This window comes from Poeciliopsis prolifica, unplaced genomic scaffold (genome assembly GCF_027474105.1).
Source record: "Poeciliopsis prolifica strain line A6 unplaced genomic scaffold, Auburn_PproV2 SCAFFOLD011, whole genome shotgun sequence".
NCBI classification, from domain to species: Eukaryota; Metazoa; Chordata; class Actinopteri; order Cyprinodontiformes; family Poeciliidae; genus Poeciliopsis; species Poeciliopsis prolifica.
Genome location: NW_026562386.1, coordinates 7562853 through 7814426, shown reverse-complemented (window position 1 = coordinate 7814426; position 251574 = coordinate 7562853). Strand labels below are relative to the sequence as shown.

The following is a 251574-nucleotide window of genomic DNA, read 5'->3' as shown; positions in this document are numbered from 1 at the left end:
ATGGTATTAAAAATTAAATAAAAAATGCAATAGAACTAAAAATTGGCAAACATATAAAGAAATATGTAAAATTAAATTAAGTACAAGTCAAGCTAGAAATATTTTAAATTCATTTTTAAAAATATCAAGACTCACATAAATACTATGTACAGAACATTTCATTGTGTATCTGATGCACATCTGAATTAGATTGTGTATCAATGAATTGTGAACAAATATGTCAGATTTGCATTGTGCCTTTGATGTTCTTTGACAGTGTCTTTATTTAAGTACAAGCTGCAGGCTCCATCTGGCAGAGGGCCTAACTGTGGAATCCTGCCCAAGATTGAATATTTCATATCACAAAGAAAATGAATGAAATATAAAAATAGAAGAACTTAAGATATTTTTTAATAAATATCAACACTAGCAAGTTCTTTTCATGTTTGAAATCTGTTCTTCAAACCACCATATAACTTTCCTCCTGCATTCAAAAACGCAGATTTTGTTTTGGTTTCACCGCTTGGTCAAAAGTCTCGGCTTGAAGTTTTTCTATTATTCTAGAGCAACGATATTTGGGTTCAGAAAGAGAGTAACTATTCCCTCTTGGAGAACCAAACATCTACCACTTAGAAAGGGGGAAAAAAAATTCCTTCCAGGTCAAGGCTTACACGTTTTCACTTCGCAGTGTCTGAGTCTGTGGTGCTTGGCTTTCGCCTTGACCCTGTTTGAGGCCTCAAATGGAAGGACAAGCCCTGGGAATCAGCTGTGCTTCCAGGGGTTGAGCACACTCTCACTCATCAGGGTTGCAGTTCACATTCAAACACACACAAATACACGCGCACAGTTCCCCGCCTTCTCTCGCTCATTTTTTTTGTCTCTCCCTCACTCTCCCTGGAGTGGCAGTTATTGAACTGTGACAAACGAGCCGTGTCAGACCAGCCCCCCCCGTACCTGGGGGATTGGGTAAATGACCTTTCCATTACCCAACCGCTGCTGTATTCCCCCTCCACAGATAGAGTTACCCACACAGCCATTTGCTGAGACCAGTGTCACTGTTGCTACTATTTGTGGCTACGTCTTATCCTCCATGCATCAAGATGCAAACATGTATGAACTACACATTTATTTCATGTTTCCTTAACTCATTTTAATCTTCAAGTTCACATAAACCAAAATAAGGACAAAAAGTTTTATAAAATGTGAGAGTTGAATATGTGATGCAAGAAACCGGTTGTGGTTAGCTTCTTTTCTTTCTGCAAAATGTGTGAATTATCTGTACTTCTAGGTGAATGCAAACTGGTTCTCACACACTTCCCATCCTCTGTGCTTGCTAATCTCCTGCTGACCAGCAGCACAAGACATAAGTCTACTTTGGGGAGAATGTTTGAGGAGACAGGCTGGAGGGACTGAGAGGAGTGCAGAGAAAATCCCCAGCTGGACGAGAACTGGAAAGAAAAAGATGGGTTGCTGTGGATAAAGATGATGTAAGTGAAAAGGGATGAGGTAAAGATGAATATAAAAATGGCAGTACCAGGATTTCAACTGAAGATTTCAAAGTTTAGTTTCTGGTGGGTGCTGGCTAAGAATGTAACAAACAGAGTCCTTGGCCACTACAGTGGGAACCTGTTGGGGAGCTGACAGATGGAGAGCTAATGATGTTGAGGCACTGAGGCTGGGTCTGTAATTGTGAACGAGACAATCTGTAGTTCTTGTCATAATACAGCTGAAAGCCAGCAGTGGAATGAGAAAGAAATGAGGCAGAAGGAGGAGCAGGTGAGGAAAAAAGAACAGAATCCTCTCTTTTGATCTCCACGTGGCTTTAAATGAAACATTCAGCTGCTTTAATCCTCAGTAGGATGGCTAAGAACTTCAGCCCTAATCAATCTGATCCTCAGGGTTTCGCTACTCCCTAATGGGTTTCTCTGAACACTGGGATGAAAGTGCATACAAATAGTCAGAATCCATGTCTGTATGGATTTTTTTTTTAAATAAATATTTAATTAGCTCTGATGCCATTTTTTCCCTTCAATTCACTGTTTATCTTTAATCCATGGGTTAAAGGTTCAGTCATATAAAGCATGTTTTCTTTGGTAAACAGAAAAAAAAAACTGTGAATGATGACATGTAAGTGTTTAAGCATTTTAAAGTGCCAAGTGCAGGTCCTGACTCTGATAAAATGAATAGTATTACACTAATACACCCCATAGCCAGAGGATGCTTTAATATTGCTCCAATCCAAATTGCATGGCCATCTTCCTTTTCTTCACACCTCAGTTTCACAGTGTGATCATTTTCCTTTTCTTCTCTCACTTCTCTATGTCTCACCCCCCTTTTTCTTCACAGATGGGTTTCTCAGGTCCAGACCTTTAGCACCCTGTTCTGCTTGTTTGAGGTTGGCCATGTCTGTACCTTTGCATACCTGTCAGTGCACATGCATGGTAAGCTCTCTGCACTGTGCTTATGTGCATTTGAGATTTAATATTTCTTCAATTCACCCAAAAGGACACCAGGACAATGCAGTCCAGCCTCCAATTTTGGTCTGATTTTCTATGACTTTAAAGCGTGCAAATAGATTTTATCACTGTGTGTATGTGTGTGTGTGTGTGTGTGTGTGTGTGTGTATGTCTGTGTGTGTTTGAGTGTGCATCTAGGATAGTGTCCGGTTGGCTGCAGATAATGGATTGCATGTGCATCCATCTGCTTGTACACTCTCTTTTGTGTTTGTAATGTTTAAGGAGCTATAAAGAGAAGAGCAGTCCATCTTTGACGAAGTGTTAAAAGGTATCAGGTTTGTTGTTTTTAGCTCTGAGTGCAGACGCACCATCTTATGGTGTTGACTACTGTCTCACTTGGTTAACTTGTCTCTCAAACTAATCTAATCTGAGTTTTAGCAGGATTGCTGATACCATTTTCTGAAAATAAACAAAACCAAACAAAAAAAGGCACAAGAATGTGTCGAAAATGCACACTTTAACTTTGTACATTGTCTGAAAAGTTTTTAATCTATCATTTTAAATATAGATTTTGCTGTCATAAAATGAGCAAAAAGATAAAAAAGTTGTAAATAAGTTGTGTATACATACATATTACATTTCTCATAACTAGTGGTCCCACTACAAATTGCCCAATATAATCATAAGCTAAATGATAAAAATAGCAAAGTATTTTTGTATTGTTTAGAAACTGCAATATATAACTTTTATGAATATATCTTTACATATTTTTAACGCTGCCACTCTGTCGTGATGTAAAATAAAGATAATCTGTTAAAACTGAACTCCTCTGCCTTATCAGAGTGCTACTTGCCCAGAAACAACCAATCAGAACCAAGAAAAGAGTCATACTGTCAATCTACATATGTGCTGCTCACATGTTTCTTGTTCTTCTGTGCTACACTACAGCTTCTTCGTGATAGCAGAGTCTGTCATGAATGCTCAAGCTGTCTCAATGACAGAGAATGAGAGTTGTCCTAGGGTATGTTGTTTCTGCACCATTAGCACATTGGGCAGCAGATACATGGGCGTGATTGTCAGTAGTAATATCATCTTCCTAGCTCTGATTGCTTGTTTGTGTTTGCTTTGTTTTTACGAGGAGAAATGCATTTCTGCAGATGGGAATAGATCAGTCGTATATGACAAACATATCCCTCCAAAGATTTTTTGTGTCAGGTTTTTAGATTTGTAACCAACTGTTCTTTCTGCAACAATGTTATTGATATACTATGGACCATTTATTATTTAATTGTAAATCCTCCAAACCTTTTTGGCAAGATGTGTTTAAATGGTTAAACACATCAAATATTTCTCAGCTCAGAAAATTCTGCCAAAAAGACAATTTTTTGTCTTATCCTGGACTGTGAAAAAACATTCTTTTGGTGCACACTGTTCTAATTCTTTTAAAATTATACAAGTATGCAAGTTTCTTTGTAAAAGCGCTTAAAGAAATAGTGAATCGTAATGCTAAGACACTTCTCAGCATTATTGTAGATTATTGAGCAGCTTTGTAACCCAAAACATCCTTTGTTTTTCTAAAAAAAAAAAAAAAAATCTCACAATGTCGCACTTCCGACATCCGGGTATTGTGTCGCCATATTGCCTGTACGGTAGCCGCTTACCTTTTTCACGCTTCCGGGTTTGAAAGCGGATGTGGGGTTGGACAACTTCCGGTGGCTATAGCGTTAGCATTAAAAGGCTAGGAAAATGGCTCAATCACGGCGCAGTTGTTTTTGTTCAGTCCCTGGTTGTTCATGTGGGGCAAGAAAACAGCCTTGTCTGTCATATCATGCGTTCCCGACGGACCCGGACCAACGGAGGCAGTGGATCCAGGCGATCCGAAGAGATGAAGGTCTGGACTTTTGCATGAAGACGGGGAGCACTTTCGTATATAGCCGCCACTTCACACCGGAAGATTTTGTTAGCGGATCCACCACCAGCCGCCTTAAAAGTGGAGCTGTTCCTTCCCTGTTTGCCTGGAGTAACTTCACTGAACCGGCAATGAGAGAGTCTGCTTTCGAGAGGGCTAAGAAACGGCAGTTTGTCCTCTCTCAGGAGGAGGCAACATGGCAACTTCTGTTTGGTAACCACATTTCAATCTTGTTTATTATTTTTTTTTTTCTGTTTCTGGTACTAACACTTACAATATGCTCGAGTCCTAAAGTGTGCATCAAGCTAATCACATTATCATCTCTCAGCAAACATAAATGCTTTGGTTGCTATTTTTATAAGATGTGATATTAGTAGACACTGAACTAAAAAAACCTAAATCGGTAATGTTGCGTTGCTCATGTTTAGCAATTGCTTACCAATTGCTAAAGTACACTTTAAGACATGAATATGAGTACACCTCCAAGTAGTCTTTCTCTACCAAGATGGCGCGTTGCTGGGATAACTTACTTCCGGTCCGGTCTTGTGAAAAGCTGTCCATAGTAGCACTAGGAGAAGGTGGAGGAACTTTTCCACATGTGATCTGTCTCATACTATGCAGACATGACACTGTGACAGTTTTAACAAATATATATTTTTTAAAAATTAATGTTTTATAAGTTACATTCTGTTGACTTTTGTGATTTATTAACACATTTATTTATTTTTTTATTTTCTGTCTTCCGTTATAAAGATTGATGAAACAATATATACCATACAAAAGGGCTTTCAAATCAATTAAAAATTCAGATTTGGACTGTTTTCAGTTTCAGGTTTCAGAAAGGGCTGCGTTGTGTAAATCACAAATGTCAACAAGTTCACACAGTGACATGCTCAGAGCAAGGTCACAAATGACAATGGCAGAGAAAATGTTCTCTCCCATTCCTGTGGCTACAGCAGGAAACTCTACTATACCCACTATGGTATTTAAAGCCATCTTTTAGTCATCTTGTTTTAGTTTTCTTTATTTTTATGTTCAGTTTTATGTTAAATATAGGTGATCTTTTCTAGCACTTCACTGGACATAATTAGTCTATGAAACAGCAGGTGGTGCTGTTGTTTTCCAAATTCCCAGATTGAGTTTGGTGCCTCTCATGTCTTCATCTATTCGTTTTTGTTGTTTTATCAAACCAGATGCTGAGCCCTTCTCTACTTCTGCTGCAGCAGATGGAGGAAAAACTATCAATCTAAATAGAGTATGTAATTCTACTACTTACAGAAAATACTTAATAAGCAGATAAGATAAATAATAAAGAATAGCTAAAGGTTTCACTGTGACATTTCTTTGAAATAATACATTTCTCTCCACTGTTATTTTATATTAGACATGAATTATCACAAAAATCTAAATTATTGTGCATGTCATACATGATTTGCATTAGTTTTTTCAAAATGTCAAGGATCACATTTAAGAAGTAGAAACACATGTACAATCCTAAATGAGAAATAGATGTCCCTGACTGTCTCATCCTGTAAAAGCCTTCTTTTAATGTACCGGTAATCATATTTTGGTCACGTTAGGGAAAAAAATGCATAATACTTGTGTTCGTAGATGAAGGACTTCTCTGTCAGCAGGTTTGTGTGACAGTTTGTCTTTGATGCTGTGCTGCAGTGCAAGGTTTGTAGGTGGTGATCCATCAGACATTTTATTACAGTGGTAAAACAAAAGGACGACACAGGTTGCATTTTAAAGTATGTCAGCGAGGTGAGAGATGAAGGCAGGTTCTGATTAGCAACAATTCAGAGATGTTTGGCAGGTGTCTGCCGACTTCGGTTTGTTGTCATCCTTCGTCAAGTTTGTTAGGAGAGACGCATCTGAAAATAAAAGTACATTGTCAGTATTTTTCCAAGTATGTAGTGCGTTTAACAGATAAGTGGACACTCAAGCAAAGAAAGAGCACTTGTTATGATTGTTGTTGTAATTTTATGTTCTTTAATGCATATTTCACTGACAGTAAAACTGAAAGAGGAAAAAAATGTATGTGTGCGCACCGGTCTCCCTTTAGTGGTCTCTGTGTTGTAGATCAGTTTAAAAAAAAAAAAAAGACATTTTGCCAAATATTAGTGTGTGCAGACCTATATTAGCTTCAAATATATTGATAATTTATGTTTAGAAGCTTTATATGAAATAATATTAGGTTTTTAATGGCAATGTCATAATTTTTTGTGGGGGCATCAAACAAATTATAGTCATTTAAAAATTATTCAGCAATCATCATTTTAAAAGTAAATTTGATTGCATTTTAAGTCTAAGTGCGCAGCGTAAAAGCATTCTAATTGAAATGAATTTTTTAGTGCTGTGTATAATCTTATGGCTTTAAATAGATAAATAAATACTATTAAATAAACATAATGCATTGAGAAAATTCTGCTTTCTGTCTTACTTTTAGGTTTCTAACAGGGTAAACTTCAAAGGCAAAGTATAATATTTCATGTACAGCTCATACTCATTCAAATGACAAATCAAAGGTTTTACAAATGTGTTCTTATTTCCAGGTTATAAATTACTCTTAGGGTAAGCTTGGCTCCGTCCAGGCCTGTTTGTTTATGCAGGCAGGCAGGCAGGCCCAGGTATCGTAGTTACAGTGGTGTTGTGCTATGCGGTGGTGTGCATGATTATCGACCAGCGTGTCATGCAGGATAAAGCCCAGTGTGCCTCTGTTGACTGCTTTGCGGTCAGAATTGCAGGGAGGAGGATTGTGGTTAGCCTACAGACAGCCAAGGCCGTGTAAGAAGATCGGCTTGGCCTGTGTGTGTGTGTGTGTGTGTGTGCGTTTGAGTGCTTTAAATGTTGTCTTCTAGTTTTTCCTCTAACTTAGCTTTATTTGTTTTTAATATGAGACTTTACCTTTTCATCTTTTTTCCAGTTTTGTGAGCGAGACATGTTTTGCTATTACATATTTCAAACTTGTCTCATGCTTTGAACAAGCCACCGGCAGTGTTGCACTGTTTGAGTATAACATTATTGTGACCAAGCACTATGCTGCTTGGGTACATTCACACACAAAATATAATAAACATTTGTAATCTTGATTATTATCTTTCCTTGTTTCGAATCCGCCTTCTTCTTATTGAAGCGACTGCAGATGCATGCAGAAGTCGGGTCTCTGAGGCTAATGGATGTCTCTCATAAATGGTCGGAGCTGTGCTCAGTGAGGGCAGAGATGTGGTCTTTGCCATGCTCTGATTCTTTCCTACCCTGATGATAGCACCATTCCAAAGAGCTTCATCAATTCTTCATAGATCTGAGCGCTAAACACAAACAATATTTGATGGAGGTTTGCCAGAGGCATGCTCAGAGCAAGCACAACCTCCCCTTTCCTTGTTCCCTCTCAATGCGTTTTGCAAGCTTGAGCGGTTTCAGTACACTTGTGGTGGAATGGGGACATCTTATTTAACATCAAGTCAATTGTTGGATGTGATGTATTTAAGCTAGGTTTTCCCCAACTCTTGTCATGACAGTCTGGACTATTCATTGTGGTTTTGTTGCTACTGTGACATTTTTACAAGGAGTCCTGAGGTTCCCCTGAATAGAACTGAATAGATCTACCAAAAAGCATCCTCTTCCTTAAAGACCTTAGAATAAATGAATATACATTAACAAAACCTAGTTTGAAACAACATTATGCCATATTTTCTTCTTTAATTGACAGTTTCTTACAAAAGTGTCCCTGCCTCTTGAATTTTGTCACATTGCAAAAACAAACTTGAATGTTTTTTTAATGGGATTACACATTATAGCCACCTTTCACTGCAATTGCACAAGCTTAGTCAGTCTGATTGGATGGAGAGTGTTGGTGTTTCTAGTCTTGCCACAGCCTCTCGTTTGGACTTACAATGAATGACTGGACCATTGAAATCCTATCAAAGTGTGTAGTCATAGCTAAACTTTAATTGTAGCTCTGACTGTATGTTTAGGTTAATCGCCTTACTGGAAGTTGAATAGACAAAAACAGAGTAGTATTGAATAACTCAGATCATTCAATACACTTTTATGATGACTTAACAGGGATAAAACTAAGATGTCATTGACTGAAATTTTAAATATTCCTCAAGACATAAAATATATCTGTTGTCTGTCCTAAAGAGTGTTGTTGAATGTCAGAATAAGCTGGGATTAATTGCTTAAAACCCACTATAAATATGATCTACCAAATGGTCAATAAAAATGAGTTTTTGGGTTTTAAAATGACAAACAGTAAAAATGGTTGTTTTAGAAAACACTTTGTGATGAGACCCCAGTTTGAGGTTATTCTCTTCTGTGCTTGAGCAACATCTGCAAAAAAATTCAGAACTAGAGCAGTTACGCTTTTGTCTGCATATTTTCTCTGCTGACAAGCACATAATGATTAATGCAAATGTTTGAATAACACAACGACCACTTTGACCCAAAGCATGAATGGCTAATTTGTTTTTTATCAAATCCATCTCTTACATGGCTATGATTTATGCCACCTCGTGCATTAACGGACACAAGCCACCTCTCGCTGTCTTGTCAGGCGATGCTATTCACTTAATTTGTAGCAAAACACATCAGCACTGCATTGGCCATTAAACTCATCTTCATTCCCTCCCAGTTAGCAGGACCTTATAAACCTGCTCAGATACTTTGATTGAGTATGCTCACTGATAAGCAGCACAACTTTGTCTTATGTTAATAATAAGAAGCCTCATTCCAACAGCTGTCTCATGGTGAAAAATAGTAACAGTATTGATTGCGGGTCCCCTGTAGTGAGTCCGTTCATTTATTTCTGCTGGTGATGGCTGGTGATGAGGAGTGCGGTGAGATCAGATGTTTTCCTCATACATTTTCGTAGTTTCTTTGCGTGGATGCCTGGAAGGCTCTTAATCACTCAGAAAGCAATCTGTAGAGCGAGAGAGCTACATGTGATTGTCTTACAAGCTGTACTTTGATTTCAGGCCTTTCATTAACTGTTTTAAAGTGATGTTCCTAAGACTGTTTCTTCCTCACGACTTCTCACTTTTTCCGCAGACATGTTTTAAAATACCAGATTTTTCCTGATCATTGTTACAGCCTTCAAACATCAGTCTTCAGCACACCTGGCTCCAATACTAGCTCTGTAGAGATTCACTGCATAGTAAGTGAAGCAGTTTCACCATTTAATTCAAGTGTATCGGACAAGGCACACAGCTAAAAGCTGAAGGACTCTGGCCCTCGAGGAATGAAGTTTGAGACCACTGATGTAAAAGGTTTCATTTTTACAACTTTTTCATTTTACTAGACAAAGAAGTGATAGCAAAGTCTCTTGCTCAAATTAGAGTTCATAAAGTGAAGATTTATTTGAGGAGAGCGAACACCAGAGAAAAGGTCAGGAGAGGAATTGACTGAGTGGCGGATATAGGGAACCTAATAAACCTGCACCCTTTGGAACTATTTAAACACGATTACTCAAGAACTTATCCCAGAATTTACTCAAGAGTAAAAAGGCTTCTCAAGTACTAGGTAAGTGATCAGAACATCTAATTTAATATTTGATGTCATCCTATAGACAAAAAGTATAACGTACATGAGTACAAAATAACAAATTAAGGCAAAAAAAACTTTTTTTTTTCCAATATAAAACTTAAGTTATTATAGGATCCTATGTATATTAGCAGGGCAAAGTATTTCCAATTCCAGTTTTTTTTTCTATTTTAAATTTAGCATTGTTTGCTCACATAATTCGGTTCGACCATTTGACACTTTATGATGTTTCTTTGTTCTGAAACAAAGCTTGTCTGAAAATATGTAACATTGCAATTTGCTGCCAGGCCACCAATTGTTTCCCAGTATCAGTCCTCCTTTATTACCCGATGAGTCTCCTTCGGGCATGACCCTCTTCCCACTGTTAACCAGCATCCATAATAAGGAGGGTGGCAGGGCAAACATTTCTCAGCAGTCGACTTGTCATTAACTAAAAGCATCGTGGAGCTTTACTCCCAATTACCACTCCCCTCACAGCTCACATAAATCACACATTGTCGACTTTCATGAGCTGTGGTCTTGTCTGATTCTCTCTGCCTCTCACAATCCCATTTTGCATCGTCTGTGTTCCATAGAAAACTTTTGGCGCTGTAAATGTTGATGCAGCATCATCTTGAGGAGTAACTTTATCTCCCAACTTGTCCTTTTTTAGATTTTGTGCAAACAAAGCTTTGATTGCAGAGGGTTTAGGATAGAGCAACAACAGAGACCTCATCATTTAAGCTGTTATGATCTTTTAATGGTCTTCTATTACTGTATCGTTATCCTAAAAGCCAGCAGTCACTGCCCTGGGCTCTCACTTTGATATCGCTTTCATTAAGAGGAGGCCAGGATCATTTGTAGTGGCACTTAAGTCATTTGTTGAAAGTGTGTGAATGTGTTTATGAATCAGTGTGTGTGTGTATAAAGCAGATGAGCTGAGGTGCAGTGTATTTTTATCTGGATCATCGATCTGTTTCAACCTCTGCTTCTCTACTCCTGGGTGTAGAAGTCTTGACCTTCACTGTGGGAGGTATCAGTGAACCATGTGACCTCTGCTGATGCACAGTTTTCAAATGCGCACACAATCACACTGCCCTGCATTTGCATGAAAAATTGTTCTAACATTAAAGTAGAAAAGATATATATTGTAAAGGTTTCCACTTCAACCTGCACTCCAACTCTATCAGTCCAGTTGTTGCTTGTGAAGAAGAAGTTGCATTTTGGTTGTTATACATTTCTTTTAAACTCACACACACAGATGCACTCATGCAAATACACACATCGATGGGGTCGGGGTCTCGAAACACAAGATTTCAGTTGTCTTTGTTTGTCGTCAGCACCTTCTCAGGCGGTTGGGGTTTCGCTCTCTCCGGAATCAGCCGGGCGATGCGAGGGGGTCCGTCTGTGTGTGTTTGCTTTGGAGAGTGTGAGTGTGTGTGAGGGATTGTGTGTCTAAGTGTGTGTGTTGAGGAGGTGAGGAGCTCAGTAGCTGCAGGGCCCTGTATTGATGTCCGCTGCCTCCCCCCAGGGCCCGGCTGTGTGGGATAGTGTGTCAGTAGGACAAAGGCATGGCGCCATCCGTCCTGCTCTACGGGCCAGTAACTAGAATTAATTACAAACCAATCGAATCCGCTGCAGCCAATTGGTAAACTAATTGGTAATTCCAGCTGCCCATCTAGTCACGGATGGGCATCAGGCTGTGTTAGCTGGTGCTGCCGTTCTAGCTGGAAGCCCCTCAGATGGAATTTTGTTGTCTGTAGTTGTGCCCAGATCAAGTTGACCTTTGAGGTTCAGGTTGGCCAAACCAGGAGCTTTGTTGTTACAGAATAACTGAAATCACTGAGGACCACAATGCTTTCCAGCAATTCAGAGTTTGGTTATCTTATACTGCTGAAAATAAATCTTTCCTTGTTATATTCAGATTTGAAGCAGCTGATTATTTAACAGTTTGATTTTACATGAACTCGTAGACGATAAAAACAGTTAAGATCACATGTACACAGACATCCTTTCCAGAGGTACTACAGGTCGAGTAATGTTTAACATATTAGAACACTAATACACCATCCTATTACTAGATATTCAAAACCTTGCCAAGCACTGTTTGGCAGTGCAAGCTCACTCTCAACAATATTAGTTTGAAGTTGACCTCACAGAGGTTAAAACTTAATTCATATTCATGCCTCACCTGCTCACGTCCCAGGCCCAACATGAACTAGTTCTTGTACATTCATAGTTTTCATAAAATGTTCACATTTTTTTTAGGTCTTTTAATTTCTTTTCCATTTTCTGAAAACAGAAAACTCTTTGCTCTTTACTCACAAAGTCAATAAAACTGTAATTTACAATACTATTCTAAAATTTTGATAGAAATGTGGTCCTTTGAAGTCAAATTTTTAATTTCTATGTAAAGATAACACCTGTGTTTTTACTTTGGCTACACCCTTCAGTATGATTCTCAGAGAGAGGTGCTGGAAACGGCACAGTGCATAAAGTCTTCCTTTTTACAAATATATAAATAGTATATTTAAGTAGGATATATATCTTTGGTTAGCGGGCATTAGTAAAGTACTTAATAGTGATAAAAAAGATTTAGAACTTTAGTTCTCTTATTCCCTTTGGAGTGATGCGCATTTACATGTCCCTTAGCAATATATAGTCATTTGTGTGATTTGACATTATGAGTTGGCACCAATGAAACCGTCCCATTGGGACCTCCAAAAAAAGCTTACCCCACCACTGAACATAGTGAGTTACAGGGAGTTTCCAGATCCCTCTTGGTCACATCTTCAGCAAAGAGTACCGGTCTAGACATGCGTTAGTGGAACTTTGTCTGCCTGAGCTTCTTGTTGGCCGTGTTGTAGAAGTGATAGACGTAAGGTTCAGGTTACAGCCCGTTCTGACACGGTGTAGTGATAGGGAACGTAATAAAGCTACTGGCCCTACTAAACCCCTCCAGACATTCCCCACAAATTGCCCTATTAGCTGAGACTGATGCTCTATTCTTTAAACCCATTCAAGGATGCTTTTTCCTCTTCCGCATTTTCATGGTAGGGAAGGTACGTCCCGCAATGACTCACTTTCATTAAACTCTGTTCATTTAAACACTAGTGCCAACCCTGCGTGTGATATGACTGACAAATAAATGTCATCAAAAAGGACATTTGTGTACGTTTCAGTAAGCCGTCAATGTGTCTGGCTCTTGCTCTGTGGGAGGATGTGCACAAGGAAGGATGAAAGGCATGTCAAGGTGCCAGGTTCCTGAATGAACATCAATCTCCCAATTAGGCCTAAAATAACCTGGCCTACACTGATGCTTCCTGTCTGCCGGAGCATGAGTGGGGGAGAAAAATAAGAAGATGTGGGCAGAGAAGGAGGAAAAGGGAAAGTGTGGCAGATGAAAAATGAACCTAAAAAGAAGGAAAACTTGGCATTAATCCTCGTAGAACTCTTTAGGAACTAGTGTAGTTTTACTGACCTTTCCCAATTAGCATTTTTTTTGATGAAAATACAAGACAAAAATCCTCCAGGCTAAAATCAGCATATATTTATTGTAAAAGTGAACTTTTTTATGAATTTTTTTTTTAAATGTCGGAAGTTTCTTAAGTGAAATCGTGGTACACTTGAGATTAAGATGGACAAAAGACTGTGGCAGTGTTTGCTGGTGTGCAATTTAAATTTGTTTTCTATTTTTGCCTCTTTTCAACTTGTTTTTCTTAACACAAGCTAAAATCTTCACTTTGGTTTGTCCCCCAGTGTTCAATCAGGTTGAGGAATTGGCAAGAAGTCACAAGACTTTTGTGGTTGTATTCTGACTTTAAACATGTAGGGACAGTGGAGTTTTACAACTCTAAAAACTTGAATTACAAAAAAAAAGAAAACATTTTAACATGTTATCACAGTTAAAACGTTTGACTGTAATCTGTAGTCATGTAAAGCTGTGGGTATTTTCCTTTGTCAGAAAGTATGAAGAAAAACAGAAATTTTAATTTTTTAAACTTTAGCCTAAAATACACAAATGCTGTGATTTTTATGCCAAATGCAACAAGAGAGGCAAAATTATTCACATCACTCCTAAAACATTAAATAATCCACTAGAAACTATGTGAGGCTTATACCAGGAGGTGGTTTCTCTGCATAATTCTGAACAAACCGTGAAAGTCTAAAACCACGGCCAGTTGTCTGGTTGTAGCTACACCATTAATACAGTTGCTTAGTTGATTTTTACGTCAATTGTAATTTTCTTGCTTGTTGTTTTCTTCTTTTATTACTGATTTATAACATCACCTTGAATGTATAAGGTCATCTTTGCTCAAAGGATATGAGAAGTCATGTGAAAGTATGTACCCGTCATCATGTCAGGACTCTAGTGTAAATAGAATAAACACGCTCCCATACACACATGACCGCTACAACGTCCATCATAAACACAGGTGGTCAATAGGCAAAGCAGTATTTCAAGGTAATCCACCAGTTTATTGGCTTAAACAGAATGACCGGTACACCCATAAATTGATTAAAGCATAAAAGTGAAGGCTTTTAAGTAGGTATCCCCTCCCCGAACTTTTGCTTTTAGCACAGACTGTACATTGATTGCCCTACTAGTACTTTGCATGGGTTCTGACCTTTTTGTTTCCCATAAGGGAAATAACTTAGTTTACTGATGTAGAAATGTATTTTACATGAGCTGGTTGGCAGTATTACAAAGATCCCCAATGGGCAGAGGTGGTAATGGGGTGCTCCACTCACCATCATCATTACCTCTCTTGTGTTTCAGCAAAAGCTTCCTCTCCACAAAATCTAATTTTCTGTCGTCCTTTAAAGTGGAAACTTACTTGAACAAAATATATGGCACTTCTTGGGTTTGTTCTTTGACTCATCCACACAGGTAGAATCAAGATGACATAATGTGGGTGTTCATAATCATCCAGATTTACAGTATTTACTGGTGAAAGAAAATGAGAGTTGATTGACAATAAATTTCACATAATTAGCAGCAACAGAAAAGGTTCAAAAAGTTAAGTAGCTATTATTCAAATCCCAGGTGAGAGTTTCCAGTTTCAGGTAAATTACTGTCTCAAATCAAAAGCCTATATCATGAGCAAAATACGGAAATTCAGTTTCAGGGTGGGACTTCTCACAGTAGCAGCTAGACCAAGACTTTCCAACAATTAAGTTAACTCTGCTGATCTGTGCAGGATAAACAGGAATCACAAACCACATTAGAGGCACATTCCCTTCTCAGATGCACAGTCTGCACTGTTAGGATCTCCCAGTTAGGCCAGTTGAGCAAGATGGATGATCAATGACTTTCCTGAACATCATTTGTTTAATTCGATTTGTAGGGATTTTCTCTCCTTCAGCAACGGAAACGGTGGACGTTTGGGAGAGGAGAAACTGTGGTGGAAGTCTGCTGGAACATCGGTTCAATATGGACATTTTTCTGAAACCTGACACTACAGGAAATAGATATTGATCAAGATGACCATTTACTCACTCTGTGGCTACATGGGGGGCAAAGTAAGACTTGTGTAGAGAGGGAACCATTGAAAATACAGTTGTGTAACACTACAATAAAGCAAAGATACCTTCATTAAGCATATGGCTCACACTTGCTTGTTTGTCACCTATGTGGAGCTATAACAATCAGAAGGCAGACAGCACAGTGGTAACATGCGGTGTAGATACTCTCTCTTTTACACACCTTTCAGTCCAGGAATGTAATAGCTACCAGAACTGATACAATGATGGATCAGTTTTAAACCCCCATTATGGAATCATATGGCACAGAGGTGCCAACGCACGTCTGAATTCACCTATTATGGCCTTGTAATTTATGCCACACACACTCTTAATTTATATAGGTGAACAATTGCAATTTTGATCTTGCTAACAAGAGTGTCATTCCATCAAGGGGTTTCCACCATACTAAAACACTCAAATAGGTTAGCCTTGAATGTGTTTTTATCATATTCAGCTTGAGAATTAGTGCTCTCTTGTGCTGTAGATGCTTGTTCATGTCTGCAGGATGCTAATAACACTGAACTTGGTATCTAAATAATCTATATTAGATACCATAGTTGGTATCTGTGCATACAATATTTTGGCACGTCAGTTTGAAAACAGAAAATACGGGGTATTGTATACACAAATAATTACTTAGCCAGGCTACCACTCATACTACAAAAACAGTCACTGATGGACCAGAAATAGCTCAAAGTACTGAGCAAAGTGGACATCTCAGTTGACACATAATGAACTGTATGGGTCCTACAACCACTAATGAAGTGGATTGATTTCCCTTTGGTACTAAATTTTATTGACGTAACATACTTTTACATAATCCTGCACCTTTATGACATTGATCCCAATAATGACCAATTATGACATACAATGACTATAAAGAGAAAGTTTGAGATTTTCTCACATATTTTTCTTAAGCTTGTTGAAATCAATTTTACAAATTAAACTGTTTGTTCTGTTATTGTGTTATTCAAATGAGATGGCAGATGTTTTATCAGACACTAAAAACGTGCTCATATTGGCTTTGGTAATATTTACGGTTTTCTATTTGAGGGATTTGTATGTCTGTGATCTTAAAGCATTCTTTGGAGGATCCAAATATTCAAACCAGTCAGGCATATCAAAAAGAAAAGAAAAAAACTAGGTGAGTTCCCCTTTACACGGTCTGGCAAGCCTTTTTTTTTAAAGCAGACTAATCATTTATTTATTTATTCATTCATTTATTTAAGGTATTTAATTCTCACCTGGGCTCATAGCTTTTGTGTTGTATTTTGTATCTGTCTTATCCCAAGGTTTTGCAGTCATTATTTCGAAATCCAATCAACAAGCAGTACTGAGAGCACATTCATTTAGACCACGAGGCTGGAAAGATTCACGGCTAAGTGAGGAAATGTTTCCTCCGGTCTCATCCTGGGAATTCCATCAGCATTGATCTGGTTAGCAAATGAACAGCATAAGTGCACAAAAAGGCAAAGTATTCAAGAGCGTTAATCTCAGTTAATTTTCTGTTCGTAATGTTGACTAAAGGGGGGGTCATTTGTAATAAATGACAAAATATGAGGTCATAAATGTGTGTGAAAAATCAATACAGGAAGAAAAGAGGTGTCTTTTTCCTGTTTGGGTTGATCCTTGGAAACATGGCTCCTTGTGAAAGCTGAGAATTTCACACACTGTTCATGGGGCAGAAAGTGTGGTCTGAAACATTGTATTGGGTTCAAGAACAAATCTGGATCAAGGTTTCCTATGACATTTAAGTGCAGAGAGCTTGTCTTTACCCTCTTTATTGACTAATTGGCAACATATATATCTGTTGCTATACAATCATGCATTTTATAATATATGATTCTTTGGAGGATTCTTTGGAGGATCCAAAACCTGCCTGCTCTCTATATGTGTCTGTTCTTGCTCCTTTTTAAGTTTGCCCAGTTGAAGAATTCAGTTTCTCTGCTTTCAGCAACCTATCATTTTTACATATATGGCGATGACGATATAAGATTATTCGGCCAATGCTGGCATGTGTCCTATAGAGCTATCCTACCTACTTCCCTGCATGATCCTATGACTTTGCTTCTATATTGTGAAGAATGGAGATTGTTGTTAGTGAAAAGTCTATGAGACATGGGGTTGTGTACAAAGAGTACACCATATCACAGAGACCCTGGTTCACAGTAAAATTTGCATGATGTTTTTAATTTGTCATTGTCAGCTTTAGAGAGAGCTCTGACATTTCTTTCTCCATGGTTCTCAAGTTGATGGTGGTACGTATATGATACATTCATGTTTTTATATCACCTTCAAGTGAAATAAAAATATGTCATTCTTTTTTACAGAGCCAGTGTACAGTGTGACCTTTATACACATCATTTTCACCAGGTGCTTTTTGAATGCCCTGCTCTCTGAGAACATTAGATTTTTTTAAAAACAACTTTTTTACAACTGGAATGTGGCAATTTTTTTCTTTTTAAATCAACATGACAATAATCCAGTTTTGATATTTGTAAGGTGGTTCCGAATCAACCATCATGTAAAGAAGACTTCATACCCTATGATTATATGCATGACATGTCATTATATAGGTAGGAATATTTCTACATATTTATATTTATATTTTTTGTCCACATTGTTAGATGAGCTAAATTAGGGTATTATTTCTTTTAAGCTTTTATATCTTATTGCTATTCAAACAAATAATAGTCTGTTTACTCTTATTTTTTCTACATCATGAAATTTCAGTTTTGTAGATTGACCGAAAGTGTTTCTTTTTTTATTATATTGTTTGGATGGGTTCATCCCCCCAAAAAGGGAAGAACCTTAACTTTTTATTCCCAGTATTATTATATGTCACACCTGGTTCCACATGACACTTTAGAGTTAAATTCACTTACATCTTTCAGAGGTCCAAACTGTCATTAAAGTGTAGCTTTTTTTCTAAAACAGTTTAAAAAAATCATGGTATTTCGAAAGTGCCTTGTACAACTGATGTTGAAGGTTGTTTATATATATATATATCTTGGATGTTTTTTAAAACTGATGTTAAAATGATTTTCAAAACACTTACTAATGGCAGACTCACAGGTGAAACTTAAGACACTGTAAAGGCACTGCTTGAGTCTTCAGTTGCTGCTGGGTCTAATTACAGAGTGTAAATGATAACATCTCTTAAACTGTAAAGTAAATGGAGTCTTACAGTGTCATGAAACATATATAAGCAAACACCCAAGCTGCTACACAATAGACCCCTTACCACTGGGCTGCTGAGATATTTCTGTCGAAGTGCGTAAAGAGATGAGGACTGAGGCTGTGTGGGGGTTGAGTTCACTCCCACAGGAGACTGTGACGCCTAAACAAATTCGATAACCTACCCTTGTTACCCCAAGTCGCATGGCAGTGGCCCCCTTAATACCCCTTCCCTTTTCAAAACAATAGCTTAGGTAGACAGGCAAGACAAGTTGTGCATAATTTACACAGTGATGTGCACGCCAGCTCACGCACTGAAAGCCACAAGGGCAAATACACACATGCACGTTGGGGATAATGAATGAGTGGTTGTGAATGGATGGCAATGTGCACTTAGTGCTGGGAGCAGCTAAATTCAGCCATAGATGATGAATTGGCAGTAGCTTGTTGTAGAGGCAGACAGGCCCTGGATCACAGGAAAGAAGAGAGGAGAGGAAGGAAAAAATTGGAGAGGAGAGTACTCACTACTGTCCAGGGCAGGATAGCTAAGGAGAGAAGATGGTCGAGGGGAGAAATTCAGTCGAGAAGAGTGAGGGAGGACTCCGCGGGGAAGGTGATGAAGCATGCAGCTCAGGTTTCCTGTCTCTGATGTAAGGCCAGTCTGGATCGATGGCTCCGCTGGGGCCCGGCCAGCACACTCCAACCTGCCTGCTCTCTACAACTCTCGCTCTCACCCTCCTTTGTCTCATTCCTTATCTCTTTTTCTTTTTCCCTCACTGTTGTCATCTGTCTTTAGCTCCTCTCTCTCCTGTCTTTCCATCTTCGTGAACTCAGTCAAAGCGCACGCTCTGAAGCCCACTGGTTACTGGATCATCAGAAACACACAAAAATCACTTTTACATTGAATGTGACTGGATTTTCTGCACAATACTAACTTTAATGTAGCTCCTAAAGGAAGGGCAGAATTAATGCTTATAAATAAGACTGTCGTGTTTGCAGGGATTTGACTTTTAATTCTGCTTGAGCAATCAAGCAGAATTGAGCAATCATTTGGAGCAGCCGCATAAACTTTGTTGTGTTCTCTTCCTAAATAAGTTTTAGTTGTCCCTTGGCTTACGTAAGTAAAGTCTTTATTGGCATTGTACATTTTCGATCAGTGTACGCAAGCACAAAAAAATCGGAGCACGGTTCTCTCCTTGGACTAGTTATATTAAATAATTAAAACAGAAGCAAAAATAGCAATAAACACACTATAGACAAAATAACATTACACTTAATAGTGTCAAATATGATAAAAAGATTCCACCTTTTTATAATGCTGGGGGGGGAAAGTGTTTTTATTTCAAATGCTATTTTGTTCAGTCTCCACAATCTGATTTTCAAATTTATATTCAGTCTGTCTACCAACATCTCGAATGAAGATGATCAATTACATCATCTAATTGACTGATCGATCAATCAGTCAATCAATCAATCAATCAAAAAAAAAGATCTTTAAAATAAATGTATCTGTTGTTTTGTATACTTTTTAGAACATGGATCTTTTGTAAAACATAAATAAAAGGGCAGGAAATAATGACTGATGCTTTTCACTGTTAAAACATTAAAGTATTAAAGCTGACATACTCTAAAAGGCTAAAATAAAACAAGTAAGTCTTGATGCGCATATCACTGACTGCCATTTGTATTGAGATAAATGGCTTTTTAATGGCCTTCAGGGATTGATGCTAATCTAAGGAGGCTGGTCTGGCTCTGGTCTGGGATAAGGCTTCTGATTAGGTGGCAACAAGGAACAACAGCCTATCACTGTTTTAAGTCGCTGTTGAGACCACACTTTTGTTGTATTACCCCGACAAAAGTTATTCATGCCAAAAAGTAAGCATTGCAAAACTTTATACCAAAGGTTTCAATAGATGGAATGGGACTCATACTGCTAAAAATGTGTAATTATAATTCGACTGGATTCAGAAAATCATGCAGAAGTACAGTATCTTTTCCTCCAGATTTAGCTTTTGAAAGTCTAGATTAACTTCTACCTTATTTCTTGTGATTTTATAGACATTACTATTAATTAATTTCTGTAACACTGATGAATGCAGTCAACATTAACCTGTACCCCGTTAGACTGAAAAGCTGATTGGGTTTGGCAAACCTTCACGTGTAGATTTAAATAGTAAAACATTTTCAACTCTGATGACGGTCAAGGTACTGAATGAATCCCATCTATGCTTTTCCCTACAGCTAATCAACAACAATAAGACTGGCTGAGTTGTTGTCTTGCAATAACCCTGGTTCAGTCTGTCAACTGGGGTTTAAAAGATTCAAAACGAAGCACAAGTGGTTCAGACAGCCAGCGTTCTTTATTTTGTGAATTATTTCTTAAAGCTTTGATGGCTAGAATGGGGTTACTTCAGTTATAGTAACTGGAAATGATTCTGGACAACAATTATGGAATGTTGTGCATAATCAACATTCTGCACAACATTCTGCTACTTAGATGTGTTTTCTTTTTCAATTTTTGGTTAATACTTTGATTCATTGAAAAATCACAGATAATTTCCCCTAACTGACCTCTCCAGTCTTATATGAGTATAAAATTTTTATATTTTGTACATCTGTCAATGATAGTTAATAGCAATGACCTTTATATGTCTTCATTTTCTGTTATTTTGTTATACAGTATGACTCCCTTCTTTTCTCTATGAATAAAATGTAAGAAAATTCTTGAATATAGCAGAACATATGGTCAAATCTGGTGAAAAAAAAAATTACATTTCAATGATTCGCTCAGTAATTACCAATGAATTTCTGTCCTCATATTGGAACCTTATTTTATTTATTTAATTTTGAAGATATGAGCTTTCACCCGGGACAGAGATGATATTAGCCTTGGCAGACTGCAGCAGCGTGAGAGGGCCTATCCGTTACAGTTTGTGTCTGAGAAGGGCTTCTCGTCAGAGCCTAATCTAAACCTATCTGACATCCAACATAACCATAGCTGACACATCAGAGCTGATAACGCATGGGATGCCAGTCAGAACTCATCTGTGTTTTTGGTTTGCCCTCATTCATTCACACACAACAGAAAAGCCAGGCTGCCATCTGCACTGGCTAATGCTGGCTTTATAAATATTTTACCTGTAGGATAAATTCAAAAACTTAGAAGTGTAGGAAGAGACCCCAGCAAATAATTCATGCCATCTGATGTCAACCACTTTCTCCATCCACATGGTTCCACAGCGTGGTTCTTAGAAGCAACAAGGACAGAACGACAGTGATATTTACTGTTTGCTTTGAGCTGGATGGTTTTACATGCGTTTGTGCCTCAGGTTCAGTCCTAAAAGCTGAATGCAGGCAATTAAGTAAGGTGCACAATGTGTGAACATCAACCCACAAAAAGAGTGTGTTGACTTCTCACCTCAGGCTCGTGGTTTCTTGGCCACACGTTGGCAGGGCTATGGGTGTCCTGTCTGTTACCAAAAGTCTAAAGGTGTAAAAGCCTATAGAGAGAAAGCAACTGACCGTACCCTACCCTAAAGTTGGTGAGTGCATTACCATCATCAGCAGAGAAGCAAATGCCTCTCTGACAAGTTTTAAAAAGAAGTTAAGCTAAAACCAACTAAAGAGGCAACAGAAAACATATTCACTACAAATTTGCTAGGAAAAGCAATTTATTAAAACATCTAACTGTCTTTCCTGTTACTGCCCTAATGACACAGCACTTCAATACAACAGTATTTTACAGGATTAGGTGAGATTTCTAGATCTGATCTTTGTACTGGTAATGTTTTTTTAAATTTTTTTATATACATATATAAAAAAATATTAAAACGTAATATAAGGCTGGAACTTCAGTTCCATTGCAGCCATAATGAAGGCCATATAAATATATATATGAAGATTTCCATTCCAAATACAATGAATATATATGTTATGATTTTAATGCTCAGAAACTTCTTGAAACTTCAGTTTTGAGCTTTAAATGATCTTATACAAGTCTTGTTTTAGAGCAGTGCCTGCACCCCTTCCTCTTGGACTATTCAGGCTTCAAACATCCACTGGGATATTTAAGTTTATCGAGCTCTGGCTGAGATATTCACACTTCTGGTGGCTTCAGTGAGGCATGCAGGTGTGCTAAGGGCCTTTGCACAGTGCTGATGTATTTCTGAGCAAACCTCTTCTGGACGCAGCGGAGAGCACAGACAGTTCTCAGTAACTGAGGTCTGACAGATATCTGTCCTATCTGATTGGCTCACTGGCTGATGGGAAATTAGAGATGTCGTTTTACCCATAGAGTCATCTCTTATGCAATTCCTGATATGGTAGACACATTTCTCTGTGTGGTAGTAATCTGTCAAGACCTAATTTTGAATTGTCTTTCTCATTGTTATATCATAACCCACCAATATCTAAACACATACAAGATAGAAAATACTTGAATTGAATCTATCTGTGGTATTTTGCAACATATTTCCTTTTCATTAGAATCATGGAGTGGTAACCTTTGAGAGCAGAAATATTTAAGCTACCAATATTTACCAAGCCATCTATAAATGAAGACACACATAGTTATACATTGCATTGACTCCCATTCATCTTTCATTCACTTTTGTGGCCTAATCCCATACGAACCCTACAACTAAGCCTAACATAAACACATCTTATACCTTCATCCTAAACTTAACACAGTCTGTCCCCACAACCCAATATATATGAGGAATTGTCTTTACAATGTATCGAATACAAAGCGACACACACACACAGGGTGGTGGGTCTGCCAGGCAGAAGCATCCCAGTCACTAATGTGTTTCAGCCAGCCAACCGGCCAGGAGACAGTGACCAGTGGAGCAGATAATCACATCAACTGAGTGAGACCTGCACTGCCTGGCGATGCCTCTGATGCTGCTGCTGCAGATCATGTAGAGGATAAAATGACTTCTGAACTGTGTGCATGTCTGCAAGATGTAAATTTTGATACCTGTATTTTTATTTGTCTGAGTATGACATCATCCTGTACATCTTTACTTCTGATCTCTAAATTTCAATCAATAGATTTAAGAAGATTGTGCAGTTCAACACAATCAGTCAATGATTTTCTTTCGTTGACTTGATTTTGTGACACGGTTAGACTCAAAATTATTCATACCCTTAGGAGACTTAGATTTGACATTATGTTTTTTCAACTAAGATGCTTTATTTTTGACAGGAAACGTAACAGGCATCTCTAAAAATATAACAAAGCAACATGAATGGAGTAAATCATTTCTTTGTTTTTATTTAAATCAAATGTCTTTTCTAGAGTATAACAAAAGTAATTTTGTTCTCACTGAGAGAATATTAATTATGCATACTTGGCCATTCAAAAATTCTATTTTACAAAAAATTATATTTTCTGGATGAGAAAGATGAGGACATTTGTTGCTTGTAATCTAAAACTTTGCCAGTATGCAGTATTCCACTTCATCCCATTTGTCTCACAATTATCAGCAATGTTTGTACAACAACAGTTTTTTGTTTTTTTGTAATTTGAATACTTGATCTGACCTGTAGGATGGTCCCTGTACCCTTGTTATTGTAGAGAACATATTTAAATGAGTATTTAACTACATTCAAGCGGTCAGGGTGACAAACAACCTTTAACATTTATGTGCATAAAAAGGAGACAGCTAACCACAAATCAAAGCAGGCTGAACATTTATCTTCAATAGAACTAAATGGAATGGGCGAGACAATGAATGTCACCCACCATCTTGCTGATTAAAATGATCCTGTAGACACCGGAGTAAGAGGCAAGACAAAGAGAGACATAAACAGGACAGAGGAGAGCGGATGTATAGTAAAAAACCAAGAGCACCAAACGCCTGACAGTGAAATATTGTTCCAAGAGACGGGATGGATAGAGAGGATAAAATGAGAGAAGCGGGGAAAGTGCAACAGAAAGCTTGGAGGATCAAATCTTGTTAACACTGTGGCATGACCTTGGCCAGCAGCTGAGTCCAGAGATCATCTTTAGGTCACAGTCACTGAGCCACTCTGTTTAATTGACATTAGACACAGCTGCATAGTCAGGGCCAGGCGAGAACTTACACCCACAACGCTCCTCCTGTGACCACGCAAGGCCAAGTTTTCACCATTTTATTTCTAGAAACGCTCCAAAAGATAATGAGCAATTACAACACAATGAATGTTACTGATGTTCTTTAATGTACAGTTTTCTGCAAGCAAACATTTAGCATGGGTTTTCCCTGGCTTGGATTGGTTTTCTTAGACTGAGGTTGAAAAACTTCTAGTAATTTGTTGTGGATGTTTTTGGAAAAGAAAATACGTTTTCATTTTTGTTGTGCTAAATCCATTCCAGATGGCATAACAATGCAGCAAAACTCTTACCGTAAAGAGTATTGATGTAGGGTGAAGCTTTTCTGGTTCATGTTGAAATCATGCATCATGCTTAAGGAAAGCTCAAATCAATTTTAAAACCTGCTCATCTGTTTTTGACAACAATAGAGAAACTGTCTTTCTCTTATGTATGTATAAATATTAAATTAACTGCCACTGAACTTATAGAATCAAATGAGCAGTGGAGGTCCTGGCACTAAATGACACGCTAGGCTAGCCATTTGAGATACAGATGCATTTGAACAAATGCATCAGAATCCTATGAGAAATTGAAATAGCTCTTTAATGTAATCAAATCAGAAACAGTTACTGGACTCCAAGGTAATTTGTAGAATAAAAAGAGCAAAAGTTTCCCATATTCAAATAAAAAATTTAACTAACACTGGAATCATCTCTTTATATTCAACAAGCTGCTTTGATACTTTGTATTCAACAGTATCAACAGTAAACATATGGCATCACAAACCGTCCCTGCAGCAGGAAATTGCATCAGAACGGCCCCTGACGTCCGAAGGTTCCTCAGGTTTAGTCATCATTTGTGACTTTGTAAGTCCATCTGTACTCTGTGTAATGTTTCTGTGTAAGAATAACAACACGATGTGTCAGAAGAACACGGAGCCAAAGCTTGATAGTTCAGGAAGGAGTTTGTTATTGACGGCCTCTGTGTGAGTCAGGCTCCATGACTGACCCCAGTGTCTCTGTGCAGTTTGCATGTCTGGAAGCAGAACTTTCTTTGATCACCACCAGATTTATAGGGACGCTTTTCTTATCGCACCTATGAGGGCAGCCAAACAGGGTGGGAGAACAAGGTCTTCTAGAATTTATACCTTGTCAGGGTGTTGGGAAAGCTTTACATTCAAAAGGGGAAGGATCAGATGAACAAAGTGATTAATCTTGCATTTATTCTACTTGGAAGAAGAAAAAAAAATCTGTCACTGCTGTTTTTGGTTTAAAGATGAAGCATGAAGTCTAGTACAACATGACATTGAAGGGAAATGTAATTTGCACACATTTACATAATTATGATGAAACATCTTGAGCTCTAAAACAAATATGTTTTAAAGTCATAGAAACTACAAACATTGAAAGCATTAAACTTACATAAATTATGATTGGTCTTCAGATGGCTTTTCAAAGCAGTAATTTTTTAAAGTTTCCCCAAGAAAGACGAAAAAAAGAAAAATGTAACTGAATTATGCTGAATGGATCTGTGGCTAGTAATAGACAACAAAGAAAAATAATAGAGTGAGTATTTTTGCAACCTAGATGCATAAAGTTATGAGGTGAGATTTCTCCTCCAGCACATTTTTTTTCAATTAGAAATATATTTTGCTCCTTACTTAGAAATCATGAAACATCTTGAATTTAAGGGAAGGAACCACCCAAAGCTAAAAGAAAATAATCACAAACAATTCATGCCAAAGCTACTTAAGGAACATTTTGAACACAATGACAAATATCCACAATCCCAAGGTGACTGAAGCTGTTGTGAGCCTCAGGTTATAAAAATGCTTATCTTTGTGTCCTCTGTTAAAACAATATATGCTGTTATGTTGGGATTGTGCTATTTCAAAAAATACATTTAGCTTTAAATGTGGTTCATATTTTTCCTCTCCAGACCACGTGAAGAAGAGAATTGCACATTCTAATAGTATAACAGCATTTTAGCTAATTTCCAACGTTAGCCAAAAACATGTGGTGGCAAACTGACATGTTAAATGGTCTACATAGAAAAACTATTATACTTAGATTACTGTAGTGCAGTTAAATGCTTGTAAGACAACCATGGACTGATTATGTGGAGAAAAGAGAGACTTGCACAATCAAAAACATGGCTTGTAAAGCACGGTGTTCTGGTCGCACAGTAACTGCCAGGATCAATTCTGACCGATGGCCGTCTTTGTGCAACTCCAACTATCAGTACTCCTCTGAACCAAAGGAGAAATGTCAACTTCTATGTTAGTGGAGCCAGAGTTTAACTGTGTAAAATACAGTTTTTTAGTAAATATTTATTTGCATTAATGTGTATTGCTTGATGCATTAGAATCAAAGCATATGGTGCTAAATTATCAGGACTCCCAAGATTCAGCTCGTATAGGTAACATTTTCTCCTGGGCACCTCTCTGGATATATCAGCATTCTTCACTTTGTGAGCTCATGTAAAATTTATACGCACACACACAGGCAAAAGTGCATGTTCCATCTTGCTCAAAATAGATTTTTTGCAATAAACCGAAGTCTCTTCACTTTGTTTTATACTAGAATAAGCAGCTCTTCTTAATCAATGTGCAAAGGTTGTCTGACAAGTGTTGGTTGTATATGCCTCACCTTTGACCCTGCAGTTGCTCCTCAGTGAAGCCCTCTCTGCTACCTAATCTCAAATGCCTTCCCAGCCCCACTCAAATTCATTACTTCCCCTTCCACTGCCCTGTCAGGGTCACGGTAATGACATGCAACGCGCCGGACCCAGTTATGACCAAGGCCTGCGTTTGATCTTCCGTGCATCCCTGTGATATATAAATATTTTTGTGAAGGCACCGCTATGTGTTGTGCGTTCACTATGTCTGTCCTTCGGTTGTAAACTTGCACTGTATTTATGCTACTTAGCACAAAAAACAGCCATTCCGGGCAGATGTTTTACTTCTCCTTTCTACTGAAAACAGTGGGTAGTATTACTGCTGTGATTGAGGCAGGAGAACAATAGCTTCAGCAGAGATGAGTGTGTGAGTTATGGTGTCACTGGGAGGACCTTAGTCTATTAAGGAGTAGTGGGGAGTTTGATGAAGGTCTTAGGAGAATGAACTGGAATAAAGATGACAGACTGCAACAATTCAGTTTCAGAAGATAAAAATAATTTTGAATGAAAAAAAAAAAAAAAACAGGAGTACCAAACTATAAAAACTGACTTCGATTCCCAGGCAGAATAGACACCTTGAAAAATATATGCATCTCTGTTTGTTCCACAAGGTGATGTTATCTGAGCTAAATGTTCGCAGGCTCACAGCAAGGTCAGTTAGTTACGTCTCATTTATTGGTATTTAAAATGATTTGCAAATGTGGCCCCCCCCATACATAGTCATTAAACACAGGTGTCTCGGATTACTGCCATGGTTCACATATTGCAGATGAAGAATAGCGCTGGTTTTATATTCACTCGTTTGCACGGGCATGACATAATAAGCAATGAGATCACGACTAATTTGACAGTTAATATCCTAATGAATAATCTCATGTGTCCAGTGTCTGCTGAGGAAATTTTTACTCCTGTGCTGCCATTAGTTTTTTCTTACTTTCTTTGGTTTGCTCTACACATCAGGGTGATGTCATAGTTTTAGCCTCAGTTCTCATCTGTGCAGACCAGATTATAAACTCACCGTGTGACCTGATCAGTTTTCTCTTTTGGCTTATATTCACTCTAAATTTAGTTTGTCTGAATTTGGAAAATTATTACAGCCTGTTTGAAATTGAGAAATCACACAGAGGAAGCATTTAAACCCATCTATAGCAGAATCCCTTATTTCCATTTTAAGTTTTAGTGTGAACCTAAAATCTGCTGTTGCTCTTGCACCTGAATTTCTCCTTTGCGGGACAAGAAAGGCTGTTTCTGCTTCTATCCCTTTAACTTATTCTTTTGTCATGCTACAGCCAGAAACTTAAAAATATTGTATTTTGATCAACATACTGTTGCACTTCTATGTGAAGTCTTCTGGGGAACGTCTCTGCCCTTCAGCTGTATATTTACAGACTAAAATTGTTTCACATTCTTTCTTACATAAATGTGTCAGAATGGAGAATAGAGAGCATCAAAGTCATACATATGCTTTTATCTAAGACGTTTCGTTGAAGTTTTGACCCTATCTTTTAGGCTAGCAGTATCAGTGCTACAAACCTATAAAGAATAAACACCCTGATAAAGAAAGTTGGTTCTGTTCTGGGGACTACTGTGGAATATTTGGAGATTATTTAGCAAAAAAGGATTCTTCATAAAATCAGGAAAATTGCAGATAACCTTGAACATCCTCTTCACAAGACAGTTCCACAACAACACTCTTCAGTCAGACGTTTCTCCAGATTTGCGATAACTCAGACTGCTACAGGAGAGCCTTCTTCTCCACAGCCATCGGTGTCTACTACAATTCATGGTATGAGTTACAGCAACATTAAATTGAGATTAACAAAGTATTTTTTAATTGAATTTGATTTGAATGTTTAGGGTACTTTCCTGCTAAAAGGAAGACTTACTCTCCAATCTAATTGTCTTTTCAGTCTCTTGCAGCGATTTTACGTGATTTCTTTATAATGAACTCAGCCGATCTTCCCATCAACTTACAATCAGCTTTACTGCTTAAAAGACAAATTCCTACAATATGACGCTATAACCGTCTTGTTTCATTGTGGAGATGGTGTGTTCAGGGTGATGTGCAGAAATACCTTTCTGCATGTACGTTGCATAGCTCTGTTTTAGTCTCACCTTACCAGAAAACTTATTCTACATCTCTGGTGTGTTCCCTGCATGGTTGGGACAAACTATAACCAGGCATTTTTGTGGCTCACTTATTCCCAGAGTTACATGAGGGTTGTGCTTATGTTTGTCTAATTATTGTACTTTTAGATTTTTTTTGACATAGCTTTGGATCTTTGCTCCAGATCTTTGAGTGCTGATCTCCATGCTTGGTTTGCCAGCTCAGGTGGATGGGCATGCGTTTGAATTTACTTTGTTTGAAGGAAGATGTATTATTGGATAGTCTTGTGCTTTGCAAGCCTCCTGCATTAAGTTAAATTTTTATAGCTTTTGATATTGTGTAAGAACCTAAAACACACAGAACAGCTGTGTTTGCTAATTTGGTAACTTCTGAATGGAAATGACTGCACTGTAAGCACGATTTGCTTTTGAACATGACCCAAATGCAGACAAGAGAAAGGGAGGTAATTGATGACTTATTCAAAACTAAGAAACTTAGCAACAAAATGAGGACACATCTGAATACTTTCTGGTGTGTGTTGTTCAACATACCTGAATGAAATAATTAGATAATTAAGACTCTATAGAAGTTGGCTGCTGGCAGACAAGGTTATCTGTTTATTTTATTTAGGTGTATTGGAACGGCGTCAAATCTAAAAATCTGAACTGATGTCTGGCACCCACATCACAAATGGTCAAACCTAAGAAGAAAGTAAAACACATCAAACCTTCAGTGGATTTACAGGTAAATGTAACTCTCAAAGAAATAAAACTCATAAAATTAATGAATTCAATAAAATTTCAGGCTAAACAGTGACTCAGTGATTTGTCTTCAATAAAACGTGTCTTATATAGGAAGAAGGAATTCCTGCTGATAAAAAGTCCAAAGACTTTAGGAACATATGTTTCATAAAGTATAATAAAAATTCACAACCTTTTACCGGTGCTGCCAAACTTCAGTTTGTGTTTGCAGTAATACGTCTAATTGATGCTTGACATCATGTTTCAGGTTGAATAAAAGGCAATATATGAAACACATATCTATAATAGTCCCTCCAAAGTCAAAGATCTCTGCAGTGAAAATTATTGGCATAATGCAAAGAGCTCAGGTTAATGACAGCTGCTCCCATTATGTCACATAAAGTTTCATAGTTTCAATAAAGTCGACCACCATTACTGTGCATTGGCTGCCCCCTTTTTGGGAAATCTAATCCTCGTCATCCTCGTCACATCCGTTTGATGTAGCAGTTGCCTACTCCATCCTCACGCGCAATTCCTCATGTGGTTTTTTCATTCAGGCGGCTGCCAGAAGCCCTCGCTGTGCCTTCCATAACTCTTACGTCCGTGAAAGATTTTTAATTAAAATGAAGACAGCTGGCTGAACTGTGGAGATGTCACAAATAGTTTTTGCCTCCAAAGAAGCCTATCATGTGCTCCAGACATCAGATTGCAGGCAATTCCAGCTTTTTTGAAGAACTTGTTAATCACGTCTTCTGCTTAATTCAATTATCAACAGCTGCAGATTGATGCATCCAAAGACAGCGAGATAGGGAGAAACGGAGAATTCAATTGCTTTCTCTCAACTTATGGGTTGTCATATGTCCCCTTTCTTTATTATATATTGGTATGATGGTGACCCCATGCATTTACTGTATTGGATTTTTTTATTACTCACCTTTGAGCTTGTTCTAAAGAATAGGCAGTGACCCGTCAGAGTGAGCATAAGTGACCTGTTCTTGTGAGTATGAGTGTGTGTGCATTTATACCTTTTATAAATACATGTTACACAACTATGTTTTTGGAAGAGTGACAGTCGGTCTGTCTTGTCAAGACGGTGTGTTTGCCAGGGGTCAGATGGCCAAAGGGGATCTGAGAGTTGATTTGATGTAGCTAAGACATGGGAGAGGTTGACTACCAGGGTTGAGTGTGGGAGCTGGAGAGTTGGAAGGTCATGTTCATAAATTGTTACCAGTGAGCTGCGGCTTAATTGAAAAAGCTGGAGACGGAAGAGACCCTTGATCTGTGGCCCAAGACCCTTCCTTTGTGACCTCTATGTCTTCAGTCATTCAAGTGTTCTTGGTTAGTCTTTGACAAATATAATGACATTTTTCAATGGTTTCACATGTTTAAATAATTTGGCGTCTGCCGTTTATCTTTCAGTTTTGAATGCATTGTTGCTTACAGTTTTTCAAGTGAATTTCTCAAATCGTTTCCAACATTTGAGTAACAGTAAGTCCAATTCTCAAAACAATATGTACAAAAACGAAAACACGATGCATTACCTGCAAAAGGCATCTCTTTCTTAAAACCATTATTTCAACTCTCAAAAGGAAATATTTGTGTCGATGAACATACAGTGCCTCAGAATGACAAGTCCTTGTTGTATTGTGTACAGATAAGAAAGTCAATCTTGTTAGTTCTGTTGTCAATATAATTGTGTAATATTGATGGATAGTCCTCCATTTGTTAAGCAAGTGACATGTTGAATGTAATAACTAACACATGGAAGTGGAAACATGTTTTAGGTTGTACTTCGGAGGAGGGCACAAGAACACTTTACTACATTAAAAGAGTCATGAACAAGGTCACTTGCAATAAATGATCCTTCTCCTCTGAGCCAGGAATATAAACATTGGTAGAGAACGGGTCTCCCAGAATATCAATCTCAAAATGCACAACGATTGCATTCAGATCTTTGAGAGGTTAAGCTAGTCTCTGGACTTCAGCTCTACAGAAAATCTCGAGTATCCAATCAACACTCAAGAATACTCAAACATTTAGAGAGTTTCTTTAAAAGGGGAAACTAAGTTAGTCATCACTATATGTTCACCCAAATCCACTCAAGTTTTCTGTTTTTGTCCCTCCATTGACATTAAACTCCTATAATATTTTAAAGCAGAAGGAAATTAAGTTCCCTTACTTCTCACTGAAGAATTTATTCTAATGCAAAGTGTTAACAACTCCAGTTTGTTGTAACATTTTATTCCTTTTATGCCTTCAAACCTGCAAGATCTCTGACCAAATACGTTGGCCTTACTGATAATCATCTGACTCTGTCCGTCTTTCAGCTGCTGTTTGAGATAACCCCACTCCTGTGTTGACAAAGCAACGGCTCATTTATAAAGCAGAGCTTCCAGCTTCCCATCCCCTATGGACACTGAAATCTCTCCACCAAACAAAGCAATCATAAGCATGAATAGGAGTCTGCTGTGAAACTCGATCCAACGTGTCTGTACATTCTACACAGGTGATACATAGTCGCTGTCTTTTGAAGAGGACCTGTTAGCCGACTGAGCATTTTGGCAAGGAAGAAGGGAAATCTGTCATTTCACACAGGGAGTAAATGTATCCCTGGCATTCGTTGTTCTGAATGATAGGCAGGAGATGCTTTACCTTATCACTTTGACACGCCGGGCGTTATGACACAAACAGTTTTACTCCTGTATTCATTGAAGGAAGGAAAGTTCTTCTCATGTTACAAACAGGGATAAAAATGTGGTTGTTCTTCTAAATCACATATTTTAAAATGTTGCTTTTGTTAGAAACGGAACAAAAATATTTTTGCAAAAAACAAGGAAGGTTTTGAGCAAGATTAATTGCAAAAGAGCTCAAGTTCAAACAATCCCAACATGTGAATATGTATTGATCTAAACATTGATTGATTGGCTGTATTTTTAGAATCCTTGTTCTTTCCACTGTTGCCATGCAGCAAAAAAGGTCCTGGGTTTGAATCCCGGAATGTTAGTTCAATTGAATACTTTAAAATTCCTTTTAGGTGTGAGTGAGCATGTTGCTCATCGATGCACAACACAAATTATTGCAGGGACGTCAGTGAACAAGTCTGTATGCTGGAAAAAATAATTTTTTTTCTCATGCCTTTTAAACCCAGCCTAAGTGCACCTGCCTGGTAAAGGCTGATTTGAGGTCTGAGCATGAACCAATGGAAAAGATAGCGATCTTTGTTTTTTTCTTCTTCTTCAAAGGCAAGTGCAACAGACCGATAATGTAGCACAGCAGCCCATATCCTCCAAACATAAGCAAACCGCAACCGATGAGTCAATGATTTAATGATAAAATCAAATCTTAAACAGAGACATGCCCCTATTTGAATTGCCTGCAACCAAAAATTGATAATACTGGGAACAGTAATCTTTCTGTATCATATACACTATTTCTCTTCAGACAACTGACAACATCCTAAACTCTTGTAGATACAGAGAACCATCTTAACAATACTTTTGTACAGAAGCAGAGTAAATGATCCTACTTTTCAACATTAGATTGCTCAATTTTCTTTTGCTCGTACAATTCACCAAACAGTGTTTCATGAAATCAGACAGAAATATCCCTGTTGATAATACCTGTTGGAATATTATGCGCTGCATGATATTCCAGGGCATTGTCCCTGCATTGTTTGCTAAGGCTTTATTTTAAAGTAGCCTGAAAACACCTGTTTCAATTTCCATCAAGCATGTCTATTATAAGAGAGATGCCCATGCCTCCATATGTCAGAGGAGTTTTACACTTTTCCACCATGTTGTTGCTCTTCCTTGTCAGTATGTCAGCCATCTGCTTGAGAACAGTTTTAAGCGCATTGGGGGTGGGACTGGGGACTTTTTATGACTCAGAGGTGTGAAACTCACCCCCTCTTTTACCCCAGATGCTTGTGTGCCATCTCCTTCACTGTGTCCACCTGAGGTCCCAGGACAGCAGTTACGGAGGGTGATTGCTCAGCTCTGGTCTGCTGGCTGCCTCTTCGTTAGGGTGCAACAGAAACAATCCCATTAAGTGGTGGATCGCCTTTCACACAGATTACTGAGCATCTGGCAGTCCTGCTGGAGAGGGGGACAGAACCAGATTTTAGATCATGAGGTCACAATGTTGGGGGGAAAAAGATGCAGATTAAAAACCTGAATCAGATTCACCTTTTATAAACAGAAAAACAATAGATTTAAACAAATTTAAATTACTCAAGATGATTTAAATTACTTTATTAGATTCCTATATTTAGAAATAAGGGAAGTGGATTTTCCTACATTTCCCAGCTTTAATAATACATTTATAATGTAAAAACAAATCTAAATAAAGTCAAACTGATAGAAAATAACTAATTTTCTAAAAAATACTTTATTTTAAAATAAAATTATTACTATTTAACAAGAAATGGTCCAGAAAGGTTTTAGATGAAAACATAACCTTTTATAATTTAAAATCTTAATTATTTAAATTGTCCAAAAAGAAATAAAAAATCCCTCGAAAGTCTGCCAATATTATGCTGGTCTTTTTCTTTTTGTTGTCTCACATCTTTCAATGCACTGTCGATGCTTCATACTGTCCAGTTCTTCAGATTGGTGTTGTGTTCTGGTCTCCGTGGGGCTTTGGGCCAAAGCGATGCTGACTCACTTTAACCCCGGGTGAAAGGTGAGAACTCTGAGAACAGAGCGTTCTGGTCTGCTAGAGAAGACCTGCGTGCTCTGTTCTGCATGCTTGAGTTTGGGAAAAGGGGGTGACACAATGATGAAGAGCGAAGAATAGGTGACTAAAACAGAGTAATGAGAGAAAAGGATTAGTGAGTGAAGACAAATGAGGGAGATTTAATGGTATATTCAGAGAGAGTTAAAAAAAAAACTTATTGCTTATTGGTTCTAAACTTTGTATCAACCTCATAACAAATTTGTTACTGAAGTATAAAAAAAACCTCTCCGACTGGACATGCCCTTTCCGTTTTAATTGTTGTAGTTTTTGTTAATTTTGTTGTGGTTTTGAATTTGTTGAAGTGGTTTGCACCTCAGGGCCACAGTATGTACCTCTACAGGCACCAAGACTTGGATGTAATTCAGAAATTATTGATAAACCGATCATGGAAGGACATCACTTATTTTTGTTAAAAAAAAAAAATAAAAAAAAAACCTCCAACACAATCTGCTGTGTTGGAGGTTTTTTTTGAAACTTCTTTTCTGCTGGTCAATCATAGCCCAAACATTAGAATGAAGATTTTCATCACCTCTGACCGTCAGTGCTCAGGTGGAAAGAGCACACCTTGGGGGCTTCTGGTTGTTGCTTTAAAATTAGAATTGCAATCACATTCATATTACTCTTTTCCATTGTTAACATAAAAAAAAAATAATACAATTTTTGACATGAATAATTTACCTCTGATGCACCTTGCAACCATAAGCACAGGTTAAGATTTGTCTAAATAAAGGTGCATCTACAGACAGCAGGTCATGGTCAGACATCTTGACAAGTTTGTGGTTATTGCAACAGATTGAAGTGTGTATGGTCTTTTGTTGAGCCGTATTATTAAGTGTGTTGCCACGTATCTCGCCTTTTTTCAACGCTCGCTCACATTAATTAACATTTCCTTCCTTATAAACCACGACAAGGTCCCTGAGAGGGGTTCAAATATCTCTCTCTTCCAAAGATCCATTGTCCTCTGTACCACATGTATTGAAACACCAGTAGGTACAGATCACATGATCTTACATGTATCATGTGGTCCACCAAATCCAACATCTTGTTGTTCATTCTTTTGTTGCAGCCACAGATGACTACACTGACCACATGGCGATGAAGGCCAGTAGAAAGGCCTTCCCTTGCTTCTAGTAACCAGGAACTAATAACTAACAAGAAATGATTGGTTTTATTATTAATTGTATTACTATTGTACAGTTATCTTTGTCTTAGTTCTCTTTAAGCATGTATTTATATGTATTGACAATTATATCAATGACACAATTACATAATTCAAACAGTGAAAATTCAAAGATCCCTCTCCCCAGCAACACTCTTCTGCTCAACCTTGATCATTTCAAGCTGTTTTAAATAAGCCAGAAAACGTAGAGCATTTGCTGGGCCCAACCGGGAAACCTCAGGAAAACCTCATAAATGACTCTTCAGATATACATATGTTGAAATTATGTCAAGACCTCTTCAACCTATTTCTTTGGCTGAGTCCAGCCCCACACAGGAAGGTTATTTCAGCTGCTTGTATCCAGGATCTCATTCTTTCTTTTGTGATCCATATTTTATAATCATTTTGGATAAGTCCTATCTTTACCGTAACAAACCAAAGCAGTGTAGTAGCTATCAAAAATTAGAAGTTGTCTTTCTTTTCAAAAGCCCAGGTTAATATTTGTGCCTCTAAACCCGTTTTATGTAACTAGATTGAGGGCAAAAATTAAAACGTCTAAATGTTGCCACTAGAAAATTTTGAAGCATTTTTCATCTCATTTTATGAATAGATCTTTCAAAAATAACTTGAGTGTATGAGCTCCATAGCTGTCAACCACAGCTTACTGTAAATTACTTCTCACTCCCATTTCATATGGTGGTTAGACAGGTTAAATTATTTTATATATGTCACACTGTAACCACACTGTTATCTGACATTTGTCCTTTTTTCTGTTGAGAAATGATGAAGAATATGATGGCTATTGTAGGAGTAGAGTATACCTAAAAAATATGTATAGCAAAATAACAATATAAAGTTGCCAACATGCCTCATGGCTGTCTTCAGAACAAAACAGATGCGCTGTAATTTATGGCCACTTTCTGTGATTGGAGGAGAGAGCTTTGAATCGATCTGGGACCTCTCTCTTTCACCTGTTAAGAGCTTTCCTCGTAATTGGCCACCACCATCATGGCTACTGCCAAATCTGAGGCCTCCTCTGTTGCACAATAGTATGTTAGAGTATGTGTAAACTGTGCCTATTTTTCTTCTGCTCTGACCATTGATTTTTAAATGAAGTATCAAAGAAAATCAATAGTAATCAACAAATAGTAGGCAACACACAGTAGTGTCAGATCTCCGGGGCAAAGCTTAATCATTTTAGACGCCTGGCACAACACAGAGACAAAAGATGCACAGAAAAGTTGGGAACCCGGTAGAAGGTGAAGTTGGATGAGACATTTGTCATTAGAAAAGAAGTGAGATAAGGAGAAAGGATTGGCAGGCTCTGCCTCCACAAACCTGAACACTTCCTTTTCTTTCCTTTTCCTCACTGCTATTTCTACTTTTCTCTGGACTGTGACAGATCATTCACCCATAGTTTGGGGCGATTCGTGTAAGAACATTACAGTATCCCTCAGGCTGGAGATCTAGTTACACCAAAGCAAGGCTTTTCCAAAGGAATCTGTCAAAAATACTTAATCATTTTCTAAGCGAACTATGGAGCTAGTAGACTACCTGCCACTCACTGTCAACACTTAGTCATCTATCAAAGTCACATGTATCTGTACCTGAATGCTGAGTCGATGTTAAATCCAAACAAGTGACAAAGTGTGACCAAACCCTAAATGAATGACATATAAAATTTCTACCCACATGTTAAACGTCCTTAGTTTCCAATGTGGGTATAACAATGGAACCACTAATCTGTTCACACCGTTGTTTCAAAAAAGAAACGTATTTGCAGGTCTTTCTTCAGCCATAAACAGTTGTAAAATTTCTCAGAGACAAAGATGTTGTATTTTTTAATTAGTATTTAAGTCAATAAAGAATTTAAAGGCATTCCCCAAAACTTTTAAGAACATTTGAAAGGACAAAGTTCGTTCAAAGAATGATTCTAAGAGCTTTAGTTCATGTTAAGTGGGCCTGATCTGTCTCCAATAAAATAAAACAAAACATAAAGCATTTTTTTAATGAAAACCAATATAGCAGCAAATCGCTGTTTTCTCCATTTCAGTTTATCAGCGTGTTTCATTCAGAGGAGTTTATTCTTTAAAAACCACACCTGCGGTACCTGTATCTCAGCAGCTTTTGAGTCATAAGTAGAACAAGACTTTTAATTTAAGGATTGTGTAGCGATCAGATCAGTGCTGTGAACTGTAGGATTTCCTCATGAAACTGTGGGATATGGGCATGTAAACATTCAGAGGTGATAGGATAAAATTACACAACAACCCACAGCTGCTACTGTCAAAGTGCATGTCATTGCTGGAGTCATTTCCTGTATACTGATGGTTTGATAGTGAAGTTGACTCTTGTCCTGTTTTGAGGAAGAGAGAGAGAAATGTAGACAACACTAACAGAATTATATTTTCTCATAACATAAGATGCCATTTGTGCCAAGTTTCATGGTTCCAGCTTTGCTGTCTGACCCTCCAGCCTCCCCTCTCCTCCCTGTCTGTATCCACCACCGCCCACCTTACCACCAGAGCAGGCTGCAGTGCCAGGCCTCCCTCCAGGCTACAGTGCTGCAAAAGTGACAACATAAGGTCCATTCTGTTCCCTGTCACTCACAGCCTCAGGCCCACTGTTAAATGGAAAAGGCTTTTAGAGGCTGTAAATGGGGAATGGAGGGAGAGAGGTAGGTGGGTCACAGTGGACATGTCGGCCTTTGTGTGCCTATGTGTGTGTGTTTGTACATATGCTACGCACAGATGCATTATAGTATATGTGGACTTTTAGGTGTGTGTGTGTGAGCAGGCTCACACCAGGGAGTTGAAGAGATTTGTGCGTAAATGAGGCTGGATTAGCCTGTAAATTAGTCTTTCAGGGTGACCTGTGACTATCCAAAGACTTTCAGTGTTTTAGTATTACAGAGCTGTGTTTTCATCTCATTTTTGACAGGCTTTCTGTACAGCTTCTAAGAATCTCCATGCATCAGTCTTTTTGTTTCTACATTATAAAAAGCACCTGTTGGATTCTGTTAGCATTATCACCAACGTACTGAATTACTTCCACTAAAGGTAATACATTTGAAAGTGTTATTTATTTTCTCTAACATTAACATCTATAGTTTAGGGTATTATGTTTTCCTTTGGCCAGAACAGATAAAGAGAGAAAAGAATGGCACTGTTTGCATAATCTATGAGAAACAATTGACGTTGTCTTTTAACCAGCCTTAAAAACCCACTCAGTCAGTGATTTCTTTGTGACAGAGACATACCACACAAAGAGGTGAATGTGAGGACAGCTTTGATTAATTGATTATTGGTTGTAATATTTATAAGGCATGGTTGGTAAAGTCTACTAATAATGTATTACTTTGCATTTGGTGCTGACTTACTGAGCCTGGCAAAAGTATTCATACTATTTGCTATGTTTCACATTTTGCCCCATTAAAATCACCAAATAATGTACATTTGTATTTGAATTGTATGTGAAAGATGGAAAATAGTTCATAACTGTGAAGTGGAAGAGAGGATACATTATCTTCAAACTTTTACAGATAAGAATATGTGTGGTGTACATTTATGTTTAGACTGATATGCCCTATGAATTTCCTTTAGAGGTCATGGAGTCCACCTGTGTGTAATTTTATGTCAGAAGGCCTCCCTATTTATTCATCTCACTTGCAAAATAATCAATTGTGGTTCTTGTTTAACAATGATGTATTGTAAAATTGATACAAATCAGATGGTGATTATATTAGAGTCCATTCACTTGGCTGGTCTTAACTTTGTAATGCAGAGTTCTGCTTCTGCGTTCATTTATACACAAAAACATGCCTGTTCTCCAAAATTAAATACGTTTTGCTCCTGAATGTATGTGCTTTTTTCATAACACTTGCAGTAGTTACATTACACAGCCAAACCATCGTTACTACTAGATTGAAGAATGAAGAAACTCCCTTTTATTACCAGGATCTGGGAAAAGATTATCTGAGTTCAACCTGGGGAATCAGATGTTTGCAGCAAAACCTGCAGGTGAGGTGTATAAAGGATTTCAATCTTTTAATATCAGATGCAATCATGGGCCTGTTGGATGGTTGTTTGTATGTAGAGATAGTGCTAGAATGGTTTGAAACAATTATCTTCACATTTTTCCTACTGAACTTTGTGTTGTTGCAAATTAATCAATATGAGTAACGATGTTAATTGTAATCATCACCAGCTTTATTAAAGACACAAATAGGTCCATAGAAAAATACTAATGATTAAAAAATGCCAACAATCAGTCACATAAAAGGCTAATAATCACATGTACAAGTCACTGATTTACAGAAAGGTCAGACCGCCAGCGATTCCATATTCTGGACTTAGACCTGACTGAGTCACTTTATAATAAAAAAAGAGGATGAAAAGCTACTTTTAAAAACAATTTCTTGCTACTTCATCATAACCATGCTGGAGGTGAACGTATTTTTGCATGAGAGAATGAAGGATTAGCTGCAGCGTGTCACGCTGTTGTCAGCGGTAGGCGTGATGATCGTCAGCTGAAGGCTCTCACCTGTCACTGCCAAGGCAAAGTTTGGGGACTGCTGGCGCCGGCCCAGTCTAAACAGGAGTCAGCCCTCTCTGCCTCAACAGGTCTGCTTCAAAGAACGCTTTTCACAGGGAGGGTAAGAGAAACCAAAGTTCAGTTAGGATTTTCACAAGCACAGGGTCACCTTGATCTTTCACTTTCCCGCATCTTGTTCATGCATCCTGCTGCATGCGTGCTCACCCTGTTTGTTTGTGACTGATTTGAAACTCTTAACACCCTGTTTATCCTGTTTTTGGGCTTTGGGCTAAATTATAGCTACTTGCTGCACGCAAGTGCTAATATTTGTTGCATGATGTCTTAATATGATGGTAAACTAAACTGTTTTGTGCTATCAGGCACTAAGACAACCCCTCTTCTTTGGCTTTGTCTCCAGCGTGACCCTTCAAGACTCCGCTTCTGGCTCCTGCCCTGGTGTGTGTGCATGCGTCTGTGTGTATCTGAGCTAGATGTGATAGCAGAGACAAACCATCTGTTTGGCTGGAATCTGTGTGCTTGATATCCCCTCTCTCTCTCTGTGGCTGCCCTGCAGATGTTTTGGTTGTTTTTAAGCACCACTTTGTTTTTGATTCCTCGTCGTGTGTTTAGAAATGGAGGGATTATGTTCCATCCACTATTGGACATTTGAAGAAGTATAAGTTAAGCCCACGTGTTGCACCCATGCCATAAAACCGTCTAAACTTTCCACTCATTTTGTGGCACCATGCACAGATTCACAGTCATGTCTTTGGAATACAGGACAAAATTCAACCAAGTGCACAGTACTAAAAGGATTCCAAATGTGTGCAACAGAGATGCATATGATCTGCTTTTCATTGGCGGCGAATAAATTTTGTCTTTTGTAGTCACCAATAAATGCGTGGAGATGTCAACACAGACCATTGGCTTTTTTGATTGTCATTAAAATGTTCCCTCTCACTGATTAATGTAGCGACATGTCACATTTTTTTGTTGTTGTTGTCTTTTGTACTTTTAGCCTTGCACAGAAATTAACCAAATACGGTTTCAAGCCTTATCTTTCAGTTTCATAATACTTGGCGTGCGTGCATCCTGAAATATTTCACTACTGTTTTATACTTGTACAGATGTAGATGTGTATCTATGGAGCAGAAGTGAAGAACTCGTAATTCTGTCGCACAGCTCTTAAAAAGAAGACAAGTGAAGTGACACGATGATGGAAGAATGGGACAAAGAACAAAGTGAAGCTAAGGCTTGAAGAGTCTCCCCTATCATTAAAATGTGGTGTTCTGTATGGATGCAGTTTTTCAGTCAACTGCAGTGAGAATATAAAAAGAAAAGTGGATCAAGTAAAAGCTTTATAAAGTGAAATATCGATAAGGTATTATTTGAATCTTCGTAATATATCACTTGAAAGGACACTTGTAACAAAATCGGGACAAAATATAAACAAGCTGAAATCCAACTTGGCTGCTAAAAGCATTCAAACAGACATTCACTTTGAGTTCACATGAAACCAAACCCATAGCAGTCACCATAAAAGTCTCTGTAGTAACTGACGTTCAATTGCATTTTCAGAAAAAAAACTTTTAAAAGTAAAAATACTAGAGCTACATCACAAAGATTCCTCTCTTTGTATTTAAGTTCATCCAGCAACTTAAATACGTTTTATATTAGCTATAAGCTACAGTTAGTCAAAGCTTTTGGTTTGGCCCTACTGACTCATGCTAATGTTAATGTTAATATTAACAAATACATCAAAAGCTAGTTTTCTAAATATTTATCCAAGATTGTATATTTAATACATTTGCTTAGGGATTTTTTTTTTGTACAGATAGCCTATTGGTTTATTTTATATTCTTTTTGTTTAGCTTTGAATAAAGACAAAAATACAAATATTTATTACCTCAATACAACTGTTCTGGAAAAAATCTAAAGAAAAATAGTAAGAGACTTAAACAAATATTAACTACTAGCTCTACTAATATTCTAAAGACACCTGTCTTCTTTATGGAAAAGTAAACCTGTGTTTTTTCAAGTTTTACCACATACTCTTTGTTGGATTTATGTCCAGACTTTGACTGGGCCGTTCTATCACTTGAGTATGCTTTGAACTAAGTGACACAACTGCAGCTCTGGCTGCTCCAACCTAAAGTCCACTTAAGGTTTTCTTCCAGGACTCTATATTTAGCTCCATACAACTTAATTGAGCTTCCTCGTACCTCCTGAAATCCATGACCAGAGAATGATGCTGCCACCAGAGATTCTTACTGTGGGAGATAATATGTTCAAGTATTATATTTTGACCATACATATTTCTTTCACCAATAGCAGAAAACTGAGGTTTGCAAATCATCTGATCAGAACACCTTCCTCACAAGTTGCCACATGAAGAATGTGCCATCGTTTGCATCTTAGGCTTAGAAATCACTTAAAAATGTTCACACTTCTCTGCTCTTCAAGCATCTGCCTTTTGCAATCAGTCTTTGAAGGGAATAAGCAGACTGAGCAAATCCTCTGGCATCTGTTGGATCCAGTTTATCTTCCTTAGAGCCTCTTTACCTCAATATTAGTGGGATCTCACTGAAAAGTCTTATCTGTCAAAGTCCAGGCGAGGTTATCAATCCTGACCTGTCTCAGGCTCTGGGACCTCAGACCTCACACAGACCGCTGGAAAGAAGGGATGTTGCAGTCAGAGCTTGTTATTCCCCTGACGAGAAAGAATTTTACAACACAAGTATTCAGGCAACTAAGCTAAAAGAAACTCGATTAAAAGTAATTTTAAATCATCTGTATTTTTTTCAACCATCTCCTGTCATTTTCATTTCATCAGACAGGTTTGTTTTGATTGAAATTCCCCCTACAGTATCTGCGCTCAGCTCAACTATCGAGGTACAAATTAGCCAATTGTTATTCTTGTCAGAGAGAGGTCAGAAGCCTACACTTGCTCCATGTGTTTTGAGTTGGCCTGAGTGGCGAGCGGGGCGGTTAGTGTTGACTCTCCTGGTGAAAAGTGGCCTTGATCCATCTCAGCGTGGTCACTTCCAGGTCAGGCTGTAGGCAGAGTCGGTGCAGGGCGTGGAGGGGGGAAAGCAGGATATCAGAGACAGGCCAAATAAACAAACCCGTCAGCCGTAGCAGGGCCCTTTGACCTTTGCTGTCCCATCTGTTTTCTTATCTACACCGCTGCTAATACTGAGAACAAGTGACACCTCTCTCTGGCAAGCACCGACTGTTTTCTTTCCACTTAGCTTCAGCAGATCTGCACTTGGTGAGGAATACAATATCCTATAACATGTAGAGACAGAGTTATGTTGGCATAAGAAACCGTTCTTATCTAAAATGAGAAAAACATCATTAGGCTTTTCAGATTTTGTCATGCAAATACACTAAATGGCTGAAATGAATTTCCTTCTTTTTTTGAAGACTTAAAGTCAAAGACAAATAAATCCTGTTTGATTTCCTTTTGCAACACCGGGATCTTTCTTAACAGCTGCTGTGGCATTTCAATAAAATACAACAGCTTTGTGATGAATGGGAGATCTCAGACATTTTTGTGTAAAAGCAATAGATAAAATAATAGTAAAAAAAAACAACAAAAAAACTGGACAGTAACGTGATGTGTGGCTAGTGGCACCAAAACCTTGTTACTCCTGTTTCCACCCTTTGTACTTTGTCAGGAAGGTCAGGCAAGATAGATTACTATTGTGTTTATATCCAGACACTTTAACCTATCCTTTGTTCTCCACTCTCTCTCCAGCTGTTGCTTAGGATTTGCTATAAAAGCCGCTAAGAACATTCTGCATGTGGAGGGGTGGAGAGGATAGGTGGCTGATGGTGCCAGTCAAATTTCAGGGGAGGAGAAGGAATCTTTTAATGATTCTCCCAGGAGACCAGAAGGGACAGGCTGAAGACCCGGACCAGTGATGTGTATGAGATGCTGGAGGCAGAGGTTTGTGTAGTCGGCATGATGAAGAGCGGGAAGGGAGAATGGTGGAAGGGGGGTCTAAAGCAAGCTGTCACATGGCAGGAGAAATCTGCCCCAGTAGTCACATCTGCCGATGGGCACAAGGACGATGCCTGAGGGCTGCCAAGTCAAAGGTCAAAACATGGCCCTGCAGAGCATCATATATCAAACCCAGTCAATAAACTGGCTGCTGTCACTGTTACAGACACCAGTACTGGTGTCTTCTTTTCCACAGACTCCTTTCAAATAAAATTATTGCGATTTACAATTTATTTGCTACATTTTCAGGTTGCTTTTCTGGTTTATGATCTTTGTTTGATTATTTCATTTAATTAGACACTCTTTCCTTACAATAAAAAAAACAAAAAAAAAACCTGACATGATTAGAATTAATTTCGGAGTTATCTTACACTTCAGTTCATTGGATTCAGGTTTGCTTGGGTAGCTCAAAATGTGATTTGTTTTCTTTTGAACTTAAAATAGTTTGACTTTGTAAACTTCTGAACTCCATGGTCTCCAACACACCGTTTTTGCATTTTTCTTTTTAACACAGTGAGCTTATTGGGGAGATGACTCCTTGTTGTGCAGCCCCTTGTCATGTTAAGATAACTGACATATCACAAATAGTTATCCCATTTTTCTTTGGTCAAACGGCAATCTCTCATGTTCTGGAGCCACTTCACTGTGAAGTTTATTTTTTCTAGATTATCTGATCTTGTTCTCCATTTCTACTCAAAAGCAAAGAAAGTGAAGAATGCAGCCGATCCCACCGCCCCCACCGGCCCTCAACCCTCCGGTCTTTCTGACCCTGTTCTGCTCTACCCGTCTGCTAGTCGGGCAAAGCCCATGACCCCCTAGTGCAGCTCCCTTGGTGACTAGTAATGGTTTATTTTGTGTCAAAGTGCATTTTGGTGTTACTCTACTCAGACTTGCAGGACAAATTCAGCAGTTGTGCAACCTAAACCTGTCATGAGCTCACGTGTTTACAACGTTGGCATGCTATTGTTTGTGACACCTTTCAAATAAAAGGTAGCCAAGATGGACAGTGTTTACAGGATGCTGGGAGCTGCTAGAGGCTGTGGTTGGCAACTTTGTCTATTGGACTGGTGTTTGGAGGCAGATTTGACAGCCGCTGAGCCTATCCGTGCCTGCCCTGTGCAGCCCAAAGGTGCCTGGCATGACACTTCAGGGTCGCCATGTCTTCTACTTTATTATAATAAAAGGTATTGCTTTGAAGAATGTACAGTGTTTTGCACTTAGTGCCCTTTAACGTTTTGCACATTTTATCACATAACAGTCACACCTATATCTCTAATGAATCAAGATTGCTATTGGCCAGCTGAAAATACACACTATTTTCAGCTGAAAGGAAAATGTTTGGTTTGAGCTGAAAGTCTCTGCCGTTTTTTCAGAGTTGCCATTATTACTTCTCTCAATGATGACCTCACTGACCAACCTGTCAATTTCAGTGGATGGATGTGTTTTGGTGAGTCTGGAGTTTCTCCACGAATCTTTAATCTTCAGATGGTTAAATCGGTTAAAGACTTAACCCTGATTTAAAATTCTCCATATTTTATGGTTGTTCTATCCAGTGTCTGGTGGCCTTGATGACATCCACTAATGCTTACAAATGTTCTCTAACAAACTTTGTCCTATTAAGTGTGTGGTTGCAACAGTGCAAAAAACATAATAGTTAAGGAAATTTAAATACTTTAAATACAAACAGATCTGTTGTCTGAATTGCACATTACTTCAAGCACTGCAGCATTTGTTTGTGAACCTCATCCTTGAAACAAGGATTTAAAACAGAATACTCTTCTTGATATGTGTTGAGTGTGAGCAGCTCTCTAAGATGTTGTTTCTAGTCACACTTCCAGCACTTCCTTTCCAACTCAGCACCTCTATCAAAGCATAAAAACAATCCTACCTTGATAATAAAAAAAACTACAAGAGGCTCTCCAGAAGCAAAAAAACAAAACGACGGGTTTTTTTAAATTGATTTTATCATAGTTTTTTTTTGTGTGTGTGTGTGTGTTTGCATTGTTATCATTATTTTAGCTATGTTGAAATATAACTGACACTGAGTCAGTTTCCATCCTCCGGTGTGTCAAATGTGCTGTAACAGTAGCAGGTTTGCCCCCTTCTGCGACTCCCACTCCGTCTCTGTTTGGTGACCATCTGTTGCCTGAAATCTTACAGGATGATCATCCTTTTCTCCTCCTTCTCCTTCATCATCTGTCCTCTGCTCTCCCATTTGTCCTCCTCCCCTGTAGTTTTCTGTTCTGTATCTCGCTAGCCTTCCTCTACCTCCTCCTCCCACAGTGTCAGCTAATTAGTAAGGGGAGGTGGTGAAAAAAGGGCAGTACAAAAGCCTTGGCTGGCCCACCCACTGGCTTCTTTCCACCTTCTTCTTAGCCCTCATTTTTAACTTTGCCCTGTCTTAGTCATTTGATTACAGCCATGAACAACAGGGCACAAAGGGCTAATCACAGGATACAACGGACTGAGTTGTGTCGCTCACCTTTGGGACAGTCCCCTTCCCGTCCCACCTTGTCCACCTTTCCTATTATTCTCTCGTCTGTTGCTCAAGAACTCGGTCTTTAATCTAGATCAGTGGACTAAACAGTCTGTCTGTCTATTTCCTTTGCCTTTCATTAAAAGAGAGATTGATTTTCAAATTTGCCCTTCCATTATTTTTGATTATGTCAGTTATAAACTGCCAAGACATTCATTTTATGAAAACAAAGAAAAATTAATCGCGTGCAATTTATCAAGTAGGTAAAAGACGTTTACCTACGTATTTAACATCTTTATGAGGGAAGATGTTTGCCGCATCTTACGTTGCGGCAAACTAAAAATATTTAACGTTCAGTTTTGTAATTCTCTTCAGAAAATGGAATTTATAAATAGATTCACTGTTGACAGTATAGGACAGAATTTGTTTTAAAGATCGGTAATCTGTGACCAGAAACTGCAATCAGTGCACTCCTGCTAATCACTGGAGATTTATTTTGAACATTTGCTTCTTTAGTTATATGGCTTTTCTTTAGCTTTACAAAATGTTTAGCTGTTTTTTGTACTTTATTTACTTATTAACCAGAGTTTTTTTTTTTCTGTCTTGGATCAGTTGAGTTTACTGTTAATGAATCCCTAGTGTTGACATAAAAACCTACAAAAAATATGATTAAAATTACACAAAGGCATAAAACAATGAAATAATAATAATAATAATAATAATAATAATAATAATAATAATAATGAGCAGGTTTGAATTGGACAACAAAAATGCCTGCTGGAATTGGATGCAAAACAGAAGCTTCATTTTCACATTAGGACAGTTACATAAAGCAAATGGAGAAATAATATCAAGATTATACCTCACCACTGTACTCCTCCACCAATAACAGAAATACCAATCAGTTTTTAGAGAAACCTTCCTGTTACATCTAATCTGATCTGTTCTAGATAATAATTAATATATTAATCAGTCATTTGTAACGTTATTATAGTCTGAAATTAATCAGAAACACTCCAACTGTGAATGTGTTTAAAAAAATTAAAAAAAAAAACGGTTTCAAAGTTATTTTCGAGGTAAAAAAAAAAGTCAAAAAATCAAAACACATTGTCCAAATTAGAAGTTTGACATGTTTGTGAAATCAGGCCAATAGGCTTGTTTTTCACCCTGCCAACATGCCGTTCCTCCTGCAGCATGATTAATACGCTGGGCAATTGAAATGATGGCCAGCAAGCCAGTTGGATACAGCTGAAGGGAAAGTTTTGATCTAAAATATGTTGAGACTTGCATGATATTGGAACAAAGCACCCACACAGTGAGGATGTCATACCGTCTCATTGAAGTAGGCAGGCTAGAATTACAGCATACACCTTTGAAGCTTTGGAACCGTTCAACAGAAAACATCAGGAAATTTTCCATGACAAAAAAAAATAAAACTAAGTTGTCACAAAATGTACCACCTTAAGGGATCTAGAGTGAAAGAAAATCCTCTTTATGAACATGACAGCACATAATTTGTTGTCAGAACTAAGTGCCAGCAAAGAAAGTTAAAAAGAAATTATTCTAAACTATCAAATCCAAAATCAAAACAGAATTAATAAATCAATAAACTGTTTGAATCAGAGTTTATGAAACAGCTTACCGACACTTTAAGAAACTGTCGGAAGTTCATAAAATCATACTGGACTGATTCCATATAATTTGATGAAAATGACTCATTCAGATGTTGGGTTACTCATTGTATGAATCATTGATGCAGTGCTTTAATCACCTGGGTCAAACCTAAAGATAAATCATGACAGTAAATCATTGATAGTTAGTCGTGACTCATGCAGATCAAGAATATTAAGTTTCATTAAAACAAATGTAGCTAGATCCATGCTAAAGGTTGTGTTTAAGGGTTAGGGTGTGTGGTTAACCATCTCCATAAACATAATAAACTGTAGAAACAGAAGAGTCCTGCAATGGCCTTGAAATCAACCTTAGAGAACCTTTAAAACAGGTTGCGTGAGGAGGGTTTGGTAATCTATACCTGTTGTATTCTGACCAGTCACAGACCTTTAATAAAGACTTCAGTAAATCATGTCAGTTTGTGAAAAAGCATGTCTCCTTCAGGGAGAAAATGGGAAACGTGATATTTTAGGCTTTGATACAAAACTGACTGGAGACAAAGATCTTTGTGTGCTGTGTCATGCATACAATTTGTTGTCTTTCACTTTTGTCTGATCTTTTATTTGTCCTTATTAGCAGCACAACAAGGGTATAATTTGTATCATATAATTCAATACGCTATTTTAAAAGATATTATGTCCTGGACCTTACAGCATGTCAGTGCTATTGTCAGAGTGTTTTAGCTTATGTCTGTCATTGTCTCAGCATAGAGGTTCTGGTTGTCTTGTTGTGTCAGGCCAGATTTGCTTTGCCAATGGGGTAGAATTGAAATTTCCCAATGTTACACAATGGCTTAATGTCTTAAAGACAAGTGACAGACTGGAGCACAATACATAAAAGACAAATCTTACAAGGGAGAGAATAAGAAATATCGAAAATAGGAGGAGGAAATGGAATAAAAAGCGACAAAAGAAATCTATCAGCTTTTAGAAAGCAATCCGATCAATGCAAACTGACATCAGCTGTTAGTGCACAGTGTTTTCAATACTTATTCTCTGTCTTTGGCGGTGTTGATTTTTGTTGTGTGAGTGTCTGAGTTACTCAGACTGTACATCCTGGTAGTAACTTCCAATATCATGCAAGTCTCTACAAATTTATTTACTTAATCTATCACATGTTAAATGCAAATTTCTCCTCTGTGTGTATGCGTGTGTGTGTGTGTGCGTGCGTGCGTGTGCGTGTGTATGTATATAAATGGAAACACTCTTCGTTGTCCCAAATTTATATTTCCAATGACACTTTAAAGTTTTCTCAGACTGTAGCAACCACTTTCTATTCTCCAGTTTTTTTAATTATAAATGTTGCAATAATATATTTTTTATTTATTTATTTATCAGATTCTTTTTGATAACAAAGTGGGCTGATAAAAACTTGCTTCATATCTTTAGTCCAGCCCTCTGTTTTCCTCTGCAGGGTGAGACAGAATCAACATTTTGGCACAAATGACATAATATGCAGTTAAATTACATTTTCAGGACTTTTACTTGCAGAGCAATAAAAGGGTTTTACTTCAGTTTGATTAGATTCTGGATCTCTGAAAGGGAACAAACTGTGTTGAACCAGCATCACTATGTTGGACCATTCAATCACCTGCTGCAACTTGGAAACACACAAGTCGGAAGGATACATTTTTATTTGTAGTTTCATTTTTATATAGAAAATCTGACTCTTGCAATTGTCCTGGTGGTGTTCCATCAGAAAAATCTCCCTCCTTACGTGGAAGCTGGACTGAATTAAACTTCCATGTTGGTCAAACAGACCTGCTTCTTCTCAGTTTTTCTGTCTCTGTCCTACCTCTTATGTTCGCCCCGTATGTGCGTGCACTCAATTCGAGCAACGCATATGAGTGCGTTTCAGCTTGTACACAATGCTTCGCTGGTGTGTTTTGAGTCGAAGATGTGTGCATCTGTGTGTGTGCATCGGTGTGTGTGCGCGTGTGTGTCTGTGTGGGTGGGGTTGAAGCTGGCGAGTTGGATTGTGAGATTAAGCAGGAATGGCTTGGGGATCACACTGCTTCTCAGAGGAGGAAGGGTGGGAGTGGGAGGGGAAAGAAGGACTAGAAGGTGGGTAAATGAGGGTGGGCTGGGAGTGGGGGGTGGTGCTGTAAAAGGTAAATCTTTGCTCCCTCAGAATAATTTGATCCCTCGGCTTGGCTGGCTGTTCTTGACTGTGTCTTGTTCCGTCCGTCACTGAACAATGCAGCTGGAGTAACGTTACAGGTCGGAGGGGAACACTGATTCTCCAGATTGTTACTCACTACCCCCACCTCCTTCCTCCCCTTTCGCCACAAACACACAAGCTCCATCTCTTTCTCACATTGTAGCCTTAACTGGACGATCTTTCTCCCTCTTTTCTCCCCCCTGTACTCTCATTCCCCTTGTACTTCTCTGCCTTCCTCACCCCATCAGTTTAATGTTGATTCAGTAGAGAGGTAGTAACCCCAACTCCACCAACCACCCTCTTCTTTTTTTTTTTTTTTTTTTTACACAGCCCCATGCACATTCCTTTGTAAAGCTTCAGTATTAAGCACGAGAGTCCTGACCCCTCTAAACACACTATTCATAACACACTGTTCGCTCTGCTCCTTTGTTTAAAGTTTTGACCCTTGTCAGACCTTTTCACAAGAGGGCTCTTCGTTTCACAATGTATGTTTGTTTAAACTGATTCCTCCATAGCCGAGTGGCATTTTTCCCGTAATCTCCTCAGAATTGGTTTACTTCTTCTTTTTGTCATGTGCACGAATGAAACAACCAGTACCTCTCAGCTGATAAAATACGCTATGGTTGAGAGATTCGAATCAATTTTATGTTGCACATGACAGTTGCATGCAATAAATTGGCTTGTCATAAGTTATTCATAATGACTGGTGACAAAGCAATAATGTGCCAAAACAGCTAAATTTTATTGTTAGATTTGATTGCTGCTTGTTCAAGACACCCTCTGCCTTGTATGTGAGTATCTGGTTTGTCTCAGCCCTGATTATACTTGTCGGAAAAACTGAAGGATGCATGAACAGATGAATGCATGAATGGATGGCACCTTGCCCATTAAGTTTGGGAACTTTTCAAACTGTTTGTAACATCAGCAGTATAACTTTCCCTTCCCTCATAAAACCTTCTTCTCATGTCATGCATTGGAAATCAAATCAAATCCTCAAATGAATTGAGTCTTTTAAGTTTACAGCAACAAATACATTTTCCTATTTTGCAGCTTTTTTCCCCTCCTCCGCTCAAATGCGCCGATAGTCCATTAGTACCGTTCATCATTAACCTCTCTGTGTGTGAGCTGTGAGTCCGCTTGGCTGTGTTAGTTTTTCCTCCCTGCAAAAACACAATAATTTTCCAGCGCTAAGAGCCCTTAATGGACTGGAATGGCCACTCTGAGGCTCATTAGCATTAGCCAGCTTCCTACTCACCATTAATGGAGAAATGCTCTTTATATTTATAATGCTTTTACAGAGCAAGACGATCAATATCATAATCTACACAATTGTAGAATATGGAGCAAGCTTTTTTTTTTTCCTTCTTGCATTAGGGAAAAAGTATTGGTTTGAGCTGCAAAACAAAAAAAAAAACACTGGCGAGGGTGTGGCAGTTTTTAGATGGGAATGAATGAATCCAGGCATTATTGAATTTTAAAACTTTTGACGAGTTTTGCTTTTTTAAATCAGAAATTGAGTGGCACCCAAACTTACTTTCAAAAAAGTAAATTTTTGAAAAGAATGAATAAATAAATGGAAGAAGATTGACACATCATGTGAGTTTATTTATGCAAAAATAAGATCTGTACTGTGTCATGAAAGTTAGTTTTGGCTATGGGTTACATTCCTCTGAAATTCTCCTTAAGATCCCAGTGAAAAATGTCAAGAGTGTGTATAAGATAAGCAAGTGGGCTCTGTTTTCATCTAAAGGGGGTTCCCCAGCACCTCTGCTTCCCCAGTGTGTGAAAGTGTTTGTGCGTGCTCAGGAGGTGTGTGAGAGATTTTTCCTCTTGTGTTATCGCTGGTGTTGAGAAGTGGGAACCAGGAAGGGGGCTGCGAGGGCCCCGTGAAGGATCCCATCATTACTGCTTGCAGATCACTCATATGGACCTAATCTCGGAGCTTAGGCTACGAGAGTCCAACTGTGCACTCGGAAGACACACACACAAACGCACGCCACAAAACACAATTGGGACTGAAACATTAAATGCAGTCAATCGCAAAAGTATCCATAGCCCTTGAACTTTTACATGTCTTCCCCACCTTTAATTACCAAATCAACTTATTTTATTGGGATTTTATGACATACAAATATTAAGTAGTGCATAATGATAAAGTTGAAAGAAATGTACGTACTTTTTTTCTTGCAATCATAACCTAAACATATGCTCTTTATATCTCCCTCAAATACTTTAAGCATTAGTCAGAAAAGGAGTCACTGGGATCATGGTAAGTTTGGAGGAGCTTCAGGGTTCCAGGGCTCAGGTTGGAGAATTTGTTGATATTACAACTATTTGTTTTGTGTTTCACAAAATTGAAACTCACAAATAAAAACAGCAAGGAAAAGCTATTTATGAGACAGACATAATGTCCATATAACATGTAATGTAGAGGGAATATTAAAAAAAAAAAGGAAGACAAGAGGAAAATGTAACTTTCTGGCTTTTATGTGTCAAGGAAAGCCAACACGCCTCATCACCGTGATCACTCCATTCTACCTGTGAAACATAGTGGTGGCAGCACTATGCTGTGGTGATGTTTTTCTTCAGCAGGGACTGAGAAGCTGAAGAACTGATGAGACCTAAGCTGAGCTGAATTACAGAGTAGTCCTGGATAAAGTCTCTGCTATAGTCTGTAAGACACCTGAGACTGGTGGATGTTCACCATCCTGCAGAGTGGCAGACACCCTAAACACGCAGCCAGAACTTCAGTACAGTGGTTTTCAAGATCAGAGTATAGTCTTTTTTTTTAAATTGCCAAATATGTTCAGCCCTAAACTTTTAGTTTTAGACACTCTTCATCCAGTATGACTGAGCTTGAGCTGTTTGCAATGGACAACAATTCTCAACATTTGTAAATCAAGTGGAAACATACTACAACAGACTGACAGCTGTACTTTCAGCATAAGGCGGTTTTCCAAATTGCCTCAGTGGGGGTGAATACAAAGGAAACAGACTCTTCTCATATATATATATTTTGCAAAATTGTCTCATTACACCCACTTAACATTTTATACTAATTTGTGTTGGTCCATCACAGAAATTCCCCTAAATATCATAAAGATGAGTTGTGTCATAATCTGAAGGTTGGATATGCAATGCAGCTTCACAGAAACACAACTTTCATATGTTTCAGTACAGTTGCAGGAATATTTAAAAGCATGGTGACACAAACACACATGGCTCTGCTGAGACAAACCAGGAAGCTGTAAAAGCCCACAGCAACCACGGTGGTCCAGCAGGATCTGTCTTTCTCAGTATCTGGTTTTACTGTAATGGACCACAAAAACCACATCATTCACCACAACTCACACACGACATTTTTTAAAATTATGTTCAGTCAGTTTTTCCCTTTACATACAGGTCATTTGTTTTCCTCTCTCACCTTCCTGTCAGTCTCAAGCTGTTGTGTTTGTTTTGGTCTGCTACACTATTTTTCAGGGTCTCATCTCTCCATTTTACTTCCAGTTTGTGTTGACATCGTCACTTAACACTCATTACAATATTCTCATTTCCTCTTCATCACCAAGAAGATTCATGTTATGTATGGTATATTTGGACCAGCTTTGGAGGTTCCCCCTGTCTTCACTTCCTGTGCAGACAGTAACTTCTTCAGCAACTTTACCTTCGGAGCGTATTGATCAGTGCTGCTTTAATAAGTCAAGTCATTAACCTAAATGACTATGGAAGCAGAAAAGGATACCTGGAAAAGAGAGACTGGCCTTTCAATGAATCCCCAGAGCTTGTTAACATGTTTATTCCTCAAAGATTTTTTTTATTATGAAATTGTGGGTTGATAAGAAGAAAAATGACATCATTAAAAGTAAATTATGATTACTTTTGCCCCACTTGTCACTTTTTTCTGTTCTCTAATGGCTCATTAGTAGAAGGTAACATCATTCTTCTCATAAACATAATGCAGAGAGAGAACAGCTTTGTTCTTGTGCTATTTCCTTTAATATGTTTTTCTTCTTCAGCTAAGCTAAGTGATAACTACCCTCATCTAGCACAATGCAAACAAAAATTAAGTCAAATTAAAAGAATGAAAGCTTAGCCCTATGGTTTACTCCTAATGTTTTTTTTACAATATATTTATTTAGAATGTTTTGAGGGTGGGAGCTGATTCAAAATGATCAGAAATGATGGAATTATGCAATATTTTCTATGTATCAAAGTTCATCTCAATAAACTTATTTTTCTAAAATGTTGAAATTGCCTGAACACACAAGCTGTTTGTTGCTACATTTGTGGACCAGAAGCAGTGAAAGTTTTAGTTTTTAAGCATTTGATAAATAAGAAAAAAGTTGTGATCTTTTAGTGTTGGATGCATCAGTCATAGGAGGTGATCAAGAAAAAAAATGTCTCATTCTGTCACAAAACTGCATTGTGCCTGTAAGACTACGGGCAGAATGCCGGCACTTCAACTCCTCAATTTTGTGTGCAGGTCTGCAAGCAAAGCACATTTATCTTTTTCTGGATTAAGGAATGACTGTAGTGCTCAAAGCAAGAAGTCTATGCTTTTGTTCACGTCACATCAATAACCAGCTCCTCAACCTGCAGCAAAAATATGCATGTAATGTGCATGGACAGTCTCTAAGACGTTGACCGTTAAGGTCCCTAATAAATGAAGACAAGGTTACACATAAAATATTAGTAGTTTTTGCCATTTGTCTGCATGCTGTCATTCTTTCAACCTCCCTTGTTCCCTCCCTTATTTCCTAATTTTCCCCTTTCTCTTTCCTTTTTCTCCTCTCTGAATGCTGCTCTGTCCATGTGTAGTCTGGACTATTTCAATACATTATTTGTGTAAAATAAAAATAAAAAGCATACCCCCTTTAATTCTATGGTTTATCCCAAACTATAGAAAAATGGATTTGATTTGATACTTTCCATTTCAATGCTTCAAAATTGATCAAACTTTTTTTGTTTTGTTTTTGTTAAGCTTACAGTGGTTAAATCATAGCTGTGAACAATGTGTTATAGATGGTTATAACTCATTCTTTCAATAACTTAATTCAAACATATTCCAAGGCTTGGTTCTTGGTCCACTTATTTTTAGTTTGTGTGATATGCTTTTCTTCAAGTGGCCATTGATAATGTCTAAACCTGAAGCTTATGAGGTAAAATAAAAACTGTCTCAGAAGTAAAATATGTTGTCATAGTGGAAACCCATTTAGAATTTGACAAGCAAGTTAAGATCGTGACCAGTTGTAAGAAAATATTTTATACTTTGACTTTTACCATTTTACGTTGTGATAAAATGGTTTAAAAATACTTAAAACTGATCATGATTAATTAAAAGAAAAGTAAAGTTTTCAAACTTCAGCCTTATTTTTTTTAATGTCAGTAAGGCTCGTAATTTGCTCAGTGACCTTGAGTTTACTCTTAAAACTCCAGCTTCTGTAACTCCCTTACCATTCAGTGGGAGTTTTAAGAGCCATTATGTAAAACTTCTTTTGGATAAATTGCCTCATCTTTAAGAGAAGTTAACATATTCCTCTCTCTCTGCAAAACTAAGACTGAACTCTGACTGGGTCAAGTTTAGGTTAAAACTGCAGCATTTTCTTAAGAAGCACCAGCTGCGTAAGTATAAATGATTATCAAGTTTATTTTCTTGACAGTATTCTAAGTTATTGTTTTTGTGGGTTTCAATGAGCTGTGTGTTATTAATTTGGCTTTTATTCGCATTTCAAATCTTGTATCATGTTCTTATTGTTAGAAACAAATAATGAAAATCAATTAAATCAATTTAATATATGTTTTTTGCCGTTAAATGTTGAGAGAGATCTTAGTTTTTCTGTTGTTTGTAAGTTCATGCAGACACCAGTAGGTGCTGCTGAAGAGCAGCAGTGATGTCACTGGTGTGTGTCCCCACAATCTGGGCTGAACACCAGCCTCCTGTCAGCAAACCAGACCACAACTCACCAAGTGTGGAGGGAGACACTGACAGAAAAATACCCACAGTGAGCACTAAGTGCTGGTTCACACCTGAGGCGGTGCTTTCACAGTACAGATAAACCGCCTCATCTTTCTCCTTCTGTTTGTGCCTCCCTCTTGCACTTGAATAAAGATTAAAAAAAAAAAACATAGAGGGTGCAATAATATGTCTTTTCTTAACAAAAAAAAATGTAACTTTTAGGGATCCTTCCATCTAAAATTCTTGGCAACTTTTGTGATCTTAGTCAGGTGGAGAAACATTCAAGTCCCTATTAAATATTTGTAGACAGTCGTAAGTCTGTGGATACATTTTTGGGTCCCATTTTCAAAATAGCTTTTTATTTTAATTCTGTGAAACTTGAAAGATTAAAATGGTAATTTAAGGTGCCATCAAATTGTGCCTAATTTCTCCACTTACATCTGATTGGCATCGTTACTGATGCCATAAAGTGCCACTCTACCGTGCTTCGGGTCCTTTCTCAATATTAGATATCATTTCTAAAGTTATTTATTAGGCTGCCTCCTTGCAAAATCTGTAATATAATGTAAAACTGATGACATTATAAAGGACATTTCAGCTCTGGATGTTTTGTGTGTCTTAAAAAAGTACACCTCTTTAAAACCTTTTGATGTAACATGATATCTTTTTGCCAACGCAGATGCGACCTCAGCAGAAAGTTTCATTCTGCGTACAAATCAAAGGACGACACCATGTATATCATAAGTCTCCTGAGCGCTCTCCTGATCTTCCAATCCACCTTCTTATTTTCTGTATTCACAGGGGGGTCCACTTTGAACTCGGGGATCCGAAGGTTGGGTGCATGGCCCTGAGCAGGCTAATCCCCCATGATCCCTCACCACATGTGGGATCTTTTGTCTTTTTACTTGAACTCAAATTTTACTGCTTGAATATATTGTAAGTCTTTCAAGTGAGCTCAATATCAGTTTCCACATTAGCTCCGGACAGTTAGGATTGACTGCAGATGCACAAAGAAATTGTGAGATTAATGATAGGTTGAGCGAATGGCTCATAGGCAAGTAAGGGAATTGTCTAAACTAAAAAAAATGTCATTTGTAGCTTCACTAATCCTCTTTCACCTCACACAGATGAGCCATCTGTTGAAGAATTCAGATTGGACTTTAGGAAGATGTTAAATAAGACCGACTTCAGTGCCATGCAAAATTGTAAGCCTTAGACTTTTTCACATGTTGTCACATTACAATCATTTCAAAAGAAAGTTGAATTTTCTTTTTTATTTGGCTTGTGTAGGAATAATGAAAACTAAGTGGTACTCTTAAGAGGGAAAAAGTCATGATTTTACATGCATTTTTCAGAACTACTTACATCAAAAACACTTACATCTGCAAGTGTTTTTGGTGTATTTCTACCAGCTTTGCATATCTAAGAAAATTCAAATCTTTGCACATAATTTTTTTTTTTGTGCAAAGAGTTTTTGTGCTGGCTAAGGAGTCTCAGCCAGCTTTAATGGGGGATCATATGTGAACTGCATGTTTCAAGTTTGCTAATATTAAGTTAGATTATGATAGGCTGCATGTTTAAGATCATTATCTTGCAGGAAGGTGGACCACTGTCTCACTCAGAAGTCTCCTGCACAGATTGTCTGTCGGGATTTTCCTGTATCTCACTCCATACAGCTTCCTATCATCTCTGATCAGCTTTCTTGTTTCTGCTCAGGAAAGGATATCCACAGCATGACGCTGCCTCCCTTTTCCCCAATGGGAATGTGTGTTCATGATGATGTGTAGTCATGGTTTCCCGACATTTTGATTGTTTTGGAATTCAGTTTTGTTCATTGAAGAGCAGCTTCTTCAACTTGTTTCTCCTCTACATGCTTTGTGGCAAGCTTTGAACAGGATGTCTTGTTTTAGTGAAGCCAACTTTTTGACAGAGCATACTAGTTATTCTACCAACATGTCCTCATGCTTGCTGTGGATCTCTGCATCTCCTCCAGCATTAAAATAGATGCCTAATAATGTTTCTTCTTCTTCATGTTTAAGTGGATGACCATGTCTTAATAGTCTTGTAGTTTTACAATACTCTTTGAATTACAGAATATTTGAGCATCCTGCTCTATCATATCTGTGAAGTTTTTCAAATTTTTAAAACCTAATCCTGTTTTGAAGTTCTCCACAACTCTTTCCCAAACCTATTTGGTCTTCATAATACTGTTTTGGTAATGTTCTCTGACAAACCTCTGACGCCTTCGCTGATCAGATCAGATTGAAATTAAACTATTAGAGCCTATTTTCTCACTTCCACAAATGGTTGCTTGCACTGAACTTTATGTAATGGTGGTCCTAGATTATGGGTGCTAAATAGATGTTTCATTGTCATAAATAAATCCAAATTTCAAATACATGCACTGCATTAAATGTTTCCTAAAACTACACACTTAATACTTTTTTTTGTATTTCTGCAGCCTGGATTGCATCCAATAATTATTAGCCCCAAGTTATCCCCTACCAGGGTGCCAGTGGACCAGCAGCCACTGACAAGGTTAAGCTGTTTAGAGTAGGTGAAGAGATTACACAGCTTATTATCCACATCTCTCTCTTTTTCTCTCTCTCTCTATCTGAGTCTGTCTCTCTGCTCCCGCTGCCCCATGCTCCCCGCCCCCAGCATGGCTGCATGGGGCCACTTCGAAATTTAATACCATGTCTACAACCAGATAAGGCTTTCTTACGGACAGATTAACAATATGCCCATTGTTTGTTTCCCCTGTGCAGTCTTGCAAGCAGGCAAATACAGGCAGCTGAAGCTCGAAAGCTAAGGAGTCGGGTTGTCCGAAGTGAACTCTAGCAGAAAGAAAGACAAACGTTTGAGAAAAAGGGGCCAAGCAGAAGAAAAGAGGAGCAAAAAGATCGAAGGGAAGGCAATGACAGAAGAAAGACAGGCAAATAGTGGGGGAGAAAAGAGGAAGGGGAACAGGGAGAGGGAGGAATTCGGCAGATAGTCTGGAAGTACCGGGTCAAGCGCTGCATTTTTCCTCGGTAACAAGAGACTGGGGAAGGCATGTCAGCAGCCAAATTGCCCCTCAAGCCCACTGACAAGAACTGTCAGCAGAGAGAGAAGAGGGACTCTGTCTGGCCTGCTCTCATGCCAGGGTTAATCACTGGCAATTACAGAGAGGAGGACCAATCAAAAGGCCATGATGGTGCGGCGCCAAAGTGTGTGGCCAGCGGTGCTTAGGTGTCATAAACCACTGAGACGTTAACCAACTCTCCGTCCAACGCCTTAGAAAAAAAAAATCGCAGAGGATTTTACATGTGATTTAAAGTTCATTTGAATGTTTGAAGTGAACGCAGCAATGAACACGACCACCGCCTGTGTGTGTACAGAGGTAGTAGAATTACATGGGTGGGGATTCAGAGGTGATGAGGCTTTAAATCGGAGGGGTCCCCAAAGTACCCTGTGGTCCTGAGCACCTGGTGTCAGATCATGTCAGAGGGCACGGGGCCAAAAATTTTTAAGCTGAGCTGTGAATCTGAGCGAGTGATGAAAATGAAATAGTGCAGATGGATGCAAAAAAAAAAAAAACTGCACTCTTACTGGGTAGAGGACCTTGAACACTATTCAAGACCATCCACTTCACAAAATATGAAATATTGTGAAAAGGATAATAAATAGTGGGTGGTATATAAATAATAAATAATGGATGGTATATAAAAAATAAATGTGATTGTAGCATGTAAAAATGTGAAAATATTCAGGGATTGAGAATACTTTTGCGATACCACAAAATAAACATTCACTTCACACATAAAAAAAATCCTAATCAGCAAATCAACCACAACAGTGAAATTTGTTAAATTTGTTAGATGTGAAAATTTGGCAACACATTTTCTGTCAAGATTACTTTGCAAGGTGAAATGTAAAACTAAATAATTTTATTAAAATATTGACAATACTCCTTTGTTGATTCTTTCTGCTGCAGTCTTATAATATTTCAACCATTTGTTTCCATAGAACAGTTTTCTGCAAATAGAAAACTGCGATTTGTATATGAATTGATGACACTGGTTGGATTTCAGCTTTGCAGATGTTGAATATTCATAAGGTTTGTCTCTACATTGGTTTCGAGTTGCTGAGCAGCATAGACTTCTTTTTGTATTCACGCGGTGACAGTTGACAGCTGTTTTTCCCTTAATAAGATTAGGCTAAAGAAATTACTTGTGCACTCTTTAATCTGCTATTTAACGGAGGGAGCCACCTGGGGCCGGCCTTATCCCATCTACTCTGAATGGCTAATCAAAGAGGGCTTGATTCGCACAGGGACAGAGGCAGCACTTGAGAGCACATGAAATCTGTGCCCGTAAAAGGGTGATAAATGTATGATTCCCTAGTGTTTCATTTCTTGTGTTTTAGTTGACGTTTTTATTTTGTATTCAGTAGTAAAAGTGGGACATTTTTCTCCATTTATTCCTGTGCTCAAATAAAGCTTACACAGCATCTCCAAGTGAATCAATGAAATTGGAGATATATGTGTGTTGCAAGTAATGTTTTACACAGTAACGTTCCCTCATACAAGCTGTAATGAGAGTCAATACACAGTTCTGGCAAAAATATAAAAGGTGTCATACTTAACACATTTTCGCTTATTTGTGTGAAATAAAAAATAGAAACTTTTAAATCTTATGACATCGGTTTCCACGTAGCATACAGCAGGGAAAATAAGTATTAAACAGACCACAGTTCACATTAGTGCTCCATATTTTTCATTTTTGATAGTCTATTTTATTTTAGGTTCCATGAACTCAAGCAATATTTGACCAGTTGCATTTATCATCCGGCCCGAGATTCTCACACAGCCAGTTTATTAATAATGATGTAAAAGAAAGACAAGTGGAAAATGTGCGTTGATCCTGATGAACCAGATAACTTTCAAAACTGATATTTTCTTAAAATTGAACAGCCCTGATCAATATCACTCAAAGTAGCCTAAGTATTCTCAAATTTAACTGAGGAGATTCTTAATTTTTCTCATTTTTCGTTCAGTTAAATTAAGTCTGTGAGTAAATCTGGTAGTTTTTATGAAACCTTCAGAAAACTCAGTGTTCCTTATCTTAAAGTAAAATTTGTTTTGCCGTACTTTGAAGCAAGACACCTTTTGTAAAGCTATCAGGTAGGACTAAATAAATCAATAATTATTGGCCTCTGATAGGGACTTGAATGGCTTTCTAAATACTAACAGATTTCATTGATCTTCTTGGGTTTCTATATGCAGCTTCTTTCCTTCATGGAGGCAATATCTAATCCTTGTGCCATCCCTCTTTATCCACTTAATGTTTTTATTAATATGGATTTATTTCCTTATGTAAATACATTGAATGATTTTTATGTAAATAGACATGCATTAGAAATGCAACTTTGGAAAAAGTTTTCAGAACTTCTTTTAACTTTTTCTTAAAATCTGAACATCAGGATGTCTGTATGTACTTGATGTGAAACTGTCTGATTCCTAACACATGTTTTCCATCCACACATCCTTTGTTTGATCTCAGAATGGGGAGCACCATGTTGGTTTATGTGGTTTGTGGAGTTGTTTTGGGCTGGTTGGTTGGAATTAACACTGGCCCAGCTGCACAAGTGGCTTTTATACAGGCCAAATTCACAGACAACCCCAGGCTTGGGGCATTGCCCAGAAAGCACAGTTTGGTTTTAGAGAGGGAGTCTCACCTTACCCATGCATGCTAGCCAACAGGAACCAAAATTAACACTGTCCAGCGCTAACAGTCACTTCCTTCCTTCCTTTCATATTCTACCACCTCTTGCTCTTTCTCCTCCCATCATCCATGTCCTCTTTTCCTCTGATGCCATCCTTTTTCCTCTCTATTCTCCTCCGCACTTTTCCTTTTCCTCTCATGCTCTGCTGCCCCTTACTCACCCTCCAACGTAACAGATTCTTATCAGCCGGCTGCGATCTGAGCAGACATGTCACATCATCTCATGCTATTGGCTGTGTGCCTCTCAAATCAGTTGTGACAGTTTCCTATTACATTGTTTACCTGGCTGTAAGGGGAAGCAGCCTTAGTTAACCGATGTTCAAATCTGCTCAATCTGTGGCAACCGCAGCACCATGCAGCTTCTTTAAGCTCATGCATTTTGTGGTTTAGGATGTCTACTGTTATTCCAGAAAGGATTGCTTTGAGAATTAGTACCACATGAAGTAAGCTATCATGGATGTTGAAATGTTTATGACAAAGAATAGAGAAGCTCTTTGCTTTAAAATATCACAGACCTGAGCCTCTCTGGCAAAATTCAATTTCAGGTTGGAGCGTTGAACATTTCTTGTTTTGAGTGAAGGTTGGATGAGATTGGACCTTTAAGACAGAAACACAACAGATGAAAAGAATTACTGCTTCCCAGCTAATAGATTTGAAAACTGACGATCCTCAACAGGTTAAAATTTCGCATCTAATCCAGAACTTTGTCTTGACTTAATGTAGGACTTTTAGAGCAGTTTGAAGGGCATGTATCATCATTTTAGTTTTTACTCTTTGATTGAATTAAGTTTTGCAGCTCATAGTAGTGATATACATTTTTATGTTGGAAATGATTAAATAAATTAAAAAGTGTGAAAAAACAGAGGCAAGGAAATGATTTATCAAAATTTTTGCTTTTCCCCCCATAATGGAAATTACACTGGTGATAATAATGTTACAGGGAAAAAAATACTGAAAAGTTGGCTTTGCATAAAGAGATAAAGGTTTTATTAAACCTTACGAGAAAGTATAGAATGTATTAATTTGCATAATTTAACAATTCTCAGAGCAGTGGCTTGGTGTTCATGGGAACTCCCTTCATCCCTGCCTGTTATCTCTGCAGACAGGTCATCAGGTCAGAGAGATTAGATTGGGGACAACACGACAGAATTTGGAATGTGAGTGAAACGGTTTTTGTCTTCCCCTTCCTCACTCATCTCAACTTCTTCTGCTGCTGTCGCTTCGTTTCGATGTTCAGTGCTGCTTTGCGTGTCAATAAGCTCAAATCTTTACCAGTCTATGTTTTCACAAAGTTTTAGATGACAATGGACAAATTAAATGTCAACTGTTAATTTTAAACAGGTGACAAGAAACTGAAGCATGCGATCTTCTGGATTAGTGTGCCGCATCAGTGAATGGTGTTTATTGTTGTGTTGTATTGTAATGGTGCTGGTAATGCATCATACCTGCTTGTACTTCCTCCTGAAAGTCAGCCAGATTCACTCACTGCTGTGCTGAAAGCTCGGGCTTTTTACAGGCTTATACCCCTTAAAATATTTCACATTTTGTGAAATAACATCCACCAAACTCAATGTCGTTTATTGAGAATTTTCCTGATAGATTGATATGAAGTAGTGCAAAATTTTAAAGTAAATCTAAAATTCAATGGCTTCCCTTCCTTTCTCCTTTTTCCCCCCCAGATCAATTCCGTGGTGAAACAAAATGCGAAAAACCTACAAGTTTGAAATGTGTTCACAAGACACTGCATATCATCAGCAATACAAGTTTTCAACACCACCTCCTGTATTTTGCACAGATATACACAAGACAAACATGTATTGAAAGAGGTTTCACAATATTATTTGAGATTGTTTTCATCAGACAAACTCAGCAGGTGTTCTGCTGAGTTGTACAGTTTAAAACTACAGGAAGAAGAGTCCTCATTGATTTTCTTTTTCTTTTTTTTCAATGAGGGTAGTGCATGAATTTCCTTGATATACATCTATCTATCTTCTTGGAGTGGAAAAAAAATCACTCCAACTTTGAGGTTCATAAAAACCAAAGACAGACTATTTAATCTTCAGGAAGTGATCTGATCATTTTTGATTGATGTGGTGTTATTTCAAAAGAAGCCTCAGTACGCTTAATAATTATTGCAGAAACGGCAGACTTTTACTGAAAATGCATGGACTCGGAAATGAAAAGCAATCTTTTCGACATTAGTCTGGGATGAACACTTAAAAGTTCATTTTGCTCTCTTGGAATATTTATTCAAATATTTGCTCTTTTAAGTCTCTAGAGATTAACAATGCAAGGGAAGAGCGACTCTCAATAGCTGCTGGTGAGCTGTGCCAGGGGGAACCCATGTTTGCTGAAACCTCCAGAGTCAGACAATTAGTTAATTGAAAAGTTATGTACTTGGTATGAATAATTGAACACAGGCTCTGTGAAATTAGCACAGCATTTAAAGGCACAAATGAATTCTTCACAGATGTGTGAGTGTAAAGTGAGCGCAGCTTTGTTTGTCTACATAATCTCTTCCTTTTGTGAATTACTCCGCTAGGCTGTGGAGACATTCCAAGAATTTCCTTCCAAACTGGAAGGACAAAAGTTGTCAGAAAGAGACCACAAGTTTTAACTGCACCATTTTTGGTTAAATGTGGAACTGTACCTGCAAGAGGAGCAGTTTCACAGTACCTACCTCCAGATGTTAATGATAAGCCAATTTGTTGCACGTTGCGGTAATGTGTTTTTTTAAAGCCTATCACGAGATCGAAAGACAGCCATGATGTTGAATTTGTCACATTTTCATGTAAACGGAACCGTGCAGACTAAACAAGCTCAACTTGTCAGAAATATTCACAACATGCAACACACATGGTTCATATTAGGAAGAAGCTCAAATCAAATGGTTTCCCTGTTTCACTCCTGGACTCAAGTACCTTACTGTCACTTTATGGTAAAAACAAATCAAAATGCATGAAACTTAAAAAAAATAAAATAAATAATAACAATCTAACTTTTTGTCTTATAATAATGTTGATAAAGATATATATTTATAATTGATGTACATTCATTTTTGTAAATTACTCTAATTATTATTTTTTATTAATTGACATTTTTCTGTTAATAAACTTTCTAGATTCTTGAACAAACATGTTTTAATACCGTCAGCTGGCACTCACAGATCCTGCCCAAAACAATGACTGACATTCCTGTTTGGAGGAAATCCTCTTCTGGACTCAAAAAGCTCAAGAGGACCAAGATTTTTTGTTTGTTTTCTGGGCAACCTTTTGTGGTATTTTGTTTTGATTGATATGGCTCATTGTCCATTCCTTCAGGAGGCATAAAGAGAACTTTGCGGTGGAAAATGTTATATTTTCTAAAAATAAACATTTTTTTATCCCGATTCCCTCTTTTGATTACAAGAAATATGTAATAGTACATATTTGAACATAAACAAATGTTTAAAATGTAACAAAACAAATTTTATGTTTATTTGTAGATGCAGTCATTTGAAAGGGATGATATCTGATTTTAAGATTCAATTTAAGTCCAACATCTAAAATATGCTGGTCACATTCAGACTATTGTAATAGAGATACTTTAAAATGAGTGCAGATTTTTGCTGTTTTTGTAGATGCACAAAAGAGTATTTATAAAACCTGGATGTTTTTTATGTATACTTTGAAAAAAAGACCCAATCTTTTTTTTCTTGCCATTTGTCTTTAAATCGGACTTAAAATGTCCCTTCCAGCCATTGGGTTTTGCTAATAGCCAAAATTATATATGTATTTAAAATTTTTAAAAATTACATATGTTCTATAGTATTTATGTTTCATACTCTGTAAACATTTTGAATATTATCCTACAAGCTCAACTAAATGGTTTACTGGACCTTTGGCCAATTCCATCATGCTTCTCTCTGTACTAAAAACATTTGTTTTATTGCAACTCTCTGCAGAAGCTGAGATAAGCTACTCGCATTCCCTGACATTTTCACACTCCGTGACAAACTGTAAGCACAGACTGTACATGCTGATTGCGAATAGGACCGAACTCTGGATGTTTCTCGAAGCGAAGCCTCCCCCGTTTTGCCTCAGCCTTTAGCAGTGGTTATCTGAACACAGCTAACATGACCTGTGCGGCTCCTTTACACTCTGCTGCAAACACTTCCGAGACTTCTCACTTGCCTCCGCTTGGCACCGGACCAGAAAGTATCTGTCACTGTGTCTTTTCGTGTCCAATTTTATCCCCGAACTGATGAATAATAGAGAGGTGCTGTTATTCATGGAACAATGCTGAGAGAGTCTTTCTGAGACCATTCTTCTCTGTGAGGATAGACTATCAGGTCCAATTTAAGTTACAACTTTTGCTGTTTGTAAAAATGTTAAATGTCCTTTTGAAGACTGTGTTTGTAGATTCTAACTTCACAAACATTACTGGTATTTTGGAGATTTTTTTTTAATGCTTACTTACATCTCTGCACAATTGGTATCACTTCATCATCACAGAGCTGGGAATATGTTCTGGGATCCCTGTCACATTTATGATTTCACTAATTCTATATTTTCCTCATAATTCTGAGACTTTCAGCAAATCTCATTTTCACAGGGGTGACAGTTAAATCAGTGCTGTTCAGGTCTCGACCTGCTTCCACTAGCTGATCAGTTACCGTACGAGCATGTGGCCAAATTTTACTTCTACCATGTCTTTGTTTGCTGGCATGGTGAAGTGCTGCACTGGCACCATGCCAGTTTAAAACTGGCTGGATCTGGAATAAGAGCAGAGCATTAAGATCCCATGCCTGCACTGTATTTACAGGGAACATTTAGATTCTGATAGTGTGTGCTTGGAAGTGGCTGCATCATTTATATGGATAATTTGCTGATAGATAGTGTTTAATATTTATGAAGGACTTTTAATTGCTCCCACTTTTCACTGGCAGTTGGCAAGGACAGAGGCTTCTGTCAGTGCCCAGTGGTGTAAATGATCCTGCAGAGTCACACAATGTAGTGTCCCCAACTACTACCCCTCATCCCATGTCTTATAAGAAAGTACTGATGCGTGTTGTCATGGTACATGGTGCATCGCTGTATTTTATTGCACATCATGTGATAAATACAAAAGTGTAGGATTGTCAAATAGGCTTTTTTTAAATGTTTAAATTTGCATAAATACGTATTCAAGATCCACAGGCCAGATAAGACATCTTTCCTGTCTTCTACTAATTTAGTCACACTAGGAGTACCGCAGTTGAGATAAATCAATAAGAAATCCAATTTGAATTATTGTCATAAGACTAGTTTAAAACAGAACTTTTTGGTCTACCTGTAAAACACTAAAAACTAACATGGGATGTATATAATCCCATGTACTCTATCCCATGGTGATAAAACATGGTGGTGGCAGTATTGTAGAATGGAAAAGCTTTTCATCAGCACATAACAAGAAGATGCTGAGAGTTGAAAGGAAGCAAAATAGAAGGCAATCTTGAAAGAAAACCCCATGGAGGCTGCAAAAGACTTTAGACAGGTGTGGAAGCAGCTCAGATTAAGATGCATTCTGGCTAAATCATACAAATTCAGCTAATTAGATGAAGTGAACAACACATCAAAGAGTCTGTCGATGAAAGGTCAAAATCAGGTGGCGTTTGTAGCCACACTTTCTTTTAGAAGTTTTAAAAGGAACTTTTACATTAACTATTAATGTGTTTCAAACGTCTACTTTTATTATCACCAGGACTCGGACAGCAACATAGCAAGTCTTTTATATTTAATAAATACTAGCATTAATTGAGTTACTAACTAAATAAATACGAAATATACTTTATATTAACCTTTGCTACAACTAGAGTGACTCTGGGGTCTGCCTGACAAAGTTTAGTCTACTGTAAAACCACGTAAGTCCACACTGGTCTGTTAAGTGCAGACTGACAAACTGACAATAGATGCCTTAGTGAAGCCATTTAGAGGAAGAATGTCATAACAAAAAGCTTAGGTTTTTGTGACATGTGACACAGCAAGTGAGGAGGTTGTGAGTGGTTTGAAATTGCAATTACTGGTTTATGTTAGTCTACACTGACTGACAGCTTTAACAAAGACGAGACGGAGTGGGATTGTCCCAGAGAAGAGAGTTTAGCTCAAAAACCGCTGTTTTAAATGCTCTTAGTGGTGGTGATCGACTGCTACTCAGCCCCCAGAAGTGACTGGGAGAATTTTGCCTCACCGGGAGGTCTGGTGATGGACAGGTCTCTCTGCAAGGTAGCGCTTTAAAATGAGTGTACTGCAGTCCCTCAGGGGGAGACATACCTGAGCCACTCAGACAAGGTGAGACAGATCCCCTCCACTGGCTCCTCATCCGGGCAGCAGAGAGTGAGTACTGGGGCAGATATGGCGACAGAGTAATAGGCCAATTACCAGTGATTTGTACTGCAGTATGTAGAGGGGAAATGTTCTCTGGACTTGTCACTGAGGGACAAATTTGACATATCACATTAATGCACTGGTTTGGAGGCCTATTTTAAAGCTTAAAGGTTAGAATTTCAGCAGACTTCAGGTTTATTCATGGTCCAATGTTCCTTAGTTTCAGGTGCCAATATAATTACTCTGCATCAAATACAATGAAGTTACATATGTCAATGTCTGCTTCACTAAAATCTGGGATCATTTTTGTGATCTGAAGAAGCTAAACATGAACTTTTAGATGATTGTTTCCGAAGGTGATCTCCAAACATCACCACAACCATTAGCAAGCATGAGTTTGGCAGAACCATGTTATTTTCTGTGATGGAAATAAACCTTTTCTGATTAAGAATAACTTCCTTCATTTTTTTTTTTCCTTTCAGATGGACCATTAGTTCTGGTTCTGTCATCTTTTAGACCAAATTTAACAGACAAATAAAACAACTTTGTGAAAAATTCCTGTCTGGGTCACAGTCAGTACTGCTTGTCTGCTGCTGCCATCCTCCTCATCCGCCCCAGCTGCTGCGCCCTAATGACAGCCAGTCGTTTGATCGGTGGCTCGCCTGTCATTGAATATGTGTGAGAAACCTTCCGCTCATTTTCTTCATCGTTCTTCAGCCGTAGTTTCCACAGTGGTCAGTGAGTGGAAGCCGTGGTCGTGGTTAGAATGGGGGGAAAACGCAATATCAACAGATTCTTAATCTATTTTCAAAAGGAGGAGAGGTTTTGTTGTGCCTTCACTTTTCTTGTTATCTTTGTTCTTGTCAAAGGAACGCTTCACTTTTCTGTTGAGGAGTCCATCTAGATTATCCTCAGACACAGAGTGGTTTCTTTTCTAGAGCTTTCATAACTGTTTTCATGACCTTTTTTAGTAGTTTGTGATGGAAATAAACCTTTAAACTTGCCTCCACTTTTCAGTTTTTGAAGGAAATCAAAAATATTCATCCATTTAAAAATATTTACTTCACATTATGAAACTTTAAAGAGGAAACAGGTGGGACAAATAATAGTAAAGGAATTTGCTTTTAATTAATCGATTTCCCAGTGGTTCTATTTGCATGTTTAATGTTCTGATAGAAACTATACCATTTCCTCCATGTCATTTGTTGTTGATTCTTTTATCATTGTGTTTCTCCATAGGAATGTTGTGTTCAGGGTGATGTGTAGTGCTACTTTTTATCCGCAATGTGGTGAATGTAAAGCAAAAAGTTACATTTTGTGCTCATTTTACCAGACCATGTTCTACGTTCTCATATGTGCAGGCTCACATAAAGAACTTGTAGCAAATTTTAAACTAAACATGTCGCTTTCTTTTAACAAAGAGTTGCTTCATGCCACTCTTCTATAAGTACCATATTTACAGACTAAACATATAGTAGTTTTTTAGGCCTGCAAACCGATTGTCCCAGCTGATCTCGGCATTTCCTTCAGAGATACCATTAGCTCTGATTAATGCTCTCCTTTTCCAATCTGTTATCTTAGGTGGGTGGTTGTTTTGTTCTTGCCATACTCTTTTCATTGTCACATGATAGATTAATACTTTTTTCAAATCACTTGATTTTCAAGGCCTAAAATATGTGCAATTTGTTCACCAGTCTTCTCTAACAGACTTGTTATGTCTTCATTGACCAACTGTAGTTTCAAACAGATGGAAAAGCTTTTTTCACGTGTAGTAAAATGGAAAAACGTTAAACGGGTGTGAATACTGAGGAACTTTATGACTGACATGTTTCATACTCGGATCTCTAAGTGTGAAGAGGGGACCCACTCACAAGCAGGCCCTTACATTTGTGTAGGTACTAACATACATGACTCCAAACCGTGCAGAGCACACAGATGACTATGTGATACCTCCCTGCGGTGTTTATAGGGAGAAGATGGAAAGTGGGGCAAATTTGCAGTGAAAATGTTTGCTGAGTCATTATGAATCCTGCTCACCCCGCAGCTCTCTGAGAGATCACACAGATTTGTATTTGTCTGGTGTCCCTGCAATGAACATGGCTGGCATTTATTAGGTTGAATGTGGAAGCTAAATTACATAATCAGAGATAATTGGGTTCAATCAAATAATCATTTTTCCAACATGTTGCTCCCACTCCTTTCATCTCCACACAGGGATTTCTTTGTAAGATTCAAAATTTAGCAGCTAAACTTAATTTTCACTGCCTTCGTCTGATTTTGCACATCATTTGGGGGATTGTATGATTAAGAAACTTCATGTAATCGGTCTTTCATAACAAAATGCACTAAAATTTGTCTTTGCAATTTTACTTTTCATATAGATCGACATTTCAGACTAAGGTAAATAAACACAATTTTCATAAGAAAAATTCTGTTTTAAACTTCCCTTAAAAAAAAACTTTAAAAAATATGAGCATATCCAATGTTTAGTTGTAATTCAAATGTCAGTTCTGAAGCGCAGCGTTCTGTACACATATTTCTGTGCTCATACTACACATATTATTGAACATTCAGTTTATACCTATAAATTGTCAGGAGGAAAAGCTGTTTCCTCCACAAGAACGAACGAGTGTGACCTTTGTCCTTTGCTCATTCATCATGGAGTGAGATAAGACAAAGCCACGACATTGCATTGTTGCATCAACCAATCTCAGCAGACCTGTTGTTTTTCAAGCATGAACCCCTTGTAATTTGAGAAGTAAATGTGTCTTTGTTATTTGCTTTAGGTCTTCCAAGCAGAATTTACACACCGTTAAAATACACAAGGCAAAATGAAACAAATCATCAGTTTGAGAGGTAGTTCATGCCTGCTTTACTACTGTCTTCTTTTTTCTGTTATTTATCTCAAAAACAGCGACTCAGAGAACCTGAAAGATTATTATGTTAAATTAGAATGGTGGCTTGTGCATCAGTGTTTCCGATTTGATTCATCACATGAGTCTGATTACCATCATTTCCTGGAATGCCGACTACAAACGTCATCACATTAGCAAAAGTAAATACTCCTAGCTTTGGACAAGATGCTTGGCCATAACTCAGGCCAAGCATGTGCGTAAAAATGGAGTCTAAATCTTGTTGTTCCTGGATCTAAGCTTTTATGATGTGTTTGTGTTAAGCACATACAAGAGGACTCTGCTGTCATTTACCACAAGTATTAATCAGAGTGAGCAATATAAAACTGTGACAAGTGGTTTTGGTAGTCACTTAAGGTAAATGCACAAACTTTCTAAAAGGTTCATTGGTGAAGCGTAAAACTCTCTCATGTTTTCTTTAACTTGCCCATTGAAATGTTTTTTGTTCAAGTCTTAAAAGTGTGGTGTGTTCTTGTATTCATCCAAACTCAGTCACTACTGGATTTTCTTACTGCAAATGCAGCGCCCTGCCTTCATGTCTCAACTAGCTACAGCTTTCCACTCTAACTCTCGGCATGTTGAAGAACATTTTCTATCTGGAACAAGCTGGAAGAATGAAGCTTGATCAATCCTCACGTTAACTCTGATCAGCTTCTCTTTCACTACTGAAGAGAAGTATCCCCATAGCATGATTCCACCTCCACCATGAGTATTTTTCATGTGGGCTATATGTTCTAGTCTAACCAGAGGATCCTCCTCCACAAATCTGCTCTGTCTCCACATTTCAAACTTATTCTCGTATTCTTTAATAAAGAATACGAGACTATTGATTTGTGATCAATTATCCTATCAGGATAGTTTTTCCATTCCCCCCAAAGTTACCATGAACCTCTTAACTGCCTCTCTAATTGATCCTCCCTTTGCTTGACATGCTAGTAAAGGTGGACAGCCATGTCTCTGTTGTCATATTCTTCTTAGTTTTGACTGATAAATTAAACAGAGCTCTGTGAGATGTGCTGGATATTATTTCTCAACCTAACGATGACACTACTTTAAGCTTACCCGTATTTTATCCCTGATATCTCTGGTGTATTTATTGGTATGAATTATGCTTTTTTTTTCCTCTACTGTTGTTCTCAAACAAACCTCTAAAGCCTTCACAGAACAACTGCATGTGTGCTGGGATTAAATGATAACTACCAGGTAACTCCTGAAAGCAACACGTTGTACTGAATTTTGTTTATGGGTAATAGAGTAATGGGCGCTGAATACAAACACACACTTTACTTTTCATATTTGTTTGAATTGAATTCCTCTGCTTTGCAAATATGCAACAAATAAAATCAATACCCACGGCATAATGCTACCACCACCATGCTTATTGAACTGTTTTTTGTAAGACATTTGTTTTATTGTAGGATGGATATTGTATATTTAGGAAAAGAAATGCTGACGGAGAATGGAAGTGACATAGAGATGTTTCAGATGCAAACTGTCTAAGTCTAATGGGAATTACCTCATAAAGATTACAAAGTAATGGAAAAACTGTATTAAACTGACTGAACACAAGTATGTTTATGCTGTGTAAAAGTAAGGCTGCCATACATATAACATGCAGATAATGTAGTGCAAAGAAGATGTGCAGTGTAAACAGTTACCCCCCCTGTGTGCACATTTAGTGGGGATGTATTGGAAAAGGAAGAGATAGCAGACAGCCTATCGCTGCCGTGAATGTGTCAGTTTACATGTCTCGACATCCTCACTCCGACTCACTCCCACTTTAATCTACTGTGCTCCTGACCTACTGCTGTTCTGTCACCCTGACATGTTTAACAAATACTGTCTGGCCGGAGCAGGATACGCCGCGGCATTACGGAGGTGTTGTTGTCTGTCTGCACAGAGAGTGATGGATTATGTCGGATTCAGCCATCCTCAGACTCCTTCAAACTTCAAACACCCCCGTGCATTTCTTCCCTCTAAGTAAACTTCATTTGTACACTCACAGATCAGCTCGGGACAAACACTGTTATTTTTAAAGACAAGAAGTGATTTATTTGATTTATTTTTTATTTTTTTTTTTTATTTTTTGTCTTTACCTTTATTTTTTTCCCGCAGTGACTTCCTTCCCTCAGCAATAAACCCCTGAGAGACTGTCTACACAACACCCTTCAATCATTCAACACAAAAGCAACAAAACACGCCTCTGTAAATATTTCAGTGGCCTCAGCACCCCGTCCAGGGTCCTGCTGCTCGCTGTCTGCTGGTCCTTGGAGGGAGCCATTGTGCGCCCCGCTGCAGCCCGTTGTGTGCTGGGCTGCTGGACATTGCTGATCTGTTGTGGAGAGGCAGCAGTGCCTGCATGCATGCAGCAGCAGAGGACAGGATTAGGGCTGACATTTCTCTGTGTCTAACTGGCTGCCAGGCACGCTCTACTGCATTGGCACACCTCACACATTTTACATCATTTGATTGTGATTACAGCTGGCTGAAGAAAATATACTAAATATTGTACAATACAGCAGAGAATTACAAAAATATACACGTTTTGGTATTTATTCTGTCCTTTGTTATGAGCTGCAACATAAATCTTGCTGTAAAACACTGTAGTGTCTTATATTTCTTTACTGACTTTTTCCAAAAGTAATTTCTATTTACATGTTATGATCCTTGCTGCCATAAAGGAGAATCCTGTTTTGGAATGGTTTTGCCCTTGGTATGGACATTCCCTCTGCGCTTCACAGTGCAAGTCTTCAGGGAGCCCTTTTCAATAAGAGTAATGTCCCCCCTGTGTATGGCCACCGTTCAACAATTTATGGGCATATTACAGATTCTAATAAAATTTTTGCAACCTTAATTAAAGAGTCTCCCCCCTTCTTACTTTATGATAGTTAGGGTACCCCGTTTCCCTACCACCACCGCTGTCCAATCTAATTATTCTGATGTACATAATTAGCATGAGCTGGCCATTGTTCACCTCATTTGCATATTATATTGGATAATTGAATGAGAGTGGCCGATGATTAAATTAGGGTGAATGACAGATGATTCTGCTCGCAGTGTGGAAAAGTTAACAGAATGAGCAGACTGGGAATACGGCGTGTACCTCCTGAATATTTATACGTCCCTCAGAGCCTCTCCCTCCCCAACACTCTGCTAATTTAAAAAAATGTGCGGCAGCGAAATTCTGGTGAATCCCGGTCAGAAGATGTTGCTTCTTTGTCTTCAGCTGCATGCACCTGGTTACTGCACTTTAAAAGGAAATATTAAAGCCCATGAGAGACATTTTCTGTCAGATGTTTCCTCCATAAGCGAAGCAGCACATTTATATGCTGATAAGACAAATGAGACTAGTGTGGGGAAATTCATTTCCAGGCACTTCCAATGTAAACACAGACTCCTGGTGCCTGCCTGCTTGCCTGCCTGCCACGTTGGGGACAGGCAGGACTTTGCTGATGAACGAGTTCTCAAGTGAAATATGTTTCAAACCGATTTGGAAACGGAAGAAAAAACTCCAAAGTTTCAGATAATCGCTAATCATTGCTTCAGGTTCCCGGTGAGAACTCATTCATTCTTCTGTTATCTGGTTTGTTATGGCAAAAGACTTACTTGCATCCTGGATTTATGCCTTGATATTTACTTTTTTTTTTTTCATTCAGCGTTAAGGCAGAATAAATGTTTAGAGGGAATATTTGGAACAGCTTTAGCCTTTCACATGCTAATGTAAGCACTGGGCGGTACAAGAAAGCTGGCCTGACCCGGGAGGCCAAGCGGTGACAGTCTGCTGATTCAGTGCCGGCAGCCTTGGCTTTGTTTATGTGTGCACACGGGAAATAATGCACGTCATAAAAAGAGAAGTTTGAAAGGGAACCACTATCCACTGGATGATAAATGCCACCCCAGCTCCTCTGATGTAAAAAGCTTCAAAGCAGCAGCAAAAAAAAAAGTCACCTCAGAAGAGACTTATACACATTATTCTTACAATAACATTGAGCCGAGTTTTCACCCCTGGTGTTTCTCACATATTGACTCATCCGCTGTAAATTTGTCAGTACTTTAACACAACAGGATCAATATTTACCATAATTTTTTATTAAATTTATTTATTTTCTTACTAAATGTAACAGGTAGCCATTACCGTAAAGCTCCACGTGAATTGCATCATGTTGGAATTTTGCAATTTATAAAAAGAAAGGTGTGGAGCCCTCTTCACTGTCTGTGTCCAAGTACAATTTGAAGCACATGTGACCTGTATTTGTCTTTGTCTCCGTCAAGCCTTGTAAAATCTCCTCTGGTCTCTGTGCCGCAGTGCACATCAGTACACAGAGTGCCGTCTCATTGTCTGGTCGGAGTCATTTCAGAGGACAGAGGAATTTACACAGTCTCAGGCCCTGTCAGTAGGTGGTATAGGAAACTGTAAAGATAAGCCTCCGCTGCAGTCCTAAGTCAGCTTCCTTTTCACAAGAGCTGTCGGCATCTCTCAGATCTCACAGATAGAGCGGTGCCCTCCCTCTTATCAGCAACCTGACCATGCCCACTTCCAGCAGCTTGTAGGCCGATGCACATCTCCGATCTCAGCTGAGACGACGTGCAAATTTGGGTGTCGACGGACAAATTTTGAGTTATGTCGTTACATCATACAATATATTGCTTTATTATTATGCTTTAAAAACTCGGGTCAGTTATATCTTGACGGAAAAACATAGTTTGAGATTTACCTTTAGGAGGTACAACTATTAAATGTTTTTCAAAAAAAACATGAAGTAAAGCCTTGTGATCAACTAGAAAGTGTGTTTTTATACATTACTGTTGACACATTTACGTGTGCAGTTTTGTATTATTGTTTCGCAAAATATTTAGCACAGTTTCAGATGTACTTAAAACTGGACCCCCCACACTGTTTATTTTGAGGCAGTAGGACAAATTTTATGACAGCTTATCCAATGAAGGAAGTCCAACCTAATGCTGTCTTGGAGTAATTAGATTTTTGTACACCTACCTTGATGTAATCCTTGATAAAATGTCAAGGGGTCAGCTTTAATTTAATTTATCTGCAGGGGCCATGACGGTCTGTGGCAAATTTCATGGCAGTCTAGTTGACTATTTTGCAAAAGAAGTTGATTCCAGACATTTAGCAATAGACTGCAAATATATAAATCCACATAAAAGGAGCTTTACTTTATGCATGCCTCCATTCATATATAAATACATTAAAGAGTTTTTCTATTTATCTTTACTATTTTTTTTCTCCAATTAACAGTGTAAAATATATAAAAAGTTCCTATCCAATGATATAGTAAGCCTAAATAAGATGGCACATTCATTCAAATTTTTTCCCTTAGCATTGCCAAACCCTTTGATGCACAATGGATAATGAATGCATTGTTTGATCTCAAACACACTGATCAAGTTAGCCAAGAATGTCACTTACCGCTCCTTCACGTCCTCAGATAATAATAAATCCACAAACTGCTAGCCTTTCATTTGTTTTGGCAAAAAGGGAAAACACTCTACAAGAAGTGATTCATAGAAACTTGAAAAAGCATCTATAACCCTTGAACTTTTCCACAACATGACACAGTACAAGCACAAACTTAAATGTATTTTATTAAGATTTTAAGTAATAGCTTTTCAGTCCATGCGCTATCCCTGGAATCTCTTTAGCAGAAGGTTGTGGGGAGTGTGTTAATGCAGGCTTACAGCAGCGGGGTTTGCCACCTCTCCAGGTCCAACTCCTCAGCCCTCCCGTTATCTCCCTTTTGCTTTATGTCTTCTACTAAAGCAAGCACTCGGTGAAGGACAATTTGTTTGGATGCACTGGCTGGTGGAGGATTAGATGCTATGGCCTAGTGATTTGTGGCGGCTGGCAGTGACTCGGAGAGTGTGTGTGAGCGTAAAGGAGGGTGTGGATGTTACAGTGAACATGCAAGTGAGTGTGTGCGTGTGTGTTGTATTTGTTCCAGGTCCTCGCTCTAACACAGACGTCAGTTGTCTCCCAGCCTGCTCACTCTGAGCTCTTACATTTATGACAAAAGCACTTCAGTCACCAGAGGAAGATGTTTTCACACAATGAGATTCTTTTTCCTGATTAGAGATTACTATTATTTGAATTTGGTTGTTTCATGTTTTATGAAAGCCTTGCTGTGTCCTCTTTATGGGTCTTGGCAGCCAAGAGACTCATTGACTTATCCTGTGAAGCTTTGCAGACTTAAACTGCAGCCAAATGCTACTGTGAGCCTTCCCAGATCACACTCACTTTCTGAAACACACAAATTATTGTTCAAAGTAAAAGACGTGTTAATTTAAATAACCCAAGCCAAGAAAATGACTATTTCTTTTACCTTTTCAGTAAGTTGAAATGTCTTACTCAATCTTAAATCTACGCACATCCTGTTTACACTATCATTTTATTTTGAGACCTTCTCATGCTGGATGTTCTTTTATGCCTTGAAACGAGCCAACTCTTTCACCAAATCCGGTGTTTATTCATGTCGGTATCAGTCTCGCTTTTAAAAGATGTTCTAGAGAAGATGAACGCTGGTGCTCTTTAATCCCTAAGAAAGCACAAAGTTCAACAGTTACATCTCAGCTGTTGTCCAAAACATCTCACGACAGCCGTCCACGTCATCCGCCTGAGGCCTCTTTGAACGCTGCTGTAGAACCCAGTCCTGAAGGGCTTCACCCTCAGATGATAAAAAAGTGAATTATTGGTTTGTTTATCGTGCTCTTAAAACCCAAAGTGCATTATTAAACAGAGAGCACATTAAAGGGGAGTATTGTTAAAAGTGTTTTAAAAAACTTGTAAATCCCAGTAATTTATGCCGCTGTGGTCCTAGAGGCTTGGCCTGGCCTTCTGGCTTTAATTTGCTTCAGGCTCCAGGGTCTGTACCTGTGATGCCGCCTTGTTTCCCAGAGCCAATCTGTCTGATGCATCTCCCTCGGAGAGCACAGCAGTAGCCTGATGTTTAAACAAAAGACAGATTAGTTACTTGCTGGCTGGAAACCAATTTAGGTTTATTTGGATCAAAAAGGCTGATAATTTATAATAACCCACAGAGCAGCAAGCAATGAAAATGCAACTTTAAATTCTATGGTTATTAAAATCATTGTTATTGTTCTTGGTTTATTAGTTTATTATTATTCACCGATTTCAAAGTGGCAATCTGTCTCATGCCACATTTATCAGACTATACATGAAATCAAAAGCCCTTGGAAATATGTTAGCAAATTAAACTGTAAGAATTTCAATATTGAATGAAGAGGAAAAAATATTTGAAAAAATATGGCAAGTTAATTCCAAGAACCTCAACCTCCCAAATTATGAGCAAATAAAACATATTTTAAATTTGCTTCACATCTGCTAGGTAAACATTTATATGGTGCCATATTTACTGGGTGAGTTATAGCTGACAGCTTGGCTTGAGGGAAAATTTGATCTAAAAAGTTGCTCAATTGCATTCTGGGAATATGTCCTTCTACTTCCTCCCTGCTCAGAGATCAGTCAAAAGGAAGTTTTAAATAAAAGAGAGAAGTCATAGCATTGAGAATTTAGGAGTCGCCCCACTGTAGCTCGTGAGCAGACCCAGTCTGAGACAGGAACCCGGCTCCGGCCTCAGGGGACTCCCCGGCAGAGGCAACAATGGGTGGGAGTCCTTTCTTGCGCACTTGCCCTCCTTAATCAAACTAGCCAGAGGAGTGATTGGATTTTAATACGGCTGGGCCCACCGTAATGGTGTGATGGACGGGGGAACTGGTGAATTGGAGCAAGATGTCAGCCCTCCGAGGCCTCCATTAATGATATTGCTTCATTTCTTAAAGTGGCAGGATCGCCTTGGGACAGGGGGATCGCCACAGAGCCTTAACCAATGATTCTTTTTTTTGTTTGTTTTTAACTACAGTCCCCATCCTTTCTGTCTGACTTTCTGTTTCTCAGCATCACAAATGTTTGGGGTCATTACTTAAACTGATTCTAGCAGGTCAACTGCTTTCCAGCCCAAACACTAACTTGTTTGGTTATTTTTGGGTTATTTTTGGCGTATCAATCTCGGTATTATCTGTTTCTATTATTGACTCATCCAGGCTGAAACCATGTCAAGCTGAACTTCACTTTCCCCCACACCTTGTGAAAAGATACACTGTGTTTCCATCTGACAGGAGCAATATTTCATGACATTTACAGTTTCGTTTTGGCTCTGTTTGCTATAATTAGGGGCTTAGCTATGTTTCGTCCTTCCTCGTGAGTCAGAGGGTTAATTGAACTTCAGTACTAAATCTGAAATGTAAAGACTTCCTAAAAACATTCTTGAACTCCTGAACTGACACTGAAATGACCCTGGTAAACGCCAGAGAGTCTCCCTGAAACCTTTTGATGCCGCTCCTCATTTAGAGTGACTCATATTCACTATCTCGTTGTTTGCATCCGTTGACACGTGTTTGTCTTCCTTGTTGGGCTAATAACGGCACGGTGTACAGGTGAACTCTCGTTGTGTTTTATAGCGAGTAAAGTGTGTGTGCTGGGGGAATGGGGGCGGCTCTGACCCTCCCCTCTCCTCCTAATGGGCGTTGGTGGGTTGTTTTTGCAGCAGATTTATGTGTGGATGGGGCGCTGTGATTTATGCAGCTCTGACACTCTCTCAGCTGCGGGACCATGCAAGCAGATTGTTGCTCTCTGTGTGTTCCAGGTGAGCCTGAGGTCTGATCATCAAAGCCGCACATGCATGCACACGCAAACGCACAGAAGACAAGAAATTCAGTATATTTTCTGCAGCAGGCAAACTGCTGCATATGCAGATTATGCCCTAAAGGTTCAGCTAAGGATATGATTTGCCCTTTTGATCTCAGAAGCATTTAAACTCACGTTAAAAGCTAGTTTGTTTCTTTTACTTTTCAGTGTTTGATTTGACATTTATACTGTTTATTCTAACTCAAAAAACCAATAATCGCCTAGAGGAAAAATATAACTGAATAAGAAAAGGTACTGCAACTTTATTTTATCCATAAGCACACCCTATTATTTTAGTGAATTTGAATAACCAGATATAAAAGTTCTGCTATCTTACAAGGGCTTCCCTAACATTTGCTCATTTGTATCCTTCACTTCCAAGAGCTCCCAAAGCATCGAAATGGTCACATTAGTAAGGGGAAAAAGAAAGAAAAATTTTGAAAGCTTTATATTTTTCCTACAATAAATTAAAGACAACCATAAACAATTGGAGTTTGAGAGAGTACCAAAAGTAGATATTTTCCAACATGCTAAAAATAACAAACAGAAAGTGGAAACCCAAGGAGATTGACAGCAAGACCGAAGGAGTTGAAACAATTTCTGCCAAGTAGCTACTGATGACTTTAAACATATAAGGAGTAAAGCAGAAATGTACAAAGCATGTGCCTTTCCTTACAAAGAAAAATTCAGACACAGGAAGAAATCTTTAAGTGCCATTTGGAAGAGAGTACCTTATGGTCTGAAGGAACAAGAATTAACACTCAGCATCTCAGAGAGAACAACAGATCCACACGGTGATGGCAGGATCATGATGTGGAGTTACTTTTCTTCACAAAGATCTTGGAATTTTTTCCAGAGTAGAAGAAATTCTGAATTTATTTCAAATAGTAGCCAGTTTTGACTCTAACTCTTAGTGAGTCCATGAATGAAGATAATGAACCATGATTTAGTTTTTCAATGCTACATTGGATTAAAAAATATCAATAGACTAATGACTGTGCTTGAAGAGAAGCAAAGTTATTTGCAATATTTCTTTTGCAAATATTTCAAAGTAAATATATGGCATGCTAACAGATGCTGTCCTAAGGCCAAGGATTAATTTTTAATTTTTTTTCCCCACAAAGTAGCCATTTAAATGTGTGCACATTTTAACAACCGGGTTTGTACAAATGTCTTTCATTTTTCAAATCTTTCCTCTGAACAGATTTATTTGTACTCCTAAATTTGGGAAAACCTTAGAAGTTATTTGTACTGGTATACTTAAAAAACAACAATGTAGATATTTTGGCTCCATTGTATGATTATTTTGTTGTCAGCTTTTAAAAATTGCTATAATAATAATAAAACAAACCCATAATGGTCAAAATATGCCATCCCACATACACAAACACATAAAATGGATTTTATTTCACATTACACTTTCTAGGAAGCTTTTGCCCTGCTGGCTTTAGTGCTTTTAAAAGTTTAAAGGATAATATCTGGATATTTACTCATCATGTCAGCTTCCCATAAAAGCAGCTTTCATTTCTAAGGATCAATAGTGAACAAGTGGCAAGGTAGCACACACACACACACACACACAAATGTTGACTGTGCCGTTTTATTATCAGTGCAGCCTAAAGATGAGGAAATTCTCGTCACTTAGATGTTTAATCGACTGTTACTTGTCTGAGATAAATTGACCCCTAAATTTCCTACTTTAAACACCTGATAATGGCCAAAACCTTTAAGCACAATGAAAAAAACACTGGCGATGTAAAACAGGGAGACTATAGATCAGAGATAATAAATAGTGTCTCATTTCCCTGAGCCTTTCGCATGTGAAAGTATTTATTAAGAAATCAGCAAGCAGAAACATGAACAAAAATTCATACACAGCTCGCCTTTTCAGACCGACTTATTTATGCTTTGAGTTCAGCCAGGATTCTGGGGGTGTCAGTTCACTCACTGTTTTGTCACTTTCTCTTCACACAAGCTCATTTTGCTTGTTTCTCACCCACTATTCCAGAAAAGAAAAATCTCCCAACTCAGTTTCTGCATTAAATCAAGCTGTCAGAACTTTTCCCCTGAGAGGTTTGGACTGCAACTTTGTCCCAGTTGTTCCTCGGCCGGTGGCCCCCGATGTGGAGAGGCAAGGTCACGGCAGGATGTGGAGACAGTCACACAGTCCGGGGTTTTTTGGTTTGCTTTGTTCTTTTTTGAATGTAATATGACATATTATTATTATTATTGTTATTATTAGATTTTATTACTAAGTTTTAATTAGTACATAGCAGAACTGCATACTACAAAATGTATATTCATAAACTAAGTCTGATGCTTTCAGATATTTTCTTCAATTTTCCCATGAATCAAAAATTAATTCCTAAGTTTTTATTATTATTATTATTATTATTATTATTATTATTATTATTACTATTATTATTAATAATAATGTTACTATTACTTATTAATAATAATAATAATAATAATAATAATAATAATAATAATAATAATAATACAAAATACGAATTTGTGAATAATAAATTATGAATTGTTATTCATAAATAATATCATTATTATCATTAATAATAATAATAATAATAATAATAATAATAATAATAATAATAATAATAAAGAAGGAAATATCCTAATTTTGCGTTTTATCAACACCACCTCCACTAAATGTTATCAATAGATGTAACCAACGTGATCAGGACCTGTTTTCATAAGCATAAGAGACTGACGTGGCATTTTAAATCGGGTTTGGGGCCAAAAAACAATTCATTATTTAAACACATTAGCTTAATCTAAAACACACAAAAAAAAACGAGTTAAGAAAACGCACATGAAAGACTTGTGCGTTATTTTTGATTGCATCGATTTAAGCCGACCGACTGGCGACGTCTTAAAATATATTCGTTCATTATAATCTGCAAAAGAAAAAAAAATAATAATAAATTGTTTGCTGAAAGAAACAGATGTGGGAAAACAGTGAAACAATTTAACTAACATCAATATGTTGCTGGTAAGGTTGTGCGTCAGTGTGTGCCTGCAGTTTACGGTCGTTGATCTAATTACACCTTCTGCCAATTAGAATCAGAGAACTGCGTCACACCTCCAAATGTACCCGCGCTCTAAGACGTCGCCGGTCCTTCCGATGCCAACGTGACACCTGCACCGAGCACGGACACACCTCCAGACCCAACAGGGAGGCAATGGGGCACTTCTTTTGTTTCGGGTCAGATTCATTTAATATTCGCTCTTTCCATCTGTGCGGCGATGCCAAATACTTTCCCTTTAAGTGAAAGATCAGTGAAGGATTGTCAACCTGGAGGCGCGATCCCGTAGGAACGTCCAGGCGTGCACGCGCTTTGAGCTGTTTATTTTGAAGCTTATTTATCGCACTGAGGGGAACGCCCATTAAAAATGATCTGATCTGAGCGAAAGTGCGATTAAGAAAAAAGGCGCGTAACGTCAAATGCAAGAAAAAATATATATTTATTTTATTACGTACGGGTTTTGAAAATTATTCCACCATTCTTAAACAATAATCATTTTTTTATGCCTTTGTACAACCTAAATTAGTTATTATTGTGGTTTTCTCACTGTACTCGTTTTTCTTGGGGTTTTTTTTCACGTGGGAAAGTTTTGAAAATTCACGTTAAAAAATGAATTCAACACTAATGTTACAATTTTTAAAAAGATGAAATGCTCTTTTTAATAACCGGGCTCCGCACTCTGGAAAGGAATCATATTTGGCCTCCTGTAATGATTTTTCTGCAGAGAGTTGTTTCTATAGGCCTCGCATTCTTTTTCTCAGTCTATTGTTATTCCCCCGCTTATCTCCCTTATCTTAATCTGCACGCATTGTTTGCTTGTTGTATTTGAAATAGCTCAGTTACAAATCTATAATCTGCCTTTTGTCAGTCAAGCATGCAATTTAGACCCTGTAAACAACAACAGTATTGGGGGGGTTGGGCTTTTCTGAAATATTTGGTGCGTTAACTGAGCGGGTTTTTTTCTTTCTTCCTTCTTTGAGAGGAAGAAAGGAAAGTCGTGTAATGCAGCTGAATTTGTCGTCTTTGTATTATTCCTCTTTTTCTGCCCACAATTATAAATGCAGCCTGGCACTTTGGTCGTTTCAGAACAATAACAAACAAACGCTACGGTTTTGTGTTAGAAAGATTTAGTCCATAAATTGCGTTTAAATTCTTGGTGGCTTTCCGTCGAAGAAGGTCAGTCCGTTTAGCCAGCGATCTCACCCCGTCTGACCCGTGCGTAAAAACGCAGTTTCATGGAAGCAAAAATAAACGCAGAGGACAAGCGACGCTCTCTGCGCCCCACGTTTACGAGAGGCGGGTGGGGGGCTTCTCTGGTCGGGGGTCTGTGTGTTGAAGGTGGCGGTGAAATGGTGGGGGTGTTTGGTTTTGTTGTGGCTTTAGTCAGTGTATCGCTTGCAGGTGATGCCAGGACCAGATAAGAGGTCGCCGATCCCCTGCGCGCTGTCTAGACCGGCTTGTGACTCAACCAGAAGAACCAGACTGAGCAAAGCTGATTTACAGCAGACTTTTTTTTCTCCCCCTTTTCTTTTTTTCTTTTTGCTTTTCTTGCCCCCGAGATAGTAAATGACCACTGTCTAATTCCTGCCACACAACCTGAGAGATGGAGAGGGGAGATAAGAAGAAGGAGATCGCCTTCAGGCAGCGGCCCAGTTCATAAGGAGGAACGGGACAAACCACATGATTAGAGCGAAAGAAATTCCTCCTTCGGACTCTAGACGGATTACAGCTTCAGTTTTTGAAAGTTATGTAGTCTGATAAAGAAAAATAAATAAAATTTAAAAAAAAAAACCCCGGATATTTTATTCAATCACAGAAAAAGAAAAGATGAACGCTTGTTAGTAAGCGTTGCCTGCACAAAGATCATGAAGACATCTCTTGTATTCATCTTTTTTTATTCTTCTTATCAGTTAATACTCCCTTTAACGAATCGCTTTCCTAACAATAAATAATATAACAATAATTTACTTTTTTTTTTTTTTGTTCTTTGAGCTCAAACAACCGGCCCTTCAAGATGAAGTATTTTACACCACGAATACTTTTTTGCAGAATATCATGCTCTGACCTTAAGACAAAGAGTCAAGTGGACTCGACAAGTAAGGTATCAAAAAATTCTCATGTTGAAGAAACAAGACACAATATGATCACACTGAAAATGCAGAAAGTCTCTCTGCTGTAACATGGAAATGATCCAGTAGCTTGTGATTTTTTTTCTTTTTTCTGAGGGAAGATTTCTTGTATATATCCATTGGGAAGTCTTCTGTACATCTTTGTTCTCCATATGAAGAGTCATGCATCAACTGTTCTTAAGTTTTCTTTTTTTCTTTTGTCAACGAGGTCTCATAAAAACAAAATAAGTCAATCGGTGCTCTCTTTGTTCCACCTCCTCCACGGTATAGGAAAAAAAAAAAAAGAAATAAAAGGGTCTCCTCTCGACAGACGATGTGATGAGCTGGTCACATGCAGGGGTGGGTGTGGAGGTGGGGAGGCTGCAGGGGACGGAGGGGGGCAGGATCATGCTGCAAATTGTCCTTGCAGGAGGAGAAGGAGGTGGCAGCGGTAGTGATGGTCGCAGACCACCGTCGGGTCTCACGTCTCCACCGGGCTGGGTACCATACTGTTCGGGGTGTCCGGTAGCTGAGAGGACAACGACGTCACGTCGCTGCCCGAAGAGTTTCCAAGAGAGCCCGATTCAGAGAAAGACACCTGAAGAAGAGGAGGAAACGCAAAGTCAGATTTACGGGATTTTATATTGAAAACAGCATTATTATCATTATTATTGTTATTTACTATTAATTATTTCTGCATGTATAGACTCTTAGCTACAGAGCAGAATACATTCCCCACAGCATGACACTACCACCACCATGTTTCACCTTGTGGAAATACCTTCAGCTCTGTGCTTTTAAAGTGATAAACAGTAGACTGCTATGTCACGCACCAGTTGCTGAAAAGCTGGCTGGTCCAGGTCACTCTGCAGAGCGAATTCACTCAGCGCTTTCCACGGAGGCTGGTAGGTCTGAACCTCCACCGGGTTCCCTTGCACAGTGCTTTCATGCCGAATAGGACTTCCAGCAACAAGGGGCGTTCCTGTGAGGCCTTGCAAGTTCTGAGGGAAAATCTTGAATTAAATTTCATTGTTTTGTTTTTTGTTTTTCTTGATTCTCCCACAACAGCCATACTGATATGTAAGCATGTTCTGGAGGAACCAGCAAAGGGCTAAAAGAGTACAGACTGTGTCTGAGCTATAGAACACGGAGCTTGTGAATTTTGAATTAAACTTGGGCATGCACTAAAGCTTCTTCACTAAACAAATTTGCCAGACCAGAGAAACAAAACTGTGTTTATTCACAGGATCAATGAGCGGTCTGGGAGAAATAACAAAAGCAAAGTGCATTTGCTGTCTAGATCAGAAGGATTGAGAGGATAAATATTGTTCAATACATGATAAATCTAAAATATATATATTCACAAAGTATGTATATAAATTCAATGTTCAAAACTGAAATTGCATGTAGGATTTTTCAAGCAAAAAACATTTTGACATACAGTTGACGTAATAAACTTGCTACGGACTCAATAGTTAAATGTTTGAGTTGTATTTAGTTCAGCTGAGTAAAACAATCAAACATCAGCAATGCAGATAAGTTGTGCCACAATAACGTTAAGCGGGTTCCCTTGTTCTGCTAAGGGCCCTGCAAAAACCTGGGCCAGCCCTGTCTAAAAATAATAAATAAATACGCAGTAATGAGGAGAAAAGCAGATATGTTTTTAACTTCACATTTCTTTGGTGATCATTATTTTACAAAATGTTTGCCGTCCCAGCCAATATATGTGGCAAAAATAAATTGTTCAAAGTAAAGCAGCAGAGCTCTCTCTCTCTCTCTCTCTCTCTCTCTCTCTCTCTCTCTCTCTCTCTCTCTCTCTCTCTCTCTCTCTCTCTCTCTCTCTCTCTCTGTCTCTCTCTCTAGATAGATAGATAGATAGATAGATAGATAGATAGATAGATAGATAGATAGATAGATAGATAGATAGATAGATAGATAGATAGATAGATAGATAGATAAACAAAAACATAAAAAGTTCCACCAAATAGAGCCAAAAGCACAATAAGACACAAGTATTCACAAAACAAATAACTTAAGCGTGAGTTAAAAGCCAAAAATACAAAAATAATAAAGTGCTTTAAAGAGGAATCGAGCGGCCAAACTTACGAAGATGCTTACAGTCTTATCACTGTGTTGCTGCTGCTGGAGCTGCTTCATGAGGATCGACTTCTTCTTGTCCTTGCAGCGCTTGTTCTGGAACCAGACCCGGATCACTCTGGGGCTGAGGCCGGTCATCTCCACCAGCTGCTCCTTCATCAGCGCGTCCGGCCTCGGGTTGGCGTTGTAGCACGTCCTCAGCGTGTGCAGCTGCTTCTCATTCAGCACCGTCCGCACCCGCGTCGTCTTCTCCGACTGTTTGTGGACGTGGTTCCGATGTGGAGCCTGCCGAACCGCCACGGGATCTGCTGGGGACGAGAGGAGAGGGGAAGAGCTCACGTTAAACCCCGCAGTGTTTTTTTTTTTTTTTTTTTTGCCCTGAATCGGAAAGTCCCACTGAGGGACGTTTGTTTTTCGGGAAATATTGAAAATATAAATGTAGAGTTTCCCTGAATAGTGAGAAATTAAATGTCAATCAAGAGAGACAAATCTTTCCATATATGAAAAATAATAATATTAATCAAATAAATAATTTTAAAAAGCATTTGTAAATGCAAAGTTTGTACACGACTTCAAGCATAACTTGATTCGCTGAGTAAAAGGGATTTTTAAATTATTATTATTATTATTTTTATTTATTTTTTTTGTCACGAAAAACAGACGTTCCCCTTTAAAAATGGGGGATATACTCAATCTAGTTTAGATTCCCTCTCAGGCCTGTCTCTGAATACCCGCAGAAAGAATGTCATCTTTATTTACATATGTCTTTATTTTGCTGGAGTCATTTTTCTCTCACTCACACACACATACACACACACACACCTACACACACACACACACACACAGAAATGGCCGCGACTCAAGTCCCAGATTATTTAGATTCTGGCAACAGAGCAGGTTACTGCTAATGAGATCAATTATAAAGTTGGCCTACGGAAAGGTCACAGCACACCAATTTACTTACACATGCATAAACACACATTTTGATTGCTCGACCTGAACCAAATAATAATAATAAAAATAATCGGAGTTGAACCCTAGAAAAATGCGTACAAATTTTATTTTAACAGTTTTAAAATTTAAAGTCTGCAGAATATTTTTTTAAAAATCAGTTATTCTCTATATTAATAATAATAACAATAAATTCGCACCTGCCAGGTGCAGCGGTCTGTTGGAGTGGATGTGTCCGGGACTGATGGGGCTTCCCGCAGAACTCCTCTCCATCAGCAGGCTGTGGTCCGCCCGGCACAGCAGCTCCTCTTCCCGCAGGGAGAATTCGTCCCCCGGCAGCAGCTGCCTGCTGCACACCGAGCACCGGAAGCATTCGATGTGGTACACGTTATCCCGGGCTCTCATCACCAGGTCGCTGCTGCTGAACCCCAGGTTGCATTTGGCGCATTTTATCCCAAACAGCCTGCGAAATTTGCAGCTGTTTAGACAATTTTGTAAAGTGTTGGGGGAAATTAAAAGAAACATATATGTACGTATGATTTATTTGAAATGACAAAATGTTTGAAATCTTTTTATCTGAAACTAACTAGTTTTTCCCTCTATGTGTTTCTACTCTGATTAGTATTATTTTTTTCTTTTTTAGGAGATCCTTCCTATAATGATATTCAATTTAATCACCACATTTATGACAACCTGTGAGTAATCCTGAGGGGAGCTTTTCAATAATAAAAAAAAAACTCCTACCTTACATAATCTCTTTTGCAATAAGTTTTCCCGTCCCGGACGAAACAAGTGCAGGTCTCATCCAGGTACTGGCTGCACTCCGCGCACTTCAGGCAGGCAGCATGCCACTCCAGGTCGGGGGAAACTCTCAGTATGTACTGGTCATGGATCTGGCTTCCACATCCCACACACATCGCGAATCCTGACTTCTCTGCGAAGAGGCCACAGCTTTGTCACCGCAACGTTGAATGAACACCCAAAAAAAAAATCCTCTAGCGTTGTTTTATTTTTTTATTTATTTATTTATTTTTTGTTAGTTTCTTTTGGCAGATTTTTATTCATTTTTTTTCTAATGAAGATGAAACGCAATGTTATGTAACAACTGGAAGGTTTAGGCATTTTCCATGCAATAAAAAAACCCCCAAAACTGACGTGTTGCTTATTAAAATATCCACCGAAGCCATGTAATAGAAATAATCCTGTGCAGCAGAGCAACGTGGGGATAATTGCTCTCTTAATTGACTCGTCGCTGAATATTAGCTTTTCTAACCCGTTTGATCACGGATCTCACGCTGCATCGGGACTCGAAATCTTCCTGCGTGAAGAGCGCGCGGAGCGAATCGGCGTACTTACTTTTGGAATGATCCCCCATATCACCCAAGAAAGAAGAGCTGAAAATAATATCCACCATACAGGACGGAGGAAGGGGAGTGAGCTCGACGCAGAAAATATGGGGGAAAGATCGCCGGCCCTTCAGCAGCCTCCCGGATAACTTGTGTCTCTCCGGACTGGAGAGGGAGGCCGAAGAGGCGACAAGGTCCCCCACACGGTGCTCGTATGACGTCACCGCGTCGGCGCTGCGCTCTCCAATCGCTTTTTTGCACCTCTTCAGCAAGCAGGCGGCTTTGGAGAGATAATAATAATAATAATAATAATAATAATAATAATAATAATAATAATAAAATCGTGACATGAATGTAAGCCCAGGATTGCAGATGTTGGTATGTTATCTCTGTTGCAGATACAGTTCAGTGGTTTAATATCCAGCACTGATAATGATGTTTGTTTAGTGAAAATGATTGTGACATAAGATAAGTTGTTTTGAACAAAATAGTCAAATTATCTTATCGATATCAGTTTTCAAACTGTGGTATTTAAATATAAACATATATATATTTATTTGGATTAAGTTAGTCTATTTTATTTTTTATGGACTATCAAGAAATCAAAATTTTCCATGATTAGGATGTTCCCCAATTTGTCTTGTAAAATGCAAAGAACATTTCTAGTGGTATTTAAAAATAGACAATGTATAAAAAAACAAGTCATGTTTCAATTAGAGTTCCCGAAGCCTTGCATGACAGAAGACGAAGAGACACTTCAGCTTTGGTCTTCTCATTAAAATATCTACTTAAGCTACAGCAGGCCATACATTTGGTCTCTGTTTAGACACAAATCCTACAGATCAGCGGACATACATCAGTGATCCTCCTTTTAATCCCGAGTCGTCATCCATTCGAGAACGAGGCCATCTACTGGGGAGAAGTGGGAACTACAACCCGCAGACTGAAGGGTGGGCAGGCTGCTGAGTTTTGAGGAACACGAAGCGTGGAGTCACCAGCCAAACAGAAGAAAAACAGCGATATGTTATTTTATTTTTTTAAAAACGTTAACACTTTATTTCTACCCCATAGTCTAAAGTCGCTTGCAGCCTCTCTCAGGTAACATTTTCGAGATTGTGTTGCATTACTGTAGTTCTGTTGTTCTACAGTAAATGCTTAGTGACCTGCAGTGTTTATTCTCTGTTCCTGCTGAAAACAGGCATGGAGACACTCCCATATTTTACCATGAGGATGGTTGGTGTGCTCAATGACCTGCAGTGTTTATTTTCTGCCACTCATGGGATATGTCATATGACCTATGAAGTTCAATTTTGGTCTCATCTTTGGCTGTTGTCTTGTTTGCTTCTCAAGTGAAGGCTCTCCCTACCAAGTTTAGATCAGTGGCCATATCTTGGAACACGTATGTCCGCTGATCTGTAGGATTTGTGCACTTTTCACAGTTTCAGTTGAGGGATGAGTTAGATAGTATTCTGTGAGATGTTGATATCTTGTGGGGGTTTTCTATTACCTAACCCTGCTGTAAATCTCCACAATGTCTCTGATGTGTTTCTTGGCCTTTGTGATTATCATTAATTTTTTTGATCCTCTATATTCTTTAACAAACGTCTGAAGCCTTTACAGACTTACTGAGAATAAACAGCAATAATGTGACTTCTGAACTCTCAGGTTGCACCAAAGCAAATGCATGTGATCATTAAAAAAAAAGTTTTTCTTTCACTTCACAATTAGTTCCTGACCGTAAATTGGCCAAGTGTTAAAAATGAGTATACTTTTGCAATGTGCTTTGTAGCTTCAACAAAATCTGGAGATGATAATCAGATTTAGAAGTTATATTAATGCATTTTTTTTTGTTTAAGGATAAAATTTTGGTCTTTAATATTTTAGGATCTTTGAGTATATAGTATATGAGGTCCTATAATAATTAATGTTTTAAACACAGGTTCCAATTTAACAAAAAATTGCATATATTATATTTAAACTGAATATTGATATATTGCAGTAATTTTTTACATTCAGACCTTTTTCAAAACCTCGTGAGGAACTTTATCAAGAGCGATGCCCTCACCTCTGTTTTTCTCACTGGCAATGAAACTGAATTATATATGGGGCCAAATTCTGCCTGTACATGTGGCAGTGATCCTCTTGTGGGGATGAACACAGCAAGTAAAGTAAGCAGACAGAGATGCCTTGTACATCAATCATTCAATAAATTTCTGGGCCAAGCCATAATATTTCTGGTTATATATGCATGATGTATTATAAATTAATATTGCCATCAGTGTGTACCCAAAGGAAGAAAATAAAACATGATAAAGGCTGAATTGCTGCGTCAGTTCTGTGTTTCATTTCTTTTGCTGGTCAGTGGTTTATCTTTGAGGAATCTTGTCTACATTCTTCGACAGGACATTATTGGTTCTTGTTTGTGTTTATGGTGTTTAGATGTGACTCAGTGACTCCCGTATGCAGCCCTGGCATGAGAAGCTCCCAGAAGAATCTGTAATCAGTGTTTGATTGGGCCCATTAACCTCATGAAATATATATGTGTGACTGAAGTCATGCACTTAAACTTTGGCAGGAGCCAAATTCGCCTGTTTGGAATTCAACAGGGCATTCAAGGGCAAAATTCGTTTTCTCTGTGACTTGTTGTCTCACAATTGTTTCAGTTGTGCTTCCTGACTATTGTCAAAAATATTTCACTATGGTTGATTCAGTTGAAGTTGTGCCAGTGTGCGTGTGACTGGCATTAGGGTTTTTCCCACACTTATAAGGAAAAATTTCATATTGTCTATTTAAAGAACCTATACAGATTTTTTTATTCTGTCCTTTATTAAAAGATGCTAATGAAATATGAAAATCATCAAATTGTTGGGTTTGTTGCTTTCAGTTAAAATGATCATCAAATACTATTTTTAGGAAGCTCTTTTCTAAGCAGATATAATTCAGATATGATGTAGGACGAGAACACAAATGGAGATTTTGTTTAATTTATGGTGAACCAAAGGCTGCTTACCTTCAAGCTATGCTGCAGTGATTCATGTAAAATCAGATGTGAGCAAGTATTGGGTGATGTACTGTACAAAACATTTTTCAGTTTGTTTTTTTGTTTTGTTTTTTACATATTTTGGTGTTTGTAATTAGTATAATTAATTGATGCTCTTCAATATTTTTATTTTATATAAATTTCAATTTTGGACTTTCAGTCAGTAAATCATAATATTCTCAAATTAAATAAATACATATGAAAAATCTTACTATTTTTAAGGCTACAAACCCCAACAACTCGCAATATGAGATTAATGAAGAATACACAATCTTCACTATGTCAATTTTATTTAATAGGCCATCCTTACATTTTTTTATGCTTACATAAGTAATTTTTGGCTTTTCTGCTGACTTCAAGACATTTACCCTACATTCCTAAAAGGCAGTTAATGAGTTGTTTAAAGATGCTGAATAATTTACCAGAACCAACATTAACTTGTCTTTAAGTGCATTGCGTCCAATCTTGATGTCCAGACTCAGCAAAAACTGACAAAGATAAAAAAAAAAAAAGGTAGTCATTTTCTGAAATAATTTCTGCATTGAAAGACAAAATATTCCGTTTTTGACATAATTTTGATGCGTTTCACAAGTTGTTTTTAATGTCAAAGTTATGTCAGGTTTCCCCTCACACTTCTTTATTTTGTGACTAGTCTTCTGGAAACAAGAAATCACATCCACATGCGAGAAAGTCCGCACTGAGAGGGGAACCATGTTGCAAATTTATAATTCATAATTCTTCGGAGTTAATGCACTATTCACATGATAATTAGGATTAATTTTTGATTGGTGCCTCAGGGCGGCGTTGCATTGTTAGGCTGAATAATCTGCACCATTATTACCTTCTTAGTGTAACTGTCAGCTGCCTCTTTTACTTTACAAATATGCATCTTGTATTTTACTGTTAGATGCTCTCATCAACACCTTGTTGCTTTTCAGTACCATTAACGGACGGCAGTGTCACTTAAATGGTGGGAAAGCATCTCTGTTTAGATTAGTCGAAACAATTACCTTCATTATTTTTGACATCTCGACTCTGCTAAGCAACTTGCCGTTTGTAAAATAAATCTGAGATATTTCTCTAATAGCAGAAAGTTTGTTCAATTCTCTTTATATATATTTTAACATGCAGTTTCAGTTTGTTTCCAGGTAGGTGGAGTTGCAGGCAGGGTCAGTATTCCTCTTTCCCCTGGTAGATTAGATATAAGATTGTTTTCAGTCAGCCAAAAAGGATTTTTTTTTGTTTTTGTTTTTCTTATAGAAAATGAGACAGACATTGCTGCTAAGATAATAAAACAATGTAAATGTTTTAAGGCATGGTAAAATTAGTATGTTGCAAAAATTATTTATACCCTAAAAATGTTTAATTGCATTAGAACCATTAAATCCTTCTTATAATTTTGATTAACGTTTTGTATTTTTCCACTGGTATTTTGATGTTATACCAAATATATGAAGTTGAAAAAATTCCCTTACACGGACCATAGACCTTTGCTCAATTTGCAGCGTAAAATATCCAATTCAGAAATCTGGTTGGGTCTCTCCGATATGTTAATATTACTTCCAAGCAAAACATGCATTCACAAATTAAAAGATGAATTAGATTAAATATTTTCTGAACTGGATTGACACATGAAATGAGTATGTCCTGTAACATCTCTCTTATAAAACAAACACGGATTTCCAGAAATTGAGCATCACACTGAAAGGCTCCATGTTGGTGGTTGCCTGATGGTTTGACAGAATTTCTTCAGTCAGAGGCTTCTTCAGATTCTCTGTAATACAGACCGCTACAAGAGATCTTTCTTGTCAACAGTCATGGCCGTGTACGAAAAGACTTTGAATTAATGTGTTACAACAACATCTTATTTCCTTTTGGGATCAATAAAGTATTGATTTTGAACAAACATTTCTGATTTTGATCCTCTAAAATTTGCGCTCCATGTTTGACATGATTGTTTGGGATCTTACATAGGAGCAGTTTTAGGTAAATTATGTGGTTCATTTAACATTTTTGACAAAAAAAAAAAAAAAATGTTTAACTATTCTCAATAACCCGAGCGGTTTGTCCTAATGGCGGCCAATTATGGGGATTAATGTAGTATGCTCTCTGCTGTTTGCTGACCAGCTGATGAACCTGATTTGTCTCGTGACCTGCTTGTTTTGTGAGGCACTCATGTTCTCACACCTGGAAGAGGTTTCAGCATCACTTTGGGGCATTTCGTCAACAGGACAGCAGGTGCACAACTCCCTGACCTGCTCACCAGCTGCGTGCTGGTTGGTGCATGTTGAGACCAAATGGCTGTCAGCCAGAGCTGCAGCGAAACAGACCTGGTCTGAAAAGTCAACTGCAGACCGCGGTGAAGCAGCGTCTGCCTGCTGCTGCTTCAGTCAGCTTCGTCTTTCCTGAGGAAACGTTAAAAAGCTGTTTGTGAGCAGCCTGATGTTGAAGGTAAGAGGGCTTTCTTTTTTTTCCTCCCTTGAGTGATTTTTTTTTCACTCTAGATTGACAGCGCCTTTCATACTGTATTATTCGGCCTGGCTTTTAACTCCAGGAGAACTGTGTTCACAAATTGATGCTCTGCTCCTTTGGGGCTGTAGCTGAAACATTAAATTGTACTGAAATATTCATATGTGAGTGCATTTAGCTGAGAGCAATTGATGTGTGACTCCCCAGAGACCAGATGGAAATGTTTCAGGGCCCCAGCACGCGCCAGCAGACACCCTGAGCTCTGGCCAGGACAGTGATTGTGATTTAGCCGAGGCTAAGCTGAAGACTACAAGATCAAGAAGGCCACATCAACCCCCATGAAGCCAGCGACTCCTAAATAACTGAAAATCAGAAAATCGTTTGGCAAGTGAAAAACTACAACAGGACATCTAATACAGCATTTGCATATTCACATTTCCTTCTTCTTTGAATGAAATATTTTACATGTATTCTACTTTTGATTAGTTTTGTTTGTCCATTCAGGGTAGCCTGATAGCACTGCAGCACACTTAGCTGATGCAGGAAGTTAGAAAACCCATTCCTGGGGTTATTTACAGTCTTTCTCAGGTCTTTTATTATGGACAATGTGGGTTACTTCCCAGTCATGCCGTTCCCATTAGGAATGGCATGACTTTTATCTTGTTGGGAGAGCGTGACATGTAGTTTTGATCAGACAAATAATGTAAGCACTTTAAGAAGACTGAGGATAACAAAGTTGGTTTCTGCTATGACTAAAAAATGTCATTTTTTATTGAAATCTGGATGACCTTTAGTAATCTGTAGCTTAAAATATGAAACACATAGACTAGTCACAGCTGAATTAGACTATTCTGCACTAAAAAGAGCAAAACATGTTTTGACAACATGAAAAAAACAACCTTTTTTATACAGATCAAACCTTGACTGAATTATTCAGCAGTAATAACATCAGTTATCAGTCCTGAAAACCAGATTGAATCTTTTGTTTTCTGATAACCAAAGGTTTAATTTGGTTTTCTTGAGCATATCAGACAGAAAAAACCAGATGAATGCAAATCTCAAAATTAAAATCAAACCAAAACATGTTCATGTCGGCTTAAATACTGTCTGAACTCTGAAACCCAATTTCTGAAAAAGAAATGCTCCCAACACAGATTACTACTTTATTCTACTTATTTCTTCTCAGGTCAGTCACGAATTGCTACATTTTTTTAGATGACTGCTAAATTAATGTTGATTTTCACTGTGTTGTCTTAGTGGGGCACATAGTATTTCTTCACCTATGGGAATAAGTCAGTTGTGTTATCATGTTTGTCACCTGACTAATTAGCTTCGTCTACTTCTTGTCCGATTATGCAGAAGCCATTAAAGATGCAAATTAGTTGTTCTTTGCCTTTTATACCAGGAAAAAAATATGAGCAGTCAAATCAGATTCTTGCACTTGTTCCAAACCTTATTTTTCTGTGAAGTTTAGAGAACAAACTGACTAAATTAATAATGTCGTCCCAGAGGAGGGAAGTGATTTACTTTGGTCACTCTGTGTTTCTAGTTCTCTTTCATTTCATTTTTTTTTTAAGCTGACCCACTTCTACTCATGAAGAGAAGACAGGTCTGAGGGGACACAGATGAAAACTGTTTTAAAGAAATGCGATAAAAAAAAAAGTCCTCTGTAGCTATGACAACAGTCTCCAGAGCGACTTTTTTCCACTTAAGAAGAATGTTTCAAAAAGAGAACCTGAGAAGCTTTTTAAAAAGTCATGTATAATTAATCCGTATTTTTCTCCTGCGTTAGAGCCCGTTGGAGGAGTGTCTTGCGTGAGATGTGTTCTGAATCTGTCAGAATGAAGCAGAGATGCAGTCACATACCCCACATCTGTTTGTTCTCAATTAGACTCTCCTTATATACGGTACACCCTGCTGTTTGGTGCCAATATGCTCTGCTGAAAATCTCAGTACTACTGACATTTAAAATTACACATACGAACAAGACCAGTGGTGCTTCTGACATAAATCAGAAACTCTGTCGTCACTCTGCGAAAACATTTATTTTTAACAATTTTCTAACATCTATATTTGTAAAATTTAGAATAAAAACTGTTTATCTTTACATGTATAGATCTCATAAGCATCAAACAGTGCTCTGACCAGAAAACATCTTCTGTATTCTAAAATTATTAATAATTTTGTGATTTAAGACGATAACTCACCACTTAAGAGAAGAAGATAAGTTATTTTGATGTACTGATGTCTGTTTTCAGATGTTGGGAACTCATTTATCAAAACCCTGTAACAATGAGTTTTTACTTATTTGTACTTAGGCCTTATGCTCAAGTTAGTGAATAAAAATCTAATCTTGCAGGTCACTGGTGTCCCTCAACTAATCAAAATTAAAACAGTGATCATGTAATGTTAATGCCATCAAAGTGACTCCCTCTGAGCCATTATTAAAACATTTGAATTATTAAGAATCTAATGGTCAATCTTAATTCACTTTTTTCCAGTGAGAGTGACAGGGACTGCGCCTCTAATTTTACTAAAGCAATTTACTCCTTGGAGTTTCTCCGAAAGATTTTTGTGGGTGTCCTTTTCTGTCAAAACTGAACACTAGGATCCAACTGCCAGATAATCTACTGTCAATATAAATAAAATGGGTAAACTGGAAGTATGGACATACGCTAACTTTGGTTTTTTTTTGGTTTTTTACTGTGGAAGCAGTGCATCATTAGCATCCTTTGTGGCAAATAACATCCTGTTTGTGTGGCTCGGGTGAAACCATCAGATTCATCTCCTTTCTTACACGGCCGGATGATTTAGCTCAGAGACAGCCCACTTTCACTTCAGGCATTAATGCGATGGCAGCTGCGAGACACAGCGCGGACCAGTTTGGCACCCATGTTCAACAGGATTCCTTTGTGTGGATCAACAGCCAAGCAGATCATTATTTATTTACTGACACAATGGCAGCCGATGTGGCTTGTTGCCTTTGGAAGCCAAATTGATGCGCGATCTTATCAAATGTTGCACATACTCTGGACAAAGAAGAATAAAGGCGGGACTCATGCTTGATTGTCCAAAACCAAAGATAAAAGCAAATTGTAACAACCTGGGTTTCCTTAACACATGTAGGCTGACTGGCTCCATGCCTTCAGTGCATATTCTGTAAAGTACTTGTACAGATATTCCAGTGAGCTGACATGATTAAGGATTTTTGCTTGTGGATCCATGTTAGAGGTGAATGTATGAACTGTAAGTAAATTGTCCATTGGAATTAATGAAGCTTTCTGAATCTTCATTTCTGCATTTAAAATTATTTTTATAGGACCATTTTTATGAGAAATTGAATTTGGGGTTTTTATTAGCCGTAAGTCATAATCCTTGAAATTAACAGTAAAGAAATTTTGGAACGTTTATTACAACATACCTGTAGATATTAAGAATTAAAAAAAAAAAAAATCTCTGGATACTTGTAAACATGTGACAAGAAGCAAAATGGTACAGCAGTTTATCGTCTGAATTAATGATACGAGACAATAATTAAGGAGAAGATGATTCTTGTCACGGTTCTGTCCCATTGACTTCACCAATTAGGCGCTGTTGTGACAGGTCTAATGTTAATAACCTTAAATAATTTAGCAATTGGAGAACCGCATGCAATAAAGAAGATGATGCTGAGAGGCTGTGTGTGTGGTGCGGTGCAGTGTTGAGTGTTTGTGGATTTCCAGGAGTCAGACAGATCTAAGAGCAGATAAGGAAATAAGAACTTTTATTTTTGCTGCTGTTTTCCTTCAAAGAACAACATCTGCAATTGGCAACAACTTTGTTCGTATCAAGGTTACAAAAGTGTCAGTAAACGTTAAAGTGCAAAGAATTTGATCGCCATTTCTGGCACGTCTCGTTTAAAGGTTCATGCTACAAGCACTCTGGTCTAGTTTCGTGTGAAGAGACTATTCAGGTAACTTTTAGTTTTGTTCCCCTCGCTAAGGTTTCTGCAAAGACAAAAATGCCAATGAGACAGCTTTCATTCCTGGTCCATGGGTTCAAAAATCAAACAAATGGAAAGCAAAAAGTCAAAGGCAAAAACAATTGGCTGTTTGAAAAGTCCATCCTGTCTTGCATACCCTGTAACTGTTTGAACAGACAAAAGCTTGAGCAACATTTACAATTAATAGTACAAACAAAAGAAAAAAAAAAAAGAAAAGAAAATGCACTTGAAAACATTTGTTCAACTGCTTGAAATTTCTTCAGCATTTTTTTTTCTTTTTCGTTCAGTATAGGCTTGAGTGACCCTCTGCTGGTTTTAATTCTTGTGAAGTTCAGTGCATTTCTGACCTCTGCAAAGTGAGAATTCCTGATAATGAATGTGTCCGAGGACACATCAGACTCCCTGTGACCATGGTGTTTTAGGCTCTGTTGTGCTATACCTGGGTACTTTTTTTAAATTAAAAAAACCATTAAAAGGAAACTGATGAGACTTACAAAGGGCCTTGATGAAAAACTCTTTTTTTAAATTTATTTCGAAGGAACATCAGAGTTAGCTAGAAGCTGCAACTCAAGCTTAGTTTGAATAGGCTTGGCTTTAACGAGCAAAAAATAAAACCCATTTTTTGACTCTTATGTGGCTCCTCTCAAGAGGATCGACCTGTCAGAAAAGGTTAGACGTGTGCCAAACAGGATGGCAGTAAAAAGTAAATGAAAAGCTTCTGTTTTTGTGTAAATGTCGCTTAAGTGTCAGGCATGTGCCCCAGAGGTGAGTCGGCTGGGCCCAGAAGTCTGTACTTTTCCTCCAGGGATGGCTCAGTGGTGCTGCCCTGCAGGTGGATCAGCGGCTTGGTCTGCAGCAGGACACACCCTCTGCCCCGGCCTCGCCTCTCCTCCTGGTTCCTGCGATTGAACAGGTTTATTCTGTTGTCCAGCTCGGGGCTGCCGTTTTCCGAGCCGGTGGGGCTGGGAAGCTTAAGGTTGATGGGGTCCACCGCCAGGCCCTTCTGAGCAAGGCAGGAGTCTTCTGAGAGGGAGGAGAGCAGCTCCTGCACCACAGCACTGGGGTCCCTGCAGGGGTCCTGGCCGGAGAAGGAAGCGGGGCAGCATTGATGCGAGCTCAGGCTGGCGTCCTGTGCTGCGCTGCTGCTGCAGTCTGTCAGCGATGACCCCGGGGTGCGGCTGCTCAGGCTGGGAGGCCGGACCGTCAGGCTGCCGCTGGACTGTGATATGCTGGTGGAAGCGTCGCTCACAGCGCTGCTGACCCGCTGCATGGCAAGCTTTGGATTGGGCTGGATGGAGTTGGTGCTGTTAGGAAGGTGGACGTCAATGGCTGCCGTGGTGATGACCCGGGCCCCGATGCCAGATGCTCCAGCATCTTGATAAAGATTTGGAAAAAAATCAACATATAGATGAAGAAATTATCATATTTTAAAATAATTTTGCCAGTTCATTATAAAGCATTTTAAAGCACATCACAATCTGCTGGATTTCCTTAGACAGAAACTTTTTAACCTATTAGAGTAACTAATCGAGTGCCTGATAAATAGGACCATTGGAATGCATATGTGATTCAATTAGAAATATTTTTTTGTAAAGTGCATTGAAAACTTGCGTAGTTATGGTGTGCATGCCACACTTTTTACATTTTTATTTGTTAAACATTTTGAAAAGAAGACAGGGTGCTGGATGAGAACTAACATGTCTTCTGTAAAAGTCACTTACCGCTGCTGGCCTCACTGTAGTATTGGCTGATGTAGTTGTTCATGTCATCGCGCACCACTGCATCTGAGTTAAAGAAATGGACATTAAGAAACAAATGACTATTACGATCTTAAAGAGGCATTGATTCCTTCTTTCCTCCTTCACAACTTCCTACTGGACAAGAATAACACAACCACTCAATGGGAGTAAAATATGAATTAAAGATATTTCCACTCACACATTCGCAGCACTTACGGGATATAGTTTTAGCACAGTAGTTCTAAAAACCGCTAAAAGGTTAGTATCTCTGTGATATACGGTGAACTGTAAATTTGGTGGAACATTACAAACTTGTGCAAAGTTTTAAATATTTAGATTTGTAATCATTTTCATAACTTTCCGTCAACACGTTGGGTCTATTTCAGTAATCACAGCACAAACAAGTCCAATTGGCATTTATATCTTATGTTTACAACACAATATTGACAGGGAGGATTGTGCCCCAGGCCACAGATGCTTTATAGACAGGCAGTCAGGATCATGCACATCCTGCTGCTAGGTACATTAGCTGCACCTTAGTGCGCCATGAATGAACTGGGACACATCGGGGTGGGGTAGAGACTGGGAGACCAGAAGCTCTTTGTTCAAGCGGTGATCCCTCCAGCCTGGCTGGCCTCTGCATGCATGGCAACGGCTGCCATCCGCTGTGCTCTTCTACTCGCTTGATTGGTCTTGAGCTCACTGTCCGCTGGCTGAGTGCGAAGCCAGAGTACCCTGAGTGCTAGCCACTGTCCCCCGGGACATGCAGCAGACTCTGATGGATAGTTTCATTTATTTTTCTGTCTAAAATATTAATCCCTGAGCCACCCCTGGAGAGGAAGCATTGCAGTCACTAAAACAAGACTGAGACAATCATTCTACAATTAATAAAGCATGAGAGAGAGAGAAAAAAGAATGAGCGATCCGGATACATAAAAGGTTTTCCTCTTCTGTCTGTGACACTTAGCTTACCAGGCTGTCATACAATGGTGGCACCAGAGAACTGGCAGCGCCAGGTCTGCCGAGTTTAAGTCTAAACTGTGAATTTCATTGTTAAGGCAATTGTTCTCTAAAGGTAAAGAGAAGGGACAGATGCTGCAGCCAGAAAAAGGAAGCCTTTTATTAGTCCATAGAAGTTGATATGTAAGCTTGTTCAAAATATCAAAAGTTATACTAAAAAGTAATATTATTAAGAGGTCCATTTATTTCAGAAGTCAAATTCCAAATATGTTATTCATAACAATTAAGTGCGCACAGAGTGATTGTTTTCAGTTTTTTTTTCTCTGCAAACCCAAAGTAAATGCATTTTTAAGCACTTTTTTCTGTTCAATTTAATTTTTATCAATCGTCCGATGTTGTCCACACTTTGGAAATCTTCCTAAAACTCCTTTGGTGAGCTTATTTTCTGAGAAAATAATTGATTCAATTCAGCTTCTGTTTATTTAAACAGCTACAACTACTGAGCCAGAAATGACAACACGAACCAGGTCTTGTTGAAATACATAAACGCATAATAAATCCATTTGACAGATAGAGTCAAAGTTGTCAGAAATAAAGTCTTGAAATATGTGTGTGAAGTAGATTGTATTAGTTTAATTTTTGTAAATATCTCATTGATAATATTCTGATTCATTGAGGTGTTTTTGTGTGCAGTTCTCTCTGTTTGGTGAGGATTGCACCCGTGGGAAACTACAAACAAAATGTACTTAATTATTTCACATATCCTAATTTTACAAGCCACCGACCATTGTTAATTCATATCTCAAGGGCATTTCTTATTCCAGTGAGATGTTTAACAACGTGGTCATGATGTAACAATGACCATTACCACAAAAGAAAATTTGTTACCAAACTGTGTTTAAATCAACATGGTTTTGTACTTTCAGGCATTTAACAAAGAATCCCCAGTGAGATCTGCTGATTTCGTGAGATTCCCTGATAGTTTGGTGGCCCCCTGCAGGTCAAGCAGGCAGAGCTGTTGAGGAATACAAATAAATTTAACTGGATTTGAGTTCATCTGACTTGACTCTAGCCTCTGTGGCCTCAGTGCTTGTCCCAGTGACCATGTTTCTGCAAAAAGCCTCGCTTGTTTCTCTCAGCCAGATTTCCCACTATGCCCTCGGGGTAAAATTGTGGTCACTGTGGAGCCTCCTCAGCGCCTGTCGTGGTTTGCAGGTGGGGGGCTGCTGCTGACAGGAGCCCACTCGCTCCAAACAAGGCCCAATGCGCAGAGCACTCTGTACCTGAACTGGCCCAAGTGACGTGTCCTGGCTCAGCTCGGCTGGTCGTAATGGGTCAGTAAGACAGATGGTTAAGGCGTAATGAAGCCCCGGCAGTTTAACACAGTGTTGGAGAACATGCTTGTGTGTTCTCCAACGCAAGCATGTTGGATCCTAAAAGCTTTTTTGCCCTCACATTAATCCCAGAGTGCCTGCAGTCTGATGGCGGTTGTGTGTAAGCAAGAGTTTAGCCTCCAAGCTGCTTCAGGGCAACTGCTCCAGATTAACTGTACACAACTCCAGCACCCAGTTCACCTGATGTTACCTCATTACAGTCTTTTTGTTTCACATATTTATGTGCATACTTTATGCTACAGCTCTGTGATGGGTCTGTCTTTATTTTTCCATGAGCAAAAACTGTATGTGTTGAAATTAGCATTTTTGGAGTTTTGATTAATTTCAATTCACTTGGCGTAAGATCTTCCCAGTCTAGTTTCATTGATCCATAAAACTTTTATTTAAAAAAAATGTTGTTTTTCCATATTTGTTAAAACTGTCACCATATCACGACAATGTAAAATGAGACAAATAATCTGAAAAAGTTGCTGTGGCTCCCTGAAAACATGCACCACGTCTGGCCATAAACAACCAACCATAGTCAGGAGGAGGGTCTTAGTGCTGAGTTAAGCTTATCAACATGCTGCTAAATGTGCTAATGGCTGAGAAATAACTTTAAAATAAAGAAAACATTTTATCTGCTGTAATCAGTGACCATTCTAACTGGCTTTCATGGGGTTGTGAAGGAGATGGAGCCCAACAACGAGCAGCAGAGGCTGTGCGTATGAGAACAGCACTAAGAACCTCCTCCTCTCTCTGATTAGTTGTTTTTTAGTGGAACCTGTGCATTTTTGAAGACTGAAATAGCAGTCTACAAAATAGGAGGAAGAAGAGCTTGATTTTTTCACAGATTATCTGTTTCATACTATACTGTTACAACAAAGAGACAGTTTTAATAATTATGGGGAAATATGTACATATGAATGTACATATTTTTGTACATTCAGCTTTGACTCAGACCTTACATGCGTAGCTTAGTCCAACCTGTATTAGCATGTGGCTCCCTGGGGTTTCTCTGCCCGCTCTCATCATCGGACTCCCCAGGGGTCAAACCTTCCACGACCTGGAAGCTCCTGCCCTGTTTGCCCCACGCGTGGTGGATCTGCATAGCTGCTTCACGCTCTGCTGTGAGGTCCAGGTCCTGCTGAGCCAGATGTGCCCGCAGCTGTCTGATCTCAAACTGCAAATGATACAGATGTGCAAGGATGTGCATGTGAATGAATGTAAAGTTAGAAAAAGGAAGGTTTAGAATGAGATTCAGGGGATTTTTGAACAAATGTAGAATCATGAGGGAGATGACAGGAATAGAAAACATTAAGAAAAAGAAAAGAAAGAGATAAAAAGTAAGCGTAAAGGGAAGTAAATGAGGAAAGACCGAAAAAGTCTTCCTGAGAATGAAAAATATGCTTAATTGATTTAGAACGCTATGACATCAGTCTTATGTTAAAGTCCGATTAAAATGAAGTTGCTCTTTGGAATGCACACAAGATTTTAAATGACATTTGTGATTGTCTTAATTTTCCAGCACAGCTCATCTGTTTGGTTTCAGCTCTGATGATGAGACTGAGATGAAATCAACTTGTTTGTGAATTACTGCTGCCCTCTGGTGGTGGAAGCCCATGAAGCCCATAAAGATGAGTTGACTCATCTTTATGGGCTTCTAACTGGGGCAAGATAAGTGGCGCCACCAAGAGGTTTTATTGATTTGTTTGTTTGCTAATTCTTATGCAATTATTGCCATCTGTGTGCCACAAATGTGCGATCCTGCCTCACTAATCCCCCAAACGCTCCAAAACACTCCAAAAAGTGTAACAACGGCAAAACAAAACCGCTGAAACTCTCTTGTTTCATGTATACAAGACCAATTTACATAACCTCCTCCAACCACCTAACATTTTCCATGCAGAGAACAGAATTTAGAAACTTGTAGAAACGTTGAATTTTATATACAAATATTTTCAGAAGTTAACTTTTTTTTTTTTTATCTTGAACAACTTGAAATGATAGAAAATTAAACTAACAACTTAGGGTGAGAGCCAGACTCTTTAAGACTCTTTCATTTTTCTGATAATAATGCAAATATAATATAAAGACAACTTTATGTAGAGAAATACCTAATAACAAAAATAAATCATCCCAAAATTTTGGTCAGACTGAAGACAGAAAATATTTTATCAGTTGGAAAATGTAGCACAAAAATCTAAAATTATTGTGTTTGTATCTAAAACAAATATAATTCAGCATCTTTAATATTCTAGATTTAGGTACAATTGTTACTGATTTTTAGGATATACTTTGACACATGTGACATTATGTTGTGCTATATATGTTCAATATTTTCTTGGTCTGGTCTGGAAGTCGTCCTTCTCATTTTAACTGACTTTCAATCTTGAGTTAGTATTGTGGAGGTTTTTGATGATTTTTGTATCTCAGAACATTTCGTGAGCAGAAATTCTTTTAAAAGGTAACAGAATAACTTCTACAAAACCACTATTAACAGCATGACCCGTCTTCTTGTTTGACAAAACAACCTTTTTGTCAAAATATTGCAGAATGTAAAGCAGAATCAACCTCAAAAACAGTTTCTGAGATCATATGTAAATGCTGACCTCTACTTTAGTGCACAAGTGTAAAAAAAAAAAAAAATACTGGAGTTGGACTTACAGCCTGCTCCTGACAGATCTGAGTGAGACGCTCCAGCTGCTCTTCCCTCACAGCCTTCGTCTTCTCACACTGCTGGATCTCCAGTTCCATCTCAACTTTGACTTGCAGGACATACGCTAAAAATGAAGAAGGAGTACAGGGAAAAAATAAATATGAAAAGAATTTAAATAACCTAACATGTGGGGACTGTGGGGTTTTTGATGCATAGTATTTAGACACATCAGTTACTTTTCTATAAAAGTCCTGTGTCTTATCAGGAGTATTTAAAGGTCAGAGGTCAGTGTGGCTGGACAATTAGCCCTTCAGTCCCAAGATGTCCATCACCACATAGACTAACACCAGGGTTTAATAGTAACATTATAACCTCACTGAATGAATAAACCAAGGTGTTAAAAAAAGAAAAGACCTCCTCATTTGTCCTGACATAGAGTTTATTTAAAGCTTAAATACAGTTTAAGTACACTCTTATAAGACATAGTATTTTCTGACAAGAGTCACAAAAATCCATATGGACAGAAGTGTTACATGGTTTTGGAAACGTCACCAGTTTGCCAACAGTTTCATGTTTGATGCAACTAAATCAGGCTCCACTTTTTGTTTCAACTGATTTGCGTTTCTGGAATAGTTTGTTGTGCAAAAAGAAATCTGCAAAACAAAATAAAAGACATGGATTTTGTCATTCGAATGTGTGTGGGCTCATGTTAAGCCAGGTGCCTACAACACCTGGACAGAAGTTTTATGTTTGCGTCTGATTCTAGTCAGAATGTAATTATAACCACAAGTTTCAATTTATTTTATTGAGATTTTATTGAGATTTTAAAACAAAGTAGCAAAAACAATGTAAAAGGAAGAAAATAGACAATGGTTTTACTTATTTTCTTTTATTTTTTGTTTTTACAAATAAAATACTTTGAAGTGCAGCAGGCATATTTAAAAAGTTCTTTTTACTCTAACACCACTGAGGGAAATCAGATGTAACCAAATACCTTCTGAAATCATCCAGTTACTGAACAAAGTTCATCTGTGTGTGAAGTTGTTGACAAAATATGAAAAAGGTCAAGGAGTAGCAATAGCTATAGCATGCAAAAGTACTCATACCATATACCATATCTGTTTATTTATGAGGTGATTCTGAATGGTAATCTGTCAAAACAAACGTGATGAGAATAAATTTGGATACCTGTTGGCGTCCCAGTTGCCAGACAAGCTATTTCACACCTTCCTGTTTTCACAGTTGTAACTTAGCCGCATGACATCAGACCTGGTAACATTATCAATTCTGACTTGAAATGTTAAACCGAGCAACGTACAATTGAACTCAGGTCTTTTAATCTGTTGGTTCCTTCTTTTCAAGCAAAGCTCACAGCCAACACCACATGCTACTTCATGCCTATTTATAGTCATGTTGGCACGCTCACATAACAAAAGGAGGAGACGTCACCAGGGGTCAGTTCAGTCAGACTTCAAACAGGCACAGAATCTCAAGCAGAAGCCCGCTGTCTGGCCACAAAATGTGACACATATTTCTGTAGATGCATGCGTCAGAGTCATCCGCGTGTTTTTCTGCTCGTGTGAGCGTCTGCATGTGTGCAAATCTCAGCAGTGTGGCAGCTTTGTGCAGCAGACACTTGCAAGTGTAATTTACACTGCAAAGGATTCTCGTGAAAGTCAAGGAGGCCAACACATTGTCCTGCTCCGCTCTGTTAACTCGCCTCATTGGATGTTCGACTGGCTGTACAATCCACTGAAAAATATCAAAATCACAGACTCCCTTCTGAAAACGTAAAACAAGACTAATTCACATTTGGTAACTAGCATAGCGAGAGTCTGGATACAAGCAGCTGAATTGAGATGCTAGAAATGCCCTAGAGACAGGATGAGGAACTCATCCAAAGGAGTCATTTGGATGAGCTGAAAGTTTAGCTGCAAAGTTTTTCACTTTTCAGTAAAAACACTACTTTGTTCTGGGTGTTTTTAGACACGCATCCTCTTCTATTTTAAGCGGGTGATATTTCCCATCTGACACAGCTGATAAATCCCAGTTTTTCAGCTGCGTAGTAACAGCTCGTTCCTCTGCATTTCCATTATCATCAGGCTGCTGCCGCCTAATATGTCAAGTTACTCAGACAGACCACCTGCTGTAGCTTGAGTGTTTTTGTGGATTACTGATGTGTTTTACCACTGAATAAACAAAAAAAAATCACTCAGCTTGAAGTGAGCAGCAGAGAAACAGGTTTATTCCAGTTGCAGATGTATGTTAAAACATAGAATATGCTGCTGGCTCTGTTTCCCATTCGTAAATCTGCTTAAATTATGCATTCAAATAGTGACACCGAGATAAGGACTTGATCTTCATTAAAACTTTAATACCTGGATTAAAGTCATTCAAATATTGACAGGCAGGTTATTTACTTTATAGATATTAGAGAAACACTCAAAGAATGACAAAAAAGAGATTAAATAAGAACTACAAATGTGACATGGCTGTGTTACCTGTTAGCCATGCTTGATAAACATGAACATGAACAAGCTGCAGTCAGCTGTGTTTTGTATGCAGCTGTTCCTGTATGCAGTCAGAGACCTGCTTTAAGGGTGACCTCTGAACATGGATCGAACCGAGGTGCATTAGCATAGCTGGGACAACAATTACATTCAATACACTTTCTTTGAATCTACTTAACCATACCCTTCAAATCAATGTGAATCAGAGCAGAGAGGCAGCAATTTACTCTGAATGATGATAGATGGTTGTACGGCCCTGAACTGCAAATAATTTGTATGTTGATGGGAAAAACGGGGTTATTAGAAAAACCAGCTAATTTTCTGTTGTGATCACTGTGATTTCAGAAATCATTTAGTTTCTTTACAAGACAAATCGTTATTAGATACGGTTTTATTTCTCTCTCACCGTCGATGATCCTCTTGACCCTCCAAATGCGCAGGGTGATGATGAGGCTGATGGCGTCCCAGGGGCTGCTGGGCCCATTGGCCACTGTGGAGGCCACCATTGGGGCCAGAGAAAGCACAATGACGGCACCATCAAACACCTGGGGATGTAAACACAGACACATTTACAATTATGAAAAAAATAGAACAAAAGTTATTTTGGCGTCAAGCTGTATGAATAATTAAAAGTCCAATGGTATGCCAATATATGGTGTGTGTTTGTGTAAGGTAGCAGAGAATTTACAGAGAACTGGAAACCTCTGGTAAACTCTATCCAACATAAAGAAGCACAGACCTTGTTTGTGTTTGTGTAGCTTTTGGGAGGTTTTATTAGTTTTATTAGTTAGTTTTTGATGAAATTTTTTTTAAAAATAAAAACTGGGTTGGTAAAATAAAAGAAGGATGCTTTGTAAAAAGGAAACACCATTGCAATCTGGTTCACCAGCAAAGCTTTTGCTGGTGAACCAGTACTGACCTCCACTTTGTTTTCGATGTAATCCCAGATCCCAAGCACTACAATTCTGAAGACAGTCTGATGAAGACAAAACGACAAAGAGAAGAGACAGCTGTTTCCATGAACAAATAAAAACGAGACAAAAATATTGAAATTAAATCAGATTTAGTTTCATTAATCTAAAAGGTCTGTCGGACAAAATAGACAATAATAAAATTCTGCCAGTGGAGAACATTCAGCATCAGGATATGTGCAGAGAAAAACACAATCTGGAAATTACAAAATATTATAACTTGATACTTTTTGTATTTTGTACACAATAAACATCCTGTTCAGAAATTTTGTTTTAGGTTCCACTGGGTTAAATTTCAGTATGCTGAGCCTCTTTTTTCTTCAGATAATAACTTGCTTGCATTGTTGATGACAGGCCCTTAAGCACGCTTAATGTTCAGCAAGTTTAACTATTTGAACACACAGATTACTGCATAAGGACAGTTTCTGCTGCAATCAAATGACACATAAGGTGTTATTGTGATTAAAATGTGTCTTACCTCTGAAAAGAAAAGCGACAGGATGATAAGGCTGATCCAGTGGATAATGGTGGCGAATTGAAACGCATTGGAAACTGAAGGATGAGGAATCAGGAGAAAATAATTTAGCTGTAAAGAAGTCATGACATTGCAATCAATTTTGAAACACAACTCATGCATCCCTGAATTAAAATAAACAGAAAATGCCTATTTATTAGCTATGAACTCATCTACTAACTTGCAGGACTGATCACACCTCACAGCCCACTACATGCTTCTCTTTGTCTTGCTGGAGTGGCAGCGGACTTAGATGAAATTACAATAGATGTAGAGAAGCTGAAATCCAACAGTCTGTGCTTTAAGTCTCTGGTCAGGCCTGAATGCTGGCCAGTAATCAATAGAGATATGCTGGCAGCCACTGACAAGAGACTTTGTTCATTATCACCTCTCTGCATGAGTCTACATTACAATAATTCACCATCCAGCTCTGCTGTGACAGACAGACAGACCACAAACTCATCACTGAAACCAGTTACTTAAACTAAGATGTATAACGTTGTATATTCACTGTTTGACATTGAATCAGACAAAACATTTTGTGCTTTATGTAATTTATAATTACCATTTTTTTATTTACTTATTTACTTATTTATTTTATTTCTGTCTTTAAAGTTAGAAGTTTACACACAACACAACTCCTTCAAAGAGTTCAGAAAAGCCCAGATTATGATGGTTCCAAGGTTTAATAAATTAATCTCCTCCAATGAGAATATGCCAGTATGAACTCCCAGGAAGTTAGTGTCCCATAGATGAGTCTATTTGGTGCCAAATGTGTGATCAATCCCAAAACCAAAACAAAATACAAAATAAAAGGCTGGCTTGAGATAGTAAGGCAGAGATAAGCAGTAAAGACTGTAGATGAATGAAAAATAAAATTAAATTAAAATGAAACTAAATCAAATTAAAAGTGCCAAGAGAAAAGACATAAACCACATTTAGTTTTACTTTGAGGGTTCGGATCTCTTTTCCTTTAGTTGTGTATGCTCTTGTAATTGTGTGGACATTCATTTTCCATCATCACTTTTAGGTATTTTTGCAATTGTTTTCTGTTCAAAAGAGCAAGGTACAAATGCAGCAGAATATTAACGATGAAAATCATCTGTTTTCTCTTTGTTTTAAGTAGATGGGTGTGCAGGAAACCAGAGGTTGAGTTAATAATGACAAATCATGATTAAAGTAGCAAATCTTCCCACAGCAAGACAGAAATTCATAGAGCAAAATGGGACAAATCAAATTCTTACATTGTAAGAGTTTGGTGTCTATGAGCAACTCCAACGACAGAAAAAGCACCACCAGAATAACACAGGCCACCAGCACACAGTTGAAGCCAGCGCTGAACAGGCAGACCTGCCACAGAGCCACTCGACGCCCACAGCAAGGCTTCAGCCAGTTGGACCTACGAGAAATGGAAAGATGGGTGATGGGCAAGTTAAAACTTTAAAAAAAAATCACCAGCATTTTACCAATTGATCAATTGGAATACAAAACAGAGATTGTAAATCAGTCAGACCCAGATTAAGCGTAAAATATTACACATTCTCTTAAAAAAAAGCAAGAATTACATATTTGCTCTTATAAGCATAATCATATTTCTGTTTGTTCTCAGCCATCCAAGATATGACAAAACTAAAAAAGGCTTAAAAATAAAGCAACTGAACAAGTTAGAATTTAAATAGCCCATAACTTGTATGGGGAACCATTTCAATAAATCAATGTTTATGAGGAATTTTATTAAAGCTTTTGTATTTAGAATTTTAAATTTTTGTAAAGATGAAGCAGAGATTAGATCAGTCAGACTGAACAAAACTTGAATTTTAAACATTTGAATTTTGGTTTTATTTCTCAATAGTTTGTTGATATGCATTCCTAGTCATTTTTGATCCTGCAGCCTGAATGTTTATGTTTATGGTCCCCCCCCAATACTGACATGGAATTTACTCCTTTGCTTATAAGCATCCACCCACACCGCCAACTTGATGATTTAGATGCTTTGCTTGGAGTTCCAAACATGACCAATAGAGGGCGCCAGTTTCCAGTCATGAAAGGTGATGTTTGTTCAAATTCAGGAGAGGTTTGGGGTCGACAGTGAGAGCGAACGGTGGTCAGAGACACCATTGACAGAGAGAGGGACAGTGAGGCTCTGTGAACCACTATTTTCACTATCAGCGCTGTGACCAGAATACTGATGGGCTTCTTTATACGTGGCAATGAAGGAAGTCCCTGTAAGGGATAACGCTGAGAAGGAAGAGTTTTCTGCTTCATACAAATAGTGCTTCAAAACAGAAGACTGACTGTATTATATAGAAGGAGGAGAAACCGATGTGTGAATTGTTTTTCAAAAGGGAGCTTGCTTTCCGATTATTATTAGACACATCTTAAAATCTGAAAACAGACAAAGTTATTTTGTGATCACTGGGTGCTGATAGATATGGTAATTATGCAGACATTAAATTATTAAAGTGTCTGAATCCTGTTTTGAAATAGTAAATTGTTTCCACTGACTCGTACATATCAGCTACAAGGGCCGACAGCCGGAGCTGAGAAAAACAATGCCCCTTTTCCAGTTTTCCAGCTGGAATGGAAAGTTGGCTCTTCCCACTACCTTTCCCATCTCCCCATGGTCTGGCATGGATGAGGCAGACTTTGGCAGAGCGTTTCCCTCCTCTGATCATGTCTTCATTCCTTGGCATGGTGCTAATATGAGCTGCAATGGTGGCAAAATGGCTGCAGCCTCAGAAATGATTTCACACCACACATCATGGAGGAATGTGAACATTTCATTCAGTGTAACAGTATAACTATTAAAGCTCTTTGTTTAATCTGGAAAGCAATGTTTAAAAACGTCTCGGATCCTTCGAGGAATGATTTAAGTTCCAACTCTTAAGTTTTGCTGCAGGGTTTAAAATAACTGTAATTAAATAAATTAACCCATTTAAAAAAAAATTTTTTCCAATAAAATATAAAGTAATAATCAAAAGCAAGAGATAGTTGAAGACTGTGTATTTTAACTAAAGTGGCATAAAGACAATGTTTGGTTTGCAACCACTTAACACAATTGTTAAGTGGTGCCATTGTAAAGTGCTCAAACTTGACTTTAAAATAGCTACATCTATTGTAGCTATTTTGTAAAATCTCTCTTCATTTTATAATAAAGAAACTATTAAAAATACAAGAAAAAGAAGGCATTTCCATAAGTTATGGTTCAGTCAAATTTTACTGTCTGATTGAAAGCCCATCATTGTCTTTGCCTTTTAATGCTTCACACCACCGCTGGAAGGCAGAAAAAAGGCTGCAACTATAAAACTCTGGCGGAAAAGCAAGTGATAAAAATGAAATATGGTCCTCACAGAACTTTATAAAGGTTAGAGTCTCCTCCAGCTTTGATAGATCCATTGATCACTTTGAAATACAGCAAGTAACAACAAACAACCTAAAGCAGGGCTGTGGTCTAGATCTATTTTCTGGGTTATTTTACAGAGCCTGTTTATAAATCAAGAACAGAACCATCAACACTGTGCACAGAGTCCATAGGCGACAGATTTTTATTTCTATATTTTACTATCCTTGATTTAATCATGAGGTTTTTTGCTTTTATTTATGGGATAGACTTTAAATTATTATTATTATTATTATTTGAAGATCTTTAACTAAAGTCACTCCTGCCTGGGCTGCTATTTATGATTTTGATCGTAAAAAATGCTTAGATTCAAATAAATGTTAATACTACCACGGCTTTACCAGCATTTAATAGGGCTGTCAGGCCAGTTTTTCACCACAGAGCCAAATTAGTTTTTTCGTGCGACAGACTGGCGACCTGTCCAGGGTTTACTCTGCCTCTCGCCCGAAACGTTCGCTGGAGACCAGCACCCCTTCCGACCCCGCGAGGGACAAGGGTGTACAGAAAATGGATGGATGAAATTTGTTTTTGTTTTTCTGGCTTTTCTGAGTATCTCTTTATACAGAATTGTTTTGGCAGAATTTGCATAAAACAAAACAAAAACTCATTTTCAAGAATGAGGAGCCATTTGTTATGACTGTAGGTACATTATATATACCTATATATATATATATATATATATATATATATATATATATATATATATATATATATATATATATATATATATATATATATATATATATATATATATATATATATATGAATGATAGATTTACACAAAACATATGTATATATATGTTTTGTGTAAATTTGGACAAACTGCATTCACTGTTAAAATTCTCCATGGTACATGGTCACCTGATGACACAATGCATTTCAACACTACACAAAACTGACCACTGGAAAACACTTTTTCTAAACTGATATTGATGTAATATATTAGTGCAAACGTTTCCATTATCTTGTACTCAGAGGTTTTTTTGTTTTATCTTCAATGATCACCTGAGGAGTTTTAAATAATTGGTGACAACAACTGTCAGAAGAGGTAAAAGAAATGAACAAAACATTGTTTTTGCAATAAACGATTAAGAAATTTAACACCGGCGAAGTAGACAAATTTATACTCCAACATGCAGTCAATTAAAATGATGTAAATTTGGGTTTTTGTTGATTAGTTTGGAGTAACATGTAGGCTTAGTTCTGCACTAGTTAAGTTAGTCTGGCTGGTTCTGTGTTTTGTGTTTATCATCCTCTCTGGTCCTTCTGTAGCTTGTGAAATGTCATCATCAGTTAACACTTACGACAGCAGCATGACTTTGGTGTTGCACAGCTTAAGCTATCAGCTGTTTTCATCATCTGACAACCTTTAAATAGAAAAATATCCATTTGGCTGTTGTATGCTTTTTTCTCAAAACGTAATATATGCTGTGATGTATAGCTTATTCAGATAATAAGCTGTACAAGAACAACTATTTCTTTGATTTTGATCTAAATTTTAAAAAGACAGCAACACATTCCACCATTTTACCTTTACACTTTTTTCTATACCATATTACAAAACTATTTGCTTGACGTAGAAAACTTTAGGAGTGTGTTCCTCAGAATATTTGAAGTATCCAGAAGTGTATGTGTAAGGTCAGACACTGATGCTCAAATTAAAGCCTAAATCCTAGTCTCCGTTCCATTTAATCGTGAATCTAATCTTGGGTTGAAGGCAGGTCAATCAAGTTCTTCCACAGCTTCACTTGTTCACCCATGACTTTATAGACCTTCACTTTCTGCACTGGAACTGATACATTGCGTTGGTTTCCAGTAATGGAGTGCTTTACATCACTGTATTTGATGCTATCTATTACCCTTGGTGATGTCAGCCTTGGATTGCACATAAAAGACCATTCCACAAAGATGTCTACAAGCTGTTACTAAGCTAACTCGAAGGCATTGTGAAATCTGTAGCTATCAATTTTGCAAAAAGTTGGCAACCTGCATACATTGCACTTTAAAATTCACTAACCATGCTATGGGATTTATGTGATTTACCACTTTCTGGTTGAATTGCAGTTGTCACTAATCACTTCCACTTCCCTAAAACTCCAATAACAGTTCACTGTGGAACATTGGGTAGCAAAGAAATTATGACTGGACTCACTGCACAGTTGGCATCCTATCATTTTACCTTGCTGGGATTCATTTAGCAGTTCTGAAAGCAACCTATTTTTTAACAAATGTTTGTAGAATCAGTCTGAACGAAGAGCTGCTGAATTTCATATGTATGTGGCTAAGAAACTGACTGGAGCACATCAATCCAAATCATTTGGACTGATGAGCAAAAATTATTACCAATTTTCTGTATAAAAACGAATAAAACACTGACATGATTTCTATCCTCATTTTCAGAACATCTCGCTGTTTTGAAAATTTGTAATGTACGAATCTTACCAGGTACAGAAAAAAAAACCAAAAAACAAACTGATGTGTGACTGACTAAAACCAAATTAGGTGACTTAAAATTGACCTTGACTGAATACAGGACAAATGTTCCGTCAGATCACATTGCTTCAGATTAAACTAATCTAAAGTTCACTGTAAGATGTTCCTTGTATCTGTATTTATTATACACATATGAATCCATTTTATAATCTGTGTGCCTAACTGATACTGATATATTTCCAGACATTCACAGCAAGCATTGATCAGAATATGCTTACAACAGAAGGCGATATCTGATGTTTTTGGAATTTGAATTGAGTAAATTTAGTATGAATTATAAAGGGTAACTAACTAAAAAGAATTTGCAGGAAAAAAAAATACTCTCAATAAAAGAAACTTGCAATATATAACTGAATAGTAACGATTTTGTCTAAGGCTGTCTCTCTACTAGATGGGCCTGCAGCAGTCCCTGTGGCAGAGGACTTGAGAAGATAACAGGAAGGCAGGTCAGACTCCAAGAGAAGTTCTGCACTCCAATTAAATCGGAACAAATTGGCTCAGCCAGGTGAGAGCCCTTTGAGAGACCATTACTCTGAAAAGGAGGATTTTAGCATTCTACTTTTTTATTTTTGAATAAAATAAGGCATGCAGTATGTTAAGAGAAATGAGCTGCACGTTTTGCAACAGTTGTTTTTTTTACTGGCTATTTACCTCATTTCTGCATATTTCCATGTGCAAGTTTCGCTAAATACATGTTGATGGGAGCAAATTAAACCTTAAAATTTAAATGCAACGTATTGCCATTATCCTTTCAGTTAGGATTCTAAACATAATTTAAAACTTTGGTTGTTTGAATAAATATCTATCCACATATCAGGCCTAACTTAAGAGAAACAAGGATGAATCCCACTGTCTGTGACACCCTCGATCTATTTTTGTGAAGCTAGTGGGACAACAAATTGTTTATTTAGGTTTTTTTTTTCATTTTTTTTACATTAAAAGTGCAACTATGTTGTCATGATTTGCTTTTTAATTAAATTAAATTAAATTAAATTAAATTAAATTTCTATGTTAGCTTTATTTTGTTACGCAATCTGAGTAACAGAAAGTTTTTTTTCAATGAAAATGCAATGTTTCTTATGGAAGCCCGTTTCCGCCACTCTGTTAAAAAAATTAAATAAAATTATCTCATTATAATGAGATAGTATCTCAAAATAATGAGATAGTATCTCATTATAATGAGATAGTATCTCAAAATTATGAGATACTATCTCAAAATAATGAGATAGTATTTCAAAATAATGAGATACTATCTCAATATAATGAGATAGTATCTCAATATAATGAGATAGTATCTCAATATAATGAGATAGTATCTCAATATAATGAGATAGTATCTCAAAATAATGAGATAGTATCTCAATATAATGAGATAGTATCTCAATATAATGAGATAGTATCTCAAAATAATGAGATAGTATCTCAATATAATGAGATAGTATCTCAATATAATGAGATAGTATCTCATTATATTGAGATAGTATCTCAATATAATGAGATAGTATCTCAAAATAATGAGATAGTATCTCAATATAATGAGATAGTATCTCAATATAATGAGATAGTATCTCATTATAATGAGATAGTATCTCAATATAATGAGATAGTATCTCAAAATAATGAGATAGTATCTCATTATAATGAGATAGTATCTCATTATAATGAGATAGTATCTCAAAATAATTAAATAGTATCTCAAAATAATGAGATAGTATTTCAAAATAATGAGATAGTATCTCATTATAATGAGATAGGAGACTGTGGAGGTTGAACCCCCTTTCGAATTGGTTCAGTCCACCTGGGCCGATTTGACGGTACCATCGGTCGCGCCTGCCGCCTGAAATCACCTAGCTAAATGTAGCTATTTACAACGGTAAGAATTGTGGTTTTGTTAATTTAAATTAAGTCTGCAATATAAGCTAGCATAGTATAAAGTAATCAATTTGTTATACTGACGACGGTAGCTAATTTTGAAGACATCAAAATTAGCTACCGGTTTCTGTTTCTTCACTTCGTCAGTGCACAACTGACTTTTCGTTGATTGTAGTTAATATCTGAGGATTACGTGGTACGTTTATTTGCTGTAATGATACATGTTCAGTCTACCACAAAGTGTAATAACTGGTGAGTAGTTCCTAGATGCTGCATCACGCTCCCAAACCATTGCGACGCCAAAACGATACCTCTAGCCTATGTATTTTTTTAAGTTAAACTAAAATATGTCGTGGCATTTTATGTCACGTACTCTGTCAGAATCTCTCTCTTTTATTAAATTTTAAATACTTTATGTACCTGGTCCCCAAGCAAATAAATAAAATAATAAATAATTGTTTTGTCTGTTTGCAAATCAATTTCTTTGATTTAATCAGTAAGTTCAAGTAACAAACAAAACATTATGTGCTTGGTTTTGTACAGTGCAGGTTGTTTCAGAAAGAGAAGAGTGGATGGTGTGCACCAGCTGGATTTTCACAAGCCTTAACTCATCACACAAGCGGTATAAGTGACTTCTCTGCTATAGTGTGTTTCTCCAGTTCTCCATTGAAAGACCTTTATGCTCCTCAGACAGCTTCATTTTATGTTTTCTTTCCTTTTCTACTGCTAAAGACATTGTCAGTATGGAACGGTACAGTTCTTTGTTATTACCAATAAATATTTTCTTATCTTTTCTGTGAATTTAAAGAGGTTTCTCAAGATGTGTCCATTTAAACCACTGTATATGCATAAATTTGTGTAATTACACAAATAAAATAACTGTGGTAATAGTTATTATAAAACAAAAGTTTAAAAAGATGCATTCCATTTTCTGTTCACCCTTGTCCCTATTGGGGTTGGGAGTTGCTGCTGCCTCTCCAGCTTCGTTCCAGACGAGAGGTGGGGTCACCTGGACAGGTTGCCAGTCTGTCACAGGGCAACATAGAAACAAACAGGACAAACAACCATGCACACACACACTCACACCTAGGGAGAATTTGGAAAGACCAATTACCCTGACAGTCATGTTTTTGGACAGTGGGAGGAAGCTGGAGTACCCGGGGAGAACCCACCATGCACAGGGAGAACATGCAAACTCCGTGCAGAAAGACCCCGGGCAGGGAATCGAACCTATGACCTTCTTGCTGCAAGGCAACAGTGCTAGTAACTGCACCACTGTGCAGGCCCCCTAGTAAAATCATTTCACAAAAAAATAAATAAATTGCGCTTAAAGGAATTATGAATGTCCCGGCCCGGGGTCTTTCTGCATGGAGCCTGCATGTTCTGTGCATGTGTGGGTTCTCTCCGGGTTCTCCAGCTTCCTCCCACAGTCCAAAAACATGACTGTCAGGGTAATTGGTCTTTCCAAATTCTCCCTAGGTGTGAGTGTGTGTGTGCATAATTGTTTGTCCTGTCTTTCTCTGTGTTGCCATGCGACAGACTGGCAACCTGTCCAGGGTGACCCCGCCTCTCGCCCAGAACGCAGCTAGAGATAGGCACCAGCACCTCCCAACCGCACTAGGGACAATGGTGTTAGAAAATGGATGGATAAATGGCATTATGAATTATAATTAATTTTTCAGGAAAATTATAATTTGTAGTATGACTTGCTTTACATTTTATTGGAAACATGATGGTCTTGTGTATCTTCACCTTCCAGTGTATGATCACAGAATGGATGACCTGAGTGATTTCCTGAGACAAAGAATTATTCCTGAGGAAACTATTGAGACCATGCTGAGAGAGAAGGTACAAGCTAAAAAATAAATCAGTATTTCAAAAATTACAGTTTGTTTAAGGCATGTGTCTAGCAATGTTATATAATTGAATTCAAATAATTTGCATGCAATTCTAGTTCCATAAGTTTTAAAATAAATTATTTTTTATTCTTCTTGTTTAGATTGATAGCAGTGTCATCCAACTCATGACAGATGAAGAGCTAAAGAGTTATTTGCCATCATATGGAGACCGCATCGCCCTATTAGGATACTGTAAAAGGAAGGAAACTGGTCCCCCAAACAGTCGCAAATCAAAACTGTTTGAGCGCCTGAAATCAAAGCTGGGTAAAAGGAAAACTGCCAGATGGAACTCCTGAGATGGGATATGATGACGGAGGAGTCGTCAGAGACTGTCTTTCTGAATTCTGGAAAGAATTCTATGACCAATGTACTACAGGAAACACTTACAGAGTGCCTTTTCTGAGACATGATTATGGACAGAGCCAGTGGGAGAGTGTAGGCCGAATAATTGTTTTTGGATGGACAAGAGAGAAATATCTTCCTATGAAGATTGCACCTGTCATACTAGAGCAAGCAGCCTTTGGACAGGTAAAAAGTGATGTAGTGGAGAATTTCCTTAAGTGCATGCCTGAATCTGAGCGCTTTGTGTTTCAGTCATGGCAGTCAGACTTCAGCAGTGTTGACCAAGAGGAATTGATAGAGATTCTTGATAACTACAGTTGCAGACGAATGCCAACTGCCAGCAACGTAAATGAAATCCTCCAGGAGCTTGCACACAAAACACTTGTCCAAGAGCCTGCTTATGTTATTGAACAGTGGGCCAAAACACTCAGTAACACCGGGAACAGCTTCCAGGATCTTTCTTCAGTGTATGAAAACTTACAACCAAATGCAAGAAAAGTTTTGAAGTCCATTGTCTTTCCTCAGGAAATGAGTGGTCATCAGAAGGACATTCAAAAGTATGTTAGCACATATATCAGGAACGCAGATTTGCAGCATCTGTCCTTGTTTCTAAGGTTCTGCACAGGTTCAGACCTGTTCTTGGATAAGAAAATTCTTATTGATTTTACAAAGATTCAAGGGTTTCTCAGAAGACCTGTGGCTCACACATGTAGCTGTGTCCTCGAGCTGTCAATCTATTATGATAGCTATCCAGATTTCAGTGCTGAAATGAACAAGGTTTTGGACTCTAATGTATGGGTCATGGACATTATTTAAAGATTTTAAAGTGATGGAGGAAGAGGAAAAAAAAAGAGATTAAGGTGGCTATTTAAAGTAACAAGTTGCCTATCAAAATCTAAGTAGATGTTTTCCCCCAAAATTTCCTTATCAGAATTTAAGGTTTTACAGATAACAATTTACCAGGGTGATGTTACCATTCCCAAATTTCTACAGATGTTATAAAAAGGGATCACTTATTTGTGAGAGGTGAATGTTTGTTTGTGCAGCACAGCTGTTGGTTTGTTTAAGGGTAGATTGTCAAAACTCTACCATATATGCACAAGTTTTGCAAATTCAGATCTGTTAACTGTCAGTGGAATGTCAAAATAATGGATTTTTCTTTGTTGAAAGAATACAAAATAAATATATTTTGAATAAAGTGTAGGGTCTGTTTATATTTTGCTGTTGCACTGTAAACATATTTATTGGCCATAATACTGAAAAACATATATACGGTACAGACCAAAAATTTGGACACAACCTGCAAGAAAGCTCATTTACTAACCTGACAGGTCACACCTGTGAGGTGAAAACCATTTCAGGTGATGACCTCTTGAAGCTTATCAAGAGGTCGTCTGTGATTACTGTGATTTGCATTAATCATATTTACCTTTTGCAGTAATCACAGCAAAAGGTTGCTACTTTTGAAGAAACTACAATATAAGGCGCTTTTTCAGTTGGTTTACACTTTTTTGGTTTACAAGAAGTAAATTTATAGTACCTGTATTGTTTGTAAGAAGCAAAACTGGATCAGTGATTTGTCCAGAAAACTGTCAACAAAATAGCCATCAGCTTTAAGCTGGTCGAAATGTTCCATCCAAAACTGGGTACATTCACTTCTTAAAGTGCACCACCATCGCTCTATCCTTTGATTTCCTGTACTCGGACCGAGAATAACAGAGTCAAAACCATTTTCATTCTCGGTGTTGTGCAGAAATCTTTGCATCGCTGCCGCATAAGTGTTCTCTGTGCCATGATCCATTCGTATCTTTTGAGGAAATCCATTATACTCCATCACAGCGTCAATGAAATAGCCAGCAATAATGTGAGGATCACTATTAGTCTTATATGCTTCGAGCCAGATCATTTTCCTTGAAAAGCCATCTATGCATCCATTAATACATATCCCATAAGGCTTTAATTTATCGTACCCATCGATGTGCCAGACATAGTTTGGTCCCCGACTGACATATAAGCGTCGTCTCAAGCGATTTTGTGCACGCAGGTCAACCCCGTTGGGATCCAATAGGCGCATCAAAAGACGTACTGTTTCTCTGTCTGTGACTATGCCAGCCATCCAACATTTCTGGTGCATCCAACTGTAGCCGTGCTGTCTCCCAGATCCTTGTAGTTGATGCTCTATAAAAGAGGCCACTTCTGCAACATCTGTCTTATTTTTTCTACGCCAAAGACGCTTCTTTTGCAGTCTTCTCTCCAGCGTCCGGAGACTTAATTTGACATTATGGGTTTCTTCCAAAACTCCCAAAATTTCAAGATTAGTAAAACCACTTCTGAAGTATTGCTCAATGATGTTATCAATATCCATTTCTTTCTATCAAGCTGAGTATATTTCAAACTATAGGGCCAACTCAAGTTATCTCATTATAATGAGATACTATCTCATTATAATGAGATACTATCTCATTATTTTGAGATACTATCTCATTATAATGAGATACTATCTCATTATTTTGAGATGCTATCTCATTATAATGAGATACTATCTCATTATTTTGAGATACTATCTCATTATAATGAGATACTTTCTCATTATTTTGAGATACTATCTCATTATAATGAGATACTATCTCATTATAATGAGATGCTACCTCATTATAATGAGATACTATCTCATTATAATGAGATATTATCTCATTATAATGAGATAGTATCTCATTATTTTGAGAAACTATCTCATTATAATGAGATACTATCTCATTATTTTGAGATACTATCTCATTATAATGAGATACTATCTCATTATTTTGAGATACTATCTCATTATAATGAGATACTATCTCATTATTTTGAGATACTATCTCATTATAATGAGATACTATCTCATTATAATGAGATACTATCTCAAAATAATGAGATAGTATCTCATTATAATGAGATACTATCTCATTATTTTGAGATACTATCTCATTATAATGAGATACTATCTCATTATTTTGAGATACTATCTCATTATAATGAGATACTATCTCATTATAATGAGATACTATCTCATTATTTTGAGATACTATCTCATTATAATGAGATAATTTTATTTAATTTTTTTAACAGAGTGGCGGAAACGGGCTTCCATAGTTTCTCACTCTAAATGTACATAAACATGGGTGGATTTTACTACATGTATTCCTATAATTTAAATATGGACAGTCTTTGAGGTGAGATGCTATTTGGTTTGGTAGAGCTATTTTAGGAGTTCTCTACATTCAGAATTAATGATGAGCAAATATAGTTTTACATCCATTTAGTACCCGTAAAGTAGCTGTGAATTTGCCCGACAGTGCGTTGAAATACAACACGATTCATAATTCATATTAATTAATCATGCAGGTTGTAAACACAGAAAAAGTCACAGTCTGAGTAATGTTCAAAACATTGTGCCATAGAGCCAATTTCTTCACAAAATTATGAGTTTGGACCTTTGGCATAAAAGCTGGTAGGTGGTACACGATAGGAGGACTTGTTTTTTTCCTGTTGCTTACAACAAATTTAGATAAACCATCTGGTGTTGGTACCTAACCATGGACTCCTTGCACATTTGGACCAGTCATACCACCAACATATGCTTCTGCCTCAGCGTCTGGCAGCCACACACCCATCACTGGGATGGGATCTGACATCACTCCACTGCTCAGGTGTTAACTTGTAACTTCAATCAATGGCACAAGGTGGTCTAATCAGCCAATATGGCAACTTGAAAAGAAAACTAATCAAAATTACAAAGTGAATATTTTGTTAATCCAAATCCCCTGTTTTCAGACAGTAAGACCTTCTTCCTGATCACATCACTAATTCTACATTTTGAATTCGATCACAGGTTTGGTTTAAACTTAAATTTGATTTACAGAGTTTTCCATTCGACCTCACAGGATGTTAGATATTTTGCAAAGAAGAATGAGCAAAATGTCTTCTCCGTTTACCTGCAAAACTCGTAAAGAGAAAACCCAGAAGAATTGAATCTGTAACAGCGTCAAACGTTGGTTCTGTAAAGTACTGACTAATCAGGACTGCTTCGAGTGGTAAAGCTGAGATGCTTTGAACGTGTGAAGAGGAAGACACGGGATATATTGGACAATAGATATTAATAATTAAGCTCCCAACAAAAAGGGGAAAAAAATCTGAGAAAGACCACATTATTTATACCTCCCAGCTTCTACTGACTGGATAAGCTGGGAGGAGAACTGACTGCAACCACAAAGCATGTGTTGCAAAAGTTTCATCATCTGTACACACAGCTAGGGTTCACTTGTAAACTAAGTAAAACTTCATTTAAATAGCTGGTTCCACGAACAAAAGGCCCCAGATTGCTTCACATAATAAAGTATGCAACAACAACAAATACAGAAGAACAAACCAAAACAAACATTCATGAAAACTCAAGTTCAGACAAAAGCTTATTGGATGCAAAATATCTTCAGCTGCTTGTTAAAACCTCCCCAGTCCATCTGGCATAAAAATAAAGATGGTGCATATCAAAGTCTGGAGGCTACTGTTTGGAAAGATTGGTGTCCTAAAGCAGCCATTAAAAGTGGCAGCCATTAAAATGTTCTGATTAGATTACCTCCAACGATGAGATGAGTTGATGCTGCATCAATCAAGAACATAAGAGAGTAAGTATTACTTTAAAGCTGTGAAGGTTAAGACCAAGATTTCAATAGCAGAGGTGCAAATTCTGTGCAACAACTTAAGTACCAGTTTCAGACACAAACGCAGCTTTGTGTTACTGTGGTTCCTGAGGCAAAATATTTAAGTCGGGGAAAATGTAAAAACAAGACAAGGATTGCTTGTGATGTTTTTTGTCTTCTGTTAATCCTCTGGAACTGGACGTTAGCATGGCTCAAGCAGCTCACATTCGCAGATGCGGATAGGTATGTTGTGGTCTTAAGGGTTAATGGATGTAGTAATGGAGAACATGCAGAGCGCTGTTGAGCACAAAGGGTAAGAATCTTGTCAGAGAGATATATCTGTGAAAACCAAGAAATCTCTTTACCAGACAAACGATGGAAAATTAGAGAGAGAGAGAGAGAGAGAGAAAAAACTGAGCAAAAAACAGAAGCAGCTTGACGACTAAGGGGTGTGTGGGCAGACGTAAAAGTGCTGAACACAAGCCCACGCCACCTTGGTCCTTCCAGGGTTTTTGCTAGACAGGAAGATGGATGGGCCCAACTCTAATAATAACTACACTCCACTTACCATGGCGCCAAAACTGCTAACATTGCAGCTGCCCCCTGATGCTACCTAAAACAACCACCTCCCACAATGTCGCCCACTTTGCTCCTGATGGGAACATTCTGTTTGGCAACACAGCGGTCGTGTGCTGGAAATCTCCACACCATCAACTCTTTTACCCACTAAGTTAAATAAATTTGAATGACACAGGTTGCTTTCTCTGATCTAGTCTTGTGGTACTGACAAGTCTGTACTCTGAATGTGAGTCTGGGTAGAAGAAAGTGGAGTGGGGTGGAAATTAAACTGTTCTTGCTTAAAGAAACCAGAGTAGAATATGGCAGAATATAAGTAGAAGCATGGATACGGAGGCAATCTGAAGAAAAAAAAAATATATATATATATACAAAACACACAGAGAGGTGGTGAAAAAAAAAGCTTTTTTTAAATATGCAGAGGCATCAGTAAAGGAGTACCATTGTTCCTAATGAGGTGTGACAGCCCAGTATAAACTGGAATATGAAGTGAACCATGATTACAGAGGATTAGATAACAACCACTATGCAGCACAGTTAGAAAGCTTTTCAGGCCTGGCCTTGTTTTCTGCTTCTCTTTCTCTGTGTGTAAATCCTCTGAGTGCTGCATTTCTGCTCACGCATAAAAATATACATGTGTGGAGGAGAGACAGGGGGAGCACGAGAAAACGGGTTGTATATAAGTGACTCCTCTGCCACTACAAGGAGCGAGGGCAGCAAATACACTGGAGATAGCCGTAAGGTCAGCTCCGCCTTCACAGTGTTACAGGCTATGATATGCAAACATGCCTGACAGAAGGTGCTTCATCACACAGCAGCAGCTTGAAGTCTTTTCTCTTGATTAATCCTCCCTGCTTGCTTCCTTCTTATAAGCCACGATGCCAATTGTTCAAAAACTGCTGCAGTTCTTCTTTATGTTACTATTTAGGGACTAAACACTAAAACTGAATGGTTTCACAACTTTAAAATAATTGACAGGCTGACACAGTTTCTAAAATAAACTAAAAAGAGAAAATGCATCAGTTAAATATGTGGGGGGATTTATTGGTATATACATAACTTTTCTTCGGAGTGGTCAAATGAGAAAACTTGCTGACAGCAATTTGATCCCAAACTACCACTGAAAATAACTCCCACCCCTGACCCAATAGCTGTCACTGAGTTGATGAAACACCTTTACCCACTTTGCGTTTGTGACGCTTACTTTCAGAGCTATCATCATGCCTCACCATTCACTGTGCTAGCCTTTGTTATGATGCTTCTACCTCTAATTCGTCAAACCAATGAGCCAGTTAATGCTGCCTGAAAGAAGTGGGTGAGTTTGTGTATGTGCAGAGGTGGGGGCAGATGGATGCCAGCAGTGGGGCAAGAGCAGCCAAAACATTCCTCATTTGTATAAAATGTCCATTTTAATAGCTGTGAATTGCAAACCAACCGCTTCTGTCGTTCTTCCTTTTAAGTTTTCCTTCATCGCTCTGCTAGTCAATAGACGAAAAGGGTTCATTTCCTCTACTCCATTTCCCCAAAGGTGAGTTTAGCAATCCTTCACCCTGGGATATGCACACCAGCTTCCTCCTATTTGCATTCAGAAAGTGAGCACAGATATTGGTGTGGCGGCTCTCACACATTGCTCTACCATTTAACTCAGGTGACACGAAAGCACTCAAAGAGGATACATGAACAGTTTCTTTTTTCTGTTCTTGATAGCATAGATGTGGATCTGGAGTTTCAAACAACTTGAAAACTCTGACATGATTATATCCAATTAAGAAAAGAGTTTAGCTCAGCTGAGTAAAGCATGTCCATTCTCCAGTAAACTTGTAATTTTGAAAATGTACAAATTGTTCACAGGAAATCTGAATGTTATTGAATATTTAACTTACTTACTTACAGTAAAAAATACAAAAAGATACACAGAATGTGAACACAAAATACATCAAGAGTCTTTTGTATCTATTTTAATAAAATCATCATTTAAAAACTGCATTAAGTCTCAATGAAATTAAAATCTGGCTGATTAGCTTCAACAAATGACAAAAAAGTGGCAAAAAATGCTTGTATATTTATGAGTCTTTGTGTATTAAAGAAAATCCACACAAATTCACATTTGGTTCTTGTTTTTAAAAACCACCGAAGTTGCAGTTTGCATGATTATTTCACCCTGAAAAAAAGTATGGTTAAAATAAATCCCCAAAAATGTCCTGGCATTAATGCCCATGATGAGGGATGAGTGCATGTAAATTTCTTCCTGGCACTAAAAATGGAATTTCATTCAAGCTTAAAGAAAGTATGATTGCTGTTATAACTCCTACTGGCATTTTATTTTTTTATGGGCAGATATTTTACGCTAATGACTTTGATATGAAAGCATCCGCATTACATTCCACACACTTTCATTAAATTGAGTTCAACTGTAAAATAAGTCTAACCCCTGTCTGTTAAGACCACTTATCTGTCTGCAGACCAAAAAAAAGAAAAAAAACCTGACTCACTCTTTAGCCTTTTGCTTATAGTTTACAAACCGGTGGTCTTGCTTTTCACATCTTTAACAAACACTGACACATCTGTGTCAGTACGAAGAGCAATGGAAATTCATGTTATTACTGATCCTGATATGGTTCAAGATTTAACTGGGTTGAACGAGGTGTGATACCAGCATACTGTGACAGTCTTCACTACCTGCTGCTGATGGTGCGTCTGTGAAATCCATCTGTTCTATTACTGGCTTGCTGAAGGGAACCAATGGAGTGAAGCCTGATTTGGTGTCAAACGGAGTCTTTGGATGTGTGTCCTGAATCCTGCGCTATAGTGTATGTACACTGTAAAAAAGGAACCTCAGGGGTTATCACATTAACAAAAGAATATCATGTACTGTTAACTAAATAATTGCATGTTTGAGCCAAAAACATGATACAATCATGTTGCATAAACAAGATATTCCACAACTTCAACGTTTATAAAATTGAATCATGTTGAGCGAACATGATTCATTATAGTCAGACCTATCCTATGCTGAAGACCACGAGTGAGATCACGCGATATCACGCAAGTTCACGCAAGATTACGGGAAATCACGGGATATCACGCGAGAATACGCGAGACAATCGGTTTTTTCTCGCAAATGGAATAAAATGTATTCAAGGTGAGATAACGTGATTCAATTACGTCAGCTAGATCTTCCGCCAAAAAAAAAAGAACGTCGGGGCGTATTACATTAACAATGTACCTTTCACACAATAATGTTGGGTTTGAAGCGAAAACGTGATAAAATCATGTTGGATAAACAAGATATTCCACGACTTCACATTTATAAAATTGAATCATGTTGAGCTAACATGATTCATTATATTTAGACTGATATTGTGCTGACGACAACGAGTGAGATCACGGGATATCACGCGAGAACACGCGAGACAATCGGTTTTTTCTCTCAACTGGACTAACGTGATTGAATGACGTTATCTCAACTTGAATACATCTAATTCCTCAAGCTCCCAGGCCTCTACCAGAGGCCTGGGAGCTTGAGGGTCCTGCGCAGTATCTTGGCTGTGCCAAGATATATATATATATATATATATATATATAATATATATATATATATATATATATATATATATATATATATATATATATATATATATATAGATATATATATATATATATATATATATATATATATATATATATGTGTGTGTGTGTGTGTATGTGTGTGTGTGGTTTTTTTTTATTTTATTCAATATCAATATTTGTCAAAGTTAATCTAATAAAAAAAACAGTGACGTCAGTTCCAAAGCGCTATTGTGTCAGACTCATCTCCCGCTGAAGAGGATCCAGCGACATCAAGAGATTACGGAAAATCACGCGAGATAACTGGCTTGCACCTTGTTGGGTTTTTTCAAGGGCAGAGGGGAGATTCCTGGCGTGCATCTACTTAATTTGAAGAAGGTAAGAGTCAAACTATTTTCATCTAAATCCATATAAAAATATGTTACTTAAAATTTCTCTACCATTTGCACCATTTTCTACTTGTTCCATACTTGTGTCACATTATTTCAAGTTCTGTAGATTAAGTCGGTTAGGTTAAGGCAGATAGCTTTTTGTTTACATTTATCGCCGCACCATGTTAGGTACATTCTGTGCGAAAAAAGTCTGCAGAGCCATATGTAGTGTACAAAGCTGCTGCCAGAGACACAAATGGACCCCAGAAATGTCACAGTTTTGCTCCTCCTGAGCTCCCTGGAGGTTTAGTGGATTTTTAACACACTGATCTAACATCAGTCTATTTCTAACTATTTTAATTCTATTTCAGTAATGTTACTATGGAGGTAAATGTAGATACACACACACACTTTGGTACCTTTCTATCATCATCGAGATTCTTAATTAATTATGGTAATAAAAAGTCCTACATTTCAGTCGGTGAAACCTGCAGAAAGCATTGCTTTCTGAGCTTTGTTAAATGTTCCTAAAATACCTGTTAGTTATGGATTTCTAGTATATTTTGTCAGGTTAAAACTCTCAATGGATTATCCATTATTACAGACTTGAGCTTTCTATTTTTTTTCTTTAAAATACATATTCCTCTGCTGTAAAGATGTTGGGGTTTTTTGGACTCTTCTTTGTTGTCCCCAAATAATTGTAGCTCAGAAACAATATTGAAGTTCATTGGTTTAATTTTGAAATGTTGATGTTTTTTGTGTTGATTGCATGTGCTCATTTTGACCTATGTTACTATTACTTTCTACCATGTTCAATTCACCACTGTTCTGCACATATGTGCTTGCATGTGTCCAGTGGTTATATTCATGAGGCATTCAAGGGACTTGTACTAAAAGATAAAACTGCATTGCATATTTTAATGGCTGAAAATATATCTGATCTCTTTCAGAACATCACCTGTCTGTAATCCACCTGCTTAAGTTCTGGTCAAGGGGCTCATCGGCTATCAAGTTATAGATTTCAGTGGCTAATAGTAAGTTTTGCCAGATCTAAAGTTACTGAATGTAGTGTTAGAGAGCTTATAAAGCTAGGGTTCAGCTAAACATTTATTTGGCCAGTCTGTTTTATTTGTCTTTATTTGCGTGGGGATGTGGAAATGTAAGGAGTGTAGTCTCTCTCTGTCTCGTAGATATGACCTGTTAAAACATTTTACACTTAAACACCGGCATATGCGACGTTATCCATGCCACACATAGACTGTCCATGTACTTGTAAGACATGGAATGCTTTGCATATTCATTTAAGTAGAAGGATATAGACTGTGTTGACCATTCTGTACTTTTCACATATTTCTTTGGTGATATATTCATGTCTTTATTTAAACATCTAACAGCTTCAGTTAGATGTTTAAATGAGATGTTAAACTCAATTTTAGTCATGGCATAATGAAGGGATACTAACAATTTTAAATATCTTTCAAATAGACTGCAAGCCACTGATCACTTTTGTTGTGACTTCCTTTGAATGTAGCTATGTTTTCAAGTGTGTGAACCTATACTGCTGGAGTTTTGAGATTGTTCTCTTTGTTTTTTGATCTGCATATTTAGGAAGACACTGCTGAGGTCAGACGAGAGTGCATCCTCAAAGGTCTGTGTGTACCTAAATGAAGATCCAGAGAAGCTGGTGAGGGAGTACATGGTATGTTAAATTTTTTTTGTGTTTACAATAGAACTCCTAAGAGTTGTTAAAATACTTTCACCAACTAAGGTCCATGAGTGACTCAATCAATGTCAGTCTTAATTTATTTATTTAATTACATGTGAATTGTTTCCCCCCCAATACCCTTCCTAACTCCCTTAGGACGTTGATGAATGTGCAGAAATGGCCAAAGCCGAGACTGTCCTCGGAATCGTCATTTGAGCAGAGGGTGCCGATGCACATCTGGATGTTGGGATTGTCCTGGAGGAGGTGGAAGTTATGAACAGCTTGGGCAGTGTATCTTCTGCAATAGTGATGCTGCTGGGACTAATCTACGCACTAAACTTGAGCTACCCTCAAGTTTAGTGCGTTCAGCACTCAACTTGCTCAGTAATTCAAGCATACCTTTGAAGTAATACAGAAAATAATAATGAAATTGGATGGAAAGAACTTATCAAAGAAAGCACAAGTTCTCAATATGAAACTCGCTGCTAAGTTGAGTAAAGTTTCATATGGAAAATGAGTGTTTAAAGTCTGCAGTAGAAAAGATTTATATTGTTACAGTTCTCTTAAGTTGAGCAACTATACTGACATGTTTTATGTTGTAAAGAATTGGCTGGGAAATGAAACTGTAACCTTTTTGTAGTTGTTTTTTTATTTCAATGTCCAACTCGGCTGTGTTTTGTGCTGTGTAAAAAAACGATGTATAACAATTCTGAAAATACAATTGTGTTGTACCTTTTCTAATTGTTGAGTGTTCTTCCTACACTTTCACCTAGTGCTATCTTAAAATGCTTCATTAACACTTGAAAATATGTCTTTGAATTAACGTCATGAAATAATGGAAAGGATTTCCACACGATTAACTAGCTGTCTTTTAGCATGAAGCATATTTGTTGAGCTAACTTACTTTTAGTGAGTTGGATCTACTGAATCAGGTAGTGTGAAGGTACCACTGTAAAATAAGGTGGTTTCAACTAGATTTACATTCATCTTAATGAAGTTACATCAATGATTTGGTCCTAAACATTGCAGATTAGTTGGGCTGGCTGTATTGCATTACATTGGGTCACGCTATAGTAACTGAGTTAAAGGAACCTTTAAAAAATATGTTGAGCCAACACATTTCATTTGAATTTGAATAACCATAATGAATGGAGTAGAGCCAACTCATTTGATTTATAATCATCCATTGCATTACCATAATTCTGGTTAAGCCAACATATTTGGTTTAAATTAGAACAACCTTAATGAATTATGTTTTGCCAACTCATTTAATTTATATAAGAATAACCACAATATATTATGTTGAGCCAACATGTTTGATTTAGAATCACCCATTGAATCACCATTGTAACAAGTTGAGCCAACACATTTGCTTTACATTGGAATAATCTTAATAAATTAGGTTGACCTAACACATTTGCTTTAAATAGGAGTAACACAAGTACATGGTGCTGAAATAAAGCAAAGTAATCAGGTGGAAATCCTTTCCATAATTTTTTATGTTCATCCAATGACTTATTTTTTTCAGTGTATGAGCGGGAACCTGTGACAGAAATGCAAGGTTGATTTTGTTGTTTGTTGGAATATTCTGGCTTATTATGAAGCCCATGATAACCAAATTTAATTTAGTGTCAGAAGCTGCCATATTTTTATTTAAAATGTCCTCCAAAAGTCACAAAGGTTTGCAGACAAAAGCTGAGTCTAAAGTATTGTAGAGATTTAAAACATTTTCTATGATGGATTTGCATTTTCTGTACAGAACTAATGGGGTGTTTTATACTCTGATATTCTTGTGGATATGCAAATTAACGTTTTTTTTTAAATATATAAACTGTTGAGCATACCACCTTAACAGTTGGGATGTGCAGTACACAGGAGCATGGCTATGGCTGTTCAAGTGAAGTTAAAAGAAATTCTGCCAACATTTGCAAAACATATGGTCAGCTGAAACTGCCAGCCTACGTTCCTGGTTATATCTGGTCTCCACACTGCTGACATGATCAATCAATAATGCTCATCCACTTCGTGACCCAGACCAGCCAACTTCTTTAAAATTTCTGCAAAGGTCAATACAAGCTGAGCATTGCTGTCTCGTCAGGTTTCTTCAGATCCCTGCTGACGATGAAGAGATCAGTAACATTTGCTTTGCATCAGTCAGGTTTTGCACTGGGACATTAAAAGATAGTCTTCTTCAAGAAAGCTGTGTGTGTGTGAGTAGGACAGGTTGGGGATGACTGGCATGCCACTCCTGTCGTTTGCCTAAAAGTCTGATGTTTGAGTCAATGTAAGGAACGATGACAGGCTACTTGAGCTCAGCAAGCTGTTTCACTGTAATTAATAGAACCTGTGTGTAGGAAATGCTGCCTTTTTAACCTACCACATGTAAGAGAAATGAATCAAACACATTTGTCTTCATTAAATTAATACACTAGATTTGTTTACAGACTTATGAATGTTTCCTGCCTTTAATGTTGGATAGTTCTTTGGAAAATGTCAGCAACCTTTAGAGACCCTGGAATTATTCTGCGTTCTGTGAGGAAGAGTTTCTTATAGAATCTATTACCAGGTATTTAACTGCCAGGATAAAAGTACGAAATAAAAAAACATAAAACAATTAACCAAGAATGAACCCAGAGCTCGTGACGATGAGCTGTAATGGAAGAATTTGCAGCACGCTTTGTGGTGTAGGAATTATGCTTAAAATTGTAATCCATCCAAACATGGACTACAATCTATGTCATAGAAAAAGCTGCTATTTAGTTTTCATACAGTAAGAACACAAAGAACACACCAAATGTTTATTAGTCTGACTGGTCTGAAAAATAGAAAACAAGAGTTGGATAGTTAGCTGGAGAGCATCGTACAAATTCTCAGTACATTTTAGGCTTGGACTTTGACTGTGCCATTCTAAGAAATGAATATACTTTGATCTGAGCTGCTTTACTTTACTTTGACAGGATGGTTGAGGATGTTGCTCTGCTAAAAGGTTAAATCTAAACCTAAGACTCAGGAGTTTTGAAGCCTCTAACAAGTGTTTCCACAGGATTTTACCATTTTTGCTCTTGCATGTAAGGCTGATTTCCTAAAATCTTTGAAAAACGTATAGTAACTAACTTTAGCATATTTACTATATATTAACACCACGTCTATGTAACCTGTCTATGGCCAAATAAGGCAAGAGTCCTGAATGACTTACCCTTCCCTGTTTTCATCTTCATCTGCATTGGAGAGCAGCTGAGAGCCGGCCAGTGAGAGGTCCAGAGCTGCGAGGGGCAGATCTCTGTAGCCAAAGCTCACCAGCTGGACCGGAGGAGCCAGGCGCTGGTTCTCATCCTCCACCGGCTGGGAGATGATCTCCAAGTCTGACAGACCTTCCTGCTCCACTTCTCTAGTTATATGCCAAACCCAGCAACAGATGGGCCGTACATGTACACACAGACAGACGTGAGAGAGGAAAAGATTTAGAAAATGAAGTTTTTTTTTTTAGAAACATGTACAAATATATCAAATCCATAACGTCAGTTTGGACCCAACAGATGGGGAAATTCAAATTAAAACATGCGGCTGATTTTGAAAATAAAATTGCAAACTTAAGACCTTAATTTTGGGATTTTATTTAGTGGTTTAACATGTTATTTACAAAAAGTTTAAAACAGCTAAAATGGAAGAGTAAGAAGGCATTAACTGTCAAGATCATTTTAGCCCTGCGCTTTTACAAACTTATCTGTCTTTTATTAATGAAATAAATTTAAGTTAATTGGAAATCAAAACAGACTGAGAAAACTGTTAAAAGAAAGGTATATATTGGAATATTGAAGACTTTAATTATATAAGAGCTTTGAACAGTTTTTCAGCAGAATGCAAACATCTTCATGAGCAAATGTACACCCTTGTAAACCTGTTCTTCAAGCAAGTATGGAGACACACCACCGCTGTGTAGTTGTAGCGAAGCAGCATGTACCCCAGAATGCCCACAAGCCCCAGTTGAGTAAAAGCTGGGCCATCTCAGTAGAGCGTGGAGGTGGAAATAAATGCTGAGTGCAGCTGCAGACTGACTGTGTGTGCCCTGTGGTGGGTATTTTTAGACCAGAGCAGATGCTGGTGTATCATGCCTGCTGTGACGTCATTGCCTCTCCCTTTGTCAGCTGAGTGAATCCCCACTCTCATTCAAATGTCAAAGGGAGTTGAGAAAAAGGTGGGTCTGGAGGGGAAACCAGAGTAAGGGATGGGGAAGGACAGGAGGGGTTACACAACGCAAAGGAGGGTAGAAACCAAGAAGCAATACCAGGAATGGACATAAGGATGGAGACAAGAGAAGAAAGACTGAAATGCTTTAATGGAAAGAGTTTAAAGTATGACAAAAAAAAACTTCAATGGTAAACAGAGTTGGAGATGATAAGAGATGGCTGCCACAAGCTGGGCTGCAAAATGAAAATGCTCAACCTAAAATAAAAACAAACACAACTAGTAACAATTTGGTGCCTGAAAGAAAGCTATGGTGTGTTTTTTGAAATGCTACATAAAGATACACTTCAGCCCAGAGCGACGTAACACACCAATAGCAACCACACATTTTCATTGGACTTGTTGGATTTTCTTTTCCTGATAGATCAATTGCTTTGGAAGGAAAATGACATGCGATTTAAAAAAAAAAGTTTTAAATTAAATTATGAAAGTATAACTCTAAGCTATTTGTGAACTTAGTGCTTACTGAAAGCAACTGGTTGGACCAGATAGAAGAGAGGTGGAAACAAATATACGTCTCAGTTTTTAGATTTTATGCACACTTTTAAATGCTTTACTTGATTTTACTGGTGATTTATTATTGCCCTTTAATTTGTACATCACTTTGGTCAACTTAGATTGGTTTGGTTTATTAATTTTCTACTTTAGGAAGCAAGCAGCTCTTACCAAAATGTTGTGACGTGTTCTGTGAAATTCAAAGTCTCTAATGTATATAAAAGTACAGCAATAAATTTTCTTTATTCTGTTTGAAAGACAACATGTAGCATTAATATGTTTTTAAAAAAAAATGGGGTTCACCTATTTGAGAGTGGTTTATCACTGTCTGACGTGAAACAGAATTGCTTTTTTCACTTTCAAAAACTGTTATTGTATTTTATTCTCAAGAGCTGAAACTCATTTTAAGTCTGACAGGGATATTTCCCTTGGCAAGAAGGGCCCAACACTTTCTCAAGATTCATATCTTCTAAATATTCAAAACATAAGACACCAGAGGATGAGATGCTGTTGACTCATATACAGAAACACAATATACATTACATGTCTGAGGCTAACAAAGCCAGTTTTTAAGCTCCAGGCTGTTTCTTTTATTTTGAAAAAGTACATATGCACGCAACTGGAACAGTGAACTTGCATGAAACTTGAGATGAGCCAGCAGGAAGATTATGTTTAGTTTCACAAAGACAAGAGAGCATCTGATTTTCTGTGCAGCATCGCCAATACCAGTTTCATTCTGAAAAAGGTGACACTCTGTAGTAGCCAGCAAGTAAAGGGAATGCAATGTCTTCTTTTGTTTCCTACTACAATTCATTTACTGTAAGTGACAACGAACAAACACAGTGTTGTTTTCTGGAATTGTCGGCATCTCTCAAAAACAAGATTCTGTAGAGAAGAATTGATCCGCTAAGACTGCGGATATGCAATGTTCTGCTACAGTGTGTAGGCCAGAAAGATGTTGTTTTCTCCACACTTCTCCTACAAACAACATTTCATCCATACCACCTCGCATTCAGAGCACAGCAGCAGGCTTTGGCTCGATTCCCAAGCAATCAGAAGCGTGCACATAACTGTTCATGACAGACACAAGCTGTCCTGCGCTCACCAGCGCACAGCTTGCAGCGATGCAGCCGTACTTCTCTGCCTGGGTGACAGTCAAGATGTCAGGAGAAGGTGCTGACCTTGGCATGGGTTTGTAAAATATTCAGGGATTTTTGGATCTTAATTAATGAAATTATCAGTGCATCTTAGCTATTGTTCATTCAGTTATTTAGATTAGAATGTGTTCATATTTTCTAGCTTACATATTTGCAACAAAAAGACTTAAGAAAATTATATATATATATATATATATAAATATATACATATATATATATATATATATATATAAAAGCAGCAGGTAAAGTTGCAGCAAAAAGTTGCATCACCTTAACAACCTCTTGCAAAAAGGTATTACAGGCCCTGGACAAACTTCAGTCTACATTATTGGAAGTTAATGACCAAGACCAAGTGAGTCATAACTGAGAAGTAAAGAAAAACAATAACTTATTTTTACATATTCTGCAGTTAATCATTTTAAAATAATTTTAAAATGTATTGTTAATATTAAACCTGAGAAATGAAAACTCTTACTCCTGTCTGTCTGCACTTGGTGCTTTTTGAATAAATACTGTTTGACCTTTGTTGGCGTTTTTATGTAACAAAAATGGGCGATGGGAAAATTCTGAATGATTAATTCCAGACGAGAACGAAAAAAGCTTCAACTGCAGAAGAGCAGCCACAGGACAGAGGTGATATTCAGGGGAGTGGGTTGCCCTAAGGGCAGCAGATAAAATTAAATGGTGGACTGTCCCGTTGTGGGTCAGGTAGGAAAGGTTATTATGTGCCAAAATATGCTTAGGGGACTTTACTGGCCATAAGAGAAGGTCATGGAAGTAACTGGAGGGCTGGAGCACCGAAGCATGTTCTGCACATTCATAGCCTTCATCTCTCTCAGATGAATGCTAGCAACCCTACCTTCTTTTTACATAAATCACAAGAGACCAAGGAGACAAGAATAAGGACGAATTAAGCTTTGTTGCTTGCTTAAAAATATTAACATACCAACACATTGAACAAAAAAACTGAATTATACACTTTATTCACTGCACTGCAGAGCTTCATTGAGTTTTAAAGCTAATGGCTAGCCAGGACAGAACCAAGACAAAAGTGATTCATCTCAAAATGACTTCAGTCCCAGAAATGTTATTGCAGATAATGTGACCAGTATTTTATGGCCCTTTTTGTATTAAACATGCGATTACATTTCTTGGAGTGTAGTGATGACCTTCCCAAATCCACAGAGATGGACAAAAAAATTGCAGAGTTAAAAAAATTGGATTTCACAGCACTCAGCAATATGTTTGGTGGCACACATTTCCAACGGGAAGGTCGTTGCTACAAACTTTAGAACAACATGGCTTTCTCTGAAAATAACCATGAGATTCTATCTAAAAAGTCAACCAATTTTAACATATTTTATGTGTGGAAGATTCACAAACCATTTCACAGTGTCTTTGTGAAATGGTTTGTGAAATGGTTTAAACTAGGAATGTTTTAAGTTGAACTAGCAGGTAAAAGTTAATGGTCAGACTCCCGTTCTCAATGCAAGATCTAGGTGAAAAATTAATGCAGCGCTGGACGGAAAAACATCTTGTTACACCGCAGAAGCTAAAGAGTATTTTGTTAAAAGGACTGGCCAGAGTTTCAGTCTAGATGTAATCTAGGAACTGGATGCAAATTTGTTTCAAATTTGTCCCAGAGGTACAAATATACATAATAATAAAGATGTAAGTGTCCACAAGAACTAAAAATGGGTGAAATGCTTGAAATAAATCTAGCAAATTCAACATTTGTCAAGCAACTAAAGATTCAATATGGGTAAATTTAAAAATGGTTTCAATTACTATTTCAACTTAAAGTTTATATCAACAGACTAGATTTTCTGACTGCTTGTTACTTCATTTCTAAATGCCTAACAGCGTCTTTGATAAAGGGTTTTCTCTGACAACAGGAACCATCTTAAACATCTCGATCGACTAATGGACCACAGGTAGGCGTGAGACAATGAGAATGTTTCAGGACAGTTTTTGAAGATCAAAAGCTCACATCAAACCTGGTCAGAATACAGAGAACAAAGCAGATGTCCCGTGCTCCCACCAGCTGCTGAGGACAACTTTAGAGAAGCTGGACACCACCAGGCATAACAGATTTACCTCAGAGGGGTCAGAGACAACCAACAGCTCACTGCGTTTTACTTTTATCCAATAGGAAGATGCCATGCCTCTTCCTATCGAAGAGGCATGGCTCTAGCTCTGGCACCATGAGATGTGCCTTCTCTTATCTCTAACAAAGTCTAAGTTATGTCTGTAATTTGCACTAAGCATGGTCATGGATTTGAAAAGTCTGTGTTTAACATAGTTAATGTCATAGCATCTGTCACTTTAACAGAATTTAGGAAGTGCCTCAGGTTATTCACTAGAAAAGCCAATTCCGTTTCCAGAGAAACTTCCATTACTACTTGCCAGCAGATATTAATGAAGTCTGCCAAGCATAGTAGCTCATTAATAATATGACAGATTAACCCATGATGAATTGGCAAACTGCACAATAGACTGTTCTGGCCCTGGAGTGACCAGTGTCTTATCTAACCTTTACAGATAGAAGCAGCAGAAGACACAGGAGACCCAGGGAGCCCTGTGGTTCAAGATGAAGACAGCACATGTTGTCTTCAGAGCGGAAAGGTCCGCAGACCTTTTTGCACAGCCTCAGTGTCCGATAATGCTAAATAATTACACATTATTTCAATATCCTGAGGTTTGAATCCTCCAAGACGAAACAACTGAAAAGGCAGATTACTCATGCTTTTTTTTTTTTTTTTTTTTTTGCATTTTGACTTACAGAGCATTACAAAGTGATGAAATATGAAAAAACTTTTAAAAAGAACATGAATTTAGGCCTTATAGTGTCACAACAATGGACAACTTGTGCTAGATTAATTGTAAAATGGCACAAGAAAAAAAAAACGAATGAAAATCCTAAAGAAAACTGTCAACATTTTAACATTGAATGTATAAAAAGATGCATGCTCACATCCAGCTCATTATATCTTATTACGACTGCATAAGTACATCTTAAATGTTTTTGTTTGTTTTGTCCATTACAGCTCACAGGGAATAAAAATTCAGATTCTCAAAAAATTTGAATATTACTTGACATCATTATAAAATATTTTTGAATGAGGAATGTTATGTTATATTATGTGGAAGACTGCTGACTTGACCGATGTCTAGCACACATTCATAGCCTGTACAAGGCAGGTAATTCACGAAAAAAAGTATTTGGTGGTTGTACATATGTATGAAAAGTTAAGTGGAAGGAAAATATCTATCAGAAAAAAATATATATTCAGATTTTTTTTTAAAAATGCGTTTTAATTTTCTGTGAACCACAATTAGCTAAATTACCTGAAAAAAAAAATTCCTCAAATTCATTATTCTATGTGTAACAAATGTATTTAATAACTGAGTTTCACTCTTTGGAGTGAATCAATGGAATGATCAGGCAACAAATTCACATAAACATAAATCAAACTTAGATCTCGGGTGAAAAAAAAAACGACAACAAAATGCAAAACATTAAACTGTTAAGGATCATTTTGACACACGTCAACATGCTGCACAGAGTGGAGTTTAAAGAAAGCCCCAGGAGATCTGAGCATAATACAAGAGCCTTTCTTTATCAGCCTTCCTCTTTCATGAATACATTCAGATACTTATGAAAGCCAAAATGGAGCAATGATTTGGGGCCATTTATCTAGGTCAAGAGAATAAATGCAGCTCGTTAACAAGAGACAAATTACAGAGTAATACGACGCCAGCAGTATTATACCCTGACAGAGAGAAGCGGTTTTCAGTGTTGCCCACTTTTTTCTCCTCACACTCAGAGACCCACAGTAAACTTCATGTTCCCTCTGTTGTCTGTCTGCTCTCGCTACACATTACACACAGAAGACGTTTCACCTCAAGAATCAACGTAGCGGTCAGCATTTTCGCCTGACCCAACCTGTGCATCCTCATTCAGACAGACGAGTGTGAGTCCATACATTATTGTTTCAATGGAAATACAAACACAGATATGGTGACAGAGTGAGAGAAAGGGGGGAAATGTTTAACTAAAGGACAAAGAGTTTGTTTTTATTTTTGTTTTTTTAAGATTTTGAGTGGCTGGATCAGTGGTAAACACAGTTTATGATTTTTACTTACTCAGCATTAGCCATAATGATGGGTGATGGAGAAGGGAAGCGATGAGGTGGTGAAGTCTCTCCACGCGATTCCCCTTACTTTTGTTTTAGAGCTGCAGTTCACCTTTCCACCTGAGAGGTCCTGCTTTCATGCTCGACCTGCGGAGAGCACATCTAGTTACACCGTCAGGAACTCAGAGACGTACAGTCCGACTATAACTAACACAGCTGCATGCAGCAGGAAAATGTTATTTCACAATCCATAGAGTGTCTTGCAGTATTATTCAAAGCCCTTGAGCTTTTTCCACATTGTTACAAACACAAGCTTGAGTGTAATTTTTTTAGGTTTTATGTGATGTACCAAAACAAGGCAGCATTGTTAACTGGAAAGAAAATGATACGTGGTTTCAACCTGCGAGAGGTTGTGAAAGACTTGAGTAAGGCGGAAAGCTTCACCTGTGGGAAGACAGCAAAATTTGAAAATTGATGTTCACAGACTCTTCATCCAATCTGACTGAGTTTAAGCTGCGTCACAAAGAAAAATAGCCAAAGTTTTTATCTCTGGACGTGCAAAGCTGCTAAAGCCAGACGATAGCCAAAAAACCAACAGAGCTACAGTCTCTGATTTTTTTGTAAAAGTATTAACCCCCTTGATTATTTTCTCCATTTATCTCATTTCAAACTCAAAATTTGATGCATTTTATCAGTTCCTTCCATGGAAGTTGTTCCTTGACTATCAAGATCAGCAAATAAAATAGGTAAAGAGGAGAAACTCACAAAGATGAATGAGGAGAAATCAGAGGAGCTCAAACAGTTGAATAAGGAGCTGAAGAACCAGAGGAGCCTGACTGGAGACGAGAAGCAGCTCAGAGAGGCTGAAGCTCAGAGAGGCTGAAGCTCAGATCGACTCTGTGGAAAAGCAAAAGTCTGAGCTGGAAAATCAAAAATTCAAAAGATAAGGAAGCAGAACTAAAAACTAAAAAGCACAATCTTTTAGGTTTTAAGTTTATGTATTTGTTTTTTATTTTATATTTATATAAAAACAATTTTCTTCAATATTATTCCCTTTCTATTGATTATGTGCCCTTTTTACACATACATAGAATTTTTTTAAACTTAAATTATGTCATTTTGAGCAGATTCTGTCCAGTCAACACTCTCCTGGAGAATCTCTCATCTGCGGAAAAGAAGGCGAATCGATAAGCAGTAGACGAGGTTCCAGTCTTTAAGAGCAAACTGGATGCGGTTAATCAGTGCAGTGCCCACCTTAAATGTCTCAAAGCTTCAAAAAAAGAGCCTCAGCTCTGCAAATAAAGTAAGAGCTTATCCAGATCTCTGAGAAAGTGAAACTTATCACTGATGTGGAGGATCAAATCTATCATTTTTATTTTGTACCTATTTTTAGTAGGAAAATAGATACAAACTAAACAGTATTTTTAATGCTATTCCAATGCATTCAGTTGAAATTGGATGTTTACGTTTATCAAAAATAACTTTTTTTTTTTTAATTTCTCGCTATCTGAATCACAGCAAACTGCTCTTGTTTTACATTAGCTGGAATTATCAAAACTATTTCTATTTGCTAAATGCCAGAAAACTTAGTGAGAGATTTATTTATATGTTTGATTTTCTTGAAAATGCCTTAAAATTTAGAAGTTCACATACATTTGTTCAGTATCAGAGATGAGATAATTGACTTTTAAAGAGTAAGAGAGGAGACATTATGCAAACTCAACTTATTTAGCTTTACATCTTGTTATAATGTTATTCCCTCACCCAAAAACATACCTGGAGTGTTGCTTTGATTCTTTCATGCATGTTTCAGAAATTTCTGAATCTCCTGTGGCAGCCATGCAGGGGTGCCTAAGCAAGACAAAATGTGTGAGTCTTTTCATTCAGGGTTCACATTCTTACAAATTTTCCTGTTAGCCATTTAAGAGTATTTTTAATTTTAAAGTAGCTTTTAAATGCAACAAAAAACAACTGTGACCGGATTAAAAAGTTCTACTTTTGTTACTTTTAAATTCACACTTTGATTGATAAATAGAAAATTATTAGCTGTCATGTCTTTCAACCTGTCAATGATTTCTCTTATACTACTGCTGTTCTGAATCAGCCATAAATCTCTTCACAGTATGAAAACGCTTCATTTTCATTAAATATCTCAAGTTTTCATACCTTGTCATCCGACACTACACTATCCGATGATTTTCATCAGCAGAGATCCATTCTATTTCCCATATTGCTTGAAACCTGTGGCCTGCTTGATAATGTGGAACATCCTCCCTTTAATTGAGCTTACCAGACAAACTAATCCACCCAGCTCTCTGAAATTGATTATAGTGATTCAAAGAACTTTGATATATAACTTTAATAGCACAACAACAACAAAAAAATTATTTTTACGACACTTTAATCCAATTTGCAAAATAATTTGGAACACGGTGCAGTTGCTGGTTAATTTCACAGTGCAGTTCTGATCATTACCCATGTAAAACTCTTTAAACCTAAAAGAGAAAACATATCTCCCATCTTGCATATGACTTTGACGCTTTCTGTTTGTTTTTCTTTAATGAATAAAGCTGATGCCTCCTGATGCTGACCACCTCCCTGGTCACAGTATGTCTTCTCAGTACCGGATGCATTCTTACAACCCTGGAGCCTTCAACCTGACCTGTGTCAGCCTGGATGAGAACAACTGCTGCTGTGAGGGCTGAATACATGCTAAATGCTACACTTTTTAGATTTTTAGTTGTAAATCCTTTTTTCTTTAACTTTTCAAATATGCAGCACTCTCTATTGATCCAACACATTGATGAACTACATAAAAATGTATGGCTGTAACATAAAGTCTGGAACTGCGTCAGGAAATGTCAATACTTTTAAGACATGTCTTTAGATATTTTGACTTTTTTTGTTGTTGTTGTTAGAAACATTTCCCTGCCTCGTGGTGTCTTTCTTGACCAAACAAAGCTCATGCACTGCGCTACCCGCACACTTGGACACTTAGTCAAATTAAACAAGATTAAAACAAGTTTTAAAAGCTGCTTCTGAAATGCCACAAACTTTCCTAGACGTCGGCTCTTATTCAGACTTGCAGCTCTACATCCGCCTATCAACAGAGTTGTCTTTCAGACTTCTCTCGCTCCAACCAGCAGTAATAATAGCTTATGTTTCACACCTGCACTGAGAACCTCTTTGCTATTAGATGCACTGAATAACAGTACAAACTCCAGAGAGAGCCTCTCACCTGTGATTGATTTATATTGTTGATACGCAATTGTGCCTCCCGTTGCTCCCCTGCAGAAAGTAATGTCTCCCTCCGTGGCGCTCACAGTGAGTGAAGCAGCGGCGGCAGGCTCGCAGTGTGTGTAGGCTGCAGCAATCCTCTGCACTTTTGCATTGGACGAGCACCGCCGCTGCGTTCGCTGCTCCCTTGCGCTGTGCGGATTTCGGTGCAAAACCAGAGGCTGCAGCTCGAATGCATTGAATCATCGTCACTCAACAAGAGCCATGTTAGCTTTAAGTGCAGTCACAAGAATCGAGTCAACCCCCCACCCCCTCCCTCCTTTCTTTTTCTTTATCTCCCTGGATTATACGAGTTGAGTTGGAGGTCCGGGTTGCGCTCCCCAGCCGAGGGCTTCCCCGACGTGCGCAGCGGGGAACCCTGCGAGAGGGGAGCTGTCCAGGTGCTGAAAACAGTCCGACGGAGCCTCGGCTCTGTCAGAGAAGCGCCTCCGGAGCGGCGGGAGGACGGAACACCGCAAATTTTCACGCGCAGGCGGCCAAAACATTGACGTTTTCGTGCCAAAGTCTGGCGGTAGCCAGAGAGTCGTGTGACATTTGCATCGATCCGGTCACGACAGAGCAGTAAAAACATTAGCCGTGGGGTGGATCTGTGTGCATGAGCGGGATAAGAAAAACAAACAAAAAAAACCTGCAAGTAAAAGGTGTGCGGCTCCCCAGTTGAGGCCAATTTAGGATCGGATCGTTGCCTCAGATGATTTTATTAGCTTTACGCCTGGTTGGTCGCTCCTCTCGGTGTCATGAGCTACGTTTTTTTTTTTTTTTTTTTCTGGTGTCCCAAAATAAAGATACTATGGGAATATAAACTGCCTGTGCAGCAATTGGCTTAACCATTTGTCACTCATCGGGATCAGCCAGTCGATGGTTTAAGAGCGCATCCATCAATCTGAAGCGTCGCTGCTTCTTTTAAACACGCCTGGATGCGGGCTGCTGAGGATGGAAGAGGCTGACGCGCATCTTTAAAGGGAGTTTGACAAAATCTACCAATTCAAGATAGGCTATATGTTATAATAATGTCGAATGACTCGATTCCAAACAATATTAACAGTAGACTGACAGCATGTCTAATTTATTGTCTGTTTAAGGAAAATCTTATTGGGCACAAATAAGTCTGACAATAACCAAACTTTTTTTTTTTCTTTTATCTAATACAATTTATCTTCATATTTATTTCAAAAACTATACATGGTGTATTATATTACAGCTAAACAATGGACAAGAAATATTTTCTAGGAGAAAAAAGAAAAGATTTTGGATTTGTTTTAAATAGTTTTTTGTTACAATCACAGTTGCAGTTTCTTTTTTTTTTTTCACAATGACGCATCAGCAACGTTCAAGATAAAACAATCACCTGATAAAACATGTATATGAAGAAACTGAACCAATTAGCAACAAACTGTTCAACATTGGTTTAAAAAAAAAATAAACATCAAGATTAGTAAATTTTTAGAGGGCTGAATGCGCTGTTAGAAATGCTGTCCTATTTCTCCTAACTTTTTTCCACATTCTGTCAATCACAAACTTCAATGTATTTATTTAACATTTATGTGATACATAGACCAACACCAAGTAGTAAATAATTGTGAAGTGAAAATGAAAACTGCTTTATATATATTCCTTCATATTCGCAATTATTATGACCTTTTGTTGGTCTATAAACAAAATCCTAATTAAATATATTGTCACTAATCAAAATGTAAAAAGATTCAAGGTGTGAATCTAGGCACTGAAGAGACATCTTTAAAGCTGAGCACTTTCTACAACTTGTATCTGAAAATGAAAAAGAAACAGCCAAACTAAATATTCGGCATTCAGGGCAAATTATCATTTCAAATAATCTAACATGTAATGACCCAAAAACCCAAATACTGCTACCTCCCAAAACCCCCCCAAAAGTTGTTTGTTTTCCTCTGCCTAGAGCAGAAAACTTGAAAAAAGCCTAAGACTTCGTAAGCTGAGATAATACGACCAGCGTGCCAAGCTAACAGCTGGATGAATTAAACAGATGTATATATATAAAAAAAGAACAAAAAAAACCCAGAAATCTATGGGTTAACACTGGTGAGACTAAACTGTGTCAAACTTGCTTAAGCTTACCCTGATTTTGAGGAGGAAAAACAAACCAAATTTCTTTACCTCCATGAACAAAAAAGTGCAGCAACGGGGAAAAATATGTCTTCAGTGTGCGAGGAAGTTGGGGTGAAAGACATAAACATACTACTAACGCAAGCAGAATTTGTTGTCAGTATGTACACTCTGGGCAAATCCTTTCTTCTCAAAGTTTCCAAGACTTGAAACCTCCAAAGGTTTTGCCTTTACACCTTCATGGCCGAGGGGATTATTGTCCTGCTTTGTAAGCATCACTGGTGACATCCTTGGTGACACTTTGTACATAATGTCTGCTGCTCCAAGTTGTTGTTGACCCAAGTGTCATAACATGTCGACTTCTTTTCTCTTCGTGGACCGGTTCTTCGTGGACCAAGAACCGGTCCACGAACTGGTCACCAGTCAGCCAAAGTGGACCAGAGTCATGACGGTGGTGTATTCGTGCTGCAAGGTGTCGGAGTCGGAGTTGCAGAGGGTGTAGTCGTCTTTAACGATCCGGTCACAGCCGATCTCGCCGTTGCCAAACAGACCAAACAGCGGCGTATTGGGGAAGACCTTGTGAAAAGCGTCGGCCTCCACATTGTGCTGGTTGTGGTAGTAGTTCTGGCCCCTCCCCACGCAGGCAAACATGAAGCCCAGGGTGTTTCTTTCAGGAATCCTGGCTGCCTTTAGCCGTCGGACCGTGGCCTCCGCTTCCTTCGCGGTGCCAACGTCTTGGTCAAGGAGCACGGACGCCCCCTGAACTTTATGGCCACTCAGAGCCAGGCCAATCACACCGTATGATCCCTTGCTGCAGCTACAGAGATTGAGATGTTGAAAACTGTGCCATATGTATTAAATTGTCAAATCCACTGTGGAACCTTAAACTCACCAATCTCTGGGAGGAGAGAAGACGCCTTCCACTAGTCCTCCTGCAATTAAAGCCTTGCTGTTTGTCAGCGGCTCCAAGATCTGGCTGAGGAACCGTGCGCCTCCAGATTTATACGCTTCATAGATGAACATCACCACTACGCGTAGCTCTGGGTTGTCAACTAGTCCTAGAAAAAACAACAAGACAAAATATAAGAGGCTGCAGAGGATTGGATTTCTCTTAACTCATTGAACATCTGCACTCACCTGCTTCTTTCATGGCTGACAAAGAGATTGTTTTCTTGCAAAAGTGAAACGGCTTGATGTGAACACCATCAGTATTGGGGAGCATGACTGCAAAGCCTGCCTCCCCTTCCTGGTACTCCTTAGGAGCACCGGTCCACGAACCAGTCGGAGTTACTGTTAAAAAGGTGAAAACCATGCTGAGTGAATATACATGCTACATAATCTGCATTTTCCAAACTCCTTATTAGTCATCAAACTACTCATTCTAATAAAACATCACAAACAATTTTCTTTAATAGTGATCATTAAACTACATCTCAAAGTTCCACCTTATCAATTTTTATTTTTTCATTAAGTTACAAGCAAAACAAACCATGAAAACTTAAAATTCAAGAAAATAAATCCTTAACACTTTCATGCTGGCTTTTACAGTCTCTAAATCACCACCTACTGGAGTTTAGAGGAACTGCAGCAGCACGCTTTTATTACAGAAAGAAATACGAGTTTTAATTAAAAACAAAAAAATGAAACAACCACAAACTGACAACAAAAGTAATCAGTCCAGGATATGAATATGTTGCTATGGAAATTAGAGAACCGTAAGCCACCCTACAATAGATATAAAGGTTCAGAAGACAGATGGCCTCAATAATCACTCTGAAGCTTTTATTGAATAAGGATGTTAAATTAGGTTGTAAATTATTCCTGAGCCAAACTGTTGATGTACAGCCGAATTAGTAGAAAGAAAATACTAATTTGGAAAAGGATAAATGTTGCAAGTGCCTGCAATCCATTCCTATTCCCGCCTAGTTCCAGATTTAGCTTTTAACTAGTATTTGTATCCAGCTGTAAAACAGTGAGTAGTAAAGTTGCAACCTGGACCTCGTTAATCAGGCTCAACACAAAGATTTAATAGAGAAACAACCAATTTACCCACACAGTCACACAGCACCTTGATAAACTATTCATCTCAATCAAACTTTTCCATATTTTGTCATGCTGTAATCACAAACTTTGATGCATTTTATTTACTTACTTACTTATTTATCCATTATGTGATACGCCAACACAGAGAGGCACGTAAGTGTGAAGTGGAACAAAATTTAAACATTTCACAAACACTATAAAAAGTACTTGTACTCAACGTACCTTCCTCAATTTAGCCTGAATGCAATTGCACAACAAATTATGATGGTCACTCGCTCTAAATCTAAACATACACTGAAATTTGTGTGCCTTACTTTTATCAGCCCTTCGAGCCTCCTGCTACATTCCTAATGTAGTATTTGGTCTCATAGTTACTCTTTGTGACTATGGCAACACTGAAGTAAAGCCGAGATGTTTTAGATTAAAAAAAGGAAAGAAGGTAGAAGAAATTATAGAGGATGAAAACTGTCGACTGAATACGGAAAACGGCTTCAGCAGTTATTTTACACCAACTCATCCATCTCATCTCCTTCAACCATTTAAGCCAAGAAATCTAAACTAACTCTCTGCAACCAATAATAAAAGATGCATGATAAAACCACTTTTAAATATTAAAGCAACATGAATGAAGGTGGTCTGTTAAGTCTAGACTGCATCATCCTTGAGGTCTGGACTCATCAGCCCACATGAAATCCATGGAGCACCAGAATAAGAATATAGCCAGATAAAGTGATGCACCCATCACACTTGGGGTCATTAATAAAAGAGAGAGCAGTGGTGTGACTGAGGCCACTTCAGCTGGTTGTGAATATGTTAAGTAACACTGAATGGTCGAAAACCATTTGACCAAATATACTGCAAACTAAAATAAAGGTTTTGTCTTCTGATTGCGCTCTCATTTTACAAGCTGAAAATGCTGAGCTTCACCAGGTTTAAATTGTAGGAGTACTTTGAGCAACACTGCATAGAGATCTGCAACCAACCTTCTCAAGTTAAGGGTTTAAGCAGCAACCTTTGATCCATTTCCACAAAGACAGAAATTATGTCCTTGACAACATATAACTAATCAAAACTGAAGGTGGACTGCATATTGGATCATCAGATTGTGACTTTTTACTCCAAAGAGCTGCATTATGACATCACTTTGTTTTTATTTTGAATAAAGCGCTATTTGAGATGTTTTAAATCTCACTACACTGACAATTTATTTCAGCAGAATCAGTTAAACAGGCTGAGCCTGTTAGTCACCTATGGCTGCAATATTACAAAATGTCAGTGTTGTTACCATCAGCTCATGCAGCTATTAAACATGGCAGACAGAGAGCCTCATAAGCACATTCTCTGGAGGAAGGAGAACAACATTGATGGAGAATCGCTTCTCCAGGGGACTGTGATTTTAACGAGAAATGGGAGGCTCAGCAGTGGGGACAGTGGGCCATCGATCAGTGAGAGACACAGCAAGATGTGAGCCGTGAGCGGAGCTTTCCAAGCAGGCAGAATGCACTGGTCTTCTTATAGAGGTTAAACATAGTACAATCCATTTACATGTTTATAGTTCAGATTTACAACATTGATTAAACACAGTAGTGGAGAACTGTGGCAGGTTCAAATACATATTTTATATGCAAAAGAGTTAGTGTGTGATCCCTCCCCCACAGGTAAATAAAAAAGAGAGAAAAACTCACAGACTATGCCTGGTGTAGCGATGCCAACGATGTCACAGCCTTTGGGGAAGATCTGGTCCAGTTCTTCAGCTGTACTCATGCATTGACGACTCTTTTTTGCTTCAGTTTAGAAGAAGAAAAAGCATTGTAATCAAATTGATTCAGAACTTTCAATTATTTGGATTTAAAACTGGCATTAAAGAGGCATCAGATAAGAGTGAAATTGAATTTACAACATTGTGAGAATCTCGCATTTAAAAGATTAAAAGGCACCACTTTCTGCAGCTTCTGGGAAGCAAATATTGTATTGTTTGCTGCATTTGAATCTGAATGCATTAATTTTCACCAAAATACAACCTCAACATGCTGAGGGCCTAATGTAAATAAGGCAAATATTTTAAATCTGCATCTCGTCTTATTCCTTATCAGCTAAGCTACTAAAACTGCCACTCAACAAAGCTGACTTTATTAGGAAACAGTCCCAAAAACATATTCAGTTGTATGAAAAACATCGGAAGTAGCAAAATCACGTTTTTATGTCATACTTATGTAAAGTAAGAAGAAAAAGGGTGAAGTTGGCAACATACAGTAGACTACAGGGCTAATCAAAATTGCCAAATTGAAAACAGTAAACAAGAAGATAATTTTTTTTTTTGTAAGTTGCCAAAACAAAAAGTATAATGGTCCAAACAGTAAGAGACAAACATTACTGTATTCAAGAACATGTTCTCTACGAACAATAATAAAAACCTCCTGCTGAGTCACAGAGAAAATGATTACTACTGACCTTTGCTCTGTTCATAACAATAAGCTTGTCCAGTCAAGGCCTCACAGTCGACCATCATCAGGACTGTTTTAGGCAGGAGGAATACTTTCTGAAAACAACAGGAAAGAAATTACTGTTAAACTGATGAATAATGTTGGGATGCCTGAAGTAATTATAGCTGAAAGACAGCATCATTAATCTGTTGGTAACCTCTAAGTTACAGAACTGTGAAAAACTTCTAGGTGATTCATCATTTTACTCCATTTATCTTCCAAGAAGTCAAAGTTTTTAAGTAGCCCTAATCAATTTTAACCCAGGAACACATTTAATTCTCCTTAATGTGTCACTCTGCAACACATCTACTATACTCACTGCCTCATCAGATGGAGGACCATTGTCAAAAATAGTTAACATTTCACACACCCTCCATTTAATCTGACACGTCCTGTGGAGAATCTTCAGACGGATCCGTTCCAGAACTAACAGACTCATCATTTATAGAGCCATAAGTATGCAAAAATGTATAATCACTTGTATAATTTATTAGCTGCTTGATATCTGCCTCAATTGTGAAATAATGTACATATTACAGAGCGTCATAACATCTTAAACGGATATCAATACAATATTAATGTGCTTGATACATTACAAGCATATATACCACTTTGTGTACAATCAATATTCGGTCTTCAACCTCAATGCGGTAAGATTGAACAAAGTGACAAAGATGACACTGTCCAAGACGTGTAAGTTTACAGAAAGTGTTGGAAGCATCATAATGATGGATGAGAAACAGATCAGACAGAAAAATGTGGATATATTGCAACTGTGACCATCATTGCCACAATACTACAACTGCTGATGTTATCATCACAGTTGCATAAATTTATAATATTCTGCAGAACTTAATATGTTGAGGAGGTTTCAATATGCCAAGGTGTTGCACGTTGGAACAGGAATGAATCTAAAAGTTGCAAGAGAGTGGCTCTCAGTGACTGGAGTTCAATCATGAGGAAGACTGCAGACTTGACATTTCTTCACCAAACATGTGGAGATGGCCAAAACACCCAACAGGGTTGGTCTGTTATTGAGAGGAAGATGAGAAACATCAGAGGCATCAATGCAGAAAGCTGAATGCAACTTTTAAAGCAACCTGGGATTCCTTAACACCCAGGGTCTACTAAAGGCTGATCTGTGTTGCAACGATAGAGTTCCAACACAACAGTTAGTGCACATACTGGCTATGCTTAGAGTAAAATTACATTTTAGTTTTAAGAACCTCATTTTTAATTGATGTAAATAAACATTTGGTTTTCTGATAAAGTGCATTTGGGGTTGTCATTTCCGCTAAGCCATAATTATGAAAATAAACGTAATACGTCACTCTGTGTGCAGTTCAGTTTCACTTTCTGAATTGCTGAAATAAACTCATTTACCGATTGTTCTTCTAATTTAGCGACCTACCTGGACATTAACCAAGTTAAGGAGCAACACAGCAGCTATTACCGTGAGATTTCTTTTAAACCGACAAAAGAAGGTTCTTTGTTTTTTTTCCCTTTCCCTTTTCTCCTCTACTTCTCCTTTTCGGTTTATCTCCAGCCACACTTTTCAGTTTTGCGATTTACCTCCACTTCTTCAGCCAGGATGCTGCAGAATGAGTGAAGCTCCGTGGTGGAGGGTCCAGAGGCGGACACCCAGGTCAGATGCTGCTGAATCCGAAGCACTCTGCGGGCACAGTTCCTCCACAATCTGCACACACTGACAAGGACGCGCACATTCACCTGCTGCCCGGCCACAACCAAACAAAAAGAGCACGCTCCTCTGCTTACAATCTCAGCATCACTTTAATAACCAACTAACGATTTTTCTTTCTGGTTACTCTCCGGCTTACTTTTTTCTTTAAATAAATATTTTCTTCCTTTTTTTTTATTCAGGAGACTAAGGCTAGCCAAGATAACAGTTTAGCTTGTAAACATTTCCCATTACCTGGCGACCCGCAGAAGCGATTTGGTTGGTATGAACATGAGAACTCTCTCAACCACCTCGGCGACATTGCTGAGTACATATGCAGCCTTACTGTCTGGAAAAGGTTCGCAAAAATCCAGACTTTCACTCATATTTCAATATCCGACGGTCGCTTGTCCGGAACAGATAGGAACTTTTACCTCTGCACTTCCAAGGCTGTTGAACCCTCTTGTAAATTTACAATACCGCCCCAAGCGGCGCGGAGGGTAAAACGCACAGGCTTTTTCCATCCAGTCAACATCAGGGAGCCTAATGTCACAATTTTAAAAGTTATGTTAAAAGTTCTTACTTCTCCCCAAATTCTTTATTAGGATATATAATCCTTTTGTATTTTGCAGGACATCACAACATTTTGACTAACTATGCATTGTAAGCTATAACATTTAATTTGCACAGTGGCAATGGAGTGTCACGCAAACCATGTCCCTTTATCATTTCACAACCAGAAATCAGATATCTTTTCTGTCCCACACCATCGGACACAACTGTTTAATACCAAGTAAATACATAACTGATGTGTTTTTAAATATAAAATTGCAAAAGTATCCCATGCTTCTAGCTGCTACCTCTAAATAAAATTCAGTGCAAACAATTACAGACAGCGGTCACCTCATCACTAAGCAAGAGTCCATCTGAGCAAGGTAAGGTTATGAAACAATATCTGAAACTTTTGGAATCTCATTTCTTGTAGTAGTATTGTCAACCACATCTGGAATAAAAGTATGGTACAAAATAAATTGAAATCAAGACATGGCTTTCACCTAATCTGATAAGAGGTCAATTCAGCCATGAGACCCATAGTAACTCTGGAGGAAGGCCAGAAAGCCATAGCTCAGGTAGAGTAATATATGCTCCACAAATTTGTCCTTCATGAAGAGAAGGGAGTCTGCAAACACGTGAAATGAGGTAAATGTTACATTTGCAGGTACAGCCTTTCATAGTAATACTCATTACATATTCATACATTACAATGCCTCAAACTTAAAACCAAAACTGATGGGTAAAAAGTTGGGATTTGGCAAACTAAAGATGAAACACATAATAGATCAATTTAAAGCTATGTTAAGAGATTTGTCCTATAGAAAACTACAAAAAAAAAAAAAAATCATCCTGGAAGTCCTTTCTAGAAAAAGCCTGTGTAAAACGCAGGAAATGGCAATTTTTTTTCCCCATCCCCATTTATTCAACCCGTAAAGAAATCGTCAGAAAACATCTGTCAGACTGCACACGAACTGCTAAAGTTCTCAAACTAAAACAGGAAAACAATTTCTCCCTTTGCAATTAAGATTTTATATTTTGGTCCATCACAAAGTGCCCCCCAAAAAGGCCAATGAAGGTTGTGGATGCATCACCACATACATTTTCTGGTTTTGTTGCATGTTTTTTGTCAATGAACATACATAAAACAAGTAAGACCTGGTTCAATATTTTATTCTTACATTTCCAAGATAAAAATGTCTGGGAAAACAAGCAAATTAGCTTTCACGGGAGAAAATGTTAGAAATGGAACAGTGCACAAGTGTTTGCTTCACGTAGCTAAAGTCCTTAAATTTCAGAAGGAAAGAGATTAGACATTGAATGCAACTTTATAACAAAAGAAAAAAAAACTAACATACATGATCTTACAAAAGTACATATAATAAAAGTCCCTTTTATACAAGCTTGGCTTAAATTATGGCTTCATTCATAAAGACAATGTGCAGTATTTTCATCATCAAAAGTGCAAAGTCCCAACACATATGTAAACCATTGTCATGTACAGTGAACTTAAACAGGTCTTTGAACAGAACGTGCAATATAAACACTGTAGCTGAGCTGGAGCTCAATGCCTTTTCTGCTACTTCATACAGAGCGTGTGTCCTGTAGTCAACAATGCCAGAGGTACAGCTAAACACAGACCCACATGACCACCGTAGCAGCAGCAGCATGTGGGAGTCGGTCATTTAGAACATGTGAAGTCAGGTAGTGGAGAGGAACATAGCTGGGTCAAATATTAACCATCTCCAGTAGGGTCTGATCCATCATCTGCTTAATGCTCAGGCCCTCTTCTTTAGCACGTGTGAGTTTGTCTGTCAATACAACATCATATCAGTTTAGGACAACAGTGCAGAAAATATACATTGTTGAGGTTCTGGTGGACAGAAAACATACATGCTGATGAGCCAAGAATCAAAATCAATTTCACCTCCCGCCACACCTATTAAGTGTTTACCAAGTACATCTGAAAAGCTTCATGCTGTAAACTAGTACCAGAAACCCAAATTAATGAAACATTTGACAAGGTTTTACTCAAGCTATTGACAGAGATGAAGTCTAGACTGAAGTCAGTGCTTAACTTTTTAAAATAATTACAACTTTAAATAATTTTCTTTGAAATTAGGTTGTGAAACAAATCCATGACTGCTGAAATGCCACTTCAACCTTTCAGAGTCTAAAATCAAGCAAAAATAGAAACTTAATTTCTTTTTACTGCATGACAAATCACTTTGAGTTTGAAAAAAAAAAAAAAGCTGGAAGTGTATTTAATCAAATTTTCTAAGTGGTCTTAAATTTAATATTCTTAATTTTAGTACTTGGAAAGTCAGTCCAGTTCTCCACAGTGGGTCTTAAACTACATTCAGATACATGTTGAATGTGTTCATCCTTCTCAGTACACATTGGAGGTCTTAACTATGAAATAACTCAACCTAAAAGATTTGGTCTCAGCTGACTTTTTGTAGTTTGTTAGGGATCAAAAGTGAGAAGATTTTTCTTGAGCCACATCTTAAGTTAATCTACTATGTAGAAACCCTACTTGGTGTTTTATTTATTTTTAAGACTTCAATCTGGAGGTGAATTGCAAGTCTTAGTGGTTTTCTTGTTTAGAAGCTCCAACACAAGTCCAACTTCTATTGGGGCTTGTGCTACAAATGCTACATGTAGAAGTAACTCACTCCATTAGCTATGAGGCAGACCATGTCTAACCTGCAGTAAAATAAACAACTCACTAATTCAATGGGGAAAAAAAAGGAAAAAAAAACACATCACCATGATTATTTTCCGATTACCCATCTTTTAACATCCAAGTATACTGCAATTTGATTATATTTCTATGGTGTAGATGTGAATCTACCTGCTTAATCTAACAAGTCCACAATGCTCTCGGATTATGTTGACATAAAAATGTGTCAGCATAAAGCAAACCTTTTCCAGGTTAGGCCTCATTTAAGGCTACTCTCAGTTCATTGGTCAGAAGACGGTTTTTATCAAGCTGCTTGTATAGATGATCTTGACAGTCAGAAAGCAGTAAGGAAAAAAGGGAAAGAGACAGAAGACAAGTTAGTACATAAAGACAAAGTTAGTGGAGAAAGTTGGGTATAAAACTGTTAGTTTACTCCTGGTAACCTACAGACTTTATGACTTAGTTATTTTTTTCCCCACAATCGATTAAATGATGTATACCTCTAATTGGATTTTCTTTTTAACGAACACTGAAATCTTGAGACTTTCCAATAAATTTGTCTTTTTTTTCCTAGGTCCCTTGATATTCCACTCACTAACCTTAACCAAGACTAACTTAAAAGTTAGTCTTGCTTGCAAAGAATTGCTAAGTTCAACTGTATGACCAGGCTGTTTGAATGACCTGCACTCCAAAACTCACACACCTTTGACAGACTGAGCAGATGACCTCTCAACTGTGTTCAGGTAAAGCTTACATGCCATTTGGCATTTGTCTCCATATATATATATATATACACCCTTAGGAGGCAACACTAAATAAAACCAATCTCGACAGCAAATTAGGTAAAGTTAGATTTTTTGATCTAGTTTTTTATTGAGATTCAAATAAACATGTAAACAATTTAGCTTAAATTTTACTATGAGTATATTTTTCCTCTCAGACACCAAAATAAAATTCTCGAAACAAAGAAAACAGACTTGAACTTTATGGTCACAACTATAGATGCCTCCTGCCTAGTGGAGAGGAAAGTTAAGAATGACCTGTGTATATAGTCTAAAGCATTCTTAAATTTGCTCTCCAGTTCTGAAATGTGTCAAAACTGAAAGATTACCTTTGAGCCCTCAACACAAACAATTCATTTGATTTGATTTTTGAGATTAGTGAAACATATAAAAAGTTTGTATAATGATGATAACCTTGCAATCTCTTGATTACTTGGTGGGTCAAAACTTCCACCTCCATCAAGCAATAAACGGCACATGTAATGTCTTTGAATGAAACATTTAACTGTTTGAACTATTTTTAACACCAACTGGCTGAATATGATGTTAAAGCTCTTTTCTTAAACTGGCCCACTCATAGTTTCTTCTTAGAATTCACCAACTTCTGAATACAAACTGGAAACAGCTCCGATAGTGTTGAAAATGCTCCATTTACTTTAATAATAGTCAAACCAATAATATCAGGAGTTCCATGATCGTCCCCTCAAACAGAGAAATGAACAACAAATAGGGAAGGAGATACAGAGTTTAAGCTATCAAAATAAATTAAATAGTGAAGAAACAAAAAAGAACAAATAAAGAAAACAGAAAGGGAAAGATGGATCATAGACATAGATGAAAGATTGTTTATTTCACAGAAAGCAATATGGCTCAAAAATCTGTAAGACATGGAACAAGAGGTGCTGGCAGCAAAAGCCCGGTGTGCAGTCCTGGCAGGGCAATAAACAAATAGACAAAAAAAAAAAAAAAAAAAAGATATAGAAAGTCGGGCTGAGCTGCACAGGAGTGAAATGTTGTTCGACAAGCTTCCACAGTGAAGAGTGAAAAGGTTTAGCTGTGAAAACACAAAAGAACAGATGTTGGAGGGGAAAAAGAAAATAAGCAAAGCAAAAGAAACTTGGATGCAGGGAGGACTTGAAAGTTGGGAAATTAAATGCTGTTATGATGCAGGAGAGGGTAAGAAAGAAAAACTGGGAATCTCCAAAAAAAAAAACAATTTGCCTAATATAACCTATGGTGTTAGTAAAAAGGTTAAATCTAGGGCTAAAACTAGTTCACTGCAGTCAACATGCCACAAGGGGGAGCTACTAAGATGCCAGTTAGCCCTAGTGGGATCTAAAGCACAAATCAAAAACCAAGCATGTTGTAAATTACATGGATGTCATGTCGTTGAGAGCGTGGTCCAGCTCCTCGCTGATGGCCTTGTACTTCAGTTTCTGGGCATACAGCTCATCTACCAAATTGTAATTGTTATTAAGTGGCAGTGGATGGTGTAAAAACAAAAACAGAAAATATAAATGTCAGAGCATAGAAGCAAAAGTGAAAATAGAAATAGCTAAAAGAAACAAGGAGGTGCAGAAAAAAGGAGGGGTGAAGGAACAGCTGCTGATGTCGGGTCAAATTCCTGAGGAGTCGGAAAACCTGCTTCACATGTTCCGTGACCCTCTGATGAATGCCGAGGACTGAACAGTGGCAAACCACATCGTAGTGACAAATATTGCCAACATAAATAATGTCACGCTTATGCTTTTTTTCTTATGATCAACAACTCACCATGCAGACAGGCATGGAACATTTCCTGATACTACTGGAAATGTGGAAAAACCCTTAAAATAAATCAAACTTTTCCTTATTTTAGCTATATTTAGACTATAGGAAAACAAATACCAAATAATTGCATAACTAAAGCCTTCATGACAATTGTTGGCATGCTTTCCATAAATACTTTGTACTACACCTCCTCATTATTTTTGTAAATGGGAGACATCAATTAGTCTTGTTATAATAATTGAAAGTACGAAGATAGACCATTACATTCCTATTTACAGAAACTCTACTTTGTCCAGAGTTATGCGTTTTCACCTCTTCAGCTCAGCCCACAGGATGTCCTGCAGGAATTAGGTCTGGGAACTGAGATCAGTCACCACAGGAAATGTTGACTGCATGTGATTTGTCCATACAGCTTGGATTATGATATTCAATAACCTATTTTGAGTTTTCTGGTAGAGGGCAATTGATCATTCTCATTAAAATCTACCTGGTACATAAAGGCCACATAAAATCATGTTTCTAACAAGATTCTCAAAGCTTCTGCAAGATCCAACAGGCCCACAGTGTCACAGGTCCTCATGGTTTGTAAACAAATTTCAAGTTTAGGATGAACCCAGTTTCTAGTGTTAGCCCTGTCCTTTGCCCACCTGCTTGACACATATTACATGCCTTGTGAGGTGGTTGAGAGATGAGGGGGACAGCCTTCCATCACAAATGTAAACAGTCTGGTAAACTCAACTGGGATTTTAACAGGAACCATGAGTTGAATCCCATTGCACCTGTTGGCCCTCACTCTTGGCCCTTTGCACTTGTTTCTGTTTAGCAACGGAAGGATTTATAGCACTTTCAAGATTTGTAAACAAAAAAAGAATTTTTTTGTTTAAAAAATTTAGTAGAATTAGCAGCTTACACAAGACTTCCAGTATATTAAGTAAAATGTTTCTATGGTAAAAATGGACGAGAAGCAACAATGTATCGCTTCCCAAGGATTATTTTAACCACTACCTGAGTAGAGACTGAGATATTAAAATGCCATAAGATGGTAAAGAATGACTAATCCATCAACACTTGAGCCATTTTTTTTGGAGGATCAATAACTAGTTCCAAACATCTGTTGATCCGCGCACTCAAGACATGCACTCATATTCAGTGCTGGGTTTTTCTTATCACTTCTTGTGAATTTGCAACACTTCTACAAGACTGTTTTAATTTAACACCATCTTTACCAAGAGGCACCAACAAATTAGTTTGTGCCGAAAGTTGTACTGTGACCGATTCTGCATTCAGACTACAATCACAACCTTACAGCACCTTTGTCAAGCACTGAAGTGCATTAGCATCTTTCAGAGACAAATATTCATTTTACTTTGATTTAAAGTCTCAGCAGCTACAGCTTATGCTGTTCACTTGACCACATGAATAAGTAGAAATCCCTTTAATTTTAATCAAGCACAAGTCATTTTAGGCAAATGAAGAGTGAAAGTAAAGTAGTCATACCCTCCAGGTCGTCGATGGTTTTCTCGAGCTTGGCAACTGATCTTTCAGCGAACTCAGCACGAGTCTCAGCCTGAGCGGAGCAACACAGCAACATCAGCAAACCGCCATTAAGAGCTTTACATTAACAACTGAAGCCTTAATGGGCTGAAATTAAAAGTGCTAAGTAAGCAATTGTTAAAAAGCAGCCAGTAAGGCAGACCTTTTTGTAAAATGTCAAATCGAGGACAATATAGGATGAACGAAACAGAAATATTTTCTAAACTGTTACACATGCAGAGATGAATTCAGCACAACTGCAGCTCACTCACCTCCTTCAGCTTGTCTGTGAGAACCTTGATCTCCTCCTCGTACTTGTCCTCCTTCTGTGAGTACTGTCGTTACAAACAAAGACTGAAATCAGAAAACCTGCAGGACTCATCATGTCCCCTACGAGTTTACATTAAGATGTCATCAAACCTAATTAATCGGCCTACCTTCTCTGCCTGGGCCTCCAGAGACTTCAAGTTGTTCTGCACGGTCTTCAGCTCCTCCTCCAGCTCAGAGCATTTACTGCATAGTGTCAGCAAAGAACAAAGTACATTGTAAATCCTATTTAAGTTGTCACCAAGAACAAATGGAGGAAGGGGGATGCTACCTCTCGGACAGCTCGGCACGCTCCTCTGTACGTTCCAGGTCGCTCTCAATGATCACCAGCTTACGGGCCACCTGCAATCACAGCACGACGTTCTTTCACCAAACGGATCCAAAATGCTTTTATGCTTCTACTGTGAACATGAAGGCAGTAAAGTCCAGTAAAGAGCTGAGAAACTCACCTCCTCATATTTGCGGTCGGCCTCCTCAGCGATGTGTTTGGCCTCTTTCAGCTGGATCTCCTGCAGCTCCATCTTCTCCTCGTCCTTCATTGCTCGGTTCTCAATGACTTTCATGCCTCTGAATGGAAGAAAGAAAAAAATAAACCTTTTTTAACAGGTTTCAAATACTGGGCATATTCATTATTCTGAAAATAAAAGAAAGTGATCCAGAGAATCCAACAATAAGACAAGAAATTCACAAAACATAAGACCTTAAGAATTAGCATAGTCAAAAAGAATGTTTAACATGAATATGCAGTGATTTATTTCTAATAGAGCTTTTTCCTGACCCATGCATGTTTTCAGTTGTCTGTGTTGAGATTTGATTCAAAATTTTTATTTTAAAGCAACACAATATGTCAAAGTAATGGTTTTGGATTAAACAACAAGAAATTTAAAAAAAAATACAATGTATCAAAGTTTGTTTCTAACCATCTGTTTTTCTAATGAAACAAAAAACCTGCATCATTGCACATTCTGCTGGCTGATCAAAAAATGGAAACTCCCTTAATTCGAGTACTTGGTCAACCAATCCACCTTTTTTAGTTTTTGACTCAGATCTTTTTTTTTTTTAAATAATGACCTTTGTATTTGAACAGGAGAGAGATGTTGACCACCCACCTCTCGCTCTCATCGGCAGCCTTCTCAGCCTCCTCCAGCTTGGTGAGCGCTGTGGCCAGACGCTCCTGAGCTCGGTCCAGCTCCTCTTCAACCAGCTGGATGCGTCTGTTCAGGGAAGCTACATCACCCTCAGCCTTGGAGAGAGCAACACAACCAAAATCAGATCAAGTTTATTGGTCAAGCACTGATAAATCAGGTCTGTGTTGGAAAACAAGAGGAGCTTCTCTAGGAGCAAGTGGGGAAGGAATGTTAAGGTGCATTATGCAGATTCTGGAGTCTGGTTAGGGAATAAAACTGCATTTATGTCATTATAAATTGACGTTTTAGCAATGTGCATGAAGAAAATGCTACATAATTTTGTAAACTACACAATTCCTACTCGACCAATAAGTAAAACAAGGCTTAGTTGAGGATAAAGGCACCTCCCCATACTTAAACGAGCTGGTGGCACCGTCAGTGAGGGTTTTATCTCCCTCAGAGGACCTGCTCTCACGTCAGCCTTTCATTACCGGAGCGGCCGCCAGTTTATCCGGAGCGCTCAGGGTGGTGTCCCTTCCAGACACCATCCTGTCCTCACCTCCGACGCTGAGCCACTGAGCTCAGACTCATTGGCTCGATACCCACTGGGCACAGCTCGAACAGGAACCGCGGGGTGTTGGGCCTCGCGGCCACGCTTTTTGACCAGCTTTGCACCTAATGCCTCCCGCAGCCAAGAGCCTTAATTGCCTTAAATCATTAGCAGCTTACAGCTTCCCTCGCGCTCCTCTCCTGGTTCCGTTCCCGCTGCAACAACGATGCCCGTTCCTCCGCCGAGTCGGCCTGCTCCTGCAGCGACTTGATTTTCTTCTTCACGGCTTCCAGGGAGCTTCCACCGGCCATTGTTTCGCTTTGTCGTTTAATTTTGCCTGAGCTAAGCTAGTTTTCTCCCGGCTGTGCGCTGGCCGCCTCGCCCGCTGTTGGGGATGCTTCGCGTTTGATCCCTGCCCCCACCGCCTTTAATCAACCACTGATGAGGATTGGGACGTGCCACCAGCCCCGGAAGTAACTCATTTCACCCGCAAACCATAAAACGCGTCCACCGAATAAAAGATAAATTTTATGGATTGTTCTTGTGTCGTCTTCAGTTGTGGTTTTGTGTGGTTTGTTGTGGATTTGTGGAGATATAGATTCAAATAATTGTGTTGCGATTTGACTTGCATCCCTGAATCTTAAATTGAGCCAGTCCCATCAAGATCATAGCCCAGACATCACAGTTTACTCCTGCACTGTTAATTGACTTAATTTGACATCTAAATAAGGACAGCAATGTTTACGAAATCTTTCGGTGCATTTTTCCTTTATGCATATTTTTCTGTCAATTATGCCGAGGCATAAAAATTGCAATAATAAGTAAACACTGACACACACACACATACACACACACACACACACACACACACACACACACACACAACACACACACACACACACACATATATATATATATATAAATATATAAATTTTAGCATTGTAATGTATTGTTGTGTTTACTATCTTCCTTTTTGTGTTGCCATACTGCAATTTCCAGTAGTGATTACAAAAATTACCACAATTACCAGCCCAGACAAGAGTAGAAGAAAGGATATTATTAGCTTTAAATTACAATTGAATTTAACATACATTTCAAGCCATGAAGCTATTTCCCCATAGCTCTTAATGTGTACGTTTGCAATGCATTTGTCAAATCTTCTGTGTGACTTTAATTTCTGGAATAGACTTTTTGGGCTGGTCTTGTACATTGAGTGAAAGATGGGTATATAATAAAAATATTTCTGTTAAACACATGTTTTAATTTGCTCTAATACTGTTTGCTCTAATACTGTTGATGGTAATTCAGTGATAATCTTAATCTGAGTGAGCCTGGGCTCTCTGTGTGCTATGGTTCCATTCACCCATCATTGAGCATTTTGCTCTTGACTGTTCAAACTCTGTATTTTAACAACAAAACAACAAAAATATTGTTCATAGCGCAACACAATAAGGAAATGAGAGTGATCCGTAAACTTGGAGATGACAACTCTGTCCAGTTATTTACATAACTGGACAAATATGCAAAAAGTGTTGATTTCTCTTGAAAACAATATGTTTCAGCCTAACAACATTTTTTCCTGCAAATTGCTGCAGTACTTTCAAGAACAAAACAGAGCCAGTATTTATTAAAGTGTCATCTAACATATAACAACTGATACATGATGTCCACTGTAATTGTACGAACTCTCATGAAATCAGTTCTTCCAAATTTTACAATTACAGTGGTCCTTAGTTGTTGATATTGCATTTAATATCAACAATTAAATGCAATGTCAACAAATTTGCATTTAATTGCTATACACATATATATATATATATATATATATATATATATATATATATATATATATATATATATATATATATATATATAGAGAGAGAGAGAGAGAGAGAGAGAGAAATAATTAACTCTGATTTCGATGTAGCTTCATTTGTATATCTGATTTGCCAAATGTACAAAAGAAAGTATTTTAGTGTTCTAAGACACCAAAAAAAACAGGCAAAATACTTTCTGTTAATTTTCTTATTAACTGAATTTTTTCTACATTAAGTTATTTATTTATTTATTTATTTATTATTTATTTAGAAGAAAACAGAAACTTCATAGAACATTTGCTAAATATTTCATTGTTATTGGTCACCTAATTGGTCAGTTTACTCTAAGCTGATTAGAATAAACTTAGGTTTAATCTAAACCTAAGTTTAGAATATCTTTGACCAAAGTGCTGTTTTATGAGCTTTTTTACTGAACATGGCATAGGTTAATTGACTAAACATTAAACCAAATTAACAGTTTTGATCCAGCTGAGTAGGGCTGACCTTGGGTGTGCCAACTGATCCCAGAAACACCACAAATATATCAAGGATTTTTTCAGTCCATGTGCCTGTAAAAAAGCGTGACTGAAACTGGATACTGGCAATAACATTCATCCAAATGGCACAACAGTTAGCCTGTGAACTGTGACATTACCATATCCAGCACAAGGGCTAAATTTACCGGCACCCTTGTATTCCTCATATGCAACCTATGCATAGGTGTATTTTGTAACATGTTACTCTGGTACCTCAGAATTAGCATCAATCTGCATGGGGAGTTGCATTATTTTACTGAAATTGTTTCTCCCCTCAGTTCAAACTCACATCTGTGGCTTTCTTCTCAGCAAGCTCCAGTTTCTCCTGAGCATCCTTCAGGGCCTCAGAGTATTTGTCCAACTCATCCTCAGTGGCCTTCAGCTTCTTCTGCAGTGCTACCAGGTCATCCTCGAGCTGGTGCACAGAGAAACCAGTATCGTTTGCTTTAAGCAATCACAAAATTCAAAGAAATTGTTCTTGTTGTGCTCCAAAGACATTTTATCTTGTTGTCTAACTTTATATAACAGCCTCAGTTCTTATAAAATTCAGCTGTTCTCTACATATTCCATTCATAAAATTATAATATGACAGAAAATAATAATAACATGAAAGATTCTTATGTCTTGATCCTATACATGAGAACACATGACTGCACAGGCACAATAGTACAAAACACAAGAACAGATTTAAACCAGACACCTACCTGTTTGCTTCTGTCCTCAGATGCTTTCTTGTCTGACTCGGCCTGCTCAGCTCTGTCCAAGGCATTCTCCTTGTCAAGCTTGAGCATCTGCATCTTCTTCTTGATAGCATCCATGGCTGCTTAGTGTTTGCACTGGCTGCAAATCTGTGAACCCGAATAGAAAAGATGGGAGCGTCTGAACCACACTGAACACCAAGCTGGAGTGTGAAGTCGCAGAGCCTGTTGAGAGTCAAATAAGTCAGATACTGGACACCCAATGCTTTTTTGGAAAGGGCTGCAGCTGTTGACCAACACGGGCCCTTTGTTTTTACTCAAATCTCTGCACCGATTCGCTCTCCCAGGACATTTGACCACTTGTATGACTATACATGGGGTGCAGGCGTCAGAGAGGAACCCTCCCACTTCCACACCTCTCAGCAAGACGTCCTCTCCTATTTCTATCACCCTCCAAGAGGAAGAGGAGTGTCAAAAGGTAGTTGTGCTCCAAGAGAGGCTACTTTGGAGATAATCTTCACTCAGTTATCACTTAGAAAGATGAAGCAAAAACACTGAGATAAGAAAACAAACTGATCACAAACATTTGTTGAATAATTTTCTATTTGCTCTTATAAAAAAAATAATTTGAATATTTGCTACCTTGTTCATTCAGACATCTGTTCCGATAAATTACTTTAGCATTTCAAGCATGACAACTATTCACACACAACACACAGAGGTGATTGGATAAGCCCCTGTGAAATCCCCTCTCACTCTGAGGCATGTCATGTTAGCCGGAGCGGCTTGCTCATCCTCCACTGATCATTTCAGCAGCTCCCTTACACATAGCTCAACACCGAGGCAGCAATCACAGAGGATCAATCGTACGACCAAACCGTTGAGCTTGTCCACCTTCTGTGGTGGATTAAGGATTCCTCAGAGTTCTGTCACAAATGGGCTTGAGGGAAAGCGTTGGTATTTGTGGGGGACAAAAGAGAAGCTTTGGCATTTTAAACAACTCCCACTGTCACAGTTCTGAGCCACAGTCGCTGATGTCACCCACAGCCTGCTGTTAAGACAAGTGAATGGTTTTGCACATATTGACAGCAAAATAAGAGAAGAAGAAATATGTCTTTACTAAAAAGTATTATCTTCAGTTTTGCGTACTTGTCTGAAAAATAACTCAGGCTATTCCTTCATGCTATTCTTCCATTGGCCTTTATGATCTGCATGTGTTTTGTTGAGAGTGTATTTTAGGATCTGATGAACTGTGTGCCACCTGTTGGACACCATCCAGGCCTCCTAAAGTTCTATTAAAAATATATATATTTGTTCCATTAGAGATTTCTTCTATTTTTCTTTTTGTCATCAGGTTTAAATATTTAAGACTATCAAATGAATGTAAATGTAAAGAAAAAAGAAAGATTCAAATAATAATTTCATTTATAAAGGGCAGAGAGTTGACCAGAACCAACTGGGCTCTATTTCAAAAAGTTATTGCCCTTGTAATGAATCAGAAATTAAATGTAATAAATTACATATTTTTTTGGAAAGATGGCTACAATTTCACCCCCACGCCCAGGTAGGATTTCCGTCAGAACTGCAGAATCAATAAATCACATATGGTTGGCTTGTCTGAAACATGTAATAAAAACTCAGAGAGCAGATGAGAAACAGTAACTAACTTTTATCAGTCTGCGGAGGGTCACAGAGCAAGTAAGTAAAACTTTGATGATGTAATACCTTTCAAGATATTGATCACAAAATGCAGTGAACAAAAAAACTAACATCTTTTTACAATCAATTAAAATTAATTTTACAATCAATTAAAATTAATTGCAAAAAGATGAGTTTTTAGTTGGAGGGGTGTCTTGGTACACTCACGGTTAAACTAGCACAGCATTTCAGAAAAGCATATGACAGTCAAACATGGTAGTGGTAGTGTAATTGCTTGGGCTGTTGAGCTACTTCAGGACCTGAATGACTGGCCTTAATTGATGGAAAGATAAATGATGTGCTACATAAGAAAATCCTGTGGGCGAATTCCTGCGTGTCAGTTTGTGACCTTAAGTTTGAACACGAGGAACAGATGAAATAAAAGACTCATGCTGCTGATCTTTTTAAGGTTGCTTGTACCCTACTCTCTATTTTATTTCCTGGTGGTCTGGTGTGTGCAACGTCTTTTCCCGTGAAGCTTTTTTGAGCCAGTCAGCTGTCACCATGTTGTCATCCTGCCATGTGTTTTATGGAGCCCTTAGCAGCCAGTCACGCATGCCAGTCATAGTAAGAGATCAGACAGCCTCAGGGCACAATCCGTGTCACCCATAGACTCTGAATAAATGAAGAGACAAAGATCATCACGTTGTACCTGTCCAGCAAATGATAACTTTGACTGATTGGATCAGGCGTTTGATTCAGAACAAAACACTTCCATTAATACTGAATTTAAAGATTAAGAGATAACACTAAGGAGCTATTGATTCAGAATAGATCGTCATGGATCTAGCAAACATTTAGAAGCTGGGCTTCTTCTATGAATATTAAAGAGACAGCTTATTCAACAAAATGTGAAATGAAATGAATAAAACATACAATATAGGCAAAAACAGGTAAATGGATTACCTGGAACTACCCCTCAGTATTCTTTGAATTTCCAATCATAATAATATATTAATGCTTTGAGTCAGAAGTGAGATGTTGAAGCTTTTGAAATTTGACAAAACAAGTGTTATGCGTTAATTGTTGGAGATTATGCATTTCAAGATTGTTTTCTGTTTCTTTGATTGTGTTTGTTTGTGGTGTTTCCAAACATATTATTACATTCTTTAAGGTTCTTATTTTATTTTTTAGGTTGCCTATCGAACCATTTGAGCCAGCGCTTACACTGTATTGCCCAAGTAAGTTCAATTGAACTTTTCACAGTTCATCACATTAAAAACACAACTTTCAACATATTATGAGATTTTATGCACTAAGCCAACAAAGGTTATTGTTTTCTAATTTTCATTTGAAATAGTGTGATATACATTTGTATTCAAACACATTTATTCTGATATCCAGAAGTCACCTACATAGCACATCTACATAAATCCACCTGTGTATAATTTAATGTGATATATGGATAGTATAATGTTGAAGGATATTTCATTTTGAATTTTTAAAAAGTATTTAAAATTTTATGGAGGATTAAAGTTGAGGTTCCAAATTTTCATCTTAACACTTTTCTTTACAACATGTACAGTAGGTGAGATCTCACTAAACTATCAACATGCACAAATTAAGTGCATAGTACTTTCTGGATGTCACAAGTCCATCAGGTTAGCAGGTGAGACCCCTTGAAAATTTTTTAAATATTTCAGAACTGTAACAAAATGGAGAAAAAAAATGCCTCCATGTTACAACAGGTGTTTTAGTCGCATGAAAGTACCAGCATCACCATGTAATCTGCTGTCGTCATCAGTAACAGTATCGGCCCTCTGACTTTTATTAGAATTAGATTTAGAACAGGAAAATACTAGATGAGATGCCTTCTATCTGCTGCCAGTCAACATTAAATTCAATGCCATCGTTAATTTAGCCAAGTTCTTCTTCCTTCGTCTGAGCCAAGTCAAAGTAGCAAAGAAACTGGATTTAAGTAATTTCAGTAAGCATTTTCAGAATTGCTGATTTGAGTAAATATCAGAGGATGGAAGGCAGATTTGAACTCCGTCCCAGGAGCAGCTGTGCCGCTGAAATTGACGTCGCCTCCTTGGATTTTAGTGCCGGACAGATTTAGCACGAGTCTCGGTACATAGTCTGGACTCAACATATCCCTTTAAATTTGTGCTGACTCAGAAATGCTATCTTGCCTTGTGAATAAAAAGGGAACCTTGTTTTCCTGGCAGAACTGACCTCTCTTGCTTTTCCTCAGAAGACCTTGACTCGGCCTGAGTCAAGTCAGTGTGTTGCTGATGTAGAGAGAAAATTATTCCAAATGTATCTGTAAAAACAAACTGTTCAAACTAGCAGTATTAAAAGTATTTCACAAGCAAAAGTTACATAAGAATGACAAGAGAAAATCCCAGCTGAGTCTTTATGGTCCTGGAATCTCAACCAGAAAAGCAGAAATCTGATTTAAATCAGAAAATCTATTTTTACTGATAGAAAATAAAATAAAAGTAGTCATTTGTATAGGACCCAATTTTGGTGATTGCTAGGAGACTTCAGCAATCACCAGGTAAGTTTGTTGTGTCATATCCTTTTCAGATTGAACAGCACTCTTCCATATGTAGAAAATTTCCACAGAAATGCTGGTGACTCAAAAAAAAAAACATGCAAAACATCATTTACATTGAAATGCTTTATTTTCATTGAATACAAAAAATAAGTTTTATTGAGGCCAGATATTCTCAGTATCCTAATTTATCATTCATCTTTAGTGTGGCAACCTTTTAATTTAATTACTTTTACGGTAGTGGGAACACTTCTATTACTCCACACAGCAATGAAACAGTGACAGATATATTGAAATATTCCTATCACATTTATCTTTCAAAGTATCTTAAAAGCACAAGAAAAAAAAAATACCTCATCCATAAAATGTCGGGGACTTCATTACACACAAAGCATATGGGATGAAACACTTGTTTCTGGTGAGTGTTTTAGTTCAGAAGCACTGTGGTTACATGCCCATAAAATTCAGTACAAAAATGTATTCATATGTAATATAATACATTTTAAACTTCAAACACATTTTATTTTCTGACTGGCAGACAGTCCATTTGTGACACCCCACCCCCAGAAAAGGCTTTACAAGTGGCAGAGAGGAGAGATAAAGGAGGCGCAGTTGTTTCAGCACTTAAAGGAACAGCATGTTAAAATACCACAGACAGGAACCGACGTTTCCGAGCAAAAACTTGTCTTCTACGTGAAGCTGTCGCTGCAGCAGCAGACGTTGTATGAGTAAACGACTAAGGCACTAATAATAATAACACTATAGACTGAACTGATAAGCGGTGGATGCTCCCCATCTCTTTCAAAATGTCCACACACACACAGGTCATAATGCCAGACATCAACTGAAACAAAAGTCAACTTAGAAAAACACACTGCTTTACATGCTGCAGGATTCAGTGTTGCTATGTGGAGGCGTGAATTACTCCTAAAGCATAAAGCCTTGCATCCTCACCTAAGACCTAAACTTACAGTGTAGGGTAATATCTAACTGAATAATGGCCTCTACAATAAGACGAGGGAAAGGTTCGATGGCATCACAGTCAAACGCTGTAAACATAACTTGTTCTGCTCGTTGCTTAAAGTTGCGGCGCGGCAACAAAAATCAAGACAAAACTTTGTGATTATCTTTGCACTTGCTTCACTTTTGCTTTCTCTCAGCAGTCAAATGTTTGAGAGAGTTAACTGATCGCAACAATTTTTGTTGCTGAATTCGACCAAAAGAAATACCAGGCAGTGAAGATATTGCTTTAGAAATTGTCATTAAGTAACTCTCGAAGAGTCAGCTACTGTGCTCTCAAAAAAAAAAAAAAAAAAAAAAAAAAAAAATCAACACGTTAATATACTTTTTCATAAGTGTAGTCTCAAATTTCTTTGTACAACTGCCAGGTTACAAAAATCATTGAAATATTTATTTACTTAAAAAACACATTTCACTTTCTGCACAGCATGAACGTAACCAATGCTGCCCCCTAAAGCACCTGTTATGTTATTGCATTGTTCAGAATTTCATTGCCTAGAAGGATGAGCAATTAAAAAACATGTTTTATGGTTTGGGAAAATATCTGACACCCTTCTTGGAAGCCACACAATCCTCCGCTGTTGGTTGCTATAAACTCAGACCATATCTGAAAATAGACCCCTCCCAGGTAAAATTACCCTACCGTAATAAATAATCTCTGTGATGTCATGTTCTCCTGTGCAGAAGAAAAAAAACATTCACAATGTAACAGTGGTTGCACCAAAAGAAAACATATTCATAGTGTCTTTGAGAAGTCAGTAAAATGTGTTGCATCTTCATGTGTTTTGCCTAAAGAGATTAGAAATATCAGGAAGAAGAATGAAGGGAAAACATATTCATATGACTGGATTATCTTACTTCACATTATGGTTACTGACCACTGAATTAAAGCAGAGCGCTTCACATGATTCACACAGACGTTAAGGTGCATCTGGAGCATAAAGGCCAACATTCACACAGTCAGAGTACCAAGCTGAAATGTTTTGGGGAGTTTTTTTTTTTTTTTTTTGCTTTCAGATTCATGTGTTTATATGGCTAAGCGATACAAGCAGCAGTACAATCAGTTCTTCATTTGAAAGCTTGTGCAATGGAGCTGCAAGCGGAAATGGAAAACAAAAGCTTATTGGGTGAAATGTGAGCGGTGCTGTTTGTCCGAGGGATGTCACATTCTGGGTTAAGTAGTTATTACAGACAATATAAGAGAGGACTAAGTTCTGTCAGGTCAGCACAATCTTTATGTTGTTTGCAGGAAGTAGTTGACTCCACACAGTAGTATTTTAAACCCACTTGTAGCTATTTAAGATCTTTTCATGCGATGAAGTCTTTCAAGAACCGGTCACAGAAGTAACTGTGACCGGGCCGTACACCTGTCCAGGTTTGCCACAACAAACACAGATGTGCTCATCACACAGCAGGTATCAGTTGGCGTCTTCTCGTAGCTCGCTTGGCAGAAACTTGTACTGCTGCTGCCTGATCTGAGCCAGCTTCTTCCTGGCGTCCTCCAGTTCCCGCTCTTTCCGCAGCATCTCCTCCTGGGCTGCAATGATCTGCGCAGTTGGTACAGAAATTGTTTGGGTTTTTTTTAGTACGCATCTCAGCAGAAGGTTACACATCCATAAATAAACTGGAATTGCTACAAAGTTGAGAACAAATCCCTTAAGGTATTTTTTTCTTTACATTGTCACATTTGAATGATAGTGAACAAAAATTCCCACAATTGTAGAAGTAAAATAACACTTACTCTACTGAAATAGAGTAAAGAAATAAATACATGTCAAGCTAAGATGTATTTAGCTCTGACCTTTTGGTCATTATATGACCAAAAGGTCAGACCAAAAAGTCTATTGCACTTGGCTGGAGGTTATAGTTTGTCTCTCAACACCTCTTGAATAATTTTTGTAGTATTAATACTATAAAAGAGCACAATAACAGATTATAATAATAATAATAAAACTTGATCATTGTTTTTTTTAAATTTTTTATTTATTTATTTTTTTACAACAAATTAGTCTCTCATGCTTGGTTTGCAATAATATTAACATTCTATAACATGTATGTAGCAACTAGAAAGACATGACATTTAAATCATTACCTGTGCTATTCCACCCACAAACTTTGTCTTGACAACCACATTGTCCTCATCCGCTTTGTCAAAAGCTGCTTTCTGAGCCGCCCGGACCAAATTGTCTGATGCCTTTTTAACTGCATTCCCGGCAACCTGTGGAGCAAAAGGAGAAAAACAGTTTAAATGGAAAATTGTTCATACAAACTGCTTTATGTTAATACATTAATGGCATTGCAAGTCAAAAAAGAGAAATAATGTCCCATTTGAGAAATGCACTTTTCAGCAGTAAGTGTGAGCTGCTGAAAATGGAAGAGACTATTCCTCTATTTAGTTCAAACATCTTTGAACCAAGATGTTTTTCTAACAACCAGGAAACAAATGGAGTGTCTGGACATTGCAAATCAAGCTTACCACAATCAAATCAAGCTTGATTTGTAATGTCTGAAAACTGTTTCTTATTCAGATTTTTCTTTCCTGCTATAGATGGATTAACCACACCAAAAAACAGAAAAGTGGTGTGAATTGTAAGAAAAAAAGCTAGTGAAATGAGCAAAACAGCTTTTTATCACTATAATCACTCTTTTATTTTTATGGTACTAATGAAAATAAAATTAGGTTTTGGTAAATAAGGTTCAGGATCATAACTGCGTACCTGCAGTCTTCTCATGGCCTCGGAGTCCTGGTCCGCCTTCACCTTGCAGGCCACCAGCAGCTGGGCAGTGGAGGCTGCCACCTGTTTGGCTGAAGAGATGAGCTTTTCCTCGCTGGCGTGGCCTTGCACTGAAGCGTTGGCTGCTTCGCACAGGTTACTTGTTGCTGCTGCTACCATACGTGCCTGTGAGATAATAAGTAAAGGAAACGTTACAAATGTTTGCTCTGATTGTTATCGGCTGGATCTCTTCTGTGGCAAGGACTTACGGCAGAAATGAGCCCCTGGGACCATTGACCATCATCCACAGCATTGGCAGGGATGGAGCCCACTTTGCCCTGGGCCACCAGCTCCCTCTGAGCGGCCGAGGCAGATTTGACCAACGCGCTGGTGGCTGCAGCAATGGACTTGGCAGCCTCCAGGATCTGCTCCTCAAAGTTCAGTGTCTCATCCGCCTGCTGAGGGTGGAAGGAGGGCCAGTCAGTAAAATACCAGAAACACTAGTTCATAACTCCTAAAAAAAACTAAACAAAATTAGCCTGGATCAACTGAAGAGGAACAAACATTCAGTACTTCATTCTCACACACAGACACACATTCACACCACAAGTCTGAAGACAGAGCGGGACACTGTAGGAATATGTTTGATATATAGTTGGGACTGAATAACAACCTAATATATCAAACATATCAGACAGAGCCCTGCAGAGAAGGCCTCCGGTGGTGGGGGTGGGCAAGGGAGGAGAGGATGGGGGTTTAAATGGCAGCAGACTCAGACGGACTAAGCTAAAACCAGGACATATGAGTTGATGGGAAATGGATTAGGGAAAAGGAACAGGAGGAGGAAGGGGGGCTGTAAACTGTGTTGTTGTGGGAGCGTGGGATGCAAACAGAGACGACACCTCAGAGGCTGGGTTTGTGCGTTTCACATAGAAATGAGAAAGACTGAAGATGAAGGTGGACAGAAATCTTCACAAAAGTGTTCTGTTCTAGAAAGACACCCAAATAACTAAAGAAACTATCCTACTTTTTTTATGTATTTGAAAACACTTAATGAGCAATAATGTCAGTCAATTTTGGAATGCCAACATGACGATATATTGCCATTAAAAATATAACAGGACTAATGTCTTTCTGATTAGGCTTCATTGCTGAAACAAACACCAGATAAAGAACTCATATCAAATTGAATGCATTATTTACATCTCAATTACAGTTTTATTTTAAAAAGTTGCTTCTGGCTTCGATATGCTGTTTTGACAATGAAACACTCTGTTTATAGTCCCGAAATGCTTTTACCAAAGCATATTCTAACTTTTTACATTTCTCTACTGCATTAAACAGACATCATAAAATCTTTTGAAGCATTTAAAGCAGCTGCACAGTTACAGTGGGTTGTTATAAAATTATTTACTTTCATTGACAAATAAATACTAAGAGTAATTTGATTAATATTTAGAATTGCCGGTGAATTATTATTTTCACCTTATCATTTGTAACAAATGTAAACAGCAGATTAAGGAAATTGTATCCATTGATATCAAGTCAAAAAATGTAAATTAGATCTATCTTGCGGAGAAAAAAATGGTGAATTACATACTTTCATATCCATATCTCGTTCAACTGTACTTTTACTGATATAGGCACGAAAATATACATATTTATTATTTTTTTAAACTTTTTACAGCAGCCGACAAAGTTAATGTCTATATTTTGGAGCAATTTAAGAAATGTTAAAACTATTTCCCCCTTTTTATTCCTCAGTTATCCATCACTAAGTCCCCCACCTTTGGTTTCGCTCTGGGTTTCAGCTGCTCCAGCTTCTTCGCTGCCGCCTCGATGGACGCTGCGGCCCCAAGCAGCTCAGTCTCTGCGATCACTGTAGGATCCTCGGGGTCCACCCACTCCGAGCCTGAAGCGCAATACACACACCATCAGGTTTTAAAACTCGAAGGCGGAAATCAAACACTGCCTTAGAAACCTGTGTTGCATCAGAGCATGCCTCAACACGCCGATCACAACAGAAAACAACAGAACCGTGAGCACAGAAAAAAAGCAAATCTCCGCACATCTCCATGCACAGCTGATGGAGCGAACAAACAGGCTGAAAATGAAGTAATGAAGATTAAATGGAAATAAGGTGCGATAAATAAAGACAACGATGCTTGAGAAGCCTGATGGTGGCTGATTAAAGAAACCTTTGGTAGTGCTGAAGAAGTCACAGTACACAAATCAATGCTATCTTACCTCCGTCTGTGGCAAAATAAGAGGGGACAGGAATATTATTAAAATGTTTTAAAATGTCTGTTTTATACAGGTCTGTGCAAAATTATGCAAATCCCTGGAGCTCTTTCACATTTTGTAACTAAAATCTTCCAAGTGATATTTAATTTCAGGTGATGCACCAACACAATGTAAAGGCATCCTGGTAGAATGAAACAAAATTGAAAAATGGTCTTCAGTAATATGTTAATAATAAATTCAGTGCAAGCCTTTACCAAAAGTTACCTAATGGGTAAGAAGAGTCAAAATAAAAAGACACAGTGTGACAGAAATCCAACACTGCACATGATCCTGAACCCAACATCTCAACCATGGTTTGCATTTCTTCAGCAGAGTAAAGCTCATCAGCGTTAATGGAAAGATGGACGGAGCTAAATACATAATGTCTTGAGGAAGACGTGTTAAGAGGCTGCAACAGACTGACTACAACCTTAAACACAATCTAAATACCACCAGAACTGCAACACAAGTATTTAAATCAAAGCCATGTGTGAATGACAAAAATAAAAGTCTAGACCAAAATCCATCTGGAGATTTGAGACAAGAATTCAGATACTTTCCATCTAATCTGACTGAGGTTGAGGCATTTACTAAAGTAAAATGTTTCGATACAGTATTCACATACAAATGCAAACAACATTTGAGATTTTTTTTTAGTAAAAAAAATAAACAAACAATAATAATAAATAAAATAATAATGTTGAGAATCTTTCATTCTTTTACTTCAGACTCGCACATATGATCTACTTTGTGTTGGAATATCACATAAAATCCCAATAACACACCTAAAAATCTGTGGTTACAAAATGCGAAAAGGAACAAGAGGCTGGAATACTTTTGCACGGCTCTGTCTTGAGGTGCCGGTCTGGGTGGCGGCTGTTACCTTTCATGGCCTCAGCAGTCTGGATGAGCTCTGTGACGGCGCCTGCCACTCGTTTGGAGCAAGCTGCCAGGTGCTGCTTCTGCTCTGCTGAGGGCTTCTGCATCACCTGAGCACACACACTGATCACTTGAACACTTGTACAGGAGAGAGTGCGAGCTAGCTAACAAAAAGGGGAAAGTTATTTCCATGCAAACCCTTCCTGATGTGGTTTATGACCCACCAGCAGTACTTGTTCCAGCAGATCAATGTATCCAGTTGTGCATTCTGCTCCAAACATCAGGGCTCTGTTCTTGACCTCTTCGTTGACCTCTGGATGGTAAGCCGCTTGCTGGAAAGAAAAAATCAATAAACAAACATTTTAACTTTTACAATTTAATCTCTGTAGCACATGGCAGCCAGCATATATTGAAGCGGCTCGGCACCTTGCAGGTCGTTAGCATGTCGGAGATAGCTTTGCGGCTCAGGTTGGCTGTATGGATGATGTCCTCTTGGCGTGCAGAGTTTCCTGCAGCCACAGCTTTAGCGGTAGCTATTGTGATGCCTTTAGTCATGCGTATGAACTCCTCTGGTGTGGTGGTCTTATTGGGAGAGTCCCTAGACTGAAACACCTGATAGGATGGAGAAAACCAGACAGTAAAGTTATGCAACTAAAAGACTAAATCACAGTCTTGGTGAAAAAAAGAAACTGATGAGTTTTTCCAGCTAATGAGTTTTTTTTCCCTGGCCTTTCTTACCGCCATTTCCTGTTTGATACACTCGATCGTAGCCTCAAGTGCCCTGGTGCCCCGAGTCGCCTCGTCCTCCACAGCCTTGACAGTCTTCAGCAGGGACGTCACATTGGTCACCATCACCTGGAACACAGCATTACTGGTTTTACACCCAGTTAAGATGCTTTACCCAATGACAAATCATTCTTAAGTCAGAAAATAAAGTCCCATTTATTCACAGCTTGGTTATAAAGGTATTAAGTACATAAAAGTGAAGCATGAAATGGAAAGTAACAATGCCGAGATAAGTTAATGTATCCTCAGCATTGTGTATTTTGAATAATGATTAAAAGCCACCAAATTCAGTAACCATCACACACTGTGGCTCCAGGGGGCGCTGTAATCTGCAGATTATTCTTGTCATAAAATGAACCCATACTGAAACTTAATAGTTAACCTTCTGTCAATATATGTTCAAACTTTTTGTCATATCAGTAAAAAAAAATTTGTATGCAGTATAAAGATACAAAAGTCACATAAAAGTAATGTTTTGGTTGGGAATGAAAACATTTCCTTTAAATTCTAGAAAAGTCCTAACAGCACCTCTAAAACTCCACAATGAAATGAAACCTTTGCACCCAGTAGTTGACTCTTCAGTTCAGTTGTAAACAAATCTTTAAAAGTCTTGCATGAATGACTCTCCTGCTCATGATATAAACTAATTTAAATTCTAAAACCTCTCCACCCAAATTATGGAAAACGTTCTGTTTGTAGTTTTCAATATCCAAATAAAGATGCTTTTCACCTTAATGAATGACAGAAGAAAAATAAACTAAAAATCTTTAAAACCGTTTCTGTTTTCCAACCTTAAGCCTAAAACTGGATGTTTTTTCACCATCTGTAAGACTTTGACACCCTGGGCTGTTGCTGACTGAACTGACATCTTCACAGCTCAGACTGATAATGAGGAGCCGGATAGTGCAATCAGTGAATTATGAGCTGCAGCTTCAACACTGCATGTGTGTCAGAAAAGAGAATTCAACTGTTCATTTCTGTTGAACAGGGTTTCATATGCATTACAGATTTCCTCTTTCCTTAGGCTTGATAAGATATTGATAACCCAAAAAAAGTATTTTAGAAGGGTTTATTTTTTGTTGTTTATATGGTTCACAGTTCATATCATATTAAACCAATACATGGAGAAATTGACCCACGAAACACATTTTTCCAGAATGATACCCCCACCTTAGCAGCACTCTTCAGCTGGTACATAGATGGATCATCTGCTGCCTTCCCGGCCGCACACTTGGTGGCACTAATGAGCTCAGCTAGCGCCTTGGCCACGTCTTTGACTGCATTAATCAGAACCACCTGGTGAAAAAGGCAGACAGGGACACTGACTTGTTACCGTGACGTCTGGGAAGCACAAAGAAGTGACATGACATTGTTTCACAACTCGTGGTCACCTGTGTCTCAGGGTCATCAGAGCCGATGCTGGCCGCTCCCAGTTTGACAACATCGGTGAGCTGGGTGATGGTTTTGGCAGAAGACTGGGCGGCCTGGGCCAATTTGTCCTGACCAGAAGCGGCTCCGGACACAAGCATCTTGGTGTCCTCAACCAGGGCTTTGGCAGTCTTCAGAATATTTTCCCTGATTCCAGAACAGAGAGTGAAAGTTAATAAAACAAACTACTTGTCCCACAAAATATGACAAGTAGTCATTCAGTTGAGCTTTGAAGACATCTGAGCTTTGGCAGAAAATTTTCTAGTATTATTTTGAGTAAATAAAATCTTGAACTCAAAGCCTAACCCTTGCAGAAACAATCATTGGAATGATATGCAGATGTTTTGATTTCCAAGAAGAACTTTTTCTAAAACTGTTAGGGAGGACAGTCACAAATGTGCAGGAAATTCTCAAGTTTCCTGAAATCAAATTTATGCAGCACTACCACTTATGCTTTTCTATTCTAGCATGAGGTAAAAACTGCCTGAGCACTGCCTGGAAGGATTCATGTCACTGTGTCATGTAATGTCACAGGTCTCAGCTTGAATCAGCAGATATGTCCATCTATGCACTGTGCTGCATTCAGAACTCCCTTGACAGGAGACAATGTGCCTTTTAAACAAGAAGAGGGGCCCAGTAATACGAAAATAAATCAATCAATTTATTCTAAAAACAGTAAGACTGCATTCAGAGTGAGTACAGTCCAAAATATGAATTTAATGCAGCGTGACACCTCTGCCATCTTTAGTATGTCTGGGTAATTTGCATCTTAAACACCAAAGTCTTCCTTTGCATTTAACAGATTACACTTCATTCTGTCAGTCTGGGATGAAAACTCATCTGAACAAAGAAGCTGTAATTAGGTTTACATCCAAGTATTTCAAAGAACCTGTGGTCTGCGAAGGACTCGTCATTCTCTGCATTGAGCGTGCCTGCAGATGCAAACATGATGGTGGTGTCCAGATCTGCGATGATGCCCGACACGGCGCTGGCAGCGGTGATGCAAGCTTGGGTGCCCCTGTTACCAGCCTGGAGGGCTGACAGCACCAAGGACACCTGGGGACACAGAGAGATTCAAATCCATAAATATACAGGTGAGGATGAACAATTACCTGCAGGTACAACTTTTTTTTTTAAAGAGCAAATAGTTGAAGGAGTTTTGTTTGCTAATTCTTTATTAAGGGAAACTAATCATTTTCAATTGCATTTTTTTTGATGAAATTTTTCAATGAACTTGGAGAAAATGTTTGTTTTTCCTTTTTGCCATGTGGCTAAATTTTATGAATCTGATACCTTCTCTGTGACAGCCCGGGCGCAGTCGATGAGCTCTCGCTTGGTGAAGTTGTCCGTCGGGCTGATCTGCAAAGCTCCGGCCTTCTGGACCAGGAAGATGCAGCCATGACCGAGCTCCTGCACTCGGCTCTTTATCTGGAAACCGATCTGCAACGAAGGAGAAGCCGACCAGAAAACTTAAGCGCTGATTTACAAAGAAGAGATTTTAATTTCACAGAAAGATCCTGGTTAATTAACTGGCTTCTTTGTTCCTGATGACTGAACTTCATCCCCATGGCTTGTGAAAGTGGAGCTGCTTTATGAGTGTCTTAGTTTCCTCCTCACCTCTTCTGGCTCAGCAGTGTGAGCAGCCAGCCGCCCCTGAACGGCCAACTGGCTGTAGTCCACGGTCACTTGAGAGGCCAGAGCCCCCAGCTCATCTGGACTGGTCACTGATTTGGTCATCTAATGGATAAACACACACAATGAACTTCAGAGTGGAGATAAAACACACAGTCTCATTTCAGCCTAGTAATCAGCGTTTTAAAACTGGTGACCTTTCATAAAGCATCAGCCAAATTACTACAGGTCACAATTGTTTACAGGACGTATGATAAGTTTGTTTATATTCTCAACTTTGTCAAGTTGGAGTTGTACTTGTCGTGAAGGCTTACCATCTCCTGGGCAGTAACTGCAATAGCCTTTGAATGTTTCACCATGTTAGTCTGGTAATCCACAAAGGAGCCTTCAGGTTCGGCAGGCGTTCCTTCATCAAGCTAAATTTGGACACAAACTAGTTAGAAATGGCATTGCAGATCACATTTATTTGTTCACTATGCACACATCAGAAAAAGAAAATCATTTAGGTCTTTACCTTGAGGCGTTATTTCACCTACAAATTTTTTCACCTCTTTAAAAGCAAAGAAATGAATTCTTTACACTCATTAAAATTTATCCAGCCAAGTTTGTAATTACAACTTTGAAAAAGGCAATGCAGGCATATTGTTTCCAGCACTTTTACTAAATTAGATAGTGTTCAACACAATTGCCTGACACAGGAAAGGAAGAGACAAAAAAAAGATAATGTGGGAAAAGCATGCCAGGATCGATTGGAATTCATAATATTATAAGTGTGTGATCTTCGCCACTCCTGCTGAGAGAAATCGCATCTTGGAATCCGCAGCCTTGAATAAGTTCATGAGAAAAAGCTTCAAATGAGCTCTGCTTGAATCACAGAGGGCAACAAGCCATTATTGATTGATTATCCCCGTTTAATCAACTGCGCTGAAGGTCACGCAGGCAAATAGACTCCCGAATGCTGAAAATGCAGAGCTACAACTGATCATTTTATAAATGATCCATAATGTTAAATGAATTCAAACACGACATTCTCTATGATGAGGTCACACATCTCAGGCATTGTTGCCTTAGTGATAATTGTTGTTTTGGAGTGTAAGAAAACATGTAATGAGATCGTGTTATTCTCACCAATTATCAAGGTAAAAAGGTTCCTGACTTTCTTTGCACTTTATATTTTTGCCAGCAGTTTGGCTTTTGGAAAAAAAGCCAGGCTTTGTTTAAGGATGGATACATCAACAACTGATTTTCCCCCACTGAATTATTTAAATGCGCTTAAACAAAACAAAGGTTGCAGTCATTATGCTGCGAACATGAAGTGACAAGCTAAGAAAACCAACAATTCTGTTATTTTTAACAGAATAAATTCTGAAACTTTTATATTTATACAATAATTAAGTCTGGATTACTGCAAAATCATCAATACACCATGAGCCTTCAGACATTTTGTCACATGACAACCACAGGTGTTGATGTCTTTTTAGGGGATTTTATGGAAAAGAAAAAGTCAACCTATGACAAATCTAATCTCAATCTCAAATGTTCTGTAAAGGCCTCAGTGGGTTGTTACAGAACCAGAATCACAAAGACCTGCAAATCACGTCAGAGAAAAAACTTTTAAATCAGTGAGGTCGCTCATGGAGAACTGTTCAGTCAATCATTTAACACTGGAAAGAGATGTTTATGTGAAGAAAAGTAAAACACTGCGTAAATTTTCCTTTCATTTTGGGGACATGACTTATTATACATAAGTTCAAAGGGTAGTAATACTTTCCAAGACGCTTCCTGCTATTGCTAGGAAGCAATAGCAGCAAACTTTTCTTGTAAAAAAAAAAAAAAAAAAAACTGAAACAAAGTGGGTTAATGGGTTTGTTTGGGTTTAAATATAAGACTGAGGGTTTTCATTAATTCATTCACTGTGGAGTTAAAATTTCCTTCCCTGAAGAGCTCACCTTGGCCATGGCCTCAGCAATGGACTCCACCATTCCTCCCACCATGCCCACCTCACTGGCTGCCTCGTTCAACGTCACCATCATGTCATCCACTGCCTCCTTCATGAGCTGAGCTGCCTCCGCAATGGCATCATGGGTATGGGCCGCCTACAAAGTTATCCACACAAATACCAGCAGAGCCGGTTAAGTATCTTTCTTGGATCGTCTCAGCTGCTGGGCAGAATTAGTTTAAACAAAACTTAGAGGTTTAAATGAATATTCTTGCCTTTGGATTTCCTCCACCCTCCTTTGCAGCATAGAGCATCTGCAGGGCAGACTCAGCCAGTGTCTTTGTTTGGTCCAGGAAAGTCATCTGCTGCTGGTGGTCACTGAGCTTGGAGGTGACACCCACAGAAGCCTTGATGAGCGGTTCAAAGTAACCTGCCAGCTGGGTAACCTGATGGGGGAAAAATACACAAGTTCTGGTAGCAGAAGACCCAGTTATACTTAAATTTAAACATGACTTTCTAATTTTCTTTTCCTCAATGCTGAATCCTTTAAGTACTATTTGGTATCTTTGGTAATCTATTTGTAAAAAACAAAAGATTTAGCATTTTTTTTAATCACACCAAGTGTAAAGGACCACAGATCTAGTTTGACCCGAATATGAAATTTAAGTCGAAAACTCAAACTTTTAAAACGGCTCCTTTTTAGTTCTAGATGTATCCATTCAATCACTAAGTCAAAACTAAAAATGCTGTCTGTAAAATGTTGAAATCAAGTTGACATGTTCCAAACTGATAATAAAGAATGTAAATAAATAAATATAAATAAAACAAAAAAAATGAATTTTAAAAATGCCTTTTTATGGCCTTGCCCCATCCTTCCTGTCTGATCCGTCCAACTCTTTTTAAAAGGCATCTGAAGTTTTGGTCATTTCCATAATTTTGTCACATTTCTCATTACTTTAAGACAGGGGTGCCCAAAGTCGGTCCTCCAGGACGGCATCCTGCATGTTTTAGTTCTCTCCCTGGTGGTATCAACAACCTTTTCAGCATGTCCATGTTCTTCTTAGGCCTTCTAACGAGCAATCATTTGATCCAGGTACGTTAAACCAGGGAGAGCACTTGCAGGATGACGGCCCTCGAGGACTCTGGGCACCACTGCTTTAAGAGAACATCTCAAAAATCACACTACTCTGTCGCTCCATCATTCCAGTGCACTCGTGATTACCGTCCCTGGCCCACATACCTTGTGTCCTAGTTGAGAAGCTTCGCCTCTGGCAGCTGTTGAAACGGGGTCAATTAAGTAACCAATTTCCTGCACAGCAGAGGTCAGCTGCTCCTGTAGCGCCTGACCCAGGAATTAAAAGAAGTTAAGTGGCTTTGTTTGATCTGATTTAATTAATATGTATTGGTTTGCGTAAACAAGCCGTCAGGAAGCAACATAAAACAGAGATGCAAGGGGGAAACGTGAAGCTTTTTGGATTCTCTTGGTTCAAACATTCAGCAGGAGATCTAATGGGATCAGAACATTGTGATAAGATTGTATATTCTCAGCTGCTCACCTCTAGTGAGATGTCGTCCCTGCTGGGGAGGTTCTGGCTGACGGTGGCCAGAGAGGCCTGCTCAATGTCTCGGATACATTTGTTAATTTTATCAATTGACGAGTCACACTCCCGCTGGCCTGGGGCTTTGTCTCTGAAAACCAGACAAAAAAAAGGGGTTAAGAACAGAAAGCAATGAAATACTCTGATATATAGATGAAGAAGACAGGACAACAAAAGTGAAAAACAGACATATTTTTAAAACATTGTCTTTGGGATTTGCCCAAAGAAATCCCATTTTCTTGGGATTTTCTATGTGCAAGAAAATCAAGCTGGGAAGGTAATTTAGCTGCTGTGGCTCTGGCCTCTTTGGCAGATTAAGTCTGTTCAGCATCACTTTGGCCCTGTGGTGGGACAGTGAGGAAATCTACCAGAAAACCTCATCTTTGTGTTTAATGAGACGAACAAAGTTATGAGATCGACCTCTACAGGACAGAGAGGTCCTTTGCCATTTGTATTCGCCAGCACCGCAGCAGATCACAGAATCCCATTAAAGGCATGGGCCGAAGTCCCAGTTGTGAATTTGCAGTCCATGAGGAAGCCTGCGATAAGAGCAGCAGAACTGAAAGAGATGCTAAGCTGGCTGGCTGTGTGTGAATGCTAATTTGCAGATGTTCTGGGAAGAGAAGAAAGCCTCAACATTCAGAGCGTCTGTTGTTGGGGGTCGAGTGCCTCTGGGGGATCAGTGTTTTTCTGAACAAGGTCAGGAGCAAAAAGGTGTGAAAGATAAAATGAAACATGCAAAAATGTCATCATGCATGACTGTATAAAGATGTTTTAATTCATTCAGTTCAACCTGAAGTTCATAAGGATTCATTATACACACAATTTTTTGACTATATCAATATTCAAAAACTTTTTATGACTAAAGGTAAAGGAACCCTATAATTCAACATCAATATGAAGGTCATTACAGGCAGTTTTGAAGTGTGATCAGGCACCAGGACTTTTGGCATTTCTAAAATGCTCATCAGCAGATTGAAGCATGAATTGCATTAAAACTTCCTGATAGACAGCTGCAAATATTTAGACTTAATGAAACATGGCTGACAGCGTATCATTACCAGCAGATGACACGCATCATTCCTGACTCTGGAAACTCCATAATGGACACTGAGCAGCATGGATCCCATGCTTCTGCCACACTTTTCCCTAACACTTAACTTTCCATTCATATGTTTTGAGGCAGAACTCTGATGACTGTGTGCTAGTCAAATGTCAAGTAAGCAGAAGTCCATAATAATTCAGGCCATAACATAACAGTGTGTTTTTATCATATTTATGTGATGTTCTACTTTTATAAGAGCTTTCGATTAGCTGTAACCCATGCTGATCAAAATGAACAGAATAAACATGTCACCTTGTGTGTATCAGATCTAGTTAATGAGATTCTCATTTTGCAATTTTAACATCTACATCTCTTCATAGAAGTCAACGTAAACATGATACATAAGAGCTGAGCAATCTCTTCCTCACTAACCGGATGGCTGTGATGAGACCCTTGATGGAGTCGGAGACGGTGCGAGAGTGACCAGCCAGAACGGACCAAGTGGGAGGGTCTTTGGGGTTGATAACCAATGAACGTGCCGTTTTGAGCAAGTGGGTGGAGCTGTCGAGCATGGAGCGTGCCGAGTGGAGGATGGGTTCTTGAGCTGCTGAGCCCTGTAAGCGGAAAAATGCTTCTTAAGTAAATTAGAAACGCTTGAACGTGTTCCACAACCCTCTGTTTAATGACAAAGGTGTAATCAGGGGTTTCAGATGTTCTCGTGGACACACCTCGTTGCTGATTTTAGCTGGGACGCTGGCAAACTCGGGGTTGGAGGCGAACGTCGTCAGGTTCTCCACGGCTTCGATGAGTGGAGAGGTGGCGACCCGACACCTGTTCCTGTTCTCCTCTGAGAAATCGCCATCTAGAGCCTTTGAAAACGAGACAGAACCAGTCAAAATCTTAATCAGTGGGTCAGATCCCAAAAACAGAGAAAATTAAGTTCAGACACCAAATTATTGAGCAGAAATATCTTATTTTGGAAAATAAATCAAAGTAAAAGAAACGAAGAATAAAATTCTACCAAATGATTATTATGGACCTTGGAATTCCGGTTCTGGCCTACCTTGATGGTTTTGACCAGGTTGGCAGTGGTATTAGCCACCTCCTTGGCAGATTGTACAAAGTGCCTTTTAGCAACTGGGTTAGTGGTCTTGGAAGAGGCCAGACGGCAGGCGTTGCACAATGCAGAGGTGTGCTTTGCAACGATTGTGGCTGCAGACAGCACCTGTTGTATGACAAACAATAAAAAACCCACTGAGCAAGGGAGACTTGACTTCAAAACAGTTATTCATTTAAAATAAAGCAGCTACAAAAACATCTCGCCTTTTACAAAAAATAAAACCCCTATAAATGTTAAAGTGAAACATTGAAACTCCACAAAGCAATAAAATGGCAACTAGAGTGTTGTATGGGAGTGTGAGGAAAAGAGAAGTACTTTTATATTAATAAGCATCTCTTGAGCTTTAAGCTAGCTGTACTCAAGCAGATCGTAATAGAAAAATCCAGCTGATACTGAGAAATATCAATATTGGACTTTCATATAAGGAGGACGGCCATTTGGATACAAATCAGTAAAAGGTTTGCCACTAAAAACACAAGTTGGGTCACTTTTATTACCATTTTCACAAACACTGATTAAGTGTAATCACCAAAGCTAAAAATAATAAAATGTTATAAAACCAACATGTTTCAGGCCAAGATAAATAAAAAAATGCTTATTTTTGCAATATTTTTTTTAAAGTGCTATGAAGCAGTTGTTATAAAATCACTGATAGTTCAAAGATTTGCATGTATATTTGTGCACCTGGGAGGGGCTGCTCTGTGGGTCCACTAGGTTCTGACAGGCCATCTGGATAGCCTGGTTGGCCCTGGCAAACTGGATGGGATCCACCAACCCCTGGTGTCCGGCCTGACTGTTGGGGTCCGATACACCCACCAGGTAGGAGGCCTGAGAAAAAACGCGCATAACCGTTAGTCGCAATCACCCGCATACACACAGCAGCTTCTCCATTCTGTACCTGTGCCGCAGCTTCAGTGAGGCCACAGAGGGCTTTGGAGGCGGAGCCAACACAGTCTCCAAAGGAAGGCACGTCCCCGGTCTTACAGTTCTGAGAAATGCCAGCCATGGACTCTCCCAGGACCTGAACAAAGCACCAGCAGGAGGGGGACCAATGATTAGGCCGCGGTATGGCAGAGGGTGCTCTGATCTTCAGGCTACTGGACATAAAGGCCTACCTTGGAGTTCTCCATCACACTCTCAATGCAGTCAAAGTACGAGAGGTCGCTGACGGGTTCGCTGGGGTTGTCCAGCATTCCTCTGACAGCCTAGTGAACAAATTAGCAGGACAGAATGAGTGACTCCAAATCCTACATGAAAGAGAAAGACAAGCAAATAATCAGAAACTAATAGATTTACCTCCAACTCTCTAAGGGCGTTGTCGCACTCTTTCTGGCCGGGCGCCTGCTGGGTACACAGCGTGATCAGCTGGTTAATGCTGTCAGTCACAGCTCTGAAAAACAAAATGAACACAAAAACATTCAAAGCAGTACAATTATCAGTGTTGCATATTTCATGAGCACATAAGGGAAGTGTAAATTACATTTCATGGAACTGTAAAGGGTAAATATTGCTTTCAATCTCTTTTTTTTTTGGAACAAGGATAATATACTATGCCTATTTAGTTTCTCCAGCTTCTCACTTACTTCCAGTGCAGAGGCATTTAGGTCCTTGGATCAAGTTTGAGTCTCTCTAGACTCATGCCGTCTGGAGACATGAGTCTGCTCTATCTTTCAGTTTTCAATATACTGGAACTTACAAAAAGTATTCACTGTCCATAAACATAACTTTTATTTACACCTTTAATCAAGTTCTAACCACAAATTTGAATGTTCTGTGGAGAATTTTAGGTCTTAGATCATTTAAAAAATTCTGTTAGGACTGGTGTGTATTAGTAATCTGACGCCCCTAAATAATAAGTGCATTCAATTACATTCACAAGTAACCTAGCTAGTGAATGTACTTCCTCTCTGTGACAAGTTTTGGATGGCCTGCAGATATTAAAAACTCAGATGGGAGATTCTGTTACTAGGTTTTCAGTGGCCATCTCAAAAAAAATGGAGCAAAAGCTGCATAGGGGGCACAAATATGTGGAAGAATACACTTTGTTGAACTTCAAAAGGTGGTTCAACTAAGTAAATTATTGTAAAAAGGTGTTGAAAAACAGGCTTAACTTTTCCTGTAGTAGTAAATTTATAGAATGCAAAAAAAGTTAGTTTTTGCAAAGCACTCTTGTGTTTAGTTGTCCTACCTTGCTGCAGCAGCTAGCAGGTTTTTGGCATTTGCAGCTGCAGGGTCCACAGACAGACTTTTAGCAGCCAGCAACAATTTGCTGGAAGCCATGGAGATATTTTTCAGGTTGCCAATCACTTGCACCTGGTCATCCTTTTTCTGAAACGGCACCATCATAACGCCAATAATCAGACTGAGAAAATACATTTCCAAGTTTCTACTTTGACATAATTGGGGAGCTGATTTTCAGTAAATCCAACCTGTGTGTGCCCGGCCATTTCTATGCCAGCGTCCAGAAACTCATCAAAGTCCTGGCTGAACTTTCCAGAGGCTGAAGCCAGCTGGTTACTGGAACTTCTGGAGGCGTGTACCACCTCGCCTGCCGACTGGTTCAGGTCTGCTGCCGTCTGAGTCAGATCATTCTGGGCGTCCTGAAACGACTTGGAGGCTGGAGGGATCTGCGCGTGGCACGCAGGGGAGAGACATATTGCAGTTTTTTTAGATCAAACACCAGAAAGAGAGTGAAATTTTAGCAGTATGGAAGCTGTTCCTGATATTACCATTTACTGCAGTAGGGAAAAATACACAAACATAAACAATGAGCGGGATGTTGACTCACAGTTTCAATCAGAAGTTTCTTGCTGGCCTCGCCGATGCTCTTCAGAGCCATGTCGACATCCTTCTGGCCAGGCAGACAGTTGACGCAGTTATTCAGGGAGTGAGAGACGGCTTTGGCCACCTGGAACACACAGCAGGATCACAACACAGGGTTTACAGAGGTAAGAGGAGGTGACCTGGCTTAGTTAAAAATCTGCTTGTGATGTTAATGAGTCAGGCAACATGGGGAAAAAAAACTACAAAACAAACAATTTAAAACCAGATTTAGAGCCAGAAGATTCTTACAAACTCAAAATATTCGTTTTTTTTTTTTTTTAATATTGAGTGGCATAATTTTCTTGGAAAAACCAAAAAAAAAAAAAAAAATTCTGGAGTAAAACCCGAACCCCCTCACCTGTGCCAGCCTCTGCTGACTTTCAGCGTCTCCGTCGGACATCAGCGCCTGCTTGGCCTCATGGATCAGAAGCGCAGAGCCCTCCATGACGTCTCGGGCCGAGTCCAGCATGGCGGCAGCAGCCTTGGGGTCGGTGGTGGAAGCGGCAACGCCTCGTGCTGCCTGGGCGAGTGTCTTCAAAGCCTGAGCTGTCTCTCTGGCAGCGATTCCTGGAAACAGATTCACCCAATAGCCGCACGTGTCACCACAGGATGCGTGTTTTCGAAATGAGATAGCAGGCAAGTTTGAAGCACTATTTTCTGGCTACAAAAAAAGTGTCCATTTTGCAGAACCAACCAGTGTAATGTTCATTTCCTTGGGCTGCACATGTAAGCAGCTGAGCCATGGAGGATCCCACAGCCTTTGAGGTGCTGCCCAGATCCTGAGCACATTTCTCCAACTAAAACAAAAAGAAAGGTGGAAACAAAAAAAGTTTGCCTAGCTGGGGAGTTGGGGGTGATTGGAGGAAAATCCCTCTTGAGCATCTATTCTTGGGTGGAGAATGTCTCGTACCGATTCTCCAGGCAGAGGTTTGAGCTGGGTGTTCGCTGCAGCCAGCTTCGCGTCTTGCAGTTCGCTTCTTAGGGTCTGGATGGCAGTTAGCGCCGAGTCGATCTCCATGGGGCCGCAAGCTTCATGAGCCTGGAAAGGAATATTCAGCCTTCTAATGCAGCTCCACCAATCATGTGCTGCTGCACGTCAAGATACTCCAACATTTTAAAATGTGTCATTTATAAATGCAAACGTTTCAATTAATTGAATGTTTCTGCTGAGTTTTTACTTGCAGGATTAAACTGTTGTTTTGGCGAGTTTTGCTTTGCTCTACCTTCTGTGCAGATGTCCTGAGCTCAGCCAGGCAGGTGGCCAGGTTTTTGGCACACTGACCCAGTTGCATGGCTGCGGCCTGATCGGTCACTGTGGGAACAGATGACTTGGCCGAGGTCACCATCTTACTACCAGGCTGCAGAATGAAAAGCAGATGCATTATTTCCCAATTCAAACTAAATAATTGTTCACTAAAAAGATGTTGCTTCAATGAAATAGTCTTCTATTGTGCTCATTTCATTTTCAGACGTTTCACCTCATGCAGCCCTGAAGCATTAAGAAGACAACGCTATTAATGTTTCTTTAAACAAAAAAGAGGTTACAGGCCTACTTTAACGGGACCTCCCATGATAGAAGCACTATTAATAATTTCAGCCTGGTTCCTGATGTGGGACTGAAGTTATTTGGGGAAGAGTTTGGGAATATGAAGTTTCTAGAGGTCCTTAGGCAAGTAAACTTAGAAGTGCTGAGGCCGTAGCATGTTGCACCTGCAGGAAGTTCTGGCTGGCTATGATAAGGGCCAACTGGGCACTCAGGTCCTCTGGTTTTGCCTGGCTGCCTCGGACTCCCTGGACGAGCTGGGGGATGTGGTCTGCGACAGCCTGTGGTCACACAAACGATACTGCAGTTAAAGTCTTGTTATATAACTTTATAAAAACTTGAGTGGGCAGATCAAAGAATGAATAAAAGGCCTGAAGGAGACTTATTAAATAAAAACAGACGTCATAAATGCATTTGTTTCTATAGATGAGCTACAGAAACATTCCTTTTCCTTTTTCTATTTCAAAGCATTCCTATGTTGCTTCATTTCTCAGAGGGGAAGTATAATGCATTCATGCAAACTTGACTAGGATAGAAACCAACAAAAAACTGTCTGCTCTAATCCTCACCTTACAGCTCTGCACCAGCTGCTGGTGAGCTGCTGTGTTCTTGTTGGAGGCGGCAGCGTTCTGCGCGGCAGCAATGGTCTGTGTGGCTGCAGCCGCAGCTTGCTTGGCGGCGTTCTGAGGAGATGAAATAAATATTCACCTTTAAAATGCGATCAAAAAGTAGACACCTAGATAGGCACCTCTATGTATTGATACTGCCATTTCCCAGCTCTGTCACTAAATATTCAGTGTGAAAGTCTTAGAAGACATGACATGAATACATGTTGTTAGAATAAAGAACTAAGGACACATTCCTTCTTATTTTTCTACTTCAAAGCATTCCTATGATGCTTCATTTCTATAGGGGGAAGTGTAATGCATGGATTGATAAACGTAACTAAATGTAAGGACAGAAACTGTAACAAAAAACTGCAAAGTTAAATATTTCAATGTGCAAAAAGCAGATCTGCAAAAAGTACTGATCAGAAAAATGCAATTACCAACAATCTGTTTAAAAAACATATTTGTAATTATTAAAATATTTTTATATATACAACTAAAATATTTTGGGGAGACAGATGTACGTCTGTTTTCGAGGTTTTTTTTTGCCTTGCTAACCTCCAGCCTGTTGATGAGCTTCTTCTTGATGGCGTTCTGAGCTGCAGCGTTGGTGGCCACCCGCAGGCCCTCAGCAGCCTCTCTCAGCCTCTGCTGCTGGTCCTCATTCTCTGGGTACGCTGCTGCGCCCTGAAAACACACACCACGGCATATTAATGCAATCAAAAAATGTACTAATGTCCAACTTAGTACATTAGATTATCAAAAAGTGAAGTTTATATGCCATATAGATTCATGATATACAGACTGCATTTCAAGGATTCATTTGTTTTGATTTGATGAATATTTTCTTTTTTCCTGAAATCCTTATGCTGAATTTTTAAAGATAATCAAATTTATTTACATGCACCTGATATCTAATGAGGATGAGTAGCTTTTTCACTCATAATCCCTTTGCCGATAGTCAAATTTAATATCAGTTTATATTAGAGCTCTTTCCTTTCGCTCTCTGTTTTGTTTTAATTCAACAGAGCAGATTGCTGAGGTTTTGAAAGCTAACACTTAGAAAGCTTCCTGCTGCTGTAGAAAAAGCCTGTGGCTATTAAGTTAATAACTGGGAACACGGCTTGGCATAGAAACAAGTCATTAGGATAATTGTTAAACTTTTTGCAAACAATGACAGCATTTTCTATGTTTTATTACTTGACAAGCTGTAGTATTAACGAAAAGCATCTAAATTCAAGTCAAAGGTCCTCACTGAAAAAAAACCCTGCAAAACTACATGTCTTAAAAGTGAATACAACAGATCTTAACCCCACAATTTTTAAAAGCCAACACAGAGAAATGAATGAAGTGAATAAAATGAATAATTAGTTGCCAAATCAACTATGGGCCTCGGCCTCCATTAACACAACTAAATATACAGCTGTGATGGTGAGAAATCTGGCATCAAACTCTGCAAACCAGCTGGAAGGCATCATTTCATTTCCATGGAGGAAGAGAAGCATTATTAATAACGGCGAGCAATCCTGTCGGCAGATAATGAGACTGATGTGGGGAGAGAGCAGCGAGGGAGACAAGTCTGAGGAAACAGTTCTTTTACTTTTAATCTTGCTGCTCTAAAAAATATGAGATGTAATAAAAAGCAGAGAGTCACTGTATTGACTCAGCTTATTTCCGTATTGACTGAGAAATGAATTATTGCTTTTATCAACAATTCAGTGCTAAATGTCTTTATACAACAAAGTGCGGTTTCCAAGCAAAAAGTCTGCCTCTGCAAAGGTTGAAATTATTTTATGAAGGTAGAGTCAATAATAATTAAGTAAAATCATTTTATTGACATATGCTGTCATATTTTCATTGAAAATAATAAAAGATTAGCTAAATCTGACACTGCTTGGCAACCAGACGCACCGTATTTAATGATAAATATCCACACTTTCAAAGATTTGATTTTAATGCAAACTTTTGCACATCTTGGTTACACTGTGTCTTGGTTAAGCTGTCAGGCAATACAAATTCATAAATAAAATAAGTCGTTTTGTACAATGCTTTGTTTTTGAGCCCACAGATGCTTTAAATGTCTTTTTTTTTTTTAACCAAGAAACTGAGAAGACACAAAAAGGACAAAGCAGATTTCTGCACCTTTGTGTCATTCTCGGTCCGATTTTTCACACCACTTTACTGCTGTGGTTCCTGGTTCTGCTTTTTCTTCTCTCCTGTCTCAGAAAAGGTCACCAGATAAGCAGAGTGGCCGTTTCCCTGGTTTTGAAAAATGCCACCCCTGTCATCAACCTATTAGTCCATAAGATGGCCTTAAAAACATTCTGCAATGTAGAATGAAAGCCTTAAAAAAAGTGTTTTAACCTTGAGACATTTCTAAAGTTAACACCCATCAATAAATAAATATTTCAGTTCATAATTTTTAAAACAATTTGAAGCAATAAAACATACGCTTTTCAGCATTTTTTCCATCCATTTTAACATGACATCCACTTGCCACAAAAAACAAAACATAACCGTCTTCCAAGATTTTTTGGTCTTCCAAGCTGCTCACCTTTGCTGCCTCCACCATCCTTGCAGTGGCATCTGCCAGCAGTTTGGCGGCTGCCAGCAACTTCTTGGAGTTGTCCACATCCACCTCGACCTCAGCGTCGGACCTCATGGCATTCACCAGGTCTGAGGTAGCCTGAGCCAAAACCCGAGCCTGCCGAACCATCTCTCCTGTATGGCGGCACAGACAAATATGAATGGAGATGAAGAAAGAGACTGAGTTTAGAAGATGTTCACATGAACCACATAGTACCAGCTCCTTAACTTTAAACATTAGTGCTTCAGTTTAAGTTTTCTGAATCTGAATCCAGTTTTTCAGGGTCCAATCCTTCCCGTTTCCAGTGACTACGCTTTCTTCGGCTATCGGAATATTCTGCTGTCTTCTCGCACTTTCACAACTGTTTCCTTTTGTTTGTGCCTGCTTCAAAACTTTACACATAGCTGACCACAAACAATGGGCATCATTGGCTATACATTGAGTCACTGTGTAAAACAAGTCTAAAAACAACTTCTTTGTTTTTTTTTTAAGTGACTGGCCATCCTGTTTCCACCATGGCTGTTGTTAATCAGCGACATGGAGCAGGAGATATTCATACAGGGATATTCATTATGGTCCAATTATAATTAATATACTCAAATTTGTAGCTGAAAACAATCTAATTTACAACAAATCCACTAAGCCACTGGAACATCTAAATTGATTACAATGTCATTAAAAAGCAAATGTATTTAGGTAATTCAATTATAAAAGTGGCACTTCCACTGAGTTATTACAAACAGAGTGATTATTTTTTGCCAGTGAGTTTGATAAATCTAGTTTGTAGCAAATGAAAACCAAAATGCAGCTTCTCCGACCTTACACAGCACCAATAAAAACACGTATTTTAATACAGAAAAATTTACCTACAGAAAATGGTGTCTGTATAATGTACTAAACATGCGCCTGACGGCTCTCGGGTGCGTTTGCATGAATCACTGCTTCGATGCAGCCTGAAATGGAAGCAACTTGTCTGCAGCTCGGCTGAGGTTTAGAGGAAGTCCATATTGCTCAACAGTGGCCTCCAGTTCATCTCTATTGTTGGATCTGGTTCTCCATTATCCTCATCTTCACAATACCACATAGGTTTTCTATAGAATCATCAGGCGGGACAGAGGAGGCGGTTTCAATCCAACGGTCTGCTGCAGATATCAGATATTCCACTTTTCTTATTGGGTCGATCCATTTCCTTGTTTGACCTCCAGGCCAACAAAATTCTTTGTGCATCTTCTTTCTTCTCTCTGGTCTTTTTCTACTGTCAGACTTGTTAACATGACTGTCAGCCTTTCTCTGTGCTTTCAGCTGACAGCAGTCACTTCAAACACATCAGTGTGTCAGTAAAGCTGAGGAGAAGACGGGCCAGGATGGGAGTAAAGCCACAACAAGGCATCTTCAGAAACTACTAACCAAGAGCTCAGACGATCCTTTCTTAGTGGAAACTTAGTGAATAATTCTGAATGTACACAAGCATAGATTAAACAATCAAAGTCTTTCAGTTAATACAGAGAATTCAAATGGGAAAATAAAGATGTTTATGCATATTTATGGATCAAATGTATCTAAAAGAAACATCTTTCCCTATGAAGAGCATCAAAAATAGGAGTGTTGTGTTTTCATTTTTTTTCCCCCAGCAAGAATTTTAAAAAATTGCCACACTAATTAAAAAAATATCAGAAATGATACTCAGAACTCTTAGAAATACATTCCTGACACATGGCCTGACTGTATCATTAGTTGATTTTTTTTTTTTTTGAGTACTGTACCCTCTCCAAATGGTGCGCTCGCTCTACCTCTGAGTCATGTGTCGCTCCCTACAGCCTGACCATTTTGTCTTTTCTTTTGTATGGAAAAACCAGAGAATAATTTTACACATAAAATCTTAGTAAAAACATCTTGATACATTTTATTTTACAGCGTGTTGCTGCTGATTTATGTATGTTTCAGGCTCACCTGCATCTCCCATGGAAGTAAAGATGCTCTCTGTGACGGTCATGATGGTGTCTGTGGCCTGGTCGTAGCGCCCGATTGGCTCTCCCCTGGCAGTGTACTGACGGACATGTTGCAGAAGATCTGCCAGCGCCTGACTCACAACGCTTGCTGCTGCGCTCACCTTCAGCAAACAAGACCAACATCACCAGTTCTGTTTTTAAACAAAGCCTGTAATGTTAATACTAGCACTAATACTAATAAAAAGGTAAAAATGACAGATTTGTTGTACATATGTCCATGAATCAAGCTGACCTGTTTAAGCAGCTCCCCGTCCTCTGTGGCTGAGAGGCAGGCCTGGACACAGCTCTCCACCGAGCGGTCCACCAATTTCCCGGCTTCAATCAACTGCTCCTGACAAACCGGAGAGCTGATGGTCGGACTCACCACCTGAAACAACCAAAGAGTTAAACATATTAAAGCTGTCACTGAAAAATACGACCATATTTAACTTTTGTCACCAGCAGCGGACAAATGATCACCACTGAGTGGAAAACCGTCCTCTTGTTCAAGCTCTTCGTTTTAATGTTAATCAAACATTCAAATCATCTTGATCCACTTTTTAATGTTTAAAGTGAAACTAATCAATAATCCAAAAACAGAATAAAAATGATAGTACAGGGATTGTCCAATAATTTGGATAATCTCAGCACACTGCAGCTAATAAATGAAACTGTTCCGACTCAAAGCCAGCAGTTAATTTACACTAATTACACACATGTGGGCTGTAGAGCAAAATAATGAGAGCACACAGTGTTAACTGAACCATCGTACATTCACTTTTTAAGAAAAGGCAGAGATCTCCAAAAAGTCAAGCATGCTCATTTTCTTTAATTTACTTAATTGCCTAGAGTTTATTAATATTATGTAATGTTAGTATAAAAGTGCTTCTCATTAAATTAGAACAGCTTTGGAATCTAATTTATTTCAGTATTTCATTCCAGAAAATGACACTCATTAAATGTAAATTCACGAGACACAGAGTGATATTTATTACATCTAATAAAAAAACGAAAATGCAGCTTCTCTGAAAAGTTACACACCACCAATAAAACACATTTTAAACACAGAAAAATCACCAATACCAAATCTACATAATTTTTTAATTCAAATTACTAAAACAAATTAACTTGGAGATAATGTTCTGATTTATTGAGGTCTGTTTGCAAAATGTTCATTCTTGTACCTTTGCACAAGCCACAAGTTGGGAGGTGGACAGGGCGCACTGTGTGGCGGCAGCAATGACCCGATTCTGCAGGACCGTGTCCTCTGCAACCTGGGCGACGTTCTTGGCCTTCAGCACCAACATGGCCGCCGCGTTGGCTACCGCTTTGGCCAAATTCATCAACACATCCTGGAATCACAGATAAAGATAAGAGATCACCAAATATTTGGACAAGCACTTTTAGAAAATGTTCTTTTAAAGCAGAAAAAAAATTACAAAAAAGAGAAAAAAAAACATCTTTTTTTTTACTTTTCATGGATTGTGTTCAGCTACATCGGTGAAAATGATGTGCACTTTGATAAACTTTTTTCTCTATTCATATTCATAATACATCTATAGTAGAATGATAAAAATGAAAGCTGATGAGTTACCTGAAACCTCTCGTCTGTCTCATTCTCGCCGATCTGTCGCAGGAGGTCTCCACTGGCCTGACCGATGCTACCTGCAGCGGTCAGCACTGTTTGTCTGGTCTAAAGTCACACACATAGAAAAAGATCAACCAAGATCTTTAGTCGCATTTAAATCTCTTCTACTATCCCAGTTTGTCATTTATTTCACCATTTGAGTCCTTAGAAGGAGGAAGATTTAAACACAGGCAAACAGGCTTTGATAAAAGCAGCAAAATGGACAATTACTGCACCATTTGTAATTTTAAACCAGCTCCAGGATTGATGATTTAAAGAGATTTTGAATCTTTATTTTGATCAGCCAGGACATTTTCAGTTAGCTGGAGGCAAGCAGAAGAGGATGTTTATATAATTGGGTTAGGATTTGGACCAGCAGAGACAGAATTATTAAGAGAAGACGAGTCATCTTGGGACGCAGCTGCTTGGCGACAAATTTAATTAGCCTTTAGCTGGCTGTTTGACATCAGGTCTGAAATACTACAGCTGAGGAGTTTGATTTGCTGCTTGAATTCAAATCAGAAGGGATGCCTGTTTCCCACAAATGAAACAGTTTCAGTTTAATAATGTGCTTTTAATAAAGATGTGAAGAGGATAAATTTCAAGTACGAGGGAAGAGAAGAAACCCAAACTAAGTCTGAAAGTTTGAGATGGCATCGCTCACCTCCCCGGAGGTCGGCTCCACGGCCTTCAGGAGGTCGGACACGGCGCCTGCGAGCGTCCTGGCAGCCTTCATCAGGTCGTTACCTCCTCCCACATCGTCCTCCATCAGCGTGGCCAGCCGCTTCACACCCTTCGACATTTCCGTCAGGTTCGAGGAAATGGTGGTAATGGCGCAGCCCACAGCGGTGTAGTCGGTGTCAGTGGGATCACCTGGGAGGAAATAGGGAAAGACAACATGAGGTAAATATAAAACAAAACGCAAAATTGTTTATTTGTAGGGAGTTTGTGCGAGACTTTGTACAAACTTACAGTTGATAAAAAAATATGGGGGGAAAAAGTGAAAAAAAAAAAATCAAATAAATCTGAGATGGAGTGGTTTGCAGACTGCCAGGCCACTTTCTCCCACATTCTCCAAACCACAGCAGGATATGTGGGAACTATTAGATTTTACATGGCTTCTAACGAACAGCAGCCCGATGGAAAAGTTCTACTTTACCCAAACAAACTGGCCAAATAATTTTAACTGCTGAGCACACCATGCCTTAAATGCACTTGTAAAAATGCGGGTAAAGCCTGTTGACATGTATTGCTTTTAATTAAAAAAATTGCACTTCCTAAAATATGTATATTAAGAAAATATATTTTTTTTTCAAAAATGCTAAAGAGACAGTGAAAAAAAAAAAGCCAATATGATTTCTGTTGAGTTAAGAAGCACTGACCGGCTGTGAGGTTCACAACAGAAGCCGTTCCTGCAGTGATGGCATCAACCTGCGAGTGGATCTCATGTTTCGATTCGTCCATCTTATTCTGGATCCACACTTTGGAGGCCTAAGTGGAGATTGCAGAAATGTTTTTGGACGTGAGCACATTTAGCAGGTTTCATCACTGATGTGAATAAACACTTAATGCTCTTTTGGGTGTGAGAGAGTGACTACCATGTCCTGCCCCAGCGGTGAGTGGTCGTCAACCTCTCCCAGGTCTATTTGGGCTCTTTGAACAGCTTGCATGCTGGTGTTGATGGTTCCCATTAAAGCCTGCTGCGCTGAACTCTGCGTACAAACAATTTATGAGAAGCTAATTAGCTTACAGTCTCTTGAGATGACATATTGCAATATAATAACGAGAAGAATAAAAATCAGTTGAGCGCTTCAAGACACCACACAACATCTAATGTCGTACCAGTGGAGGCATGTGGCCACGGTGCATCTGACCCATGGTGATCTGCTGCTGAGGGGACGGCATGGTGCCCATGCTGGGTGACTCGGTACCAATAGAGCCAGAGCGGATCACCCCCAGCAACGCCACAGAGCTTTCGTTCACCTGACCCTTACGGTTAAACTGCTGCTGAAGTATCGTGGATCTGCAAGAGTACAACATGAGCACCATCAGTACCGAGTCTACAGCCGTGCAGCAAAATGATGTCGAAGGCTGATGTTTGTACAGCAATGTTTTTTGAAGTGCCATGCAAAAATGTTACGCAAATGTTTCTTGCAAATTTTATGTAACAATCACAAAGTTACATTTATACACCTTGCAAAAGTATTTTTAACTTGATTTAGGTCAGGACATTGTTGTGACACCTTCTTTCCACTGCACCTTCCTGCTGTATCGCAGTTTTTTTTTTATTTTTTATTTTTAAGGTAAACATATTCTGCATATTCTAGCCAAATCCAATCCACCAATCATTCATGTGGCTCTCATAAGTTGAACGTCAACATATGCGTGCTTAAGAATTATTTTATCAGTCAAGTCACTTTTCATTTGTACATGACCCAATGTGAAACGGTATTTTAAAAAGTCTTAAATTTTATGAAATACTAATTTTAGCAACACATTCTCCCACTTCTGGCCCTTTGAGGAATTTTGTAATTTGGATGTGGCCTGAGGTGAAAATGTGTTTCACATCTGTGTCTTATAGCATGATGCTGCCACCACCATGTTTCACTGACAGGACAGTATTGTTAGTTTTCCTCCACTGCACTTTTTTTATTATTATTTTGTTTCATTTGTTTCCTGTGTTCCCCCAGTGTGAGGGAACCTATGAGGCCTTCAAAGAAAATCTATTCTTATATTAAGAATAAATGACACATAGCTGGACTAACTGATTTATCTTAATAAAGTCTATCACAGCCAAATGCCTTCAAAGTTAGAAGGCTCAATACACTTTGTTCGATTTTAATGTATTTGATTTTAAGAGACTATGCACCATTTAACTTCCATTTCACATTTTATGAGCTATCTTGTGTTTATCTACCACATAAAATCCCACAATGATACATAAAGCTTATGGTTGTAATGGAAGAAAATGGGAAAATACTCTTTTAGTATGAATAATTCTGTAAGTTAAATCCTTTAAAAATGTTTTCTGAAAGAAGCAAGCCTTCAAAGTAGATTGTTCCAGATTTATGCTTGTAACTGGACACGTTCGTCATCACACTGAGCTGGTTTGGATTTTACACATTAGCCACAAAGACCTTAAACACAATAAAGACCGACAGGAAAAACTCTTTCCACCTTCAGCAAACAAAGGCTTGTTTGTTTTGCTGCAGAAGAGACTTGCAAAGTTGGGTGTGCAATGTTTCTGCAGTATTACAGATTGTTGCCTTTGGCATCAGCACAGAGATGGGGGGGAGGGTTGAAATTATATATGAAAGTATAAATGTTGCAAAAAGCTGAACGCAGGAAAACTATCAGCTGAGAATGGACAGAAACACGGTTTCACCTGAGGCTAAATGAGGCAATGTTCCTCCCACAGAAGGATGAAAAATGTCAGGCATGTGTTCTCCATGTCAAATGTAGTCCAGGTAGATGGATGGATGTTAAAGCTGTTATAGTGGCTTGTTAGAGTGATGTGTACATAGCTTTGTTATGTACTGGTTATGTGTTCAACACCATCATAATGTTCCTATTTAAACTGGGATGTGCATGTTTCATAGAGAATTCAGTTAAGTGATTGTTTTTTTTAATTAAAATTAATCAACAAAGTGCACACTTAAAGAAATGTCAAGTTTCAAGCCGTGCTTCAAACGTAAACCAAAAAGGTCTGATTTCCATACTTTTTAGGGGAAACTGATTCCTCCAGCATGGTTGACTCCTCATCACCCTCTAATCCAAACCGGTCCTTGCTTTGCTTCTGCAGGAGAGAGGCAAACGCAGCAGAAAAGCAGAAAATCAGACTGTGGTTTAGTCAAGCCCTGTTTAGTTGGAAAGAGGACAACAAACCATGAGATGAGGCAAGATCTTCAACCTGCCTAAAAAAAATTAAATAAATCACACATTCAGATACCCAGATTTACATTTAAGGCTTAACATATGAGCTCCTGCTGTATACCAGCACCATAGGAAGCCAGCCTTCCTCTGCTACTTTTCATTTAACTACAGCACCATGACAGAGCGGCATGGTCTCCATCAATCACCTGCAAAGTCGAATACACGTAGCCCTCAGGAGAATACTAAAACATCAGGATTACAGGTCTCCAGTGATGAATGTCTCACCTTTTTGAGGATGATATCAATATAACCGGCGATGAGCTGGGAGATCTGTTCCCCTTCGGTGGTCTGCACTGAGTAGTAGCTCTCCTGGTACTCCCCAAAGTCCTGCAGAAATGCACCACAGAGTGAAACATCCGATTTGTGTGAAATTGTAAAAGGAGTAGCAAAGAGCAGAGCGTGTACGGTATGCAGGCTGAGGATTTTCTGGGAGGATTAAAGTGAATCCATGGAGACGGCTCGACTCAGATGAGCACCGCACATTGTGCTGGCTGATATGAAGCTGCGGCAGAGAGTCAGATTAACCCGAGAGCCGTTCTGGACGTAAACCTTAATACAGGGAAACTAACTGCTTCCATGAGGAAAGATTTGGCTGCAGCTTCCACTTATTTTTAACACCTTTCCACCTAAAAAATAAAAAAATAAATATTCAAAAGAGTACATAGAGAGATGCTAAACAACCCCCAAATCAGTGACACCAAAACAGACAGCCTAAATGGTTAAAAGCACTCCAGCAAATTAGCCTCCACACAATAGGCTGTGTTAATCGAGCTGCAACAGAGATCCAACACACCTACAAGACTAAAGCTGTGTTTAATGCCTGGACCTGTGAGTGCTGACACAAAGGAGAGATGTTGGCAGCAAAGAGAAAAGAGTTTGTTCAGAGGACTGAAGGAGACGAATGAAAAGGTGAGCAATACGCAACATAAAAGTAAAAAAAAATCTCTAAGGCAGAAAGTCAGAATCAGGGTTCATAAGAATTTGTTTTAATTTACAAAATTAAGTTAGAGGTAAAACATATTTCCATCAGTTTTCTTGATAATCTTCGGGACTTTTGAACACAAAATGTTTACTTTGACGAGTTTTCTTTGGTGAGATTCACAAATCACAAAACAAGACTGTGTCCGATTCAGCAGGTACTATTTTAATTTTTGCACCAGTTTTGGTAACTGCATGCTACTTAGTTCATCATACTAAAATCTAAAATACTGACGCTAGGCTGGTTTTTCAATAAATACTCCTCTAAGTCAATTTGTGATCTTTGATAACTTTATTTTGAAAATAAAATATCCCAAATATTTGTATGAAGGTCTACAATATAAACTACCACCACAATTCCATTTTATCTGCAATTAATGAGATGGATAACATTTTATGTTTGATGTGCATATCAGTTATTGAAAGAGGTCATCTAAATATAAAACACAGCCAAATAATTTCAGATCTACCTCCAGATTGCCCAATACAGAACAACAAACTCAAACCTTTTCCAGACTTCATTATTTTTTCCAGTTCTTATCCAGACTTGCAAAATAATAGAGCTAATTTACCTGCTTTTCCAGTCGATAAAAACTATTTATGTGATAAATGTGCAGTACAGCTGGCTCTGCAGTGTGTGCAGCTTTTCTCATTCTGCCTCTGGATAAAACGTAGGCGTGTGGCAGTCTTACCAATGTAAAGCTCTTGGGCGACGCAGCCCACCTCTTCACCGTAGTGAGAGGCCATTCCTGAACCACATCTTTGGTCTTCTCGTCCACTCTCATCACCGACTCCTTGGTGATGCCCAGGAGCCGCGGCACGAGCTTGTTCTTACTCTTCATCTTTTCCTGTCATAAAAAGGGAGACTTTACTTTAGCCAGACACATCAATAGATGGCATTTAAGCCGCAAACATTACACACAATGTAGAGGTGACTCTTAGCATATTACAACAGAGTGAAGTCACAAAAGGATATATTCTAGTATCAATTTCTGTTCAATTTTATCATTAAAGCAAGTAAAAATCCAAAATGTGGTTGCTAAAATTTAAAACATCAGATAAGAGTAACATTTGTTTCAACCCAGGAATTTTATGGCACACAAAATGTCTTCATTTTTGACAGCAATGAATGCACATCATTTGAGTGAATTTAAAGAATCATGAATATAAAGAGTCAATTGCAGTCATTACAACTTTTAATTGCTCTTATGATGTTTAGTTGATGGATTACAGCCAGAAAACAGGACAGAAATTCATGCAAAAAAATTTACTTAGAGATTTATTTAGTTTTTATATCCATTTACTGGTGGCACAACTTTACATCAGTCTAAGCAGCAAAGAAAGATTAGAAATAGTCTTAATTAGTAAAAAAAAAAAGAAAAGAAAAAAAGTGTGTCCTTATCTTTACATCAGCTGACTGAAATCTCTTCCTGAGTTCTCTTAGCTTTCAACATCATATTGCAAACACCCTCTCTAAAATACATAAAAGCTTTTGTGTTTTCAGTGTGGAAAAGAGCAAAGGCCTCTTGTGGAAGCGAAGCCGGTGGGAGCAGGCCGAGAGAATGTGATGGGCTGTGACGTGAGGGCCAAGAGGTGAGGTGTGCAGACGTCCTGCAGGGACTGTAAACTCTCCGCAGGCCTCCGAGAGTTAAAGGTTAGGAGCCGCCGGCTGAAGTTTTCCAGGGTTGTTTCAGAGACGTTTCTGCTCCACCAGATTAACCTCAAGATCCAACGACTCAAAGACAAAAGGAGATATCAAGCTGAACTGTTCAAGGGGAATTCATATGGAGGACCAAGAAGTTAAAGGACACTTTCAGATTTCTGGGGCATTTTTAAGAGGAATAAAAGGGCAGAGCAGAAACTAACATGTGCTCTATTATTGGAAGTGATTTCATTCTTCAGACCTACTCATTATAATTAATTTCTAGAGATTAAACTATCGGACGATGAGATAAAAACAAACAAACAAAAAACTTCTTTGTGTGAAATACTGATTTGTGTAAGACTAATACAGTCAAAAAGATTTTAAAAATAAAATTCAGCTAATAGAAAGATTTCCAGTCATGTAATGCAGAATATTGTCTTTATAGTACATAATAGTGGAAGTCTGCTGGACTCACTTGGATTCTGCAGCCAGTTGGACTATAATGAACAAATACCTGCACATTGTGCCCTACTACCTGTCAGTCACTCCACCCGCTCTATATTCACTCTGAAACCTCCTCTGCTGCACAGACAGCAGTAGTTTCCTTCCAGCACCACAACTTCTTCTGTAACTGACTTCTCTTATTCTGTGCTTCAATTTCATAGTATTTCATGCAGCTCGTCAGAATCTTTTAGCATAAAACAAAACATTTTGTGCATAACTTCAGACTTACCTTGACGAGGAAGAAAGAAACACCGTACGTCCGCAAAGACCGTGCCAGTTTCACATACTTCACTTTTGCTTCAATCTCTGTCATTTCTCCACAGTTTTTGTGTTCCTGCAGGTTTCATTTTGTTTACAGGAACTTATTACTAATACAACATTGTTGAGATAAAAAGAAAACCAAAATGAGGATGAAATTCACACACCTGAAATATTTTCTTCTCAGCTCCTCGTTGTTTTATGTATTCTTTGGGCAAGAACTCTTTCAGACTTTGAAAGAAATTAAATACATTTGAGGATGTAATTAATGCGGCAAAGAGGAGTTAAACAGTTTCTCCACAATATTTGAACTTCATTATTGGGGGGGAAAAAATTCAACATATTTTAGCTTTATTTTTATCTTGAATCTTCATGGAAATTATGAATTTAAGTCAAATACTCACTCTAAGAATCCAGGCTTGTGTTTGTGCTCTACGTGAGGTCCAAACTGGATCTGGGCCTGAATGCCTCCGAACTCACCGGCTTTGTCAAAAGACACTGGGTGGGAACCATTCAGGATGTCATCTCGTGCCTGCAGCATCAACAAATAATATTCTTTTATTAATTTTATTTTGAAATAAAGGAGAAACGTTAGTGCTGTGCTCTCCTAAAATTACTTGCATGGATATTTTGGTGACTTTATGACATAAAAAAGCTTGCATACATTTCTTTATTTTCCAAGAATAATCACAAATTTTTAACAACAAAAAAATATCTCTCTTGCCAGTCTTTTACAGCAAAGGACATTAAATGCATCTTAAACACTTCACCTGTACGTAGAGCAGGTTGAGTTGGACCGGGTCTCTGGAGTCAACGTTCTGGTCCGAGTAGAAGAACTTGCGTCTTAGCAGCAGAGTCTCGTTCTCGTCCACGCCTTGCTCTCTAAATGTTCTGCTGTGGTCCAGCCAGTTCACTAAAACACAATATTAAATCAAGTAAACTGATTTCATTTGCTTGAGCTGTTGTCAATGCACTAGATTTAAATGTGTTGTCCCTGTGTATACAACTATTACCTCGCACTGTGAAGCAAAAATCATGGGAAACAAATCGCTGCAACGTTTCTCATAACATTAAACCCAGTTTACAAAAATCTAAGTTGAGTGCAAATCACAGATTCACTTCCATCAGTTTACCACATATATTAGATCAGTGAATGCTTATGAGAAGAAGTGACTGCTTGTGTGCAAGGTTGAATGCATCCTTATGGGAAAGCTTTTCAGATTCAGATTTAGAGCTCCCATATTCCAGTGGACACAGAAAGTCATCATCTTTCTAACACCTACACATCAGCCATGACTCGTCTTTCTTGGCGGTTTCACAGCCAGCCATTCCTTAAGATGCGACCAAAACAACACAGTTATTTGTTAGTTGAATGACAACGACACAAATATTAAACTGAGTAGAAGGTAAAGATAGTGACTAAACTACAAATTAGAAGTCACTCCTAGCCTGTGTTCAGAACTGAAGAAACTGCTTGAATGAGAGGGGAAACGTCTTCAAGAGACAAGAAGTCCAGCTGCATTCTTAATAAGTCGCCGACATTTTCTCATACGTGTGCATCATGTAAGAGATCCACTTCATTTAGGTTAGAAATTTTCCATGTCAGTTAAAACGTTTTTTTGTTTTCTTAAATCTTACAGTCATCATCCGTGTGCAGTTTGGCTTTCAGTTTCTCCATCTTCCTCTCATCTCGCAGCAGTGTCCTGTCCTTCTTCAGCGTACCCGTCCCGTCCTCCTTCTTTTCCTCCACTGTCTCCTGGATCAGAGAGTACTCCTCATAGTTTGTGATGCCTGAGGTCAGAGGTAAAAATATTTATTTTAGATACAAGTCCAGTGACTTTGTTATACAGACCTAAATAAAAATCCTAAGATGCAATGAGCGTCATTTGCAAAAGTACTTTGTTATGCCACAAACGGGGAAAAAAAGATTAATAATTGCTAACCAATGTGAAGTGTCACATAATTAAGAAAAGGGAATAAAAATGAAATTATTTTAAAAAAATGTTTTACATTTTACTTTTGATAATTGCAGCATTTGCACCTGAAAACTACATTAGCATGAGTGTCTGGGCAAGCCACAGATATACATTTTATTTTATGGATGTGCAACAAGGCTGCACCAACAAAAGCAATAAAAACAGTTTGGACTAGTTTTTACTCCAAGCAAAATCAATGCTGTTCGACTGCAATATCTAATTTTAAAGTACATTCTGCTGAAGGAAAAAAATGGAGAAAGAATGCAGATCGGATGATTATGATGTACCTATTCTGCTGCAAATAGTCACAAGCAGCTCGCCCACTGTTTTTGAGTCATCCACCATGATTGTTTTAACAGCTCCGTCCAACATTTTGATTTTCTGGGGCCTCTGCTTCTTCTTGTATTCAAGAATATCCTGCTCAAACACAAGAGGGAAAACCTAGTTAAAAAATAATGATAATCAAAACTGAAAGCGGTGAATTTGTAGGTTTCACTTCAGAAGGAGAGAAACGGAGAGACAAATTGAAAGTTTCTGCTGAGGAAATGATCATTTGCAACCAGGTCGCATGCAGGGAAGGCAGAGCAGAAGCCTGAAAACCTTATTTAACGGCTGTCTATCACGGCCTGCCGCTCCCCTTCTGGTCACAACAATGGGCTGAGATTTGGTTCACAATAAACGGTCACAGTCATGCCTCCTACCTGGGCTGATTTTGGTGAATTTGAAGAGGGGAACCAATTCAAGAATGGCACGCACAGGCATTAACTGACAGACTGCTGATGAGTTTGTCTACGTTATTCACACATCCATGTCTGGAGTGCGACTCACACAAAGGTACCAAGATAACTATGTGTGCCTAGTGTGTGTCTTTGTGGCCTCATAATTTTCATTTAAGAGTTCCCCTAAGCTTTACTTTACGTTCAAAGCAAACGTTCAGGCCGTGATTGCAGCTTCGCCCCATGTGGCTGCGGGTTAAACAGACTGATGTGTTTACCCCGTTGCGGAGCATGTAATAGTCCAGTGTCCTTCCAGACTCCAACCAGATCCCTTTCCGGGGGTCTTCATCAGACAGGAAGAGGCCGTAATCTGAAGCTGAAGCAGTGAGGATAAACATCAGAGGTTTAGATGACATTTATCAAAAAGACAGAACATCAGAAAACATCTTGAGCACAGAGAATAAAGGTCACATCAGGCACAACGTTTGCTGAGGCTTAGACAAGATAATGGCATTTTCAAGAAATTTCTATATTAAAAGTTTATTGGAACAGAGATCCCAAGACTAAAACATTTGCAAACATAAAGGAGTGAATGATGACTTCAGTGGAGCCATGTGGAACAAATAAGTCTGACATGACACTGAAAAAAGATGAAAAGCTAAGATTGATGAGGCTCTAACATGTGGCCCAGGATGTTATGGAAAGAATTTCGGATTTTATAGTTGAACTCATAAAAGGCACAACTGTTTACCTATTGTACAATGTACAATCGATTGTCCAATTATAAAATTAGATTAAACTTAGTAAAAGGAAGACATTTTCTGTATTTAACATAAAATGTTAAATACAGAAAATGCAAATACTTATAAAATATCACAAAGAGAATATTTTTACAAAAACTTCCAAAAATATTCACACCCCCTTAACTCTTCCACATTTTTCACAAACTTCAATTTGATCTTCACATAACTGTGTAATAGAAAGAAAGTAACAGCTTATAAAAGTTTTTAACCAGAGAAAAGCAGTGCCAGCCAATCCAGTGCAGCCAATTGCCTTTATAGGTCATGTTATTAGTAATTATTCAACTAGAGTAGAAAGTCACACTGCAGGTTGAAAAATCCAATGACAAAACCTACAGGGCATGCACTCTAAAACTCTGGCCTTTGAAGAAGAGCATTTAGTAGAAATGCATTGTTTTGTTGAAGGAAACCCATAAAAATTCACGTTTAAAGGTTGTAACAAGCCATGTGGAGGGCAGTGCAAACAGGTGTCCTGACTTAAAGCTCTAACTGCAGCTTATTTTTGGACACAATGCAGCCTTTTACTTCTACAATCATGCACCATTTTGTGTTTTGCTGTCATATAAAAAAACAAGTCTAAACAATTAAAACAAAAGTTTGTTGTTGTGACGTGACAAAATGTGGAAGAAGAGAGGAAGACTTTTGCAATGCAATGCATAAATGTTGGCCATTGTTTCCATTTCTGAACTCTACAGAGTTTTGTCGTTTCTTCGCTGATGCTGCAGATTCCAGTATCGCTGAGAGGCTCACCCTGTCCAGTCTGAGCCTCGGGGACCCTCTCTCTGATAATCCTGCAGGCATCATAAACAGCTGTGGAGGGCTCAAACTGCATCGTCTTCACAACGTTGCATTGTCGCACGCAGATTTTGAGCGACAACACCACCATCTTGACTGGCAGTGTGGGCAGGAACTGCAGCTACACCTGGGCATAAAGAAGACGAACAATTCTGGTGAAGTGGAACTTAATAGACAGGCAAACTTACCAACTAAAGCAAATGAGAGACTTTTCATAGACGAGCCAACTTTTTCAAAGTTTGAACAACTACAAAGCTGGATTTCTTCTTTTCCTACTAGAAAACATTGCCTTACTTTATTTGCATAAATTTGGGCCATCTACTGAACAGAAGCTCTAACAATGTCCCTGACTTCGACTGTCAAACAATTAAACTTTATGGAAGTGGAGAAAGTGCTAATTTGTTCACAGAGGGCCCATTGTTATGCTTCATAAGATAAAATAGCCGACAACAAATGTATCACTTTCAGGAGATGGCCCATCTGGTCCCCAATAGGGACAAAAAAAAACAAAAACGACTCAATAATCAGAGCTGGTAAAGCAGCAAACTGTGCAAAGTAACTAGAAAATTGGAGATATTTCTCTTCAGTCTTTTTCTTAATACGTTGCTTAAACAAAGTTTAAATTAAATTCAATTATTTAGTTGGTATATTTACACATACAGCTGCTATAATGACTATATAAATGGAGAAAAGGCAACAAAAGAGGATTGTGTCATCTCCAACAGAGGACATCCTGTGAGACACCACCGGGAACAGAGAACCGCTGTGAGACAGGGAGGTCAGAGATCAGGTCAGATCACGGCTGACATTCGCATGCAGCCTCTCCTCCGGTCCGTTTGTTCTTGACCCTGACCCAGACACTCAGAATCTGGTTCCTATGTGAGATCTGTTCTCACACAGGAGGGAAGGTGTTCGAGCGGCCGGCCATGTTCACACGTATCTGCTGCTGCGGCCGACACCAGCAAGCACAACAAGGCGTTACTTCAAACATTTGGCTTGTTGGCAAAAGATTGAACAATTTACAAGATTTTAAGAAAGACCAGTTCTTCATTCATAATTTGGTAAGTGAAAAATGTGGAAGTACTCAGCATTTGAGAAGATGGAAGTTCTTGACTGGCCTGAAGTAAAAAGGTGTTGTGTCTGATTTGAGAGTTTCACAAACCAACTGTTGCAAATTGTTAAGCTTCAGGCGAAGAGGAACTTCTCTGAACTGTAGCCGCCAACAGCGACTTCAAGCCGCCAACAATAAAAATTCCCCACCATGACGCCTCCGACACGAACTCTGAAATAGATCTCGTTAGAATGAGCCGGACCTTCATGACGCTCTCTGTATGTATTTTGCCATTTTTATCTTTTAGAAACAGAAATAAAATTGTGAAATTTCCTAGTCAGATTTCAAATAAACCCTAACTTTTCAGATTATTTATGTTTACAATAGATTTTACCTCTGGGTGCGCAAGACTTTGCCAGCCACCTTAATGTAGAATCGATTGCTCCTCTATCACATTATTCTAACACCTGTAGTAACCATAACCCTTGTGATAATTTACTTTAACGCTTTTAATCTAACTAAACAAATCTCTTAGTAGAAAACACCAGAACATTGACCATGTAAAAACTGTCAGAGGGAAAGTGCAGTTCTTTGGCATAAATATTTGTCATTTATTACATATTGTTTCTCCACAAAGCAGAATTGATTTGGCTACTTACTAGAGGCTGGATTGTCTGCTTTCTCCTCTGTATTTTTTTCCTTCTGCAAACAAGCTGTAATAGAGTTACATCTATAATTAATTCTCCTTTCCTTTCAGTGCAATAGCTGCAGCATAAGCCTAAAGGAGGCAAACAGCTGGAGAACATACAGACACAAAGCAATGACACAGAATAAAGAGGAGAGTGATAAACCAGTTAACGGCTTACTGATGCCCCATCAATAGCCTCAGACAAAAAACAGCTCATTTACCTGTTAGGTATTTTCCCTTTTTTTTTTTTTTTTTGAGAATTTCATCATTGGAAACCCTTTACTGCAAATATCATCTGATCATCCAGGTGTGCAAGTAAAGAAAATAATAAATCAGACTAACCCATGTACTGTACATTTAAGAAATTCCCCCACTGGTTCTACCCATTACTTTCAGTGAGGTAAATCAGCTAAATTATTAATAAGTAATTAAGTTGGACTGACTTCTCTTTGCTGATGCATGAAGGAAAGATGTCAGACTGCGAAAAAGGACAACAAGGTTCTGGATTAAATCTATGAAGCTTTGGCTTCTTCATTTACATTCAATCTAGTGATAGAAGTGCAGTACAGTGAGCCATAGGAAGTTAGAAAAGTAGCAGCTGGTCCTATAACCCATTTTCCAAAAAGACGGTGTTCCAAATTATTATGCAAATTGGATTAGTGTCATAAAGATAAAATTTTTTTGTTGTACTATTAAATTTATAGATGGTATTGTGTGTCAGGGTTTTTTGAATCACTAATTAATTTCAGAGAGCTGGGTTGATTAGTTTGTCTGGTGAGCTCAACTAAAGGGAGGATGTTCCACATTACTAAGCAGGCCACAGGAAAGAGAAAGGATCTCTGCTGAAGTAAATCACCCGACAGTGTAGTGCCGTGTGAAAACATTAGATATTTAACAAAACCTGAAGCGTTCTCGTACTTTGAAGAGATTTGTAGCTGATTCGTAACAAAGATGGGTTTGTTCAGATAAAGGCACAATGAGGAAGGTTTCTGTTAGACAAATTCATCGGATTAAGAGAGAGAAGCTGTTAAAATGCCCCTACAAAGCAGCAAACTGTTATTTGAAGCTGCTGGTTCCTCTGGAACCTCAAGGTGGAGGATCCTCCAGAGGCTTGCGGTGCATGAACCTACTATTCGACCAACCCTAACCAGGGTTCACAAGCAGACATGGTCGCAGTGGGCCCAGCTGTACATGAAGATTCATTTTCAATCAGACTTGTTCACTGATGACTGCTGTGTGACCCTGGATGGTCCAGATGGACGTAGTAGTGGACTGGTGGTGGATGGCCACCACGTCCCAACCCAGCTATGACGTCAGCAAGGAGGTGGTGGAGTCATTCTTTTGGGTCGAAATGATGGGAGAGAGAGAGAGCAGGTCGGCCCCTTCAGATTCCCCAAAGGTGTGAAAATGACCTCAGCAAAGTATATGGACTTTCTGACTAATCACTTTCTTTCTTGGTTCATAAAGAATATATGACAAATATTGATAGTGCACTTCTGTAGCAAAGTCATCCTCATGCATGACAATGCACCATCTCATGCTGTGTCATTGGCTGCTATGGGCATGAAAGGGGAGAATCTCATGGTGTGGTCACCATCCTCCTCTGACCTCAACCCTATTGAGAATATTTTGAGTTTCCTCAAGCAGAAGATCTGAGGGTGGAATGCAGTTCATATTAAAACAGCAGCTCTGGGAAGGTATTCTGACATCCTGCAAAGAAATTCAAGTAGAAACTATCCACAAACTCACAAGTTCAATGGATGCAAGAATTGTGCAGGTGATATGTTAACATGTAACTCGGTGTGTTAAGAGGTTTTTGATTGAAATAGCTTTTGATTTTAGTACCTGTGACTTAATGATGCAGATTCAAAGAATGACCATTTATAATCCATAAAATGTTTTGAAAATCTGCTGTGCATAATAATTTGGAACAGTGCATTTTGAGATTTTTTTTATTTTTGAAAAAAAAATACAGTTCTCATGGGTAGTTTTGTTCAGTAAAGTTTGATTTATACTGTAATTGTTCATGACTTGAAAATTATACAAACCCCTAATTGCATTGACCATTTAAGAAAACCTGAGAAAATATCACTTGCTTAATTTGGAAAACAGTGTATTTATGTTTTATTTGTATACTTATTTTATACTGATTATGATCTTAGTTTTAAGCATCTAGTCAGTTTTTTTGAAATCTATGCATTTTAGAACATGTCGACTTTATGCATTTAATGAATAAGGTTTTTTGTTTCACCTATGGTTTTCCTGTCAGATCGGATCAAGCAATCCATTTCAATCACTGGCAAAATGACTGATCCATCACTAATAGTGACGGTGATCATTACAGTAGTTTATGTTATCGATGTTCCTTTGGAATTAGCCACTATTATAAACTTTCCCCCAGTGATGTGATGACTTCTGCTCGTCTTTGCGGTATTACATGGCAGAAATGAAACCACATGCTTCAGAATCCAGCTGGAGAAATGTGCACTGAAAATAAGACGTTATTTGTTATGAAAAATATTGCATTTGAATTTGCCTACTGCCCCCTGGAAATGTTGCCTGTATGTGCTTAAATATACATTTCATGTTGATTTAAATCCAAATCGATTCAATAAAAAAAAACAATCAGGAGTCCAGCAAGCAAAATAAACATTTATATCTGCGGAGCAGTTTGACTGGAGGATCTACATTTCTGGTATCAACTGAAATAAGCAGAGTATTTACACATGAATGGCAGGATTTTTAGGTAAATCAAACAACCATTTTATATTTGAAAGGAGGGGGTCAGTCAAAACAATAAATGAAATTGGTTCAAATATAATCCTCTTAAGCTTTAGGCTCAATATGGAAATTGGTTATGTTACACACCATGATTTATTTATTCTTCCTTTAAACCAATCTGAAGCTCTGGATGTGATTCCTTAGCACATAACACTTTACAGCATACAAATATGTTTACAACAGCCGTCTTTTTGCCTTTCTTGATATTTTCTAATCTTAGATCTGAGGGTTGATTGAGCAAAAAAAGCTCCAATAAAGCTATTACAAAAACAATTGGAAGCAAATCTCTCCCTTGCGTATCAAGACAAAGTCTCCATCAAAAGCAGATTACCACTAAAGCATCTTATCATTGATTTTTTCTTCCTTGTGATAAGACATTTTCTAAGATCAAATGTTGTTCTAAATCCCCCAAAAAACGAAGCCAGCTAAAGCCAACTCATTAGGCAGCTAACATATTTACAAATTCATTCTGTAGCCATCCCTGGAGGTGGCAAAGCTTTACAACTTTGAGATTAATCTCTAAGAGATGTAAAGGGAAAAAAAAGAAGCTTGTATGATGTTGAAATTGACTAAATCGTTGGCAATTTGTGACCCTAAAGAAAAAGTCGAGGGCATCAAAGCAATAAAGTTTTTTCATGTGGGAAAGTACAATACAAATGTTGCTGCACATTACCAGCAATCAGTGGGCGAAAGGTGGCGTTTACAAACTCACATCCAGGAACCTTCTTGTTATAAACACAGCACTGATGTCCCCCTTAAGCAGCTGCAAATAATTTGCAGTTTACAACATCAGCCCTCCATTTTGCTGAACAAACTTAAAAACCTCAACAACAGTGATAAGCTTGTGTAAACCTCCACCTTAAACCTAAGCTGGAAGTAATGACATTTTTCTCAACACACACACAAACAACCAGATTATGATGCAAAAACACAAGTTTCCTTCCCTCTACCAAATTAAAATTCAACTCCACCAGCTATGCCGCCTCTTCTTTCATCTGCATCAGACCAACATAGCAAACAGAAATGCACTCCACTGACATTTTTCCTCCTGCTCTGGAGCTGGGATTCCCAGAGCACTTAAAACTGTCTTTTGTATGCATTTATGTCTCAACTAAAGAAAGGATTATTTCTGATGAAAACACCATCACCTGTGAAGGAAATCACTCTTCTATAATGAAATCAACAAGTTGAGTCAGCAGCCTGAATCAAATACAAAGATATACAGGGTAACAAAATGTCTAAAGTGGTGCAGTTAGAAAGAGTCTAACTGCACCTGTGCTTGTGCTTGTGTCAAAGACTTGAAATATGCCTTTAGATGTCAGGTTTTACCAAAATTTAAAACATCACATTTAATAAAGGAATCAAGAGCATTCCACTATGTCACTTAACACATTGGCTGAGATAAACTCACTTATTTTCAAGGTGATTTGTTGAAACAAAATTTCCTGACAACAGAGATATGAAATATTTATACCGCTAGTATAAATATATCCTTCTAATTTATTTATTCATTCAATCATTCTATGTGCTGCTGCATATCCTCTTGTTTTTTATGGACAAACGCATGTAGGACTAGGGGAACTTTTTTTTAGGTGAAGATACATAAAAATATTTGCCAAGGGATGCCAGAAATCAAGATATAAGTGACTAAAATATTGTTAAATGTCAGGGTAATTGTATCAATTACAATTCACTGCAATTAACTCTTTTCTTTTACCATCAAAAGGTTTCAATCTGTTTCTCTTGGATGTCAGTCATTAAAATCTTTATCGAGGGTTGGCAAAGTCAATCCAACTGCAGTAAATTTTCCAATACAAGTCAAAGTTCAAATGCATCTACAGTAAAAAATTACATCTAAGCAGTCATTTGCATATTTTTAACACTTTGTTCCAGTTACTGATAAAACAAGTGAAGAACATTTGTGTCGATTTGATCTTCCGCCAGGCTCTGAAGGTGTGTTTTTAGCCTTGTATCATAAGTACCCAACACAAAACGGGAGGAGATGCTTCTGCCGGACACATTGCGGTAGAGAAGAAAGGTAACACTGCATAACCATACAATTCAACAATTGCCCAGAGCTCATACAGAAATTTGAATGTTATTATAGAGGAGTCACATATTTTTATAAGATTAACAATACTTCAAAAATACATTTACATTCAGAACAGAAATCCATCCATAATAATCTAAATTGGAATAAGTCTGACCTGAAAATAAGAAAGAGTCTAACTGACCTCACGTATGTAAAGACCATAATCACTATTACATGCTGCTTTTTGCACTGAGAGTCTTTGGCTATTGAATAAACAGCTCCGCCTAATTAAAGTAACTTTGGTCTAGTTTCAGAAACACTTTCCTAATTTTGGCAAGTTTTTCAATAAGCTTATAGCATCTCCATCACAGGATCTAGCAGAATCACCTGTAGGAGGAAGAGTCTGTGGAGAATGTCGGACAAAGATATATCACCTAAAATGGTCGTCTCTATGTAAAGGCATGATTTTATGAGGTCAATCATAAAAGTATTGATCCAAACCCAATGAACATCCAATGGCTGCATCTGATATCATTACTTCATAGCTAAAAGAAATCAAAAATAAACAATTATTCACTTGTTACCTTAAGGTCGGACCACACGTCCTATATCTTTGTGCTTTTTGCAAGTATTTCAAAAATAGTCAACTCTACACGTTTGCTTTGCAACAATTGGAAGGAAAGAATTACAATAAATGAGCTGCCGGACCACTTGATGGCAGAGTAATTAGGGCGGAAATCACATGGCCTTAAATTGCATCAAGCACCGGGTCTTCAGTTCGATTTGCTGCCAGAGAGACATTTACTGCATGTCACGTCTCTGCAATCTTTCCCATATTTCCTGTCTGCAGTGACTGCTCCCATCTGATCAATGGCAATAAATATGCCAGAAAAAAGATGAGCTTATAAAATATGATGCACTTGAGTAGATTACATTACCTGGGAGTATATAAGCTACAGCTACTGTAACCAAACACACAGGAAGTAGTATATATATATATATATATATATATATATATATATATATATATATATATATATATATATATATATATATATATATATATATATATGCACTAAAACTTAATGGAGAGAGTTCAACTTGAAAATATAGGATTCAAGATCCAATTATATGTTTGTTTTAAGGGGCAGTATTGAGTGTTTTCTAGGTACATAGTGACATTTTATACCACAATCAACAATGATCTTTGTGAAACCCTTTAATAATGTTTTTACAGCATTTCACTGTAGCTGGTATAATGAGCTCAGCTGGTGTGCAGTTCCAACAGGTGTTTGTTAATTGCTACTGGCTAGGCTGTAGGAGCAGAGTCCTGTGCTCTGTGAGGCAGAAGGAGCTGCTTCACCCAGCCATTCTGGAGAGCTGAATGATTTCCGCAGGATGTTTAAGGATTTCTGACACATGAATGAAAGCGTCAAAGAAACACTCCACGTATGTTTTTTGATGGTGGGATAACTTGAGATCCGATTTGTCCAGATAATTATCAGTATCATTGTCAATCTTTCTTGAGAGAAAAATAAGCTTTTTATCCTAATATCTGTTGCAGGATAAACAATTTTACATGCCATTCATGGAAATGTTAATGGCACAAATCTTTACGTAAAAAAATATCCAGGACACCCAGATGACATATCAGCCTCCTGTCAAAATGAATTCACGACAATAGCAAGTCTTTTAAAGTAAAAGACACTGCCTCCAAATTTTAGAAGCCACACAGAGATAATTCATAATTTAAGTTCTAGCTCTGTGTTGCAACATTTACAACCTTCAGGTGTGTCATGACTGGTTCTTGCATCCATAACTGAGACCTGCAGCCCTCAGGACAAACCGAGGGTCAGTTCAGGTCAGTGTTTTCACTTCTTCCCCAGATCTATCACTACAGCAACATACTGTATACCGGAAACCTTGTACTCCAGGACAAGTTGGTTTGTTTATGGTTAAAAATAACATTCAGTTTCTTCTATCCAAATTCTGTAACATGACAGAGTCTTTATGTTTGCAACCTGTTGCTCTGAGTTGTTTTATTTTTGGAGATTATTTAGTGTGAACAGTATTTGCTGAACCTGTACACACACAACACCAGTTTTGGAGGACAGTTCAGAGGATAAATGAGTCAGAAGAAAGCAGGGTACATTTAGTTGTGGTGTACACATATGCAATTCAGTGTCATTTAAGGAAAACGCTCAGCCAAAGAGGCAGACAAAGGGTTCAGGAGATAAAAGGAAAATGAGACTGAGCATTGGAACATGCAGCTTTTGTTCAGGAGATCAATGAAGCAGTGCGGAGCCCGGTGGGAATGCCCAGGCCCTATTACAGTGACACGGCCTTTAATCCAATAATAAAACATCACACAATTCAAAAAAGATGAACCACAGAGCATTCCCTCTTTCACATATTTCTGCTGGTGTTAAAAATAAGCCAGTGCTGTGATGGCATTTTCAAAATACATTTTCAGAGGCTGGAATTCATGATTAAAGACTCAAAAAGGAAAATGTCAAATATGAAATCACTGTCTATAAAACATCAGAAGCAGAAAAAAAAATGATGTGAAGTTTATTATAATCGATAGATAATTCCTGGAGCCTGGTGTGTTTTATGCCATTTATTTTATGTGCATTGCTACTGAATAATGAGCTTGTAAAATTGACCAAGTTGTTAAGTTTTTATGAGAATCTATAATGATTTAAAATGCTAAAGATTATTCTGAAGCAACAGAGATATACAAACTTAATTAGCGCCAGCCAGTAATTGCAATATTAAAAGAGAAAAACAGATTTGATCTTTCATACTCATTAATATAATCAAATGAACAACTCCCAATATTTTTGTTCTTTAAATATGCCAGTCAAAAGCAACTGCATTGATGCACTTCAAAGAAGTTTAGAAGGATATGCATACACAGAGGTGGTTTTGAAGTTCTTCTGTTTTTGTTGGGATTAGAAATGCTACCTGTTAGAAGGAACCTGCAGGACATTTTGTTTTCTTTTTTGTTATAACAAAAATCAATAGAAATATAAACTGGACATCAATATCAGCCAGGAAAAATATACCAGGCGTGTCTCTAATTATACAGCTTCATTGAACATATTGAGCACATTGGACAAAGATATATGTAGCTCTACTGTGAGGGACTTAGGAGTTCAATATTTTTTCTGGACAAATTCTTGTCATCAATATTGCATTGAGAGTATAGCTCAATAAAAGCAAAAATTGTGCAGCTGACAAGTTGTTGGCCTCCTCTGTTGCTCCCAACGCCTCCAGGCTTTTCATAAGACCAAATATATATTTAATGTGCGTTCTCTCAAGACCCCCAACAGCTTCACACAAAGTTATAATGCTACAGGTTAAAGGTAATTTTCCATGATGAATCACAACCATTAACATGTAGAGCCAGAACAAGCAAAACATCTCTCTTAATAACTTGAGCTGTTGATAGCTATGATTGCATCTGTTGATTTAGCTTTCATTGTACTCATGCAGTGCAAACAACGCTTTCAATACTCTGGCTGCTCATTGGGAAAATATGAAATGAAACTAAAGCACACAGTATTAGTCACACAAGACCAATCCGGCACGGTTCTGAGTGAGGTCATCACTATTCGGCACACTTTGTGTGGTGGCGGTGGAGGAGGAGACTGTGGGGAATACAGGGAGATGAAGAACAGAGGAAGGTGTGACACCGAACTCCTGCTTAACTTTCACCATGTGCCTCAATACGCTGCAACACGCTGCAGTAGGGCCTATTTTTAATCTAATTACTATCTAATTCTTGTTCAATAACTTGACTAATAATTAAGGTTCATTCCTCTCCCTGGGCTTTTACTGCACAGTTGAGTTTAAATGATCATTACACGTCACAGTCAAGTGGGATGAATTTATAGCTTCGCAGGCAAAAACATGACAGGGAACAAAGAAATGAAGATGTTTTGCATAATTACTAGCCTGGCCAGAGGAGTCAGGTAACAGGCTGGGTAGCAGGAAATGTTTTGGTCTACATGTGCATCTTTTGCATATGCACAATTTGTATGCTATGCATTTATACTTGTTTGAATGAGAAAGACAGCAGTAGGCAGGTGATGCACCTCTGTCAACAGCAACTTCAATGCAAGGGTCTGGTTTCATGCAGGGAGAAAACAGTGCCACTAGTCCACTGCAAAGCCTGTTGACAGTTCAACACAATATACCCTCATACATTAAACATGCAGATATATGAACCCCAGCTTTTTTAAAATTTCAATATGAAGAAAACTAGAGCCACAACTGCAGGAGAAGAGTAATCAAAAGTGGATGAGTAAATGTATTGACTCCATTAAATGTAACAACTATGTAAAAACCCTCAATTCGTGTTAACCTTGCAACACAGCAGCCACTTAGTCTGACATTATTGCCCCCATGAAGGCTGTAGTTTTCTGCAAAACGTAGAATCAGTCTGCACCTTCTTTTTAGTGACTAAATGATGTCTTCAGCCACAGATCACCATGGTAACACACTCTGGTTGTAACCCGACTACTATCTGGTGTTTTTCACGAGGACAGACGAATGAGAAAACAATAGCGATCAAACAGTGTCTGCCGCTGCATTTATTTATGGATTACAATGTCAAATTACACAAGATTTGCAGGAGTCATCTGTGAAATTATCTCAGCTTCATGCAGCCCACAAACCCATTTTACAGATCAATCCCTGCACTTGAGACAGAGTGATGGCCCATGTCTTACTAATCATTCTGATATATCTGACAATTTTGCACATGCACGGATGCTGATGACTCAACTAAACAATTAAAGGAATCAATGACAAGTAAAATATCATAAACAACTCATAAGGTGAATGGTAGCAGCCTAGAAAACAGAGCAGCAAAGAAGTTGAATTTTTATGAGGGAATTTCCCCAACACATAAAATTAACATCATCACCTCAGTTCAATCTCCCTGCTCTACACTGGTTATTAGCTGCTGCCTCTAGCACAGAGACTGTCAAAACATGATGTTATCTGTGCAGCTACATCACCATAAGACACTCGCACACACCTACACACGCACACAGACACACACGCGCACAGAGTGCTTGGGGACACTTTCCAAGTGCAAACCTTCAACCAGCTCCAAGAGCTTAGTCATCCACACAAATATCACTTTCTGGACTAAGCAGCCAAACGTCGACACACAACCAATGAGAAAAGAGGGTGTAAGTCAAGTAACCTTTCTTAAAATACTTGAATGAAATAATAGTCCAGCACAAAAATAAGCTGCACAAACCAGATGATTTCTGTGGTTATGCTGTTCCATGAATGAATGTAGAAACCAGCAAATATAAGTGAATTCACACAGAGTTTGATTCTGAAGTGATGCTGAAAGTTTGTCCATCACACCAGAGTATAGCTGTCCTGTGTTTCGATAGCAAATAACACATGGCTCCAAGTAAGTACAAGGTTTCTTCAAATTTCTCTTTTCATTTGTGTAAATCTTTTGCCTTTGCTGGTTTTATTATCTGGTTTATTGTTGTGAATCTCTTATAAGGCAGATCAGTAAAAGTTCATTTTATATTTTCCTTGGCATATAAAAAAATTTTGATTCGTTAATTCAGGATTGAATTGTCCCTAGACTCATATTTACAAAAGGTAATTGCCTTATTTAGCAAATTTCCAAAAAGTAGAACCCTCAATTTGTTTCTAAATAAAGCATAGAAATTTGGATTCCCAAAAAAACAATAAAACTGCTTTTTTGATGTTTTTGTCAACAATAGCAGTTGGACAAAAACTGGAATTGTGTTGTGGCAAACAATAACAAATACAGGCAATGGAATAAGATAAAGTCTTTCTTTTTTTTTTTTTTTAGGTTATTCAAGCATAGAAAATAATTTCCATACTTTTCAAGGCTACATAGAAGCCCTGGAAATAATGTTTCAAAATCATCTTTTTATGCATTTGATTATGTAGTAAAACATGATTTCCAACTAAGGTTGCTCTCCACTGATGTTCAGAAAATTGTTGCAGCTTAGAGATACAATATAAACCCTATAGAAACAGTACAGCTACAAAGTCTACATCGGTGCTGCACAAACACGTAAAGATGGAGCATTTCCTCACATCGGCATTCCAAATTTTTGAAGTGCAGGGAACCTGGATACATGTTTTCCTTATTTTAGCAAATTAGATTTCAGACTGTTTCTATACCACTAAATTTTCTGCCCAATATAAAGCCAGTTCATAAAGTGCAAAAAATCAATGTCAAATGATGTTGAAGCAAATACTAAATTAAACCCAGATAAAATTCAGAATACATAAGACAAAATATGGCAGATCCTTAATACTACAATTTGCAGCATGAGACAAAAAAAATGGTTTCACTCAGGTGTCCCTCAGATTATTCAGCCATTTATAGACATCAAGTTACATACATAATGGGATGAGTGTGTCATCTAAAAAGCATTCATGTATTCAGCCGTAGTTTTACCTGAAGCTTCAGTGAACTTTCTGAACTCTTCTTTGCATGGCTATGTAACACCCATCCATCACAGAGAGGTAAGAAACATTACACAAGACACAGACCACTCAGACATTGAGATCTGACACAAACATATCTCTAAGAGTGTGTCTGTGATCATTTGTTGGAAAGACCCAGCAGAAAAGAAAAGATTTCTGTTCACTTCTATTCTGAATATCCTGTTATTCCACAAAGCTTCATTCCATCTCAGAATGAATTAGGTTTGAATAAATTGAGCAATTCTCATAAAACATTGGCATACAGGACGAGAGAAAGACAGTTAATGGACCAAGAAAATATTTTGTAATGTTCATTTATCCCCCCATTTAAGCTTATGATCCCATTTCGTCAAAGTTTTTCACTTTATGCATTCAGAAAGTCATAATCTTCCCACTGAAAATACTATTCTGACTTTGGCGAAGGAGATTTCTTTCGTTAATGTCCTGCATAGTTTGATAGTTGTGCCTCATCATATAAGAAAACATCTCCCTTTGGAGATTTTCTGAGCACATTTCACTAAGGAGACCCGAAGACAACCCAGCACTTGATAGAGGGACTTCAAATTCCAGCGGTCCTGGGATCGCCTTGGATTGACCAGGATGACCTGGATGATGTTGGTAGGATGAGGGACCACCAGGATTCCCAGATAGATATGTTGTCCTTGAGACTCAAACTCATATCAGCTGAAGAAAATAGGTGGATGGATTGATCGCTACGTCCTAAAGGTGTGATTGACTTAATTATATTTGCCTCTTTTAATATGTTTTATATATTTGTTGCAAGTTTGGGTTTTTTTCTTGGAAAACAATCAAGCAACATTTTGCCTATTTTAAGTTTAAGATTTCAAATGTCAGAATTAGAAGCCATTTTGCCATTCTTAGAACTTTTGATTTAAAAATAAAAAGCAAATTTTCTTCCAACAATTGCCTTTGTTTTATTTTTTCAAAACTGTCTCACATAAGACAAACAATGCAGTAGTTAAATATGAAAGGCAGTTTTTTGTGTCATTCATAGATGACAAATCTTTTTTTGTTCTGGAAGAAATATGTGGTAGCTTGTGCAGATAAATAAAACAAATGAAATCATTACAGTAGTTTAATTTGAACAGTGTTTATGTTAAACATTTCTCTAAGCAACAAAACAATGTGAAGTTACAGGGACTGGGTTATGATTTTACAGGCAAACTAAATTTCTCTACAAAAAAAGGAGGTGTTTTGGTTTGAGGAGTAGATCTGTGAAATAGAGTAAAGGTTAAAATGTAAACAGATTTACAAAATAACAAAAGGCTGCAGAGATCTACAGCTGATGATCTGAAGTATTCTGACCAAGCACAATTAAACTGCAGTTTAAAATTAATTGTAAATAAATCCAATGAAATGCACAAAAATACTATGATGCAGAGACAGCTTACAGCAAAAGACTGGGGGCCAGTAACAGAACCAGTGTATTTTCTTTTCACCTATATTTCATTCTGCTATTCTGCCTTGAATAAAAACAGGTGGTGAATACTTCAGTGATCCCCCATCAGGAGTCATGACAAAGCTTTACCAGTAAATGCCTTGTCGAGGAAAAAAAACTGCTGTGAAATGATGAAAGAGTTGCAGCATTTGGCCAGTCATTTTTCCAGACCGAGTAAAAACCACAGAGATCTGCCTCTGATGAGGCACCTCATCATCCTGTGGTTCCTCTGATACTAAACACGACGTCACAACCTCACTCAGGAATAATGACACATCTGCACTATACCTGATGTCATCCTATATGCACAGTGGAAACTTTATTTTAAAAAATGGTGACATTCCACAAACAGGCAGGTTTCTGCTAACCGTGATGTCACCTTAGTCATTACTGAGCTCAGCGTTGCTCAGATCTACACATCTGGTCGTGGCGCCAAATGATGCTGCTCAATGACTCAGTACTTCCAAAACATCTGGTCACAGTCGGACGTGAGCATGCCTGTACAGACACTACAGTGAGTGAAGTCTGTCGTCAACTGGATGAAAAAACAACCATGAACTATTTCAACATAAGTATATCCATAAGTATATCCTTAGTCATATTACTGGAAATCTCTAAGCTCCGTTACAAGTTGAAAATAGCTTTCAACAAAGCTGAAATATGTGACCCAAAACAGACCTCTTCTGAGATTGAGTTGTTGCCCAAAGAGGAATACACCTCAGCCATCAAGCTGGAAACCTTCCCAGACGGAGTGTGTAAACCGTTACACACTAAATGATGTCATAATACATCACTCTCACTAAGGACACAAAAATGTACCGCTGTTAACTGTCTTGGACTAATACAAGAACAGTAACTCTGAAAGGTTTATTGGGATTAATGTGAGAAGCTGGACCTGACCATCAACTGGATGGACGAGGAACATCTGGTGAAAGCTGTGACTGAACTAACACAGTTCACCATTTAACACAGAAGATTAAGTATTAAATGCACAGGGAACTAACATGAGTTGTGGCATATTAACCATTTTTAGCAGGTCCATAAAGGGATGTATTAGATCATTTGCATTCTAACTTTTCTGCAAAGGCCACCTTCTGACCTACAGCCATATCACGTTGATTTAGGACTTCAAGCATGCACAGTTATGTTGAGATGTAGCTGTTTGCTGAAGCGCAGCATGAGGCAAATCAACATCCAAGCTCATTAATTGCTGCAAAACTAAAACACAGAGCGACTGTAAAGTCATTTGTGGAGCGGAGCGTGGAAACAGAGAAGCTGGGCACCAGATGCTTACAACTAATTGCCCTCTGAAAATCAGCTCATCGAGTCAGCTTGAAAAGCAACATTGTTGTCAGACAGATATCTAAACAGTGGCATATGCGTGATTAATAGAAAAGCCATTGGTCTTCATTTGTGTTTTTAACAATTATTATAGTTTCTTACAGATAAGATCACATCTGCACTGATAAAATGTACTCATCTTCTAAAGACCATTTAGTCACAGTAATCAATTTTAATTGCATACATATTTGTAATGGCATAAACTCTTACTCTCTTTCTGTGAGAAATTACACTAAAAGTGTTGGGTGGTGCTCCTTTTATTTTCACCCAATAATTACTTGTGTTTTTCCCGTTTAGAAATGCTCTCAAATGGATTAATTTTGCCATTATTGAAAGCATGAGGCAAGTGTAGTAGTTTTTTTCTTAGCCAGCTGAATAGCAGTGTGCAGCAATAGATGGGTTAAGGGCAACATGTCCTAACTTTATACATCATCCAGCCTGTGAAAACTTTAGTCATATGAACCAAACTGTGAAACACAAACGGCTTGCAGAATGTAAAAGCCCAAACCCTTTAACAGTAAATATCCATATAGCAGCACAGTAGTCATATGATTCCTCGGCCAACACTCATCCTACATGTTAGGACATTACCAATGACAGCATTTACTGTTAGCAGTACATATCGGTAAATAGAGGTTGTGCCAACCATGATGATTAATGCAATCTTAATGACCTAACTTTTCAGGGAAGTGCTTTATTTTGGGTATGCATATGTGAAATTTTACACTTCTGCTCAGCAATCACATGTCTGTAGAAACTCTGCATCCATGAGCCTGTAGACCATCTGGAGTGACATTTCCAAGTTTATCCAACTCCAGTAACATTCTCATCTAACATGTGTTATTATTAACTGCTTCCTACCTTTTTGCTGAGGAAAATGCAGTCTGAGGGTTTCTGCTGATCTTCACAGCTGAAAAACAAACGGTGAAACATTTGAGACAAAAAGCACATTTATCCTTTTTTTTCAATAGAAGATGTTAATCACCGCCTCATCTAAACAAAGATAACATTGCTCCGAAGATGTAGTTAAAGCAAAATAACTAGTAAAATGTATATCCAGAACTAGTCAATTCATAGTTTGATCAACTCAAAAACGCCATCCATATCTGATGAATAGATGCATTTACAGAAATACGACCAGGTCACACTCTTCTGAGTGAAGACGCAAAGTTAGTCATTTTCCAAGGAAGACTAAGGAAGCACATACAATTTATAAGTTAATTGCTTTTCATCAGGACAAGACATGTCTGGTTCACACAGGAGTTTTAGCAGATAACAAAAAGACTCAATGAAGCAATCTTTAATCCCTGTAAGCTTTAAATAGTTCTGTTTTGGAACCTTTTTAGAAAACACAAGTCAAAGTTAGGATCTACGTTAACCGGGGAACACACAGAGTGAAATCAGATTTGTCTCTTCTGAATACTGTGGAAGAAAAAAAAAACAACACGAACCATAAAAAACAGTAGTCGAAAAACCAAAACCTTCACAGTAACATATCCCAACTGGCCTTCCAGCCAGGAATAATTTAAAGGCAATTGGCAGAGAACATATACACACAAAAATGGAAAATCGTCCACTGTTGTATATTTCAAAAATTTACAAAAATGTAAGATTTGAAATTGTCCACAGATTTTTAGCTTTGTTTCATATGTAATAAAAAAAAGATCTAGCTATGTTAAATGAGAAATTGCACAACTTTACCTCCTCTGTACATTTTCTACATGTAGAGTATTGCTGCCCCACTGTAACTTTCTAACTAGCAACTTGTTCTGTTAGAGCCATTTCAAAGCCCACATCCGAGATTGTTTCAGGCTCAAAGCAATTAGGCGTGTTTGAACTGAACTTTTCCTCCATTTTAAGAGCAGGGATTTAGCCAGACTGATATAGTTATACTGTTTTGGCTGATACGCAAACATTCAGTGAATCAGAAATATCCAACAGAGAGCAAGTACCAAGATTTCATCAAAGCAGAGTTGTTTAGGGTTTCAGGTTAGTTGCACAAGTAGGCTAATAAGACTGAAAAATCCGTTCTGACTTTTCTGTGTTATAAAGAACAAGCAGCGCATACAATTATAACACCAATTGTTCAATCAAATGTCTTAAATTGATCATATTAGTCAGAGCTAGAGTGGTCCCTGGCGAGCTGACTGGACACAATGCGACAGGGCAATCTGCTCTGGTAATGAGGGCACAGAAACCTCACCTCTAGTCATTGAAAATTTAAACTGCTGATGTTTTGTTCAAGTCACCTTTCTATAATAACTAAGAATTTCATATTTGTTGCAGTTAGCCACAGTTTGAAATTTGACAGGAATAACCAATGTCAACATCCATAACATTCCCCAATGAGCAGTGTAGTTTATCGTACCTGCCCCGATAGTAAAGCGTCTTTCCCAGAGCCAGAGGAAATGACACAAGCTGCAGCCTCTGCACTGACAGGAAAGAGGAATGATGCTGACAAGTAAAACATGCTCCAAATGTGGATTGTTTGGATGCTTTGCTTCTATCACAGATGGAGACTCTCCAGACTTCCGCATCTTCCAAAGTGAACTTGAATAAATACATTGTCTTTTCAAGTTTATGCACCACTTGATTCAGTTAATTCATTTGATTTTACTGGCATGGTGAAAAGGATCCCAATCACAGCTAATTATTTAAAATTATAAAGCAATGCAACAAAGAGCAAAGATATAAAAAGAAAACAGAGATGAATGGATGAGACTAAGGAGCAGCACTTTAGTCACCATTGTTAATCTGGTGCAGCAATTCAGTTGAAGCTTGGCTCTGGAAACTGGCAACAACAAAGACCTGTCTGTTGAGCATCATCAATTTGTTGACAATAGCAAGAGCCTAAAAAGAAATTTCATTTTGTTGTCGTTCTTTTACTTGGACGTATCAAATTCTGCTGAGGCGGTAATGAAAAATAAATAAACAGAATCCACAGCATCATATCAGCTTAATACACTTCTCAGTAGTCAGGCATTTTTGGATGAGTTCCAGCTGTTAAATGCAGGCTGGTTAAATGGGAAATGGGGCCACTTCCATCACACTTTCCACCTTACATAAAATGAAGAGAAGCCTATTTAATGAAAATATTTTTTTTGCACATATGATTCAGTCAAATTCACCTTAAATATATTTGAATAAAAATACAGTTGCATTTGAAATAATGCAATTAGTGCTTTGAACAAAGAATGCATCTAATTTGTAGATCATGCCTTAATTAGGTTTTTGGCAAAAATCAAGATATGGTTTCTGAATTGCTGCATTTGTTTCTCCTTAGGCATAAAATTGAGGAATCTCTTGAAAAAAGCTTAAACAAATGGAGGCCTCTGTTGAATGAAAGCATGCTTAGATGTGTCTGAGAAGCTGCTGCTGGCAGAAAGAAAGGACTGCAGTGCTTGGCCAAACTCTGTGTTCATCTGATCTTGCACCATCAGGCCATTCAAGACAAACCTATGTACTCAATCAGTACATGTTTTAAGATTGTCAAACCGAAACAGCAAAAGTCCAGCTTTGATTAGACCAGTAAGCAGATGTCTGATATTGTAGAAATGAGCTTAAATATTTTGTTTTCATAAGATCTGAATCCCAGCACTGCTTTTAAAATGTAATTTGATTCTGTCCTAACTTAATTTAATTTGCAATTTTGTTCACTCATTCTGAACATGTGAAAAGTAAATCCAAGACAAATATTTAGGCACTTGTTAAAATATGTATTTAAGAAACAAAAACGGTTTATATATTAGTAGAAAGGGTTTATCTATTAAATAAGTCATTGATATAAACACAACCTATGTTCAAGTACTTCACACCACAGCATTCATCTGACAGCAGTACTATGCAGGTGTGCAAAATGTAGTCAGAAGAGTCTGGACTTAAATTAATGGGAAAAGACATTTGACAGAATTATCCAGTCACTGGTAGGCATGTGGTCTGATCCTCCAGCACATGAGAAAAATTTGATTAAATTATATCACCTGGAGTACATGGAGTTTTTCTTAAGTGGACCCACCACTGTTCATATCCTGTGATAATGTATGGTTCTACAAAGCTAATTATTAAACTCTCTCCAGGACATAAGAGCAGAACTTATCATAGATCAAACAACAGTTTTAGTACTTTTAAAAAGATAATATAGTAAATATAAAAGATTGTATAAAAGGAAATGAATCTAATAACACAGTTGAAATTAAAATCGCTCTGTGACAGAAACATTACCTCACAGAACTTGGAAAACATTTGCATTCTTGCAATTCCTTTCTCCAACCCTGCAAAGCATGGAAACAGCAACAGCAGAAAAACAAAACCTCCATGGTCCATATCCTCAGAAAACAAAAACAATAAAAAAAGGACATGTTGCTGTTGATAAAATCTGCCAAATTAAAAAAAAAAAATTAAAGGAGAGTAATTAAGCATGAAAGCCCTTTTCACAATCCAGCATTGCCTGCGGTGAAGCAGATCACAGCTGGTCAGCTTTGCCTGTCACTCGGGAATTCATTGTTTCTTCCGTCCTGCAGTTTCATTAATCACACTGTGCAGACGGGGGCAAAGTGGGAACAAGTCACAAAAAAAAAGGTGCCTGGGAAACATCTTGCATCAGCTCCAAACAGGAGTCTTTCATAAAACTGCCCACCATGATGCCTCAACATCAAACAGAACCGACACAGCTGGATTACACACACGCCAAAGGGGCAACATGTATCAATTACAGAGAATCTGCAAATGAGTGTCTGGAGTGTTTGACAATAAAATCCATTGCTGAATTGCAGGTACTCTGATGTGACATTTCACATATGAAGCAAAAACTACAGCGGAGGCTCATTATCTTCAGCTGATTTACTGCCCAAACATGGTTGCAACTAGGCAGCTCTTTTGCAATTAAAGGAGGCTGAGTGCTAAGTTTGCTGCTGGTAGGCAAACTCTGATCAATGGCAGCTGCTCACAAACCTGAAGAATCATCTTTGTTTATGCATATTTTTCTTTAGCTTTCAGGATTTGTACAAACAAATTTGCATTCTGCCAATAAATAACCAGCTTGATGAGTTTGCATGAGGAAATTAGAGGTTATCCTGCTTCTCATGACTTTCACAACGTACATTACTGTGGATTTTTTCTAGATGCAACAAATTTATAGATCGAGATAACCCGAAATGCAGTTTCAAGAGGAAAAAATAAAAAATAAAAAAATAAAAATCAAGAATCCAAACCAATATAGCCCTGTATAAAAATGTAGCTTCACCTTAAATGTAACAACTGGTTTTGCTACCCTTGGCTACAGAAACTGTCATCAGGCAATAGTGAAAACTAGCAATAAAATTTTGCTCACTCTTTGGTGCCAAATTGTTTTAATTTAGCCAGATTGGTGGGTTTTCCATTAAAAATGGCTTTTTTCAAGGTCACACCACAACATTTCAATTGTATTCATGTCCAGACTTTCATTTTCAGAGCAACTCGTAAAAATTGATACCAAGACATTGCAAAGCAGTCCCAGACATCACATTACCATCATCATGTCTATTGGTAAAGCCAATTAAAAAAAAAAAGAAAAACAAAAACACTTCACATATTAAAAGGTAAAATTTGCATTTTTGAGGCAATTCAGAAAAGAAGGAATCCTTAGAAGCACGTCGTCTCTGTCTAGTTATCTGCAAGTGAAAAACATCTTCTAAATCATGAGAAAGGCACAGCAGAGCCTCACACTGCACACTCCTGACTGATTGAAGCCTACCAACTCATTTGCTCGTGTCCCCCAACAGCATCAAGAGAAGTAGCGGACCAGACCCCGATATTCAATTAGCTAAATGGGTTTAGCTAATTTTGGGCTTCATGAATGAAACGGAGGTGGTACATCCCCATTGGGAGACACCCGTCTTCAGGGAAAATTCTGAAAGAAGGAAATAAAACTCACACTGTTGATGAGTAGGCAAATATTTCTTATCAAATGTATTTTATAAAGAAAAAGTAAATAACTTACTGAAACCCTCCTACTCTGAACTGTCTGTGTGAAGCAGATCATGTGAACTTTTGGGTCAAAAATCAGAACCCAGCACTGTATATGTGTGATCAAAGTGAACTTATCTGCAAAAAATAAATAAATAAATACTTTGAATCAAGAGGCAAAAGATTAATCTTGCAGGAACATGATAGAGAATAAACTTTTTATACAAAAATGGGGTGTTCACAGTGACCTGCTGTGAAGCCATTAAAGATTCTTTATCTACATTTCATTTTAAAGTTTTGTTTGATCAGTAATAACAATTACAATTAATAGGAAATTAGTTTGCTATTAATATATTATTTAAAGTAACGATATGAAGGGAGAGATGTAAAAAGGAGATCTATCCATGAAACATCGATATGTGTCTGCAGTTCAATCAAGCTGCAAAAGAACAAGCGAGAGCAAAACTTTTAGTAGACAGCAGGAAGGGTTAACAGAGCAGTATGGTTAAAAGCAGTTAATATTTTACTTCTAATAGAAATTGTAATTATTTAGCCTGAAACAATTAACATGAATTTGTCAATTGTGCTTTGTAACTTTCAAATTCTGTTGGTTGGGGAAATATTTTGGACTTCAAAGTGCCGTCAGTTTCACAATTTCCACAAAAGCCAAGATAAAGATCTACATTCTCCACAATGTGCACAGCGACTTCAGATTTCTGTTATCCAAGTCATGTTATTTGCAAATATAACATGCTAAAATAATGTCAATGTCATAAGCATTTCTTGTTTTAAAACATTAGTAAAAACCCTATTTTACTGTGACTGTTCTCTGAAACAGTGCCATGACATCATCTCTGCTCTGTCCAACATAAATAATTAAGTACTTTTTGCCACTGCTCTTATTTCTTCCTATAATAGATATCTTAAAGTGAAAGTTGAATCACAAAAAAGTTGCATCATATTAACATATTAACACAATGCATAGTATCTGAGGGTAGGTTTAGGATATCATGTTACACTCCTTTTTTGGACATTTGAGGACATCTGGAGAACAGCTGTTGCTTTGCATCACACACACACACTCATGTTTTAGTTGTTACATGGCCTTTCCATTTAAGGACGAAAGGTCAAGCCGGTCAGAAGGTCAGTAAGGATCCAGGCACACGGCTTAATGAGGTTTAGCTATGAGCAATCTTTGGATATTAAACACCACACAGTCACAATTACAAACACCATAATTGGTATAGTGGTATTCCTCACAAGCAGACACACAACAGAGCTCTCTTCTATACAAGGCAGCCGGTCGACTCTCCCTGGGACGGCAGATTCTCAGTGATTAGTTCCATCCTTCCAGAAGGTTTGGGGGTGGGGATGGGTCAGGGTCCTTTACAGCAAGACAAGCTTTTAATTCAATTAGACAAATCCAGCCCTCCAACACAACCTCGCCCCTGTTCAGCTCCATTCATGGAGTGAGCAGAAAGGGCGGCAGCAGAGAAGAAACAAGGTGTTTACATTTGTAACCTGCATGCAGCTTGTTGGGGAGGTTTGCAGAGCACTTTATGTTTCAGTTAGGTGGAAATGTTACAGTGCATGGGAGAACTGAGTACTGGGAGGCAACAAACACATCATACTTTATTAATTTGTATTAAAAACCACTTTGAAAACCACCTGACTTTTTCATTCTCCATTGCTATTATGCATCATGTTGTGTTGGTCATAAAACATGTGGGTTATCTTAACTCTTTAATATGTACTAAAAATAAACAAATCATTTCAAAAAACTGAATGCTCAAATTAACTTATCCACAATGCCGTTTTTAAATTTGTCTGACAATACTGTGACTTTTTCCCAGATTCAATTAGCATATAACCATCAACAACAATATAAATACAAATCCAGTCTAACATAGATAAAATAAAAAGAACATTAGCATGAAAGGCTTGAAATAGAACAATAAATATATCACATGAGCAGTAGGCTATAACATTAGGAAATTCATCTTTTAGAAGACAATTTGAACTAATTTTGTCGTCCACTGAACCTGAATTAGAGCACATGGTACCTCTTAATTATTTATTAAACAGATTTTCTCTGAAGCTTTTGATGTGGGAAAGGGCAGATCACATGAGGAGGATCTTAGGTCCTTGAAAATAAAATTACTGAGCAGAGCATGCTACCCAAAAAGGTTCACATGACTTAAAATCACCTGCCATCACTGAAGGCTCTCAGATGTCCATCAACACTGGTCAAACCAGTGCGTAAATTGTTACAATTCATAAATATTTGTATTTTTATTAGAGCTCGTTTTGAGAATGTATTTTTCTGGAGTTAAAGAACATAATTATTGCTTCTCTTTTAGTGTTTTGGCTGAAACTCCTGATCAGGATAAGTGCTGGCAATTTATCCTGTGAGAAAAATTCCAGAGATTTGACTCTGCAGACCAAAAGGTAACAATCCACTGCCCCACCCCCACTTGTAGCTGCACTAAAATCAGATGGCTTATAGAAGCCTACAATTTCCCCTGAGGGAAGAAGCTAAATTAGGATCATCATGTTTTAAAAGTACAGTTTTCAAGCTACGCATTGTGTAGCTATAGAGGAGCCACATAGAGACGAACTGCCTGAGCAAATAGACTAATTGACCAAAATCAGCTTAATTATGCTTTTGTTTCCCTATAAAGACCAAAACTTTGCAAGTATACGATATTCCAAAACGGCTACATTTTATATTAGACCATCCTTGGTAGTAAGTCAAAGAATACACCAGCTCAGTCCAGATATAGCATTTAAGTAGATAGAGCATAATAGTTTTTTCCTCAATTAGTGCTGGAATTGAGATTCTGTCCATTAATTAAAGCAGAATGCAATAATAACGTTAACTGAAGCGAAAAGCGTCCGACTAACTGTGCTCTTGAATTGCCGGTGGTACTGATAAGGCCAAACAAGAACAAAAATGGCATAAACAGGGATACTGCTTCATATCGAGCAGCATAATGAGTTACCTCTCATTCTGTTTAGTGCATGTCCTCACCCTGAAACCCATCCTGACAAACGACCCAGAAAAGCAGAAAACAGTGCAGGCAGCCACTGGAGAGAATTCATCTTTGCCACGGCGCAATAAATCATCAAAGCCCAATTTTAAAAGTCGTGTCTCAGCGCTGGCAGCTCTGCAGATTAGGAGGGACCAACCCTCTTCTTGAGCTGCTGGCCTAATCTGTCTTTTGCATCTGAGCCGTACGGATATGAGCGTCTCATAATCCACTCCATGAGTGGACAGCTGTGAGCAGGCCTTTAGCGCCGTGCCTCTGAACCTCCAGCTGTGTTGGCACTCGAAAAGGAGTCGGGAGAAATATGGGCCAACATATATTTTAATCATCCTTCTCATTAGCTGCCTTTGTTGTAAAGATTTTATGACAGATGAAGGCCATTCGAAGCGTGACACGTTCCAAAAGTCCAAAATGGGCCACAGTAATTCCAGAGCAGGTAGACGTGATCAGAATCTTAGGTGTGTAAGGTGACCAACAGGCAGGGAAACCAATTAAAAAAGAAGAACGGTTCTGTTCAGAGGCTCTGGGACATGAAAGGAGAACAAAAGCATGACACAGGAGGTAAGCGACCATACAGGGCTCTGGCTGTCTATTGTGGAAGGAACAATTCAGTTACTTCAAGCCTGTTTTTTCCACAGCAGTCTGCAGTAAAAGCCTAGCCCCCTTACATGTCAGGTCCATTGTCAGGAGCAGACAGGAGCCACTCCCAGCTCACCTCATGCGCATTAAATAGACTGCATTGTTTAGAGGGGGGGGGGAGGACAGGACAACAAGCTGGTGCAAATACTTTTAGAGTCAAATGATATAACGTCCAGTTCGAAGTTAATTTAGCTACTTACCAACATTCCTGTTGGTAAGTCAACGTTTTAGCAGCTGGCAAACATTTTCATGTTGAGCTCAAATTGTGTTATCATCTTTCAACTGCAAGCTTCAAAACAACACTTTGGGATTTATTGTTATAAACCAGCACAAATTAGTGCATAATAATGAAGCGGAAAGAGATGAGCAAATAAACAAAACTGTCATAAATTTGTATAGGGGATGTTTTTTTTATTGTTTATTTTTTGGGATACCCTTAAGAAAAACCTTTATGCAAGGCACTGTAGCTTAAAAAATGCTATTAAATTATTAAATTGTTTTATTTATGTGATTAAAATTACCTCCCAGCAAGCTTTTTATCCAATTTTGACTCATTCTTTATCAAAATGCACTCTTCCATGTTGGAATGGAAACCCATTTTTTATTATCACAATTCATGCACCGGAAGTGTTATTTTTAAACTCAGGCAAACTAGATTATATAGAGGTTCCAAATATCACACCAGCAGCATGACAAATACATTCATCTACGGTATGTGGCGCTTTTTATCAATTTTCTTGGACGTGTCGGCTGATTTACAGCACCAGTGAGCTCTACCGGTGCCACTTCATCCCTGTGAATGGATCGCAGCCCAGGTGGTGACACGCTCGCCAGCCGCTGGGGAGGTTTTGATGGGAGAAGTGGGCGGGGTGTTGAAACAGAGATAGGGGCAAGAGAAATTGAGTGAAGGCGAGATAACGGAGGCAAGAGAAAGAGAAAAGCGAACAAGCTTTGGCTTAGTGAGTGGAGAGACAGACTGGAGGGGTACTGGGAGGGAGAACCGCTACCGTTTCCTGCTCGGTCAGCAGACTGGGGCTGATTTCAGGACAGCTTATCTTTCAGCAAAAATACCACAAACGCACCAAAGAGAGACAGAGGGGAAGAAAGTCAAGCAGAACTCTGAATTGAGTTCATGCTCTGTAAAAAGATATGCTACAATATGGCTCATTTCTTTACTCTGAAGTATTTTAAAACCTTTAGGAAGTTTGTGCTTACACATTTGATGAAAGTCATTTATTGGTCATATTTATTCTTCACAACTGCATTTAACAACATGGTCACATATCACCGGGTTCCAAGTCGTCATCAGCCACAAAGAGACTGATCTATCAGTGTCTCTGCTTTCATCTTCTAAATGCTCCTCTGTATTTATCTAATGGTAACCTGGTATTTCAGGTGATATGCAGACTATCAGATAAGTAGATTTTTGGCCACTTGATAGCCAAAGGGTGACACAGTGACCTGAGACTATTTATTCCCATGCTGCTCCACCTGAATATTAATGAACAGGATGTTCCTCAGTGGTTAATTGTCTGCTTTCCAGAAGAAAGTAAATATTGTGTTTTATTTCGAAATCAAGCTCGGTGAGTATGAAGGGAAAGATGAGTGGCACATAATCCAGGCCAATATCATCCAGGACTATGAAGTTTCCACAGTCTAATGTCTTCAAGAGTCATTTTATGTCCTCACGTCGGTTCACTGTGTTTTATCAACTCCGAAGTTGGTGCTACCGTCTACAAGTAAATCCTGGAGCTCTTCAGGCTTTGCTTTTCCTGAGAAGTTTTAGGATTTATGGAATGTTGCAAAGGGAAAGATGAGAAACTCCAAACCCAACAATGGTAGTTCTGGAGAAACTTCTTGCGATGCACAGTCTGTGTTGAAGAGTGGCGAGAAAGAAGCCATTGTGAAATTTAAAACCATTTTTACCCATTTAAAAGATTTTCCACACTCCACATGGGAGACATCAAACATGTACAATGGGGCGTTTTTGGTCAATTCAGCTGTATAGCCTATGCAAAACACTGGATGTATGACTGAAGAATTATACGACTACCGTCCCCACACAGAATGACCCAGTTAGAGACCTAAATGAAACAGAAAAAGAGTAAAAACTGCAACTGAAGTGGAAATTGGTTCTGTAGTGAATTGACTCAGATATCTGAATGCAAATCCTCTCCACACTTTTCACATTTCTACTCATAACAATGTTTTATGTTCGATCCACTTCAGCTAAGCTCCATTTTGTGTTGGCCTTTCATAAAATATGTCTGTTAAGTAAATTAAATTTAAATACTAGAACGGACACATGGCAATGTTGACCTTAACGTTCAAAATAATTTTTAAGGTGTTTCGTTAATTTATCAAAGGATGAACTTTGTAGCCCAAACCTTTGCTGTTTAAAAAAAAATGAAAATGAGTGAATGTCCTCCTTAGGTAAACACAGGCTGTTGCTATAAATCCCAGCAGAGAGAGAAAGCTATGGAATGCTTGGCAGCTCGAAACACACTGCAATGCCAGGTTGGTTGCTAAGTTGCATTCACCTGCTCTCACAGCTGTGTGAAAACTAAAAAAAAAAAAGAAAATTAAATACAAAATGTTTGGCAGCACAGCAGGAACCCTATTCAGGGACCAAGCTGCACTTGGTATAAGAGGAAAGAGATCAAATGCTGCATTTCTCATGTGAACAAGCATTTGAATCAACAATCCTCACAGAGTGTGATGCCAAATAAAAACCCAGACAGACTTTCTGCACAGACATTATCGTCAGAAACCTACCAGAAACGTCAAACCTAGAAGAAGGTATGATCTTCAAAATTATTCAATCATTGTTAAAAGGGTGTAAGAGTGCTCCCTTCTCCTTAATAATTTTCCTGGAGCTGTGCTCTGCAAAGAGAAGATAAGTCAGCAGACTCAGGACAAGGCTGGCATTCTCTCCGCACTCCGAAAGACAAAATGCCTGAGTCCATCTAGACAGAGGGATCTGACAATGCTGCATTTGTCTCTTTGCCAGCTGGAGAACAAGCTACCCCACAGACAAGTCGATATGAAATGCATACCAACTTTAAACTCAGAACCATGGCCGTCAGTGTCATTATTTTATTCTGCCAACGCAGAAAACACAGACTTTTGGATATGCTACTGTTCTCAAACATTGGATACTTATGATGGATATTTCTTGAATAATAGATCAAAAGAAAAGCAAAAACAAGAAGGTTGAGCTTTATAACATAAGCTACTAGAAAGATAAAGGCAAAGATGGTAACAAGGACCCATCACAGAACACAGCATAACCTTCTACCTGAGAAAAGACAAAGCCATTGACTGTTCATATACAACCATTTAAACACATCCATTAAAACCAGAAGTCTGAGTCTTACATCTGCTGTTGTTTGGCCCAACCAAAGCTGGAAACTCTAGCAATAACACCAGCAATTCCCTGCTCAGTTGAATAAGTTTTAATTTATGAAAGACTGATATGCAGCTAATGTAATGACAGCATCATTGTATCCAACTGCATGTATGCCCAAGGAATGGCTATTTTCAGTCACTTTATTAACACTGGGCTTCCCAGAAGTAATACAGACCAGCTGCCACAATAATTTTACTGCCTTAAAAAAGGAGTGATGTTTACAGCTCCACATTGCAGAGTACACTATTTGAGTGGTGTTTGGTCCTCTTCTCTCTCTCTCCGTCCCAATTTTTCTACTTCGAGGGCCTGGCAGCCCTCCCATGTACTCTCCTCTTAACTAATAAACAAAGAGAGGATTCCCTTATATAGCTTTATTCAAACTCAGCAACCTTACAGAGCAGCACCAGAGAGCTGCAGGGAAAGGGGGATCGCAGGCTGGACTCCTGCAGACAGAAAGGTTTCAGGCCAAGGGCACGGAGCACTGACAGCATGATTGTGTAATACTCGAACATTAACAGCCACTTAAAGGGCTATTTCTGGGACCATCCATGCACAGAGTTCTGCAGTGTCAGGTTAGATTGGCTTGAGAGGGTTGCAAAGTGAGGCACAGCCATCCCAAAACTGCAAGAAAAAAAATAAATAAAAGTTTGCTTGCTGTGGGCAAAATCCATCCCTTGGGACAAAAAAAAAATCACCAGAGATGTTTAAAATAAAGCTCAACCTTTAGAGTTTGGTTACAAATGGCCAATGGCACTTTATTTGTCTGCACTTTGCACTCTGAAGCCATGTTAAAAATAGAAAACTCAGCAGGAATTTGTACACAGAGAGAAAAGCACAATCAGCCAGGTCAATATGACTGTAACATAAACACTGAAAACCAAATACACAAAGGAAATATCTTAAAGCCAATCATTACCGACGACCCACATCTGTGGAATAAGTTCAGTTGAAGAAAGTTGCGAGGTCTTATTTTAAAGCCTCAAATGCACATTTTAAAAATATCTAATAAGGCAAAAATCCAGATGCACAATGATTCATGCACACCCATAGTGAGTTGGATACTGAGCATAAACCCCATAGAAAATAAAAAGAAAACTACAGGTGAAATGTTTTTTGCTGGCCAATAGATCAATCAAATATTTATGGGACATATTATCCGTGAACAATGCACTATTTGGCAGAAACCAAGCACAAAGCAGTGTGATATTAGTGTGATGAAAAAACTGTCACATGCAGAATGTGCTGCTTTTCAAATACATTGTGATGAAATATCATTTGAGACAGCTGGTATTGTCAATATCCCAAAACAGAGGAAAACAAAAGCTAAGTATTTGAATATTTTCCCACTTCATGCATAATAGACTAAAAGCATACAAACTGTTAGCAATTATAATTATGGCTCAGAACAACAAACTGATTTGGAAAAGTGGCTGATTGAAAAATGGGCTGAACAAATATATAAAGAAAAACACACGATTAATCTGAAGACTCACAATTTTATTTATTAATATATCGACACTAAATGCTCCCCTTTATACTTCAGCAAAGTAACAAAAATGAACATCTGAAATCTTGTGCATGCACCCAACTACTTCACAACATTTTTACTGTTTACTTTCACCGAGGCTCATCACTCTTCTCCAGAATTTTTCGTCCAAGCTGTTCTGCTAAACTCAACCCCTCAGCCAGCACAGTGGCCTTATCCCAAGGAGGGCAACTCCTCATTCAAGTCAGCTGCAAAACATTTGAAGGAGGAATTTATCCTTATGGAAAGCCCAAGAATAGCTTTTTCAGTCTGCAGGAGGGCCAAAAGGGGGCGGGTTACATTTCCAGTATACGCCCACCATGACCAGTCCTTCAGCTTCTAAACAAAGCTGTGAGCTGCTCCAAAGTCACTTCCTGGGGAATTCCAACATTGGATGGTTTTCACAAACCAGTGTCACGGACACAGAAATACCTTGATGAGTGACACAAAGTTTGAAATTTGTCAACAAGCCTGTTGAGTAATTAGAACACCATTTCTTTTCTGCCACAGATTCGGTTACAGCCAGCTGCTGAGGGACCCCCGAAGCCGCAGGGAGAGGGACATGAATGAGCTCATCTTTAAAATAGAAGAGTGGGATTTTCTTTCATATGATGTCTGGATTTTTATTTTTGCTTCAAAGCTATTCTAGCCAACACTATGTTCTCCTCATTTTACCCTGTAATCTACAAGCACTATAAAGTCATTTTTTTTTAATTTTACCGCCACTCCTAAGTGCTTTTTGAATTAATTTACAAGGTCCATCTAAAATTAAACTTAATGGAAGCATAACTGCTTGGTTCAGTTCCTGACTGCAGACTTTCTGACTCAGTTTATGGATTCCACCCTGCAATGTAATAGGTGTTCTCTTGTAACATTCGGGTGGCGACTGGGCGTTCCGTTCCAGAACAAATGGCTCCAACCAGAACGAAGAAGACTGTCCCACCTGAAGCATTTTATAAAGCAACACCAGGAGAAATCTAAAAACCACAGGTTGTTGTATAGTAACTGGGGACACATGACTATGGACACAAAGCCATCTGGACGCTGTTTGCAGAGAAGTGTGCTTATGTACCGAGAGCCACAGACACCTGATTAGGTTACATTTCTGCCCTGGTGACTTAAGAGGCATGAGCCTGGAGGTAGTAGCAACCATGGCAGCAGGGATTTCTGTCAGAGACACAGGCCAGTAATAGCTGAAGATGCCACAAACCCATTTCTGAGCATGTATGTCAGCTAAAGGTTAGCTGATGCTGCAAAATACCACTAGTTAAATGTTAAATATTTCACTGTGCACCTGGATTTGTTTTGACAGCGATGGTTTGGAAAGCCTATCAAGAGCAAATGCAGTTTTCTCTTGATAACAAGAGCAAACTGCTCTTGTTTAAAGCCTCAAATGCAAACTGCTCTTGCAAACTGCTCTTGTTATCAAGATATTATTATCAATATAATTGATAATAGATATATCTATTATCAACATATCAATATATACTGCTCTTAATATCAAGATAATCCGATAATAAGAGTCGAATTATCATTATGAATGTGCATCAAGATTTGATGAAGTCAAATATTGATACACCAAGATACAATCCCTCCTTTATTACACAGATAAATGTGGCTGTTTGGAAATATTGAGGACATGAAACCATGTCCACATCAGTGCTGGGTAAAACTATCAACATTCCTAAGTTGATAGAGATATCTATTCATCCATCTATATATTTTATGTTTTATATTTTTGAGGAAGCATGAGTAATTTTTTCTGTTACTGGGAGTCATAATACTGTATATCCTACTGGCTCACGCCCAAAATCTTTGCAACAGTTCAGTTCTGTGGCAACCTCTTTGGTTCCAAAACACTGAAACATGCTCAAAAAGGCATTTGTCATGCAAACTGGTGGATCTATGAGCTGCATAGCAAGACATTATGAGCCTCATATGGAGAATGCTGCAGAGTACAATTTGCTCAAATAACAGGCTGCTCAGCTTTGAGAAAAGAGGTACTTTATGTTTAAATATAGACTGAACAAATGGATGTCAACATGCTCTCTGTCCTGGAGCTAGTCCAAGTATTTAAAATCAACTAATCAGCAAAGGCCAGAAGTGAAAAAAATTTGTGTGCCGTCATGCAAGCAATTGTTACTGGTTTATACTTCTACATACTGCGTGGGAGGTGGATAAATGAGAAGTTTGTGGGAGGTGGGAAAAAAAAGCTAGTAAAAACAAAAAAAGTAAAAAATTATGGCCTCTGTGGCTGTGCCTCATAACTTGTTATGCCTTAAAGTTTTATGAAAATCTTTTAGAGTCTGAAAATTAATTAATATCATATGGTAGAAACCAGTCTCAGTTGTAATTGGGTACAATTACATTTGTGTTGTTCAAGAGGGTCATCAATGTACTATGTTCATGTTAAGCAGATAAATAAATGAAATCAAATTCATATTTCTGAAATAAAGAGTTTGATAAAGAAAAAAAATCTAATTTTGAGAAATAGGTCTTGCAGTTCTAATATGAAGGAATGCAAATTAGTGCTTGCTTTTTTTTTCTTTTCTTTTTAGAAATCCTACTTAAAATCTCATGACTTTTATATTCAAAGGTTACACAAGCCAAGGCCGTGTAACTTTTGGCTGTGTAAAATTCTGCATCATTGCCAACTTGAACTAGGCCACACATTCATCCACCACCCTTCAGAATCTCGTACAGTAGTGCAGGAGCTTCCCACTCCAACAAATTTTTTGTTTGTTTTTCATTTTGGTGCATTTGGTTAGCTCAAGAGCATTAAACAACATCTTTATCTTGTAAAGCAGCTGGATTAACATGGGATATGTCAAATTGTATAGTCAGCATATTTACCAAGAACGTCTGAATTTATAAATTAAAAAAACAAGAACAATTGGGAATATAACCATGGGCTTGTACCTAAAACATCTGCCTGGTAGTATCTTAATGCTTTAAAAGACAAATGGTTAATCTAATTTCTTGTAATTTTTTTTGGATTATGCCATTTTTTGTAAACAGTTTCCATACAGGGCTTCCCAGATGGCTCTGAAGCAAACCATCTGGAACGTCAGGCGGGGTTAATGCGACAGCCAGCAATCCTTACATATCTGCATTTTGGCAGAAATGCATGAGAACAGCAAAGGGTGGTTATGCATATATAGCCAACATGAGGGGAAGCAGGCGCAAACACTAATGATGTAAACTCTAACATACACAGACAGCACAGCACATTCAATAAAGTGGTGAAAAACAAAAGTAGGTTGGAAATCATGAAACCTTTCTGTATTAGTCAACCTATACAAAAAACTAAACCTCCAATAAAATGTAAAAAGCATGTTTCATCTGATCTGTAAAGGCAGAATGGAGTGAAAATATTTGTGTGCCTTTAGGTTTTTACAGGTAGAACACGTCATTCTAACTACCTAGTTATATGAAAGGACAAATTCAGCTTAGCTGTGAATAGTGAGTACACAAAAAATAAAGAGGTAGAGGGTTTTATGAACAAGGATGTAGTTTTGCAACCATGTGACTCAATGATGGCATTTTAGAGGAATTTTAACACCCAGGCCCCACAAACAAAACTCTAGAAACAAAACTAGAATGTAGTGTAGTCTATGCCTTCTAAAATTCACACAAAATATCAAAATAAATTTTGTGCCAATTTGACATATTTAAAATTGTGCAGTGACAAAGTCAAGACAAAGAAAACAAGATAAAAACAGATTCTCTTATATATTTTTTTTCAGTTCAGTCCTGCAGGTGATACTGCAGAGGGCAAAAAGGATTAAAGATGCATTCTATACATGTTCTGAAAGGAACCATTTTGCCGGCTTGTATCATCAGTTGTGTGCTATTTGGTGTTCTGGTACAACTTAGAGACTGGTGAAGTGCCCATTTCTTTCTCCATAATCCTATCAAACATAAGGAGGACGCCAATGCCTCAATTCAAAATGGGTCGGTACAGTTCAGTACGCCGTCTGTTTCCATCATTAAAGCAGTTCACACCCATAGTGCATTATTTCTGGGCCCCCTTCAGTTGTAGTTCTACAAGACAATAGCATGGAAAAGTTAGTGTAGAGCGATTGGTGTCACACAACAGTCGACTGATTGGATGACAGAAAGAGTATGTCGACATGCTAGGCGTTTGGGTTTCACCCCACCTGCCCAGTGAGAGCTCAACTGGTGGTGGAAACACTTTCTTAATTACACCGTGCCGTAAAATGGCGTACCGATCCGCAGCGACCTGTGCCATGCTGTTCAGTGGAAATGAATCTGAGCTCTGTTGCTTGAAGCCGAATCTTTTCCAACTTGTCTTTTATTTTATTTTTCCAGGAAGGAAGCCAATAAATGAAACCTTTAGCAAAGCAGCCAACTCTCATCTAAACTGTTCCACACAAAAATATCAACTGAACAACGTCTTCCTCTCTGAATAACAAACATATTACTTTCGACTTTAAATTGAGATAAAGAGCCAATATAAAACATGGCTAATAAACTACAGCTGTGGTTCGGTATGATGTCAGTGGTAATCATTTTCTCTCGATTTGTGTACAACACAATAATAACATTCGATTTGGAAAAATCTCTCTGAAGTAAGGGAAGGAAAGAACAGTACACAGATTATATCTGGCAAGTTTGGCCACCAAACACAGCTTGCTTAGTTACCAACCTGGCAACCATTTCCTAACATTTGTCTCAGGCTTCAAGATTGCACGGAAAAAGAACACAGCAAAGAGGGAAAAAATAATAATTTTTTTAAACTTATTTTTGAGCAACATTGGGCCAGGTTTTAGCGGATACAAATTAGAAATGTTAAAAAATTTACTGTAAAGAAATACTTGCTGCAAGCATCCTTTTTATTTAACCTAACTGCATTTCATCTATCTAAATCTAGCAGGCACACCAATCGCAAACTGTGCTTCCAACACCATTATTTGCAATCTCCTGCAGGTAAATGGTAGTAACCGAGCTGTACTTGCAGACCACAGCTCTGCAACAATGATTGACCTGGATGATAATGACATTTCCCGCCCGGCCATTTTTTTCCCCCGACTGCACAGCAGGGCTACCTGACCGAGCACAGCTGCAGCAAACTGTTTGCTCTCTCTCCTTCTGTGATCCACACCGTGATTAAAATGTCGTTATGGGTTCATGCTCGTTACTTCCCTGGTGGCCACTGGTCATGACAGAGGCCTGTTTTCATGCAGAACAAAGACACAGATCAATAAATTGGCTATGTGTAGTAGAGTAACCTGAAATGTTCACCACCAAAGGATAGTAGTAAAACCAACGATTGTCACTGATAGTTTAAAGCTTTCTTCGTTGTCCATTAACAGATATATAGATTCTGCTAAATCTTATTCTATGCTATAAAAAATGAAGATGCTTTAAATGGTGTCTTTAACCAGCAGTGCCTTTCCTGAAGGGATTTCAGCACTATGTAACTGAACAGCTACTCTGTTTGGTGTATTGGGTGATAATTCTGTTACAGGAATATCAAATAGCAGAACAGATGCATAAACACATTCCCCCAAAGGTCAGTGCACTAAGAAATGCAATGAGAAGGCTGCTGATTGTTGCTGTTATGCAAGTTTGGTCGGTTAAATAAATGCTTGGGGCTGTCGCCGGTGGCGGAGCCGCATACCAAGCAGGAGCAGCAGCAGCAGCTGAAGGTAAGACTTAACTACAGCATTCTGGGGGAAAAAAATCTTGACATTTTCATGGAAGGGAAAAAGAGGCAATGGGCGCAGAAGTGCGAAAGGCTCGCCTCATTAGACAAGGAGCTCCCATTCTGGAAGGACAGATTTTTAATACGGGACACTTTGGGGAGCAGCAGGAATGTTCTCTTTGCTGCTGCAGATTCAGGATGGATGCTTTTCACTCCCCCAGGATCCACCATGCTTACTGGACGAATGAATCTAAACTAATGGCTTTATTTTATTAAGAAGAAATAGCTTCATTTCTTTTTTTAGTTAGATTTTTTTTCCCCCCACCACTTCCTTAAAGTTTAAGCATTTTGGCTATCCTCGTCTGAAAGCTCATTTCAATAAATGAAAATAATTAGCAGAACATTTACAGTACTTATTTCAGTTATAGAATTTATTAAAAATCAGAGTGAAACGTTCACAACAATTTGAATATTGGTTGGGGTTCTTTTGCATGTGTTACTGGATCAGTGCTGTGTGGTATGGATGCACTCAGCCTGTGGCTCTGTTGTAATGTCCAGATTACAGTAGTAATAATAACAATAATAATAATTACTTTAATTTCATCTGAACATTTGGCTCTCGTTTCCATTTTCTTTCTCTTGACACTACAGACACTCTGTGTGTCAGGTGAGTTTGCCGGCCAGATTAAATTGATGTGGACTATCATCGTTAAACTAGTTATTGGTGACTTTTAAAGTGAGCGGGTGCCAAGAGCTGCCAGAAGCTTGTCATTAGAGGAAAGCATGAAGTGTTCAAAAGATTCCGGGTTGATTAGCTGCACCAACTTTGACCTGGCTCCACAAATTATCAATCACTATAGAAACTTCACACTGGAATTCAGGAAAGTCTGACTCCTTCCATCGGATTGAAAGACCTTGATTTTCAAATGGATTAACATGAGGAAAGTGACGGTGTTAGCTTGTGTGTGTGCTTGTGTGTGTGTGTGTGTGTGTGGAGGCTCCGGATGCAAGGCTATCCACTGTCCAAAATTTTTCATACAAAATCCTCTCACAGGTGTGGTGTTTGGAAACACTGAACACCAAGTGTCTGTAGCAATGATGTGGCTTACCCTCATTGTAGAGGAAGTCTACTTGTGATTATGTAGGCCAAAGAATAACATTTGCTTCATAAAAATACCTTTTGATCATTCTAATTTTTTGAGAAACTGAATGTTGTGTTTATATTAGCTGTGAGCCATGATTATAATAATGCTTAAAATGTCACTTGCTAAGTACTGAATCTATTTGAGCTTCAGTTTTTAGGTGGAATTACTAAAATAAATAAACCTTTTTATTAAACATATTTAGGTACACCTGCAGCCATGAGCACCAAACACGGTGAAAATATAACTGGTCTAATTTATTATTTGCTTGCAAAGTGTTAATGTTTCTCGCTTGAAATGCACCCAATATCACATCTGAGAAGTTCCTTTGCAATAAGAAGATTGCTATTCCATTTACTGTTTACCTCCAATCCAAACACTCAGGCTAATGTTCGACATACCCATGGGATTTGTAAGGCAGCAGCTAGGAGAGCACTGGTTCCTGAGGAATTACATACACAGTGGAGCAGCCGCAGTCTATAAGGTCTACAATGTGTCTTTTTCTGACAAGCCAAGGTCCAGGCACTCAGAGGGGGAAGAGTGTGTGAGAGGTGAGGGGGCTTCAGGGAAGGATTTACTTTTGGCCATTAAACTCACTTGCACATCAAACAACACAGGTTGCCCACCACTCAGAACCCCCCCATCCCCCATCTCATATGACCCGTCACGCCTACCTCCTGGCCGACTCACAGTCTACAGACAGCCACTCTGAAATTCATTGGCTGCTGATTGACCCGCTGGGCTGTAATACTACAGCAGCCATGAGAGCCTATTGATCCGCGCGCACAAACTTGCGCATGCATGCAAACAGACGCAAGGACTCGGCGTGGCGTGATGACATCTGAAGGCATCACGAGATCCCAGGTATTCACCTGTATATAAAATAAAGGCTGAATGAATATCTGCGGCTCGGCTTTCAATGAAGGGGTGTGGCAGCCGAGCGGAGACGCAGACGGACTCCCGTCATCAGCGTTCACCCATAATGTTGAGGTCCACGCGTTGCATTCGATGCTCTCTCCGGCACACTCGACGTGAAATCACGGACGCCAGTTTGGTGGGGAATCGCAACCAAAGCGTGGGAACCCACGCCGGACTGAAGAGATGCGTGTGGCGCTGCAGAATACAGGCGCGTCCCGACAAGTTCAATAAAGTGCGACGCTAAGCAAAGGAGAAATGCGCTTTGCGTGGGTCGCCAGTTCAAATAAGCTGTGGGGTTAAAAATTAAACAAACCAAAAAAAAAAAAAAAAAAAAAGTTAGAAACAGTTGCCTTTGGCATTTAATGGAAGCTTTGACTGACATGGAAACATGGCGGAGGCTGGATTCTCTCTGGCCAGTGTGGTGTAATTCACGTTACCAGGCTTTCCGTGAACTCTCCACGACTCCCGAGTCCCGCACACCCGCCGCAGTTCGCAGGCTGGAGAGCTGCGGCTTCAGGAGAATTGTGAGATTAAAATGCCCGCAAACTCACCAGGCGAGCCTCAGCTGGAGCCTCAGCTGGAGCAGCGCCGTAGCTTTGCAAACTCCCCGCAAAAAACCAAACGAAACCCCCCCCCCAAAAAAAAAAAAAATGAAGACAGCGAACAAGTTGTTTCATATGAGAATTAACAGCAGAATTGGAAGGGAAAAAAATAGCCATAGCGTAAAGCGGGACAGTCACGCACTGACACAGACTCACATGCATGCTGGGATACACGCTGCTTGAATATTATAAAGAGAGGAGGTCACCCAGATCTGCGGGGGAGATGGGCTCCACAATAAGCCGATTACAGGATTGGAGTATACACCTACCTTCAGATGCGCTGCTGGGGCATTTCAAGCGACAAGACGCACATAAACCAGCAGCCGGACAGCCTGCAGTCCCGCTGCTTAGCACCGAGATATCCTGCACGTTGAGAGAGATTTCCAAGTGGCTCCGGACGGTGTGCTGTGTGTGTGTGTATGTGAGGGAGAGAGAGAGAGAGCACGGCGAAGAGACAGCGTTGTTAGATGTGTGTAAATGGGGAGTGGGACAAAGAGGAAATGCGTCATTATAACTGGCCAGTACGTTTTGTAGTCCGTCGGCTCGGATGCGCAACCCTTGGAACTACAAAATGGGTCAAAATAAATAGTGTTTGCACGGGCAGCTTAATAAATTCAGATACTATTGTAGAGCTCATTTTTTTAAGTAATTCAATTTAAAAAAGTGAAGCTACACAGAGAGTTAAAACTGCAATTTCAGTTACTTTTCGTCTGCTAAAGAAGCTGGTGGTTCACAGAGCGCTTCATCCAAGCAAATTAAAGGAAAGTTAAGTGGAAGGAAAAAAGTTTGTAGGGAAAAGGAAGGTGGGCATGCAACAGGAATGACTGCAGCTTTAGGAGGAATTTTAATCCAAAGGCCATTCAAGAGTTTGGGGAAGATAACCAGGAGCAGACGGTGACTAGAGTCTGTGCTTCAAGAGCCACCAAACATGGACGTATCCAGGACAGCTTCTTCAGTTACATCCCTTTACACCTGAACTGTTTCACCTGCTCTGATGAGAAAGACATACTGGTCATTTCAGATGACAGTGAAGTATGCATTTCAGACATCAAGACTGACGAGTCCAGAGGAAAAGGTGAAGGCACAAATTCAAGTTTTCTTGAGGTTCTACTGAAGTTTCCAGCACTTCATGTCATTCTTGGTTGAGAAGCTTTATGGAAATGCTGATTTTTTTCCCACAGGAAGCTGGAAAATACACAAGTTCTCACATTAATAATCATGGTATCCCTTTATATACAACATATGCTATATGAACATATTTTTCAGCAACCTGGTGGGTTTTTTTAATATATTCAATATATTTGATCTTACTGAGATGGACCATATTCTTGAAAAAGACCCAGATTAAAGGCTGCTTGTAGACATATTGAGGTCAGGTCAAAATAAAGTGGTCAAAATAAACTAATAAATAACAAGTAATTTGTTCCATGTCAGCTCTTCTTTCTCCTTTATTAAAATGTGTGTGATATCAGTTTTGGCTTTTTGTTCTTTGAGGGAGACATTTTAAGATTTTATTTATTTTCCTTTAACCCTTGCATAGACGTATTGCAGCTTATTTAAAGAAATGTTGAACTTGTGTGCTCTGCTGTAGCTAAACTCATTCTGTGAAACAACTTTTAATCAGAAATATATATACCTCTGTTTATTCATCCCTTTGTAGATGGCTTTATTATGTGCCTACGAAAGAATAATAAAAGCACTTATTGAGATGCACTGTTGTGCTTTTATTGAAACTGTACATTTTCACTATGGTTTTATCTATCTGAAATAAAACAGTATTTTACAGTATAAACTTGCATCTAAATGTCATAGTTTCTGCACCTTTTCAAAGAAAGTTGCTCAGTCTGCCAGCTGGGTCTAGGAAGCTGCTCAGATTAGCATGTTTCTGGTTAACCAAAGTGTTATTTTTCTTTTAAAAACAGAAACACAATTCATAATTCATCATATGTTGCCTAACAGTAACATGTTAAGTTGTTCTCTTGTTTATATTTAATTTCCAAAGCCACAAAGTAGGTAACACTCCCTCTGATAACTGACTCTATTCTGCAAGTGAGGCTCACTGGGCAACTGGAAGTGTGATACATGATGTGCACGTGTTTCTCACTTTAATAATACTTCACTTTAGCCGAGCTCAGTTAAAAATATAAGTTGAGGGATTGGTAGCAGTTGCTCCACATGCTATTATTGGAGACTGGGTCTGTGTTGTCAGGGTACAGTTGGATAAAAACACGATCCTACATGAGGAGGAGTCAAAGCTTGGGGATGTTGACCCCTGGCTGGAGGAGGATAACTACAGCTAAATACCAGACATTCTGATACAAGCCTCTTGTTACTTAAAATTAACACTGTCTGCCTAACGCTGATATTAGTCTGCTGCTATAATCTCTACACAGTCACAAGCATTCCGGCAATCCACTGCCATTTGTTTTTCTTAAGTCCCATTTAGTTGTAGCAAATGGAAGTCAAAATTTAGCTTGTTCTATTTTGGAATAGTCCTTATTAAAATATATATATATTTTGTCCATTTAAAATAACATGTAAAAAGTTGCCACAACATCTCTAGATGCTCCAGATACTGTGTCTGAAGCTGACAACTTTCCCTAAAACTAACTACTGAAGGTAACTACTGAAGGTCAAGTAAAAATCAGATAAATGTCGCCATCGTGTGGTTAAAAGTATGCATTACGGGGTGCATCATTTTTTTTTTCATCCATTTAGAAAGATTTCAACATTTACACGAACTTAAATTTTTTTTTAAATTAAGTTTTCATTTAAGCAATAAAATAACGCTGACAGTTCTGATGAAAACAACAATTTTCAACGTTATTCATAAATCTAAAAATCTCTAACACCAGAGCAATAGAGGCCCAGATCTACCACACCAGACAAGACCCAAGGTGTAGGTTGTGCAAGGAGGCCCCTGAGACAGTCCAGAACATAACAGCAGGGTGCAAGATACTGGCAGGGAAAGCGTACATGGAGCGACATAACCAAGTGGCAGGCATTGTGTACAGAAACATCTGTGCAGAATATAGACTGGAAACCCCGAGATCAAAGTGGGAACACCCCCAAAGGTGGTGCAGAACGCCAGAGCTAAGATCCTGTGGGACTTCCAGATCCAGACAGACAAAATGGTAATGGCAAACCAACCAGACATTGTCGTAGTGGATAAACATCAGAGGAAAGCCGTTGTGGTAGATGTAGCAATACCAAGCGATTGCAACATCAGGAAAAGGAGAACAAGAAACTGGAGAAATACCAGGGCCTCAGGGAAGAACTGGAGAGGGCCTGGAAGGTGAAGACCACAGTGGTGCCTGTGGTCATCGGGGACCTCGGGGCAGTAACCCCCAAACTGGAGCAGTGGCTACAACAGATCCCAGGAACAACATCAGACATCTCAGTCCAGAAATGTGCAGTCTTTGGCACAGCCAAGATACTGCAGGACCCTCAAGCTCCCAGGCCTCTGGTAGAGGACCCGAGCTCAGAGGATAAGAACCACCCGCGGTAAAATAAATATATAAGGGTTTCTGCACATTTTGTTTCAAAATTCCATATTTCTGCAGACTTTCATTTTTTTTCAGAATTTTCCATTTTTGTTAGCCCAGTGAAAATAGAAAGATCAGATTTAGACAATGTAAAAATGCAACAACAAATTCACTCCAAAAAAGATGCCTTGTATTTTACAAAACTCTAGAGGATATGCACATAAAATTTAATTTAATTAAAAGATATTATAAAATCCAAACAATTGTTTACCATGTACAAAACAGTAGCTTTTTTTCCCCATCTACTCAAACATTTTTGTAAATTCAATGACTGCTTTAATTTAAAAATAGCTTTTTATTTTGATTATAGCAGCATTGTCCAAACTGTTTACACCTTAGATAAAAAATACAAGTAGAAAGCGCTCAGTGGTCATATTTTTATTTGTCCAACTAAAAGCAGAAAATAATCAGAATTTGTCACTTTTCACTTGTTTTGCAATAAATTAAAAATGCAATACTTTTAATCAAAGTAGAAAAGAACACATTATTGTAGGTCTGAAAAAGTCTCGTAAAAATAAATGCGGTGTAGTTTCCTGTCACTCTTGAATTGAGGATGGGGGTCACAAAAAACAAATCAAAGACAGCAATTTGGACACCCGTGAATT

At 38.3% G+C, this 251574-nt stretch overlaps 6 protein-coding genes and 2 long non-coding RNA genes across 18 annotated transcripts in view; 2 read left to right on the top strand and 6 right to left on the bottom strand.

The window, feature by feature from the left end:
* Nucleotides 1-85422: 85422 nt before the first annotated feature.
* isl2b (ISL LIM homeobox 2b) lies at nucleotides 85423-90332 on the bottom strand. Of its 4 annotated transcripts, none has more exons than XM_055036669.1 (6): nucleotides 90158-90332; nucleotides 89546-89735; nucleotides 89002-89264; nucleotides 87860-88158; nucleotides 86587-86754; nucleotides 85423-86351 (listed from the first exon to the last, which is right to left on the bottom strand). In XM_055036669.1, the coding sequence occupies exons 1-6, from the start codon at nucleotides 90213-90215 to the stop codon at nucleotides 86235-86237; spliced, it is 1095 nt and encodes a 364-aa protein (XP_054892644.1). In that variant the 5' UTR covers nucleotides 90216-90332; the 3' UTR covers nucleotides 85423-86234. The 4 variants fall into 4 exon arrangements, with proteins under 4 accessions (XP_054892644.1, XP_054892645.1, XP_054892643.1 ...); XM_055036670.1 differs by having other exon boundaries at nucleotides 87872-88155; nucleotides 90158-90331; XM_055036668.1 differs by having other exon boundaries at nucleotides 87872-88158; nucleotides 90158-90312.
* Nucleotides 90333-99402: 9070 nt separating this feature from the next.
* On the bottom strand, nucleotides 99403-145314 carry LOC129364314 (transmembrane protein 266-like). 2 transcript variants are annotated; one of them, XM_055036878.1, is made up of 13 exons: nucleotides 144539-145314; nucleotides 143077-143151; nucleotides 142066-142197; nucleotides 141311-141447; nucleotides 134464-134655; nucleotides 111609-111763; nucleotides 110329-110402; nucleotides 109799-109855; nucleotides 109286-109424; nucleotides 106378-106493; nucleotides 104698-104893; nucleotides 101360-101422; nucleotides 99403-101012 (listed from the first exon to the last, which is right to left on the bottom strand). In XM_055036878.1, the coding sequence occupies exons 4-13, from the start codon at nucleotides 141322-141324 to the stop codon at nucleotides 100378-100380; spliced, it is 1641 nt and encodes a 546-aa protein (XP_054892853.1). In that variant the 5' UTR covers nucleotides 141325-141447; nucleotides 142066-142197; nucleotides 143077-143151; nucleotides 144539-145314; the 3' UTR covers nucleotides 99403-100377. The 2 variants fall into 2 exon arrangements, with proteins under 2 accessions (XP_054892853.1, XP_054892854.1); XM_055036879.1 differs by lacking the exon at nucleotides 144539-145314 and adding an exon at nucleotides 143467-143537.
* Nucleotides 118101-121457, top strand: LOC129364316 (uncharacterized). Its single transcript, XR_008606430.1, has 3 exons — nucleotides 118101-118751; nucleotides 119889-119977; nucleotides 120129-121457. It is a non-coding gene; the product is annotated as an uncharacterized LOC129364316 (long non-coding RNA).
* On the top strand, nucleotides 129411-132029 carry LOC129364315 (uncharacterized). Its single transcript, XR_008606429.1, has 4 exons — nucleotides 129411-129569; nucleotides 130513-130596; nucleotides 131171-131261; nucleotides 131424-132029. It is a non-coding gene; the product is annotated as an uncharacterized LOC129364315 (long non-coding RNA).
* A 346-nt stretch (nucleotides 145315-145660) lies between the features above and the next one.
* On the bottom strand, nucleotides 145661-153320 carry fbxo22 (F-box protein 22). The gene is made up of 7 exons (XM_055037100.1): nucleotides 153139-153320; nucleotides 152778-152910; nucleotides 151174-151261; nucleotides 150408-150506; nucleotides 147817-147969; nucleotides 147572-147737; nucleotides 145661-147496 (listed from the first exon to the last, which is right to left on the bottom strand). The coding sequence occupies exons 1-7, from the start codon at nucleotides 153267-153269 to the stop codon at nucleotides 147103-147105; spliced, it is 1164 nt and encodes a 387-aa protein (XP_054893075.1). The 5' UTR covers nucleotides 153270-153320; the 3' UTR covers nucleotides 145661-147102.
* Nucleotides 153321-154592: 1272 nt separating this feature from the next.
* LOC129364155 (tropomyosin alpha-1 chain-like) lies at nucleotides 154593-165522 on the bottom strand. 7 transcript variants are annotated; one of them, XM_055036612.1, is made up of 10 exons: nucleotides 165265-165521; nucleotides 164850-164975; nucleotides 161640-161773; nucleotides 160980-161097; nucleotides 160802-160872; nucleotides 160641-160716; nucleotides 160476-160538; nucleotides 160168-160237; nucleotides 156361-156444; nucleotides 154593-155246 (listed from the first exon to the last, which is right to left on the bottom strand). In XM_055036612.1, exons 1-9 carry the CDS (start codon nucleotides 165376-165378, stop codon nucleotides 156371-156373), a joined length of 846 nt encoding a protein of 281 aa, XP_054892587.1. In that variant the 5' UTR covers nucleotides 165379-165521; the 3' UTR covers nucleotides 154593-155246; nucleotides 156361-156370. The 7 variants fall into 7 exon arrangements, with proteins under 7 accessions (XP_054892587.1, XP_054892586.1, XP_054892585.1 ...); XM_055036609.1 differs by lacking the exons at nucleotides 154593-155246; nucleotides 156361-156444 and adding exons at nucleotides 157532-157954; nucleotides 158275-158353 and having other exon boundaries at nucleotides 165265-165517; XM_055036611.1 differs by having other exon boundaries at nucleotides 154593-156444; nucleotides 165265-165522.
* A 4039-nt stretch (nucleotides 165523-169561) lies between these two features.
* Nucleotides 169562-247923, bottom strand: tln2a (talin 2a). Its single transcript, XM_055036480.1, has 58 exons — nucleotides 247694-247923; nucleotides 225393-225441; nucleotides 208634-208805; nucleotides 207362-207459; nucleotides 206655-206784; nucleotides 206030-206182; nucleotides 205162-205304; nucleotides 204796-204923; nucleotides 204559-204622; nucleotides 204363-204467; nucleotides 202677-202832; nucleotides 201232-201333; nucleotides 200793-200869; nucleotides 198916-199096; nucleotides 198672-198785; nucleotides 198456-198564; nucleotides 197738-197946; nucleotides 197041-197139; nucleotides 196631-196798; nucleotides 195700-195834; nucleotides 195409-195568; nucleotides 193426-193592; nucleotides 191430-191558; nucleotides 190833-190946; nucleotides 190431-190544; nucleotides 189944-190078; nucleotides 189631-189759; nucleotides 189415-189517; nucleotides 189079-189287; nucleotides 188686-188805; nucleotides 188327-188524; nucleotides 188086-188225; nucleotides 187194-187287; nucleotides 187013-187102; nucleotides 186796-186918; nucleotides 186582-186725; nucleotides 185841-186002; nucleotides 185506-185646; nucleotides 185210-185391; nucleotides 183691-183823; nucleotides 183375-183476; nucleotides 182410-182580; nucleotides 182145-182291; nucleotides 180510-180611; nucleotides 180181-180300; nucleotides 179857-180003; nucleotides 179453-179619; nucleotides 178527-178710; nucleotides 178306-178431; nucleotides 177088-177204; nucleotides 176776-176961; nucleotides 176574-176681; nucleotides 176354-176459; nucleotides 174975-175099; nucleotides 173457-173645; nucleotides 173191-173373; nucleotides 172566-172691; nucleotides 169562-172020 (listed from the first exon to the last, which is right to left on the bottom strand). The coding sequence occupies exons 3-58, from the start codon at nucleotides 208767-208769 to the stop codon at nucleotides 171892-171894; spliced, it is 7629 nt and encodes a 2542-aa protein (XP_054892455.1). The 5' UTR covers nucleotides 208770-208805; nucleotides 225393-225441; nucleotides 247694-247923; the 3' UTR covers nucleotides 169562-171891.
* A 3409-nt stretch (nucleotides 247924-251332) lies between these two features.
* The window catches only part of ddx28 (DEAD (Asp-Glu-Ala-Asp) box polypeptide 28), a 2230-nt gene continuing 1988 nt past the window's right edge, over nucleotides 251333-251574 (bottom strand). The window contains exon 1 of the mRNA XM_055036482.1: nucleotides 251333-251574. This exon is cut by the window's right edge and continues 1988 nt beyond it. The gene's annotated coding sequence lies outside the window, so the exon portion shown is untranslated.

What these genes read in the sequence shown, in the direction of transcription:
- LOC129364155 (XM_055036610.1), bottom strand. Translation starts at nt 165,378, where the DNA reads ATGGATGCTATCAAGAAGAAGATGCAGATGCTCAAGCTTGACAAGGAG. An exon ending in CGTGCCGAGCTGTCCGAGAG is followed by an intron (nt 160,717 to 160,801) that starts GTAGCATCCCCC and finishes GACACTATGCAG; the next exon opens with TAAATGCTCTGAGCTGGAGG. An exon ending in TCACAGACAAGCTGAAGGAG is followed by an intron (nt 160,238 to 160,475) that starts GTGAGTGAGCTG and finishes TGCTCCGCTCAG; the next exon opens with GCTGAGACTCGTGCTGAGTT.
- fbxo22 (XM_055037100.1), bottom strand. Translation starts at nt 153,269, where the DNA reads ATGAGTGAAAGTCTGGATTTTTGCGAACCTTTTCCAGACAGTAAGGCT. An exon ending in CGCTACACCAGGCATAGTCT is followed by an intron (nt 147,970 to 150,407) that starts GTGAGTTTTTCT and finishes CCTTTTTAACAG; the next exon opens with TAACTCCGACTGGTTCGTGG. An exon ending in GTCAGCCATGAAAGAAGCAG is followed by an intron (nt 147,738 to 147,816) that starts GTGAGTGCAGAT and finishes TGTTTTTTCTAG; the next exon opens with GACTAGTTGACAACCCAGAG.
- tln2a (XM_055036480.1), bottom strand. Translation starts at nt 208,769, where the DNA reads ATGGTGGTGTTGTCGCTCAAAATCTGCGTGCGACAATGCAACGTTGTG. An exon ending in ATTACATGCTCCGCAACGGG is followed by an intron (nt 206,785 to 207,361) that starts GTAAACACATCA and finishes GTGTTTGAGCAG; the next exon opens with GATATTCTTGAATACAAGAA. An exon ending in CAGCTAAAATCAGCAACGAG is followed by an intron (nt 185,392 to 185,505) that starts GTGTGTCCACGA and finishes TTCCGCTTACAG; the next exon opens with GGCTCAGCAGCTCAAGAACC.
- isl2b (XM_055036669.1), bottom strand. Translation starts at nt 90,215, where the DNA reads ATGGTGGATATTATTTTCAGCTCTTCTTTCTTGGGTGATATGGGGGAT. An exon ending in ATAAGACTGTAAGCATCTTC is followed by an intron (nt 86,755 to 87,859) that starts GTAAGTTTGGCC and finishes ATTTTCCCTCAG; the next exon opens with AACTTGCAAGGCCTCACAGG. An exon ending in AGCCAGCTTTTCAGCAACTG is followed by an intron (nt 86,352 to 86,586) that starts GTGCGTGACATA and finishes CCTCTTCTTCAG; the next exon opens with GTGTCTTTCTCTGAATCGGG.
- LOC129364314 (XM_055036878.1), bottom strand. An exon ending in AGATCTGTCAGGAGCAGGCT is followed by an intron (nt 104,894 to 106,377) that starts GTAAGTCCAACT and finishes TATCATTTGCAG; the next exon opens with TTTGAGATCAGACAGCTGCG. An exon ending in GGAGCCACATGCTAATACAG is followed by an intron (nt 101,423 to 104,697) that starts GTTGGACTAAGC and finishes TCTTTAACTCAG; the next exon opens with ATGCAGTGGTGCGCGATGAC.